The sequence below is a fragment of the Crassostrea angulata genome, chromosome 8 (assembly GCF_025612915.1).
Source record: "Crassostrea angulata isolate pt1a10 chromosome 8, ASM2561291v2, whole genome shotgun sequence".
Taxonomy (NCBI): Eukaryota; Metazoa; Mollusca; class Bivalvia; order Ostreida; family Ostreidae; genus Magallana; species Magallana angulata.
Window position 1 is genome coordinate 295,893 of NC_069118.1, and position 288,358 is coordinate 584,250.

General features: G+C 33.2%; 17 protein-coding genes, 1 long non-coding RNA gene and 5 pseudogenes across 39 annotated transcripts in view; 15 read left to right on the forward strand and 8 right to left on the reverse strand.

The window, feature by feature from the left end:
- Positions 1-259: 259 nt before the first annotated feature.
- LOC128159992 (tripartite motif-containing protein 45-like) lies at positions 260-6,041 on the reverse strand. Its single transcript, XM_052823233.1, has 2 exons — positions 5,850-6,041; positions 260-1,879 (listed from the first exon to the last, which is right to left on the reverse strand). The coding sequence occupies exon 2, from the start codon at positions 1,856-1,858 to the stop codon at positions 1,010-1,012; it is 849 nt and encodes a 282-aa protein (XP_052679193.1). The 5' UTR covers positions 1,859-1,879; positions 5,850-6,041; the 3' UTR covers positions 260-1,009.
- Positions 6,042-6,736: 695 nt separating this feature from the next.
- On the reverse strand, positions 6,737-11,042 carry LOC128161760 (uncharacterized). Its single transcript, XM_052825152.1, has 3 exons — positions 10,775-11,042; positions 10,355-10,467; positions 6,737-9,192 (listed from the first exon to the last, which is right to left on the reverse strand). Exon 3 carries the CDS (start codon positions 9,169-9,171, stop codon positions 7,507-7,509), a length of 1,665 nt encoding a protein of 554 aa, XP_052681112.1. The 5' UTR covers positions 9,172-9,192; positions 10,355-10,467; positions 10,775-11,042; the 3' UTR covers positions 6,737-7,506.
- Positions 11,043-11,477: 435 nt separating this feature from the next.
- LOC128161770 (uncharacterized) lies at positions 11,478-18,279 on the reverse strand. Its single transcript, XM_052825162.1, has 2 exons — positions 17,038-18,279; positions 11,478-15,869 (listed from the first exon to the last, which is right to left on the reverse strand). The coding sequence occupies exon 2, from the start codon at positions 15,846-15,848 to the stop codon at positions 14,184-14,186; it is 1,665 nt and encodes a 554-aa protein (XP_052681122.1). The 5' UTR covers positions 15,849-15,869; positions 17,038-18,279; the 3' UTR covers positions 11,478-14,183.
- Positions 18,280-21,486: 3,207 nt separating this feature from the next.
- Positions 21,487-23,919, reverse strand: LOC128160003 (uncharacterized; annotated as a pseudogene).
- A 7,498-nt stretch (positions 23,920-31,417) lies between these two features.
- LOC128161253 (tripartite motif-containing protein 2-like) lies at positions 31,418-35,767 on the reverse strand. Its single transcript, XM_052824495.1, has 2 exons — positions 35,696-35,767; positions 31,418-34,269 (listed from the first exon to the last, which is right to left on the reverse strand). The coding sequence occupies exon 2, from the start codon at positions 34,246-34,248 to the stop codon at positions 32,584-32,586; it is 1,665 nt and encodes a 554-aa protein (XP_052680455.1). The 5' UTR covers positions 34,249-34,269; positions 35,696-35,767; the 3' UTR covers positions 31,418-32,583.
- A 6,065-nt stretch (positions 35,768-41,832) lies between these two features.
- Positions 41,833-93,063, reverse strand: LOC128158298 (retinoic acid receptor gamma-like). 9 transcript variants are annotated; one of them, XM_052821078.1, is made up of 10 exons: positions 92,965-93,063; positions 82,589-82,659; positions 67,656-67,977; positions 65,264-65,405; positions 55,410-56,416; positions 49,774-49,882; positions 49,313-49,454; positions 46,711-46,841; positions 46,326-46,418; positions 41,833-45,089 (listed from the first exon to the last, which is right to left on the reverse strand). In XM_052821078.1, exons 3-10 carry the CDS (start codon positions 67,953-67,955, stop codon positions 44,905-44,907), a joined length of 2,109 nt encoding a protein of 702 aa, XP_052677038.1. In that variant the 5' UTR covers positions 67,956-67,977; positions 82,589-82,659; positions 92,965-93,063; the 3' UTR covers positions 41,833-44,904. The 9 variants fall into 9 exon arrangements, with proteins under 9 accessions (XP_052677038.1, XP_052677036.1, XP_052677037.1 ...); XM_052821076.1 differs by having other exon boundaries at positions 67,656-67,980; XM_052821077.1 differs by having other exon boundaries at positions 67,656-67,980; positions 92,969-93,039.
- A 1,275-nt stretch (positions 93,064-94,338) lies between these two features.
- LOC128159996 (uncharacterized) lies at positions 94,339-101,893 on the forward strand (annotated as a pseudogene).
- A 6,320-nt stretch (positions 101,894-108,213) lies between these two features.
- On the reverse strand, positions 108,214-113,655 carry LOC128157712 (uncharacterized). The gene is made up of 6 exons (XM_052820316.1): positions 112,767-113,655; positions 112,275-112,425; positions 111,990-112,106; positions 111,306-111,581; positions 110,668-110,711; positions 108,214-110,355 (listed from the first exon to the last, which is right to left on the reverse strand). Exons 1-6 carry the CDS (start codon positions 113,619-113,621, stop codon positions 110,164-110,166), a joined length of 1,635 nt encoding a protein of 544 aa, XP_052676276.1. The 5' UTR covers positions 113,622-113,655; the 3' UTR covers positions 108,214-110,163.
- A 1,118-nt stretch (positions 113,656-114,773) lies between these two features.
- Positions 114,774-116,925, reverse strand: LOC128159384 (uncharacterized; annotated as a pseudogene).
- Positions 116,926-120,135: 3,210 nt separating this feature from the next.
- Positions 120,136-127,672, forward strand: LOC128159942 (interferon-induced protein 44-like). Of its 4 annotated transcripts, none has more exons than XM_052823177.1 (7): positions 120,136-120,196; positions 120,980-121,516; positions 122,931-122,980; positions 124,614-124,811; positions 125,514-125,660; positions 125,750-125,921; positions 126,114-127,672. In XM_052823177.1, the coding sequence occupies exons 2-7, from the start codon at positions 120,988-120,990 to the stop codon at positions 126,467-126,469; spliced, it is 1,452 nt and encodes a 483-aa protein (XP_052679137.1). In that variant the 5' UTR covers positions 120,136-120,196; positions 120,980-120,987; the 3' UTR covers positions 126,470-127,672. The 4 variants fall into 4 exon arrangements, with proteins under 4 accessions (XP_052679137.1, XP_052679136.1, XP_052679139.1 ...); XM_052823176.1 differs by having other exon boundaries at positions 120,139-120,187; XM_052823179.1 differs by having other exon boundaries at positions 120,147-120,183.
- An 8,188-nt stretch (positions 127,673-135,860) lies between these two features.
- On the forward strand, positions 135,861-139,804 carry LOC128158349 (interferon-induced protein 44-like). 3 transcript variants are annotated; one of them, XR_008239967.1, is made up of 8 exons: positions 135,861-136,412; positions 136,703-136,770; positions 137,716-137,913; positions 138,169-138,315; positions 138,494-138,665; positions 138,772-139,185; positions 139,344-139,433; positions 139,518-139,801. XR_008239967.1 is itself a non-coding variant. In XM_052821140.1 (6 exons), exons 1-6 carry the CDS (start codon positions 135,887-135,889, stop codon positions 139,077-139,079), a joined length of 1,419 nt encoding a protein of 472 aa, XP_052677100.1. In that variant the 5' UTR covers positions 135,861-135,886; the 3' UTR covers positions 139,080-139,804. The 3 variants fall into 3 exon arrangements, 1 of the variants encoding a protein (XP_052677100.1); XR_008239966.1 differs by having other exon boundaries at positions 139,344-139,802; XM_052821140.1 differs by having other exon boundaries at positions 138,772-139,804.
- Positions 139,805-145,392: 5,588 nt separating this feature from the next.
- LOC128158347 (interferon-induced protein 44-like) lies at positions 145,393-162,421 on the forward strand. Of its 3 annotated transcripts, none has more exons than XM_052821138.1 (8): positions 145,393-145,455; positions 155,362-155,898; positions 156,872-156,921; positions 158,547-158,582; positions 158,667-158,864; positions 159,554-159,700; positions 159,792-159,963; positions 161,764-162,421. In XM_052821138.1, exons 2-8 carry the CDS (start codon positions 155,370-155,372, stop codon positions 162,087-162,089), a joined length of 1,458 nt encoding a protein of 485 aa, XP_052677098.1. In that variant the 5' UTR covers positions 145,393-145,455; positions 155,362-155,369; the 3' UTR covers positions 162,090-162,421. The 3 variants fall into 3 exon arrangements, with proteins under 3 accessions (XP_052677098.1, XP_052677097.1, XP_052677099.1); XM_052821137.1 differs by lacking the exon at positions 145,393-145,455 and adding an exon at positions 153,900-153,975; XM_052821139.1 differs by lacking the exons at positions 145,393-145,455; positions 158,547-158,582 and adding an exon at positions 153,900-153,975.
- Positions 162,422-165,773: 3,352 nt separating this feature from the next.
- LOC128158353 (interferon-induced protein 44-like) lies at positions 165,774-168,200 on the forward strand. The gene is made up of 4 exons (XM_052821146.1): positions 165,774-165,968; positions 166,673-166,819; positions 166,909-167,080; positions 167,280-168,200. The coding sequence occupies exons 1-4, from the start codon at positions 165,774-165,776 to the stop codon at positions 167,633-167,635; spliced, it is 870 nt and encodes a 289-aa protein (XP_052677106.1). The 3' UTR covers positions 167,636-168,200.
- Positions 168,201-170,542: 2,342 nt separating this feature from the next.
- LOC128158350 (interferon-induced protein 44-like) lies at positions 170,543-178,279 on the forward strand. Its single transcript, XM_052821142.1, has 7 exons — positions 170,543-170,637; positions 173,953-174,498; positions 175,350-175,417; positions 176,368-176,565; positions 176,805-176,951; positions 177,132-177,303; positions 177,410-178,279. Exons 2-7 carry the CDS (start codon positions 173,979-173,981, stop codon positions 177,715-177,717), a joined length of 1,413 nt encoding a protein of 470 aa, XP_052677102.1. The 5' UTR covers positions 170,543-170,637; positions 173,953-173,978; the 3' UTR covers positions 177,718-178,279.
- Positions 178,280-185,782: 7,503 nt separating this feature from the next.
- LOC128158352 (interferon-induced protein 44-like) lies at positions 185,783-194,028 on the forward strand. Its single transcript, XM_052821145.1, has 6 exons — positions 185,783-186,333; positions 187,491-187,543; positions 187,767-187,964; positions 190,673-190,819; positions 190,940-191,111; positions 193,240-194,028. Exons 1-6 carry the CDS (start codon positions 185,811-185,813, stop codon positions 193,545-193,547), a joined length of 1,401 nt encoding a protein of 466 aa, XP_052677105.1. The 5' UTR covers positions 185,783-185,810; the 3' UTR covers positions 193,548-194,028.
- Positions 194,029-206,512: 12,484 nt separating this feature from the next.
- Positions 206,513-207,560, forward strand: LOC128158354 (uncharacterized). The gene is made up of 2 exons (XR_008239968.1): positions 206,513-206,688; positions 206,920-207,560. It is a non-coding gene; the product is annotated as an uncharacterized LOC128158354 (long non-coding RNA).
- A 1,322-nt stretch (positions 207,561-208,882) lies between these two features.
- Positions 208,883-218,287, forward strand: LOC128159105 (interferon-induced protein 44-like; annotated as a pseudogene).
- Positions 218,288-227,784: 9,497 nt separating this feature from the next.
- On the forward strand, positions 227,785-239,527 carry LOC128158351 (interferon-induced protein 44-like). Of its 2 annotated transcripts, none has more exons than XM_052821144.1 (7): positions 227,785-227,939; positions 228,452-228,985; positions 229,261-229,322; positions 238,040-238,237; positions 238,365-238,511; positions 238,697-238,868; positions 238,964-239,527. In XM_052821144.1, exons 2-7 carry the CDS (start codon positions 228,463-228,465, stop codon positions 239,269-239,271), a joined length of 1,410 nt encoding a protein of 469 aa, XP_052677104.1. In that variant the 5' UTR covers positions 227,785-227,939; positions 228,452-228,462; the 3' UTR covers positions 239,272-239,527. The 2 variants fall into 2 exon arrangements, with proteins under 2 accessions (XP_052677104.1, XP_052677103.1); XM_052821143.1 differs by having other exon boundaries at positions 227,813-227,995.
- Positions 239,528-244,345: 4,818 nt separating this feature from the next.
- Positions 244,346-250,424, forward strand: LOC128159106 (interferon-induced protein 44-like). The gene is made up of 8 exons (XM_052822157.1): positions 244,346-244,349; positions 246,031-246,111; positions 246,509-246,700; positions 247,892-247,938; positions 248,456-248,653; positions 248,767-248,913; positions 249,333-249,504; positions 250,039-250,424. Exons 1-8 carry the CDS (start codon positions 244,346-244,348, stop codon positions 250,302-250,304), a joined length of 1,107 nt encoding a protein of 368 aa, XP_052678117.1. The 3' UTR covers positions 250,305-250,424.
- A 5,644-nt stretch (positions 250,425-256,068) lies between these two features.
- On the forward strand, positions 256,069-264,669 carry LOC128158430 (interferon-induced protein 44-like). 3 transcript variants are annotated; one of them, XM_052821252.1, is made up of 10 exons: positions 256,069-256,204; positions 256,341-256,444; positions 256,553-256,607; positions 259,439-259,875; positions 260,504-260,734; positions 260,871-260,965; positions 262,497-262,694; positions 263,688-263,834; positions 263,909-264,080; positions 264,249-264,669. In XM_052821252.1, the coding sequence occupies exons 3-10, from the start codon at positions 256,585-256,587 to the stop codon at positions 264,530-264,532; spliced, it is 1,587 nt and encodes a 528-aa protein (XP_052677212.1). In that variant the 5' UTR covers positions 256,069-256,204; positions 256,341-256,444; positions 256,553-256,584; the 3' UTR covers positions 264,533-264,669. The 3 variants fall into 3 exon arrangements, with proteins under 3 accessions (XP_052677212.1, XP_052677214.1, XP_052677213.1); XM_052821254.1 differs by having other exon boundaries at positions 260,585-260,734; XM_052821253.1 differs by lacking the exon at positions 256,341-256,444 and having other exon boundaries at positions 256,115-256,204.
- A 9,692-nt stretch (positions 264,670-274,361) lies between these two features.
- Positions 274,362-278,454, forward strand: LOC128158433 (uncharacterized). The gene is made up of 2 exons (XM_052821260.1): positions 274,362-274,641; positions 277,434-278,454. The coding sequence occupies exons 1-2, from the start codon at positions 274,465-274,467 to the stop codon at positions 278,301-278,303; spliced, it is 1,047 nt and encodes a 348-aa protein (XP_052677220.1). The 5' UTR covers positions 274,362-274,464; the 3' UTR covers positions 278,304-278,454.
- A 2,608-nt stretch (positions 278,455-281,062) lies between these two features.
- On the forward strand, positions 281,063-283,301 carry LOC128159107 (interferon-induced protein 44-like; annotated as a pseudogene).
- A 669-nt stretch (positions 283,302-283,970) lies between these two features.
- Positions 283,971-288,358, forward strand: part of LOC128158432 (interferon-induced protein 44-like) — a 25,771-nt gene continuing 21,383 nt past the window's right edge. Inside the window, exons 1-2 of one of the 4 annotated variants that reach the window (XM_052821255.1) lie at positions 283,971-284,097; positions 287,302-287,823. In XM_052821255.1, the coding sequence (XP_052677215.1) occupies positions 283,986-284,097; positions 287,302-287,823 (634 nt within the window). In that variant the 5' untranslated portion in view covers positions 283,971-283,985. The other 3 variants (XM_052821257.1, XM_052821256.1, XM_052821258.1) reach the window with 3 other exon arrangements.

A 288,358-nucleotide genomic window follows, 5' to 3' on the forward strand; every position in this document is an offset into this window, starting at 1 on the left:
ATGACTTGAATTTGTTTGCCACGATTTAATTTGTTATAAATATGGTAATTTCTTTACAGTACATTATTTGTAACAAAAAAAAAGCTGTGAAAGCTTTAGCTTTGTTTACATAAGTTATAACTTATACGTGTATATATATATATATATATATATATATATATATATATATATATATATATATATATATATATATATATATATATATATAAATCTCACTTGTTACTTGACCTCTCTTATCTTGTTATCTTGTTTTAGTCCTATTAAGAGGATTTGAAATATATCTTAATAATTATTGTTTTATTTTTAAATCTATGATCACTGTTAAAATAATAAATTAAAACCTATAACCTTTAACGATTTGTTCCTACCAGCTTTTTATCGATTACTAAAAACAGTTAGGAACAATATTGTGCGATCTAGGAAAGTGGTTTTAACATGGACAATGCACAATAGAATATTTGACATATGATTGTTATACAACTTAGATACTTTCCTTTGATCTAGTAACATTTGAGCGCAATTTTCATTGGTTTGGTTACAGATTAATATAATGACACGTTTGTGATGCATATCACGTAATATAATAGTTTTTGATTTGGGACATTATTCATTGTACTTTTCTAATTTTACCATAAATAAAAACAAAGAAAGGCAAGGGTAATAAGTAAAGGGGTGGGGGGGGGGGGGTGGGGGGTTAATTCTGACTCGTTTCATATTTTCATCAACAACAAAAAAAGCATATAAAAGATAGTTTTGTGAAAGATCAAAGGTAAAATTTCAAGTTTAAGATAACTTTTCATTCAATACATACATCTGTTACATATAGAGCACGTATTTAATCACTCACACTTGTGAGATATGAATAAGAGAGTTAGTTATGCATATAAAATACATGTATATACAATATGTGAAAAAAATGCTATACAATGTCATTGACAAGACAGGCATACAATATCAATGATTTTCATACTCTAAAAAAATTAAATTATTGTTTGGTTTTAAAATTATTTCACACAGAGGAAAATTCCGCATCTTTCTGACTTGATAACTCTGCCTGTTTTAGAGTAGCTGTGTATTCTCCTAGCTCTATAGTTAATTCCTTTCCGGGGTCAGTGTTGCTGTTTAGGGATGGTATCGGTTGTTGTACGATTGTAGGGATTTCTTTGTACTCAGTCAGCTTGGATTGGTGATTGGTGACCTCTGAAACCTTGTTCGATTGGTGAATTTCCTTGTTTTGCTGAACTGTTTTGGTCATCTCTTGAATCTGGTTTTCAAGAAGGGACTGATGAGATGTCAGGACAAACAAGTGGTTCTCTCGCATTGACTTGTTCAAAGAGCAGAATTTGTTAAAGATGGCGTCTACCTCTTGTTGCCATGATTTTCTTAGTTTCTCTATGTCTGATTCAAGACTGTTAAATTTTTGTGTTGATTTACCAATATCCTTATCAGTATTTTTCTTCATCTCCTTGTAGAGTGGAAGGAGATTGGATTCAATATCCCGTGTTTCGTGTTGAATTTCGCTCTTCAATCCAGTGACTACATCTTTCATAGGTCTGATAGTGTGTCCATTATGAGTACTAATGACACAAAACATGCAGATTGGAACATTACACCGAGAGCACAGGGCCTCGCATCTTTGGCCAGAGTGACTCCCACACTCCTGGTAAACCAGCTGTACTTTTCTGTCCTTGAACTGAACAACCTCGTGTTTCAGGGTCTGGATACTGTCCATGTGTTTACCAATGCAACACAAGCATAGACTGACTTGGCAACTGTTGCAGAATTGTCTAGCGGGGGTCTCACAAAGGTCGCAGATGATGACCTCTTGAGCCCAAGTGATGTGAGGATCATTGGCCATTTTCCACTTGTAATACGACCCCTGAATAAAGCAACAATCGAACGAGTAATTCTTTTAACAAAAGATTCATTTCTCGGGAGGAAAATGAAAAGATTTACCCAAACTTTAGATGTATAAATTATGCATTAAGCTACCGGTGAGTATATTTATTTTGGGAGTTGATTTTAATCAACTCTCCTATGCAGTTACTCTGGCAAACCGAAGTGAAACAGTGTTTGGACCTAAGCACAAATCATCACCGCTGACAAGATTTAGTTTTTAAAAAACTTATGAATACCTTGAAAATAGTCACATGTTAAATAGTACGAACAATTTAGATATTTTTTGCAGTCGTATGTATTCATACGCCAGAGTTCAATAAAGTCTCGTTCAACCATCGGCTGTCTCCGTAAATCTCCGACAAGCAGAGAATCATTCTATATTTAGAGCTCGCGTCATCAAGCTCTCATGTGACCTGGTGTACATATTCTCTTGCTTGCTGGAGATAAACGGAGACAGCCGAGCATCTGGTTGAACGAGACTAGAAGTCATTATTGCTTGGATCCATACAACTTTTTGTATATTTCGATTACTTATACCTAGTTTGATGGAATAAATTCTATCTTTAATCATTACACAACACGATACGGGGTTTTTCTAAAAATTCTTGTCGGAAAATTCCGAGAATTCATATTATAAAAATGTGCATAATTCAAAGACAATTTATAAACTACTTGCCAAGCAAAGTAACATGTCGTTGATTTAAAATGAATAATAATCGATAAAATCAACTCCCGTCAGTACTTCAGTACTTTTATTATCCATGTAAAGGAAAACTTGAAATTTTAGTTAACAGGGAGATACGATCAATTAATTGGAAAATAAAAACGAAACACTTTTTGTTTTTTTTCTCATTTGATAAATCAATTTGTTCAAAGATGCCTTAATTATTTAAAAAAAATGTATTACAGCGAATTGTCGTGATGACAAAATCTAATAATTCAATAATACAAAACGCAGCCTCAAATACACATGTATATTATCGGCATATATATATGTATATATAAGAAGTCCAAGGTGGTTGTAAATTAAATATTGTTTCCCTTCGTGTTGTCGTTTAAGACAAACAAAATATTACAATTTTTTTTTGATTACTCAAAAAAAAAATCGACACAAAATAATGATAAATCTTTGGAAAATAAGATTGTATGTCTATTGTTTTTTGAATATTAAAGAATTAATTTTACAAATGAAATAGTGTCCTTTAAAATAATCCTGACATCTAAAATTACCATTTGGTCTACATTTGAAGCAGTGTATAAGTACAAAATTAATATATCCCGTCCGCTGCATAGCTTCTTCCGTATCATTTTTAGTTGCATCTTAGATCCACATTACTGCCAAATAACATATATTTTTGATCTATTTGATTTTAAGGACGTTGGATCCTGCAATCAAAAGTCTTAAAGTTTTTTTCTAAAGTATTTTTTTAAAATCTACAAACATGGCTTAATCAAAATTCAAAACAAAATTCTGGGTTCTATATGCTTCATTTGGCGCTACGGTGTATTTAAAATGAACTTTCTGCACTGAAAGTGTAGATTGCTTTTCCCTCTATATTTTATAATCGGAATGAACTATGGCATCAAATACAAATTTATATTATTAAAATAAATAAGATTGAAATTATCATCAAGAAAAATGTTACAATTTCTTCATCTAATTGATATTTTGACCTTTATGCACTGATAAAACGCTATTTTTATCCATTACCAATTTAACATGTAATGAAATTATTTAAAAGTCTCAAACTTTTTCTCAAATTACGATTAACGTGTCAGGAAATGCTTAAAATTTCAGAAAATAAAACAAAAAGTATTGGTCTATTATGTAAAATTTGAGACATGGCATGGAATAAGCTGGAATTCATTTTTCTTTAACTTTTATGAATTATAAGTTAAATTTGCCAATATATGTCGATAGAAATATTAAAAAATTGTTAAATTATGTTTTTCCTAACAAAATAAAGATATCCTAATGCACAAACTATCTGGAAATTTTTGTTTGAACTGAAAATAAGGAAGCTAAAGTGACGGTGCTCTAAAACAACTGAGTTATGAAAAATGTTCATTTTCTTCTTAAAAACCTTCCGCCACAAAATTTAGTCCCATATCAAACTCTGTAAATTAGTAATTTTATCTTTACTATTTCATTTAAGATAGTTTTATTGGCATTATAAGACTAGAATTTATGAGTAGAATAAATATATGATACATATTTTTTTAGAATAGAGGTGACCAAAATGGCTACCCAAAAACACAGGAACGAACCTCTTTAAGGAAGGAGTCTTTTCTGGTTTTCGACTTGTCAAACGTAAATTTGATTAGTTGTTCATTAAATCAAGATGAAAGGAAATTAAAATAGTATACTTTTCTTTTTTTTTACGTATACTATCATACAATTTGGCATAGAAAAAGTAATCGATGTTTAGAATCTAACAAGGACTATATTTTTGGCGTAGTATTGGCGTAGGAAAATATCACATGTTTTGCAATTCAGAATTGCTGCAGATTAATGCGTCCGTTTTAGCGTTTTAAAAACAGTAACATTAATGTTGGATTTATTTTACTAATGTTAACTAATGAAATGATACTTAGGTTTCAGAATATGTTTTTAAAATATGAATTGCCTATCAAATTACATTTTTATAAGCTTTTTAAAACGCCCATTCTATACATTGATTTTTGTGAAAAAAATTACTAAAATCAGTTTTTCTCTCTTATTAAATGGTCAATATATTAGCTTTTCTGTCAATTTATATCTGTATACAAAGTCTTCATAATACATAAAAATCAGAAATATTTTATTATCGGAAGCATAAAAAAATAATCTTCAAAATTTAAGAAAACTAGAGGAAATGCGGGCTAAGTAATATCAATTTTAGTATAAATATTTATTCCAATTTAGTAGTGTAAGCTGATAGACATTCTGATATTCTATCATTTCATTGAAGAATAGAATCTTCAAATCTTAAACAAAAGTCTATAGAACTACAAAGAGCTTCACTTATTTTTATCATCCTTTACATTTCGGAAAAAGGTAGTGACCTTGACCTGACCTTTATTCGAAACAAAAAGGTCAAATTTGATTAAACTGATAGAATCATTTGGTAATATGATCTGTTTGACTGTGTCAAAATCTCATGAATTTCTTATTATAAGAAGTATGTTTGATAACGAGAAGACTCCTTCCTTATTTCAAGAACTTGAATTTTTTTCTTTTAAAAAGTAGTAACCAGCTTATAAGGGGATTAATTTGAAAATATGCAAAATTTGAGTAATTCTTGACTTCAATTTTATCATAAGGGAAAAAACCACATGTTTGCTCTGTTTCATTTGTATTTTCTTTCTCCTCGTTGAAAACAATGCATAAAGTATATCCGTCATTCTCTCCTTTCAAGAAGTCAATTATTTATCAAAATTGTCCAAATCTTCCTATATCAATGACTATAATGGGATACAAGTGCAATCACATATATCTGAGAGAGAGAGAGAGAGAGAGAGAGAGAGAGAGAGAGAGAGAGAGAGAAAGAGAGACAGACAGACAGACAGAGACAGAATGGGAGAGTGAGAAGGTTTCAATAGGTTATATGGAAAACATGGTAAATATATTGATTTATTGAGGACAATATTAAATTTAATTTTAATCTTCTGAACAAAATTAACAATATACAGAACAGAATGCGCAAACGGTTTGAATAGCTCCCCTGAAAAACTGGGGATAGTATCATTAATAATGCTGATGTGGCTCAAAATCTAAATCTAAGAAAATAACTGATAGATAAAGTGGATAACAATTTTGAAAGGGTGTGCTTTTTTTTAAACATAACAAAATAAATAGATAAAAGATTGTTAGATGACATTTCCTCGTGATAACTTGAATATCAACTATCGTAATCATTAACAAATAAATATCAATTGGACTACAGATATGATTTTTAAAAATTACTTACCAAGTTTAATCAGTTTAAAGTATTTATTCCCCGTTATTTAAGGTTTGATGATGTTTCCTTCAGCAACATAAGTTTTATTTTCATGCCAGGACAGAAATGACTTTTTATGAATATTGATGACGGAAGAGGAAAAACAACCTCATTGCGCGCATGTCTGCTGGAAATCAGGTGACTCTTGTTTTTTGCCTGATTACAAATCCTTCTTGATTTTGAATAACTATTATCGGGATGACCATATTAACAATTTAGCTAAGACATGGTATTTCCTTCCTCCCATCACTGAACCGGCTTGATGTTCTGAAAAGTCGAGTATTTTGTTTGGAGGACGGTGTCATTTTATTTTAAAATAGAATATTAAGGAAGAATACTCGATTAGATAGTAATTTATTTATCAGAGAAAAATTTTTTCAGGAAATACTTATCTAAAGTAATAATTTTTTAAAACTGTGGACAACTTATGAACTTTCTAGAGCATACAAGCAGGCATACAAGCACACAGTCTATTTTGTTAAAATATGGTTAATTGAATGAGTTGAATTTGTTTGCCAGGATTTATTTTGTTAAAAACATGGTAATTTCTTTAAATTGTTAACCAATAAATTAAGTTTTCCTTTAAACCGAAAAAAGTTTTCTGCTTCAAAACAAAAACACCCCACCCCCTCCAAAAAAAAGCCAAAAAAAAAAAAAAAAAAATTCCCATCGTTTTTGGGAGGAGGGGGTGGTAGGGGTGGGGGATCGTTCAATATACTAGAATGCAAGACGTAATATCAATTTGTTGTAACATTGTCTATTTGACATATAGGTGTTTCACACAGTCCATTACATATAAAACTTTATATTTATGCTTCCTTATAGTCTCACTGTATGAAATAAAAACGACAAATATCATAATATAATGCATGATTTTTATTTAACTTTTAAAAAGAAAGACCATGTTAAAATATTAGAATAGGTAACCCAAAGAGGTAGTGATTTATAAAAAAAATATATTTCTTAATTCATTCATACATAAACAGTTTTTACAGATAATCGGACAAGCCATGCACCACAAAAGTCACGCTTTATCACATGAAATATCAAAAGCCTAAAACTTTAATGAATTTCGCTTTGAACCTGATCTGTCATGTCATGATATGAACATCATTCTGGATATTGTTGAACACGTTAGCGCCCACTTGCTACTCTAAGGCTCTTTCACTCATAGATTTAAATGCTGGATTCTTCTTTTGGATTATTTCTCTTTAAATGTGAATTACAGTTCATCAAAATCAATGGATAAGTTTTGTCACTTCATATTTTCGGATATGTTAACTATTAACCATGTACGTGTTTTCCTGTTTACGAGTACTAGTATCTATCCAAATAATTGATAAATGTTTCAAAATTCTGGCTAATTTTTTTTCTTATTTTCCATTAAAATGACTTTCAAATTGGAATATTCATTTTAAGATTTGCACAACGACATTTGTGTTGCCTATCAATTACCAATTAAATTTAGGACGTGTATTGGATTGTGTTTTCTTTTTGCATCGCACGTGCATTTCTGTTTCGTGAAAAATGATTTTCCATCCATTTGATCAACAAATCCTTTGAAAAAAAAATCTTGCTTTCTATTTTCAAATTATTTCCAATCGACCTCCCTTTAAATCTGCGATACTTATTTCATGTACTGGATTACTTTGACGTTTCCGTTCTCAATTAGTCCAACCCACAGCCTCTCCATGTTGTCAATACTAAGTCCACAGAGTGAGTGAAACCCACACTTGTCTAAGCATTTCAGGAACTGTCCGTTCTGCTCAAGTATGTGGATGCAGACATTGTTGTAATCTGCCACAATGATCTGACCAAGGGAGTCGGTCACTATCTGCCTCGGACTGAATGGCTTTGGTCCCCCTGCTGGTGAGCCTTTATACCGGAAGCGAACTCTTCCTACTTTATCAATGGTAACCACGCTATTTGTAATGAAATCTGAAACACAGATGTCTTCATTTCTGTTTTCTACCAAAAACAGCATCCACTTATCTTTTCCAAATATCAGGTCTCCTTTATCATCTTTAAAGATTTCCTGCGCAATTTTTCTATTCTTGTAGCGGACAACCTTATTTTGGACTCCACTATTCATGTTGACCAGGATATCCCCCGATTCAGTGGAACACAGTCCTTTTGGTGACCATCCTCGTGGTGCAGTGATCAGAGTCTCCGATACGCCATTTTTGACTATGTTAACCGTTCCATGGTCGGAATCGCTGTATATCAATTCATCGTTCTTGGTTACAGCGATATCCACTGGAGTTTTTTGGCAAGTGCTGGTGACGCTTTCCCGAACACATCCGTCAATGTCGACACGTGTAATGGTTTTGCCCTTTCCACTCAACCACGCTTCATCAGTTCCTAAACAGGAAATCCTCCACAATGATTCAACTCCGGTAGAAGAGGTTGCAATCACTTTCGCTCTGTCCAGCAGATCTTTTGTTGACATAGATGAAAATTTCGCATCTCTCTGACTGGATAACTCTGCCTGTTTTAGAGTAGCTGTGTATTCTCCTAGCTCTATAGTTAATTCCTTTCCGGGGTCAGTGTTGCTGTTTAGGGATGGTATCGGTTGTTGTACGATTGTAGGAATTTCTTTGTACTCAGTGAGCTTGGATTGGTGGTTGGTGACCTCTGAAACCTTGTTCGATTGGTGAATTTCCTTGTTTTGCTGAACTGTTTTGGTCATCTCTTGAATCTGGTTTTCAAGAAGGGACTGATGAGATGCCAGGACAGTCAAGTGGTTCTCTCTAATCGACTTGATCATAGAACAGACTTTGTTAAAGATGGCGTCTACCTCTTGTTGCCATGATTTTCTTAGTTTCTCTATGTCTGATTCAAGACTGTTAAATTCTTGTGTTAATTTACCAATGTCCTTTTCAGTATTTTCCGTCATCTTTTTGTAGACTGGAAGAAGATTGGATTCAATATCCCGTGTTTCGTGCTGAATTTCGCTCTTCAACTCACTGACTACATCTTCCATGAGTCTGATAGTGTGTCCATTATGAGTACTTATGACACATATCATGCAGATTGGAACATTACACCGAGAACAATGGGCCTCACATCTTTGGCCAGAGTGACTCCCACACTCCTGGTAAACCAGCTGGACTTTTCTGTCTTTGAACTGAACAACATCATGTTTCAGAGTCTGGATACTGTCTATGTGTTTTCCAATGCAATCTAAGCATAGACTGACCTGGCAACTGTTGCAGAATTGTCTAGCAGGGGTCTCACAAAGGTCGCAGATGATGACCTCTTGAGCCGAAGTGATGTGAGGATCAGTGGCCATTTTCCATTTGTAATACGACCCCTGAATAAAGCAACAATCAAACGTCTTATTCTTTTTACAAAAGATTCATTTCACGGAAGGAAAATGAATGTTACGTTTACCCAAACTTTAGATGTACAAATGATTCATTAAGCTACCGATGAGTATACTGATTTTATCCATGTAAATGAAAATTTGAAATTTTAGTTAACAGAGATACGATCAATTAATTGGTAAACGAGAACAAAACACTATCTGGTTTTTTTTCTAATTTGATAAATCAGTTTGCTCAATGATGCCTCAAATATTTAAAAAGAATGTATTACAGCGAATTGCCGTGTTGACTTAATCTTATGCTGTAAACGTATTACAATTGTCTGTTATTCTATTTAGCGTATTTGGCATAAAATCAAGTACTTCAGCTTCTTCCGTATCATTTTCAGTTACAACTTGAATTCAAATCACTGCCAAATAACATATACATAAATTTTTGATCTATTTGATATCAATTCAAAAACTTCTTTAAAAAAGTAGTAGCCAGCTGATCTGGGGATTAATTTGTATATTTGTGCAAAATTTGAGTAATTCTTGACCATAATTAAATCATAAAGGACACGTTTGCTCTCTTTTATTTGAATTTTATTTCCTGTTGTTAAAAACAATGCCTACAGTATATTCTTCATTTTCTCCTTTCACCAAGTCAATTATATATCAAAATTGTCCATTTCTCTATATATCAATAACTTAATGGAAAACAAGTAAAATCAGAGAGAGAGAGAGAGAGAGAGAGAGAGAGAGAGAGAGAGAGAGAGAGAGAAATGAGAGCTTAAGAAGGTTATAATACCTACATTGAAAACACAGAAAATATAGTGGTTTATTGAGGACATCATTGAATTTGTTTTTATTTTCTGAAAATTAACAATAAACATACAGAATGAAAAACGGTTTGAAAAGCTCCTCTGAAAGACTGGGACCAATGTCATTCGTAATGCTGATATTGCTGAAAATCTTATTCTATGAAAATAACTGATAGATAAAGTGCATAACAATTTTGAAGGGGTGTCTTTTTTAACAAAACAAACAAAATAAATAGATAAAAGATTGTTTAATGACAGTTCTTCGTGATAACTTGAATATCAACTATCGTAATCACTAACAATTAAATAACAACTGGACTATAGATATGATTTATTAAATTACTTACCCAGTTTGATCAGTCCAAAGTACTTCTTCCCTGTTTTTTAAGGTTAGTTGATGTTTCCTTCAGCACAACGAGTCTCGAGTTGAACTATCTTCATTGCATCACAAGGCGGGAATCTCAAAAATGAATTCTAAAGCTGTATATGCTATAATTTGCGTCAGTTTAAATAACGGGAAAAATACATGCGTTTGATTGCTTATAAAAGTTACCTTTATGCGGTTAATTATTATGCTCAATTTAATCGCATGACAAAATATCAAATATTACAGTTTTAATACTTGTGTTGTATCTGAAGGTATTTAAGGTTGTCCGAATTCCAGAATAATGTTATCCTCTTAAATTATACACGCTATATAATTTGCGTCAATTATGAATGGCAGTGAAAACGTTTGAAACAAAGGTGTGTCTACTTATTAAAGTTACCTTTCTTCTGTAAATTACAATAGTGAATCCATCTCGTGAAAAAGATGTAGATTTTAATCGTTTATTTCTGCCAGGACAGTAAAGACTTTTCATGAATATTGAAGACTGAAGAGGAAAATCGACCTCCATGCACATGTCTGCAGGAAATCAGGAGGCTGTTATTGTTTGCCCTATTATATATCCGTTTTGATTTTGAATATACACTATCGAGATGACCCTATTAACAATATAGCTAGCATATGGTATTTCCTTCCTACACCCATCACTAAAAAGGCTTAGTGTTCTGAGAAGTCGATTATTTTGTTTGGAGGAAGGTGTCGTTTTATCTTAAAATAGAAATTGAAGGAAGACAATTTTAGTAGGAAGTTATCAAATACCTAGAGGAAAAACCCATTCATTACATACTTATCATCTAATGAAGTTAATTTTGAAAAGTGAGAACAACTTACGAGCTGTCTAGAGATTTCAACACAAGCACATTGTTAACCAATAAATTATGGGGCTTTTTTTCAAACCGACAATAAAGGTTTTCTTTTTTTTTTTTTTTTTAAAAAAAAACAAATCAAAACACCCCCACCAAAAAAAAAGAAACAAATAAAAAAAAACCCCAGAACAAAACATAAAACAAAACAAAACCAAAAAAACACTCCGATACATTTTTTTGTTTCTTTTTTTTTGGGCCGTTCTACAGACTGAAAACAAAACGCAATATCAATTTGTTGTATCAGCATCTATTTGATCTCTATTGCTGTTTGCACACAAAACACATAAAACCTCCTTATATTTTTTGCTTTCATATAGTCTCACTGTAATGACAAAAAAGACAAATATAATATTATTTGCAAACAATGAAGGTTGTTGCTTAGTTTACAATTTAGATTAATTGATTTTGATAATGCAATTCAAAAACTGTGAGATATCATGAAGTGTTTAGTGCCATCAATATGTAAAATCAACGCTGGAGATCAAAAGGAAAAAGTATTACATCAAAGAATGAATTAAATAAGGATTTACAGACCCACCCTTTTGTGACGGATATATAAAGTATATCTTCTAAAATATAATTTCCAAAATTGAAAAGCAGATAGAAGACCTCAATTATAAATTCTCACTTTGTGCGTTGCTATTTTCAGAGAAGCTGATAAAAAAAAACAACCTGTTTTTGTGGGAAATGTGAAAGACGAAAACATACTATTTCTTATCAACGCATATCATATTTCAACAAAAAAACCGAAATACTTTATTTCTTTTTCTCTAACCTATCCATAATTTTTGTTTGAAAACAAAGCTTTTTATGTGAAACAAACATGAACTTTTTAAAGAGACCTACACACAGTGAGCATAAAATTTGCAGTTCCTTTTTATGTCTAGAATGGAATACATGGGTATTTGGAGTGCTTCATATGTTTGAATGTCAAATGGCATATTAAAACGAAGTACAGAGTTCAGAAAATTTGAGTCATATTCTTGTTAACATATGTTTTATTTTGGTATAATTTTCAATCATATGTTGCTTTCTTTTAATGATGATATTACTTATAAATAAATTGAAACAGTTAATTTTTATACCATGCATAAAGTAAATAAAAAGCAAGGCCCGAGCTTTGTTAAAATAGCAACAGGATACAATCTTTGTTTACATGGCGTCTATTATTTTATCATTGGTCAGTCATTTTAAATGAAAAGAAAATTAAAAAGAAATATGATTTCAAATTGTGTTAAGGTCCCTCCATAAGAAATTCAAACTTATTTTAATAATTATTGCTTATTTTTAAATCTATGATTCCGGTTAAAATAATAATATGTATACTTTAACAATTCATTCATACAAACTTGTTCCCGATTGATGTTAACAGTTAGGAAAATATTGTGCGAGGTAAGAAAGTGTTTCAACATGAACAATGTACAACATTCATCAAACAAAGCAAAATATTTGATACCATCCTTTGATTAAGTTACATTTAATTGGAATTCTCATTGGTTTGGTTTTAGATTAAGGTAATGAAAGATATCACCTAATAAATTCACCTAATAAATATCACCTACTAAATTGGTTGTTGATACATTGAACTTATTTAATTCAAAAAGACAAAACTCACACAAATAATCAGTGCAGATAATATAATTGTGAATCATTCAATATGTAACACAAAATCTGTTAAAGATGGTTCTATAAAATGACAAGCTAGACGTAATATTTCAAGTTCATAAGACTATTCATTCGAAGCCTACAATTGTTACATACACAGCACATATAGAATCACAACCATACACCTGTAAGATATTAATAAAAGAGTTAGTAATGCAAACATATTACATGTATATATACAATATGTGAAAGACGTGTTATACTGTGTAATCGGCATGGAGGCATACCATACCAATGATTTTCATATTCTAAAAACAAATACTTTAATTTTTAAATTGTTGTTTTGATTCAAAATTATTTCACAAAAAATAATGGCTCAGGTGTTTCACATCATCTTTCGTATTTGCCTTTTTTTGTTGTTAAGAAATTCACGATTCTTATATAACTTTCAAAAAGACAGACGTTGTAATAATGATATATCAGTTAACCCAAAGGCGAGTGAACGTAATATTGATTTCACTTTGAAAATGAAAGACGTTGTTACAATAATATAATACCGTTCACCCAAAGAGGTTGTGATTTATGAAAACAATAAAATGTTGGGGTTTTTTTTTTGGGGGGGGGCTGGAAATTTATTCATATATATAAAGTTTTGATAATAAATCGGACAAGCCATGCACCAAAAAGTCACATTTCATCGCATCAAATATCAGAGGCCTTAAAAAAGTCCATAAATTCGGTCTTTAAACGTGACCTGTCTTTACATTACATAACATTGTTCTAGATACCGTTTATTAATCCAGATGTTTTCACTTTTAGTACACGTTAGCGTCCTCTTTGTATTTTGTCAATTCATTTCATTGATTTGAAGAGGCTCTCTCACTCATAAATTCAAAAGCTGGATTCTTGTATTGGATTATTTTTCTTTTAACGTCCATAACAGTTTAACCAAATCCATGGATAACTTTCATTTTAAAGTTTACCTCATCTTTTTGAATATTGTTCACTATAAATTTGGTATTGTATTCCTGTTTACCATGACTAGTATCAATCCAAATAGATAGATGGCTAGATCTATTTTATATTGTCCATCAATATCTCTATTTTTGTTTTATGTTGTCAATCAATTACAAATTAAATTTGGGACGTTTATTTCACGCATTGGATTGTGTTTTCTTTTTGCATAGCACGTGCATTCAAGTTTATGTTTCTCTGTCACGTGAAAAACGATTTTCCATCCATTTGAACAAATCCTTACACAAACATCTTGCTTTTTAATTCATATTATTGTCCTCCGATTTCCCTTTAAATCTGCGATACTTATTTCATGTACTGGATTACTTTGACGTTTCCGTTCTCAATTAGTCCAACCCACAGCCTCTCCATGTTGTCAATACTAAGTCCACAGAGAGAGTGAAACCCACACTTGTCTAAGCATTTCAGGAACTGTCCGTTCTGTTCAAGTATGTGGATGCTGACATTGTTGTAATCTGCCACAATGATCTGACCCAGGGAGTCGGTCACTATCTGCCTCGGACTGAACGGCTCTGGTCCCCCTGCTGGTGAGCCTTTATACCGGAAGCAAACTCTTCCCGCCTTATCAATGGTAACCACGCTATTTGCAATGAAATCTGAAACACAGATGTCTTCATTTCTGTTTTCTACCAAAAACAGCATCCACTTATCTTTTCCAAATATCAGGTCTCCTTTATCATCTTTAAAGATTTCCTGCGCAATTTTTCTATTCTTGTAGCGGACAACCTTATTTTGGACTCCACTATTCATGTTGACCAGGATATCCCCCGATTCAGTGGAACACAGTCCTTTTGGTGACCATCCTCGTGGTGCAGTGATCAGAGTCTCCGATACGCCATTTTTGACTATGTTAACCGTTCTATGGTCGGAATCGCTGTATATCAATTCATTGTTCTTGGTTACAGCAGTATCCACTGGAGTTTTTTGGCAAGTGCTGGTGACGCTTTCCCGAACAATTCCGTCAATGTCGACACGTGTAATGGTCTTGCCCTTTCCACTCAACCACGCTTCGTCAGTTCCTATACAGGAAATCCTCCACAATGATTCAACTCCTGTAGGAAAGGTTGAAATCACTTTGGCTCTGTCTAGCAGATCTTTTGTTGACATAGAGGAAAATTTCGCATCTCTCTGACTGGATAACTCTGCCTGTTTTAGAGTAGCTGTGTATTCTCCTAGCTCTATAGTTAATTCCTTACCGGGGTCAATGTTGCTCTTCAGGGATGGTATCGGATGTTGTACGATTGTAGGGATTTCTTTGTACTCAGTCAGCTTGGATTGGTGTTTGGTGACCTCTGAAACCTTGTTCGATTGGTGAATTTCCTTGTTTTGCTGAACTGTTTTGGTCATCTCTTGAATCTGGTTTTCAAGAAGGGACTGATGAGATGTCAGGACAGTCAAGTGGTTCCATCTCATTGACTTGATCATAGAACAGAATTTGTTAAAGATGGCGTCTACCTCTTGTTGCCATGATTTTCTTAGTTTCTCTATGTCTGATTCAAGACTGTTAAATTCTTGTGATAATTTACCAATGTCCTTTTCAGTATTTTCCTTCATCTCCTTGTAGAGTGGAAGAAGATTGGATTCAATATCCCGTGTTTCGTGTTGAATTTCGCTCTTCAAATCACAGACTACGTCTTTCATGAGTCTGATAGTGTGTCCATTATGAGTACTAATGACACAAAACATGCAGGTTGGAATATTACACCGAGAGCAATGGGCCTCGCATCTTTGGCCAGAGTGACTCCCACACTCTTCGTAAACCAGCTGTATTTGTCTGTCCTTGAACTGAACAATATCATGTTTCAGGTGCTGTATACTGTCCATGTGTTTACCAATGCAACCCAAGCATAGACTGACCTGGCAACTGTTGCAGAATTGTCTAGCAGGGGTCTCACAAAGGTCGCAGATGATTACCTCTTGAGCCGAAGTGATGTGAGGATCAGTGGCCATTTTCCTGTTGTAATACGACCCCTGAATAAAGCAACAATCAACCGTCTTATTCTTTTTACAAAAGATTCATTTCACTGAAGGAAAATGAATGTTACGTTAACCCAAAATTTAGATGTACAAATGAGGCATTTAGCTACCGGTGAGTATACTGATTTTGTCCATGAAAATGAGAAATTTGAAATTTTGGTTAACAGAGAGATACGATCAATTATTTGGTAAACGAAAACAAAACACTATCTGGTTTTGTTCTAATTTGATAAATCAGTTTGCTCAATGATGCCTCAAATATTTAAAAAGAATGCATTACAGCGAATTGCTGTGTTGACTTAATCTTATGCTGTAAACGTATTACAATTGTATGTGTATTCTATTTAGCGTATTTGGCATAAAATCAAGTACTTCAGCTTCTTCCGTATCATTTTCAGTTACAACTTGAATTCACATCACTGCCAAATAACATATACATGAACTTTTGATCTATTTGATATCAATTCAAAAACTTCTTTAAAAAAGTAGTAGCCAGCTGATATGGGGATTAATTTGTATATGTGCAAAATTTGAGTAATTCTTGACCTTAATTAAATCATAAAGGACATGTTTGCTCTGTTTCATTTGAATTTTATTTCCCGTTGTTAAAAACAATGCCTACAGTATATTTTTCATTTTCTCCTTTCAACAAGTCAATTATATATCAAAATTGTCCATTTCTCTATATATCAATAACTTAATGGAAAACAAGTAAAATCACTAACATATCTGAGAGAGAGAGAGAGAGAGAGATATGAGAGAGAGAGAGATGAGAGCTTGAGAAGGTTATACGCTATATTGAAAACACAGAAAATATATTGGTTTATTGAGGACAATATTGAACTTGTTTTTATTTTCTGAAAATTTACAATAAACATACAGAATGAAAAACGGTTTGAAAAGCTCCTCTGAAAGACTGAGACCAATGTCATTCATATTGCTGATGTTGCTGAAAATCTCATAATCAGAAAATAACTGATAGATAAAGTGCAGAACAATTTTGAAGGGGGGGGGGGTGTCCTTTTTTATCATAACAAACAAAATAAATAGATAAATGATTGTTCAATGACAGTTCTTCGTGATAACTTGAATATCAACTATCGTAATCATTAACAATTAAATAACAACTGGACTATTGATATGATTTATTAAAATTACTTACCCAGTTTGATCAGTCCAAAGTACTTCTTCCCTATTATTTAAGGTTAGTTGATGTTTCCTTCAGCACAACGAGTCTCGAGTTGAACTATCTTCATTGCGTCACAAGGCGGGAACCCCGTCAAATATTTTATTTGAATAAAAAAAGACAATAATAAACCGTTAACCATCTCAAAAATGAATTCTAAAGCTGTATATTTACATTCTACTGTGTTTTTCCATTAAATTCCGTGATGTTTAAATGCCTCTAAATGCCACACCTATTCACTGCATATGAATTTACAAGTTATTTACATAAGTAGTTCTCAAACAATGATTTCTACGATATCGGTTAAAAAATGTATTTCATAAATGTTGTCAAAACACCATGTTTTATAATTATTCAACAACACAGTTGACTTTATTGTAAAAACCAACATTTCAATAGTTATTTTTCATGGATTATATTTTCATGCTCGTCGATCTCATCTCAACAGTCTCTGTAAAACCAGTTTAAACCGGTTTTACAAATCAGCTGTTCTTGTTGTTACTAATTTACTCCTTCCGTGATCTGCACTTTATATCGATTTATTTAAGTAAACAATTGATTTTTTCTGTAGGGGAATGTAAATATAAGCATTAAATGATTTATTTTTGACGTCGTCGTGTCAATAACTGCCGTCAGATGAGCAGACAAATTATCATAACGCGCTAACGCGCGTTATTCAATTTGTCTGCTCACCTGACGGCACTTATTGACACGACGACGTCAAAAATAAATCATTCAATGCTATAATATGCTATAATTTGCGTCAGTTAAAATAACGTGAAAAATACATGCGTTTGATTGTTTATAAAAGTTACCTTTATGCAGTTAATAATAATGCTCAATTTAATCGCATGACAAAATATCAAATATTAAACAATCATAGCGTCTTTGGCTGAAAGTATGTTAGGCTAATCTTGGTAATGTATTTATTACAGATTTAATACTTATGTTGTATCTGAAGGTATTTAAGGTTGTCCGAATTCCAGAATAATGTTATCCTCTTAAATTATACACGCTATATAATTTGCGTCAATTATGAATGGCAGTGAAAACGTTTGAAACAAAAGTGTGTCTACTTATTAAAGTTACCTTTCTTCTGTAAATTACAATAGTGAATCCATCTCGTTACAAAGATGTAGATTTTAATCGTTTATTTCTGCCAGGACAGTAAAGACTGTTCATGAATATTGAAGACTGAAGAGGAAGATCGACCTCCATGCACATGTCTGCAGGAAATCAGGAGGCTGTTATTGTTTGCCCTATTATATATCCGTTTTGATTTTGAATATACACTATCGAGATGACCCTATTAACAATATAGCTAGCATATGGTATTTCCTTCCTACACCCATCACTAAAAAGGCTTAGTGTTCTGAGAAGTCGAGTATTTTGTTTGGAGGAAGGTGTCGTTTTATCTTAAAATAGAAATTGAAGGAAGACAATTTTAGTAGGAAGTTATCAAATACCTAGAGGAAAAACCCATTCATTACATACTTATCATCTAATGAAGTTAATTTTGAAAAGTGAGAACAACTTAGGAGCTGTCTAGAGATTTCAACACAAGCACATTGTTAACCAATAAATTATGGGGCTTTTTTTCAAACCGACAATAAAGGTTTTCTTTTTAAAAACAAAACAAATCAAAACACCCCCACCAAAAAAAAGAAGAAAAAACAAATATAACAAAACAAAAAAATAACCAAAAAAACCCCCCAAAAAACAAAAGAAAAAACCACTCTGGTATATACATTTTTTCCCTATTTTTTGGGACCGTTCTACAGACTGAAAGCAAAACGCAATATTAATTTGTTGTATCAGAATCTTTTTGATCTCTATTGCTGTTTACACACAAAACACATAAAACCTCCTTATATTTTTTGCTTTCATATAGTCTCACTGTAATGACAAAAAGACAAATATCATAATATTATTTGAAAACAATGAAGGTTGTTGCTTAGTTTACAACTTAGATTACTTCATTTTGATAATGAAATTCAAAAACTGTGAGATATCATGAAGTGTTTAGTGCCATCAATATGTAAAATCTAACGGTGGAGATCAAAAGGAAAAAGCATTACATTAAAGAAATGAATTAAATATGGATTTACGGACCCACATTTTTGTGACGGATATATAAAGTGTATCTTCCAATATATAATTTCCAAAATTAAAAAGCAGATAGAAGCCCTCAATTATTTTCTTTTTGTTAGTTATTTTCAGAGAAGCTGATAAAAATAAAAACCCTGTTTCGTGGGGAATGTGAAAAATGAGAACTTACTTTTTCTTATCAACGCATATCATATTTCAACACAAAAACGAAATCCTTAATTTTTTTTTCTCTAACCTATGCGTAATATATTTAAAAACAAAACATTTTATTTGAAAATAAAATTAACCTTTAAAAGAGACCTAGACACATTAGTTCAAAGTTTTCCGTTCATTTTTATGTTTAGAATGGAATACATGAGTATTTGGAATGCCTCATATGTTTGAATATCAAATGGCAAACTAAAACGGAGTACAGAATTCAGAATTTTTCTTTAATTTGAGTCATGTTTTTGTTTACATATGTTTTATTTTGGTATAATTTTCAATCATATGTTGCTTTCTTTTAATGATAATATTACTAATAAATAGATTGAATCAGTAAATTTTTATGCCATGCATAAAGTAAATAAAAAGCTTGCAAGGCTTAAGCTTTGTAAACATAACAACAATTATAATCTTTGTTTACATGGCGTCTATTATTTTATCGTTGGTCAGTCATTTTAAATGTAAAGAAAATGAAAAAAAAATATGATTTCAAATTGTGTTAAAGGGACTTGGACACGATTTGACTTAAAATTTTCAATTTTTTTTTTTAATTTTTAATGTTTATACTGATAAATATAGAAGTTTTTAATGCTATGTGAAAATTCAAAAGTCAAATATCAAGTTATAAGCAAGATACAGAGTCCATAATTCTTTGTTTTGTAAACAAAGTTCGAATATTGTAATTTTTTACATATGTGTTGTATTGGTGTAAGTTTTAATCAAATGTATCTTTCTTTTGTTGATACTAGTATTTATAAAGATATTGAGTTAGTTTAAATTGTTTTTTACATGTCATTTTGTCTAAGAAATGGTAATTCTTTACATTACATATTTTGTAAACAACTATAGGACTCGAGCTTTGTTTACATAACAACCAATTCCTACCTTTGTATCTTGCTTGTAACTTGACTTTAACATTCAATATTTTGGTCAATCATTTAAAATGCACCAGCAAACCATTTTATATATAAAAAATAAAAATAATTTTTTTGATCTCAAATTGTGTCCAAGTCCCTTTAAGATCCCTCCATAAGAAATTCAAACTTATTTTAATAATTATTGCTTACTTTTAAATCTATGATTCCGGTTAAAATAATATTATGTATACAATTACAATTTTTTTTATACTAACTTGTTCCCGATTGATGTTAACAGTTAGGAAAAATATTGTGCGAGGTAAGAAAGTGTTTTAACATGCACAATGTACAACATTCATCAAACAAAGGAAAGTAATTGATATCTAATCGTTATACAAATTAGACATCATCCTCTGATCAAGTTACATTTCATTAGAATTCTTATTGGTTTGGTTATAGATTAAGATAATGAAACATATCACCTAATAAATTCACCTGATAAATATCACCTACTAAATTGGTTGTTGATACATTGAACTTATTTAATTCAAAAAGACAATACACACACAAATAATCAATGCAGATAATATAATTGTGAATCATTCAATATGTAACACAAAATCTGTTAAAGATGTTTCTATAAAATGACAAGCTAGACGTTATATTTCAAGTTCATAAAACTATTCATTCAAAGCCTACAATTGTTAAATACACAGCACATATAAAATCACAACCATACACTTGAAAGATATTAATAATAGAGTTATTAATGCAAACACAGTACATGTATATATACAATATGTGAAAGACGTGTTATACAGTGTAATTGACATGGAGGCATACAATATCAATGATTTTCATATTCAAAAAACAAATACTTTAATTTTAAATTGTTGTTTTGATTCAAAATTATTTCACAAAAAATAATTGCTCGGGTGTTTCACATCATCTTTCGTATTTGTCTCTTTTTGTTGTTCAAAAATTCACGATTTTTCTTTAACTTTCAGAAAGAAAGACGTTGTAATAATGATATATATATAGATAGATAGATAGATAGATAGATAGATAGATAGATAGATAGATAGATAGATAGATAGATAGATAGATAGATAAGTTAACCAAAGGACGAGTAACCGGTTTTTTTTAACTTAAAAAAAGACGTTGTTACAATAATATAATACCGTTATTCCAAAGAAGTAGTGATTTATGAAAACAATAAAATGTTTTGTTTTTTTTGTTTTTTTTTTGGGGGGGGGGGGGGCTGGAAATTTATTCATATATATAAAGTTTTGATAATAAATCGGACAAGCTATGCACCAAAAAGTCACATTTCATGGCATCAAATATCAGAAGCCTTAACAAAGTCCATAAATTCGGTTTTTGAACGTGATCTGTCTTTACATTACATAACATTGTTCTAGATACCGTTTATTAATCCAGATAGTTTCACGTTTAGTACACTTTAGCGTCCCCTTGATATTGTTCACTATTTTGGTATTGTATTTCTGTTTACGATTACTAGTATTAATCCAAATAATTGAAAGATGTTTTAAAATCCTGGCTAAATCTATCTTATATTGTCCATCAATATCTCTATTTTAATTTTATGTTGTCAATCAATTACAAATTAAATTTGGGACGTTTATTTCACGCATTGGATTGTGTTTTCTTTTTGCATAGCACTTGCATTCAAGTTTATGTTTCTCTGTCACGTAAAAAACGATTTTCCATCCATTTGAACAAATCCTTACACAAACATCTTGCTTTTTAATTCATATTATTGTCCTCCGATTTTCCTTTAAATCTGCGATACTTATTTCATGTACTGAATTACTTTCACGTTTCTGTTGTCAATTAGTCCCACTCACAGCCTCTCCATGCTGTTGATACTAAGTCCACAGAGCGAGTGAAACCCACACTTGTCTAAGCTTTTCAGGAACTGTCCGTTCTGCTCAAGTATGTGGATGCAGACATTGTTGTAATCTGCCACAATGATCTGACCGAGGGAGTCGGGCACTATCTGCCTCGGACTGAATGGCTCTGGTCCCCCTGCTGGTGAGCCAGTATACCGGAAGCGAACTCTTCCCACCTTATCCACGGCGACTACGCTATCTGCATTATAATCTGAAACACAGATGTCTTCATTTCTGTTTTCTACCAAAAACAGCATCCACTTATCTTTTCCAAACATCAGGTCTCCTTTATCATCTTTAAAGATTTCCTGCGCAATTGTTCTATTCTTGTAGCGGACAAAATTCTTTTGGACTCCACTATTCATGTTGACCAGGATATCTCCAGATTCGGTAGAACACAGTCCTTTTGGTGACCATCCTCGTGGTGCAGTGATCAGAGTCTCCGATACCCCATTTTTGACTATGTTAACCGTTCCAATCGCTGTATATCAATTCATCCTTCTTGGTTACAGCGATATCCACTGGAGTTTTTTGGCAAGTGCTGGTGACGGTTTCCCGAACAAATCCATCGACGTCGACACGTGTAATGGTCTTGCCCTTTCCACTCAACCACGCTTCATCTGTGTCTAAACAGGAAATCCTCCACAATGATTCAACTCCTGTAGGAAAAGTAGAAATTACTTTGGCTTTGTCCAGCAGATCCCTTGTTGTCATAGAGGAAAATTTGGGATCTCTCTGACTGGATAACTCTGCCTGTTTTAGAGTAGCTGTGTATTCTCCTAACTCTATAGTTAATTCCTTTCCAGGGTCAGTGTTGCTTTTCAGGGATGGTATCGGTTGTTGTACGATTGTAGGGATTTCTTTGTACTCAGTCAGCTTGGATTGGTGTTTGGTGACCTCTGAAACCTTGTTCGATTGGTGAATTTCCTTGTTTTGCTGAACTGTTTTGGTCATCTCTTGAATCTGGTTTTCAATAAGGGACTGATGAGATGTTAGGACAGTCAAGTGGTTCCATCTCATTGACTTGATCCAAGAACAGAATTTGTTAAAGATGGCGTCTACCTCTTGTTGCCATGATTTTCTTAGTTTTTCTATGTCTGATTCAAGACTGTTAAATTCTTGTGTTAATTTACTAATGTCCTTTTCAGTATTTTCCTTCATCTCCTCGTAGACTGGAAGAAGATTGGATTCAATATCCCGTGTTTCGTGTTGAATTTCGCTCTTCAAATCACAGACTACGTCTTTCATGAGTCTGATAGCAATGGGCCTCGCATCTTTGGCCAGAGTGACTCCCACACTCCTGGTAAACCAGCTGTACTTTTCTGTCCTTGAACTGAACAATCTTGTGTTTCAGGGTCTGTATACTGTCCATGTGTTTACCAATGCAACCTAAGCATAGACTGACTTGGCAACTGTTGCAGAATTGTCTAGCGGGGGTCTCACAAAGGTCGCAGATGATGACCTCTTGAGCCGAAGTGATGTGAGGATCAGTGGCCATTTTCCACTTGTAATACGACCCCTGAATAAGGCAACAATCAAACTTCTTATTCTTTTTACAAAAGATTCATTTCACGGGAGGAAAATGAATGTTACGTTTACCCAAACTTTAGATGTACAAATGAGGCAAATACCGGTGAGTTTACTGATTTTTATCCATGTAAATGAAAACTTGAAATTTTAGTTAACAGAGATATACGATTAATTAATTGGTAAACAAAAACGAAACACTATCTGCTTCTCTAATTTGATAAATACATTTGCTCAATTGTGTCTCAATCATTTCAAAATGTTTTACAGCGAACTGTCGTGAGAACTAAATCTAATGCTGTAAGCGTATTACAATTGTCTGTGTATTCTATTTAGCGTATTTTGCGCAAAATGGCATCCGCTAAATCAAGTATATCGCCAAATGTGAAATATATAAGAAGAAATATAGATACAATAAGAAATGTGCAACACAAAATTGACGCTAACTTGTTGTAAAAGCATATTCCGCCAAATATCAGACACGTTTAAATATAAAACGTTTGCAGTTACTGTGAACGTTTTATATTTGGCGTGTACTTTATTGGACAGAAATTAGTTTTTGAACAAGTTGGCGTGGATTTGAATCAGCGTTTTCCTGAATGTGACTATTCTTATACATTTATGCATGGCATTTAGCGATGTACTTGATTTAGCTGAAGTATCGTTCCACCAAAGGCGCTAAATAGAATACCCAGCCAAATGTAGTACGTTTACAGTATTCAAATATACAAAATGCAGAATTTCAAAAACTTGAATTTTTTTTCTTTAAAAAAGTAGTTGCCAGCTGATAAGGGGATCAATTTGTACATGTGCAAAATTTGAGGAATTCTTGACATTAATTTAATCATAAAGGAAAAAACCATATGTTTGCTCTGTTTCATTTGAATTTTATTTCCATACGCTATATTGAAATATAAAAAATTATCAGTTTATTGACGACAACATTGAATTTGTTTTTATTTTCTGAAAATTAACAATAAACATAAAGAATGCAATAACGGTTTGAAAAACTCTGTTGAAAGACTGAGGACAATATCATTTATCATAATTTTAATCGATGAAAATAACCGCGCAGCACTGTTAAGGTTTACTTTGTTGTTGCGTCGACCAGAAAGTACGGTATATATCTATGACATCATCATAAAGAACAAGTCGTCAAAAATACTAATAAATAAAGTAATTTCCGATTGTTATGGGTACGAAAACATTAAACTACATTGAAAAGTACCTATGCGTGCAACTTTGTAGTCAAATAAGTCCAACAACGATAAATATAAAAAACAACTGACTCATCGCAGTGCACTTTTCGTTGTGACGTCATACTGTATATTTTGACACATATTTTGTGTAGAGAGAAGGGGGATCAAAAAAAATTTTAATATGAAAGTATGCATTTTATGAATGAAACAATTATGATACCATTAAATTCTATCCATTATGCTTGTTTTAATTGGACATTTGATTATTTTTCAGAGCGTGTATTATTTCTTTTCTAGAGTTTTTAATGTACAAGTTCGACGTGTTTGACATCGGGAAGCCTATCTTAATCCGCTTTTTACAAGGGCATACACTTAACAGATCATAACGATCTTTTGGCTATAAATTTAGGGAATGTTTAATTTATTAAAAAGTGCTCCTGCTTCGACGAAATCCATGGAATAAATTATTAAATACATAATAAATTAAGCGAACGTCATAAAAATTCCAACCGGACCTCATTTCTTTGATATTTATTCTAATATAAGATGAATTCTATACAAAGCAGAAGCACTTTTCAGAATCTACCAGGAAATTAGAATTTAATTATTATTTAAATTTTTAATTCAAATAAGGGTATGCCCTTGCATTATTGAAATTTGTTTATGACCTCCATTCGGGACAATTATCAACACATGTCACGTGACTGTTAATTTAGGGGACCGCACTAAGTGCAATACAAAGTAGAATTTAGTATATTGTTTCATTTAATATCACATGTATATCATGATAGAATAACTTTTCATGAATATTTTGTAATAATAGATGCATAGGTTTAAATCCGTTGATATTTTCATAGTAAGCCTTAACAGTGCTGCGTGATAGATAAAGTGGATAACAATTTTGAAGGGGTGTGCTTTTTGTTACATAACAAACAAAATATAAAGATAAAAGATTGTTAGATGACAGTTCCTCGTGATAACTTGAATATCAACTATCGTAATCATTAACATTAAATATCAACTTGACTACAAATGTGATTTATTAAAATTACTTACCCAGAATGATCAGTCAAAATTCCTTCTTCCCTGTCTTTTTTAGGTTTGTTGATGGTTCCTTCAGCACAATGAGTGTCGAGTTGAACTATATTCATTGCGTCACAAGGCGGGAAAACCGTCAAATATTTAATTTGAATTTTTTTTAAAATGGCAATAATAAACCGTTTACCATCTCAAAATGAATTCTAAAGCTGTATACGCTATATTTACGTCAGTTTATATAATAAGAAAAATACATGTGTTTGATTGCTTATAAAAGTTACCTTTATGCGGTTAATTATAATGCTCAATTTAATCGCAAAGCATAAAATCAAATATTAAAGAATTAAAGCGTGTATGGCTTGAAGTATATTTGGCTATTCTTGGTAATATATTTATTACAGATTTAATACTTGTGTTGTATCTGAAGGTATTTAAGGTTGTCCGAATTTCAGAATAATGTTATCCTCTTAAATTATACACACTTTATAATTTGCGTCAATTATGAATGGCAGTGAAAATTTTTGAAAACGAAAGGGTTTGTCTACTTATTAAAGTTACCTTTCTTCTGTAAATTACAATAGTGAATTCCTTCTCGTTACAAAGATATAGATTTTAATCGTCTATTTTCTGCCAGGACAGTAAAGACTTTTCATGAATATTGAAGACTGAAGAGGAAAACCGACCTTATTGCGCATGTCTGCAGGAAATCAGGAGGCTGTTATTGTTTGCCCTATTATATATCCGTTTTGATTTTGAATATACACTATCGGGATGACCCTATTAACAATATAGCTAGCATATGGTATTTCCTTCCTACACCCATTACTAAAACGGCTTAGTGTTCTGAGAAGTCGAGTAATTTGTTTGGAGGAAGGTGTCGTTTTATCTTAAAATAGAAATTAAAGGAAGACAACTTTAGTAGAAAGTTATCAAGTACTTAGAGGAAAAACCCATTCATTACATACTTATCATCTAATGAAGTAAATTTTGAAAACTTAGGAGCTGTCTAGAGATTTCAACACAACCAATAAATTCTGGGGGGGGGGGGGGTTCAAACCGAGAAAAAAAGTTTTAAAAACAAAACAAATAAAAACACCCCCACGAAAAAAAACCCCACTCCGATATATACTTTTTTTTCCCTATTTTTTGGAACCGTTCCACAGACTGAAAGCAAAACGCGATATCAATTTGTTGTATCAGCATCTACTAGATCTCTATTGCTGTTTACACACAAAACACATAAAACCCTTTATATTTTTTGCTTTCATATAGTCTCACTGTAATGACAAAAAGACAAATATAATATTATTTGCAAACAATGAAGGTTGTTGCTTAGTTTACAATTTAGATTAATTGATTTTGATAATGAAATTCAAAATCTGTGAGATATCATGAAGTGTTTAGTGCCATCAATATGTAAAATCAAACGCTGGAGATCAAAAGGAACAAGTATTACATTAAAGAATGAATTAAATATGGATTTACAGACCCACCTTTTTGTGACGGATATATAAAGTATATCTTCCAAAATATAATTTCCAAAATTGAAAGGCAGATAGAAGACCTCAATTATAAATTCTCACTACGTGTGTTGTTATTTTCAGAGAAGCTGATAAAAAAAACCTGTTTTTGTGGGAAATGTGAAAGACGAGAACTTACTTTTTCTTATCAACGCATATCATATTTCAACAAAAAAACGAAATCCTTTATTTCTTTTTCTCTAACCTATTCATAATTTTTTTTGAAAACAAAGCTTTTTATATGAAACAAACATGAACTTTTTAAAGAGACCTAGACACAGTGAGCATAAATTTTGCAGTTCCTTTTTATGTCTAGAATGGAATACATGGGTATTTGGAATGCTTCATATGTTTGAATGTCAAATGGCATATTAAAACGAAGTACAGAGTTCAGAAAATTTGAGTCATATTCTTGTTTACATATGTTTTATTTTGGTATAATTTTCAATCATATGTTGCTTTCTTTTAAAGATAATATTACTTATAAATAAATTAAAACAGTAAGTTTTTATACCATGCATAAAGAAAATAAAAAGCAAGGCTCGAGCTTAATGGAGTCATAATACAAACCATCTGGACAATGCACAATAATACATGTAGATCCTGTATAAATAAAATCCATTTTTCCCTGGATATTCTTATGTTTATGATCATTAGTCCCTTTTCTAACAGGATGAATTTATAGTCATATCATATATTGAGTATTGCAGTTCTCAAAAAGATCCTTAACAATAGTTATATATATAAACGTACATCAAACTCTGAACCTTCTCGTGAGGCCAAAGAATTGTCCTGGGGCCAAAGTCTTAACAATTATGAAGAATCATCTGGCTGATTAGTTTCTGAGAAGATTTTTAAAGATTTACCCTATATATTCCTTTGATAAACTTTGACACCCCATTGTGGATCCACCCTACCCCTGGGGATCATGATTTTCACAACTTTGAATCTACACTACCTGAGGATGCTTCCACACAAGTGTCAGCTTTCCTGGCCGATTAGTTTCTGAGAAGAAATTTTTTAAAGATTTACTTTATGTATTCATATGTTAAACTTCGATCCCCCATTGTGGCCCCATCCTACCCCCGGGGGCATGATTTTCACAACTTTGGATCTACACTAGTTTCAGCTTTCCTGGCTGATTAGTTTCTGAGAAGAAGATTTTTAAAGATTTACTCTATATATTCATTTGTTAAACTTTTACCCCCCATTGTGGCCCAACCCTCAGGTGAGCTAAAAAGGTTAAGTTTACAATACAATAAGTTGTTAAAGTTGGTTTCTGGAAGAAGAGACTTTGAAAATTTTCTTAATAAATATTGACAAATTTTTTACTTTTTTAATCTTTAGTTTTTAAAGAGACAGTACGGCGCATCTTATAAAAAAACTGACTTGAAAAATTTTTCCGATCGGGTTCGGTATTTTTGTACTACTCATGAATGTATAAACTTTCAGAAAATTACAAAGTTCTCCATGCAATAAATCTAATTATTTCATTAAAATTAATAATTACGTATAACCTATCACATAAATACATCGCAACGTGTTCGGGGTTCCGCCTTCTAAACTATTACGCATGCGTATTTACTGTAAACAAAACACATGCAGGGCTCGCGAAGAATCTCCAGGACAGGTTTGTTGATAAAAATATGTCTTTTCTACATTTCATAGGTAATAACTGTTCAAAGTTTTTAAAATAACCACAATTATCATTTTGTAAGCATGTATTTTTCGTGTTTATCATAGGATTTGCTACAACCTAAATTTATTTTTATAAATGAGGCCCCTTGAGGGGTTATTTGACATATATATGACTATTCATTTTAAAATGAACCTGAATTGGTAAACCATTTATAAATTATCGAGTAAGAAAGGATGTGTTTCATTTAGAGAATCGCCTTAACCTCGTTTTCCATGAAGACCGAAGTGGGACAAAGATCTTGTAGTTTTCAGCACGTGTCAATTACTGTCAATCAAAGTCCACGTGGTACAAATAAACGATATAAGATAATTCCGGTTTGTACGACCCTTGAATTTCCGGAAGCTCATAATTACGTTAATTAAGTATGTGAAAGGGATTTTCATGTATTTCAACTATTACAATAAACGTTATTTCTTATTTCCCAACTATACAATAGATAAATCTGAAGTTATTCACACATGTGTTTTCAGCTGTACTGTCTCTTTAAGATCTGTGTACAAACATAGAATTGTGAGCAAATCTCTCTATCTTGCTTATGATTCGAAGCTTAACACTCAAATATGGTTAGTAAATAAAAATTGTAAACAATTAAACACAAGAATCATGCACTACATGACTGTATAACAAATAAAGAACACTATTTATTTTATCGAAATGAATCATATATATACATGTATATGCCTACATATTTCCGTCAGCGATATCAAACTCTATTTAAACTGAATTAACTCGAGAAAATGCCGAGCATCTCAACAAAACATATTGCAGTAATCCACCATTACGCAAAAGATAATGCCGAATTACCGATAGAATGAATTGTATTTCAGTACCCCTACATCAGATTTTGCTTAATTTGCGCAGGTAAACAGTTAATTGTTTGATTTACCGAAGTCTCTGTTTGATTTGATACGTAAAAATCACGAAATACAGACGATAGTTTCCAGGTTACAAAGCATAAATAATGAAAACGAAACGAAAATCAGAACAAGCTAATACCAACGTCATGTGTGAAAACTGTCAACGCATTGAAATATTTAGCCTCAATTTACTTCTTTCGATTTACCAAAATCGGCACCAATATATTTTGCATGTTTCAAAATGTCCCTTCATACGCGAACTGTTGCACAACAAGCAAATTCATCATAGTCAGATCGACCCTTTTTCGTGTCATGGCTGCTTTAAACAAAGAACCTCGTTTCAGAAGTCTGGAATACGAGTTTTGGTAAATGGGTATGCAAACTCGGGCCGTGGCAAAATAAAAGCCGGGGCAGATCGGCAATCGTCAATTCCAAATGCGCATTATTTTGCAGCAATATTCACAGCTAATACAAATATACAAGTCCATCAAATATCCTGAAATTTTAATGAGATTGGCAGATTAATAACTGCAAATCTTTTGTTTTGCCCAGGCCAAGTCTTGCCTACCCATTTCACCGGATGCCGAACCCGAGGCTAATAAACTGATCGAAACACGCCTTTCCTATATTATTATTTTTGTAATAACTCAGATTTGAAACAGAATTACCCCTTAATTTTTGCAATTTATATTTTCCTTCCCATAAGGATAATTTATTCTAAACTACGTTGAATTTGCCTCGGTGGTTCTTTAGAAGAAGATTTTTAAAAATGCACCACCTTTTTTCTACAGTTTCAAGGTTTTCTCGGCTTTGAATACAGATCGGACTTTTATTTCTGCAATTTATATTCGCCCTCCCATAAGGATGCTTTGTGTTAAATTTTGTTGAAATTGGATAAGCGGTTTTAGAGAAGAAGTTCAAAATGTAAAAAGTTTACAGACGGACAGACGGACGGACGGACGGACGGACGGACAGACGGTCGACGGACAAAATGGGATCAGAATAGCTCACTTGAGCTTTCAGGTCAGGTGAGCTAAAAATATGATTTCAAATTGTGTAAATGTCCCTCTATAAGAAATTCAAACTTATTTTAATAATTATTGCCTATTTCTAAATCTATGAATCCGGTTAAAATAATATGTATACTTTAACAATTCATTCATACGTACTTGTTCCAGATTGATGTTAACAATTAGGAAAATATTGTGCGAGGTAAGAAAGTGTTTTAACATGCACAAAGTACAACATTCATCAAACAAAGCAAAAAATTTGATACCATCCTTTGATCAAGTTACATTTAATTGGAATTCTCATTGGTTCGGTTTTAGATTAACATAATGAAATATATCACCTAATAAATGCACCTTATGAATATCACCTAATAAATTGGTTGTTGATAGACTGAATTTTTTTAATTTAAAATAACCAGTGCAGATAATATAATTGTGATTTATTTAATATTTAACACAAAAAACCTGTTAAAGATAGTTTTGTAAAATGACAAGCTAGACGTAATATTTCAAGTTCATAAAACTATCCATTCAAAGCCTAACAATTGTAACAATTGTTACATACACAGCACATATAGAATCACAACCATACACTTGTAAGATATTAATAAAAGAGTTAGTAATGCAAACATAATACATGTATATATACAGTATGTGAAACGTGTTATACAATGTAATTGACATGGAGGGAAAACCATACCAACGATTTTCATATTCTAAAAACAAATACTTTAATTTTTAAATTGTTGATTTGATTCAAAATTATTTCACAAAAAATAAAGGATCGGGTGTTTCACATCAGCTTTCGTATTTGTCTCTTTTTGTTGTTCAAAAGTTCACGATTCTTCTTTAACCTTCAGAAAGAAAGACGTTGCAATAATAATAAATATATATAAGTTAAACTAAGGACGAGTGAACGTTATTTTTTTTAACCTAAAAAAATACGTTGTTGCAATAATATAATACCGTTAACCCAAAGAGGTAGTGATTTATGGAAACAATAAAATGTTGGGTTTTTTTTTGGGGGGGGGGGGCTGGAAATTTATTCATATATATAAAGTTTTGATAATAAATCGGAAAAGCCATGCACCAAAAAGTCACATTTCATCGCATCAAATATCAGAAGCCTTAACAATGTCCATAAATTCCGTCTTTGAACGTGATCTGTCTTTACATTACATAACATTGTTCTAGATACCGTTTATTAATCCAGATGTTTTCACGTTTAGTACACTTTAGCGTCCCCTTGATATTGTTCACTTCAAATTTGGTATTGTATTCCTGTTTACGATTACTAGTATCAATCCAAATAATTAAAAAATGTTTTAAAATCCTGGCAAAATCTGTCTTATATTGTCCATCAATATCTCTATTTTGGTTTTATGTTGTCAATCAATTACAAATTAAATTTGGGACGTTTATTTCACGTATTGGATTGTGTTTTCTTTATGCATAGCACGTGCATTCAAGTTTATGTTTCTCTGTCACGTGAAAAAAGATTTTTTATCCATCTGAACAAATCCTTACACAAAAATCTTGCTTTTTAATTCATATTATTGTCCTCCAATTTTCCTTTAAATCTGCAATACTTATTTCATGTATTGAATTACTTTCACGTTTCCGTTGTCAATTAGTCCCACCCACAGCCTCTCCATGTTGTCGATACTAAGTCCACAGAGTGAGTGAAACCCACACTTGTCTAAGCTTTTCATGAACTGTCCGTTCTGCTCGAGTATGTGGATGCTGACATTGTTGTAATCTGCAACAATGATCTGACCAAGGGAGTCGGTCACTATCTGCCTCGGACTGAATGGCTCTGGTCCTCCTGCTGGTGAGCCAGTATACCGGAAGCGAACTCTTCCTGCCTTATCCACAGCGACTACGCTATCTGCATTGTAATCTGAAACACAGATGTCTTCATTTCTGTTTTCCGCCAAAAACAACATCCACTTATCTTTTCCAAATATCAGGTCTCCTTTATCATCTTTAAAGATTTCCTGCGCAATTTTTCTATTCTTGTAGCGGACAACCTTATTTTGGACTCCACTATTCATGTTGACCAGGATATCCCCCGATTCAGTGGAACACAGTCCTTTTGGTGACCATCCTCGTGGTGCAGTGATCAGAGTCTCCGATACCCCATTTTTGACTACGTTAACCGTTCCATGGTCGGAATCGCTGTATATCAATTCATCCTTCTTGGTTACAGCGATATCCACTGGAGTTTTTTGGCAAGTGCTGGTGACGGTTTCCCGAACAAATCCATCGACGTCGACACGTGTAATGGTCTTGCCCTTTCCACTCAACCACGCTTCATCAGTTCCTAAACAGGAAATCCTCCACAATGATTCAACTCCTGTAGGAAAAGTAGAAATTACTTTGGCTTTGTCCAGCAGATCCCTTGTTGTCATAGAGGAAAATTTGGCATCTCTCTGACTGGATAACTCTGCCTGTTTTAGAGTAGCTGTGTATTCTCCTAACTCTATAGTTAATTCCTTTCCAGGGTCAGTGTTGCTTTTCAGGGATGGTATCGGTTGTTGTACGATTGTAGGGATTTCTTTGTACTCAGTCAGCTTGGATTGGTGTTTGGTGACCTCTGAAACCTTGTTCGATTGGTGAATTTCCTTGTTTTGCTGAACTGTTTTGGTCATATCTTGAATCTGGTTTTCAAGAAGGGACTGATGAGATCTCAGGACAAACAAGTGGTTCTCTCGCATTGACTTGATCAAAGAGCAGAGTTTGTTAAAGATGGCGTCTACCTCTTGTTGCCATGATTTTCTTAGTTTCTCTGTGTCTGATTCAAGACTGTTAAATTTTTGTGTTAATTTACCAATATCTTTATCAGTATTTTTCTTCTTCTCTTCGTAGAGTGGAAGAAGATTTGATTCAATATCCCGTGTTTCGTGTTGAATTTCGCTCTTCAACTCAGTGACTACATCTTTCATGGGTTTGATAGTGTGTCCATTATGATTACTAATGACACAAAACATGCAGATTGGAACCTTACACCCAGCGCAATGGGCCTCGCATCTTTGGCCAGAGTGACTCCCGCATTCTTCGTAAACCAGCTGTACTTTTCTGTCCTTGAACTGAACAACATCGTGTTTCAGATTCTGTATACTATCCATATGTTTACCAATGCAACCCAAGCATAGACTGACCTGGCAACTGTTGCAGTATCGTTTAGCGGGGGTCTCACAAAGGTCGCAGATGATGACCTCTTGAGCCCAAGTGATGTGAGGATCAGTGGCCATTTTCCACTTGTAATACGAACCCTGAAAAAAGTAACAATCAAACTTCTTTATATTCTTTTTACAAAAGAATTATTTCACGGTAGAAAAATGAATGCTAATTGTACCCAAACTCTTAATGAACAAATGATGCATTATCTGCCGGTGTCTTAATGATCCTTAATCCATTAAAAGAAATCTTGAAATTTTAGTTAACATAGAGTTGGTAAACGAAAACTTGAAATTTTAGTTCACATAGAGAATTGGTAAACGAAAACCAAACACTATCTGTTTTTCTACACTTGATAAATCAATTTGTTTAATGACCCTTAATTGATTTCAAAAAAATTTCAAGACAGGATAAATTATTTTAGCCTTGAAGAGTTATGCAAAAATGCAGCCTACAGCATAGATGCATATATACATAAGAAGCCCCCTGCGACTGTATATCAAATGTTGCTTCCCTTTGTGTTGTAGTATAAGATTGAAATTTGTATTAGCTTTCTAGATACAAAATCGGCACTAAAAATGTTAAATCTTTGGTAGAAATTATTTGGTACGTTTATTGTTGTTTTTGAAAATTAAAAAAAAATATACAAATGAAGTGGGTTTTTTCTTCATAACATTTCAAACACTTCAAAAATACCATTTGGTCTTCATTTAAAGCAATATATTTGAAGTAAAAAATTAATATGTTAGCTACATATTTTGTTCCGTATCATTTTAAGTTACAACTTGGATCCATATATTTGCCAAATAATATGCTTTTGATTTATTTGAATTTCATTTTAAAAACTTTGATATTTTCTAAAGTAGCTACCTTATAGGGAATCAATTTGCACATGTACAGATATTATATAATTCTTGACTTTAATTTTAAGAAACAAAACCCATGTTTGCTATGTTTCATTTGAATATCATTTCTTTTTGTTGAAAATAATGCCTACATTATATCCGTCATACCCTATTTCAACAAGGCATTTAAGTCAACTATTTATCAAGATGACCTACTTCTTTTTATATCAATAACCATAGTTGGATATAAGTTCATTCACTTGTAAATCTCAAAGAGAGAGAGAGAGAGAGAGAGAGAGAGAGAGAGAGTATAAATAAGTTATATTGAGAAAATGGTAAAATATTTTGTTTTTTTTAAGACAATATTGATTTTTTTTTAATTTACTGAAAAAAATTAACAATATATATACAAGAATTCGAAAATGATGTGCTTAAAGACCTTGGATGATTTTAATTATGCTTATGTGGCCCAAAATCAAATTAAAAAAAACATCCGGTAGATAAAGTAGTTACAAATTTTGAAGGAGGTGTACCTTTTTTAGGCATAGCAAACAACATATATAGATACAAGATTTTTAGATGCCGATGCTTAGTTATAACTTGAATATGAACTATTGTAATCATTAACAATTAAATATCTACTGGGCTACAATTATATTTTATGAAAATTACTTACCCAGTATGATCAGTCCAAAGTATTTCTTCCCTGTCTACTTTCGGTTTGTTGATGTTTCCTTCAGCACAACGAACTATATCCGTTACGTCGAAAGGCGGGAAAATCGTTAAATATTTTATTTGAATAAGTTATAATGCTAAACATTTATTATTAATTGTTTTAATCAGTTCTGAATAACAGGGGGAAAAAGCATGTGTCTTATTACTTCTAAACCTTTATGCGGTTAATTATGATGCTCAATTCGATCATGTGACAAAAGGGTGACTTTTATATGTTATCAAACACGTGCATTTTCCTTTTATTCAAAACTGACGCAAGTTATAACATGTACAGATTTCACAAAGAATATAATGCCAGATAATTGAAATTCTTATTCTGATCAATCATTGTACACCTACATAGACATGTTTATATATATATATATATATATACCATGACGTCACACAACTCATCAAGTCATCAAAAAGACTCAATTATACAGTAATTCCCGATTGTTATGGGTACGCTACATTAAAATTACTTCTGCCTGCAACTTTGTAGACAAATAAGTCAAAAAAAGTTAAATATGCACTTGTAGATATGACGTCATACTGTAAATTTTGACGCGTATATTATATGGCGAATCAATCGGATTGTTTACATGGGGCAAGTGCATTTTATAGATAAACGCAGCATAATCTTAAAACAATTATTATACCAATAAATCCTATCTATTATGCTTGTTTAGATCCAGCATTTATTTATTTTTGTTGAGCGTGTATTATTTCTTTTCTAGAGGGTTTAATGTACAAGTTCGATATGTTTCACATCTGGGAGCCAATCTAAATCCGCTTTTTACAAAGGCATACACATAACATATTATTACGATGTTTAAGATATTTATTATGGGACTGTTTAACTGATTAAAAAGTGATGTTACCTTGATGAAATCTATAAAATAGATTAATAAATACGTAAAATATTAAGCAGCGGTCTTATAAATTTCAACCGTAGCTCATTTCTTTGTTATTCATCCTAATCAAAGATAAACTCTATATAATGCAGCATCAATTTTCTGAATCTACTAGATAAGAAGAAGAATATCTTTAACTTCAATTTCACTGTTTATTTCCTTAATTTCAATTCACTTTTTTACATGAAACGCCGCGTATGAATATAAAAAAACAACAGCAACAATATTCAAAATGGATGCGCCTTTAAGAGCTATCGAGTTTGATTAAATGGATGAAACACAAATTGAGTTGAAATCTTAAGCGGTTGAATTGGAAACGAAAGAAATACATGCATTGGCCTGTGATATTATTTACTGTGTAGTAAGATTCGTTAAAACTGGTTTTAATCTGGGTTAGATCGCTGGAAATAACCATGTTAGGAGACGCAACCGTAACCTTGCAAGGAAACGGGATCGTGGACGAAAATATGTCGAAAAGAATAGTATGTATGTGCGCCTTTTGTAAATGTTGTGGTAACTATAGAAACATAGAGGTACTTAAATGGTATAATATATCTGTCGCTTGGAATACGCCGAAAGAGTTGATGAACTACTCATAGCTTTGCTTTAACGCTACGATGCTTATTCTGGTGACAGATGAACTACGTGTGTTGATTTAAAACTCATCGTTACCAATTTTTAACAGCTAGCAGTGTTACAGTTAAAGTTTATAGACCTATACATGTAAGTTCGTTAAAATTATTCCAGGAATTGGAACAACCAGCCTCGCCGTAAATGTTAATCGTTGATCTCAAGCAAACGAAATCGATTTTGTGAATTAAATAATGTGTATTGTTTAATTTTACATGTTTTTAAATATTAATTTTTATAACCTTGTATTTTGTTTGCTGACAATTAAACAGACACAGCTTTACATTTTGTTGACAGTGGTTTTTTTTTGTTTTTTGACAAAAGGAACTTAACAATAATGTCACGCAGCTGACCGGGAAAGGAAACGAACAAACAGCAGCAGTGAAGAGGAAAGATACAGAACTAATGAAAATAAAAGAAGCAAGACTTGCCAGGTCTTTGAGGAAGTGCTAACTATGGATATTCCTGAATCACCACAAAAGAGGAGCAGAGAGAGAGAGAGAGAGAGAGAGAGAGAGAGAGAGAGAGAGAGAGAGAGAGAGAGAGAGAGAGAGAGAGAGATATCTCTATCGAGTCACCCTCCATACAAGAAGTAAGAGCTGCATTGAAAGTGCTTTAATATGGGAAGCCCCTGGAGCAGATCAGATAACTGCAGAAATGACTAAATCAGATCTAGGCCAGGCCAGCCAAGAACTCAGAATCACATTTGACCAAATATGGAAAGAGGAGAAAGTGCGCAAGGAGTGGACCAAGGGACTGATCTGGACAATTCCCAAGAAAGGCAACTTACAGAAGTGCGGCAATTAGAGAGAAGTAACCTTGGTGCCCCTAGCGTAGACCGCATACTAAGAAACAAACAGGCGGGTTTCCAGAGAGGTACAGCTATTCATCCTAAGAAACCCCCCGCAGCAGGCCAATCAGTGGAACGCTTCTACTGTGTATGTATATCTACGTTGTTGATTTCGAAAAGACGTTCGACTCGGGGCACAAAAAGTCTTTGGATCATCATGAAAAAATACGGTATACCAAATAAACTGACCCAAATTGTTAAAGCACTATATGAAGACTTCCAATGCTCTGTGATTGAAGACAATGAAACCACGTCCCCTTTCTCTGTTATGATCGGAGTAAAGCAATGCTGCCAGTAAAAGACAACAAGGCTTGAAGACAACCCAGCTAAGGTCAGTTTGAAGCTAAATGGCTAGAAACGTAAAGTGCTGAAGGTCAAAGGTAAGAGTAAAGCCAACCTGAATGTCGGAAACAGTGAAGTTGAGGAGGTAGATGTCAATGTCTTCAAGGACGGCGGAGGCACATCCGACATCGGGAAGAGGATAGCGATTGCCTCCTTCAGGAGGCTAGGCAATATAAATTTAGGAAGCTTACTAACATCAGCAGGAAGGTCAAAGTTTCTCTTTTCAAAGCCTAATCATCTCCGTATTGTTATATGGATGTAAGACATGGAAACTCACGAAGAAGAGGAAAAGAAGATAGATTCCTTCCAGACAAAATACCTAAGGAGGATCCCTAAGGTCAGTGCATTTCAAACCTGACTGTACAGGAGATAGCAGAAGCATCTAACATCAGTGGAGAGATCAGGAGATGGAGACAGAACTGGACCACATATAACGAAAGGATCCATGAATGTGCTGTAGCTGTAGAGTGGACGACTGAGGGAAGAAGGAAAATGGAAGATGGGAGGACCAAAGACAACGTGGCGAGGTGGAGGTAGAAAGAAACAATACGGGGTGTAATACCTGGAACACAGCGCGCCAGGGGCTTCAGACCGCAACACGTGGAAGGCACGGAGAGAGTTAAGGTTAATGAAATACCAAAATTTAAGTTCAGTCATACAGCAGTCTGATCTGGTACGCTACCGCTCTCAAAAATGGAAGCAAATCAGAACAGCTGCTTATAGTCATCTAGTAATGTACCATATACAGAGCACAGGTTTTTGTTATGAAAACAAACATCACGTCTTATTTTGTTTACATATTGATAGCTGAATAGAAAATAAAATGTTTAAAACAAAAGTTAATGTGATAAACTCTAGCAAATATTTGTTTTCAAAATAAAAGATTAAGATAAACTGCTTAAAACTGAACTTCTATCAGTTCATGAACCAATATTGCATAAATTGCTTGCTTTGTCTTATATCAAACTATATAAAATAAAATATATTTAAACAGTTGATTTGAAAACTATACATGAATAGAGTATCCACCTAATAATATTTCGTAAAGATTATACACAAAACTATTACATAATTGTTAAAACCTAGAGATCATTACATATTTTTCATTCCTATCTAGATAATTATAAAGATTAGTCAGTTGTTGGTTTTTCCTCAACGTTCATAGTAAGTATGCTTATAAAGCCTTCGGTATTTATCAAATTAAGATACAGTAGTATTTTTACATGAATAAATACTCTACAAACCTTAACAGTCAAACATGGAGATCACAGCTAATTACACGTCAGGTCTACCTACCAGTGTAATACCACGTGACTCGTCTAAAACTAAACAAAGATAACAAGTACAAAAAAATCAAAACCCCAACAGACCTAATTAGATATTAAATACCCGAAAGGGGAAAATACATGTATATGAAAATAACCCCCTTAAATAAACATCATACTTCTCTGCATGCACAAATTATATATTTACTTAGTACATACATCCGTTTGCAGATTTTTGTTCATCTAAATTCTTTTTTAACAAAAATGTCCTCAATTTAGAACTATGACATCATAACGGTAATCTTTCCGAGTCATTTCTGCATTTTCGCCTATTTTGAAGCAATTTTTCTTTCAGAAACATTGAGCGCAGACTTAAACAAACTAAATATTTCCATCAAAAATTACTCTTTCAAAGACAAAATAAATAAAAAAAATCTTCTTCAAATCTGCAATATTTATTCCCATTCAAAAAGTTAGAAATGCACATTTTTTCGTCCTATTTTGATTGAATTCTAAAAGAAGCCTCTCATTTGGCACCATAAAATTCCAGCAAGTGTAAATTAATCAAAAATCTAATTCACGTCAATGCCTTTCAAAATAACAAAACAAATTATATGTAATATATTCGAAAATTCATTTTTAAATACTGAATTACCAGGGTAAAATGTGACAGTAAAATAAAGATAAATATTAATAAAATTCAATTTTTTTTAGCATCACCTTACTAATTGCTGAAATAAATGATTCCACTGATATGTTCTGAAAGTCAACAATTTGGTAGATTGTTAAAACTATCATGTCTGAAGGATTTGGGGAGCACTGTATGTATAGAATCTTTGGGGGTAGATTTATACTTGGTCCAAGTAACGTTAAAAATAAAACTGCTTTGTCAACAATTTTAGATACATGTACCAACATATACCGAGAGACTGCATGTAGTATTGCTTATAGTTATGATTTTAATTTACATGAATTCCAATAATCCAATTTAAAGTCACAGATTGGTATTGTTAACAGTGTACTCAAGTGGGTTGGAGATTATGTCTCCAACATTTTACTCGGAAGAGTACCATAAAATATCTTGTGCAGCTCTCTAACACAATACCTAAATGAACATCGGTTTCTAAAGACTGTAAAATCAACACAGCAACATCATAACGTACATGTAACTCATGGGATCCACGTGACTCGTAATCACTTCAAACGCTCGTTAGTGAAGGCATCACTTGTCCTCGTGACGTCAGTTACTGAAGTGTTTGATCGGAATATCTGCATATCAGAGCCGATAAAAAAGACATCTGAATGTAACAACATCTAATCTAGAAGATACAATGTTTGACATTTCTTATCATCAATACATGTGTAGATTTAAAGTTTGATAGGATACATATTTGTATGTTTCTTTTAAAGCGAATGAATTTCACAGTTTAGATACCATGAATTTCTTCCATAAACTCTAAATGTACTTAACTTGCAGATTTTTTAACTGTCTGATTAGTTTTTAAGAACAAACAGGTTTAATAAAAGTTAAACTGGCAGACAGAAAACCCTTTCAGATCATTCAAACTAATAAACAGTGTTCGTGTGTTAAAATTGAAGGTTAATCAATAAAGAAAATATCAAAATTAGGAAAGATACATACAGGTTTGTCTTCGTAGAATTAATCTCTTCAATGATGAAATAATAAAACACTTATCGGTGTCATTATTATTTTGTAAACATGATTCATATTCGTTATAAACTGTCATTTTTTTTCTTCAAAAAATATAAATAAAGAAACCAATTACAAAATATTGAAACATTGAATTTATTTTCATTTTTTATAATTTTTTTTAAAAATTTTTATTTCATCTTATCTAGTAGAATAGTTTGTTTTCATTATTTTATGTGTTTTCCTTAGCAAAATTCTTTAGTTGACCCTGACTATGATCAATTCATTAGTATCATCACCATCTTCTTTAAATAGAAGGAGCATATACATGGAACAACCAAAGCACACTTCAGTGAGGGGAAAATGGTCAACATTAACCTCCGCTCTTCAACTGTAGGAGGACATACAATGTAGAGGACCCTATCGACAACAACAACCAAACATAACTGTTTATGATCTTTAAATGATTTTTATTCAAGACATTACTAACAGGAAAAAAAATTGAACATAATACAATGTCTTCTGTAATAATAAGCGATAGGTGCGTGTTTCCACGGTCCATGAGGACGGTGAAATCTACACAGCAACATCATGACCTAATTAATGAGGATCCAAGTAACACAAATCACTTCAAACGCTCGTTAGTGATGGACAGCGATGATATCACGTGTCTTAGTGACGTCAGATAAGAAAATAACACGTGAGCTAACAATCTATACACGTGGGTCACAGGGCTGATAAAACGGCATTATGTTTCATTTTCTAATCTACTACATAAGGATGTCTTTTAGAAAGGTTCCATACGATATAAAATCTGTAATTATTTTCTTTAAATAAAAATAAATATTTTTATACAAATAAAATTAAATATTTTCTTCTGACGTACAATGCTTAAAAATTTATAATCAGTAAAACAAAACCTTCTCACACAAAATTATTCCAACTCAGTAACAGTTTAGTAAACTAATTAGAGAATAATAAGTATCACAATATACATTATATACCAGCAACACATAAATGGTCTACAATAATCACTCTTAACAAAAAGCTTTTGAGCAACAGTGCAAAACCGGGTCATTAAGATGTTTTAAGGCAACCTGCAGTCGTTTGTACAAACTAATAAAAATAACAAGTAACATTGTTCTGTTATAAAAATAGTTGCTTTCATTTTTCATTTCATTAAAATTTAACCAAAACAGTTAGTTTTATGAATCAATTAATGATTTTCTACTTTTGAGTTTCTATTTCACTGAACTGTACCCACAGGAAGGGAATTAAACTCTTGTGTCGCAATAAAATATCTACAATAACTGAAACAATTCAAAGATCTTCATCTTTTTTATAGTCATAGTCACTAACAAAAACACCCTCTTCTTCCCTGAAAAGGAGTATGCAAATGATAACCAATTTTTATGTCTTTCTGAAGCATTAAAAAATTTGTGCCCACTTTATGAACGGGGGTAGAGGAAAGAAACTAATGAAATAACATCAATATTTCATATTCATCAATGATTTTGTTTCGTCAACACTAAATATAATCTTATCACAGCATACATGTAAGTTGTGTTGACTCCTATAGTCAATGATAGATACCAATCTGAGAAACATCTACTACCCTCGTGGGTCCGCTATCTTCTCCCCCAGTAAAACACACAATCAATACTGCATCAGCCTTGTTTTGAAACTGTTAAATAATCAAAATAATCTGCCCTGAGAGGTCAAAATCTTTGAAAATATTCCCTTTTTCCCTTTTAACTTTTGTACAGATTAAACAGTATCAAAACCTTCTGTTTGAATGAAAGTTATGATAAAATGTAATTCTGAAACTCATTTGTTTTATGGCAATCTTGGGTGTGGGTTATTTCCCTTTGCAAACCAACTTGACAGGTGAAGTATATACTATATACAAATACAGAGACCATTGACTGCACTAGGTACAAATTATTAAATCAGAAACAAAGGAACGGTTGGCACAAGAAAGTATAGAAATTTCACAAAAGTAGCACTATTATACAGACCTTTTCTGGCATTGTGGAATGAAAACTGTTCTTTTAAACAGCATTGTTTTTGTATTTTTAAACTTGCATTTTAATAATTGCGTAGCACTTTAAAAGGTGAATTCAGTGACATTTTTGCTGTATTACCCTACACATGATATTTAAGTTACAGAAATACAGAAAACCTTCATATCTTCATTAAGCTATATATATAAAGTAAAACCTTTACACTGATTATGGTAATTATCAGTAAACTTTGAAGATAACTCCATAAAATTAAAGAAACAGAACTTTTTTCTCTGGGTTTGCCACTCAACAGGAGACAAACTGAACTTATCCATACACAGTCAATCACTGACCTACACGTATTTACAAAATACATCTATGATATTCACAAGTAACCATAATTGTATAGGGATGAGGATGATAAAAATTAATTTCAATGAAATGAACAAAAAAATTAAACTGAACTGCCAAGCATTGGCAATGGTCTGACTCTTGTCTTAACTCTGCAGATACTACAGACCTCTGAATTTACATCAAAATGAATTCATAAAAGAGCCATCATACAACTCTAAATGGACCATCAGCAGAGCAACAAATGTTGTTTCTTATTCATTAGTCTCAGGACAAAATTTAAGAAAACAAATGATTTTAGAACAGTAAAAAATTCTTATGTCAAAATACTTTTCTTAGATTATAGTTAGTAAAATGTGCTTGCAATTTTTTTCTTTTACAGTTGTATAGAATGCAAAGAAATAAAAAGTTTCTGATTTACTGTAAGATGTAACGTATAAAAATATTGTGAACCAATTTTAAAAAATACGACAACTTCACAAACCATTATATTGAAAATCTGACACAAAAGGGTGGGTCCCGCACATTGAGACCCCTCTACAGTCCCTACTTAATACCAAGGTACTTCAGGTGTAATACAGGGAAATGTCTCCGTCACCTTATATCTAACAAAAAACTCTAGCATCAATACAGTGAGAGAAAACACCTACAGGACACAGTGTGCATTACAGTGCCGTGACGATGATTCCGCCAGCATCACATCAAAAAATTGTCACTTCCTCGAATACAAAGGAAACAAGAGTCTATACACACACTGCCGTAGCGTGTCTGAGAAATGTGAGTTGGAGGGAACAATTTGTAGCAAAACGAGTTCATCAATATCTGGTTCAGTCTCTCTCTGATCACTTTGACGACTCGGAGCTCCACAACCTCGTCACGGGGCGGGGTCCTCGGGAATAGAACCAGGGGGCACCTGACTCACGTCGTCTCATAAAATAAGCAGAATATCACTGTAGCATCAGAGGCCATATCAGCAGAGTTCAAAGTGAGGCTACTCCAGCAAGCTTGAATGACACAGATTGAGATCTTTGTAACGTTTCCTTCTTCCCTCAGAATCACCTGACCGTCGGAAATCTTCCATTGTCTAACGTCAGTGATACACAAGTCCCATATTTACATACATTTATATTTATATGACCGTCCAGTGACTTAAGTGTCAGGAGTTTCATGATTTTTTCGAGTTCTCCGTGCTACAGTCTCCGTGTTCGAACACCTCACAGTGTAGTGGAGGAAACATGTCTTTTGAGGGCGCCTGCATCTGCATGCTGTTGAGGGCGATGCGATGCTTCAGATTAACCACTTTGAAAGTCCTCATTGTGGACACTGCCTTCATAAAAACATTGTCGTAATCTGAAAAAGAGCAATCATTAAATGTAAAAAAAGCTTCAAACATTTTATTTTTATTCATTTCATTAATTTAAAATAAGTTCTCCACATATGTTTTTTATTTAGATTATTTAAACAATTACAAAAAATAGTAATGTAGAATAAGGGTCGAACAAAAAACAAAGGAATTGTTTTCATTTGATGAGTACATATCATATATTATCTTCATGTACATTATACAAAAACTTTAAAATTTGAATGTTAACTGTTGACTTATTTCTAATGCCTGAAACTTCTGATAAGGACAAGAAGATTGAGAAGTACAATATATAGGTAGAAATGTGTTAACTAGATATCATCGTAAGACCTAGATATCATCATGAGTAGGGACAAAAATATGTACCTATTATGATACTATCACCCAGAAGAGACTTGATAGAAACGACAAAATGAAAATGAACTGTAAAAAATCACATGCATTTTTTTCATTTCAGAGATATCAAACTCCTTCAGCTATTAAGTCAGTGATCCAGGTGAAGAATTGATTGACGATTCATTGAGTGCACATCAAAGTCGGTGCGTAAATTCACAGCTTATTCAAATTTTAACCAGATCACAGCTATCTTATTTCTCTGAAGTGTAACAGATTTAAAATAAAAATATAATAAAAATCTTCAGTGCAAACCAGATTTAAAAGATCAAATATTTTACGTCCTTTTAATTTACATTAATAAAATGATGTGTTTATGCTGTGTCATTTTCGTTAGAAAGCAATCCTGCTTCAAATACATGTATTTTTGATACAGAATTTTGAAAAAATATTCCATCGCATTTTAGTTTTCTTTTGAACCAAATTTCATCTCTCTTCTCCCCCCCCCCCCCCCCCAAAAAAAAATTTGGCTGATATGATGATATGATTAATACACCTGGTTATTCTGGTAAACACAATTCTTTACTTCAATTACAATACAAGAGGAGCTGAGTTGGAGGAGAGAGAAAAAAAGGAGGAGAAGGAGGATGTGTGTGAGAGAGAGAGAGAGAGAGAGAGAGAGAGAGAGAGAGAGAGAGAGAGAGAGAGAGAGAGATGGAGAGAGAGAGAGAGAGAGAGAGAGAGAGAGAGAGAGAGATGGAGAGAGAGAGAGATGGAGAGAGAGAGAGAGAGAGAGAGAGAGAGAGAGAGAGATGGAGAGAGAGATGGAGAGAGAGAGAGAGAGAGAGAGAGAGAGAGAGAGAGAGAGAATTAGTTTTAAAGACACTTACCAAAGTGGTTCTTCTTGATGAGTGCGTACAAACACTGGAAAAGCAGAGACTGGAGTTTACGTACAGCTCTCACATTCTTGATGCCTTTCCGCTCTGTCAACAGACAAATAAAACATGCTGAGCATCAACAGACAAGCCAAAATAGTACTGATTATCAAAACAGAATTCCAAATGGTTGAAAATTTGTAAAATGGGTGTGCAAAATCATTAATACGTTGACCCTAACTCGATTCCATTGAACAATCATGATGTAACTATGATAAAATAAAATTATCATAAATTTTCTAACAAGTCTGATTGTACAATCGTACCTGGACTTGGTGTCTTATAAATACTGTACAATCGTACCTGGACATGGTGTCTTATAAGTACTATACAATCGTACCTGGACATATGATGAGGGTAGATGTGAAGAGGCCAATTTCCCCATCCGTCAGTTTCAGGGGGTTAAACATCTCAGCAACATTGAAGAACTCGTCCATGAATTCTCCCATCGGAAGCATCTTCACCATGGACCTTAGAAAAAAGAGGTGAAAATGTATGTAGTCTATTGAAACCGAATATAATTACTTCAAATTAACAAATTATTCTGGGGTTTGTTCTCAGACCTGAAGAACTTTATTCTTTTTTTAAAGGAAGGAGAGGAAACATTTTTTTCTTTGATTTTGGCTATATATATATATTGTTTTTAGAAATCTCATTTATAAAATATGTTGACTACAGATTGATATCGACTCCCCAAAATCATATTTCATGAATATCTGTTCAGTCTTTAAACTTTGGCATTGGCTGATCTACAAAGTTCTCAGTTATCTAAAGCAATCTCCTGCCTACTAAAATATTTATAAAGTTGCCACACAAATCATGCTAAGCTGACATTTGGGATAGAAATGGCATCATCTACACAGAGAGATTCTCTGTGTGTTTCCTGTCTAACAAGTCAATCAGAAGACATGTCCATGTTTCACCAGACAGCGAACAGGATACCCTGGCCATGGCAGATTAACCTTGGCAAATGACCAACACTAATACCATAGTCCTTGAAGACCCAAAAAAGGAATCTTAGCCCCTGCAGACCTTAACAAGAATATACCTAGTCATTGCAAACATTTTACAAGACAACACCAAGCCCTTGCAAAACCCAACACAAAAATATACCTAGCTCTTGGAGAACAAAAACGAGAATTTACTTTGCCTCTTAGACCGTAGCAAGAATTTATCAAGTATACATAGACCTGCTAGGAATATTCCTATAGCCCCTGTAGAAACTAATTCATTTAGACCTAACAATGATATACCAAACCCTGTAAACCCCAAATGAGGACAAAGAGCAGAGTTAGCCTAGAAAAGGCAGAGGGTGGTAATTCCTATACAGACAACAAGCAGAGGGAGCCTATAGCAGACAGACAGGAGAACAGGAATACCCCAGACACAGAGCGAGACTTGTCAGACACAATACCACCAACGAAGCAGGTGCTTCTCCAACAACTTCACACATGTTCACTCCAGAAATAATCCCCAGCAGCCTCGTACTAGACAAGATGATCACCCTATAGAGTGACACCATTAAGCTTCCCTAACATGAACTTGTACCTTGTTCCCTGCGTTTTCTTGGATTGCTTACGATCCTTTTATTGCCCTCCGTACACCTCCACTTACCATTGTTCCTGGTTTTATGAGAAGGTGCACTGTGCACTCGGTCTGGGTGACCTTGTGTTGAGTTTGATTTCAGTGGAGCTGCTGTAACAAGCCTGGGGCTAGACTCAGGCAGTCCCTGATTACATTTAGAACTTTCTAATAGGGTGCCACTAGGTGCTGGGCAAGATAAAGCAGCCTCAAAATCAATGGAACTTTCATAACAATGCCATAATATCAATCACATTCCCTTCTGGGTTTTTTTTGTTGTTCAATAACACATATCAATAATGTTGTTTTCCTGTTTCTATGCCTAATCAATAAAACCTACAGATTCAGAAGAATCAATCAAACTTTTTCATCATTGTCTTCAAAGGTTATGAAAAACTAGAACCATGATCCTCCTTTTTTTCTACCACTTATGGTTTATAGCCCTGGAACATATAGATAGAATTCCAGAGAAAAACATATCAACTACTTAATATTAGAACAATCTTGGAATTTTAAGTATCTCATTAAATCACATGCCAACATATTGGATGTAAAAAAAAGGAGCCAGGCTTTCAAGTCTCTTGTCAGTTTCACCCATTCAGAGAGACCTTCACAATCTCTCTATGCTCTCTATGCCGAGCGGTGGTTTTGGTCAAAGAGACAACACGACGACATCAGAAGTACATTCTCCTTGCAGTCACAAAGATTTCAAGGTCGGCCATTACAGTAATGGCAGCTTCACTGGGAGAAAAAAGCCATGAAAAACAATCCACATCGGGCATAAAACACCAATAACGGGAAACAAAACATGGCGTTTAATTCGTGCCGTCACAAATTTTATACTTTGATTCACATCCGGCTGGAAACTGTGCGACACTTGATAGTCATCTCACTCCATCAGCCACCGTAATAAAAAGCCAAACAAACAAAACCCCAGACCTCCTCACAGAGTGGGACTACACTCAAACAAACAAAACCCCAGACCTCCTCACAGAGTGGGACTACACTCACAGAGACTGTAAAACTGGGCATCAAAATACCCCCTCCCAAAAAAAGACATTAGTTTTCTTATGGCCTTAAATAGGTCCAAGAAAAAAAAAGTATTACATGGCAGCTTGATCTCTGAACAAACTTTGTTGCAGGAAATTGAATTTCCTTTAACTATATTTCTGATATGTTCCTCTACATTGCAAATCAAGTTGTCATAATAGCTGAACAATACCAAAAGAGTTAACCCATAAACTGAGCAACAGCCAGTTCCTTATTAAATTCTTACCAGAAAGTTAAAATTTTCTGATTTCTAGACATTCAATCAGCACACTTTAACATCTTGTAACACAGCATTGACACATAGTATGTACCTGGGACATTTTATTTTCATTTCTGGGTCAAACATCATCCCCTTCTTGTAATCCACCAAGTTACAGAATCGGCACAGCATGACCTCAAACGACCCCTGCTTGATAAGGTTAATCTGGTCTTCCTGGTCTATCTCCCCAAAACCTATAAGACAGGAGAATCAAAGAACTGAAAGTACTCACAGAACATGATATTAAAGAACAGAAAGTATTTGCAGCTTCAGCCTATTACAGCTAAGTATTAAGCTGATACAAGGAAATTATAAATATACTAATAAAATTCAAATTTCAAGATTTCAAATTCCTTTCTTTTATTAACTACTATATATATCTTAAAAAGAGAAATTGGTCAAAAAGCCTTGGTTCAGTTAAAAGAGAATATAAGAATACAAAGACAATGGATGTAGGAGAAGACTAAGATAAATTGTGTTCTTAGCTGCCCCTTCTGATTTGTTCTCATTTACCTGGAATCTTCTTGCAGAACTTGACGACCAGAGTGATTTCAGGAACCATTTGGGAGACGAACTGTTGCCAGATAGAGTTTGGGTTGATCACCAGCTTACTGAAGTCAGGCTGAAAACAGAAGAAAACACTGCTAGTTGTATGAATTACATTTTTTAGCATGTTTGTCATCAAATGCACATTATTATGACATCTGCACAAAATGCAGGACTGATAAGTTCTATACTCTCACCATTACACAGAGCCTGGTAATGCCCTTTACTAAATAGAATAAGCTTCAGTAATTGAGATTATTACAAAAGTATGGTCTTGTGGAGATAACCCAAAACAGACAGACAGATAGATGAACAGACAAACAAACAGACGGATGGTTGGATGGACAGATGGACAACCAGTGTTTGACAGTGCAACTCTAAGGTACAACCCCTGCATTTACAGCAGTGGTATACAGCTGTATTTTCATACAAGGAATAGCACTGACTTCACTGTGCTAAAACAATTCACTAAATTTAAACAATTCACGTTGTACTTGACCCTGTCAGTCTCGCCTTGTGCTGCGCATTTCAAGCTCCCAGGTGACACAGGGCATTTCAAACTCTCAGGTGACACCTGTTTTGCACTTTCTGAAGCATCAACACATGTTTCTGGATGTGTGTCGACTTCAACTTTTTATTGACACTGCTTTATATAACTAATTCTTGTGAAAATGTGAATGGTGCTACTGAAACTTTGAAAATTAATGAGTCCAATCAGGAAGAATCTGTGATTCACTAAGGTGACTAAAGTAAAACTTTAATTTGAGAAAAGGACAGAGCCTTAGTGCTACTGAGGGAACTAATGAAAGGGGTGTCGAAACCCAGCTAGCAGAAAGCAAACACACCCCCACCCACCACCATCCCAACTGTGTAAAGTTGATGCAAAATGTTCTTCAAAATATCTGTAGAATACAAAACATGTTTCTATTAAATTGTTAATACAAAGCATGTTTTTATTAAATTGACAATCTTGCAGACTCCTTGAGACTAGATACTGATGCATGAAGTAAATGGCAGTCACACGGAGATATTGCAGGCAACAGATGTCTATCACACCCATACAAACAGTCTGCCTCAATCTCCCATTACCTGCCACAGCGCTCCACCCAGTCTCCCCTACCTGTACACCTTTACAGGTGTGCCCTTCTGACTCTTTCACCTATATGACTGCACTCTCCTGATATCAGAGGGGAGAGCTGTAATCATTATTTCTCCAGGATCTACAATTCCTCCTCAATTAAGTTGAAGCCGTCTCTGATTAGGGGACATTTGTGGCATGTAATAATACACTAATAATGTCGACATCACCACGTTCTGACCAACGTATCATAGAGAAGATGAGGATATGATTCTTTTAATCAATGAGGTCTGGTCCCTATCGCTACCTAAAGATCAGTCTCCCACATTTTAATATGTACATGTGCTTAGCATTCCCCTATTTATCTGTGGAATATCAAATTACATTTATTTCTACAACAGCAAAAATAATAGTATCCTGTATAGCTCAAGTTAGTGATGATAAACACTGGATAGAATCCATGTGCCAACCGCAAAAATATGACCAAATATGGAAATATATTTAACTGGCTACACAAATAATTGATGAAAAATACATTGAATATATGCTCTATTGCTAGTACATACTTTTACTATAAAAATGTTAATATTAGCAGTTACATGCTTTGTTCATTTTAGGGCAAAACAGATGTATAACGGTATAACTGTAATCATTGAAAACACAAGTATCCCTTTATAAACGAACGATCGGCATGTGATATCATTGGTCAGCTTCATATTAATGTAATGCAGAAGCATTTCATGCAATAAGCATAATAAATGAGATATATCGCGCCATTTTGTTGATTTCCAAAATAGCAAGGAATAAATAAACTTTACTGTTAGTAGGCAAGGTGTACTTTCGATTAAAATTCGTACGCATTGCATGTAATGAAAAACGTGAATTGAATCATTATGTAAGTGATAAATGTTTTATCCTCAAGGCAAAGGCATAAGAAAAATGTTTTTTAGTTATATATATGTAATTTAACATTTACATAAAGATGTCACTGCATAGTAAACAAAGAAGTGCGAGGCGCAATGCATGCGTAACTAGTAAAATTTACTGGATGCCTCATAGGGACACAACTGTGAGTGGCTAAAGCCGATCACACAAATCCATAACAAAATCAGAAGTTTCACTTTAGTTTACCAGTATGAAATAAAAAGAATTCAAAAGCATTTTATTATTTGCCTATTCAACATATTTCCATACCATCTTAATTGCTAGACCCTAATAAAACCCCAAAACAAACAACTATGCAAATCAAGCTTATATAATGTAGGAAATAATTATGCCAAAAAAATTCCATCCATTATAAAGGTGGGCATAGTTTTAACAATTTAGGTTAAAAAAAGTTTAAAAAGATGATAGAAGCGAAAAAAAACCTTTTGCGTTGATTTTAATTTGTCCCCCATTACGATGACTTGTTCTGTACTGTTTAAAGATTTGGATAAAATTAAGCAGCAACTTCACACATTTGGTCATTCAGAAAAAAATTCTTCCCTAAGCAACTGTGTATATAAGTCAGTGTGTTGGTTATTCATCATGACTACGCTTGAGTAAATAGCTAGGTCAGGTTGAATCGGTTGTTGTTCTTTGGTGCATTTATTATGTCAAGTTTAAAACACTCAGAGATAATATTAGCAGACCCTTTCCATTACTGTCTGTAATGCTTTACACACTCGAGTCTACACTAAGTGAGATTCAGATCTGAACATTTCTCCTCTTGATTTCACCAAGCACCAGTAAAGACTGAACAGTGTAAATTTGTGTGTCGACATTTCTTCTACAGGTTAAATCAAATATAGCTACTGGAATTTCATCGTTCTGCACTCGATCAAACAGGCGCAGTGAGTAGGAAAGCCCTGGTAAAGTCTCGTGTTTAACCGCCCCAGTTTAGAACAAGTCCATACGATGGCTCCACTAGTTCTGGTGCGGGCTTTGCACATCTATTTCATTCCAGTGTGCATATTCTAACACGAACTACATAGCATCCATCTCTGGCAATATTTCCCTTTATTAATATCAATAAACCAATAAAGATACTCTGCATTTCGTTTAAAGTACTACTGTTTTTGTATCTTTCAATGACATTTAAATCCCATGAGAAGATGGGAAAAAAGGTGAGCTTTGTATGAAGGGCATTAGTTATTCAATTATCAATCATAAATCATGCAACAAAAAACAATCTTCACATTCATGATCATTTTTTTTTGTTGGAGTAGAATACAAATATTGTAGACCTTTGAATGCTATCTATTCCACGTCATAGCATTCCAATATGCTACAGAGAGTTGAATGTTCCATGTATGCTTTAAAAGGAAGTCAGAGGACTAAAACCTGCCTAAATAATTCATCACCAAACACAAAACTCCTGTGATCTCCTGCAATCATGCATGCAAAACCCTGAAACATTAATAAATCAATGAAGTATTTTTGTCAATTCACAGGGTTGCAGCACCTTGAACAATATTCTGTCTTGAATCCAAATTGAATGTACTACCTCAATTCCTATTGATTAAGCTTACTTCTGTATGCATTAGGCCATTTTCTAACTTCTACCTTTTTATAATAACCATTAAGCTTGGCAATGCAGGAGTCAACATGTATGAACATTTCATTACAATTATTGTCCCTTACTTAAGTCACATTAAAGGGAACTTTGGTATGTTTTCTTTTCATCCTTATAATAGTTTTATATGTCTGTCTGTCTGTCTGTCTGTCTATCAGTCCATCCACCTGTCTGTCTGTTTGTCCGTCTGTTTGTCTGTCTATGTATGCCCTTCTGTCAGTTTTCTATGTTTCTGATTCCTTCTTTCCATTTACGGAATGGTTTGAGACTATTAGTTTGGTAAACTAGATCAAGCTCTTCTTTTTTCCATTTGATGAACAAGTTCTTCATCAAATCAGATTTAGATGTTTCTCCCTCTTCTATGGCATGGACAAGCCCCATATATTGAGGAAACCTCCACACTGACAGCATCTCTTTGGTGAGTAACAAACATATCCTTGAGTCTATTTGTTGTCTGTCTGAGTGACACTGGGATTATGCGAGATACTACGGCGAGAGTAATTCTAAGAATAACCAGGTTCTCACTCTGACACGGAGGTGTCGAGATTTAACGAGATACTAGAGCTAGATTGATCCTGACTGACTATGTGTCTCAGCATTCTGTCAAAAATATGTCCCAGAGATTAAACCTTGAGAATCCGTCTGTAAGTAAACAGCGAGGTGTTTTCTAGAAAACCCATTCTGCATCTGATGATCTTAGCTGGGGCAATTATAAAGTCCATTAATTGAAGTCTGTAATTTGTATGTCCATAAGCATGATAAGTGTAGCAATTCATACGAAAAAATGTCTGGTTAATTGTATTTCTATGTAGGTTGTATCTTATATGACATCATAATTGTGGTTAACTGTATTTCTATAGCTGCTGTAATTTGTATGTCTAATAAAGTAATATATTTCTTATGTTATAATATATATTCCAGTATATGAAGGTCAACAAAACTTATATGATGTCTCTCTGGAGTCCTGGGTCAATGACCTACAACCAGGGGTCAATCTCAGTGGGACAGTATATATCAGCTACACCTGCATAACTGGTTACCATGGAAACTGACAGACTGATACACACATAACAACCTTGTACCTCCAAGGTCGTACAGAAAGTAGGACCAAGTCTTGCCAATTATCAACATCTTACAGAAACGCTAGACAAGGAATAGTAATTGGAGACCTTTGTCTACAGCAGTTTCACCTTTACATTCTAACACACACAACTCAATCAAATCAGAAGACACTCCTGACAATTATTACAGAACCTGGTATCTACCCATGAGCTGAAGTCTGTATTAACTTTAAAGTGATAATTTGATAGAAAAATATTAATCTTCTTCAAGATTTTCTAAAATGATAGAATGAATAGATCACATTTTTATGTTATTAAAATAATGTTACTTTTCAACAGAAAAAGAAAGACATGTTATTCTGTTTCCCTTTAATTCTTGGATCCCCCCCTCTAATATCAAATCCTTAGGAGTATCTTTGACAGTCACCTTCATGTATAAAATGTTGTGTGTTTCATCAAACATTTCATGTCATTCCTCAGTCAATCAGATAATGCAGTCATTAACAGCCTGTAAACCATTCATCTCTGTGATAAACCGTTCATCTGAATGCTCCACTCAAAATCAGGATAAAGGCTCTTATTTTCCCTAACAGTCAGTGATATAGAACATGTGGAAAGTTGCCTGTTTACTTGGTAATATGAGGAACCAATTTGAAGGTAAACAGAAGTCAAATTTCATCTCAAAAAACAATTTTTTGTAGTTTTTCTTTTTTTGATGCAGTGGCAGTTTCAATGTCTTGCAAGGAATTTTTTTCAATCAAAAATTGCACAAAAACCATCCTGGGAAAATATGAAATATTTCAAAACATCATCACGCTATGAAAAGCATAAGATGTTTTGAAACAAGACTTAACATGTATAGGAGGACAATACAAGGACATAAATAACAACATCACCACAGAGTACCTACCAAATCACCGGAGGCCATTTTTTCAGCGAATCTGTCGTTGGCTTCTGCAACGTTTTGATATGTGGGGTTACAGGTCTGAAAGTGGGCTTCCACCACGCTCTCCGTCACCTGCTCTATCAGCGCGCGGCGGACATCCGTCGGACCCTGCCGCACCTCCTCTAGTAATTTTGTGGCGTCCGTCTCCACGATTTCCTCTTCGTCGATATCCAAGCATAGCTCTTTTCCCGCACTACTAGAACTACCAGTGCAACTGTTCTGGTCGGAAATATTGCAGTCCGGATTCGTTCTCCCCATGGACATAACGTCCGTCACACTGGGACTGTCCGGCTCCAGTTTACATGTGGCCTCGGGGGGAGAGAAGCTACTCTCAAACAGGAGAGTGGAAGGGTCCATGAACATTTTTTCATTCATTTGATTCAACACTTTGAGGTCCATCTGAGCCAGCAGGTCCGTGCTGCTATCTAGGCTGCTGCAGTTGGAGAAGTTGCTCCCGGGCTCCGACTTGATGTTCATGGTCAGGTTGTCGATCTCCTCCAGCATCATGTCTCCCGTCGACACCGCCATTGGCTGATTCCCGTTGAATTTCTCGCCCAGGTTGTCGTTGGTGATCGGGGACTGACTCTTACTGCTGACCGGACTACTGAAGCTGGAGTACCCGGAGTCGTGGCCGTTCACGTTACCGTTAACCTCTCCAGTACTCATCTGCGTAGTCATCTGGTGAGGTGGCCCGTGTTGCTGGGGTCGCTGTTGCTGAGGTGGCTGCTGGCCGTTGCTAGGGTTACGCTGGTGTTCCCGGAAGCTGACCTGGGCCGCCTGAAGGAAGGCCTGCATTAGCTCTGCCTTGAACGTGCCGTTCTGCTGTAACACCTTCTGTAGATCCGCCATGCGCATCCTCTGTAATTCCTGTGGGGAGGTGGGGTAGGGGGCAATGGGTAGATTTCCTCCATGGCCCCTCGCATCACTGGACGGGTCTTTTAACCTCTTTGGCCTTCTACCCAGTCTGGATGCTAAAAAAGAAATTCAATTTTTATATTAAAAATGTGAATCTGTTAAAAAAGCATTTTTATTCTCTGATCTTTACAGTTATAAGCAACTTTTAAAAGTGGGATGAATTCTGAAAGTTTGGCATGTTAAAGTGTTCTAGATTGTGACCCCGTGGACAGCTGTAGGTGTCAATGTACTATAAACAGTAGTCTCAGTTCAATGCATAGCCGGTCACATGAGTCATCTATACATACACGTACACCTCAGAACAAGTCGGAACAGTTACCTGGATTCAACTACGTGAGGATCAGGGCCCCAGTACGGTCCATAAATCATCTACATCAAAGTCACCCTATTAAACCCCTGCATGCTGATTCATATTGCTGTTTGATACATACTGGATGTAACTGTTATATAGAAAAACTAGTAGGTGTACATCTGACTGTCTTACCTTTGTTACCATTCAGATTAAGTATACAAAAATATGTATCCACTCATTTAAAGAGGCTGGGTGCACATGGTCAGCAAGATAACCAACTTTTACATTTGATATTTTTGGCCTTAAATTATTATTTAGTAAAGAAAAAAAAAATCCTAACACTAAAGTTTTTTAAATTTGAATATTTTCCAATATTTTTATAAAGAGCTGTTCATCTAAAGGAGGTTCATAAAGGCTTAACAATGGTCAAAATCATCCAGCCCTTTTGAAGTCAGGACTTGCTTTGATGCAAGGGTTTGTAGGTGACCGTTTGACCAGTTGGACATGGGAAAATGAAGGACAGTGACAAGGCCACAGTCAGATCCCTGTAATCATGGTAATAATATACAGGGGAAAAATGCTAAATAATGAGTTCTCTTCAGATATATCATTTTTTTCTAAATGGACCACATCAGACATGTCTATTTAAAGCCTTGTCATAAAAAAGGACAAGTCATGTCCAAAGACCTTGTTAAATCCAAGCCAGTGCCAAGTAAAGCCCTGTTTGTGCCGAGGTCATGCTGGTATGGGGGGGGGGGAGGGGGGAGAGGGGGTGATCTTTATGTACTGCTCTCTTACATAAGGACAAACAGCCTGCCCCCTGGAGGCATGTTTACTGACAGATATATACGGGTACAACAGCCATGAAGCCCACGTGATGCAATGAGAAATACCACCACTGCTGAGTGAGATTGGTAATGTTCCTAACACAGCCCCTCCAGCAAGTTTCTGTTACTGTAATGACTTAATAAACAGTTTCACATTTCACCAACTCAATTCTTCAAGCTGTCCTGAATTCTAATATTTGTATTTTTCTCGGTTAATAGACGGAATAGAATTCTGATGGCCACAAGGAAAAGTAATGTACCAAACTATAAATATACCCATCATCTTTACTAACTGATCATCTGTAACAGAAGGCCTGAGTAAGGTAGAGAGAATGGTGTAAACAGAACGATACAACATTAATTAACATCCCCCACATCTCTGTAATTATCAGGAAAAATGTTTTACTTTGATACCTTCATTACCTTGATCTCCTGTTTATTGCCAAATTAAAATTCTCAGCAACATTTTTGCGGATTGATACTGTAGCTATATTCAACATCAATATCAACACTGATATCCACATAATTGATATCAGCAATAATGGCAATGATAATGACATCAACAATTATGTCATACACAACTTCAACGCCTTCAACAAGAATATCAACAATGATATAACCTACCGGTACAATGAAGTCAATATCAACAGAATTGATATCAGTCCCCAATATCAACAAAATTGATATCAGTCCCCAATATCAACAAAACTGATATCAGTCCCCAATATCAACAAAATTGATATCAGTCCCCAATATCAACAAAACTGATATCAGTCCCCAATATCAACAAAATTGATATCAGTCCTCAATAAAAACAAAATCGATATCAGTCCTCAATATCAACAAAATTGATTTCAGTCCCCAATATCAACAAAATCAATATCAGTCCTCAATATCAACAAAATCGATATCAGTCCCCAATATCAACAAAAATTGATATCAATATCAACAAAATTTATATGAATATCAACAATGATATCCCTTAAAAACAATTATATCAACAAGAATATCAACAATGTTATAACTTACAATGATATCAATATCAGCAAAATTGATATCAGTTTCAACAATGATATATCATCAAAAACAAAGATATCAACAACATCAACAAACAATATAACCAAAACCAACAGCTGAAACAACTGACATCTGCCTCTATTCACACATCAGATTGGGTCTGGATTTCCATTACAGGTAACAGGCCGTGGCTGTAGGGGTACCAAGGAAACAATCGGAATAGATATCAAAAATTAATGATCAAACAGGGACACCCTAAATATTGACTTCGTTTCTGCTACATTTCTGCTAAGGGTCAAGGAATCAATGACTGCCGAGGGGTTCAGAAGGTTGACGACTTGATTCTATGTCTGTAAGTTTGCACAGTGTGTAAATGAACTCTTCATTGAAGCCTTCTACAAAGGTCTAGTGTTAATTAGCAACACGTGGAAGGCACTTCCATTATCTCCTACGGACATCTGATCCACAATCTCTCAAAGTTGCAATGCTCCATAAAAATTATTTAGATCTTAATCATCTTGTAAACAAGCAATATTTCAAAGTTCCAAGCTGTGTTATGCATTATTGGGCTGACAATCTTACTTAGGAAATCAAGATGGTTGTATTTATTCTATAACCTATCTCCCACGGAGAGAAAAAACGGAAAAATATAAAAACTAAAAAAAAAGGCAGCATTTATTACTGAAAGTAAATACCTATGGTCAAATTATATGAAAAAGAACATCAATAGATTTTACATGTACATAAATTTATTAAAAATCAGTCACTTGTCAACAATATTCATAAATCGCAAACACGTTCCGAAACAAGAAATGTTTACATGGGAACCAATTTAGAATGAAATCAGCATTTAACCAAAGTTTCCTTCTGATGTTTTAACTGTTTTGAATCCCATGATCTGTTTACTTATGACGTACAACAGTAATTATATATCCACGCTCAGGTGACACCGATTCCAAGTTCTTGCAGGGAGCTTTAATTATTAACTGACTTTTATGCAAACACGGTGACACAGAGAAAACTGATTTAAATTTCTAATTGGCCGACCTCTCCATCTTACCGAACCATTTACAGGTCTTTTTTGTGTGTTATTATGCAGAGATACTGACAGAGTAATTCAATTTTATGGATCGTTCACTTTTAATCATTATTCATACAGTTTTAACAGATTTAAAGAAATTTCTACATGATTGTAATGAATACATTTAATCTAAAGATAGGAATCTAAACTACAAATCATTGTTCAACCTGTTTTTCCCAGAAAAGGAAATGGAGATTTTTTCCCCGTCTGATTTCCATGAAATATACAGAACACACACTGTGTTTATTGTACACAGAACACTATAATGGAGATTTGGATTTTTTTTCAACCAGACATTGAAAGATGAACTTAAAAAAAGATCTTATTACAGTATGCATGTTCATTTTCTTTTCTTTCGTTTTTTTGTTAGGAATATTACTTCCATGTTTAAAAAAAATTGATATAATAATAAGATGAGCATCTTAAACATGTAATTTAAGTAAATCCAAGTCATCTCAAACAGGTTTTCTTTGCCTTATAAATAAGCGAATTCTGCTGCAGATTTTATAAGTGATCGACATAGGCGAAATTATGCAGGAACTCAGGTAAAAATAATAAATCAAACTAAGGAGAGACAATCATGATAGAGGGTATTTGTGAACACCAATGAGAACCACCCCTGACCGCAATCATGAAGTGGGTAAAATCTGTGTTAAACATTAAAATGACTTAATCGTAACCCTCAAACTAAGTTCAGTGATCTTGACTTTAATTCAAAACAAAAAATACACATAAAAAGTTGATTATATAGAATAGATTTTTTCTTATCTATGAGATAATACATGCATGCAGTGAGAATATCTCTTGCTATCATTTTTTTTCCTCCACAAAATCTTTAAATTGACCTATATAAGTATCAACTTTGCAAAATACTCTAACAAAAAAACTCTCACTGTAAAGTTTTATGCTTTTTTTTGTCTTCGCTCCTTTACATGATATTGAATAAATAATTAGATCTATTTCCCTTGCAGCAAATAAACCTCCACGAAATCATAAAAAATAATCGCAAGGGCTCCCACCAATAGCGGATGTGTTCATTAACCAGTAGTCAAGAAAGTACATCCTTTAGTTAGAGTGCATCAAGAACTATCAAAGCAACGAGAACGGTATACTGCACACAGTCAAGTGTCGTTACAGTCTAAATGGCTGGGTATCAAAACCATATTACTCGGAGCACTTAACCTTAAATGCGTAGACACTAATTTCTATAATTTCACTTCTTATAATGTATATTTACAACAACTGTTGACTATATTGATGGGTTACTGAGAGAGCTGTATGTAAACGCAACCTAAGACAGAGGGGTTTGGGGTTGAAAATCAAAAGTTTGGAATGTGTTGGTTTTTTTTTAAACGATTGCTTGCTAAAACATACTAGAAATTGCTGAGAGATTTGATAAAAAGGTGAGGTAGAATGTTGTGGCTACTTAATATAGCTAGTGTGCACTATCTACGCTCTGATACAGCATTTCTACGTTCTGATACAGCATTTCTACGTCATTTGGCGACAGCTGTAATACTCTGTCCTTGCGTTATTTCTCTCAAGAATCCAGAGCCAGCTGTAAGTTATACACTCAAACCTGGAGCTCGATCTTACTGTATAGAACATAAAACACTGCAGCTATCAGTGGCTGCGGTCCAAAGCCTGAGAGACAGGGAGACCCGATCTCTGGGGACAGGAAGGACTGTCTGATTGACTTGGATGACCCCCAAATGACCTTGAAGTTGCCTTCTTCCACACATGACAAGATATTGATGAGTAATTTATTAAGCTACACATACATACACAGTAACCTGAAATTGATGCCAAGGTCAGACACAAATAAAATCCCCCAATGATAACCCATAAAATATTATGGAATCTGCAATGCAATTTCATTTTTATTACCAGGAATATTTCAGTACCTGGCGTTAAAAATTAGTATTTTCCTTTAATGACATTTCAATTCCATTCAATGGCTGTATTGTCAAAGAATACCAAGGAAATAAAAACCCTCCAGGTACAACAATGAAAACTGTCATTCTATGCCGTGCCGGGTTGTTGTGTGTTTTTTATTTGTAATCTTAATCAAGGCCACATGAGGCATTTCAAAAGAATGTCCGTCACACCACAATCCACACCTGATAAACCTGTGTAATGGCTTCTCCAGGTGAGCCTGCCCCGGCCTATCAGAGTAACCTTGAACATGTGTGTGTGTTTGTGTCATAATCCTCTGTGTGTTTATAGTCGCTGTGTACTGTCCGTGACACAGCAAAAATAGACCAGTAAATGAGGCAAGCAATTCGTCTCACTCCCAAACCTAAAACAGAAGCTCTCCAATATGTAAATACATCTACAGCTAATTCTCCGCGGATCAATCCGCACTTTTTCTGGTAGGTCACTACACAATGGTCCAATTAGCACTGTGGGTTCGATTTTTGTGTGAGATGGGTGCATACACAGCTATTTTAATCAATGTGCGTACTAGAATGGCGGGTCATGTCCTGCTGTTTGTTTCACCCTAAAGTACAAACGGTCTGCACTTTATTCCTGACAGCCCATTTACCATAGCTTGACAACTAGTTCCCGACCAGCTCACAAAACACTTATTTTATGAAAACTGAAAGTTAAATGCATTTTTCAAAATTTCATTGAAGTGACACAATCAGAAAGTCATCAAATTTGTAAGGTGATACAAAATAAACCGTTCTAAATCTGCCCCCAGGGGCAGCTTTCACATCAGCCATTTAACATTTGCTGGAGATTTTCCGTCATGCAGGAATGCATTCGTTTTACAGATAACTTGGGTACATTTCATTTAAGAACTTTATGTTTTTGGTTTTCACATGCACTTTTAAATCCTCCAGTAAATGAGTTCACCAGCTAATATCTACAAGATATCACCATTTATGATCTACTTTTGCTGCCTGGTTTTTGCATACTCTTAACACCTCCCTGTAAATGAGCCCCCATTACCCCGCACTGAACGTTGTCTTTTGTGTCAGGCAATTCATGTCTCCATCAAATCTTTCAGTATGTCATCAAATTTGTTGGATTGCTTGCTCACTATCTTTATAACTATATAAGGCTTACATAGACCCCCCTGAGTAATCTTCATGGACAAGCTAAAACATTCTTGATGTCATGTTTATTCTGAACATGTCAGATTAACATTAAACTTGCAGGGGTTATGCTTAAAATAAATGCATATCCTGATGAATTCTGTGGAAATGGTTACTTCTGAAAGCGGTAATGTTCTAGTTTCCCCATCACACAACACATTAACTATAGTTCTTTGTCTTCATGCAGATATTCATTTGTCCCTATATACTACACAATATTGTTAATTAATTTATCGACCTCCAGATTACTTCTGGTTTCCAGGGCTGTAAGTATTTTGGCTGTACTAACACATATACTTTTTCAACTTCTATTGTTTTATATATATTCTGATTGGACTCGGCCCTTTATCAGCTGTGTTGATTCCTGAGCCAGGGTAATCTCCAGATCATTCGGTGGTTCAATGTTCGACAGGTGAGGTGCATTTACTGTGTAGAGAATGTTCCTCTCTGAGTGGTCAGTTTGGCCTACATAATGACCCTACCGTCTGAGATCTGACCTCGCGGCTGTGATAGATCAGGGGTCCCACTTATCATTGTCCAGTCGACAGACCTTGAGATTTAATTCTTCAAAATATTTGTGTTTATGGACCCTCCGTTTATAAACAAGGTCACCAAGGTCACTGTTAGAACCATTTTGTTGATTTACTTTCAAGAGTTGGTTTTACTCAAAGTTCCAACAATATCATTAAGTAGACTGGTCATCATAGATTGGTTTACTACATGTATTACAATATCATTAAGTAGACTGGTCATCATTAGATTGGTTTACTACATGTATTACAATATCATTAAGTAGACTGGTCATCATAGATTGGTTTACTATTACAATATCATACACCACTGTAGAAGTCTATACAAAAGCTGTAAAGCTATATATATCTGTGTCAGACGTCTGTTATAACCTTGGTTTATTATTTACAGGAGTCTTAAAAATAAACAATAAAGAGACCCACAATAAAGCCAATAATCTTTGTTCATTTCGCTATAACTTTGTGCACTATAGATACACATAATAATGATTATTAAGTCTAGAAAGATAAGACATTAAATAGACTAGAATATTCTTAATTTTCTTGTTCGTTGAAAGCCTTATTTTCCTAACAACCCCAGCTTCATATAAATAGGAACAACTTCATTAACCTATGTATTTAGTTATAATGGCTACCGTGCCCCTTTTTTCTTATAAATACTTAAGTCTATCTTTTCTTCATTTGAATACTACAAAAACACATCTCTCTGTTCATAATTAATGTGTATACTTAATAAATTTACAAAATCTCTACGTAAATATTAACTGGTTCCCTATTCCCTTCAGCTCAGAAGAACCAGTTGATGGACCACGGGATGTCAGACAATTGTGTTACCCTTAAATAAATTGACCTCAAGAGTGTTACTATAACTTGTTAGTCACTTCATAATGACCTCTGTGGAGGTGAATCAAGAGAGTGACGAATTCCACATGATTTGATTCGTCTCCCCTTAAAGTTTACCCCCATTTAACTTAGGGTCTTGAAGCAATGGACAAGTGTTTATAGTAAGTAATATTACTCCGGCACACAGCGGTTACCAATTTAAGTCCCAATCCGACCCAAGAGTTTCATGCCTACAAGCTGTCTGTTCTTAATTATCTTTGCCCTATTACCATACGAAAATTCCTTGATATATATTCTTTAAATGGGTGTTTTTAATTAGAGATTTTTTGTCGAGCTATGTGAATCTTATGTTGGCATTGACTTGGAGCAATGTTTCAGTCCATGATCAATATTTCTCAAATCTTCTTTCCATTACGTCTATTTGTTCTCCTGGTGCTTTGTTCAGAACAGCAGAATCGTTGCACCCTTTCAAACCCAGACAAAACAGAGTTCAATACAATGCAGTTTTCTCATTTGGTTGGTTCAAAGCTTACCCATTACTGTCTAAATGGGTGTAGAAATGTATTTGAACAAAATTTTGCATGTTCTCAGCCCATAAAAATAATGATAAAATGGGGTTTTTTTTCCCAATACCATGCTGATAAAAGTCAATTGGATTGTTGCAATGGAGGCTTATGCATTACAACGCAACTAGAGCTCAATTCTGAGAACCCAGCAACTTTGTCAATGCATCAATTGTCTATATCAACCCATTACTGAAAAAATCAAGGTATTATAGAGTTTTTGAAATCAGACGGTCTCATCAGCAAAACTAGTAAATACTTCAAATGTTCGGTAATTTTCCTGATTTAAACGGTCAGAATGACCGGAAATAACTAATTGAAGACTTTAGCCTCTTTAATTAACAAGCACCTGGATTTAAATGTTTGCAGACATCTTTAATTTGATTTAACAAAGTGCTGCACACTCTACAAGATCAAATTTTTCACACATTGTTTAGCTAGGCTTATTAATGAAATAATGTTATATGAGACACTTTAAAGGTCTCCAACAGTATTTTTAGCTATTTCTTCAGGAATTTTGAGATCAGAAAACTGCATATCTATTATTTTTTTCTTATAAGATTTCAATTTTCTTAGCACAATAATCAAATATCTTTTAACCCTCTTGGTACTTTGATTGGCTATAACACACATCTATGACCGAGCTTACCTTCCCGAGACATTCCGACTGCGAAGCATTTTTTGAGTCGACAGTACTGACAACTGTTTCTGGTGAACGGCGTGATTTCACATTTCTCCTCATTAGAACATTTGTGTGTCATTCCTTGGGTGATACAGCGGCGGAAAAAACCCTAAAAATAAAAGCAAAACGTAAACATTCTGCAATAGGAAACATTCCATACCCTAAATTACTCAATAAGTCATACTGCAAGCTAATTGCTGTAATGTCAATCAAACTGAAATATTGAGGAAATCCTTGAATCTAGCTTGATTTGGTCTCAATATCATAGTCTTCTTCAATACCATTAGAAACTGAGTTTATATTAATAGGGAAATAATGAGAGGTTTCAAAACCGTGAAATCATTTTCCTTCATTAGCACCAACTTTTGTAGATTAATAATTCATAGGGATGAAATTTTGAAGATTTACTTCAATATTACTAAAAGAAACTTTGTTCCTTAATTCATGTGTTGATTTCTGGGCAAGTTAGGGCAAGGAGTTCCCATGAAATCCATTAAAATTGAGACACTAGCAATACTAAAGATTCTGCAATATTTTCCTTGCTTTTTCCTACTTTCAATATTTTTCATGATGGCTTTGCTGTATAGTCAACTAATCATACAGAAATAATGATTTTACATTCAAAGAGATGTACAGTAGTAGATACTGCAGACCTCAGTTGAACATTCAAAAGCCCCAGTTTTAGCAGTCATTGAAATGAGCTTTAAATACATATTATTTCTATCACAAAGGGCTGAACCAATTGCTTTTTTTCAAAGGACTGAACCCCAGTTAATGAAGACGCAACACATGTACTTTACTTGAATGTCCGCGACAACCAAACGCATGTACTTTACTTGAATGTCTGCGACAACCAAACACATGTACTTTACTTGAATGTCTGTGACAACCAAACGCATGTACTTTACTTGAATGTCCGCGACAACCAAACACATGTACTTTACTTGAATGTCCGCGACAACCAAACGCATTATCTGACACTAGATCTTACATCTAATTTTCTTCAGAAGTAATGCTAAAACCATATCATGATTCAAAATCAATTGCAACAGGATACAGTATAATTGAAATAAAGAAAAAAGTCACTATCATATATATTCTGCACTACAGAACTGTGGAAAACAATAGTAAAACAGTTAGATTTTCCAAATTGTGTCACAAAAGAATATTCTTCCTTGAAAAATTTCACTATTCCCTCTAAAATTGGTTTCCAAGACAATTGACGTAACGAAATCCGAAAATACCAGCCCGAGTATAATGACCTTTTTACACTCCACTTTCATTCTGCACTTCACATAATTTAAAAAAAGGTATTAAAGATGATCTTAATGATTTGCTTAATTATAAATAATGTAACATTTCTTTCATCAGGGCTTCAAAGCCACTTTGCCTGGATATTAGCAGCATAATCCAGTAGATCCTGCCCTTTGAATCTCTCAATGCCTTTTTTTTTTTAATTGGATGCATTCTTAGATAAAACTTTTATTTTCAGGCCATCTCTAACAGACTTAAATAATCAGCCATTAACCTCTTCACTTCTCCCCTGAACTTTGTAACATGGTGCTCAGGTGATGCATCCTTAAATCCCCCCTAACAAAGGTCCATTAACACAGACTTTCTCAATGTAGAAGGCAGGGTTACAGAAGCATAGACCACTACACAGGCAGGGAGGGAGTCTAGCAAACAGGGCTGGTCTATCAAGATTATTATCTTTTCATATTTGTAGTTTCCTGCATTACTACAAGGTCTGACTGTCCAAAAACAAAGTCAATCCTTAGAACAAATCAAAGAGTCTGCATAACCATCATGCTAACTAATGTGGTATATGGTTTTAATCTGAAATAGTACACTGTGGAATCGTTTTTGTTTGTGGGGGGCAATGTTTCTTGGTAGCCAAAATTTTCCTGGTTCGTGGGGACATAATTTCATTGGTAGTGTAACTGGTACAATTTTAACCAATTTTAAACAAATGCCTGTATGTACGTTCGAGGTGATGTAAATTTGTGGGCAAGGTTTACCCATGAAAGCCACGAATATTGGTCCCCACGAACAATGATGATTCCACAGTATGACTTAAATAATTCAGTAAAAAATTTTTTATGTTTTAATTAATACCGGTAAATTGTTCACAGTATTAAAATTTGATACATAAATAGTTTAATTTTATAATATATAACATGATATATTAAAGACAGAAAATTCCCTGTGAATTTTATGTTAAAATCCAGATGAATGCTCTTTTTTTATAAATTTTACATCAAAAACAATTGGCTGTGTATTCAAGAAACGCCAACGCCTGGATTTTATTATTTTTCTACATATATAGAAATGAGGATCTTCCCTAGAAGTACATGCATACCTTGCATCCTTCGCATGAGTCCACTCCGTAGTGGAACCCTGAGGATTCGTCCCCGCAGACCTTACAGGTGGGGGCTTTGACTGAGTTCTTGACGAGTGACATGGGCAGTGACCCCATGTTGCTGGAGGTCACGGTGGGGTTGTGGTCTGGGCCGGAGTTCCCTCCGGTCACACTGCTGGGGATGGACATTCCCGGGTCATTCCCCTGCATGGAGTTTCCCGAGTTGAAGGACATCATGGCCTTGTGTTGAAGGTCGTGGGCACTGGCAGAGGACGGAACCACAGAAGAATGGACATCCATATCCAAGCCCAGGGGAGGTAATCTGCTGATGAAAGAAATCAACATTGAAATGTGTTATAAATGAATCCAAGTCCCGGTCGTATAAAGATTATCTTCCAATAAATCACAAGGCTCTACCAACTTCTGTGTACATTACACAGTCCTCTAATTAATTTGATACCTTATTACAGAATGCAATTATACCAGTAAACTTAAATGAAACATACAATTTACCAATCACAGTATATTTCCTCGAGCTTTATCAGACCTTCAAACATTGTAATCGCCTGGATAATATCATCTTCATACAGACTGCAATGTTTCCAACTGTGAGATTATTCAATTTCTAGTCCCACTTTTACTGATGTTACTGCTTCAGCCTCAGCGCTCTAGTCTCTCATTCCTATATACTTATTATACTTATATATGTATTGAGAAAATAGCATGTAACCTCATCATTATCTAATTACCAACCAATGCAGCCGGAGACTGCTGTGGATTATTACGACAGAAATTACTTGTTTTTTCCAAGCTGTAGATATATTATACTTCCAATATCTCTCTCTCTCCCTTGGCCTGTCACATGTAGATAAATATATTATACTTCCAATATCTCTCTCTCTCTCTCCATTGGCCTGTCACATGTAGATAAATATATTATATTTCCAATCTCTCTCTCCATTGGCCTGTCACATGTAGATAAATATATTATACTTCCAATATCTCTCTCTCTCCCTTGGTCTGTCAAATCCACAATCTTTTCTCAACCAGCTTGTGATATTTTAAAGGTCAGATTCGAAGGATAATTACTATTTCATCAACCAATTATACCAACTTATCATTCATTACAGAAGATGTACATCTAATTTTTGTTTATATCATTTTTTTTCCCTGGGTAACGTGGGGTGGGGATGTGGGTTGTATATGACACTCACAGCACCCCGTCCTGAGGGGTGACTTATGATTTTCCCTTTGCTGAAGTCCTTAACAGTGATTAGGAGGCCTCCACGTCACGCGCAATAGTCGCATTTAAGTGAAAAATGGCCATTTAATCAATTATCCTAAGTGCCGAAGTGCTCATTCAAATTTCTTGTTGGTAAAAAAAGTTTAGATGATGTCTGCTGGACATATACTCTGTACGACTTACCTAATCTTTTTATTTTCGGTTTCAAATACATTTGTTTTATAACATCAAATCTCATTGGTTAAAACCGAAATAATCAACCACTGACATTATGGGCCTTCCCAATCACTGCCCTAACTATAGGAGACACACTTTTTCAATACTTTTCATTTGTAGATAATCACATCAGCCTTGTATTAATCCTATGTAAATTATCACCATTTGATGACAGCCACAGACAGATAAGCTTGTGTAACCCTGGAGATCTTTCATTATCCTTGGTTAAAATAAAACTTACTGAATGCCACAAATGTACAACCCTGAACAAAAAAAGTTACTATTTCTCATTGAGAGCCATTCAGAGTTGATTTTATACCATCGTTTTTATGCTACACATGGAAAATCCCTCAAAGCATCATCAATAAAATCAATATAATGTTAGCATCATCAATAAAATCAATATAATGTTAGCATCATCAATAAAATCAATATAATGTTAGCATCATCAATAAAGTTAAAATCTTGAAATAATTTACCATTTAACAAGACACCCATACTATTTGTAAAACCATACCTAACCTTTAGAACAAAACCAAAAAGAAAGAACATGAAAGTCTCCAACATTCGATATGCACAAAAACTTTTTTGTGGGGCTAACCATTATATAAAACAAACAAAACACAATCTTCCAATATGCAGTGTCAATAATTTATCATGTCCAAATATTTAAAGGCAGGTCCAAATATCATGTTACAAATGCAGCTTTTAGAATAAACACACTTTAATTTGCTTTTAAAACATTTAGCTTGCTTAAAAACAATTTTCAACAATGAATTTACTTTAAAACAAGTTTGAACATAAGGTTTGTGTTTTTACATTTCTCAACATTAGGTTTGCTTTTACATAATGCCAATGGACTCATTGGGAACAAAGTCAAGATCATGTGCTTTATTTATCAACCGATTTAATAACTTAATACATAAAATTTATTCTTTAGAGAACCAGTATAAGAACCTCTGGTGTGTGACTGTTTATAATTTAAGCCACACTTGACTTGCCAGAGTTTTCCCATCTCCCAGTTCACTGATGCAGGGCAAAGGTTACAAGCAATTTGTTAAAAAATCTGTGTAACCTTTTAAATTAATAATGCTCTTCTGTGAATAAGCTTAAATGATGAACTGCCATGAGCAAAAATGATGAACCACCAACAACAATTAAAACATTGTGTAATGCGCATTTAATATGATTACCCCACCTGTGTCTCCCAGGAGAATCTGTGTTCACTTACTTACGACACTGCAGAAACCTTTGTCTATTTTTACTGTAAGGAAATAAAAACGCCTTCCACCAATCACACCGCAGCTTGTTTCTGTTCGTTAATGTTTTAATACCTGCATAAATATTAAATAATTCCAGGGCTATTCACGTATTTCAATCTGGTATTTAAAAGGAAAAAAAATCTTGCAAAAAAATATTTGTGGTTTTTAAAAAAACTTTGCATTCATTTTATCATGCTTGTTGATCTTACGCAATCAATAAAATAATGATTACAATCCTACTGCACTTGTAACTGCGCTTGTAACTAATGCATTTAACCACAATTCAGACAGTACCCTGGTTCAGAAAATGTACCTGTGTATGATATCGTTTACATTTAATCACAGGTGAACCCCAGTCATACACAGGTACAAGAAAGTCATGCTTGCCGCGAAATCTTTACAACAGTATAACCAAAATCTTCACTTTGTTGCAACAGAGTATTCAAACTTTATAAAACTGAACTCAACATGCATGGTAGAGATATCACTTCAGGGTGTCGTGATAGACGGCCAAACTAAACCATATCGTGGGCTGCTTTAAAAAGGTCATGTGACGCGATTCTGCAGACTCTCTGTTGTCAAAACAGGAAGTGAAATCTGAGTCATCAAACACAGCATCGATGCCAGGTCAATATTTTCACCAATTCCGTGCAGCTAAGAGGGCCATCCTTGTGTTTACCAAGACCAGTAGGGTCAGACACTGTCTTAAAACTACCTTTGAAAACCTATTCCATCATTTTTTAACAGATTAATTTTCTCTCTAAATTATTGATCTTATGGAATAATTATATATGACCATGTTGGAAACTCCTATTGTGAATGTTTTTGTGTTACATCGCATCTATCTAGCCTAAGGCCTTGTGATAGATATTCATTGTAAGGTTCTCATGGAGAAATATCCTGCTGGTCCAAGAAAAAATGCAGGGAACATCTGTTAAGTGCCACGTGTAAAATTTGGTGAGATGAAGTCTTTGCTTTTAATGCTCAAAATAACTTAACATTCTGACAATCTCATGAGAGGATTGCACTTATATAATTCAATCAGTATCATTTTTCATAGTAAATATACTACATAGCCACAGCTGTGACACAAAAGTTTTGAGATTTTCAATCAAAAATGGAATATTTTATCTAGTATTAGAACCCCATGTGCATAAAGAAGGAATAACATTGCATATTTTGAAATATGTCAAAAACTAGGGAGGACATCATGTTCAATGGTCTGTTTACTTCATGAACCAGGAACCAAGAGCAGCAATGGCGGCCATGCCAGCCTGACGTCAGAGACTACCTTACACTGCTCACAGCGCAGCAGGTGCCATATTATCATTGTCCATTCCACATACAATTGTCAGCCAGTCACAAAGTCAACTTCTAATAATGACACAAAGCTCATGGGTACATTTGTTCTCAGGTTTTCTCTTTTGAGAAGGAGACAGGTACAGTCTTCATCCCTGCATACTGTAGATTCCTAATTAAACGCGAGGAACTAATATCAATCCACGTTAAATCACGAGAAGCCAACTCGCAAATTTTGCTTCTATTTTTCAGACAGATGTTCACTAAAGGAAACTATGATAACAGTTTGGCGTTCACGATTTCATATTCTTGGATTTGATGCAAAACAGTTGAATCAAGAAATTACGTACATGTGAAAAATAAAAAATCTACAGTAATGTCTAACAATGGAAATCCCAGTACTCCACTTCTATTGCTATTAGGATATTCATTATACAACTTGCTTAATCAAGGAAAAGCAATTAAAATGTTATGTTAAGTGAATGATTTGAATTGCTTTTTTCAATATCTTGCACATTTTTTCTACATTTTCCTTTCATTTCTTGCGTAATTCAAAGCACATTATGATGTAAATTATTCCCAGTTCTAAAATGAAACAATAGATACACGGAACATTAACATAATTGACTGAATGGTTTTTGAAAATAAAAAAAATCATTTGTATGCATGATAATGCCGCACTTAACAGCTTTTCATTTTCCTCTTGGGATGATTAAACCTAAATAGCTTAATGCAACTCTAAAACCAATATACATTTTGCAGACTTGAATCGAAATCCTGTGGATTTCACTCCTTTATGAGAGTTCACTTAAAAATGGAGACAACCAGAACTGCCTATGACCAGTCCTATAATAGAGAATAGAATAATAGAGAATAGTCCTCTAGGACTATGCCAGACAACAACCAACAACCAAACTATGCCTGTACAACAACCAATTCACCATCAGTCATATGCGGAGCATTAATTCCAGGGGCTTAAAAAAGAAATAGATAATATTTCATACACACTTGTGATCTAATCTCCCTTCCTCATATTCACTGCCACATGAGGCTTATTACAAAATCGGAGTGTAGAGGCACCGAGGTTTAACATTCCATGCCGGGTTTCCTGGTGCGGTAAAGATTCCTATGGTGAATGAGATATCCCGATACACTCGCTCGAAAGCTATCCCTAAATCATCATAACTTTTGTCTCTGATGCCATAAACACTAGTACCATAAGTTCCTTGGAATCGTGAGTTACGAGGTTTTTTCAGTCAATTTTTTGTCTTTGATTCGACAAGCTTGTGTTCATATATTAAAGTCAAGCAATCTATCATTCTACAGATTTCAGAATCTTTCCTATTTAGTTTTTTTTTCTCTCTGGTATTTCAGTCAAAAAAACTTTAGCCCAAAGTATTAAAAATGATGAATCTGTTTTCAACCCTCATTAAACTTCACTAACGATTAACAGGAGTGCATACCATAACATTAATCTAATTAAATAAATTAATGGAATTCAATTTTATTAACAGTTTACAAATCAATTAATTTTTTTTGCATCTAATGACAAAGAATGAGAATATAACATTTATAGTTTGAAATTCAACGCATAAATTAAACCAATAATTTGCGAGTGTAATTCTGAAGTAAAATACAAATACAGGAAATTCTAAATTGGTAATTTTCAAAAAAAAAAAAAAGGCACAAAATCTGTGATCTCCTTCGTATTTCCAACAATTTCCCTAAACATCAAGTTAATAAATCAAAATTAGGTGAGGTTTTTTCATATAATATTTTTTTCAGTAATATTCCAGTTTTCTGTGCATTTCTACAATTAGCTATTGGTTTGACCATTAAAATCACTACAAACATGTGCACAGGTTTCCTCTGCATCAAGTCCCTGAAGATCATGTTAACCTCTCCAAATTAGCACACAAACTTATAATGTCTTAACAATTCTAAAATTCTTTTTTGTAACAAAAAATATAAATATAAGTCTCGTAAATATTTGTAAGAGAAAAATTATACTCATTCAATTCTGCAATCTTAAAATGGACAGACATTATTTCTGATCATTCCATCAATTTACGGGAAACTTTTCTTCTGACTGAATACCTTAATATGTTAAATTATTCATGCAAGTTAACTAAGATAAAAACAATGTACTAACCTGCAGTTTGAATAAAAACACATTCTTTTAGAAAATTATCTATAATCCATGAAACTTTAGAACAATTGATAACTGATAAAAGTTTATCGCATTAAAATTCATTGACTTCTCCAGCCTTCCTCACACAGATTTCCTAAACGGCAATGTTTATTAATCTATCAATCTATTTTCTTTTTTATATCAAATCCCATGAGAATCTTTCTCCATGTTAAATTTCCTTATCAACATCAAAATACCGTCTGATGAAAATTACACACATCTTATTCCAAAGAGAGATAGAATTGTGAATGACAATTCGCGTTCCCTGCACTGTGCTACGTTGGATCAATGTGGGCGAACGACCTAAACTCCATAGCTGTGAAATATACGGCATACATACGCAACAGCGTACAACAATGTATGGATTCATAAGGCTTACCTGGTATGACCCTTCTCTGTTTACATGAGTTAATCCGACCACCAATTGAAGAATTACAGTCACAAATCCCTGTAAATACACGCTGTCCAGGCAATAATAACTCCCTTAATGTTTATATTCCTCTTAAAAAATAAATAGCCACAATCATCATCGCTTCATTTGGTATTTTTATCACATCCTGTGTGTATTGTGTGTGTTATGGGAAGCCATTTTTTTTTAAACCTAGTTGTTCATTGACCTTGATCCATAAGTTTACTGTAAACAGAACCCCCTCTCTCTCTCTCTCTCTCTCTCTCTCTCTCTCTCTCTCTCTCTCATTTCATACAAATTAAGATTTGTAAAAAAAAATTTTGAAAGGCCTTTCAAGTTCATAATTATTTGAAAGTTTTTTTTCTATTAGTCATTTTTCAAAGAAACATCTTTAATAATAATGATAAAATCATTTTTACTAAGAAAAGATCATTCTGCAATTTAGTTCTGAAACCCTGCAATGGTTGACCCCTATTAAATCTTTTTTTCCATAAACTAATCGATACTGAAAGCTCCATTTTCATGCAGTTTTGGATATTGCTTCATGCATCTTAAAACCTGTCAGAGTTATACAACCCCGTGAGAGCAATAAAAAATATCATAAATGCCGAATGATAGAATTTTTTAGTTTAAAGTTTTCGCAGCAAAAGAGCAGCCAGCGTTTCTACTGATAACGCCACTGACTTCTGAAATCTACGTCTTAGACGAGAGTTTTGGGTCGAGGTCTGCCATTCATCACTGTTATATACTAGTATGTGACCAGACACCTGGACGGTACCTAGGTTCTTAATCATACGATGAAGGCTTACACATAATACAAAACATCTTTCAAACTAATCACTAATTCTGCTTTTTCCATTGTGTCAAATGTTTATCTTTTTTATTCATAACAAATAATCCAAGACAACCCCAGAAAGTTGTTACTTTTTAAAATCAATTAAAAGGGGCAATATCATTTATTAACCACAGGAACACAGATCATGATGATCAAGTTCAAAGGTTAGCAAGGTTTCAGTGACACACAATAACAGCTAGTATTCAAAAGATTAAAAATATTAGATAAAGAGACTGACAAACACACAATAATCTCCCAACCTTCAATCTTGCCAGCGGCTTAAAATAATTGATCATATGCTTTCTGAATCCAGAAACATTACATCTACAAAAACCTAAATGTACTTTATTCTCCCTTCTGATAGTTTCCAGCTTCACAAAACAATGGCGGAGGAATACAAAGGATGCCTGCAACACACACCTTATCACAGAAACCTTACGTCCCAAGCAAAGAAAAACACAAACTTGATCTGGGAATTGAAAACCTAGTCAAAGAACAACATCTTCTCAAAGTTGTATATTTATATGCTAATCAATTTTAATGAGTACAGAAATTTTGATTTAACACATTATTGAAAATCAGCCCCCATAACTTCATATTTTTTTTCTTTTTTTTTTAATATTATTAAGTTCCCTCTGACTTCTTTTTTCCTTAGGCTAATAACAAAACACATCGTTTGAAAATTTTACAGTAAATCAAATGAAAGCTTCTTTTTTACTACCAACAATACAGGTAATGCTACTATAGCAACACGTTTATCAATTGTTATATATTCGACCTCTGATCACCTGTCAGATTGTCCTGTTTTTTTATAACATGGTTTATAATTGATGACTATCCCCGGGACACTTACAGGGGTGGATACGGCTTTCTGACTCAATCAATATTGGACGTCGATTTTTCGGGCATTGGTTCAGTCCCCATTAACAGTCCAGCATTTTACATCTGAATGCACCTTAAGCAGGCAGCCTTAATGCTTTTATATTTTACCTCACAAACTATACAATCGCTACCAAAAAAAAAATCGTATTGATTTTGTGTCGGCCTTTTAAACTTGCGTCATCACCTTATATTCCGCGACCAAGACTCTAAATATGGCGAGATCTGTCGGGGGCTGTGATTATGAGGGCAATGTGACTCCGCACAAAAATAGCTTTTTCTCAGACCAGTCTCTTGGCTAATGTTCATAGTTGTTACCGCTTCAACCCTTCTGTCTCAAACATCGGAAGACTTCACCTTTCTCTCTCTTGATTGCCAATCAATACTGACCCAATTAAACTCATCCACACAGATACACGTAAAACATTTTGATTGATAGCATTTCTTCAATGTTTCTGTCTCGGCTTTGATGTCAAAATAAAACCAGTGACGTACACTGATCATTTTGAGAACCTGAACATGAAAGAATTTCTGTGACACTGTTGATGATATGATAACGACTTCAAACTTAAAACGACTATCGACTATCGATTTTTGCCAAGGTGTAAAACCTTTAGCTCTCCGAGCCTCTCGGAGCTCTGCCGCTCACAGATAATTAACCTCTCCAGACCAGGACAGCGACAGCTTCCCGGTAGCCTGCCGGTCTTTGTATCTTCTCCATCTTTCCGTAGCCCTGATATAAAATTAGACAACAAACACAGGAGGCTGGATTGTCAATGTGGAAACAATATGTCACAGAGTAGAGACAGAGCTGTTATTGGCAAGCTGCTTCGGGGATTATATACCAGGCCTCGAGACTAAAAATTGTGGAGTTTGTGCTAAAGTAAACTCATACTCTATGCAACAAAAAATTATTCTCATCCTCCAAAATCACACTCAAGCTCCAGATTCTTACTTGTACATTAATAAAGGAGATACACTCACAATTATTAGCTTTGTAACCTCCAGGCCATAATCTTATTAGCTGGCTGTTTTGGACAATCACCTCTAACAGTCCCCTATTCCAAACTTTGCAATCAATGATACACATTACTATACAAAACCTGCCATTTATTAAAATCAGAAAGACGTCATAATTTTGATCTGCAGAAATATTTGCATTACATCCATATCATGAAAATTTATGTAAATGATCCACCTACTCTATATATAAATCACCTAAATCAACAAGTTAATTATATCCATGGATGACACTGACCTTGAAGCTTTAGGACGGCCCGCTTCAGGACACTGAAACTCACTGCTTGATGTAACAACTGAGGCCAGGGACCTTTACAAATTATAAATCCTTCAAATCCGACCTTTTTTTGGATACCCTCACTGCATGAAATACATGGAACATAATATACTTATTATTTACTCATGAGCTTTACAATAATCAATCTCTGAGGCTGGTCCTTGACACTAAGACAATCTCACAGCAAAACAGACAGACCAAGGTCCTGAATCCTTACCTAAATATGATCCGAATTAACCATCAGACATAAGACAATCTCACAGCAAAACAGACAGACCAAGGGCCTGAATCCTTACCTATATTTGATCCATTAAGTAGGCTGGATAGTCAATGAATTAACCATCAGACATAAGACAATCTCACAGCAAAACAGACAGACCAAGGGCCTGAATCCTTACCTAAATTTGATCCATTAAGTAGGCTTGACAGTCAATGAATTAACCATCAGACATAAGACAATCTCACAGAAAAACAGACAGACCAAGGGCCTGAATCCTTACCTATATTTGATCCATTAAGTAGGCTAGATAGTCAATGAATTAACCATCAGACATAAGACAATCTCACAGAAAAACAGACAGACCAAGGGCCTGAATCCTTACCTATATTTGATCCATTAAGTAGGCTAGATAGTCAATGAATTAACCATCAGACATAAGACAATCTCACAGAAAAACAGACAGACCAAGGGCCTGAATCCTTACCTATATTTGATCCATTAAGTAGGCTAGATAGTCAATGAATTAACCATCAGACATAAGACAATCTCACAGCAAAACAGAGGGACCAAGGGCCTGAATCCTTACCTATATTTGATCCATTAAGTAGGCTAGATAGTCAATGAATTAACCATCAGACATAAGACAATCTCACAGCAAAACAGAGGGACCAAGGGCCTGAATCCTCACCTAAATTTGATCCATTAAGTAGGCTGGATAGTCAATGAATTAACCATCACATCTGCCAAAATTTCTCAGACTTGATTTATTCAGCTTAAATATTTATCATATATACAGAAAAAAATAATATATTTTACATTTTAAATTTGGGCATTTTCTGATAATTTATATATAGGGCTCTTCATTCAAAGGAGATCAAAACAGTCTACAAATGGCCTCGACCATTGAGCCCTCCTAAACTAGACATTGAAGCTCAGACTACCTCAGTGCATAATGTTACACAACAAAGTGACTTTGACCTCATCAATGACCTTTTAACCTTTGAGCCTCTAGGCTTGGACAAGTCCCCACTGTGTAATATTACACATCCAGGGGTTTGAACTTGTGATCATTAATTTACACAGTAAACAAACAAAGAGATGCCCTCCATGCATAAGGCATTTACTAAGATGTTCCGAGGAACCTCAATAAGGTTTCAATCATAATCCATCCCAATAACGTTATAATGACATAAAATGGAAATAATCAATGGAAATACCGAGTCCAGTTTGGTTCCTGTGGTAAAATTTTGTTAAATTGGAAATAATGAAATGAAATTCCTTTAAGAGAGACAATAAAGTTATCTTTTAATTAAGTGTTAAAGTGGGATAACTAAATGGCATTAACTCTTAAATGGGCCCAAAAACTGGTCCAGGACTACTTAATGGCATTTGAAATCTTTTCATTTTAATGTAATTTGCAAAGTCTGCAACTCAACCGACAAGTGATGCCACCAATTAGAATACTAGCCAAACCACAATCAAATTAGCAGTAAAAGCTTTTGTTGCATAGGTAGAAATTTGTGTGCAGAAAAATTTTACATAGTAAAAAAACCCACATTTCCTCAAAGGTCACCTAGTGCATTTCTCCAGTGAATGATGCGATGTGAATAGAGTTCTATGTAAACAAGAATGTCCCACATTCATCGTAGATAGAACCGTGACCACCGTTAAATTTAACTATTAATATTAATGAGATCCATCACTTCATGATGTAAGACCATAGCTTCGCGAAGTTTCTAAAGATAGCAAATTGTATTGGTTTACCTGAATTAAATTTACATTTATTAAAAAAAAAAGCTAGAATGATTGCTCAAGACTGTGAAGTGATATTCATCATATATAACGATTCCGTTGGCTTGAAATCCATTATAAAACCTGAAAAGAGAGCTAGTGTAAGATTATTTGGTCTCTAATCTTTTCCCTTGACTTGGCTGAGAGGTGCAACCCAAAAACTTATGTCTTTGATTAAAATAAATAGCTATGTTAATGGTATTTTAAGCATAGAGGGTCTAACAGGGAATGGGTGTACAACTGAATATGATATTTTTTGTCATAAAAATAATTCATTAGTAAAGAAAAATTCAAAACATTTTAGATTTGAAATTTGATTATCTTTCTACATTTTTATACAAAGCTCTTCATTGAGAAGGAGATAAATATAGTCTAAAAATGTCCAAAACAATCCTGTCTTCTTAACCATTGCAACTATTTTAGCTGGGACCCCAGGTATTAAACAGCCCATAATTTAGCTCAACAAAAATGTTTAATTAAGTGTTTCTCTAGTGGTTACCTCCAGTATCACTTATGGATTGTCTGATGTTGCACATCCTATCAAGCATATTTCTCTCACACAACTGCTTATGGAGTGTCTGATGTTGCACATCCTATCAAGCATATTTCTCTCACACAACTGATTATAGTCATCCATGACCACAATGGAACACACAGAAATTACAACTTTGAACTGATTTTCAGCTACAGCCTTTAAACCAAATCCTTATAATGTGACTGATTTTAATCTTTAAATTTTACACTTAAAAAATGTATCTACAAATAAATATACTAGCAACTGAAGACTGGATATTAGAGCTATGCCAAGCACTTTATAAATTAACTGTGTAAACTGTTCAGATATAGTTGTCCTTATCATAGATGGAATTCTTTGAGAGTTGAAATGTCTGGGTTGTGTTTTTTGTTTCTTCAAATTTCATAAACACAATTAACTAACCTTCAAATGTTTTTGGTTTTTTTCAAATGGCTTTTTAAAATTCAATTTTTCAAATTATGATACAAATCTGCATATTTATGTGTGATCAATTCCTGTGTATATCCTGTTCAAACAAGTTTCATAATGTTCAAACAATATTCAATGAAATAAATTTGCATTGCATCTTTTATCTAAATCTTAAGCTGGAAAAACTCCGTATTTTTTATTTTTTGTAGATTTTATCGTAAAATATAGATCCAATTTCGATACATGCAATTGACTTCATAAAAACTAGAATCACTTTCCGATCTCCTTTTTATTGGCTACACATGGGCTGTTTTTGTATAATATTTTATGTTTTATAAGCGTGAAAAGAAACGACGATCCTTTTGAGGCGACTGTTTTACGGTTAGTTAATGCGACTGTTATTTACATTGTTTGGTTTGTTCAGTACCGTCACTCGGCTAAACCTAAAGGTTATGTTGCAGGGCCAGGTTACAGTTTACATCTATACCCTACTAACAGGACTACCAGGTCATAAGACTGTACACTAAGTCACTATGTACACAAGGCATACTCCAGTAGACTGGGTTGTAAGTCGCTGCAGTAGACTTTATTTTTTGCCCTGACGGAGTGACATTCATCATGTGTTGCTTACAAGAATTCTGTCATGAATATATTAACCAACTTTTGACATAGTACTCAGGCACTTATTTTGGTCATAGACCTTTTAATCGGGTCCACACGATTACCTCAGATCTTTATTTTCATATGATGGGAATCCATTTTTACCTCTAAACACTTCAGATATACCTTTAAAAAAATCCATGCTTTTAAAGCACACTTCATGATAAAAGTACAAAACAAAAAACACCTGCACATTTCATTTCAGTTTAATCTGAATTAAATAGATACTGTTAATCCCCTAGAATTTCTAGTTTTAAGGATTTTTTTTCTTTTATTTACATGATTTTGATATAAACCCATCACCTAAATATTTACAGGAAATTTTACCTATCGTAAACCAAAGAATTAAGAGAAACCAAGAAACTGATATACAATTATTTCCCAAGATTTTATGGGATATTGTATATTGAGGTATTCCTGGCAACAATTTACACAGTTTTAACACAAGTAGACATAATTTTCATAAATATACAGAAATTTTTTGCTGTTCTTGGAAAATCAAACCCAATCTGGCAGATATATGTGCATTAATTCAAACAAAGAAGTGACTCCTAGACATACACATATTAGTTAATTCTTAAAACATTTAACATATTAGTTTCTGGTAGCTGAAACCATTCCCACAGTCAGCAAACTGAAGATAAACTGTTATATTGGCAAATCCAGAGGCAGAATTGAAATGAGGTCTCCAATACTGTAATAATGAACCTTAAAACCCCCACACCCAGGCAAGATCTCTGCATTAATTATGAATTCTCAATCAACATTTATGAATAATATACAAAGAGTGAAAATTACATTAACAGTATGCACAAATACATGTGTCAATCCCCCCCCCCCCCCCCCCAATTCTACAACCACCCACCATGTCTATTACCACCAATCCCCCCCGAAAATTCTACCAACACCAGCCCTGCAACCCCATCCGCACCCACCACCCCACATTCTATCACCCCCCCCTCCATTCTACCACCACCAGCCCTGCACCCCCCCCCCACATTCTATCACCCCCCCCCCCTCCATTCTTCCTCCACCAACACCAGCCCCCCCCCCCCCCTCCACCACATTCTATCACCCCCCCCCCCCTCCATTCTTCCTCCACCAACACCAGCCCCCCCCCCCTCCACCACATTCTATCATCCCCCCCCCACATTCTATCATCCCCACCCCCCTCCTCCTCCATTCTACCACCACCAATCCTCTCCTTACATCTGTACACTATGTACACTGTGTGACAGCCGGCTTCTAAGCCACTTTATCACTTGTTCTAAGGAAACAGGAAAGACATTTGAGAAGAAGTCATTTCACAGAGACAAATAATTTCTAGACTTGAAGAGTGTTGTTGACATTTCAATCACTTATATACTCCAGTAACAAGAGACCTTCATCTGCCAACAGCCAGATGGTTAGCTATCAAGATAAACTTATAAAGTCAGAGAAAAAGAGCTCCCAAAACTTATAAGAAACCTGTCTTGATGTATTTGATCTTTCTTTGTGTCATTCTAATACAGAAGGTCAAACAAACTTTCTACCCTTGTTCCTCTGCCTGGCATAGTGTGGTCAACAATGAACAGTTTTGTTGGCTTTTTTATGAATGGGAGGGGGGGGGGGGGCAGTAATAGAGGCTGGAAGCCTTTCGTTAATTTCGATACACAATTCTATTATTTGGATAAAAAGGTGTAACATACCTGTTTCTTTAATCTGCCTTTTTTACAATATATGTTCACAACCAAAGTACATTTTGTCAGATTCCAAATTTCTGAAAATTAGAAAAACTTTCATGTTACTAAATCTGAAATGATGCATTTATCATATCACACAACATGGTTAAAATTTATTACTGATTATTATAACAGCCACTCATAAACTAGGCTTTACACATTATAGAAAATTGATTTTTTCCATTATTACACATCCCAAGCTAGAGATTATTAGCACACAGTAATAAATATAAAATGCTATTAATATTTATATAAGCAAAAAAGTCATCTATTAGAAAAAAACCAAAGGAAAATAATCACTTCAACACTATGGCTTGAATTTTACTTTACATAGATTCATTCATTATTATCATCACACTAAAACTTACATCATAATCTGTACACTGTGTCTTATATCTATCATAATCTGTACACTGTCTTACATCTATCACCATCTGTACACTGTGTCTTATATCTATCATCATCTGTACAGTGTCTTACATCCATCATCTGTACACTGTGTCTTACATCTATCACCATCTGTACACTGTGTCTTACATCTATCACCATCTGTACACTGTGTCTTACATCTATCATCTGTACACTGTGTCTTATATCTATCATTATCTGTACACTGTGTCTTATATCTATCATCATCTGTACACTGTGTCCTACATCTATCATCATCTGTACACTGTGTCTTACATCTATCACCATCTGTACACTGTGTCTTATATCTATCATCTGTACACTGTGTCTTACATCTATCATCTGTACACTGTGTCTTACATCTATCATCTGTACACTGTGTCTTATATCTATCATCATCTGTACACTGTGTCCTACATCTATCATCATCTGTACACTGTGTCTTACATCTATCATCATCTGTACACTGTGTCTTACATCTATCATCATCTGTACACTGTGTCTTACATCTATCATCTGTACACTGTGTCTTACATCTATCACCATCTGTACACTGTGTCTTATATCTATCATCTGTACACTGTCTTATATCTATCACCATCTGTACACTGTGTCTTATATCTATCATCTGTACACTGTGTCTTATATCTATCATCATCTGTACACTGTCTTACATCTATCATCATCTGTACACTGTGTCTTACATCTATCATCTGTACACTGTGTCTTATATCTATCACCATCTGTACACTGTGTCTTATATCTATCACCATCTGTACACTGTGTCTTATATCTATCACCATCTGTACACTGTCTTACATCTATCATCATCTGTACACTGTGTCTTATATCTATCACCATCTGTACACTGTGTCTTATATCTATCACCATCTCTACACTGTCTTACATCTATCATCATCTGTACACTATGTCTTACATCTATCATCATCTGTACACTGTGTCTTACATCTATCATCTGTACACTGTGTCTTACATCTATCATCATCTGTACACTGTGTCTTACATCTATCATCTGTACACTGTGTCTTACATCTATCATCTGTACACTGTGTCTTATATCTATCATCATCTGTACACTGTGTCTTATATCTATCACCATCTGTACACTGTGTCTTACATCTATCATCTGTACACTGTGTCTTACATCTATCATCTGTACACTGTGTCTTATATCTATCATCTGTACACTGTGTCTTACATCTATCATCATCTGTACACTGTGTCTTACATCTATCACCATCTGTACACTGTGTATTATATCTATCATCATCTGTACACTGTGTCTTACATCTATCATCATCTGTACACTGTGTCTTACATCTATCATCTGTACACTGTGTCTTACATCTATCATCTGTACACTGTGTCTTACATCTATCATCTGTACACTGTGTCTTATATCTATCACCATCTGTACACTGTGTCTTACATCTATCACCATCTGTACACTGTGTCTTACATCTATCATCATCTGTACACTGTGTCTTATATCTATCACCATCTGTACACTGTGTCTTATATCTATCATCATCTGTACACTGTGTCTTACATCTATCATCATCTGTACACTGTGTCTTATATCTATCACCATCTGTACACTGTGTCTTACATCTATCATCTGTACACTGTGTCTTATATCTATCACCATCTGTACACTGTGTCTTACATCTATCATCATCTGTACACTGTGTCTTACATCTATCATCATCTGTACACTGTGTCTTACATCTATCATCTGTACACTGTGTCTTATATCTATCACCATCTGTACACTGTGTCTTACATCTATCACCATCTGTACACTGTGTCTTACATCTATCATCTGTACACTGTGTCTTATATCTATCATCATCTGTACACTGTGTCTTATATCTATCATCATCTGTACACTGTGTCTTACATCTATCATCATCTGTACACTGTGTCTTATATCTATCACCATCTGTACACTGTGTCTTACATCTATCATCTGTACACTGTGTCTTATATCTATCACCATCTGTACACTGTGTCTTATATCTATCATCATCTGTACACTGTGTCTTACATCTATCATCATCTGTACACTGTGTCTTACATCTATCATCTGTACACTGTGTCTTACATCTATCATCATCTGTACACTGTGTCTTACATCTATCACCATCTGTACACTGTGTCTTATATCTATCACCATCTGTACACTGTGTCTTATATCTATCACCATCTGTACACTGTGTCTTATATCTATCACCATCTGTACACTGTGTCTTATATCTATCACCATCTGTACACTGTGTCTTACATCTATCATCATCTGTACACTGTGTCTTACATCTATCACCATCTGTACACTGTGTCTTACATCTATCATCTGTACACTGTGTCTTACATCTATCATCTGTACACTGTGTCTTATATCTATCACCATCTGTACACTGTGTCTTACATCTATCACCATCTGTACACTGTGTCTTACATCTATCACCATCTGTACACTGTGTCTTACATCTATCACCATCTGTACACTGTGTCTTATATCTATCATCATCTGTACACTGTGTCTTATATCTATCATCATCTGTACACTGTGTCTTACATCTATCATCTGTACACTGTGTCTTACATCTATCATCTGTACACTGTGTCTTACATCTATCACCATCTGTACACTGTGTCTTACATCTATCACCATCTGTACACTGTGTCTTATATCTATCATCATCTGTACACTGTGTCTTACATCTATCACCATCTGTACACTGTGTCTCACATCTATCATCTGTACACTGTGTCTTACATCTATCATCTGTACACTGTGTCTTACATCTATCATCATCTGTACACTGTGTCTTATATCTATCATTATCTGTACACTGTGTCTTACATCTATCATCATCTGTACACTGTGTCTTACATCTATCACCATCTGTACACTGTGTCTTATATCTATCACCATCTGTACACTGTCTTACATCTATCATCATCTGTACACTGTGTCTTATATCTATCACCATCTGTACACTGTGTCTTACATCTATCATCTGTACACTGTGTCTTATATCTATCACCATCTGTACACTGTCTTACATCTATCATCATCTGTACACTGTGTCTTACATCTATCATCTGTACACTGTGTCTTATATCTATCATCATCTGTACACTGTGTCTTACATCTATCATCTGTACTCTGTGTCTTATATCTATCATCATCTGTACACTGTGTCTTACATCTATCATCTGTACTCTGTGTCTTATATCTATCACCATCTGTACACTGTGTCTTATATCTATCATCATCTGTACACTGTGTCTTACATCTATCATCATCTGTACACTGTGTCTTACATCTATCATCTGTACACTGTGTCTTACATCTATCATCATCTGTACACTGTGTCTTACATCTATCATCTGTACTCTGTGTCTTACATCTATCACCATCTGTACACTGTGTCTTATATCTATCATCTGTACACTGTGTCTTACATCTATCATCTGTACACTGTGTCTTACATCTATCACCATCTGTACACTGTGTCTTATATCTATCACCATCTGTACACTGTGTCTTACATCTATCATCTGTACACTGTGTCTTACATCTATCATCTGTACACTGTGTCTTATATCTATCATTATCTGTACACTGTCTTACATCTATCACCATCTGTACACTGTGTCTTACATCTATCATCATCTGTACACTGTGTCTTATATCTATCATCTGTACACTGTGTCTTACATTTATCATCATCTGTACACTGTGTCTTATATCTATCATCATCTGTACACTGTGTCTTACATCTATCATCTGTACACTGTCTTATATCTATCATCGTCTGTACACTGTGTCTTACATCTATCATCATCTGTACACTGTGTCTTACATCTATCATCATCTGTACACTGTGTCTTACATCTATCATCTGTACACTGTGTCTTATATCTATCATCTGTACACTGTGTCTTATATCTATCATCATCTGTACACTGTGTCTTACATCTATCATCATCTGTACACTGTGTCTTATATCTATCATCATCTGTACAGTGTCTTACATCCATCACCATCTGTACACTGTCTTACATCTATCATCATCTGTACACTGTGTCCTACATCTATCATCTGTACACTGTGTCTTACATCTATCACCATCTGTACACTGTGTCTTATATCTATCATCATCTGTACAGTGTCTTACATCCATCACCATCTGTACACTGTCTTACATCTATCATCATCTGTACACTGTGTCTTACATCTATCACCATCTGTACACTGTGTCTTACATCTATCATCTGTACACTGTGTCTTACATCTATCATCATCTGTACACTGTGTCTTACATCTATCACCATCTGTACACTGTGTCTTATATCTATCATCATCTGTACAGTGTCTTACATCCATCACCATCTGTACACTGTCTTACATCTATCATCATCTGTACACTGTGTCTTACATCTATCACCATCTGTACACTGTGTCTTACATCTATCATCTGTACACTGTCTTACATCTATCACCATCTGTACACTGTGTCTTATATCTATCATCATCTGTACAGCGCTTTACATCTATCATCATTTGTACACTGTGTCTTACATCTATCATCTGTACACTGTGACTTACATCTATCACCACCTGTGCACTGTCTTACATCTATCATCTGTACACTGTGTATTACATCTATCATCTGTACACTGTCTTATATCTATCATCTGTACACTGTGTATTACATCTATCATTAACTGTACACTGTGTCTTACATCTATCATTATCTGTACACTGTGTCTTATATCTATCATTATCTGTACACTGTGTCTTATATCTATCATTATCTGTACACTGTGTCTTATATCTATCACCATCTGTACACTGTGTCTTACATCTATCACCATCTGTACACTGTGTCTTACGTCTATCATCATCTGTACACTGTGTCTTATATCTATCATTATCTGTACACTGTGTCTTATATCTATCATCATCTGTACACTGTGTCTTACATCCATCATCATCTGTACACTGTGTCTTATATCTATCATTATCTGTACACTGTCTTACATCTATCACCATCTGTATGCTGTGTTTTACATCCATCATCATCTGTACACTGTCTTACATCTATCACCATCTGTACACTGTGTCTTACATCTATCATCATCTGTACACTGTGTCTTACATCTATCATCATCTGTACACTGTGTCTTATATCTATCATCTGTACACTGTGTCTTACATCTATCATCTGTACACTGTCTTACATCTATCATCATCTGTACACTGTGTCTTACATCTATCACCATCTGTACACTGTGTCTTATATCTATCACCATCTGTACACTGTGTTACATCTATCATCATCTGTACACTGTGTCTTATATCTATCACCATCTGTACACTGTGTCTTACATCTATCATCATCTGTACACTGTGTCTTATATCTATCATCATCTGTACACTGTGTCTTACATCTATCATCTGTACACTGTGTCTTACATCTATCATCTGTACACTGTGTCTTACATCTATCATCTGTACACTGTGTCTTATATCTATCACCATCTGTACACTGTGTCTTACATCTATCATCTGAACACTGTATTATATTTATCATCATCTGTACACTGTGTCTTACATCTATCATCATCTGTACACTGTGTCTTACATCTATCATCTGTACACTGTGTCTTAAATCTATCATCATCTGTACACTGTGTCTTATATCTATCATCATCTGTACACTGTGTCTTACATCTATCATCTGTATACTGTGTCTTATATCTATCATCTGTACACTGTGTCTTACATCTATCATCATCTGTACACTGTGTCTTATATCTATCATCATCTGTACACTGTGTCTTACATCTATCATCATCTGTACACTGTGTCTTACATCTACCATCATCAATACACTGTGTCTTACATCTATCATCATCTGTACACTGTGTCTTACATCTATCATCATCTGTACACTGTGTCTTACATCTATCATCATCTGTACACTGTGTCTTATATCTATCATCATCTGTACACTGTGTCTTAAATCTATCACCATCTGTACACTGTCTTACATCTATCATCATCTGTACACTGTGTCTTATATCTATCACCATCTGTACACTGTGTCTTACATCTATCATCTGTACACTGTGTCTTATATCTATCATCATCTGTACACTGTGTCTTACATCTATCATCTGTACACTGTGTCTTACATCTATCATCATCTGTACACTGTGTCTTATATCTATCATCTGTACACTGTGTCTTACATCTATCACCATCTGTACACTGTGTCTTATATCTATCACCATCTGTACACTGTGTCTTATATCTATCACCATCTGTACACTGTGTCTTACATCTATCATCATCTGTACACTGTGTCTTACATCTATCACCATCTGTACACTGTGTCTTACATCCATCACCATCTGTACACTGAGTCTTACATCTATCATCTGTACACTGTGTCTTACATCTATCATCTGTACACTGTGTCTTATATCTATCACCATCTGTACACTGTGTCTTACATCTATCATCTGTACACTGTGTCTTATATCTATCATCATCTGTACACTGTGTCTTACATCTATCATCATCTGTACACTGTGTCTTACATCTATCATCTGTACACTGTGTCTTAAATCTATCATCATCTGTACACTGTGTCTTATATCTATCATCATCTGTACACTGTGTCTTACATCTATCATCTGTATACTGTGTCTTATATCTATCATCTGTACACTGTGTCTTACATCTATCATCATCTGTACACTGTGTCTTATATCTATCATCATCTGTACACTGTGTCTTACATCTATCATCTGTACACTGTGTCTTACATCTATCATCTGTACACTGTGTCTTACATCTATCATCATCTGTACACTGTGTCTTACATCTATCATCATCTGTACACTGTGTCTTACATCTATCATCATCAATACACTGTGTCTTACATCTATCATCATCTGTACACTGTGTCTTACATCTATCATCATCTGTACACTGTGTCTTATATCTATCATCATCTGTACACTGTGTCTTATATCTATCATCATCTGTACACTGTGTCTTACATCTATCATCTGTACACTGTCTTATATCTATCATCATCTGTACACTGTGACTTAGATCATCACTTACATTACAACAATATCTGTTCATTTTAACAAAAGAATTGCATTTTAACTCAAGTGAGCCGCAGCTTTTATTTGATGACAATTGACTAGAGATAAAATTTGAGACTGTATTTCTTTTGTAGAGACATGCATGTTATGCAACATTATACTTCCAACATCGCGTCACACCAAGGTCATTTGGATTTAAATCCCCCATTTTGAAAACCTTCATACAGAATCACAGAAAAAATACATATGGAACTTATAACTGAATTTTTAAGCTAACTAATTGAATACAATGTCAGACCTTCTTTCTTCATAAAATATTTGTGCATTACAATTATAGATATGTGTTTTTCCACTGAGGTTTAACAAAAAAGTAGAACTATTTTGAGATAATCCTGTTTCTAACAATCAGACTTAATATGTAATTTATACCAATTTTTGACATCATACATTAAGAGGCTCCTTGATCTTTGTCCAAAAAGAACTTTAACATATTTTTCTAAGTCCAAATGATGTCTATATATAATATGTACAGAATAATTGACAGGTGACATTGGGTCTCTGTGGTTATATTTTTGTCAATGACAACAATACCCTTAGCTTAGTTGATAGTTTACAGAAACATTGCTATGCAGAGTGAAGTTTTCTTTATGTTGTACCAATTTGTACTGTGCAATTTTCAATGTGAATTAACAAGAGAAAAAATTTGTATTTATAATTTTTTCTGTTTGATTTTGTAGATTCTCACATTTTCATTAAACACAATTTTGACAAAATCAACGGAGTTGAGTCCAATAACTAATAAATACTGAGTTCTGCTGTATTTTCATTTAAATTTTTAATATTAAACACATAAACCAAATAACTCAATGTTTTCTAGACATCATTCATAAGATTAAGGTAAACAGGATTACAAATGAAAGCCAAATTCTTCTCACATTTTTGAGTAATTCAAATTTAATTACACTCTGTGTAAGTATAGTTCTTGTGTGTCATATTCCTAGGTCTACAAACCTCTAACCTAATATAAAATGCAGATTAATAGGTTTTGAATTTAAGAATATCAATTAAATGTTATAATTTAGCAAAAACTGAAATCATCTTTTGAAACCTACTGGATTATGCCTAAATCAGGATTGATCAAGATTTTAAGAGATTCCCTAGTTGTAAATTACTTTAGATTATGATAAATCAAGCCGTCACTGTTTCGAATATAACCAAAAACTGTGGTCCAATTTGTGGTTTGCTTTTCATTCCAACTTTCCAGAAAAAGGAATTCTTTTAATCAAATACGGGAGTGTGGATGGCTTATGAAGTACAGTAAAACTTGTTTAGCACAAACACAGATATAGCAAAATCTCGGTTGTAGCAAAGCTTTTTTGAGTCCCCGGCAAAATTCTTAACAAATCTTTTCAAAATGTAATGGTTATAATGAATTCGGATAGAACGAATTAACAGATATAGCGAACTGATTTGAGTCCCTTAAAGGTGAATAACAAAAATTAACTCTTTTATAACAAATTTCTTTACAGTTTAAAAAATTTACACTACTAAACATAATAGTTTGAAGGAATTTATTTTCACATAAATTCTTCAATTTACAATCCGATATTTAAAGGTATCAAAGGAATGCATTTTCATTCTAAGCCTCCATTAGCAAAAATTGTCATCTGATAAAAGAAACCATTATATAGTGAATAAATGGCTTTAGTAATTATTACAAATTCGTTATATGGATATAACGAATATAATGAAGTAAATCCATTGGTCCCTCGGACTTCGCCATAAACGAGTTTTACTGCATCATACATGAACACAACAATTACAGTATGGAATTCAGAAAAATGTTTTTACGCCTGTATATTAATAGTCTGCAATGAAAGCACTAACACTTGCTAAAATACAAAAGTAGCATTACTGTCATAAAGAAATTGTTAATTTTATGTACAAAAAAGTCATTAATACAAGTCCTAATAAGAGTAATTATATTTAGTCTTGATGATGAATTCAGTAAAAAAAAAAATAAAGTTTTTAAAGTTCAACTTTGAAATTTATGAAAATAGCAATACCAATAAAACCTGTAACAGTATCAGATGAACTAGAAAACTACAGAACCGCTTATAACAATACTTAAGACAAATTATCCAATCTGACCTATAAAGTAGAATATAAAACACAGTTCACAGTGTATGTGGCAGCAAATGAAATTATTTTGTCTGAATAAGGAATATCAAATAAATGTATACAATCTGTAACTATAGATCATGATTCTCTACTTGTGTTCATCAACATGATTTAACACAAATTGGTGTTATTGTTTGGTCAATTGATAACTTCCACTGCCTTATAGTTTTACTCATCTGGAATTCAATAAAATTCCCTGCATCAATAAAAATATCACAATTTTCACGTGTCTACATAGTGCCTGCCATACCTGACATTCATAGTTCACTGTAGTTGGTAGAGTATACTGCATATTTTTTTTACATTTCAACAAAGACAACCAAAACCCCGATTAAACAACAATTCACCTGACTAATCCCGACAGGGCTGCCGAAGTCGAGTGAGAGACAGTGTAAATTCTCCAATATTAGCCATACGTTGTACAATACGAGGTCAGGGACATTCCTTCATAAACATTCGTCAATTTATTCTCGTGATCGAGCGGTGAGACATGTCTTTTACGTTCCTTTGAGGGGGAAATCACCAAATAGTATCATTAACAAACTGATCTTTACGTTGTCTCTCATTCACACTTCCATAAAACGTCAAAATTTACTTACTTACTAAGTTTCTTGGAGTAAAAACTTCAATATCCGGGCATTTGATTAGTAACCAAAATGGGATCAAGGTGAAGGTCAATAATTACAGTTTTTTGTCCCTAGTTTCGTACCAAATTTGTCCTTTGAATTTTGGAGGAAAATTGCATGCAATATACATCCAGTTTCATATTTCATCATTCTTTTTTGTCTGTAATACAATGTTGAATGAAAATGTGATTGACCCATAGTTTGTTGACACGGGATAGGTGTCAGGAAAATTCGTGCCCTGTAGAAATCGTACCCTGGAGAAATCGTACCCTTATGATGATATCATGGATATTATACTTACAAACATTGGTTAATAATTAGTCATGGACTCGCTGACAATTGCATTTCATTTCATATTTTTTTTCAATCTCGTGCCCCCACCCCCATCTACCCCAAACGGGTAAATCTACGTTTTTAGTTTAGTTAAATATTTTTTTTAAAAGATATTAAAATTAATAGCTAGTGCATATCATGGAAAATATGCCAGCAGTGATTGAACAATGATTAAATTGTAGTGATAGAACATCTAGATCTGTGTATGATCATGGAATGAATAAAAAAGTCAGTCCTCTTTTGAAAAGAGAGAGAGAGAGAGAGAGAGAGAGAGAGAGAGAGAGAGAGAGAGAGAGAGAGAGAGAGAGAGAGAGAGAGAGAGAGAGAGAGAGAGAGAGATGTTGAATTTCTCATTTATTGAAATTGAGTTTTATTGAAATGTAGTATATTTCAAAGAAAAGTACTTGTAAGTAAATAATCTTATAATTGTCAAACGCGGCACCAAAATGTCACCGGTGTAAAGAGGAATAACTAGAGCACGTGATGCATAAGAAACCCCCATTGCAGAGGGCGATTCTAATTCGATTCAAATATCAAAATAAATATATTTTAAAATTTTCCTTTTTAATTTAAAATATCCGAAATTAACTTATAAAACTTTCTCACCAGTTGTTAAGAGTACTTAAGACCAGTTCTCTGTAACTATCAAAATAGGTTGGCCACGCATAGAGAAAAAAATAAAATTTTATGACATATTTTTGTAAAGAAAGGTCATTGATTGTGAAATGTAAAATTAGTTTTTGATAATGGTCCTTTGTTGCTATGGAAACGGAGAACAAACTTCCGCCCTATTGTCATTTTTGAAAAACGTGTATTCAGGATGAAATGAAGTGTTTAAATATATTTATAAGTTTTAAAAATTGTCAAAACAGTTTTTTTTCTATAAATTGAGTTCAAAATGATTAAATTGCTTCAATTATTTTAATTTCAAATCTATTATATATCATATTTTTAATTCCAATTTTTTTTATATAGGGTAAATTTTGTTAGTTTTTAAAGATAAAAAAAAAAAATCGCAGCCATTTTAATAAAGTGTGATAATTAAATATGAAAGACCAATATGTGAATATTATAAAACATATAAATTATTGGTGGGCAAATAAAAGACGTAAAAGATATACAGACCTAAATGTTTATAAATATTCAATATTTGAAGCATTTCTTGATACCTAGTTACTCCCCTTTGATGAACTCTCTAGTGTCTGGAGGTGCAAATTGTAGTTGTAAACAAAGTGTTTTGACATTTCATCTGTCGTCTGTTGCGGTTGTTGGTGTTTACTTGAGGAAAAGAAGTCACAATGAAGAAAGAAGGTAATTTCCAGTTACAATTACGTATTCTTGAACACATTCCCATATTATCCTAGGTCTAATTTTGTTGCAAACATAATTTTAAAATTACTTCCCAAGGCAATATCTGGTGTAATATGATTCTCCATATTTTATGATGAATTTGATAATAAATTATAAGACAGGATTGTGCAAAAATTAATCAATAAATTATATTCAAATAAAACCAGTTTTGAAGGACAAAAAAAATATGACCTCGAAAGAGAAAGATATTGCCTATACATGTAGGTCTATAACCGTGCATAATTGTGCAGTCTTTTACCAATACATACTACAAGTATAACAAGTTCCCCTTTATGTATAATTTGAATAATGTTGGTTGTTTATTTTGTAAGATAAAGTTTTGTTTTTTTTAAAGAATTTGCCATGCAAAATGAATGAGGAAAATAAGTGTGACATCGGGAGACAACTACACGATTCCCTGCAGTGTTCAGCTTCTAAAACACCTTTAAATAATCTTGATGAAAACATTCAAATTATTATTTTAGCAGAAATTTTATTAACAAAATCTAATTTCACCAGTAAACTTAATATTTGTGTGGATCATAAAGAAATTATTCTTCAAAATGTATCAAAACGACAAAGGAGAAAAAGGTGTGGCATTGGAGATACACCTTTTCGCAGGTTCCATCACCAAGGGAAGGGAGCAGATAGGCATGTTACAGCAGATATGTGTTCAAATATACATCAGTCCATTGGAGTTATTATTCCAGTTGGAACGCGTAAGTATCTTGATACATGTATACAATATTTGTCATTATATCATGAAAAGCTGAAGATAATTTTCAAAACCACAAATTATGTACATGTACAATGTACCTGTTCTGTATTGTTAATTTGAATAAATACAAGGGGAATCCGTGATAGTGTTGAATTAACTGATCTTTTCTTTGTTCTTTAATTTGTTATTTTTCATTTGTCTATCAAATCAAGCAGTCAAATTTTTGGGCAAATGATGATTGATTCAGCATTTTTTTAAATTTCAACATTTGTGGAGTAAACCTTGCTATTTATACATTTTAATATGATTTCCATAAAGAACATACATCTTAGCCTATGGCACTAATAAAACATATTTTATATAGTTTGTCTTGGTTTACTCATGATGACTGCATGTTCTCACTTTTGTAAAAGACATGCACGCATGGTTTTCATGTTTAATGTATATTAATTCAGCAATGAGTACAATACTTTTTGCATAATTAACGGCCGTATATTGATTCTTATTTACAGCTATATGTAGACTGTGTAGAGAAAGAGTTTTAGAGAATCATGAAGATGACATAGATCAGAAGGTAATCATCGACATCATAATCGCAGCTTCTCTGGCTTTTCCAGCAGAGCGCAGAAAAGTCACCTCAAATGTATTATATAGGACTCCATGGCAACCCCCTTTTTATAATACTAAATGTAAATATAACACATATATCATGATAAGTTGTGATGTGAGTAAGACTTCATTTAAAATTCAATGGTTTTACCAGGAGACTAATATAAGGTTGTCTATTAATTTTGAATATATCGGTACTTAATTGATTAGAAGTGAGCTAGCTCCATTTTGTGTAAAATTTCAACATCTGTTAATTTTAATTGATACATTCAAAGTGTTTTTCCAAGCTCTGCCCAATAGGCCTGAGAAGTTGCAATTGACATCACAATATGACTTTATGACCATTAAAGAAATCATCACATCAATTCCCATAAGGATAGATATTTACAAAAGTTATTACATGTATAGGTGCATAAATTTTGCTCATTCAACACTTTTGGCTGTTCACCTATTGTATTATTAGTTACATAGTCATGTAGTGACTGGGTACGGGATGATACCTGGTTAGATAATTCCGAGCCGGTTGTGAAATTTACTAACCAGGTATCATATCCTGTACCCGATCACTACATGACTATGTAACGATTATATCGTCCCGACTGCCTTTGTGTTAATGACATAAAGATAATTAATTCATGAAAATCAAATGTTTTAAAACAAAGTTACAAGTTTCAATCTGGGTGCAAAACCTGACGTCACAATACTCTTAGAATGACATCATAATGCTGAAGGGGAGATATATTTCGTACTGACTGTGTATGGAATATACACGATGTCCATGTGACTGCTGTTAACCAATGATTTCCTTACAATTTAGCAGCAGGTAAGATATATAATGGTATTCATTATTGCTATTACACGTTTTAACCATAAATAAATCATTTCAGGATTTGGAGTGCTCAACTTCTGATCTTAAGAGAAAAGGAAGCAGTTTAGACGACCTTCCACCTAAAAGATCAATGAATATAGTGAGTAGAGTAAAAAAATATCTATTTGACTTATGGTTCTCAATAATTGCATACTTAGATGTAAGCTATAAATAGCAAGGTAATATATGTTTTATAGAAACTTATTTTAAGGCATTGGTTAAATGTCATTCAATTTTTCTATGTCAGTTTGCTATGATCTAGTAGATAATTAAATCTATATACTAGCTAGGCTTATTAAACACATAGATATACAAAGAAATTGATTAGAAAGCTGTTTTTTTCTTAGTTTTCTAATGATTATACTGTTCTTGTCAATAACTTGTATCTTTCTTGCTATCCACATGTCTGCAGATATAAGTTATTCTCATCTGAAAACCATGAATCTAACACTTGATTAAGAAAGATGAATTGCATGTGATTAAAAAAAGGAACACATAAGCATTGGATGTTACTGTCTATGGCTACCAGGCACAATAACTAAGGGTTCAGAGTTATTTTTAAATAAAGATTAAAAAATACCTCTCTCTCTCTCTCTCTCTCTCTCTCTCTCTCTGCCTGATATATTAAAAAAGAAGTAAAATGCAAAATAATAATTGTGTAAGCTGAAATAAATGGTCACGTGTATATTCTAAATATCAATAGAATATATGTTCAGAATGTCATAGTTACTTTACAAATTAACTCATTCATATACTTTCACCACTTTGATTTTATTTGCTCTGTAGAATGTGAGCTATGCATCAAGTCAGTCAAGTCAGACAAGTCAACAGTTGACAGGGAGCCAGGAAACCGAGGACTCAACAGTTCAACAAGAAGAAAGATTTGAAAAACTAAATGACTTTCTGACTGTGTGTGGAGTAAGTCCGGTGAAATGTATGCTGAATAGAATGCAGGACTCAAGTGAAAGAACTCAGAGAAGATACTATGTAAAAGCTGACCAATGTGTTTCCTTAGTACTTGATACTATATTTAGGGATGAAGACTCTGATAGCATTAAACAACATTTGTTTAGTGAAGTGGAAAACTTTGAGGAAGACAAGGAATCTCCGGAACAGTTTTTGCAAGCGGTTGCAGATTCATACATGAAAGCAGAATCTTGGTGTTTTCGACGACAGCTATTATCTGTAGTTACTATTGATTTCTCCTTTGAAGAAGTTTTGAAATATATTCCAAATCTTACAAGGTATCGCTTTTACACAGCTAAAAAGCACATGAAGAGAGATGGAATTGGAGCACCAATTATTCCTCAGAAGCAATACCGCCTCAAGTATGAAGACAGTCAGTTGGAGCATTTCATTGACTTCATTACTTCAACCAATATTATCAAGGATTTGCCATTTGGAGAGAAAACACTTGTTCTGTCTACAGGAGAAATCATAAAGACTCCGAATGTTATAAGGAGCCTGGCACCAGCTAGTGTAGTGAGACAATATCAGCAGTTATGCAAGGAACAAAATATGGAATGCTTAGGTATCTACTTTTGAGTTGTATTTAAATACAATGCATTTTGTGTATACGTTGATTTCCTGAATTTTAATGTTACTAGTACATACATGTCATATGACTTCTCATGATTTTTTATGCTTTCGCTGTGATGCTACTGCAGAAAAATAATATACTAAATACTGGATATTTGATTTTAAATGAAATTCATTGAAAAACATATATACACATGTATATTACAATAGAATATTAAATTTGGAATAGAAAATGTAATTATGTTATAAAAAATATTTCTTCTGGGTTTATATTAATATTCTGTATTTCTTTTTAAGGAGAGAGTACTCTGTTCAAGATTCTCCAAGACTGTCGTGCATCTGTTCGCCATTCCTTAGAAGGCCTGGATTATTATGTTGTGGAGGGAGGGCAGGCATTCAGCGACCTAGAAGATGTCATTAGGGATCTTGATCTTACCATTCAAGAAAAACAGCAGATCACTTCCAAACTTCTAGCAGCTAAACAATACTTGAAATCTGAGTACAAGGTAAAATGCATTAAATGTCTGAAACATTCAATTCAAACGATAAATCCTTTCACACTCAAATGTTTAGAAGGAAATTTCATTTATCATTTGCTCTCAGTTTACAATATTAATTAATATTTCAGATGCACATCACTTTGCAATCTCCAGTGGCTTATCACTGTTGTTCCTATGCATTAAGTGATTCTTCAGATTTCTTCCACAATCCATGCACAGACCATGAACATGACCAGGTATGCATTGACTGTAAGAATTTGGATGATACCTTACAGTTAATTTTGGAAAAGACAACTGCAAGAAACTGGGACAACCAAGATGCATTTCTTTTCAAGGTAATCATTCTTGAACTGATTTTTTTTCATAAAATTCAACCTTTTTGTCAAATTTTTGTGAAATTTATTCAAGAGTCATCCACACCCTGAGAAAAGTTCTTTATGCAAACCAGAACTTATTATTATTAATTATAATATTTATTTAAAAATATGGATTTCTAGCATGTGCTCAACTTGAGAATGACAAAAAACTTTTAAAACATTATCTGATCACTATTCATGAAAACAAATTCCCTGCAGTATTTGAACTGGGGACCTGTAGGTCAGTAGATTGAGCAAAGATACAACCGTTGCGCAATAGAGATTGACAATAAGAATTGGCGATATAAGAGGTTTCATTATGGTTGGAAATCACCATGTTGTGATGTACTGTCATAAAAAGTAGAAGTTGAGGGGTGTCAAGGATCCTTAACTATATATTTATAACCAGTACATCTATTAGCCTAATTGCTTGCTGTCTTCAGCTTCTTGCTTGAGACCAAGATTGGGTAAAAAGAATATATATATATTTATGTTCGCTTTTACAGGTTGAAAATGCTGTCTCAAACATATGCGAATGGAGATGCCATATCATGAGATCCAAAAATCAGGAACGTGCACAGCGGACTATAACACAGTGCTTGGATGATGGTGAAGCATTCATAGTTGGAGATTGGGCCATGAAATTTCTTCCCAGGAAGTACAGAGAAGGCCAGACAGATTGGTTTGCCAAACGAGGCATCAGCTGGCACATCAGTGTGGTTTACTTGAAGGGAAAACATGACACAGAAATATTTACATGTGTTCATATTCTTGAAGGTCCTTTTTCCCAAGATTCTTCAGTCACTGCATCTATCCTAGTTGATACTGTTGCAAGTGTCCATGGAATTTCAAAAGTAAACTTTTGGACAGACAACGCAGGATGCTACAAGAGCTCCCTCACTTTTTCAATACTTTATCAAGAGCTTGGAAGGCGTCTTCACTCGTTCAACTTCTGTGAAGCTCAGGCCGGTAAAGGAGTGTGTGACAGAAAGGCATCCCATTTGAAATGTTCCATAAAGCGCTACATCAATGAGGGACATGGTGTTACTTGTGCTACAGATATGAAAAGAGTAAGTTTTTGATCACCTTAGCAAAAGTAAACTTGAAGGTCTAGGATTATCTTTTTAAATCCGGACATTTGGTATGTCTGAATACACTATTGCAATTTTGTAGGCTATAGATTCACAGCAACATGGACAGTACTTAGTGAAGGTTGTTAGCCCTACTGTGGTACTTGACGGAGACAAGCCCATCCGAAGTATTCCATCCATCACAAAATTTCACAATTTTGTGTTTGATGCCCCTGGCCTCACTGTTTGGAAAGCTTTCGAGATTGGGACAAGTATATAGCCAAACCTTGAAAGTTAATACATGTACTAACAATAGGTTACTACTATAAATACCAATCAGTAGTTAGTACTAATAATAAGATATATTCAGTATTTACATTGGAAAATCAAAATCAAGGTATTACATGTATTAGTTAAGTAAGAAAAATATTTAATGTAAAAGTTTTTCAGTTTGATAATTACTTTGATACATTGTAATTTTTCAATTTAACGAAAAAATTGCTTCTCTAAGAAAAGGGTAAAAAATTTCTTAGATTCTCAGACAAATTATACATGTAGTGTTTGATACTACATGTACATGTATATATTTAATTTTTTTTTACAAGAAAATGCCACTGTTAATTAACATTTTCATGTATATATAGTTTACATTTCCTTATTTCCATAACAGGAAAACAGTATCCTTGTGATTTTCTCATCCAAGGTAAAATTAGCACAACCCCTCTTAGAGTTTTGTTTCTTGCCGATCTTGTGGTTCCAGCAGATGTGGTGGAATCAGACACAGATTCTGATAATGGTATATTATAATTATATCATAAATAATTTTTATATATAAATCAATCTATATTTATATTTATAAATGTGAAAATAAAAGTACCCATTTTACTTAAAAATAAAATATTTATATTTAACCCATATATAGTTTCATTGTAAAGGATGTTCAGTAACATTAAACTATCTTTCATTTAAGATGAAACAGACGAAGATGTACCAGACGTTGTACTTAAACAAAAAAAAGTGTTTGTTTGCCCAAAAGAAGGATGTATGAGCTCCTTCAGGACTTCGTCAAATCTTGATGCCCATCGTATTGTTGGTTGCAAAAATGATCATGCTGCATTGCGTTCCATGCCAGATAGGTGCAAGCTGAAGTATTGTTCAAAACTGAGCTCTGGAGCTTTCTCATCAGCTAATAGTCAGTTAATCTCAACAGAAGTAGAGGTTGATGACTATACCCCACCTTTGAAAGAAATGGGATGGGCACTCAAAGTCCATAAACCAAAAACGAGATTTACAGAAGACCAGAAACAGTTTTTATTGGATAAATTCAATGCTGGTAAAGTAACAGGAAGAAAAGAAGATCCATTAAAGGTGGCAGAGGAAATGAGAACAGAACAGAGAAATGGACAGAATCGATTCAGAAAGTCTGAATTCCTAACAAGCCAGCAGATTTCCAGTTTCTTTTCCAGAATTGGACTTAAGGAGAAAAAAATGGACAGAGACGATGTATTGGCAGCGACAGAAGAGGAACGATTATTTCTGTTTAAAAATGAAATCTTGAAAGACCTTTCATAACATTCATGTTTTTTATTCAAATAGTAAACAGCTATATTTAAAAGTTCATCAAGAATATAATCTTGGTTGCTACTGTATGATCAAATTTTCTAAGATGCTTTCACAGAAGATATAATCACTTACTTTTAATGTTGTCATTTATTAGATATGTTTACATTTGAGGAATTGTCATAGTTTGCAGAATTATAAATCAGACCACTTTTGTAGAAGCACAATCATGAGCTTGAACAATGATCATTGTGATGTCATAAATATGAAATCTTGACTGTAAGTCAAAGATGCGCCTAAGAATTAACATTTTACTTTAGTTTTCTTAATAATATAAGGAGAAATATTTTCCTTTTAAACATCAATGCAACTGTAATTGTGAATATTGTAACAAAATTGATTTTACAGAACAGAAAGGGTTTATTCTATTGTACCTAGCAGTATATACTTTGTAATACCATTGTTATTTGTATTTCAGAGTACAAACTCTTGTCGGTAGTCATGATCGATACATGTATGTTCTAAATTCTACTGAGGTTTGGGTGTGTTCCAGATATACTTTACCATGCCTTTATATATCATTATATTAGATTTGTGTTTTAAACACTGTCATAGTTAGTCATATAACTGGTATGAAGCTTAATCTTGTTGAAGTTATAGAAAGATTCTGTATGCTGCACTGTATGATCCATGAATGAAAGCTGTTTTTTGGCAAAATGGTGAATCTAGGTTTGGGAGAGGGAGATGTTCAAGAAAATTTTCATTATACCTTTATTCATGATTATATTTTTTAGTGTGTGTTTTAAACACTGTCATAGCTGTTTTGATGTGAAGCTTAATCTTGTTGAATTAGAGTGTCAAAGATTCTGTATGCTGCACTACATGATCCATGTATGAAAACTGTTATTTCGCATATTAATGGTGAATTAATGTATGAAAATTGTTACATGTATTTGGCATATACATGAATTGGGGGGGGGGGGGGGGTTGTTGTTCCAGAATTATTCCATGAAACCTTTTATTTATAATCATATTTTTTCAATATATGGTTCAAACACTGTAATATTTGTTCAGCTGTAAAGCTTAAATTGGTTTCATTATTGTTATAAAAAGATTCTGTATGATGCTACATGATACATGTATGAAATCTTAAATTTGGCATATTGCCAATTTGACGATTTTTCATTTGGTTGCAAACAACATTTGTAATTATTTGCCCATGAATATTTCTAATGATTTTCATTTTATGTAGCCTCTAGTTTTAGATGATGTAAGTGATATTTCTTGATGATCCTGCATATTTCTTTTATTTTGATCCAACTTGATTCAATTTTTTCATATTTTTTAAAAATTTTCAAACCCTATTTTAGCAACTTTAGTACTTAGTATTACAATGTTTCAAAATATTCATGCAAAATATAAAATATGTCAATCTAAAGTGTTGTTATAGTAGTTTCAAAAAATATTAGTAATCAGGGTTCAGTATGATGCAGGGGTGTAAAACAAATCATGTAAAAAGCCTAGTTTTTACAAAATAACTATGCAAAAAATCTGCCATTTTGGTAAAAAATTTTGCATTCCTGTTACCATGGTAACGGGAGAGGCTGAGAAAAAAAATGGTCATGCATGTTAGTTTCAACCTAATATGATACCATGTGACAAGTTTGAAGAAATTCTGAGAGATGCTGTGGCCACCCTATTTTGAATATGTGTGATTTTTACAGAGAACTGGTATTAAGAGTTAAGAGTAAGTTTTTCTTTAAATTCTGTTTCACACACGATCGACTTAAATTATCAAATTTGAGAGAGAGAGAGAGAGAGAGAGAGAGAGAGAGAGAGAGAGAGAGAGAGATCGAGATCTATCATAAAGCCCTTCGTGCTTTATTGGATTTGATCACGCCCCGACCAAAATTATCAACTCATAATACTCAAAGAATGATTCCTTATTCCTTATATATAAATTACACTGTCCATTTAGTTCAGGGACAATGTACTATAATTAGCATGATCTTGTCAAGGACACTGTTTCCTTATCAAAACCTTCTTATAGAATTTGCGATATCATTTCGCATGCATTCATCCTAATGAACAGTAATACATGTATAGATTAAAATAAGTTGATACTTTAATTGGTCCCATGGCAAATGGTTGAGTCCAAGGAGGGTCGCCAAACCCAGCGCGGCCGTTACGAATTTAAGAGCATCTTTAAAAAAAACTTTTCTCAAGATAAACAATTCTTCAATACAAATTCTATATTGTGATATTACAATGCAATCACCCCATTAGTCGAGCACTCGACTACTTGTTGACATTACTAGTATATACGGTGTATAGTTGGTATGTTGAAAGTTATATTAAATCAATAATCAGTATGAAAATACATGTACTACGTGAGGTTAGTTAAGAAAAATAAAAAAATTAAAAAAAAAAGAGAGAATTTTTTTTCTATCAATTAGGTAATCAAATACAATGAAGCTGACGATAGACCGAACTCATGAATTAAAAAAAAATGCATTTTATTATAGTGAAATATAGGTGTTTTGATACACCAATTTGTGAACCGATATTGAATCAAGCTATTACTTACAACTAGTAAAAGTTGAACACATTATTATTAGTAACTTAATATTTACCCATTTCTTATGCCAAAACATTAACTTACCAGAATATGAATAGAGAACTATCTAAAACTCCATGGTCCGGGGCCTTATTACAAATCAAACAGAAAGAAACACCACAAGGTCAATTCACACATGTACATTGAAATACATATAGAAAATATTTCTTCACTGGAATAAATATGATGACTAAGTTTGATATGATTAATAAGTAAGTGCGTCTTCATGAAATGGTTTTGTTGTTAGGTACACCAGAGAGATTTGTAATCTAATACGAAAAGTTTCCATGACAACTTCTATCAATTTATTCACAGTTACTACAAAGAAGATGGGGGAATATGCTATATAGCGCAAATGTCCATTTGGTTTATTCGTGAAATACGATTTTGAATTTAATGTTTTCCAATTATATGTATTCAAATATATTATAAAACAAGTTTGCAAAAACACAGATTGTAGCTACATTCAGTTCTTAATATATTTAACAAAAGATAAGAAAAAATATATTGCCTTAAAATTTTGATGGTATCGAGCCCCTAGTTACACAAGGTTAGCTTAAGTCTGGTGCTATAACCACTGAGCCAATTGAGGGATTGTTGGGATACAAAATGGTACTTTAATGTATAGTGGGTTGTTTCTCCACGTTTTTTGTTGATTGAAATCGGTTTATTTTCCATAACACCTTATTTAGACTATGAGAAAAATATGGAGCACAGACCCAGACTATGAAAGTAAAAGCATTGAAGTTAAAAAAATGGACACCATTTGCATGGGGGTTTTGATGTTTATACGCCTGTTTGAGTCAAAATATTCCAATTAAGTATTGAACTATTTAAAGTTTAAAATTCGATGATATGTTAAATATATATTGCTTCGATTTTTTTTAAAATAAAAGATTTATTGATATTTTAATTTTTCAGTATCTTATCCGTCCGTGTATAGGCATTTTACACGCTTTATCCACCCATCTTCTTTATGTAATCTTATTGTTATAAGTATACCTCCATAAAATGAAAAACTAAGGATAAATTTTCAAATTCGTCAAAATGAACATTTTTCAAAATGATAATTACAAACATTCACTTGAAATAGATACAATAACGTTTACTCTTTAACAGCTCTTAAGTACGAATTGCCTTCATTAAAATTTATAAAGCCACGTTCGACTGTGTTTGTAATGCATCAACGCTTTGATGATGCCAAGCAGCCTTTCATACGTTCAGAAATTCAGGGGTGGATGCAGGATATGAAGCTAGAGCAGAGATGTCGTCAATTTTAGGCAAGGGGTCTAGGGGCTTGAAGCTCCTGGATTCTAGAAATTGTGTAGGATAAAAAATAAGGTCTTAATTTTGACTTTTGTGATATTTCTTCTCGTGATTATACTAAAAAGCAATAAAATCATTGTAAAGTTTAAAGGTTTAATGTACATTTAAGACATGCAGTAATCCCATCAAAACCCCCTGCCTTACAGATTTATATACGAAACTTTTCCTTTTATTTTTATGGGGGCCCAGGGGGCGAAGACTACATAAGCTCACAGAGTCTAGAGATTTTGTGAGGTAAAATTGAAGTCTTAGAATTTAGAATTTTGTGCTTCTTGTGATTATACCTAATTTTTAAAAGTTTGTACATTTAAGACCTGCAGTAATCCCACCCAAATTCTGCCTTGCAAAAATTATATAATATACAATGTATGAGTGTATATAAGTATTACATGTATGCCGATTGCGTTTTTCTGGACCACCTATATAGTAGTTCTAAAAACATTAAGATGACACAGGTTTTACTCTTATTTGTTCCAGGATTATTGCAACCCCCCCCCCCCCAAAAAAAAAACCACCCCACAAACACACAAAAAACAAAAACAAACAAACCCCTTTCAATTCAGATAGGTGAATATCATTGTTTTTTTTTAAGATATAGTCTCATAACTGCAGCGGTGTTTGCATACAAATTTTAATAACGCGCTAATGCACGTTACTTAATTTGTATGCACACACCTGAAAAATTAACAATATAACTTTAAATAGAATATTAGGATTATACGATATTACGTGTCTGGCCCTGCCGTCAACAATATTTTCAAATCACTCAAATTGGTCCTCAACTCAAGTCTTTGAAGTGAAAGTACATAAATTTGAGGTCAAAACTCAGACTTGAGACTGACTATTGACTTGAGGTAATCGAGTTGGTGTTGTCGGGACCTGTTAATCACACAACAATTAGTTTGCTATAATTATCCCTTCAGCTGTGAAGAAACAGGTGATGTTCCGGACGTAAAAAATTAACGCCAAGGCTGAGCGTGCTAATCCGCCTCTTCCTACACCCTGGCCGGTGAACCACCTTTGACCGTGTGATAAATTGACGTAATCTAACGGGAAGTGGGACCACTTGAATGGCGTCATCAGTGGTAGCACTAGCAGCAGCTCTACACCCGTTTAAAATCATTTCTCCAATAGTCACACCGGGATTTGTGCATCAGGATATTACACTCAAAATACATTGAATCTTAATATAACATATAGCATATATAAAAAATAACGCAATGTAAACTATAATGTTGCGTTTGCCATGTTGTTGTCTAAATTTTATTATTTGTCGTATTAGACGGCGATCACGTGACACGTTTTATCCAATGATGTTACGTCATTTCAGTCTGAGGCAAAGTAAAATGTGCTAATTGCATTGTCTAACAAGTTATCCTAAGTTAAAATTTTCAAGTGTATTAAAAGGTCAACTATCATGAAAGGAGAAAGTGTTTTGTATACATATTAATTAATTTTATTGTTAAATGAATATAAGCAAGAATACAAAATGATATAGACAATTAAAAGCCAGGGAAACTTGATAAGATTGCTTAATTAAATGTAGCAATCTAACAGACAGTCAAATAACAAAAAAAATTTATAAACACATGAGGATGTTCTCTTTCTAAAACATATTACAAATGCATATGGTACATATTTTTTCCCTCCAAATATTGTGTATATTCATCCTTTTTATAATTTTTAGAATATTGCATCTCTAGCCGCCACTTAACATTTTGTCATACTAAAAAAAAAAAATCTTTCTAAAAAAAAATTTAACTTAAATTAAAGCAAACCAAAAATGCATCACTTTAATTTCTTTAAAGTTCTTTTGTAGAATCAAAGAAAAACTTCAAAGAGACAAATAATGTCAGATATCATTTTAAAAACACACTTCTTGTAATTAGCCATGTTAACTTCTTTCACAATACTTAACAAAATAAAATGCACATTTAAAACTTTCAAAAAGCAAACATAACTAGAGGTACTGTGAGCAAGCTCACAAGTGATACCCACCTCTAGGGAAAAATTATAAATCGTGTATTTTTTCTATTATAGAAAACATTGGATGAATCTATTTCACAGTTCATTTTCTGTACATAACTGTGCATGCTCTATTTCTTAAAACTGTTAATGCAAATATGAGTTCACAAACCAATTTCTATTCTTTTAATTCCATTTTATTTCAAATTAACCGTTAATGCATGAGGACATTTGCATCCTTCTGTTCACAAAAATTACTCGAATCAAACGAAAATCGACATGTCAAGCAGCCATTTCATGTAAACATTTTGAATTATGGTATACTGAGCCCGATTTTTTCCCAAAAATTTTTCCCCCACATTCTCCCCCTCCCCCCCCCCCCCCCCCCCAAAAAAAAAAAAAAATTGGGGAAGGCCATTTTCAGAGAGACGGGGATGAAAGTCTAAATTAAAATAATTTTATGTGGCCTGAGACAAGCAAGCTTTGTGTCAAATTTTAGCTTCTAATTATTTCCATTAATACAAGACATGACACAGACAGAAATTAAGAATTTTTTAAACAATGACCTTTATCTTCCTCAATTGACCTTGGGTCAAGGTCATGACACACCCTCAGGTTATAAGCAATCTTTATGTGAATTAAGAACTTCCAATATTTGTCCATAAGAAAGATATGGGCCAGACATGAATATTGAACTTTTCTGCCAGTGACCTTGACTTTGCCCAAATGACCTTTGGTCAAGGTCATGACACACCCTCAGGTCATAAGCAATCTTTGTGTGAAGTAAGAACATTCAATGCTTCTCCATAAGAAAGATATGGACCAGACTCGAATTTTGCACAGACAGACGGACGGACAGACAGACGGACGGACAAGGTGATTCCTATATACCCCCCAAACTTCGTTTGCGGGAGGTATAAAAAAACAATCACAGCAAATCAGAAACAGAACACAGGAAAACTCCAGAATAAAGACATCTAAACAAAAACAGACCTACTTTAATACCAGTATATGCCAGTACTTAAATAGTGTAGGCATATCAATAAATCTCATACATGTACATGTAATAAGGAAAAACAACATCATAATTACAGACACAACCAGTTACAACTTATCATTGTTTGATCAAAGCTACTTAATCTATTGATACAACTTAACACAACTCAACCTAATTTTAAAATTTTAAAGTGTCTTCAAAATAACTAAAATCAAAAACTTAAAAAATTCTGCCAAAATATTGCAGTGTAATGAGGGTCCACATACCCACCCTCACGGTCTCTGAACACATTAAAGTTGAACACCGCTCATAAATAGGCACCGCCACACCGGTACCTGGTATATAAACCCTTCGATTTCATTACATCTGATTGCACACCTGAAGCTCGTGGCTGATGTGTAGTACCGGTATATCTTTCATGATCTTCAGATTTTATGCATTTATTTCTTATTCTATGTGCATATTCTGTTTGAAAATAATGCATTGACCAATCTATTTGATGTTAGTATTCTCCTGGCTTGAAAAAAGTGTGTAAAATTTGATAATTTCATTGTGACAGAGTAACACGGTGGGGCAAGATGTACATCCACACAGGTGAGACCTCTACAGCAAAGTACTTTGAACTGTTCCGAGGTCTGCGCTTTATATAGGGGTAGTAGGGACAGCAGTGATTAAAGAGAAATATGGCTGACAGTGCCTATTTACTAGCGGTGTTCATCTTTAAGTACTTGAACCAGCACTAATGGGGAAGAAATTTCCCTTAAAATGATAAAAAACAAACTTTCTACCATTAAAGAGGCTGAGTGGTTAGCAAGTTGACCATCAAATCTGCCTTAAATTTTGAATGATGATATTTTACTTCGTAAAGAAAAAAAATCCAAATTTAGAGCTTAAAAATTTGCGCATTTCACTATATCTTTATAAAGAGCTCTTCGTCTTAGTGAGGTAAATATAGCCTACAAATTGCCACAATCATCAAGCATTCTTAAGTTAATGAAGATTCAAAGTTAAACTCATTGCAACTGCTGCCTTTCTTTATATATCGGCCAGTAGAAGTCATTGTTAAGTAGATTTTTCTAAAGTGTGAAATCAAAACCATTAGGATAAGAAATATTAGCATGGAGTTAAAACCACTTAAGAAGGATTGATAGTCATGGCCATTTTTAGACAGCACTGATCTTTAGAAGGGAAGCTGTATATAAAAATATAGAAAAAAATACCCAAATTGAATACATGGAATACACGGATATTTTTTACTACAAATCATACATATCTTCAAATTTTAGGTATATTTGATGGCTTATTTGTTGACCTCCAACCTCCTTATACACAGTGAATAAATGAACACATCTTAGAAAGCTGTTTCAATTTTTCTCCTCTATCCTGTACTGGGAATCAGCAATGACCCTCTTGAGCTTTTCCCTCAAGGTGCTACTGTTCTTCATTGCTAAACGTTCAAGATTTCTCACTTGACGTTGGAAGGTCTTGGGCGATTCTTCTTTGAGGGCAGGGTTCATTATTTGGGTCAGCGTTCTCTGACGTAAGTTGTATTTTGGCTGCACAAAAAATTACACAAAAATACTTTCAGTTGTTTATTGATAATTATGTTTAATTAAAAAGATATACATGTATATAATTTGAGATGGTTTATGAGTTGTGAAGTTTCTATATTCAAGCCTCGGTGAAATCAAAGCATCACTTTAACAGTAACATGCTTAAAAATGAATTATGACGTTCAGTGCATTTCCAAAAAAAAATCATTGCATTTTGGTGAAAACATGTGATAAAACAAATTTAATGAAAACATTTCATAATAATGTTTTCAAAAGATAGAAATATACAGAAATATTGTGATAGCCCATACTGACCGTAGATGAACCGGGGGAGGATGGAGAGACAGGGGAAGAGCCATCTACAGAAAGACAATGTTAAATCAGCAATAAATGCAAAGAGAAAAATTTGATGTAATTTTCGAGAATATCAAATGCAATTTTTCAATTAATTGAGAACTTTCTTTAAAGTTTACTTTTCAAGATAAAAAAGTAAAACGATCTTGATATTCATGCAATTTTCAAATCAGAGAAAAAATTATCTAGTAGCTCAATAGGCTGAATTTAAGTATTTGATGAAACTGGCTTATAATTGGCTGAAGTCGGAATGCTGCAAGCACTCAAGACAAAATTAATAACTTAATTGGTTGGGGGATGTATCTGAGATTTTTTTTTAACATTTTTTTGATTTATATCAATTCTTATAGTTCTCCATTGTCGTTAGCCACTAATGTAAATTCCTAATTAAACACAAGGAATTAATATCTGTGTAAAACGAGAAGCCTGTCTCGCGAATTTTAAAATTTCACTTTTAATATTTCAGACACATGTGAAGTACATGACACTATGATAAATTTTGGTATTCATGATTTTATGTTCTCGCTTTTTGATGGAAAACTGTTGAATCGTGGAACTAAGTACATAAAATAAGGAATCTCCAGTATTTCTCCACCTACCCCTTGTGTTATTGACATAGTATCCTGTCTGACTCCAGGTCTGCATCCTCTGGAGTTTCCCATCATGTAAAGGGGTGGAGTTTCTCAGGAATTCCAGCTCTTCCTTGTCGATGGAGGAGGACTCTGTGTGACTCATTGAGGCGGTGGAGGAGTTATCCCCCATTTCTGTGGCTCTATGGTTGGGTCGGTAGCTGACATCTGTGTACTGTGACGACGATTCCTCCAAGTCGGAGAGATCTGAAGAACTACTCCAGGCAGAGTCGGATTCATCAGTACCTTTGTATGGATGAAGACTTAAATGAGAGAGAGAGAGAGAGAGAGAGAGAGAGAGAGAGAGAGAGAGAGAGAGTTTTAACTTAATATGAACTTAGCCATTAATTCTCAAGTAAAGCTCACTTAACATGTAATTAAGTTATGATACATGTGTACAAGTTTAATATCATTATACTCTATCACAGACTATTCTAATCATGTTATAGTCTATCTAATTTATTTTATAATTAGTCATGATTGTAAAATCTGTTATAATCAAATTATAGTGTGTTAAGCTGCAGTCCTGTTTTAAACCTGCTATCTTTCATTCCAAATAAATATGCCAAGGATATTGACATTGGGAAATAATATTCCCAAAATTAAAAAAAAATCTTAATCAGTTTGGTACTGTCAAAGTGCAGGTATTATTACCTTCTGCAAGGGCTGATGCTTGGGACTGGGCAACCCTTCGGATTATCTGAAGGGGGTCTGAGTCTGCCGGAGACATGTGATCTATTTCATCCAATGGGAGGGCTTGGTCCTTCCCCCCTGTAAAAAAGATATCATTATCTTTTAGATATGGTTCGTTTGCCCAACTAACAAAGAAATACCTGATGCAGATACAATTGTTTCATGCAACAAAATTACTTTACTCCTTACTAACCCAAAAGTTAAACATTAAGTAGGGAGAGAGCAAGAAACTGAACAGAATATTACGTAGATGACAAAGCTCTGCTTTGATGTCCAAAAGCAGCTGGTTGTTAAGTGCGTTGAGGTCGCGGTATCTGACTGCATGGATCACCAGGACAACCACCGCAATAACACCACTGACTTTACGGCAGAAAATATGCCAACTGTAGGCAGCCTCCTGGGTCAATATAAAATGCTTGTATTAAAATTATTTCGTTCAGGATTCCAATACAGGTTTAAACATAGCAATGTTGTCGATGGTCTTGAACATTCAACATCAATAAATATATGCATGTTTAAGAGAGCTCATCAATTATTTTAAAATGAGATTATTCTGTAGATTCATTAGTTGTATTTGTTGAATATAATTTCATTCATGTATTTTTTATACATGTACATACCGGTAAATTAAAAAAAAAACCTGATGAGATAACCAATACAGTTACTATGACTTTTTGTAATTCAGTTGATTGCGTTATTCTTAATTGGATAAAAAAGACAGACAAAATCTCGTCTCACCTCACTATTATTGACCACCAATAGTCCACTGGTGCAAACGTAGATAATGAGTCTTTCTACTAGGATATTTGCAGTCACGATGCCAAACATCCAGAACCGAGCAGAACCCGTGCGGGGGGTGGACGTCACTAAATAAGACAACAACACTGACATGGTGTAATACACAATGGAGTAAAACCCCGAGAACTCTCCCAGCATCGTTCTCTGAAGGCTTGCAATCTTGTCAAATATGTCATTGATGAGGAGTCGCTGCTCATCCGTTGTTTTACGAAAGTCAGAGATAACAGCATGGAGATTTTCGGATGAGGAGTTGATCACATGACTGAGATTCACGGACTGTTGAATAATGATTTCCTGATTATGTAGAGCCTCTCTCTGTAATTCTGTTGTAGCAGCGAGGTTCTCTGCTACCTCCCTCGAGGTCTGACTGAGACGGGTTATGGTAGCCTGCGTATTCTCATGCCAAACTTGCGACTGTAGGAAGTAACAGATATTCTGAGTGTGCGTGAAAAAGGTAGCGAGGGATGATCGGTCGGACTCTGTAATGTCAAGCATGCATTCTCTTACACGCATGCTTTCATCACAAGGATAAGGTTCGCGCCCCTGTACTTGAAGAAAACAGTTCAGGTAGGCCAGAGCTAGCCTACTCTGTGTGACGTCAGTCAAGTGTTTACAGCCCTCCTGGAGCGACACCACGGTACTTGTCCAGCATTTCCCGTACTCTGGCATATGTGACTGGGTCTGTAAGAGTTCAAACTGTGTCTTCCCTGCCTCATACTGGGTTTTGTCCACTCCAAACTTAAAATCCTTGAGCGCCGTGGAGCAGACAAACAATAGTATCACAAACAGCATCATGAGATTCAATATATCCAATAAACATTAACTCAATCGCTATGTAACAACCATACTTGATAAAACTTGAATTGTTTACAAGGCGCTACTTTCATTTTCAGTTTAAACGGAATTCGTCATTCGGTAAACCTCGGTCGATTCCGTAGCCTACATGAAATAAGAATCGGCCGAGGAATGCCGAGTGGAAATTCAGGTCATAAACGTATTAGTCGCTGTTGCTTTGCTCGCTATACCGGCATGTTAAATAATTAAAAACATAGTTAATGCTGTGTATTCAGAAACACACAACACATTATTTACCAACATTAGACATGTTTAGATATAGACGACAACGTCCGATAGAAGAAGAAAAAGTGTGTGTGTGTGTGTGTGGGGGGGGGGGGGGGGGGGGGGGGCTGCAGAATTTCGGATGGAAATTAGGCGAGAAATCTTGAACTTTTTTATGCCATGACCAGAACATCCATATATGAATTTGAAAAGAGATAAATGTAAGTTTTATTATCAGTTTTAAATGTTTTCTATATAATGGTTTATATTGAATATCATTAATTGCACCAACTTGTCATACTTTCCCCTCATTTGTGTCATATAAAAATCACGTGCGCAAAATTTGCAAATGATATAAATGATACTGCGTCAACTTGCTGATCGACGCAGGGGTGAGTCTCATCGATTCCAGATAGCCACTGAGCACGCTAGCTGCACGTAATGGCAAACAAACATAAGATCGAACACTCTACAAAGCAGGATTCACTACAGGGCTTCGCTTTATAAAATAACTTCTGCTCATAATATTCTCTACGTACAAAATGTTGCAACTTAAAATTAATTAAATAGTATGTACGATGCGAACGATGATTTATCACATGTTTAGCTCAATATGCGGTGGACATCACTTATAAATATTTTTTTTGATACTCCACTGTGTGTTCTTACGATGTGGTAAAACATGTGATTAAAAGAATCTCTCATAATCTGCAATGGTATATATGATTTTTATCTAACTCGTTGTGTGTTGTCTATCCTCTCGCCATGGCTCGGGGATAAAAAACACAGAACTTGTTGGATAAAAATAATATACCATCACAAACAATGAGACAACCTATATTATAATATGTGATTGAATTAATGAAATATATTACACCAATACCTTCATGAAAAATTCATATTATTTCTTTATTTCAAGTGATCATCATAACATACAATCTTTTTTTTGTAATGTTACTATTTGTTACTGCTGTTTACGTGTAATATTGAATTTGTTTCAATTTCGATGTTTCGTATTCAGCCACAAAAAGATTGTCTCTGGAGTCCACACACAAACCCCATGGACCATGCAAATCACAGTTGTCGATGTAGTGGAGGAACTGTCCGTCCTGATCCAGGATGTGTATACAATCATTCTCACAATCTGCTGTCAGGATCCGACTCTGGCTGTCAGAGGTAATGCCACGTGGTTGAAACGATTTCTTAGAATTTAAAGAATGCCCTTTGTATGTAAATCGTAATTTTCCGGCCCGATTGACTACCACTACTGAACCGGCTGCATAGTCCGCCACACAAATGTCTAGGTTCTTATTTTCATTGATGTATTTTGTGTGTCGACCAGATGAGAACAATGGCTGACCTTCGCCATTGAATTGAATGCTTTGTTTTTCTTTGTTGCCAGAGTAACGCACGACCTTAGCTTGATCTTCTTTATCATTGATCATGACAGCGAGGAGGTCACCGGAAGTGGTACTGCAGACATATCGAGGTTTCCATCCTTGGACTTTGACCGCTTCCTGTATCTGTTCGTTCTTTACTAAGTTCAAACTTCCATCCAAGTAATCAGCATAGACAAGCTCACCACTCATTGTCACTGCTATGTCTGATGGCCAGTTTACTGATTTTGTATTTATCGACTTTTGTAACTGTCCCTTGAGACTGTAGAGTTTCATGACTTTGTCTGTACCGCTGCTCCATATTTTGTCATCACTCAGACAACACACACTGGCTAGATAGCCATATCCTGTGTCTATAGCTACCAGAGTCTTTGGTTCATCAAGCATTGGTCTGTCAGAGTGAGATACAGCTCCTGGGGGCTCCAAACTTTGTTCTTCTTTTGAGACTAAAAGTGCTGAAAGTGATCCAAATTGTTTATGAAATTGTTCTGTATTGATCTTCTGAGGCGTAAAGTTTGGTAAGGATACCTTGAGTTTTGGAGGCAACCTTCTGAATTCTGCATTTCTTGATTTGTACGTGGAGACTAGACTGACATCACTGGAGTCGAGTAGTGTTTTGAGAGTAGCCATGCTTTGTTCAATATCATTAATTCTTTGTTTGATTTCCCCTTCCTGTTTATTGAGGAGGTCCAAATGTTTGGAATCCATTTCATCAAGATTAGATTTTAATGTCTTGATAATGGTTTTTATTTCTTTCTGCAGGTCCTCTCCGTGTTTGTTGATAGCAGTTGTCAACTGCTGTGAGTTCTTCTTCAGATCAGCTTTCTGAAAAGGAATATCCGAGGCAATCTCTTGGTATTTTGGATAAATCAATTTCTCTAGTTCTTGAAAATCTCTCCGCAAGACTTCTTTCTTAGTATGGAGTGCTTTCACCATGTCCACAAACTCGTGACCTCTGTGTTTTGTATCAGAGGCACACTGCACACAAATAGCAACATCACACTGCTCACAGTGGAGCTCACAATGCTTCGTCGAGTGTTTTGGACATTTTGGAAAGCTAGAGGTAAATCTTCGCTGTTTGATGGGCACCACCTTGTGTTCTTTGGCTTCGTCCAGTAGATGTTCCCCGGCGCATTTCTTACAGAGGTTGATGCTACACAGGTCACAGTAGTAAGGGGGGACAGGAGTCTCACACAGGTCACACCGTAACACGTCCTGGGCACTTCTCCAAGGGTCCATACTCAGGCTATGAAGAGAGAAGTTCACATTATAAAAAAACGAGAACAGACCTTACATAAGTTCAAGCCTCTGTATATAATTTATAACACATTTTAAAAATAACAAGCAATTACCAGAAAGTAATTTAATTTTTCTACCTTAGAAAATGAAGAATGCATTAAAAAGCTGGCACCTATGAATTATCAATTTTTTTTACACCCTGCATATCCTTTTGTAGTGTGAATTTACACAACGAACAACCATTTATGATACGAGAATGATCTAGTTTCGATTTACAAACCTTTTCAATCTAACATGGCGATCCTCGCTACGCCTAAGGTCACGTGATTGTTTTAAAACCCAGATACAACACACTGTGCGTACATATACAGTATACAAAGATCATTTCCTGGGGCTCGTAACATAAAGCATGCTAAGATTTTGACTAAGTAGGGTCATAAGTAGGGACTTAGGCGGAATCTTAGAACCTACATAAGTCCTGCTTAAGTATGTCTTATACCGTAACATAAAGCAAACTTAGCAATGTCTTAGCTAAGTCATGTTTATGTTAAAAAGTAAAAACGTATTTTTCATTTCTTTTGTCGAATTTGAATGTATTGGTTTTTATAGATACACGTGTATGACATCTTTGATATTAGATGGGGTAGATGTAAATGTACAGACACAACAATCAAGGTGGCATGTGTATATATACATAAGTCTAAGACTGTACATAAGTCCAACTTAAGCACTGTCTTAGACTTAAGTACCCTTTTTGTTACGAGCCCCAGCATAGTATACGACACCCCCCCCCTTTTTTAATAAGTTTCAAATATGTGCTATTGGCATACGAAGAATAGCCATACCAATCTTATTGGTTCACATGATAATACAGTATCTTTAAACGATTTTGAAAATAATTTTTAAAAGAGACATTAAAATATTAAAGAAAAAGTTAATGGAAAATTGTCATTCTACAGCCAATTAAGAAGTACACAAAATCTAATTAAGCGTGGAATTCAACCTTATATATATTTTTTTTATTTCCAAGAAGCTTAATTCGGTTTTTTTCTCAATTAAGAATAAGTGCCCACAAATAAACTACAGATTGAGGTTGGGAGATATTGTAACACTATTATTCCAAGGGATGAAAGATATTGTATTATTTGTCATAATGCTGTTGAAGATTTGATGAACATCGTTTTTTTTATTTGTATGTCCTCATAATCTATAAACAACGACGAAGTGAATATTGTTCACTTTTTAATAACACAGGCATATCTTATTAATCCAACAGATTTTAAGTCAACAAGAAATACTTGTAACTTCATACATGATCCATATTACATAGGAAAATCTATATACTTACTGAACCAAAGCTCAAAGTTAAATGTTTGCCGATAACGTTTGAACTGCTGTAGGTTATTATATCGAATTTGCATGCATTTTCTTTTTTGGTTTAATTATGTACGTATGTGTGTTTTCATATTAGAAATTTGCATCTTTTTTTATTTTTTGTTTTTTAAGGGGGGGGGGGGTTGGTCTTGACAAACAAAACACATTTGTTAAAAATAGATTTTAGTTCCTTTACATCAGGGACTAATTTAACAGATTGTAAAGAATTTTGTCCTATTATAAATCAATGTTAATAATGGAATAACCCAACACCCCTTTCCAGTGGACTCTCCCATGTGTATATAAGTGAGAAAAGCTGAGAGTCGGTGTCATTCCTGTTTGAGCAGTCAAAGGAGAAGGCAACAGAAACACTTGATTAAACTTCTGGACCCACACAATTAGATCAGTGGCCCGAATAGAGCCGAAGCTGTTCTATTGTGTGGTATTGTATTTAAGGGGTGTTTGTAAAACACATTACTGACAGTTTGCCAGGGAAGATAGCAAGTGCCAGGGTTAGGAGCCCGAATAGAGCCGACCTGTCCTTGAAACTTGTCTATCTATAATATTAGCAGAAGTTAGGTTTTCCTCCTTCATTGCCAATCATTTGTTATTCTTGATTCACTCTTGATTTACCCAAAGTAGGGACATTTGATATTAAATATAAATCTAATTAGTGATTGAGAAAAATTGTATGCCTTTTAATTTTGCATTGACAAGCAAAGAAGCGACTGGAATCATTTACACATTACAAGATAAATGTATTCGTGATGTATATTTTGATTCTTCTTCATAACATAAACATATGGGAATGTTAATTGTCACATTCAAATTAAAAAATAGTTAGATATGTAAAACTCTTGTATAGAAAATTTGTGAAACTTTATTATCCAATAAATCTAAACTTATCGTAGTTCAAATTTGTGAGTACACTGTGTATTGTGCTTTGACTAACCTCCTAGATGAGTACACTGTTAAAATTTCTCCATCGCCTCGGGAAATAATCGCTGTCTCTGGATAAAAACTGCTCTCGTCCTCATAGCCAGTTAATAGGTATCTTTGTATACTTTACCTGACCCCTTAACAATTATACACACGCACATAAAAGAAACTCAAGCACCATCACAATATATAAAAAAAAATACAAAAAAAGAAACAACTAAAACATGACAAAAATAATAGGTATAAACATTGTCTAAATACTTGTTTTACGTCTCGAAATTCAAATATTTAATCAATGCCTTAAAAAATTGACATAAACAAATGATTGATAAATGTTTATTATTTTACCAACATATTTTATCATTTAAATATCAAGCTAAGATGTTCTAATTGAAATTTAAGTTTATTCAGCTTTGTTGATTGTATAAACTCAATTTAGTGGTTAAAACAAAAATAAGTGCATCATCAGTCATATCATACTAACAATACTTTGACTCTTGTGCACTTTTTCGCCAAAAAGGTTTAATTTTCAATTAATTTCATAGCAATTTAAAAATACCAAGAAAATGAAATTAAAATCTAAAACATTCAATTATGTTATTTTCATATATTGTTCAATAGTTGTAAAAATGCTTTATTCTATACTTAAAATCGGTATTCTGACTAAACAGTTCGAAGACTTTGAGAATTTTCATAATACATTTTGACAATGTTTTAATTTTTCTACCTCGCAATATTCATCAGCTCGTAATTTTATTATATAAAATTTCCTAATATTTGGGATTTTATGGTATCTCTTGGACGAATCATTTTTTTATCATTTGCAAAATTTGTACATCTAACAAAATATAATAAAATTCATCCCGATGCTATTGCATCACACTTTGTATATTTTCTTAAATTTTTTTCATTATCATTCCATCTACCTGTTTCTATTGGAAATCGATGGTTGCAGGTTCAAAAGTTTGTAAACGTGATCCGTATATCTTTGTTTAAAATCAACAACACAAAAGCAAAGTTAGACAAACTAAGAACAGGTGAGTATATATATAAGATATTTATTCAATGATCTTTCATGTGGTTGTTATCGTTTTATAGTAGATGTTGTGGAAACAGCACCACATAGTGGTCCAAAAATGTCATAATTGCGAGGCAAAATGTTTACAGTGCATATGTACGCCGAAGAAACTGTACTTTTTATGAAAAAATATTTGAAAGTAATTTCAATGATTATGACGGCACTTCATTAAACAAAACGAAAGTAGAATTATTGCTTACATTGTTTTCTATCTGCATTGAGATGACAACCGTGTAAACATCCGGTTAATTTAAAAAGGTTGGAACGGAGAGTAAGTAAGTAAAGTAAGCAAACTTCCTCTCTGGTATGCTATTGTTTTTATAACATCTTTTTAACGTTACTTGAAAAAAACTTGATATGTACTACCAAAATTCTTAGATAAAAGGATAAGTAAACACTTACTGAAGCATTCTTATAACATTGCAATTTGATATATATCAGTATGCATTTTCATCTATTCCTTGTATTAGATTATTCATTTATTAAATGCAAAACCAATTCGTAAACCGGTTTTTACATTTTACATTCAATGTATTTTTGGTAATAAACAAGAGAGGATAAAATTGCACGATTCGTCCTTTGTTTGTGAGACAGTGTCAGGTACACATGTACAATCCTGTTATGTGCACAGCGCATGTCACGCCTGAGCGGTGCTACATTGGTATCTAGTTAAATCTTTAAACCATTTCATGACTTTAACACAACCCAGATTTTGCAATAATTAGTTTTCTAACAGCAGTTTGTGTTACAAGGATACATGTAAGGCATGAAATGAACTCAAAACGGCAAATGGTATTTTAACAAAAGTTACATCATTTACATGACGGTTTATTTAATAAATGAGAAGTCAGGATAAAAGAATATCTATTAAACACGACTCGTATATTTTATTACGCAATAAGTACATTAAATACAAAAATTATTGACTGTCAAAGAAGACGTGTATAACAACATATCATTGATATTTATATGTATGCTCACCTTTATTTTCTAAGTTATGATTTTTCTCTTAATATAAATTCCTTTAGCTATTTATTTAGCAAATTTATAATTTTTGCTTTTTCTAGAATAAACTATGCCGGAGCTCCTAAACCAAAAATACAGAGACCAGTTGGTCACGTGGATCGGTAAGGCCTGTCACTTCCGGTTGTTGTACAAGATCAGCAGGGACGGATGTTCACCTACATCATTTCATCAACAGTGTGACGATAAGGGGGCCACGGTAACAGTCCTGTATAACACAAACAACACGATATTCGGCGGCTACCTGTCACAGAGCTGGGACTCTGATAGTGGATACATTGATGATTCGGAAGCCTTCCTGTTCCGGTTGCAACATAATAGATCATTCGACCCATTGAAATTTCCAGTAAAAGACAAAAGCAAAGCTGGATATGGAAGCTCTTTATGCGGACCAATCTTTGGCGATGGGTATGATATTCATACTTTTACCGGAACAGTAACCAGATCAGGGAATGAGTTTCCTCTTAATGGATCCGTCAGCAGCATTGGAAAGAGTTACAATCTGAACGGTCAGACAGTAGCCACTATTACAAACAGTAGTCTGAAGGTCACCGACCTGGAGGTTTACAGAATTGTAGAAGGTAAGAAATATCGATAATCTGTACAATTATTGCACTTACATGAACATGAAACACAAATACGACCAATTTTTTTGGCAACCAAATATAAAAATATCTAAATCCATACTAAGATATTGTGTGTCATATTTAAAAAAAACTCCCAAATTTGTTCAATGATAAAGGTATTTTAATATAAACCAAGATATTGAAGGGACATTAAAGGGGCATGGTCACGATTTTGGTTTTAAAAGTAAACAATGCTTCAGTAAGACTTTTCTAACAGCCAACCAGAACTTGAGTGACAGTCATCAAGTCATAAGTAGAGAGCTCACAATTATTTGTTATGTAATCAAAGCTCAGGGATGGTTTTGTTACGAAGTTAAAAAGAAAATTCCAGTTTTAGACCTAAAATGAATGTTACAAACGCTAGGGACTCTTTTTTTGGTTCAAAATAAAGTAGAAGATAGAAAAATCAACTTGAAGCACTTTTACCGGTATATTGAACAGAAGTAACAAACGAACCTTGTTTACATATGACAAAGAATGGTGGGCTATGTATCTTGTTTATCACTCTATATCATGTTTATTACTTGTATATCTCTTCGACTGACACTCACATTTCGGTTGATCATTAGAAATGCATTATTAAAAGCATTGTAAACAGAAAATATGATTTGACTAAAATCGGGACCATTAAGATTGTGGAAACCAATAGTAGTCAATAAGCAAAATATCAAATCATTTTTGTTTACAATGAATATACATGATTGTATACATATACTTTGTAACTGCCTTTTATGTTTACTAAGAAAGTATTAATTCTTCAGTTTTTAATGGGATGTTATATACTTATCACTCCCATTTTGGTTTTTTACTTGAAGCTTCTAAGATTATTGTTGTTGAAAAAAGCAAATAATATTTTACTCTACACTGAGTCATTAATCGTTTAATACATTTTAGTTCATCACATTTTATCATTGTAGATAATATAACTATTTATTCTAATTTTTGAACTGAATTATTAAGTATGGAAATTTATACTGTGGAATCATTAGATTTCGTGATGGCTCAATTTTCGTTGTATTCATGGGTACCTCTCACCCACGAATTAACATTCACCACGAATTAATAAATTAAGTTATATTTCCGTTTGAAGGTATATGAGAATACACGAAATTATGTCCCCGCGAACCTGTATAATTTAAGCAATACACGAAAATTGGCCCTCACGAATTTTAATGATTCCACAGTAGTTTAAAAAGGATGAATTATGCATCTTTCCAAGCACTTTATCAAAGAATATTTAGCAACAAAATTTATACCGATCTAAGAAAGAATTTCATTTATCGTTCAGCTGCAGCCCACATAAAACACAAATAAAAATCGATTTACAGTATCTTTACCTTTTCAGTAAGAAAGTTAAATCAATTTGTAGGTGAAGAAGAAGAAAGGCCTTGGAGAGAACACCCAGCATGGACAACCGAGGTTTGTGTCACCAATCTATATTGATATTAAGTGTTTTTGAAAATAAACAATTATATTTTAGAATGAAGTTCAAAGAATGCAACAAAACAACATGAAATATTTCTTATATATCTTCAATCTAAATAAATGTGGATGAAATATATGTTTGTATCATAAACATTGATAGTTATCTTACCAATGAAACATAAGTTAGACATGTCTAATTTTGATTTTATTCATCTTGCAAACAAAACTAACCTTTTCCTTGTAAATTAACATTATACTTCAAATTCATGATATGATTCCAATAAAGCCCGAATGGCTTTATGATAAATATGACAACGCTCCGACCGAATTTATCACTTCATAATATTCTAAGAATATCTCACTCCTAACGTTTTGATTTCATTGCACAGATGATCATTATATTTTAAATGAATATGATTTTATTTATTTAATCATCAAAGAAAGATCATTATTTCATAATTGCACAACATTCATAAAGAAAATCTAGAAACAAACACGTTTTTAGGGAAACTATTTTTCATTCGGAGGAATTTTAGACGAAAATGACAGAAACAAGCAATTTTATCAATTTTAAATATACTGTTCTTTTTATTATACTTTATTCAATATTCACATTTAAACATTTGATAAGTTTGTTTCATGTTCTATAGGTTCTGTATGACATGTACACAATTAAAATTTTGAGAGAGTGATACACGTTTAGCATAAATAAAATCTTGCAAATGTATAGAAAGATTTTTTTTAGTCAAATTTTGCGCGAATTTTACCTTTGAAGTCATATAACTAAAATTTGACATCATTGACCCCCATGTTTTATTATGTCAAAATGATACTGAATACATATCTAGGCAAAGTGGATTAGTCTGATAAAATTCCTGATATTAGAAATGTTTTTATTTCAAATCAAACTGTAACTATTTTAGAAACTGTCTATTTAAGTGCAAAAATGGTCACCAAAAAGTTAATTCAGCTTCGTACAATTTTTTCTCGTAATCCTTCTATTCAGGGTGACCATTGTGCATAATTAAAAACAATATTTGAGGAAATAAGTTTCCTTACTCAAAAACACTGACAACAAATCCTAATCAGGCTGAAATCGCATCTTAGGGGAAAAATCTCAAATTAAATTGGCCATAACTCAAAGGAATGAAAATTGACCTCCCATTATCTTTGTATGTTGAAGTATGTTTTGTCTACAGATTTTAATGATTTACTTCTCAAAACATTCTTGATACAAGCACATTGAGGAGTGTGATACCTTAAAGACATTACTTTTCATGTAGCACACTCATGCTTTTGATTACTACGCAGTGCAGCCAATACCGTTTTTCGGTTATGCTATAAAACGCGCCCATTTTGTGTCGCTCATCATTTATAAAATCATTGGGTTTTATGCTTCAAAATTGATTCGTAATGTTATCACAGATAAAGATTGTCGAAAACGTTAATATTATGTAATATAAACGACTATGGAAGGTATTACAAGATAGGTGCAATACGCCCTCCTTTATAACTAAATAGAGAACCTTGATAAAAAATGTATAGCCTTACTAAGTTAGCTTCGGGTTTATTTGTTTATTTGTTTACATAACCCATCCATTTCGTATATCGTCTTTTAACATTAAAGACAATGCAAGAACTTAAAGACACGTTGCAAGTCTACGAACCCAGGATGGAAACAAACGTGACTGCAGCAAACATCCTTCTGATTGGTCAGATCGGCGCGGGAAAATCGAGCTTCTTTAATTCTGTTGATTCAATATTTCGCGGCAGAGTCATGAATAAAGCATGTAGTGGGAATTCAGAGCGCAGCATCACAACAATGGTATGATACAGTGTACTTTTGTAAACAGCTTAACATACTACACATTTGTCCTGGTTATGAAACCGTCGTCAATTTTTGCTTAAGGAAACGATCTAGACATGTAGTTCATTGCATGTGTATTTAATTTGTTACCTTTCTTTACTGCAGACCTCAGAAATTTACATAAATCTTAAAACAGAATTGCGTTTAATTGAAATAGCAAACTATAAATAATTAAACATTAAAATCAGACAGTATTTTATAATATTCGGAAAGAAAAGTTTTTAAGAGAAAAACATTCATCTAACCTGCCTTTAGCAAGGTCTCCTAAACTTGTTAAATAGCACCATATTTTGAAAATGCTGTTGCAAAACAATTGCTTTTTTAAAGAACTTCCTTTGGAAAGTTTCGTTCTTCGTTTGAGTGAAATATCCAGACTAACATACTAGCTGAGGCTGATTTACTTAGCTAATTATTTTTAAAAAGTACATGTAAAATATACACTTACGTTGAAATATTGGAAATAGCGAAAGTTTTATGAAATTATTTTCATTTGTTGGTTTTTTACATGTAAAACCCATAACACTGCTAGCGCTTTTCAAGTGAACAATTTTAAATACAAAAAATAGTTTGAAGCCATCAGATTTTTGCAAACCAAATTTATGTTAGTATTAAAAAAAAATCTAAAATGTGTTTTATAACAAGTTTGATTGTTTTTATCAGTACCGACGTTATGAACTGAAAGATAGCTCCACGAAGAAATTTCTAAATTTCCGCTTGTGTGACACTTGTGGATTCCAGGAAGGATTTGCTTTTGATGCACAAGAGTTTTCCTTTATCGTTTGTGGAAACCTTCCAGATTGTTACCGGGTAATATTACGTTCTTTTCAGAGTTGTATTAAGCAGCAATCCACACGCATTTGCAATGCATTTTTAATTGTGTTTGTTTTATGTTGTAGTTTAATCCCTTGGTACCTTTTGAATCGGATTCCGCTGGGTATCTCAAAAAGCCGGAATTAAAAGACAAAATTCACTGTGTGGCATTTGTTATAGATAGCAGCACCGTTGATGTAATGCCGGACAAAGTACTTAAACACATGAAAGATCTACAAGACAGGATGACCCATAGAGGTAAAGTATAGGTCACGTGGTGTGGAGAACCTACATTACGGCAAACGAAGAAGTTTTCCTTTATTTCAGAATAATGTACTTTAAAACATATAATAATTTTTATTGTCTTTAAAATAGTATTTGAACGTTTTTTAAAATGCATATGTAATCTAAACTAAGAATAATTTTCATATACATTTCCTTTTTAAATAGGTTTACCACATGTTGTGTTGTTAACAAAGATTGACAAGCTAAGCCCAGAAGTAGATGACGATGTAACCAATACTTATACACATACAACTGTCTGTGAAGCCGTGAATAAAGCAGCAAAAATCATGGGACTGCCATCTGCTCACATTTTTCCGATCAAAAATTACGTAAGCGAACCAAACCTAACAACAGCTTTAGACATTTTGATAATGAAGGCCTTGAAACGATGCCTTGAGTTTGCCGATGATTTTATGGATGAACAACTACTCAGAAAAGCAGCAGAAGAAAAAATGAATTGCACAGAAGTTGAAAATGATCAGAATCACATAGAGAAAAAAATTGAAAATATGATAAATTAGGTCTGAAACTTTGGAAGTTAAATCAGTTGAATTATTTATTGTGACATTGTTGGTTTTGCAATGCACACTGTTTCTAAAACATAAAAAAAGTTTCCTACCTAAGTAACTGAATAAAAAAAAATGCTCACACTGGACTTTGTGTTAGGGATATGTCTGTATCAAAAATAAAGCAGTGAAACATATGAAAAACACCAGAGAGGATAGTGGTTTTAAAACATAATAAATTACCAAACCTAAAACGAAATCATCGCTTTAAAAGATATACTAAATAAAAATAATAAATTCAAAACATGTCTTTGTTACACTGCAACCCACGTTTATTTTCCCCTCGCCCCCCCCCCCCTTCCCCCGCCCACCAATAAACAAACCCCCTCTAATGTTAAGAATTATTATTTTTAATTTTTATTTTTAATTTTTATGCGACTTATAAACTGTTACAGCCCAAATACGAATGATAATCATATATTATGAATAATTTCATGTTTTACCATCACACAATTCTCTAAAATGTCCTTATTTGCCAATATAACAACTCAGAAAGCGTTCGCTTTTTTCCATTTTTTTAATGTCATCAAAAGTTCCGAGTTGTTTAATGAAAATATGTATATTTAGTACAGTCAGAGCATTTCTTCAGAAGACTTTATTATGTCTATTAAAATTTTAAATGCTTTGTCTGTTCAAAAATCTAGCGAGCATGATGACAAAGCTCAAGAGGAATGGACTTGAGTAGATCCAGGTTGATCAGATATAGTTGGTTTCCTGTCACAGTTTGTATATATGATGCACGAATGTAAAAAAAAACCCAACAACTTTGTTTTGGTTTTTCAGTAGAAAAGGTCATGGGAACGTTAAGATCTATTAATTAACATTCGACGTTTTATGATTTTTTGTTTTACTTCGTTTTCTGTTCCTCTCTATATTCAAAAATAATATCATTAATATATCGGTTATAGCCTAAAGATAGACTGTTTCTTGGTTATCAAATAAAAAAAATTACTTTTGTGTAAATGATGTCTAAACATTTTTTCTTTTAATATTATAAAACACCAATAAATGATTATTTCAATAGAAGTTGGGATAAGAAAAAATCACCTGACCTTAATATCTGCAACATCATTTAAAATCATTTTGTATACATTTGTTGTCTTTTATGTTCTGTCTGTCTTTTTCTTTGATTTATATGAGTAGCAATGAATTGCTGTATCGATATTATATATATATATATATATATATATATATATATATATATATATATATATATATATATATATATATATATATATATACAGTATATATATATATATATATATATATATATATATATATATATATATATATATATATATATATATATATAAAGAGAGAGAGATAGAGATAGATATATTATGTCATTGCTTTATTCTGTATACTAATATGTTTATATCATATAATTAAAATGAAAAAAAATCTTTTAATCTAACAAATAATGATTTCTATGACGTGTTTGCTATTAGATAAGAAACGTTTTATAATCTGAGGAAGACATTCATTCATTTTTTAATTCGTGTTTCGTATTATATTGATTTCATTTGTTCTATAACCTTGATCCTATATATAAATACTAAATTGCTATTATTTATGGCATGTATAACTCTGTCGTATTCTTAAATGATATAGATGTTGTTGTAAATATCTTGACACCTGACTTTAAAGAGTATGAAATTAGGCAATTATATTTGGTGCAGTTTTGATGTCACAATGGTCTATGGTTTCAAACGATAAATAGATTCTTATGCAAAGAACGGAATTTTAAAAATTCAAAAACAAACGCTTAAACGCCTTGCCATTGTCACAATGTCGATTGAAATAGTGCCTGCCATAACACGGACAAGGTTTGTAAGGTCAAAATAATTCTTATTCAGTGTATGCAAAATGCAAATTCACTGTGACACTGGCATATAACGTCAACAAATTTATCTACAATAACAGCACACCATAAGCTTGCAAATGCTACAAAACGAAAGTGAAAACCTTAAAGACTGTTTTCAGAAAATGCATCATCGTTTTAAATAATACGATAAAAATCAAAATTTGAGGAGAAAATGTACGTAGGTCCTAAAAACGTGCAATTATTGTTGTCAACACCATTCATACAATCCATAAATTAGAACTTCTCAAAATATCTACACAGTACATAATTAAACTTCATCAACTTATCCTTCTGCAATACTTATGCAATCATCAAACTAACAGGTCACACTGAATCCCGATTATGGTGATAATAATCATTCAAACTTATAGAAAATAAGTAAATCGACGATATTAAAACGTGCGAGTACCCATTATTGCCGAAAAATACAAAAGTTCTCTCTATTACTCATTTCATGTAAGCTGTCATGTAAAAATTTCAATGCAAATCTCTGAATTGTGTCATTTATTTAATTTGAGTAATTATTTTTATTTTATTCTCATCAATATCGACTTACTTTTGACTAGGAATAAACAATGTTCATGACCTTTGATTAACAGGAAGTTCGAGTACCCATTATTGGTGCTTAAATCTTTTCGTCATTTTTCAGAAATTGAAGGTCAAATTTTTAAAAGAATCCAACAAGATAAGATAACGTATTAGAATACAACGTAAAAAAATATATCATAAATGCAATTCAATCACATCATAAGCAAATCTGTTTATGATGTCCCTGCGGCCACATGCACACATACAGAGGAACATGTGCTTCCCATGTCTCGAGACAAATGATTTAAAAAAATAAAGAAATGCATTGTATATTTAATAAAAGATTTTTAATAATAAGGTAGTGTGTCCAGTAAAAGAAATTATGTGTCTGAAATTTAATAACAACGCCTCCAAGTTACGCCGCAGGTGCACGGGGATAAATCTTTGATCTGCCTCAGGTTGTAAAAAAAAATGGCGTCTTACAAGCAAGCAGACGCTCGGCTTTATTTGTTAAGTATTGTGTAGTAAAAATGGTATCTTGCTTATTTTTTTCAAATATCATAAAACGGAGGTAAATGTGGACTCTAACAAAAAAAAACCTGTCATCAAAGTGGATTACAAGTCAAACATTCGGCGGCATGTGTCATCGCACGCATACAAATGGGATACGTTTTCATAGGCTTACTTTGTAGTGGTGAGTTCTGAGATGTCTGAAATAAATTTTCTTCGTTCCCAACTCTTATAGTGTCTTAAAGTTGTATTATTTATTTATTTATTTTGGTTTGTAGCTTATAACAACGAATATATAGCGGAAATCTTGTTGTTTTTATACGATCGCCAAAAATGGGTACTCAGCAATAATGGGTACTCGCACGTTAGACAAAAACCATGTGTGAAAAAACAAAAGTTTAAAATAAAGGTCTTGGTTGAAAAATTGTAATGTAAAATTATTTTCCTTTATCTTTAAATATATAGATACCTAAAGTTGATTATAAAAAGTTAACTTTGCCTAAAAGTTGATAAATAAATTCTATAATGAAGTCATTAATGTACATCATTTATTTTGTTATCTTCAATATGTGCGGATCTAAAAAGTTATTACCGGGTGGGGTGCGGGGGGGGGGGGGTGTTCCAAAGGATTATCGTTGTATGGGGGAGGCAGGTATATTTTTGGTAATTTTTTTGTTAATTAAAAGTATAAAATTCATCAATTTAATCTTAACTATAACAGTTTACAATTTTATAGTTAAGTTTAAACTGATAAATTTTAAACATTTAATGTAACAAATTTACTATATGAAGTTAATAAAAATTGAATCCTTCGATCTCCTGAAAATGTGTGCATGTCCAAAGACAGCCATGTTAGTTATTGATTTCAATAGCGTTTATTTATACACGACTGCCATATATGTTGAGCATCAAATGTTATTAATTTTTACTAAACCTATTTACCAAAACCACGCAAATTTAGATGTGGGTATTTAATTAAAAACAAAATTCTGGGAAAATCCATCGTAACAACTTTTAAAACAATAATCCCTAAAGAATTAAGTAGCAAAAAAACCACCGCCATCAACAAAGGCAGGAGAGTTCTTTACATCAAAGTTATATATGTGCTTTAAAATCAAGACCGGACCTTTTCACTCTCCTGTCGAAACAACTGACATCAATAATTCAAGTGACCTTGTATTTTTACAAAAGTGAAAGAATCATGTACTTGACACGTTGTTTTTCAGCTCATAAAAATCCAACCATGTCTCTGGAAAACGCCAAAAACGAAAGAGAATTTGGATATACTTTTGCCTCAGCTATATTTTGACGTGAACCTTCAGAAAAATACTATTGTTAGAATTGCAGGGGTGAGGGCTCTATTCAAGCTCAATCGCTCTCAGGTATTTCATTCACCTGAACACATAACACAAAAAATAAATATATGTAAAAACGCACAGATATGCTTATATATATACATATATGTTTCGAATATAACATAACATCCTGTGCACTGTTCACCTTGTGAGAAACTAACAAAACAAAATGAAGATTAAGGCGATCCTTAAAAATCCTCGTTACAGAACAAATTATCCATTAATCAAAATACATCCTGAATGTAAAAGGTTTTGTTTCAGGTTGGAATCTAGACAAGTTCAACTTCCATCGTGAGGACAGAAAGTGTTTTATTTTACTATCGTTGACGTAGTTGTTGATAATTGTACATGATGTACATAAACTGCAAAATAGAAGTGTTTAGGTTTCTCTCACTTTCGTCATTTTTTTTTTTAGCAGAAACACGTTGTAACGTGAAAGACACGTTATTTCTGTTGCTTTGATAACAATTTAACAGTCAGCGTACTTGTGAAGGTATTTGTTACATCGTTATGTACTTCATGACATATTTTGTCAATGTTGGTCAACAAGTCAACCTTGGTTATATGCACAATAATTAATGAAGAAATTTTGAATTAATGATAAAAAAAAAAAACAAGTTGAAATTGCTTATTTCATTGATTGATATCAATTTTTCTAGCTATCATTTTTTTCTTTGGGTGTAAATAAAGTTTATTTTGGCCAAAACCAGCCAGATTTTTTGTGCATCGTAAATTGCAATTTCTTAACACGTAAGGAACTGTAGGTCTCAGGTCATCCATCCGAATTTTTTCAGACCAGGGTCAACGGATCTGCAGCTTCAACGGAAAAAAGAAAACAACTAGCAAAAGATTGAATGGACTTTGATCAAGAAAATATAAAATAAGAGAAATAAGACCGTTTACTTTTAACAGATATATTGTTATGATCTTATTAATCAGCCCGCGGGCTGAAAAATTAAGTTAGGGATTAAACTTCAATTGCGCTCGCGTAAATTAGAATTCTGGGAAAGAATTAGACAGTTCTTGGAGAAATTCAAAGATGTTACAAATCTGGTCAGTTTCTAGATGAAATTGCGCATCGTCGTTTTGAAAGACTGCACATAGGTATTGCCTGCACCCACGGGCCCAGTGGTCTTCGTGTCTGTATCTTTTTCATACAACGTGATAAATTTCTGATACATATACACGCAAATATACACTTCTCGCTTCTCTTAGTGAGATTGGAGAGGAAATATATTGGCAGTGGTTTGCGGGAAATTCAGAGAGCTATCTTTGCAAAGTTAAAATTATAAGTAATAAGTAGGATTGCAGCCTCACGGTGTATGTACACTGCGACAAGCTTGTTTTCGCACATTGGCATACAGTCATAAAAATAAGCGTGCAAACTATGCATACACTTGCATATTAATTTTGTTCTGGAAGTAATCGTATCATCGTATAGAAGAGGTCTTCTTTTGTCGGAAAGACCCGAGAAACTAGTAATTACCCTCTCTATTTCTATTGCCTTTTTAAAGCAATATGAACTGCAGTTTTTATGTTGAAATTTTTTTTACGAAAATGTTATTTTCTGCTAAAATGACAAAAATATTATGGTTTTTAAATTTCTGTCTGTCATATTTTTGTGAAAAAAAGATGCCTTAATTGAAGCAAAACTTAATCATTATCGTATTGTACAAAAATTGATCTGCTATATATTCCTTAGAAGAGAAATCTTTCTTCTGACAAATACTAATGTTTTTTCAAGTCTAATTTATCATTAAAATTTAATTTACATGCAGACTTGATATACTAGCAGGTTTTTGCAGCAAAATAAAAGTCTAAAAAATACAGGTCATATTGTTTTAAAAACAGCAATATGGTCAGCGCTACATAAAGGTTTTTTTATTGTACTTCTATTAGTATATGTTTTGTATAAATCCGTAAGTTTTTGGTTATCGGTATGATATGTAAATCTATTTCTTCTTACCTTCTAAAGAACTTAAAACATAATTAAGGCGATAAAATAATTGTTATTTTACTTTTGTGCGATAAATTGTAATAATTTCTTAAGTTTAGAATCCAGAAAAAGAAAACAAGAACTAGCCAAGTATATTTAAAAAAACAATACCTATACAACATTCCTAATCTTTTTAAAATAATAAGCTTGTAAAGACATAAATGGCACACCATACTCTTGTTCATGTTTGCACTTTAAAACGAAACTAGGATAAATCGAAGATTGTTTTCAGAAAATACTAAACCAAATTTAGGATTTTTTTAATAGCGACTAGAAGATATCTAGGAAAGGTAGGCAAGTAGGTGAATATAAGTGTAAAGCTATTGCATTAAACACCGAATATGTTGTTGTTGTATATAATAAGGTGCAATGGTCATGTCCATTTAAACGATATATTTACGAAGAGCTCTGTATTAAAATATAGGATATAGGATAGCTGAAATGTATTTGGAATTATGCTTGACTTAAGGTAGTCCATCCATAACTAAGGTGAATTTAACAATTTTGATTGATCTATACTACAACAAATACATATTATAGAGCTTTGATGAGGCTGACATAGACTAAACTTGGGTGTATGTATAAAGTCAATTAAATGAACTGTGTGCACTTAAAACTTTTTTAAAGAGTTGTCTGCCCTTTAGGAAAATTGAAAAAATCATTTTCTGAAAATATGTATCGTAAACTATGAATTATTTTAGCATATTCGAATACGGAGAAAGCTTTTGCAACTTTTTACCAAGAACAATGTGAGAAAATTACTTGTACTAAAGAAATATATTTAAAAATGCATTTTTCCCATAGACTTCAATGTTAACTTCAACATATGATAAATTTATTAGAATAATTTTTTAAAGATTTCAAAAGTGAAACATTATTATTTAATAAACTCCTTAAAATCACACTAAGATTTTAGTGATCAAACTTGCAATCTATTAGATATGAAATATGATAGTTATGGATGGACTACCTTAATAAACCTATATAAACAATTATTACCGAAAAAAAATAATATTTAAAAGTTTAAGATCTAAAGGTTGATATGATGACCACCTAGCCTCCATACAGAGCTTAATCAAGTAAGATAATATATACATGAACTATTCATTGAAAGGACAGGGTCACAAACCAGAACGAAATTAACTGTTAGTGGGTCTATAAATCACCAATACTGTATCAATTATTAAATTATCAAACAATTAAAGCTAATCACAATAATCAAAATCTATTACTTTTTTCACTCTCATTTGAACAATATCAAAACCATGATAGATAATTTCATAATTTGCCAAATAAAAAGAGGCTGGTGAATATCTTAAAGGATGTGATCCTTTTTGGATTTTGGAAAGACAATAAAAATCATGTTTTAAGCTGTCATTTCATTAAATTTATCATGTAAAGCCTCTGTCCCAACTGGCCGTACGTGTTTGGTAATTATGAGAAAATTATGTGTATTTATTTCAAAATTTTTTGATGCTGTCTGCTCCTCTTAGTTGTTTTCCTATTATGATCCTTTATACTAAAATCTAACATAAGTAGTGATTCTATAGTCTGTTCTTTTTTATTTATATTTTATCCCTGTATGAAAATGTACCTGTTTGTATGTACCTCTGACGATTTGTATTTGTGTGTATTATATATATGTTCCTCTTGTACCAAATTATTTGGTCTGAGTGAATAAACTGAACTTGAACTTGAACTTGTAATCATGCGCGTGCTACGGGTTTTGCCTTTCATGGCTCCCGTGGCTGATCATAGCGTTAAAAATCGCATTGAAGTGATTGAGGTTGCAACATAAGACGATTGGACGTTTGGCGTGCCAGTCGTAGGTGTCACGAACAATTTTGATTTTAGACGGGATGACACTCGCAACGTGCGATGCTCGTAGGAACCGTACTTCCATCGTGCGATTGTCGTGCACCAGACGTAAGTTTGCCTTGCGAACAGCAGTAATAACATTCGTGTCGTAGATTAACTGCAAGTCAGTTGTAATGGTTTTGCAAGTAATTACTGCTTTGATACAATTATGAAAACAATTTCATAAAACTCCGATGGTCAAAATGATAATCAGTTTTTTCAAAGTGGAGAAAGGAGTACTCTGTTTTCAATCGTATATTATCATACTCACAAAAAACAACTTCCTCCGGTAGGATGTGTTGAAGTTGTTTTGTGTAGTTGGTTTTTAATCAGTAAAAAATATCGTTATGCGCGTATATCATATCATTTTTCTTCTCCTTAATCCGACATTCTATTATATATGATTTTATCTTAGCACGCTTGCAGGTCGAAGTGATTGAGAAATCTCATGCCATTTCTGAGATTTCTCTACAATCTACTTCAATATTCAGTTACTTTTTCTTATTTGCCTTTCGTCTTTCTGTCAAAATGAACTTGTTTGATTATTTGATGTGTTTGATTATGGGTTTTAGAAGGAGATTTAATACTATAATCTTTGATTTGATTTTGATGAATGGTAAAACTAACGATTCCCTTATCGTGATGGCGATTGTTTTCATAATCATTTTTCTAAAATCTTGATTACGCACCCCGCGCAATTGATGTAGGCATGACCTAAATGTGACGTACGTTTATTGTACGTTCAATTTATATGTTGATGGCAAGCACTTGCGACTTGCAGTCAACGTACCTGTAACGCAAAGGACACGTGAGATCTTATTACGTCATTCGTACAAGTCAAATCGTATGGTCCTTTTACGGTTTCTTGAGCGTAGTTTTCAGATCTTGCAAGGAAACTGTGGTTATTGTTGTTCATGTCCAACAGCCACCATGCTTGCTTTAGGGCGGGCAGTCTTTCCAAAATCGTACGATGCACTTGCGTGTCTCGCAAGATTTTCATCAAAATCCGCCTGTAAAGACGAACGTACAACCAGTTGTGACTTAAGCTTTAAGTTGCATATAAATTATTTATTGTTTCAATCAACAATATGGCATTAAGGAAAAATTAGATTTTTATTTATTTTCATAAGTCGTATACTTTTTTTTTGTTTTATGAATAATGATTGTCTACTTTTGTCTTTCTTTTCTTTAAATATGGATGAGAAATGACACTTTTCATCGTTTGAATTTTAAAGAATCAACTTACTCAAAAAATACATACTATGCCGGAGCTTCTTAGCAAGAAATACAGAGACCAACTGGTCACGTGGATCGGTAGGACCTGTCACTTTCAGTTGTTGTACAAAATCAGCAGGGACGGGTGTTCGGCCCCGACTTTTCACCAGAAGTGTGACGGTCAGGGCGCCACGGTAACAGTCCTGTACAACACAAACAACACTATCTACGGCGGCTACCTGTCACAGAGCTGGAACTCTAGTGGCAATTACATAAACGACTCGAACGCCTTCCTTTTCCGTTTGCAGTATAATGGATCATCCAATCCACTGAAGTTTCCAATCAGTCAGCCAACGTTTGCTGGATTGGGACAGAGTAATTATGGTCCAACCTTTGGCAGCGGGCATGATATTCATACATTAAGTGGAACAATATCCAAGTCAGGGAGTGGGTTTTCACTGAATGGATACGTACACAGTATTGGAAACAGTTACAAACTTAATGGACAGAACGCAAACACAATAACAAACAACAGTCTTCAAGTCACAGACTCGGAGGTTTACAAAGTAATAGGTTAGATGATTTTTACAATTTTGTAAACTAAATTATAGATATAAAATGTTTAACAATACCAGTCAAAGACATACTTAATATAAGAGTTTTCTGATTGTAATGACCAGACATAACTTAATTTTATGTATCTGATTCAGTCATTAATTATATACATGTATTTATCAACTTCGAAAGAAAAAAAACCCCGAATAATGATAGATCTACTCTAATGAAAAAAACCCACTTACTATTAAGATGAAATCATTTTTGAAATTTATCTCTTTATCTTACACAATATTTGATATATAAAGATGGGCCGGGTCAGACAGTTCCAGATCTAGACAAACCCTGGAGAGAACACGATGGATGGACAAATGAAGTATGTACACTTGGTTTGTTATAACAAAACTGTTCTATAATACTGTATGGTTTTAATACATTATTAACACGTCATAAGAATGCGCTCAGTTATCATTAAATTTCCATCGCAAATACTCAGTCTTTCCCGAAATTGGTGGGGAAATTGCAATTTATTTATATTATCATTTGTTGAAAATGGATTTGCACTGTTCAATTTGATGCGGTTTAATTTTTGACTGCAATATAATAAAAGTTTTTATCACTGTTTTGGGCTCTAATTGCAAACTATATTCTATAACTCTATATCTATTTAAAAAATAAGATATTATTTTTGGATGTATATCGGTATAAGTGTAAATCTTTCACAAAGCCGACATGAGAAACAATTGAAGCTTGGCGGAATATTTCTTCTTTCTTTGAAGTCACGGAGCTGTTGGAAATTTTAAAACAAAGTGTTTAAAACAGGGTTAGGATCTACGGAGGAAATTCATGGTCGTTCTTTTCCCCTTTCCTCTCTTTGCAAAATAAAAATGGGTTTTTAAACCTAATAAAGTAAATTATAAAAAACGTGGCAAATAATTGTCTTATTGCTCTTTCAACTGACGAAACATAGAAGAGCCCCAAACAACAGTATCAAATAATGACATTCCTATTATCCTTTTTTATTTCATAAAATACTTGTTTCTCGTCTAACATTAATTTCATAGAATAATGCATAAGAATAATGAATCGTAGGAAAATCTAGTGTTACTGCTTGCATTGATCTCAAAATGATTATTATCATTGTAATAATGAATATACAGTGTTTCGATAACATTTGTGCTTTTATAGAACCGATCGTAAGATTATAAGAGAGTAATTGATGTAATTCAAACCTTAACTAATATAATGATCATTATGGTGTTTTTAGATCGTTTAATGACGAATATGTTATTCACTCAGTTGATATGAGTTTGATTTTTAGACAATGCAAGCACTAAAGGAGTCCTTGCTTGACTACAAACCTATGACAGAAACAAAGGTGACAGCAGCAAACATCCTTCTGATCGGTCAGATAGGCGCAGGAAAATCCAGCTTCTTTAACTCTGTCAACTCTATTTTCCGGGGGAAAATTACCAGCAAGGCTTGTAGTGGGAGCTTCGAACACAGTGTGACAACGATGGTGAGAGAGAGAGAGAGAGAGAGAGAGAGAGAGAGAGAGAGAGAGAGAGAGAGAGAGAGAGAGAGAGAGAGAGAGAGAGAGGTGTAAGATAAAACAATTAAGCAACAAACCTTTTAACCAACATGCAGATTACTTGAGTGGTTATATTAATGCTCATGTTAAATTGAACCACAAAACAATGATAGAAATCCTGTTTTATTTATCATTTATGTAAAGAAAAAAATGAGCTTTTATTTATTCATTTTTTCTTATCAGTATCGACAGTACAAAGTAAAGGATTTTTCCAAAGGGAAGTTTCTTAACTTTCGCGTGTGCGACACTCGTGGCTTTGAGGAAGAATTTGCACTTGATGCTCAGGAAATTTCATTTATTTTGGATGGAAATATTCCTGACCGGTACCAGGTGTTTATAATTTCCTTAAAGCAATACAATGTGATCTTTACAACATATCTCTCCCGAAAACCAAAAACAAATACTAGTCAATATTTTACAACTTGTAATCAAACCCCATCATTTATTTCGCATGTTAAACACTAGACTCGTAGGTTGCCTTTTGGGCATTATATGCTATTTGTTTTAGTTTAACCCTTTGGTTCCTTTCACACCGGATACCCCTGGATATATCAAAGACCCAAACCTAAAAGACAAAATTCACTGCGTGGCGTTTGTCATAGATGGCAGCACTGTTGATGTTATGTCGGACAAAGTCCAAAAACGGATGAAAGATCTACAAGTCAGAATGAACCATAGAGGTAAGAGATTGTATAAATAAAAGTACCTAAATCTTTATCGATCTGACAGATGACATTGCGGGGTGTCAAACCACATTAAGCAAGATTTTTCAACTTTTGTATGCAGGGTTACCTCAGGTTGTCTTCTTAACCAAACTAGACAAAATATGCCCGGTTGTAAATGAAGATGTTAAACACACGTTTACGAGTACCGCTGTCTGTGACGCCGTGGAGAAAGTAGCAGAAATAATGGGTCTTCCACGTGCCCACGTGCTTCCGGTGAAGAATTACGAGAGCGAGACTAAGCTGAAGACTACAGTGGACATTTTGTTAATGGAAGCTCTGCAGCGATGCCTGGACTTTGCTGATGATTACATGGATGAACAACTTGACAAAATGGCAGCAGAAGGAAAGAACGTTCAAAGCAAAGATTAGTTGGAATCGTTTTCCATATAGATATGGTTAATTTCGTCGAAATAATTTGATTGTGCATTGAGGTCTACCTGTTTTTAAGAGACGTTCAAGACATTTTACTGATTTGGTCAGTTCTTAATTTTAACGTCTATAGCTCTGTAATAAACAGTATATTCAATGAATGGTCGTTTAATGACGTCAATGGTACAGAAAAAAAATCCTTGTTTTTGATTTGTATTGATTTTAGCCAGAAAGTTTAGAAATGTTGTTTGAAATTATTTTTAGAACAATTTACAGAAACAAATGGGCATATGTGTGTGAGTTCGGGCACAGTAGCAAAAGAAGTTAAATGGACAAATACACGATTTGAGATAGGTAGCTTTTACAGTTATTTACAAATAATGAAATCAACACAAAATATGGTCAATTTAACCAATGTAACATATACTTGGTCCACAGATATCGACAAACTGAGGGAGTTTATTCGTAGTGAGCGACCACAACCGGTTACGTCCACCCCGGCAGGCAGGTAAACTGTTTTACTTGCGCCCCGCTTTCATCATGTGTGTGACTGATCCTACATACCGTTGTGCTATTCTTAGAATGGGATTTCCCCCATACATTTTGACGTGTTCATGCGCTATTCCAGAGATGCGTTCTAAATGACTACCTTGTAATGATTATATGTATGAACAATGAATCTGTGTTGATATTCATTTTTTGATTATGTCCCTTGATTAAAGAGTCGAGCATAGTGTGTATTCCATTTGATTGGTCATTTACAATCGATATTGATCCTAGTGAATACTACATTGGCGACGAGGATTCAGAACAGACATTGTAATTTAAAATGGAGCAGATAGTGACGACTGATTTAGGGGGAATTCATACATTTGATTGTGATGAAGAACCGACTACGGTAGGGTTGAGATGGCAAAAATGGCGCAGAGCCATTGAGTTATTTGTAGTTGGTAAAGAAAAAAGAAAATGCGGCACAGAAAAGGAGAGCTTTATTATGACATTGTGGAGGTGCAGGGTATTTATTTCACATTTCATATTTCTTGCTGTTCTCGAACTTGACGGAGATGAGATGTTGTACGACATAGCTATGGAACAGCATGACAAATACTTCCGGCCTCGGGTAAACAAACCATTCGAAAGGCATGGGTTTCGTTTGATGACACAAGAACCGACAGAGAGTGTGGATCAGATTGTGACTCGATTGAAAGCGCAACATTGTAATTTTGACCAGGCGGACAAGCATATTAGAGATCAAGTCATCGAAAAATGTAAATTGTCTCACTTACGAAGGGAATTACTAAATGAGGGAGTGATTTGACACTTGAGCAAACGTTAACTACAGCAAGGGCTTTTGAACAAAGTTAACAACAAGCTACCGGAATTAAAGGAGGAATTCAGAAGCTTTCGTGAAGAAAGTAAGAGTACAAAAACACAAACCGAACTCACGTATAACTTGTTATAGGGTGGCCAAAGGACACAAGTCAGACCAGCATGTCCAGCCATCGGTCAAAAATGCATCTAGCCAGGTCACTTCGCTAAGCGCTGTAAATCTTCCACACCAAAAAACTCACAAATATTTTTGGATGGAGCAACCAAAGCAACGAGTTAGACTGATGGACACAAACGATCAGGTTGACTCCGATGACGCTTATATATTTTAGGGAAGGCAATCAGTTACAAAATTGCTAATCTCTTAATTGCAAGACGTTCCGACCGATTAACTGGTTAATTGTATCAGAAATAAGAACTTAATTTTTGTAAACATATTTTTATTATTAAATTCTCAAATGAAATTTATTTTTACGTGCAAGAAAACAGATATGCGAATTTGTTAGCATAGTCAAGTTTAATGACATCATTTCAATAAAAAAAGATCACATATATCCTTTTAGATAGCACTGATGTACCTTGTTTTGATAATATTTTCGTGCTAGTACTGCAAGAAAGAAACAGTAATTAATATTCAGACCACCATTTGAGAAGATCAACGTTTTGCGTTCCTTTCTATTTTAATACTTTTACGCTTCACTTTAAGATCCGTTTAGCTCGTGTTGAAACGCTGCTAGAAAGACCAACGATTGTTTAGCTTTGCATTTTTTGGGGTGGGGTGGTTGTTCTTTGCTGATGGTCTCTGGTCGCGCGCGATTAATCAATGGTAAATCATCTAGTAGAAGCGAGAGCTCAAAGTAATTTTGAAACTAATGCCTCTTTTACACGTAGGTGTATTGTGTGGCCTAGATAATGATGACTTGTCAGGTTTCGAGAATGCAGCATCTATATTTTTAACATTATCATGTACAATAGCAAGAATTTTCTTATCAAAACGGCGACAGAAAGAATGTGTTTATGCCTCAATGACAATTTCATTATCATTCACGCATGATTGAAAAAAACCCGGTGAACAATTAGAGCAGTTTTGAGGTGTTTAAACAGTAATTAGCACCTATAACTCCAGTACATATCGCTTTAATAAAGCAAGGAGAAAATTAATTATCTCCAAATTAAAGCTCTTAGCGATGCATAAAAGTGTTAACATATAAACGTTCGTAGTCTTTATTGTTGAGTTTTGTAATTTTTTGTCCGATTTTAACCGACTACATAATCTGTAACCGATAACCATCGTATCGGTTAACCGATTAGAATACCATCCCTAATATATTTACATTGTCTATGGACAACTCACAAGAAACACTTGCAGTCGGCCGTAGACAGAATTACCAAACAGTTACCACAAATATTGGTGGAGTACAAGATATTTTGATGAATGTCGACTCTGGTGCTAGTTGTAATGTCATCGATCGCTATCCATGGGAAGAGCTCAAGAAGAGAAAAGATATCAGATAAGGAGCTTTGTCAGTATGGAAGTGCCAAACCACTGGACATCTTAGGAAGCTTTATTGCACTGGGAATTTCAACAGTAAAAGCAGAGTTCATTGTGATCCAAGGTAAAGGACAGGCACTACTAAGACTTAAATAGCAACAGAACTTGGAATGCAAATTTTCTGTCGGAAGCCGATACATTTACCAACTATGAAATGTATTTCAATGGTGTTTTAAAGATGAAGAATTTTAAGTTACACATAGATGAGAATGTTACTCCTGTAGCACATCAAGTCAGGAGGATTCTATTCCAGGGAAAAGGTCGAGGCAAAAATCAAGGAATCACAAGCTAATGAGGCCAATATTAGAGAGAGACAGCCAATACCTACCATTGGTGAGATCCTGCACGAGCTAAATGGGAGTTGTATTATCAGCACGTTAGACCTGAAGTAGGGTTTTCATCAGTTAGAGCTGGCTGATGAGTCTCGTGACATTACCACTTTTGTTACTCATATTGGACTGTTTCGTTACAAGAGACTTAGTATTTGTTGCGTCTGCATCAGAGATGTATCAGCACACGATTTAGCAGGCACTTAAAGGAGAAAGAAATACGTCGGCGGTATTATTGTACATGCTAAAACAATGAAGATTACTAGTTGTAATTGAGAATCTTGGCAGCAAAGGATTGACATTTAACAAGAAAAAATGTCAACTTCGTCTCCAAAACCTTGAGTTCATAGGACATGTCTTATCAGACAAAGGAATCAACCCGACACGAAAGAAGGTGAAAGCTAAAGAAGAAGCTAGACCGCCAGCAAACGCATCAGAAGTCAGAAGATTCCTGAGATAAATTACATATTGTGGAAAGTTCATTCCTTACCTAGCAACACTGTCAGAACCTATGAGACTTTTGACGAGGAAAAACCAATTATTTACTTGGGGTCCTGCAAAGCATTTAGAAAGCTAATACGCAGCAATGTTAAGGCACCCCAGGGCTAAAATACGGCTGGAAAACGATATTATTTGAATTATCGCAAAAATACTTTGACCGGGAGTATTTCTTTATGTTACATTTATTGACAACGATGTTACAAATAATATTTGATGCATTTTTGTGACGTCATATGTACTTTGTTTTTTAAACATATTTTTATTGAGTAATCAAATGGATCAGGCAACCGGCAAAGCCTATATAAACCCTCTCCAAAATACAAAGTCAAGAAGTGGTGTTATAAAATAATCATAGAATATAGTATATAGTATGTAGTATAATTTACCAGTTTACAGAGTGATATATTATTGATATATTTGTATACAAGACAAAGGATAATTGGATAATAAACAATAAGCTTGACTTTTATCATATGATGATAGATTAACTTGTTGTTTAGCATATACATGAACACATTATGTAGTTTGTAATCACGTGACGGGCGAATCCTAAAATTTCAATTGATCTATTTAAATTGCACCGGCGCAGGTGATTAATGACATTAAATCATAATTTTTTAAAGAGAAATCCTTTGTCAGTCATATACTTTGAAGTTCTTGCTTGGACTTGAAATAGATATTTCGTCTATGAAAGATATTGTTGAAACATTCCACAAAATCATCAAAATAATGCACATTTTTACTATTCAAAAGCACTTTACAAAAATTTTGGGTAAATTAATCCGTACCCAAAGAGGTTTACCAAGCACGTTTCACATTGTTACTTGTATTCTCTACCAATTTTACGTAAAATATTCTAAAATTGAGTTGATCTTTCACTGGTTTTTACATGCATTGATTTATTTTCATTCAGTTGTTTACACGTAGCAGGAAGAGTCTCCAAACCACTAGTTTATAAATAATATTTTCTTTAAAACGAAGCTTTAAAACTGCCGATTATTTGATACTGGGTTTTGATACGAATGAATTCTGTATGTCTATCATTAACGGTAGCATCTATGTAAAGGAAACGTGGTTTTTTAGTGGTTTGATATAATTCACTTTTAACGTTAAGGAAGGAGTCTTTTTATTATCAAACATACTTCTTATAATAAGAAATGCATGAAATTTTGACACAGTCAAAAGGATCATATTACTTAATGATTCTATCAGTTTAATTAAATTTGACCTTTTTGTTTTCGGATAAAGGTGAGGTCAAGGTCACTACCTTTTTCCTCAACGTAAAGAGTGATAAAAATAAGTGTAGCTCTTTATAGTTCTGTAGACATTTGTTTAAGATTTGAAGATTCAAATCTTCAATGAAATCATAGAACATGAGAGTGTCTACCAGCTTATACTACTAAATTGGAATAAATATTTATACTAAAATTGATATTGCTTAGCCCGCATTTCCTCTAATTTTCTTAAATTTTGAAGAAATTTTGATTATTTTTTTATGCTTTCAATAATGAAATATTTCTAATTTTTATGTATTATGCAGACTTTATATAAAGATATAAATTGACAAAAAAGCTAATATATTGACCGTTTCATAAGAGAGAAAAACTGATTTTAGTGATTTTTTCACAAAAATCAATGTATAGAATGGGCGCTTTAAAAAGCTTATAAAAATGTTATTTGATAGGCAAATCATATTTTAAAAACATATTCTGAAACCCAAGTATCATATTATTAGTTCACATTAGTAAAAAAAAGTCCAACATTATTGTTATTGTTTTTAAAATGACAAAACAGACTCATTATATATATATATAATCTGCTGCAATTCTGAATTGCGCAACATGTGATATTTTCCTACGCCAAAAATATAGTCCTTGTTCCATTCTAAACATTGATTACATTTTTCTATGCCAAGTTGTATGATAGTAAAAAAGAAAGAAAAATATACTATTCTAATTTCCTTTCATCTTGATTTAATGAACAATTAATCAAATTTACGTTTGACAAGTCGAAAACCAGAAAAGACTCCTTCCTTAAGATACATTCCCTGAGAACTATCGACAGGAATGCAGATCGTGACGTCAAAGTTAATTATGACGTCATATCTTATGAAGTATAGACAAGTGACTGTCTACACATCGCTGTAAAATCCATCGGGAAGCATTAACATGCCCGTGCATACATCCACTGATGTTATGACCCCAAAAAACCCCAACAACAATGCGACTAATTCATAAACAATATAGATACACGGAGCAAGACAGTACATTTCCTGTTTAATGAATTATAATAGTAAAGAAAGTGACCTTGTACTTTAAAAAAACCCGATTAAACCTCAGGGAGTTTTATTACATCCGCTGAAGTCAAAGAGCGGTTGAAAATTTGAAAACACGCTATTTAGAACATACTTACAAAAATAATGAAATTAAACGACAAAGATGCAAACTATGATGGATTGTATAGATTTTAAGGTCAAACGGTCAAAAATATTTCTAATGGATTTTAATTAGTAATTGTTCTAAAAATTGTTCTGCATGTGACACAAGAATATAAACACGGAACATTTATAATGACACATGTAGCACACCATCAACTTCTAAAACGGAAGTGAAACTCGGAGACCGTATCGTTTCAGTGACTTTAGGGGATCAATCGAGAAGAAAAGGTAAGCAAGTCTCTGAGTATGAAAAGTATGAAACTATTATAATAACCACTGTACATACATTGCATTTTCAAAACGTTAAATTTAAAATATAATTAATTTATCAAAAATATTTACATGAACTTCGTAAGGTAATCATTCTGTCGTACTCCGATCTTGTGATATTATCAAACAGACTGGTCACGTCAAATCCTGATTAAGATCTTTTGATTAAAGGCATTCAAACGGATAAAAAACTAAAAAGTCAAGGCTTAGGTTACATTATCAAACAATCTTAGTGAAAAAAGAATTTAAACATGAATTCTTGTTTATACGATATGTAATATAAAATGAATTTCATTTATCTTTTACCACGTAGATAACTGTTAAAGTAAATATAAATAGTAAACACTGCAATAAAACGCCCTCTGAATATCATAGATAAAGCTTAACATAAAGTGATCAATGGGCATCATTTATTTTCTTTCAACATAATCTCCAACAACAGAGCCAGAACATTATTCAGGAAAGGGGGTCCGGGGCCTAATTTTTGTAATTTTTCTATGCAAATGTAATAATTTGAATTTTCCAGAGGGTCTGGTGTCCGAATTCACAATCGCAAAAGCCCATTTGGTTTAGGCGTAAAAGAACATTTCAAATGTGTTTTATTCCAATTAAATCTATATGATAATGTTACAATACAAGTTTGCAAAAGCACAACATTTAACTATAATAAGTTAATTTTGAATATTTTTACATTCTTGTCTAAGACCAACTTTGTTGTTCATATCGAAGATATCACCAACAAAATGACGATATCGACATCAATATCGATTTTTTAAAAATGTTAAACCAATTATGATGTCGATATCGATGATATCGTACACAAAATGACGATATCGACATCGATATCGACACTAATAAATTTTTAGGCTAACTATATATAGGCGATATCGTACACAAAATGACGATATCCTAATCAATAGCGATCTTTATAATTGCATTTAAACAAATATAACAATATTATTTGAAATGACAATATCAACCTCAATATTGCCTCTTATGAATCTTTTGAAATCATCGGTAATAAAATTTAACTAGATGCTGTCATTAGACAGTAATACCCGCACCATGTGTTTGCCCCTAAATAACACTGTTTTTTACCAGTTTAATTAAAAATGAAGGCTATATGCAAGCTCCGGTAATACAATTAAAATCATAATTTTCATAACTGAAGGATGAGATCCCTTCCCATATGATAATACACATCGTGACATGAGCAGCACTTTATGTGCAATTTGGGGTAGAACTGTTTGCAGTGAATTTTCAGTTAATCAATAATCTTAACATTTTATGTCATAGAAAGTATAATGGTCTATATAATTATTACAAACAAAATTAAAAATTAAATTATATGCCCCCTCCCCGTGGCGGTTGCCGGATTTAGATTTGCTTCTGTGTGCCTACATGAACATCATCGTGTGCACAGATTTAGAGAAGGGGTGGGAGTGAGGGGTCCGGACCCCCCCCCCCCCCCCCCCATGAAAATTCATTTATATCAATTGTAAAATTACCAAAAAATACACCTTGGACCCTAATGCTCTTACAGACATGTAAACGCTCTAACCCATTGCGCTTCAATGTTAGGTAACATTATTTGGGGGGTAAATATTTAATCAATATTTGATATACTTTATTGTTTATCTCAATAGAAAGTATACATGTACATCACAATATGCAGGTGTCCTGCACCACCTTAAAGCTGTTATTTACCTAATAAAATAGTGCAAGTGGATTTGAAGAATAGGTCATAAAAATACATGCATGTTACAAATGAATGATCTTTGTCTGAAGTTACGTACACAACACAGGTCTGCATGTCTCATTAGCGGGTGCTAGTTTTACCCAGCTCTTCGATTAGATGGGTTCACGTGTATACATACATGGGTGTTGATAAATTGCGGAACGGAAAACGGAACGGAAAGCGGAACGGAAGGGAAAACGGAAAATCTTATCTAATGTTATTTACCTCATAGATTTGTTAATCATGCTAAAACGATATACTTTATGTACCTTTTTAATTTTTTTTGAAAGATTAGCAATATTAGATTATTTATTCAAGAATATTTATTTCCTAAAAATTAACAGTACATGCATTGACCACTATATTCTGTCCCAAAATATCCTCGATTCACTTTTTGCTGTATATTTATATATACCTCAGGGTTCAAGCGATTCTCTCTTAGAAGCATTTAACATTCTCATTATTCTTTCTTTAAAACGTCCCCTCTAGCTTATCAGCTGGCATAAATACACGGCTAAAAATAAAGAAGTCTACGGGGTTTTGAATTTCAACAGACCCGGATGATAGTGTTGAAAAATTGTGCAAGGTCTTCTGAGTGACTTCCAAATGAAGAAAAGATGTCAAAATTTTCCATTATAAATCGTCCAAATGTGCTGCATGAATATTTTGGGATCGACAGACTATAGTCCAAATATATAATCGGAAAATCAAATCAGGCAACCTCTAGAGCTTTCTATTCGGATCATATGTATATAGCTGCTGGAATAAACAACTGCTTAGTAATGCAAACGTAAACAAAATTGCATTGCTAAAAATACTAGTTTCACAAATTACCGGGTATTTTAATGTTTACTGTATTTTAATTTTTAATGTCGTCAGTCCTACGGGTTTTTCTCTTCCATCTCAATGATACTGTATCGTCTGTATGATAAAAGATCGTCTAGAACACCGAAAATTCAATAATTTTGATGTAAGTATATACATGTACATCATACTAGTATTTGAAATATAAAAATACTCAAAACACGCATAAAACGCTTTCACTAACTGCGTACGTTACGCTGATATGCCAGCAATACCAAATAAGAAAAATAAGTAAAAAGTTATAGCTAATTTGCTCGTTTAAAGTCATGTTAATGTTTCACAATTCGAATACATTTGATTTTTCCGTTTCGTACTCATATAAAGCCGAATGAATAGAATGCTATAATTGATAGATATTCATAATTATGAATATTAATAAGATAACAACATGTTGATAATCATTCATTAGATATAAATAAAAGATACAAAGTAAATCGTTTCTGGCCAGTCTATACCCTTTTTTAAGCGATAAACGTGATGATATTTTTCATTCCGTTCCGTTTTCCGTTCCGCGTTTTAGCAACACCCATACATACATGTCTGTGTTTTCCGGATGCATGAAAGGATTTTTTAAGATCAGCTAAAGGAATTCATTATTGTGTTTTAATTGAATTATCATTATGATGTTGACCAATTTAGGTAAGCATAATACATGTAGTATCAGTAGCACAATATAATGAGATGCCAGCATACATATATAAAAGTAAAAAAGTATATGCTGCTTTCATTGACCTTAGAAAAGCATTTGACACTGTATGGAGAGAAGGTTTATTTTATAAGCTCCTAAACTCTAATATTTCTCAAAAATTATTTAATATTCTTTTTTCCATGTACAGCAACACAACCAGTATGATAAACTGTTCTGATGGGTAAGGTAAAATATTTAACTCTGAATGTGGTGTCAAACAAGGGGATGTTCTTAGCCCTACACTTTTCAATATATTTATTGATGGTATTGTCAGTGACTTGAAACAAAATGTAAAATGTGAACCTGTACATGTAAATAATCTCAATGTAAACTGTCTGCTTTATGCTGATGATATTGTTATTTTATCAGAGAGCAAAAGTGGTTTACAAACTAGTTTAGATATTCTTTACAACTATTGTTCAAATTGGAAATTACAAGTCAATGTTGATAAATCTAAAATCATGGTTTTTAACTCAAATAGTAAACATCAAAGCATCAATTTCACTTTCAATGGAAATACTATGCAAGTTGTATCAAAATACTGTTATTTGGGTATTGTATTGAAAAGTAATGGGAAGTTTAATTTAGCAACATCTGTGCTTGTTGAAAAGGCCAGAAAAGCATATTTTAAAATGAAAAAAATAATTGGTATTGATTATCCATGTAAGCTCTTAGAAAAACGTTTTGATTCTATTGCACTTCCTGTACTTCTTTATTGTTGTGAAATATGGGGAGTGGATCTCTCATTGAAAGATATTTCAGTTATCGAAAAATTTCATGTAAAATTTCTTAAAGATATACTTGGATTACATTGCAAAGCATCTAATGCTGGTTGTTTGGCAGAATTAAACAGGTTACCACTTTGGTCTAAAATCTCATTCTCAAGCATTAAATATTGGAATCACTTGATAACATCTAATTCTTTGGCATTTAAATTATATCAGGGAACGATCAATTCCAATTCCTGGACTAAGAAAATTTATGGCATCCTAGACAATTTGGGATTCTCAAACATTAGTAATTATAAAAGCACAATCCAACACTTTTTACCAAACATAAAGCAAAGAATCATTGACCAATGTATCCAAGAGCAATCATCAACAATTTTTAGTTCAGAAAAACTTTTATTTTTTCAAAAATTATATATGAGAAAAAGAAGTCCTTATGTTGATATACTCAGGAAAAGATCTGAGAGATCCTCTATTAGTAGAATAAGATTAAGTGCACATAAACTTGCAATAGAAAGTGGTAGATATAATGCCACAATTAGGAATGAAAGATATTGTAATGCTTGTAAAACTGGTGCAATTGAAGATGAAACTCGTTTTCTTTTTCAATGTAAAGCCTATTCTCATCTAAGGAACAGCTATTTTAGTAATTTTTTTTTAGATAAGTAAAATAAATATTGCCAATAACTTGGACAAAGAAAGATACATTTTACATGTATGTTTAAATAGTGAAATACATACTATTTTAAATATTGCTGTTAAATTCATTAATGACTGCTTTGAACACAGATGTCAATTAGTCTAAGGAAATGTTAAACTGATCTATATAGATCAGTAAAAATATATATACTGTACATGCAACTATTGTAAACATACAATGATGTTCTTATATATTCATTGGGCCTTTGCCAATTATTGTAATTGTGTTTGTGCCAATAAAATGTTTGTATTTGTATTTGTATATAAGTTCTACTTTCACTTTCTAAATGTGATCTCCCTAGGCCTTTGACAGCATACTGTATCATCATCTTTTAATATTTAAATAAGTTTATCATCGTTACCTATCCTATCGCATTTGTAAAATTTCTGTCATTTTAGTTGCAAAAGTTATTTTTTTTATTTGTCAGACTGCATGCACTATTGAGTTGACCCCATATTGACCCTGTATAAACAATTTCTTATTAAATTTGTGTATTACATGTAAGTAGGTGTAGACACTTATCATTTTTATATGAGTTATAATAGGAAGGAAGGAGTATTTCTTTCTTAATGTATTATATTATGCATCAAATACAATGTAGGTCATGACCTTATGGGACTGTTCTGACCCCACGAAACAGGAAAATACAAAATATCTTCTAAAGTCATTATGATGCATCTAATGGTGTAAAGTACATTAATGACCCCCAGGTGTTGTCTTTAACCCCCCCCCCCCACCTTTATGAAATAGGAAATGCTATGATACACTGTATATTTTGTTAACTTCTGAGATCTGAGATCCTCATCCCTAAACCATATAATTTATTTTTGCTCTTTGTGTCATTGCGCGTAAAATTGTATATAGATTATGTCCCCTTGGAGAAACCCTGACATTTTAGAACTAGAAATAATAATGTATTTTATCTTATTCATATGTTATACAGTAGTGTTTGGTCCATGTGGGTAATTCCTAGCCTAATGATGTCAGCGCTTTGTTAAGGAGACTTTAAAATTTCCCAAAATAGGCGAATACACATGGAAGTGATGCATATAACATTTTGTTTATATAAATCTTAAAAATTGAATTAAGCAATTTCCAAAATGTTAATGTGAATCACGAGAGAAAAAGCAATCAAGAAATGAGTTAAAATTTGCTACTGTACACATGTTAGAATGTATTAAGAAGACTGAATCTTTATAACCAGGTTAAATTGGGGGGGGGGGGGGGGGGTTGAATGTGGAGTATAAACATTTATAATTTGAATCATTTATTGTTATTAATTTTAACTTGTCAATGAATACTTCTTATTGATCCCAAGGTAGAAATATGACCTCTGATCATATCTCAATAGATCATTTGTCAATTATGCAAGGTGTAATATTATTTTTTTTAAGAATAACATTTTTTACCAGTTCATAAAAGTTTTGACACCCAAATCATATTTTGATTTTAATAGATCATTCGACAAGAGGGGGAGGGGGGCAGTTTATATTTGAGTTTGTTTTGGAGTGGGGGTTCCAAGTCATATATTTGACAATTTTTTAATGTAATTTAAAATAAGACTAATAAGCCATACTACAGTCATGAACATGAATAGTATAGAACAAAACACAAACTAATACATGTATATATACATAGGAAGTATTACAAAAAAGATGATCTATATCTGGGTTCTTAAATTGAATCATATATCATGTACATATTATATTATTGTTTCTTTGTTCAAGGCATTTCAGATGGTATGTAGGTCATGATCCCAAGTGCTCTTCCTGAAATTATTAAATATCATAAAAACCATTGAGATCCCCACCTTAATCCGAAGATATTATTCCTCCTTAGGTCATGCAGGCGCATCAGATCATTATGGCATGTAAGTCATGAACCTAAGGGGTCATCCTGACCCCCTTAGAATCAGAAATTGTCAATTATCTTTAAATTATTGATGTTTGATGATCCTATCTCTATTTAATCTTTATTATTAAGTCTCCCGAATGATATTTGGAGACTTATTGTTTTTGTACGGTTATTAATTCATGTTTTATTATTCCTCATCTTCTTTTTCTAATTCTTTCCTGCTCTGCATGAACTTGTTTCTCAGAGATGGCTGAACAGAATTGTACAAAACTCTAGGATATGATAGGCCTGCATATCTAGTTGTGCACCCTGGTTTGATTTTTCTCATTTTGGGTTAGACAGCCACTTTTCGGGGGAGGGGGGGGTGTCAAAAGGGTGTGGGGTCTAACATTGAACATTGTAGGAAGAATCATAGACTGTAGTGTAAATGGTTACTTGAAAACGGACAAAGATAATAATATAGGGTTTTCATAATCATATATTGGCTGTTACTGGCAATATATAGGGTTTATTAGATCTGACCCCTGGGGTCATCCCCACCCCCCAGGAATTTGAAATTACCATATATCTCAGAAACTGTTATAATCATGACCCCTAAACCATATATATTCATGTTTCTGATGTCAAGGGGCATCAAATGTTATGTAGGTCATGGGCCCTGTGGGTGGCCCTGACCCCCTCAAATAGCAAGTCCCTTAATATCTTCAAAACAGTTGAGATCCCCACCCTTAAACCATATATATTCTTGTTCCTTGTGTCAAGGGGCATCAAACGGTATGTAGGTCATGGGCCCCGGGGGTGGTCATGGTCAAGTGCACGAATATCTTGAAAACGGTTGAGATCCCCACCCCTTAACCATATATAATCTTGATCCTTAAAGGGCATCAAAAGGTATGTACCGGTAGGTAATGGGCCTCAGGGTTAAATTTAATTTTTCAAAACCGTAATGTACATCTATGGAACAGTTCCTATCATATCCCAAGATATGATGTGTCTATCCATTAAATCATAAAAGGAGTTCTAGGATCTATGTTTTTTTAAGTGATTAACGTCAATTATCTGCTACTTTTTGACTCCCTGGATGAAATTTAAGTTTTTTAAACCTTATTGCACATCTCTAGGACAGCCCCAATTATATCCCAAGAGATGACGTAGCTACTCCAAAAGTTGTAAGAGGAGTTCTGGGAACCATATTTTTTTTTGCAAAAAAACGTCATTTTTTGTTGCCCACTGATCCCCTTAATAAAAAAAAAATTCTGAAACCTGATCACGCCTCAATAGGACACCCCCAATCATATTCTAGAAGATCATTTGGCTACTGCCAAAAAAAAAATGGCGTTTTTGAAACCAGTTTTTTTTGTAAAAAAACGTCATTTTTCAGCCATTAAATGACCCCCAGGACAAAATTGAAAATTCCGAAACCTTATTGCGCATCTATAGGATACCCTAAAACATATTCCAGAAGATGATTTGTCTTCTGTTGAAAATGTAGGAGGAGTTCGAGGAAGAAGGTTTTTGTGAAAAAACGTCATTTTTTACCAATTATTTGACCCCCAGGACTAACAGAGAATTTTTGAAACCTTTTTACAAAACAACATGATACCCCAAATCAAACTCCAAGAGTTCAGTTTGCTGGTTTATAAGATGTAAGAGCAGTTTGAGAAAGTAAAACGTGACAGACGGACGGACGGACGGACAGACGGACGGACGGACGGAACAGGGTAACAACAATATACCCGAACTTTCTTTAGAAAGTGCGGGTATAATGATTATGACGGCACTTCATTTAACAAAACGAAAGTAGAATAAAGTACATTTTTTTATGGCATTGAGATAGCAACCCTGTAAACATCCGGTAAATTCAAGACAGAGGTTACGTGAGGATATTGAGTGAACTCCTTCTCTGGTATGACATTTTTTTAATTACATCAACTTCATTGTACTTAAAAAGACATGCTATTGATATATACTACCAAAATGCCGACTTTTTGTAAATAATAGGATAAGTTAAAAAAAAAAACTTTATTACGGCATTTATATAGCATTGCATTTTGATATTAGTAGGCGTTTTCATCTATTCCTTGTATTAGATCTTCGACTGTATATCATCCATTTATTAAATGAAAATCGGTTTTTCATTCAAAAATTTTTAAAATACATTTTGGGTTATAAACAAGAGAGGATAAAATTGCACGATTCGTCTTTTGTTTGTGAAACAGTGTCAGATACACATGTAGAATCCTGTTATGTGCAAAGTGCATGTCACACCTGAGTGGTGCTACATTGGTATTTAGTTAAATCTTTCATGACTTCAACACACCTCAGATTTTTACACAAGTTACACAAAACTATCTAATTTACTGAACAATCAATCTTCGACTGTATATTATCCATTAATTAAATGGAAACCGGTTTTTCATTTTAAAGAATTTTAAAAATATTTGGGTTATAAACAAGAGAGGATAAAATTGCACGATTCGTCTTTTGTTTATGAAACAGTGTCAGGTACACATGTAGAATCCTGTTATGTGCACAGCGCATGTCACACCTGAGTGGTGCTACATTGGTATCTAGTTAAATTTTTCATGACTTTAACACACCTCAGATTTTTACACAACTTACACAAAACTGTCTAATGTATTGAACAATTAATACATAACGAATTTACCAGAAGATCATTTACATGACGAATTATTTAATTAATAAGAAGTCCATCAATCGTTTTAAGATATTAAAAGATAAAGGAATATCTACAAATCACGATTCATATATTCTAATTCGCAAAAAGTATCAACATTACAATTTATATTAAAATCATTGTTTTATGATTAAGAGAATGATTTTAATAGCTACCCAATTTATACGAATATAAAATGGGTTTAGGCAATTTACCCTTTATAAATCGCGAAGCGTTTGATAAAAAAGTATATAAGTATTCCTTATTTGATTTTTTTCTTTAGATTAAACCGATCATTTGACATTTAACATGACATAAACTTGTACAAAGTTCAAACGTAACGTCAGGCGGATTGATTCGTTTTTGACGTTAGCCTTACTGCATGCAACGTAGGCAACATTCTTTATATTGTATAAAATAATTTTTCAGATTATGATTCGTATTAATTATACAAAGTTATTGTTCATTAAAAAAGACATAAACTATCAGAAAATATCATTTATATTTATACATAGTCCTACCATCACCCACTTTTACTTTCTTAATCACGAGTTTTTTTTAATGATATATCCTTTAGCGATTGACGTGAAGTAATTTTTTTCTTGCTTTTTCTAGAATTAACTATGCCGGAGCTCCTTAACAAGAATTACAGGGACCAGTTGGTCACGTGGATCGGTAAGCCCTGTCACTTCCGGTTGTTGTACAAGATCAGCAGGGACGGATGTTCACCTACATCATTTCATCAACAATGTGACGGTCAGGGTGCCACTGTGACAGTCCTGTACAACACAAACAACACGATATACGGCGGCTATCTGTCACAGAGCTGGAACTCTAATGGTGGATACATTGAAGATTCGGACGCCTTCCTGTTCCGGTTGCAATATAATAAATCATCCGACCCATTAAAGTTTCCAGTAAATGACAAAAGCAAAGCTGGATATGGAAGCTCTGTATACGGACCAACCTTTGGCGATGGGCATGATATTTATACATTTAGCGGAACAATAACCAGATCAGGGAATGAGTTTCCTCTCAATGGATCCGTCAGCAAAATTGGAAAGAGTTACAATCTGAACAGTCAGACAGTAGACACTGTTACAAATAATAGTCTGAATGTCACCGACCTGGAGATTTATAGAATTGTAGATCGTAAGCATTATCCATAGTCTATACAATTATTTCACTTATAAGTACATGGAAAACAAATGCGACCAGTTTTGGACTTTTGACTTAATACATTAAATTCTCAATCACATACTAATCACGAACATATGTAAAAGGAAACAACAAAATATAAATTGTTATAAAAATGAGAAAAATATCGTAAATAATATGCAGATTAATCTAACCTAAAATCTGTTTGTAGTATTTTCAATATTAAATCATACGATTTTCCCTAAACGCGTTCTTTCGGTAAAAATGACAATTGAAAAAGGATCATGTATTTGTACTAAATAACAATGACGTGATTTTGAAGAATGTTTTCTTGAAAATAAATTTGATATTTCCATTTAATTTTTAAAAGGTCACGATTTTAGTTAAAATTTAATTTTTCAGTTTTAAATGTCTACAATGCATCAGTAAGACATTTCTAATAGTCCACCAAAATTTGAGTGTTAGTCGTCAAATCATAAGCGAGATAGAGAGCTCACATTTGTTTGTTATGTAAACAAAGATCAGGGATGTTTTTGTTTACATTTTGAAGATTGTAAAGCAAATAACAGGTGTAGACCTAAAATGAATGTTACAAACGCTAGGAACTCTTTCTATATGTTCGAATGAATTAGCAGGTAGAAAAATCAAATTGAAGAAGAACGTTTACCGGTATATTGAACCGATATAAACAAAAGCAGGACACAAGCTTTGTTTACACATCAAAGAATTGCGGGCTCTGTATATTGCTTATTACTCTACGACTGGCACTCAAATTTTGGCTGATTATTAGAAATGCATTACTAAAGCATTGTAAATAATAAAAACAGAAAAATATAACTTGACCAAAATCGTAAGCATGCCCTTTTAAGATTTTGGAAACCAACTGTAGTCAATCAGTAAAATATTATGTCATTTTTGTTTACAATGAATATACAGGAATATACTTTAAAGTTAAATTATTTTGTAGGCGAGGATGAAGAAAAGCCCTGGAGAGAACACTTTGAGTGGACAACTAAGGTTTGTGTTACTAATCTATATTAATATTAAGGGTGTTCTAAAATAAATCAAAGTACTGAAGTACTGACGGGAGTTGATTTTATCGATTATCATTTATTTTTAAATCAACTTATCTTGCGTGACAATTAGTTTCTAGTCTGTATTCAAATTACGCTCATTTTAATAATATGAAATTTTATTAGACTTTTCCGACAAGAATTTAGAGAAACCCCATATGAATCATGTTGTGTAATATTTAAAGATAGATTTCAAACTATGTATTAGTAATTAAAACAATTCTAAAAATTGTATGGATCTAAGCACTATTGACATCGAACTCTAGTCTCGTTCAACCAGACGCTCAGCTGACTCCGTTAATCTCCGACAAGCAACAGAGCCTCTCTGTCGGAGATTCACGGAGACAGCTGAGCGTTTAGTAGAATGAGACCATATTATAATCTGGCGTAGGAATACATGAGGCTACAATATTAGCTTTATTGTTCGTATTATATAAAATCTGACTATTTTCAAAGTGTTTATAGATAATTTTCCTTGAAAAACAATACTTCGGTATACATTACATCGAATTTTTGTATTATTTTCAAGAACTAAGACTTTTCAGCGGTGATGATTTGTGCTAAGGTCCAAACACTGTTTCACTTTCGGTTTGCCAGAGTAACTGCATCGGAGAGTTGATTAAAATCAACTCCCCAAAAATATATTTGAGAATGAAATAGAAAGAATGAAACAAAACAACAAGAAATTTATCTGAAATATATTCATTTTTGATCATCTAAGTCGCTGTGGATGGATGATATCTTTGTACACATTGATAGTTATCTTCCTAATGAAACGTATTAGACAAATGTCTAATTTTGATTACCATAATATTAATGCAATGCATTGATGTCTTTATTACCATTCATTCATCTTGCAAACAATAACTACCTTCTGTACTGGTTTCTTGTAAATTTTTGTCACGTAATCCCTTTTTTTTCGCTTTTACACAGATAAAATACTTCTAATTTAAAAAAAAATATATTGACTAAACACTCTCCATTCTTAAAAATAATGGACAGAGACAAGTAAAATTGTTAACTTATTGGACAGCTACCAGGTAAGTTGAGTGAGACTGAGACAAATTTCACATATGAAAACCATATTCTTCACATATCTAGTTAATTCATGATCATTCGGACTACATTTACCCAGGAAAAAGTTCATAAAACTAAACCTTGACCATCAACCCCCTCTACAACCCTGAAAAAAAATTTCCATCTGAGCAAGTCAATGCATTCTTTGTTTTGGTTGGCTTAATCATTTCATCAAATGATTTTGTAAGTCGTATCAAAATTTGGCACATCATTCCAAACCTGAATATCCGGAATATCTCTTAGCACATTGTCAGTATATGCAGTACCTCTTTTACATCTTTAAATATTGTTAAATAAATAATTTCTCTAATAGAGAATGAATGGTGTTGCTTAGTAAAAAAGTGAATAAATATGAAATTTTCACAGCACGGCTTTATAAACCCCTTGTACATACCTGAAGGTATCCATTATACGAACAACATCAATTTCTTTGCAAGACTGGTTTTATTGTTCAAAATTAAAAAAATATATATTTATCAACATTGTCCACAGGTTTACCTGGTACTGTCCATTGTTAAAGCAAAGAAGGTAATGTTTTAAGTAAGATTTTAGCCTAAAACTGTTCATTCTGTAAAAGAAAGAACTATATATATCTTCTTTTCACATTTTAAGACAATGCAAGAACTTAAGGAGACGTTGCAAGTCTACGAACCCAGGATGGAAGCAAACGTGCCAGCAGCAAACATCCTTCTGATTGGTCAGATCGGCGCGGGAAAATCGAGCTTCTTTAATTCTGTTGATTCAATATTTCGCGGCAGAGTCACGAATAAAGCATGTAGTGGAAGTTCCGAGCGCAGCATCACGACAATGGTATGATACAGTGTACTTACTTATATTTGTTTGGGATATGAAACAGTCGTCCATTTCTGTTGTTTATTGTTCCATGTAGCTCAATGTATGTGTGTTTAATTCTTTACCCCTTTTACTGCAGGCGTAAGACGACTATAAATAAAACAATTGCCTAACATCTGAAATATAAACTTTATGATAATAACACAAAATAAAAATCTGTAAGGTGTTTGTTTTAATAAAATGTTATTTTAACAAAATCATGTTCACCTTATTGGTTTACATGCCTAGAACATGTTCTCTTAAACTTAAAGAATAGCAACATATTTTGCAAATGCTTTTGCAAAACAATTGCTTTCTTAAAAATTATGAAGAGAATAACTTTCTTTGGAACATTATTTTCTCAATTTGAGTAAAATATTACGCTAAATATATGTTCAATTTGAGCTTGCTAGACAAACATTCTGGCTGAGACTGATAAACTGAGCTCTTTAAGAAATATACATGTAAAACATACAATGAAATGTTTTCAGGGGAAGTTTTATGAAATTAATTTATCAAATAATGTAAATCACTTAAGCACTGTTATCGCTGTTAAAGTGAAATATTTGAATTAGAGAACAAATGGATTTTTTTCGCTTACCAAAAGCATGTAAGTAGATAAAGTAATCTAGAAATGTGTTTGTTATAATTTTTATTTCTTTTATCAGTATCGACGTTATGAACTGAAAGATAGCTCCACGAAGAAAGTTCTTAATTTCCGTTTGTGTGACACCTGTGGGTTCCAGGAAGGATCTGCACTTGATGCACAAGAATTTTCTTTCATCGTTTGTGGAAACCTCCCAGATTGTTACAGGGTAATACCATATTCTTTTGCAGAGTTGTATTGGGCAGCGATCGTCCTATATTCGTTTACCGTGTTTTAATTGTATATGTTCTATGTTGTAGTTTAATCCCTTGGTACCTTTTGAATCGGATACTCCAGGGTACATTAAAAACCCGGATTTAAAAGACAAAATTCACTGCGTGGCATTTGTTATAGATGGCAGCACTGTTGATGTAATGCCGGACAAAGTACTTAAACATATGAAAGATCTACAAGCAAGAATGAACCATAGAGGTACATTACAAGTAAAGTGGTGTTGAAAACCTACATTAGGACAAATAAAGAAGTTTTCTTTCTAATTCATTTCAAAATAAAGTACATTATAACATTTTATTTTATATCATAAGTTAATATTTAAACGTAAATTAAAGTGGTTTTAAGAATGCATGTTTAATTATGGAATAAGGAATCATTCTTTGAGTATTAGGAGGTGATAAGTTTGGTCGGGGCGTGATCAAATCCAATAAAGCCCAAAGGTCTTTCTGATAGATTTGATCACGCCTCGACCGAAATCATCACCTCTTAATATTCAAAGAATGATTCCTTATTACTTATAGTTATACAATTTTCAGCAATTGTACGAATTAATAATTGAATATAAATAAGGAAACCCCTCTTGCGCCCCAATTATACGTCATTTGAATTCATTGGACTGTATAGTACAAAATCGATTACAGTGTTATTACAGGCAAAGCCACTGAAAAATGTATATATATATATATATATATATATATATATATATATATATATATATATATATATATATATATATATATATATATATATATATTTATCTCATACGTGTGGTGTTTATTACCCGTGTGTTAAACCTTTGCTATATCACACGGGTGATGCTATATCAAATACTTCCGGTCGGAACTACTTTTGACACAGCCCCTCGCTTCAACGCTTCAGTAACCTATTTTCGAAGATTTGCTAGTACTTTCAACATAACTATATCTACTACAAAAATTAATATAAAATTGATTTTGTCAAAGATTTAAATTACAAATATGAAGGAAAACATAACTGCGTAGCACAGGCGTCGGAACCGGGGGGCTATTGTGAGTGGGGGGGGGGGGGGTTAGCCCCCCACACACACCTTTTTTGTAAAGTTATTCATAACCGTACCCACAAGACCCTTTTTTCTTGTTTGTCAAGATTTTTGATAAATTTAGCCCACTTCCAACTTTCAATTTGCTTTGTGAAGTTTATAAAACTACAAATTACGTTAACTATCAAGGAGTTCATCCTGACAACGCGATGAAAACAGAGCGCTCTGGTTGTGTTTATATACAAGAACTTACCGAAATAATGTTTCATGAAACTTTTATTCCACCACCAGTAAGAATCCTTATTCACTATTTTCAATTTTGAATCATAAGGCTAGCCTATTGTTTGTTTCATAAACATCATGCATCAACAACTGTTCCTCGTTCGAGTCAATTCAAACTAACGAGCATTCGCAACTTTGTGTATGTCAACAAACTTGATTATTCAAGTCTTCTAATCGGAATTTCCATTTAATCAAGTGAATAATCTCTAAGGAAACTTATCTAGAGCTCAAAAAATATTTTAAGGTTAATTTCAGTGAAACTTTACATTAAAATAGTTAGATTTATCTCAGGAATGACGTACTAAATTGTATTGCGCAAGGTCACAATAGCCGCATTACACAACGTTGCATCATCGTTTTTAATCTTTGGAAAAAAACCAATTTGGGTCACACAAGGGACTGTCTCAAAAGCTTCATAATATAAATCAAATTGTATGAGATAAATAGAACATCTATAAATTGTGTGATTTTATATTTGCTTTATCCAACTCGTTGAAATGGTTATATTCGCTCGGCAAGCCTCGCGAATATATACACCATTTCAACTCGTTGGATAAAGCAAATATAAAATCACACAATATAGATATCCTCTATATATATATATATATATATATATATATATATATATATATATATATTATAAACTAAACATAATGATATTAGAGAATAATTTATATCCATATTTCTTTTATGAACAGGTTTACCACAAGTTGTGTTGCTGACAAAGATTGACAAAATATGCCCTGAAGTAGCTGACGATGTAACGAAAACATATACAGGTACAGCTGTTTGCGATGCCGTGAATAAAGCAGCAGAAATCATGGGGCTGCCATCTGCTCAGATTCTTCCGGTAAAAAATTACGTAAGCGAACCAAACCTGAAAATAGCTTTAGACATTCTGATAATGAATGCCTTGAAGCGATGCATCGATTTTGCCGATGATTTTATGGACGAACAACTACTCAGAATATCAGCAGAAGAAAAAAAAAGTGACACAGAGAACCAAATCAAAAAATTTGATTAGTTCCGAACATTTTGATTTTTAATTCAGTTGAACGCTGAGTGTGATTAGTTGTATAAGAAAACTAAAGATGTTTGTTTCTTTAATACATGCTGCTTCAAAAAGCCCCTTTTCACAATAGTATTGTTTGCTAAGCAAAATTTGTGTTCAGTCAAATTGTTTATAGTAGTGGTTTAACAATTATTGCTAAATTACATTTAACAGATATGCCGAGTAAACGCGCTGCAGCTGGAAAACATGTCGAATTACATTCGCGTCCGGACGAATCGATTTAGTTAAATGCAGCAACATTATTGTAAATATAATTATGTTAATTAAAAAGTCCTTTTTCTTTGTATTTGTGTATTCATATGTGATTATTAATATTAAAAAAATAGTAAATATTGTTAATTTCTTACATTAAAACATTTTTGGGGCGCCATCGTTTGTTAAAACCAAGTCCGAATATCCATGATTGTCCTGCTGAAAAAACTGACATACTGCAGATAATTGGAATAGACACAAACTCACTATAGAAAAGAATAAAAACAAATACTCATTTCCACAATCTTACGGGATTGTATCAGCTTTAACGTGCAAACTGCATAGAAAATCCAAAAGAATTGAAATATACAGATCCAATCACCAGGGGAAAATTCTGGCAAAATCAAAATGACATATTGCACGAATTTTAAAAACATAAATTTGCTGAGTTAGCTCGATTAACGTCGTCCTTTTGTATAAAACGTTTATAAGCGTTGACGTTCATAAAGCCATGTTTGAACATTTAAATCTTACTGAATCACACCATCCTCAACCGTTATTTTGCACACAAATTATCAATGTGCGGGAATTTCGAACTATTCTCACCTTTATTTGTTATGTAATCAAAGCACAGGGATGGTTTTGTTACGAAGTTAAAAAGAAAATTCCAGTTTTAGACTTAAAATGAATGTTACAAACGCTAGGGACTCTTTTTTTGGTTCAAAATAAAGTAGAAGATAGAAAAATCAACTTGAAGCACTTTTACCAGTATATTGAACAGAAGTAACAAAAACATGGCACGAACCTTGTTTACATATGACAAAGAATGGTGGGCTTTGTATCTTGTTTATCACTATATCTTGTTTATCACTTGTATATCTCTTCGACTGACACTCACATTTCGGTTGATCATTAGAAATGCATTATTACAAGCATTGTAAACAGAAAATATGATTTGACCAAAATCGTGACCATTAAGATTGTGGAAACCAATAGTAGTCAATAGGCAAAACATCATATCATTTTTGTTTACAATGAATATACATGATTGTATACATAAACTATGTAAGTGCCTTTTATGTTTACTAAGAAATTATTAATTCTTCAGTTTTTAATGTGATGTTATATACTTATCACTCCCATTTTGGTTTTTTGAGTGAAGCTTCCCAGATTATTGTTGTTGAAAAAAGCAAATAATATTTTACACTACACTGAGTCATTAATCGTTATATACATTTTAGTTGAATACATTTTATCTTTGTAGACAGTATAACTATTTATTCTAATTTTTGAACTGAATTATTAAGTATGGAAATTTATACTGTGGAATCATTAGATTTTGTGATGGCTCAATTTTCGTTGAATTCATGGGTACCTCTCACCCACGAATTAACATCCACCACAAATTAATAAATTAAGTTATATTTCCGTTTGAAGGTATATGAGGATACACGAAATTAGGTCCCCACGAACATGTTTAATTTAAGCAATCCACGAAAATTGGTCCTCACGAATTTTAACGATTCCACAAAAGGATGAATTATACATCTTTCCAAGTACTTTATCAAAGAATATTTAGCAAGAAAATTTATACCGATCTATGAAAGAAACTCATTTATCGTTTAACTGCAGCCCAAATAAAACACAAATAAAAAATCGATTTACAGTATCTTTACCTCTTCAATAAGAAAGTTAAATCATTTTGTAGGTGAAGAAAGGCCTTGGAGAGAACACCCAGCATCGACAACCGAGGTTTGTGTCACCTATCTATATTGATATTAAGTGTTTTTGAAAATTAACAATTATATTTTAGAATGAAGTTCAAAGAATGCAACAAAACAACATGTAATATTTCTTATACATCTTCAATCGTGCTCATCTAAATAAATGTGCCCGAATGGCTTTATGATAAATATGACCACGCTCCGACCGAAATTATCACCTCATAATATTATATAAATAGTGCCTGTTTGGGAGGGTAACAGTTGAAATTGACACCCCGAGAAAACCATTGTCAACCGACGCGAAGCGGAGGTTGACAATGGTTTTCGAGGGGTGTCAATTTCAACTGTTATCCTCCCAAACAGGCACTATTTATTTTGTTATACTGAATGTCTTTTTTAAAATTTTTAAGAAAATTTTACTGCTTTTATATAGGAATAACGTGAATTCTACAGCGAACCGTACGCGCATAATTTTCGCGCATGTAACATTTTTTAATGTTACCCGTTGCCAAGTGCGTTGCTAACGCTGAGGGTAATAGTAAATATTATTAACTGCGTCTTAACCAATCAGATTTCAGTATTTAATAGGAAAGTGTAACAATCAAAGAATATCCCACTCCTAACGTTTTGATTTCAATGCGCAGATGATCATTATATTTTAAATGAATATGATTTTATTTATTTAATCATAAAAAAAGATCATTATTTCATATTACACAACATTCAAAAAGAACATCAAGAAACAAACACGTTTTTACGGAAACTGTTTTTTCATTCGGAGGATTTTTAGACGAAAATGATACACGTTTAGCATAAATACAATCTTGCAAATGTAAAAAACAATTTTTTAGTCAAATTTTGCGAGAATGTCATATAACTAAAATTTGACATCACTGACCCCCATGTTTTATTATGTCAAAATGATACTTAATACATATTTAGGCAAAGTGGATTAGTCTTATAAAATTCCTGATACTAGAAATGTTTTTGTTTCAAATCAAACTGTAACTATTATAGAAACTGTCTATTTTAAGTGCAAAAATGGTTACCAAAAAGTTAATTCAGCTTCGGAAAATTTATTTTCGTAATCCTTCTATTCAGGGTGACCATTGTGCATAATTAAAAACAATATTTGAGGAAATAAGTTTCCTTAATAAAAAATACTGACAACAAATCCTTATCAGGCTGAAATCGCATCTTAGGGGAAAAAGGTCAAATAAAATTGGCCATAACTCAAAGGGATGAACACTGAATTCCCATTATCTTTGTATGTTGAAGTATGTTTTGTTTACAGATTGTAATGATTTACTTTTCAAAAAATTCTTGATCAAGAACATTGAGGAGTGTTATACCTTAAAGACATTACTTTTCATGTATCACATGCTTTCGATTACTATGCAGCACAGCCACTACCGTTTTTCGGTTATGCTATAAAACGCGCCCATTTTGTGTCGCTCATCTTTAATAAAATTATTGGGTGATAGGCTTCAAATTTGATTCGTAATGTTATCACAGATAAAGATAGTCGAAAACGTTAATATTATGTAATATAAACGATTATGGAAGGTATCACAAGATCGGTGCAATACGCCCTCCTTTATAACTAAATAGAGAACCTTGATAAAAGATGTATTGCCTTACTAAGTTAGCTTCGGGTTTATTTGTTTATTTGTTTACATAACCCATACATTTCGTATATCTACTTTTAACATTTAAGACAATGCAAAAACTTAAAGACACGTTGCAAGTCTACGAACCCAGGATGGAAACAAACGTGACTGCAGCAAACATCCTTCTGATTGGTCAGATCGGCGCGGGAAAATCGAGCTTCTTTAATTCTGTTGATTCAATATTTCGCGGCAGAGTCATGAATAAAGCATGTAGTGGGAATTCAGAGCGCAGCATCACAACAATGGTATGATACAGTGTAATTATTGTAAACAGCTTAACATACTACACATTTGTCCTGGTTATGAAACCGTCGTCAAAGTTTGCTTAAGGAAACTATATAGACATGTAGTTCATTGCATGTGTATTTAATTTGTTACCTTTCTTTACTGCAGACCTCAGAAATTTACATAAATCTTAAAACAGAATTGCGTTTCATTGAAATATCAAACTATAAATAATAACATTAAAATCAGACAGTATTTTATAATATTCGGAAAGAAAAGTTTTTAAGAAAAAAACATTCATTTAACCTGCCTTTAGCAAGGTCTCCTAAACTTGTAAAATAGCACCATATTTTGAAAATGCTGTTGCAAAACAATTGCTTTTTTAAATAACTTCCTTTGGAAAGTTTCGTTCTTCGTTTGAGTGAAATATCCAGACTAACATACTAGCTGAGGCTGATTTACTGAGCTAATTATTTTTAAAAAGTACATGTAAAACATACACTTACGTTGAAATATTGGAAATAGCGGAAGTTTTATGAAATTTTTTTCATTTGTTCGTTTCTTACATGTAAAACCCATAACACTGCTAGCGTTTTTCAAGTGAACAATTTTAAATACAAAAAATAGTTTGAAGCCATGAGATTTTTGCAAACCAAATTTATGTTAGTATTAAAAAAACAAATCTAAAATGTGTTTTTGTAACAAGTTTGATTGTTTTTATCAGTACCGACGTTTTGAACTGAAAGATAGCTCCACGAAAAAATTTCTAAATTTCCGCTTGTGTGACACTTGTGGATTCCAGGAAGGATTTTCTTTTGATGCACAAGAGTTTTCCTTTATCGTTTGTGGAAACCTTCCAGATTGTTACCGGGTAATATTACGTTCTTTTCAGAGTTGTATTAAGCAGCAATCCACACGCATTTGCAATGCGTTTTTAATTGTGTATGTTTTATGTTGTAGTTTAATCCCTTGGTACCTTTTGAATCGGATTCCGCTGGGTACATCAAAAAGCCGGAATTAAAAGACAAAATTCACTGTGTGGCATTTGTTATAGATAGCAGCACCGTTGATGTAATGCCGGACAAAGTACTTAAACACATGAAAGATCTACAAGCCAGGATGACCCATAGAGGTAAAGTATAGGTTACGTGGTGTGGTGAACCTACATTACGGCAAACGAAGAAGTTTTCCTTCTAATTTATTTCAGAAATAATGTACTTTAAAACATATAATAGTTTTTATTGTCTTTAAAATAGTATTTGAACGTATTTTAAAATGCATATGTAATCTAAACTAAGAATAATTTTCATCCACATTTCCTTTTTAAATAGGTTTACCACATGTTGTGTTGTTAACAAAGATTGACAAGCTAAGCCCAGAAGCAGATGACGATGTAACCAATACTTATACACATACAGCTGTCTGTGAAGCCGTGAATAAAGCAGCAGAAATCATGGGACTGCCATCTGCTCACATTTTTCCGATCAAAAATTATGTAAGCGAACCAAACCTAAAAACAGCTTTAGACATTTTGATAATGAAGGCCTTGAAGCGATGCCTCGAGTTTGCCGATGATTTTATGGATGAACAACTACTCAGAAAAGCAGCAGAAGAAAAAATGAATTGCACAGAAGTTGAAAGTGATCAGAATCACATAGAGAAAAAATTTGAAAATATGATTAATTAGGTCTGAAACTTTGGAAGTTAAATTCAGTTGAATTATTTATTGTGACAGTGTTGGTTTTGCAATGCACACTGTTTCTAAAACATAAAACAAGTTTTCTACCTAAGTAACTGAATAAATAAAATATGCTCACACTGGACTTTGTGTAAGGGATATGTCTGTATCAAAAATAAAGCAGTGAAACATATGAAAAACACCAGAGAGGATAGTGGTTTTAAAACATAATAAATTACCAAACCTAAAACGAAATCATCGCTTTAAAAGATATACTAAATAAAAATCATAAATTCAAAACATGTCTTTGTTACTCTGCAACCCAAGTTTAATTTCAATTACCATTACCCCCCCCCCCCCCTCCCCCCAACTCGCACACCCACCAAAAACAAACCCCCTCTAATGCTAAGAATAATTATTTTTAATTTTTATTTTTAATTTTTATGAGACTTATAAACTGTTACAGCCCTAATACGAATGATAATTATATATTATTAATAAATTCATGTTTTACCAACACACAATTCACTAAAATGTCCTTATTTGCCAATATAACAACACAGAAAGCGTTTGTTGTTTTTTTAAATGCTTTGTCTGTTCAAAAATTTTGCGAGCATGATGACCAAGCTCAAGAGGAATGGACTTTTAGTAAATCCAGGTTGATCAGATATAGTGGGTTTCCTGTCACAGTTTGTATATATGAAGCACGAATGAAAAAAAAAAACCCACATCTTTGTTTTGGTTTTTCAGTAGAAAAGGTCATGGGATCTTTAAGATCTATAAATTAACATTCGACGTTTAATGGTTTTGTTTTACTTCGTTTTCTGTTCCTCTCTATATTCAGAAGTAATATCATCAATATATCGGTTATAGCCTAAAGATATTCACTGTTTCTTGGATATCAATTAAAAACAATTTTACTTTAAAAATGTGTGTAAATGATTTCCAAACATTTTTTCTTTTAATATTATAAATCACCAATAAATGATTATTTCAATAGAAGTTGGGATAAGAAAAAATCACCTGACCTCAATATCTGCAACATCATATATATAATGTCATTGCTTTATTCTGTATACTAATATGTTTATGTCATATAATTAAAGTGAAAAAAAAATCTTTTTAATCTAAAGAATTGCGATTTCTATGACGTGTTTTAAGTGTTTGCTATAAGATAAGAAACGTTTTATAAAATGAGGAAGATATTCATTCATTTTCTAATTCGTGTTTCGTATTATATTGATTTCATTTGTTTCATTACCTTGATCCTATATGTAAATACTAAAATGCTATTATTTATGGCATGTATAACTCTGTCGTATTCTTAAATGATATAAACGTTGTTGTTAATATCTTGACACCTGACTTGAAAGAGTATGAAATTAGGCAATTATATTTGGTGCAGTTTTGATGTCAAAATGGTCTATGGTTTCAAACGATAAATAGATTCTTATGCAAAGAACGGAATTTTAAAAATTCAAAAACAAACGCTTAAACGCCTTGCCATTGTCACAACGTCGATTGAAATAGTGCCTGCCATAACACGGACAAGGTTTGTAAGGTCAAAATAATTCTTATTCAGAGTATGCAAAAAGCAAATTGCCTGTCGATACTTTTAACAGATATATTGTTATGATCTAATTAGTTAGCACACGAGCTAAATAATGAAGTTAGGGATTAAACTTTAATTGCGCTTGCGTAAATTGGAATTCTGGGAAATAGTTAGACAGTCCTTGGAGGAATTCGAAGATGTTATAAATCTGGTCAGTTTCTAAATGAAATTGCGCATCGTCGTTTTGAAAGGCTACATATGGGTATTGTCTGCACCCACGGACCCAGTGGTCTTCGTGTCTGTTTCATTTTTATACAGCGTGATAAATTTCTGATATATATACACGCAAATATACACTTCTCGCTTCTCTTAAGCTTAGTAAGATTGGAGAGGAAATATATTGGCAGTGGTTTGCGGGCCCATGAAATTCAGAGAGCTATTTTTGCAAAGTTAAAATTATAAGTAATAGGCAGGTTTGCAGTCACACAGTGTATGTACACTGCTACAAGCTTGTTTTCGCGCATTGGCATACAGTCATAAAAATAAGCGTGCAAACTATACACATACTTGCATATTTTTTTGCTTCTGAAAGTTATCGTATAAAAGAGGTCTTCCTTTTTCGGAAATACCCGAGAAACTAGTAAATGCCCTCTTTATTTGTGTTGCCTTTTTAAAGCAATATGAGCTTCAATTTTTATGTTGAAATATTTTTTTTTTACGAAAATGTTATTTTCTACTAAAATGACAAAAATATCATGGTTTTTAAATTTTTATTTGCCATAGTTTTGTTAAAACAAGTCGTTGAAATGCCTTATTTGAAGCAAAATTGAATTATTGTCGTCATGTACAAAAATTAATCTGTTATATATTCCTTAGAAAAGAAGTCTTTCTTATGACAAAAACTAATGTTTTTTCAAGTCTTATCTATTATTAAAGCTTAAGTTAAATGCAGACTAGATAAACTAGCAGGTTTTTGGAGCAAAATAAAAGTCTAAAAAATACAGCTCATATTGTTTTAAAAACAGCAATATGATTAGCGCTACATAAAGGTTTTTTTAAAAATTGTACTTCTTTTAGTACTTGTTTTGTATACAGCCGTAAGGTTTTGGTTATCGGTGTAATATTTTTTCATACCTTCTAATGAACTAAAACATAATTTAGGCGGTAACATCATTTTTATTTTACTCTCGTGCGATAAATTGTAATAATTTCTTAAGTTTAGAATCCAGAAAAAGAAAACAAGAATTAGGAGAGGATATTTTCAAAAACAATACCTATTCAACATTCCTAATCTTTTTTAAAATGATAAGCTGTTAATGACATAAATGGCACACCATAATCGGGTACATCTTTGAACTTTAAAACGAAACTAGGATAAATCGAAGATGGTTTTCAGAAAATACTAATTTAAAACCAATTCAAGGATTTCTAATAGCAACTAGAAGATAACCTAGGAAAGGTAGGCATGTCTGTGAATATAAGAAGTGTAAAGCTATTGCATTAAACACCGAATATGTTGTATATAATAAGGCTCAATGGTCATGTCCATTTAAACGATATATTTATTTACTTTAAACGGAGAGCTCTGTATTAAAATATAGGATATAGGATAGCTGAAATGTATTTGGAATTATGCTTGACTTAAGGTAGTCCAACCATAACTAAGGTGAATTGAACAATTTTGATTGATCTATACTACAACAAATAAATATTATAAAGCTTTTATGAGGCTGACATAGACCAAAGTTGGGTGTATGTATAAAGTCAATTAAATGAACTGTGTGCACTTAAAACTTTTTTAACGAGTTGTCTGCCCTTTAGGAAAATTGAAAAAATCATTTCCTGAAAATATGTATGGTAAACTATGAATTATTTTAGCATATTCGAATACGGAGAAAACTTTTGCAACTTTTTACCAAGAGAAATGTGAGAAAATTACTTGTACTAAAGAAATATATTTAAAAATGCATTTTCCCATAGATTTCAATGTTAACTTCAACATATGATAAATTTATTAGAATAATCTTTTTTTAAAGATTTCAAAAGTGAAACATTATTATTTAATAAACTCCTTAAAATCACACTAAGATTTTAGTGATCAAACTTGCAATCTATTAGATATGAAATATGATAGTTATGGATGGACTACCTAAACCTAGATAAACAATTATTACCGAAAAAAATAATATTTAAAAATTTTAAGATCTAAAGGTTGATATGATGACCATCGAGCCTCCATACAGAGCTTAATCAAGTAAGATGATATTTACATGAACTATTCATTGAAAGGACAGGGTCACAAACCAGAACGAAATTAACTGTTATTGGGTCCATAAAATCACCAATACGGTATCATTTATTAGATAAACAAACAATTAAAGCTAATCACAATTATCAAAATCTATCACTTTTTTCACTCTCATTTGAACGATATCAAAACCATGATATATATTTTCATAATTTGCCAAATAAAAAGAGGCTGGTGAAATATCTTTAGGGATGTGATCCTTTTTAGATTTTGGTAAAGACAATAAAAATCATGTTTTAATCTGTCATTTCTTAAAAAATACGAAAGAAATAAGTAACAGATCTTAGAGTTTTGGCAAATTATGACATTTTCTCATGAATTTTATTGCTGCTTTCAAACAAATATTTTATGTTAAGCATCTGTCACAACTGGCCGTACCTGTTTGGTGATCGTGCGTGTGCAACGAGTTTTGCCTTTCGTGGCTCACGTGGCTGATCATAGCGTTAAAAATCGCATTGAAGTGATTGAGGTTTCAACGTAATACAAACGGACCTTTGACGTGCCAGTCGTAGGTGTCACGTACAATTTTGATTTAAGACGGGATTCCACTCGCAACGTGCGATGCTCGTAGGAACCGTACTTCCATCATACGATTGTCGTGCACCAGACTTACGCTTTCCTTGCGATCGGCAGTAATAATATTCACGTCGTAGGTTAACTGCAAGTTATTTGTAACGGTGTTTCAAGTTACAAATAAAATAGTCATCTATTAATTCGTGAGTTCGCTTAGGTTTCCTTTCTAAGAATCAAGTAATAATCAACAAATGCAACGAATTATTTAAACAAACAATTCTGTTTGCTACTACGTACTGTGCTTCACAACTCCTATCGATTCACCAATACAGTTGAGAGTCACTAAGACACACATTCACAAAGACACTATCCAGTCATCAAGACAGAAGTTACAGAAGCAGAGTTAAGATCTGAGTGGTCTAGCTAACAATTCAGTTACTTTTCAACACAGCTCAAATCCCTGATCTATAGAAATCTAACAGAGGAGTTTCACCAGAAGACCGTTCAAAGTGTTCAGGCAGAAGACGAACTAAGAATGATAGGGTGGCTGTTTATATACCCAGCAAGTTCTCACTGATTGGCCTAATCATGTATCATTTCTATGAGATATACTGATTATCATTGATTGGTCCAAAATAGAGGCATCTGATTGATTAAACACATGATAAATTTCAATCTGGAAGTAAAACCACTACACAATCATACCGACGTCTCTCTGTTCCCCACGACAGCTGCACGGACAATTATTAGTTTTCACGATAAAGAGTATCTTTATGTATAATATTATACATGTATGTACTTAAATATATCACTGTAAGAAAGTAAATATTGAAACGTCAAAAGAACTCGTGGAAAAAGAAGACTATTACTAGTACACTGTAATTGCTGCTTTGATACAATTATGAAAACAATTTCATAAAACTCTGATGGTCATAATGATAATCATTTTTTTCTAAGTGGAGAAAGGAGTACTCTGTTTTCAATCGTAATTTATCATACTCACGAAAAAACAGCTTGTGGATGTGTGGATGTGTTGAAGTTTTTTTTGTGTAGTTGGTTTTTAATCAATAAAAAATATCGTTATGCGCGTATATATATCATTTTTCTTCTCATTAATCCGAAATTCTATTGTATATGATTTTATCTTAGAACGCTTGCAGGTCGAAGTGATTGGGAAATCTTATGCCATTTCTCTACAATATACTTTAATATTCAGTTCCTTTTTCTTATTCGCCTTTCGTATTTTTGTCAAAATGAACTTATTTGATGTGTTTGATTATGGTTTTTGAAGGAGATTTAACACTATAATCTTTGATTTGATTTTGATGAATGGTAAAACTATCGATTCTCTAATCATTATGGTGATTGTTTTCATAATCATTTTTCTAAAATCTTGATTACGCACCCCGAGCAATTGATGTAGGCATGATCTAAGTGTGACGTACGTTTATTGTACGTTCAATTTATATGTTGATGGCAAGCACATGCGACTTGCAGTCAACGTACGTGTAACGCAATGGACAAGTAGATCTTATTACGTCATTCGCACAAGTCAAATCGTACAGTCCCTTTACGGTTTCTTGAGCGTTCGTTTTCAGATCTTGCAAGGAAACCGTGGTAATTGTTGTTTATGTCCAACAGCCACCATGCTTGCTTACGGGCAGCGTACGTCTTTCCAAAATCGTAAGATGCACTTGCGTGTCTCGCAAGATTTTCATCAAAATCCGCCTGTATATCACTCAAAGAAGAACGTACAACCAGTTGTGACTAAAGCTTTAAGTTGCATATTAATTATTTATCGTTTCAAACAGCAATATGGCATCAAGGAAAAATTAGATTTTCATAAGTCGTATAATTTTGTTTTTGTTTTATGAATAATGTTTGTCTACATTTGTCTTTCTTTTCTTTAAATATGGATGAGAAATGACACTTTTCATCGTTTGAATTTTAAAGAATCAACTTACTCAAAAATACATACTATGCCGGAGCTTCTTAGCAAGAGATACAGAGACCAGCTGGTCACATGGATCGGTAGACCTTGTCACTTTCAATTGTTGTACAAAATCAGCAGGGACGGATGTTCGGCCCCGACGTTTCACCAGAAGTGTGACGGTCAGGGCGCCACGGTAACAGTCCTGTACAATACAAACAACACTATATATGGCGGCTACCTGTCACAGAGCTGGAACTCTAATTACGCATACATAAACGATCCGAACGCCTTCCTCTTCCGTTTGCAGTATAATGGATCATCTAATCCATTAAAGTTTCAAGTCAAAAATGCAGGTTATGCTGGATATGGACAAAGTGATTATGGTCCAACATTTGGCGGCCATGATATCTTCACGTTCAGCGGAACAGTTTCCCCTTCAGGAAAGGCGTTTTCTCTTAACGGTGGCTTTAGTCTTGGTCAAAGTTACAACCTGAACGGACAGAACGTAGACACTATAGCAAACAACAGTCTTCAAGTCACAGATTTGGAGGTTTACAAAGTAATAGGTTAGATGATTTTTACAATTTTGTAAACTAAATTATAGATATAAAATGTTTAACAATTCTAGTCAAAGACTTACTTAATATAAGAGTTTTCTGATTGTAATGACCAGACATAACTTAATTTCATGTATCTGATTCAGTCATTTATTATATATTTATCAACTTCAAAAAAGAAAATGAGAAAACTACTCTAATGAAAAAAAAACCCACTGAATATTATGGTGAAATCACATTCTAAAGGACTATATATGGTTTGAGCCTAAAATGGCCCCCTAAAATGAACGTTGTCATTTTACTGTAATTCTTTGTTTTATTTGTACACATATACATTTAAAGTTTTTTCATAATTTTCATTTTGAATTTAGTGCCCACAATTTAAAAATATGACATCATAAAGTTTACCTTTTCCCGCCATTTTCTCATTTTCAGCATAAAACGGCTTGTTTTGAGGCAGTTTTTCTTTAAGGAAACATTGAGCAACTACTTGAGCAAACAAAATATTTTCACCAAAGATGTATCTTTCCAATACTTATAAGTAACAAAAAGTTCGTTCTTGTTTAAAGAGTCGCTCTATATTTCCCATTCTAAAAAAGATAAGAAAAATGTCAATTTTTGGTTGATTTTGATTGAATTATAAAAATAGCGTCACTTCTGACGTCATATACTGCCAGTGAGTGCATATAAATCAAATAAATAGGTGAAAAACATATTTCATGTCAACTCTTTTATAAAATAACACAACAAATTAATGTACCTGAATCATTTTAAAAATATCGGATTTTGGGGGCCAAATTTGACTAATATCATATATAGTTTTTTATCTCTTTATCTTACACAATATTTGATATATAAAGATGGGCCGGGTCAGACAGTTCCTGATCTAGACAAACCCTGGAGAGAACACGATGGATGGACAAATGAAGTATGTACACTTGGTTCGTTATAACAAAACTGTTCTATAATACTTTATGGTTTCAATACATTTTAACACATTATAAACAAGCCATATGAATACACTCAGTTATTGAATTTCTATCGCAAATACTCAGTCTGTTCCGAAATTGGTGGGGAAAATGCAATTTATTCGTTTTATCTTTTGTTGGAAATGGATTCACACTGTTCAATTTGATGCGGTTTAATTTTTGACTGCAATATAATAAAGGTTTGCATCACTGTTTTGAGCTCTAATTGCAAACTACATTCTTTAACTCTACATTTATTTAAAAAATAAGATATTATTTTTTAATGTATATTGGTATAAGTGTAAATCTTTCACAAAGCCGACATGAGAAACAGTTGAAGCTCGGCGGAATATTTCTTCTTCCTTTGAAGTCACGGAGCTGTTGGAAATTTTAAAACAAAGTGTTTAAAACAGGGTTAGGATCTACGGAGGAAATTAATGGTCCTCTTTTTCCCTTTCCTCTCTTTGCAAAATAAAAAAAAGAGTTTTTAAACCTTATAAAAATTTTTTTAAAAAAGTGGCAAAAAATTGTCTTTTTGCTCTTTCAACTGACGCAACATAGAAAAGCCCCGAGCAACAGTATCAAATAGTGACATTCTTATTATCTTTTTTTATTTCATAGAATATTTGTTTCTCGTCTAACATTAATTTCATAGAATAATGCATGAGAATAAGGAATCGTAGGAAAATCTAGTGTTACTGCTTGCATTGATCTCAAAATGATTATTATCTTTGTAATAATGAATATACAGTGTTTCGATAACATTGTGCTTTTATAGAACCGATCATAAGATTATGAAAGAGTAATTGATGCATTTAAAACCTATACTAATATAATGATCATTATGGTGTTTTTAGATCGTTTAATGAGGAGTATGTTATTCACTCAGTTGATATGAGTTTTATTTTAGACAATGCAAGCACTTAAGGAGTCCTTGCTTGACTACAAACCTATGACAGAAACAAGTGTAGCTGCAGCAAACATTCTCCTGATTGGTCAGATAGGCGCAGGAAAATCCAGCTTCTTCAACTCTGTCAACTCAATTTTCCGGGGGAAAATTACCAGCAAGGCTTGTAGTGGGAGCTTCGAACACAGTGTGACAACGATGGTGAGAGAGAGAGAGAGAGAGAGAGAGAGAGAGAGAGAGAGAGGGGGGAGAGGGAGAGAGTGAGTTTGTAAGATAAAACAATTAAGCCACAACATTTTTAACCAACATGCAGATTACTTGAGTGGTTATATTAATGCTCATGTTAAATTGAACCACATAACAATGATAGAAAACCTGTTTTAGTTATCATTTATGTAAAGAAAACAATCAGTTTTTATTTATTTATTTTTTCTTATCAGTATCGACAATACAAAGTGAAGGATTTTTCCAAAGGAAAGTTTCTTAACTTTCGCCTGTGCGACACTCGTGGCTTTGAGGAAGAATTTGCACTTGATGCTCAGGAAATTTCATTCATTTTGGATGGAAATATTCCTGACCGGTACCAGGTGATTCATAATTTCATTTAAGCAATACAATGTGGTCTTTACAACACATCTCTCCCGAAAACCAAAAACAAATGCTAGTATATATTTTATAACTTGTAACCAACCCCCATCAATTATTTCGCATGTTAAACAGTAGATTCGTAGGTTGACTTTTCGGGCATTATCTGCTTTTTGTTTCAGTTTAACCCTTTGGTTCCTTTCACACCGGATACCTCTGGGTATATCAAAGACCCCAATCTGAAAGACAAAATTCACTGTGTGGCGTTTGTCATAGATGGCAGCACTGTTGATGTTATGTCGGACAAAGTCCAAAAACGGATGAAAGATCTACAGGTCAGAATGAACCACAGAGGTAAGAGACAGTATAAATAAAAATACCCAAAACTTTATCGATCTGACAGATGACATTGCGGGGTGTCAAGCCACATTAAGCCATATTTTTCAACTTTTGTATGCAGGGTTACCTCAGGTCGTCTTCTTGACCAAACTTGACAAAATATGCCCGGATGTAAATGACGATGTTAAAAACACGTTTACGAGTACCGCTGTCTGTGACGCCGTGGAGAAAGTAGCAGAAATAATGGGTCTTCCACGTGCCCACGTGCTTCCGGTGAAAAATTACGAGAGCGAGACTAAGCTGAAGACTACAGTGGACATTTTATTAATGCAAGCTCTGCAGCGATGCCTTGACTTTGCCGATGATTACATGGATGAACAACTTGACAAAATGGCAGCGGAAGGAAAGAACGTTCGAACCAAAGATTAGTTTGATTTGTTTTCCATATAAACATTGTTAATCTAGTCGAAATCATTTGATTTTGCATTGAAGTCTACCTGTTTTTAAAGAGACATGAAAGACATTTTACTGATTTGGTTATTGTTCTTAATTTAAACGTCTATAGCTCTGTAATAAAACAGTATATTCAATGAATTGTCGTTAAATGACGTCAATGCTGCAAAATCATATCATATATGACAACAACAAAATCCTTGTTTTTTTTGTTTTGTATTGATTATAGCTAAAAAGTTTAGAGATGTTATTTGAAATTATTTTTAGAACAATTTACAGAAACAAAAGGGCACATATATGTGAGTTCGGGCACGGTAGAAGTTAAATGAATGAATGAATGAGTGAATAAGGTAATGGGTTTATAAATGTAGGAATGAATGTGTTCATGTATATGCTAAACAACAAGTTAATTTATCATCATATGACAAAAGTAAAGCTTATTATTTATTATCCAATTATCCTTTGTCTTGTATACAAATATATCAATAATATATCACTCTGTAAACTGGTAAATTATACTACACACTACATGTGTATATACTGTATTCTATGATTATTTTATAACACCACTTCTTGACTTTGTATTTTGGAGAGGGTTTATATAGGCTTTGCTTGTTGCCTAATCCATTTGATTACTCAATAAAATATGTTTAAAATTAAATTAAAAATTAGATGTAGAACCGACTACGGTAGGGTTGAGATGGCAAACATGGCGCAGAGCTTTTGAGTTATTTATAGTTGGTAAAGGAATAGAAAATGCGGCACAGAAAAGGAGAGCTTTGTTATCGCATTCTGGAGGTGCAGGGTATTTATTTTACATTTCATATTTCCTGCTGTTGAACTAGACGGAGATGAGATGGTGTACGACATAGCTATTGAACACTTTGACAACTACTTCCGGCCAAGGGTAAACAAACAATTAGAAAGGCATGGGTTTCGTTTGATGACACAAGAACCGACAGAGAGTGAGGATCAGATTGTGACTCGATTGAAACAGAAAGCGCAACATTGTAATTTTGACAAGGCGGATGAACATATTAGAGATCAAGTCATCGTAAAATGCAAATCATCTCACTTACGTAGGGAATTATTGGATAAGGGAGTGATTTGACACTCGAGCAAACGTTAACTACAGCAAAGGCTTTTGAACAAAGTTAACAAGCTACCGGAATTGAAAGAGGAATTCAGAAGCTTTCTTTAAAAAAAAAGAAAGTGTACAAAAGCACAAACCGAACTCAAGTATAACTTATTATAGGGTGGCCAAAGGAAACATAAGTCAGACCAGCATGTCCAGCCATCGGTCAAAAATGCAACTAGCCAGATTACTTTAGTAAGCGCTGTACATCTTCCACACCAATAATTACAAATATTTTAGACGAAGCAAACCAAAAAAACGAGTTAAACTGATGGACACAAAAGATCAGGTGGACTCCGATGACGCTTATATATTTTAGGGAAGGCAATCGGTTACAAAATTGCTTATCTGTTAATCGCAAGACGTTCCGACTTTTAACTGGTTAATCGTATCAGAAATTCAAAACTCACTCTTTGGAAACATATTTTTATTATTGCATTCACAAAAAAGTTTATTTTTACGTGCAAGAAGACAAGTATATGAATTTGTTAGCATAGTCAAGTTTAATGATAGCATTTCGATAGAAAAAAGAATATATAGTATTACACATGTAACGAATGAACGCCTGCCGTAGAGAATATTCTTTTTAGATAGCACTGATGTGACTGGTATTGATAATATTTTCGTGCTAGTCCTGCAAGATTAAGAAACAGTACTTAATATTCAGACCACCATTTGAGAAGATCAACATTTTGCATTCCTTTTTATTTAAATACTTTTAAGCTTCACTTTCCGATCCGTTCAGCTCGTCTTAAAACGCTGCTAGAAAGACCAACGATTGTTTAGCTTTGAAATTTTTGGGGTGGGTGGTTGTTCTTTGCTGATGGTTTCTGGTTGCGCGCGATTAATCAATGATAAATCATTTATTAGAACCGAGAATTCAAAAGTAATTTTGAAACTAATGAAATGCTCCTTTTACACGTAGTTGTATTATGTGGCCAAGATAATGATGACTTGTCAGGTTTCGAAAATGCAGCATCTATATTTTTTTTAACATTATCATGTACAATAGCAAGAACTTTCTTATCAAAACGGCGACAGAAAGAATGTGTATATGCCTCAATGCAAATTTTCTCAACTCACAAGAAACACTTGCAGTCGGCCGTAGACAGAATTACCAAACAGTTACCACAAATAATGGTGGAGTACAGGATATTTTGATGAATGTCGACTCTGGTGCTAGTTACAATGTCATCGATCGCTATCTATGGGAAGAGCTCAAGAAGAGAAAAGAGATCAGATAAGGAGCTTTGTCAGTATGGAAGTGCCAAACCACTGGACATCCTAGGAAGCTTTATTGCAGTGGGAATTTCACTAGTGAAAGCAGAGTTCATTGTGATTCAAGGTAAAGGACAGACCCTACTAAGACTTAACGAGGCCGGGTCTAATTTGTTCTGCCCTAGATTTTTGGATGAAACTTTTTACATGAATTTCTACTGATATAATTATTATTTTAAGATTAAAAAATAAGACATTTACCACACCGTTTGTTTAGGGGGTCATCTCAAAGTTTGTTAATCTTTAACATAGGACCCTATGGGATTTTGCTTGAAATGTGTCAATTTTGCATATTTTTTACATTTTTTCAAAATTTCTGCCCTAGGGATTTCTTTTTCTGTTCTACATATTAAAGTTATTGCTAAAAGGCATCAAATGGTCAAATAAAAAAAACCTTTTACCTCCTGGTTTGTTCCAGGGGTCTTATCAAAGTTGATTTTTGTATGCCCAATTTCCCAGATTCGTCAGATAATGGCTATTTTTTATTTGACAAAGGCGGAAAGGGTGATCTATATGGTATTATTAAAACATTCAGACATATTTAAGTAATAAATAAATACATAACATCACACATTAAGGGTCATTAATATTAAATACATGGTTACTGTCTTGAAATATATGAATTAAGCTATATTTAGGCGGGTTAAGAAAACGTGACAGAGGGCTAGGCTTGCTGAACCCTCTTCACGTTTTCGACCCGAGCCCAAATATAGCTTATACTTCGAGACATTTATGTTTATTCCACAATAAAACATTATTTTTACGCATCAAACGAGATATTTTCAACAATTTTCGCTGAATATCTGCAGTTGAAACTATCACGCCATGGCGTCAACCAAGCAAAAAGATGACGTCACAATACAAATGAAACGCTGCGCGAAAGCGTGCGTACTCGTTCTGTACTCGGCCTCGTTAAATAGCAACAGAACTTGGAATGCAAATTTTCTGTCGGAAGCCGATACATTTACCAACTATGAAATGTATTTCAATGGTGTTTGAAAGATGAAGAATTTTAAGTTACACATAGATGAGAATGTTACTCCTGTAGCACATCAAGTCAGGAGGATTCTATTCCAGGGAGAAGGTCGAGGCAAAAATCAAGGAATCACAGGACATGGATATCATTGAGCCAGTTTAGAGACCATCATCTTCGGTCAACCCTATCGTTGTTACACCGAAGAAGTCTGGAGATATTCGTCTGTGCATGGATACGAGGCAAGCTAATGAGGCCAATATTAGAGAGAGACAGCCAATACCTACCATTGGTGAGATGCTGCACGAGCTAAATGGGAGTTGTATTATCAGCAAGTTGAACCTGAAGTAGGGTTTTCATCAGTTAGAGCTATCTGGTGAGTCTCGTGACATTACCACTTCTGTTACTCATATTGGACTGTTTCGTTACAAGAGACTTAGTATTTGTTGCGTCTGCATCAGAGATGTATCAGCACACCATTTAGCAGGCACTTAAAGGAGAAAGAAATACATCGGGCGGTATTATTGTACATGCTAAAACAATGGAAAAGCAAAACCGCAGATCACTAGTTGTAATTGAGAATCTTGGCAGCAAAGGAATGACATTTAACAAGAAAAAATGTCAACTTCGTCTCCAAAACCTTGAGTTCATGGGACATGTCTTATCAGACAAAGGAATCAACCCAACACGAAAGAAGGTGAAAGCTAAAGAAGAAGCTAGACCGCCAGCAAACGCACCAGAAGTCAGAAGATTCCTGGGATAAATTACATATTGTTGAAAGTTCATTCCTAACCTAGCAACACTGTCAGAACCTATGAGACTTTTGACGAGGAAAAACCAATTATTTACTTGGGGTCCTGCAAAGCATTTAGAAAGCTAATACGCAGCAATGTTAAGGCACCCCAGGGCTAAAATACGGCTGGAAAACGATATTATTTGAATAATCGCAAAAATACTTTGACCAGGAGTATTTCTTAAAATCTATATTACATTAATTGACAACGATGTTCAAAATTATATTTGATGTATTTTTGTGACGTCATATGTAGTTTGTCATCAAGTGACGAACAAAACCTAAAATTTCAAATGATCTATTTAAATTGCATAACAGGATACATGAGGTTTTATTACTACTTTGATATAATTCCCTTTTAACGTTAAGATACATTCCCTGAGAACGCAGATCGTGGCGTCAAAGTTAATTATGGCGTCATATCGTATGAAGTACAGACAAGTGACTTTCTTCACATCGCTGTAAAATCAATCGGTAAGCCTTAATACGTCTGCGCACAAGTTATTCGAAAGCTGAGACATTAGGATATTTTGATCGAAAGCAAGAACTTAAGTGATAGCGGATGTCAGTCCTGTGGGGCTTGGTGCTACAATAGGGAGAGCACGGTATTATTTGCTTTGCAAGCAACAGTTTGACAGATGTTGAATGAAGATACTCGCAGACCGAGAAAGAAGCCCTAGCTCTGGTGTGGGCATGTGAACGCTTTAATATCTATTTGTATGGTATCGAATTTGATTTACTGACAGACCAGAAGCCTTTACATTTCATTTACAGCAAGAAGTCAAGCCCGTGTGCACGAATACAACGGTGGTAAATGAGACTCCAACCCTTCCAGTTCACCGTAAAGTACATTCCTCGACACATTAATGTTGCTGACGTACTATCTCGTCTGTGTATATAAATCTTAAACACCCTCAAAAGTCACATATTAGAGGATTTTGTGAGATCCGTGATCCGTGGCCTTGCAAACCGTACCAAGAACATTGACAATTCAGGAGGTGGAGAAAGAGTCCGCAGTAGATCTTGAGAGGGAATGACGCCTTACTTACCGGAAATTGGAAAGATTGTGACGAAAGCTACTTAACCGTCAAAACGAACTGTGTTGCATCCTTGAGGTGATCTTCAGAGGTAAACGTATTGTGATTCCAACTAGTCTGAGGGAGAGAGTTTTAGGCGCTGCTCATGAGGGAAACCAAGGAATCACTTAAACCAAACAACGACAGAGAGAGAAAGTATGGTGGTGAAAGAATGACAGTGATGCTGAACGTGTTTGCAAGAAATAATTCGCATGTCAGGTATTAGAAGGTCCATCGTCACCTGAGCCTTTACGCCGCAAAGTGCTTCTAGATTATCCATGGGAAGCTACAGCAATTGATCTAATGGGACCGTTTTCAATAGGAGAATCAGCATTGGTGTATATGGACTATTACAGCCGTTTCTTTCAAACATTTATTTTGAAGAACACAGGATCAACCAAGATGGGCTAATTATTAAAAGCTATCAAGACAGCTCATGTTGAAGGAAAGGATTTTAAAAGGGAGTTGCTGAAGTTGCACAGAACAAAAAATAATATATAAATAATGTATAAAATTAGTCTATACGGTGTATCACCTCACTTTACTTTTGTGTGATTAACTTTATGAACAAATATTTCTTCTTTTCTTTTTAATATTCTTTCTAATATAATAAGAAATCAGCGATAATGTAATCTATGTATAACATAACAAGGCGTTAAATTCCATGACTGATCAACATTTATGACTCTTGTAATTTAATCTGAGTTTCCTCTGTTTAAAACATTTTCAGACAATTTTTATTTAAATAAGGAAAAACCTGAATATTTATAAGGTCACTTGTGCCGATGAAAATTCTTGAATCAGCTAAGATAATGATATACAACACAGCTCAAAATTGTCTAAGTTTGATTTTCAAAAAATCTCTGTAGATAAGATTTTCAGGATTTGAAATTATGTTTAGGTAAACGCCTTTTTCGAGAAATCGAAGCATGGTCTATACTTTTAAACGATAAAAAAGATTTTCATGCAAAGTTAATTCTCAATCAAACAGACGTTTCAAATTCACTAAAAATATTATTACAATTATAATGACCACATTCGAACAGTGGCTTAAATACCCCAATCAGTGTTGTTTTTACTGTGTATAATTCTATAATTATCTGTTAAATATTAATGTTTTGTTTTTATATCGTTTACATTGTTTTGATGTTTTTTAACATTACCAACGCAGTATTTCAATTCTAAAACGTAAAATTGCCACTGTAATCGTCACAATCCTAATAGAGTTAGTGCCTAACATAACAGGGATCAGATATTTAAAAGTCAAATTTTATTTTTTAATAAAATGTATTTAGCGATTATTTCGAAAACAATATATGCATGATACATTGGAATATATACATCATGATTTGTTATACTTTAATGTTAAATACTGAAATCTGATTGGTTTAGACGCAGTTCATAATCTGTTCTATTACCCTCAGCGTTAGCAACGCACTTAGCAACGGGTAACATTACGAATTGTTACATGCGCGAAAATCATGCGCGTACGGTTCGCCTTAGAATTCACGTTATTCCTATCTAAAAGCAGTGATGTTTTCTTTAAAATTCAGACATTCAGTATAACAACATAAATAGTGCCTGTTTGGGAGGGTAACAGTTGAAATTGACACCCCTCGAAAACCATTGTCAACCTCCGCTTCGCGTCAATTGACAATGGTTTTCTCGGGGTGTCAATTTCAACTGTTACCCTCCCAAACAGGCACTATTTATATAATGTTAACTTATGACACATATGGCACACCATCAATTTGATAATATATACATAAAACGAAACTTGAAAACTCGTCGCCGTTTTCAGAAAGTACTGTATCGTTTTAAAGTGTTCAGTTGGGATCAATCGGGAGGAAAAGGTAAGCAGGTCTTTAAAATGTCCAATTATCATAATCGGTACCATTCATATATCACATAACACTGATAAATCAATAGTAAGCAAATAACCAACTTATCAAATTATCTACATGAACCTCGTCAGCTAATCTCTCTATTGTACTTCTAATGCTATCATCAAACGAAAAGATCCCGTTGAATCCTGAATATGATGATGATTATTCAAACGGATGGAAAATAAATAAGTCAGGGAAAACGATACACAAACAAAAGTCTGGTATAGAAGAACGTTGATATGAAATGGAGTGTTTGGTTGAAAACATGTGTGTATATTTGCAAAATAGATTTCCTTTCTCTTTAGATATGCAGATATCTGTACTTGAATTTAAACAGTAAAATTAGGTCAAACATGAAATCATTTATGTTTACTTTTTTATCTTCAGAATGTGTTGCATCCAGGAATTAGTTTCCAGGGAGTTGGGGTCCGAGAGATAATTGTTGCCAGAAATTAAGGGGGGGGGGGCGTATTTTCGGTTTTACAATGTGAGGTTGATAAATTTGAATTTCTGAAAGAGGGTCAGGATCCCGGGATCTCCTTTAGATTCGTGCATGTTCAAAGACAGCTGTATTTTTGATGGCTATTGCATTGATTGCTACACAACTGCTATTTAAGTGCGAAGATTTATTTAAGATCCACTGCATTTAAATATGTAAAACGCATTTTGAAAATAACATAACAACAAAATCCTTGTGCAGAACAAATAATTTATTTATAGAAGTATCATAGATATAATTTTTTGTTTTAGGTTTAGGTTTTAGTCAAGTTTAATAATCGTCGTCAGTAAAGAAAACTTAAACAAAAAAGTATTCTGTTCTATAGCTGTTATATATATATATATATATATATATATATATATATATATATATATATATATATATATATATATAGAATAAACTTATTTCAGGATACAGAACACGTAAAACATGCCGGAGCTTCTTCAAAAATCTTATAGAGATCAGTTGGTCACGTGGATCGGTAAGACATGTCACTTCCGGTTGTTGTACAAGATCAGTAGGGACGGATGTTCGGCCCCGACGTTTCATCAACAGTGTGACGGGAAGGGTGCCACTGTAACAGTTTTCTACAACACAAACAAAACTATATATGGTGGCTACCTGTCACAGAGCTGGAACTCTGCTGGACGTTATATTAACGACTCTAAGGCTTTTCTCTTTCGGCTGCAGTACAACGGGTCTTCCAATCCATTGAAGTTCCCCGTAAGTGATGCTAGCAAAGCTGGGTATGGTAACGGAGGCTATGGCCCTACTTTTGGTAGTGGGCATGATATACAGGCTTTCAGTGGGCAAATTAATTGTTCAGGGAATGTGTTTTCTCTCAACGGAGGATTAAGTTCTGGAGACAGCTACAATCTGAACGGTCAAACTGTACACACTTTGGCAAACAACAGTTTAAAAGTCACAGACTTGGAAGTTTATCGTGTTATAGGTCAGACCTTTTGAATGCTCTCTTGCTATCCCTGTTTGTTTATTTTAAATGACGTTTAAAAACTATGGTTATCGAACTTTAAATAATCTGTTCCGAATCTGTTGCTGAATTAAAAAGGATTACGTTTATTCAGGGGCGCAAAAATCACACTTATATAAACGAAAAAACAACAATTTAACTATGTAACCTTACCATTGAAGTGCCAAAATTTACTTTAAATAATAGGTCAATAAGCTCCTTTTTTTGCTAAGGGTCTTTAAATGTTTATTAAAACTTCCCTCAAAACTGTACACCATTATTAATACTTCCATTATTCTGATATTTTTGCAAACCATGAAATAATTTTTTTTAAAATTATAAACAGTAGAATACGGATGACTTTTCTTAGTGTAAATGTATATTGCAACGAATATTTTGAACGTCAAAGTTTAATTTTAATTTAATCCGATTTTTTTCGATTAATTTAAAAAAACCGAACTCGTAATTGATATTACATTGATATTACTAAGAATTAACTAAAAGAACCTCAATACCTTTAATTGCCTCTAATTATTTATATCGCCGGCATTCTCCTAGGGTGAATTTATGTGAAACCATTGATCGAATTTTTGAGATATTCTATCTGAAATTTGAGTACTTTTCAAAAAATTCTTTTTGCGTATTAGCCAGTTTTTCCCCAAAATGATATTTTTCACGTACTTAAAATATGGAAAATGATATATAAAATCCCTCTGAAAGTTTTTTTTTTAGAGTATATTGCTCCAATAAAAAGTTAGCGATAAAAAAGAAAATTTAGTCCATTTGTCATCAGTTCAATATAAATCTACCTTCGTCATCTTATTTCCATTAGAATAACAAAATATGGTTATAAATATTGATATCCATTAATGACATTGTTAAATTTGTCTATTTAGTACAATATGTGATTTAAGATGTTAAACCTTGTAAAACAAACATTCTTTGCAATATCAAACCCTGAGTAAACGTATTCCTTAAACTGTTTTATATTTTCATATTAGTATTTATGTTAATGAAATTTATAACAGAGCTAATGAGGTTTCATTCATGAGTAAACAAGATTATTAAACTATACCAATAAGACCATACAGAACTATATTTGTCATTTGAGGCTTATTGTATTGTTGTGTTATTTATAGAAGGTCAAAAGCAAGACAGCCCTTGGAGAGAACATTTAGAATGGACAAATGAGGTTTGTTTTATGAAAACCCAAATTCATTGTTTCTGTATAAATCATCAGTAAAAATTCTTTAAAAATCCAAAAAATGACAATATATAAGATTCCAATACATCCTGGATTTCTGATGAGGAACCTATTTTTTGTCAGCAAACACCTCGACAGAATTTACCAGATGAAATATCAAAAATATTGAAAAAATGGAAACTAAAATAAATATTGCTTCATTTTCATCAAGACAATGCAAGAACTTAAGGAGACGTTACTTGACTACAAACCTATGACGGAAGCAAACAAGTCAGCAGCAAACATCCTTCTGATTGGTCAGACTGGTGCGGGAAAATCCAGCTTTTTCAATTCTATCAATTCCATTTTTCGTGGGAAAATAATCAATAGAGCTGTAACCGGGAGAAGTGAGCACAGTGTGACCACAATGGTATAAAATAATATTGTAATTCACGAGCGAAATTAGGCTTTAACCTTTTCTGGTGTCGTTTATTTGGCAAGCATGCTTAGCCTTTTACATTGCTTTCGTATTGCCTGCTTTTTGTACCACATGATGCCAAAATAACAGTAGATGTAAACGATAAAATTAACATACTATCATGTACATTATTTATTTATGTATTTCAATGGGTTAAAAGTATGTTTTGTCCAGTAAGACAACAAAGAAATAATGTTCATTTAAGCGGTGCTGAATGAAACACGAACGTAGAGCTTTAAAATCTAAAGCAATGCATCTGGATCAAAAAAGCGATATTGTTATGCACATATAAGATGTCATAAAGTAAAAGGGAAAACCCGAAAACATTAGTAACTATTCTGCAATAATGATCATTAAAACAAAATGTGTTTTTGAAAAATTATTTAAAGAACATTTGTGCATTCACGATTTTTAAGGTATGAATGACGACATGGATTGCTTATAATAAGGCCAAAAAAAAAATATGTGTGTTTCCGGTTTCCCGACCGATCCTATTTTTTTATGCGCCGACCCTAACACTTCTTATTCCAAATCCAGATTACCAACCGTAATTGGTTTAATTAAGGTAGCTCGCGGGTTTACCTGCTTGTGAGAAAACCTACCTTGAAAATTTGTCCACGTGATCCATAGGTTTTATAGTTTTATTTCTAAAATTTATTTAAGATTCGTCTGCGCGGTAATAATGTTATCGTGTTTTAAATACAGTGTCATTTATAAAATCAGGCAACGCCATTTCAATGAAATGTATAGTAAAATGCACATTTTAACTGAGAAACGCATTACAAAACTATGCTCCAAACTTTTAAACGATTCAGACGAAATTAATCATACTCAGCACAAAAACAGAGGAGATAATTATGAATCAATTCATAAAAAAATATCAGTATGTGTTCTCGGCCAATTTTTGGCAAAAAAACTTTAAAGATTTAAAAGATTTCTCAAAACCTTATATTTTCATTACGACGTTAGCCTGACGTCATCATTTCCTTACTTCTTAGAACATCGAAATTGAAATGCATTTATTGACAAGACTAGCTGTTTAACACATTTTAGAACATTTTAATGCTTATTAGACATTATTGTGAATATTATTTAAAAATGCAGTTAATGTAAGGCTGTAAAGATACAGAAAATTGCTATTTTTGTTGTTATGAAACTCTGAGTCAATCAATGCAAAAATAAAATGCCAGGCAACTACTGACATTGTAAGTAAGTAATCGAATAAAACAGTTATCTCAAGCCAAAAGAAATTTAAGAATTTAATCAGTAGTACAGATTACGGAAGTTATAATTGTAAAAAAAAAAACGCGAATTAAGTTAATGCATACATTCTATTTTAAAACATGATTTTAAATGGAAGAGTTCTAACGCACACTCATTCTTTATCTTTATAGAACAAAATGTGACAATGTATGTGACATCTTTAAATTTTCAGCACTTGATATTATAAATCTTTGTATTAACAATCGTCATAAACCGCATATAAGCTTTTTAAAATATTTTCTTTTATACTTCTAAATATCTCATTTGTCATTTTAAAATAAAATTATGAGTTTACTATGACGATCAACTCTTTACGTCGATTCCTATTGTGACGTCAGCAAACCCGCGAGCTACGTTAAACAATAGAGTCTTTACAAACCAGAGTTTAAAAAACGCTTGTAATAATTCAATAGAAAACATCACTTATCAAAGCGTTTTAAAGATTTCTAAGTGCAGATTGACAGCATGGATGAAAGTTATCCTTGGTTATTTTAGCTAAATTATCAATGCAATAAATATTTTTTAAGGTCAGTGATGTGTTAAAAATTAATATAAAGATGTACATGAAAAAAGCAGAGGCAAAGTTTTTTTTATATTTCTGGGTGTGGAGACTGCAGACATCGTAAGTCTTTGAATAGGCATAACAATCATTCACATTATAAATATGATTTTAAAATGCTGCATTTCAGATGCAAATGAAATTTTAAAAATTAGTCTTAAACCATTAATGATGTATTCATTTTTTTTAAATTATTGAAAAGATTTAATTCTAAGGCTCTCGTCTGATCAACCAGAATTTCCTCTGTTTCTACAGTTACGATATTAGTGTCTTCTGTTATGTCAGTTGACCAGGAAAATAGAACTAATAATTACTATATAATATATTTGTGGTAATGAGTATTATACTCAGTTAATCTATAGTGGCTGTAATATTTATATTTTCTATTTACATGAAAATAAAATCTTCGTATACATTCCAAATTAATCTTAGATTTAAGAAAGCTTTAATTCTGTAAGTTGTCACAATTGCTTCATCTGTAAAATAAATTTTATTAATGTATAGAAAAACCATATGCTAGGAAAAGGGAAAACTGGAAAGCTCATTATAAAAAAAATTTAAAAAAAAAAGCCGACCTACCTACCCTATTTTAAAATCTGAGAAATAGGAAACACACATATATTTTTTTTTGGCCTAATCTATAACAAAGAAATTTCTATGAGAATATTTATAATTTATGAAAATGTGTATTCATCACATACAATGAGCTTTACCATCATTACTCATAAGCTATTAATTTACTTTTTAACTTGATATTCCTTTTTTTAAAATTAAATCAATATGTATAGAAAAAGGGCAATTTGGCTGTATCATATTTGTTCAATTTTTTCTTTTAAAGTACAGACAATACGAAGTCAAAGATTACTCCCGAAAACAATTTTTGAACTTACGCTTGTCTGACACTTGCGGGTTCCAGGAAGAATCTGCCCTCAATACACAGGAGTTTGTTTTTATTCTGAGTGGACACCTTCCGGATTGTTACCAGGTAAATCATGATCGCATTGTTATTGTGGCGCCCTGGACGTCACATTTATTACATGTATGTAATGCGACACTACCCCTTTACATACTCGTCCCTGGGCTAAACATATATTTTTTCTTGTAGTTTAACCCCATGGTTCCATTTGCACCGGATACACTTGGTTGTATCAATGACCCGGATCTTAAAGACAAAATTCACTGCGTGGCATTCGTCATAGATGGCAGCACTGTTGATGATATGTCGGACAAAGTCCGAAAACAGATGAAAGATCTTCGAGTCAGAATGAACCACAGAGGTAATAAATTTAAAAAATAAAAGGAGAAAAGCAAACTGTATTACAGAGATTTAGGATAAATCAATATCTATTATTTGTCGTTCGTAACTTATGAAATAATCTCTTGTGCACACTACAAAAAAAAAAACATAACAAATTCAACAAATGAAATAAAAGTAGGTTTTCATATCATGTATTTTTTTTACCAGTCTAAAAAAGAGTAAGTCTACCGCCGAATGCTGTTAAGGTGGTATGGAACAGATGTCAATATTAATGTGCATTAAAGTAAATAATAATTGAAATACTTTCACCGGTTCAGAATTTTCACATTCTATAAGTTTTACCCAAAATAAAGCTTTTAAAAATATTTGAAGAGATAAATATTGTAAAACCCCCAGGTTTCAAACTCATGACTGACAGATTCGTAGGAAACCTTCTAACCGATTGCGTTGCGTTACGCTGTTAAGTGACAATATTGGGAACTACTTATATAAATACAGTTCATTTTATTGTTTATTTCGATATACAATACGTCACAAGATGGAAGTGTCCCATACCACCTTAAAGCTAAACACCGCTCGTAAATAGGCACCGACACACAGGTGTACAAACTCTTTGATTTCGTTACACCCGATCGCACACTTGAAACTCGTGGCTGATGTGTAGTATTATTTTTGTGTTCATTGGATTTTATGCATTTATTACGGGCCGCCGGAACATATTTTTTGTTTTACTCGTAAATGAAAATTAGGTCATACTTAGTAGATTGTTGTATTTGGCGCGTTTTTATCGAGATTATAATCTATTCGGAAAATTCGGGGTTCTACAATGCATCAGGATCGATATGCGGGACATACTAAAAACCATAAATACTAAAGACCTGAATGTCATTAAATTCTATATAAATGATATATTTGAATTTCTATGTGCCGTGTCAAATAAAATGACTTTGCGTGTGTACTTATCATATTTCCATGTAAAATGTGGTAGAAAATATCATGAAATGACATTATATCAATTATTTACGCAAGAATATGACAGAAATGAAAATTTGAATTGACTGGAAAATTTGAACTGATCCATTTTTATTTTATTATGAGGTCCCTTGAAATCATGTACTAGTATTAAACTAATGCATTAAGTTTTCATTCAATACAATGCAACAACAACAAAAAACCAAAATGGTTTGAAATACATAATCTCCAAGAGAAAAATGATGAGTTGAACTTTGTATTAGAGTTATGTACAAATCAATGTGTTCTCCATTACTTCATACTATGGCAATGGTCATACAATTTCCGTTAGAAATGCTTACAGTAACGAAATCTATTCTTTATGATAATAGTAAAATGTTAAACTTCATAACAAGTTGCTGAAAGTATATTAAAATTTACCATAAAAATTAGTACAACCAACTCTTATTTTCTTCTTTGTGGTGTGTTTTTATGTAAAAACCAATGATTCATACAACAATTATATTTTTTGCGGCCCATTTGACGCTTGCGTCAATATGATTTCTTGTTTCTTATATTATGAGCATATTCTGTTTGAAAATAATGCATTGACCTGTTTATTTGATGATAGTATTCTCTCGGCTTACAAAGTGCGTAAAATTGTTAGCCATCTAAAGCGTAATACTTTAAAATGTGAAGAGATCTTCGGCTTATTAATCCCCTACTGGTTTCAGCGGAGGGGACTATAGCTTACCCCTGCGTCCTTCTGTTTGTCCGTCCGTCTGTTCGTTTGTCTGTCTGCCCGTCTGTCTGTACCACAACAGTTTTCCACACTTTATGCGTTTGAAGAATAAGGAGTTGTTGGGATAGCTGTCACAGTGCCTATTTACGAGCAGTGTTCAGCCTTATTAACATCACTTCAGCATTATGTTTTCCATGGAAAATATTAGATCAACATTATGAACGTGAAATGTGAAAATGGAAAAGGGATATATATATATATATATATACATCCCTTTTCCATTTTCATATATATATATATATATTACAGAAAAAGATTCTTGATTTTATCGTCACCATATCATATTCAGGAACTTGCACTTGTCTCCATACAGCTATATCATTTTTACAAAATTATCTCCCTTGATTATGTATCCATCGTTGTTCTGCTATCATTGTATCATCATATATTGTAGGTCTACCCCAGGTCGTTTTGTTGACCAATATTGACAAAATATGTCCTGATGTGGATAACGATATAACAAATACCTTCACAAGTACCACTGTCTGTGATGCTGTTAACAAAGCAGCAGAAATAACAGGTCTCCCACGTGATCACGTATTACCTGTAAAAAATTACGAATGCGAGAGAAACCTGAAGACCGCAATAGATATTTTGTTGATGGACGCTTTAAGGCAGTGTTTAGATCTTGCGGATGAGTACATGGATGAACAGCTATACAGAGGATCAACCGAAAAAAGAAAACATCTTGCAAAAGATTAAACAGATTTTGATCATGAAAATATAAAATAAGAAAAATAGGATAATTTTCTTTTGACAGAAATATTGTCATGTACCTAGTATTTATTAATCATTATTTTATAACACGTTTAAAAAGTTAATTCAATGCAAACTAGTGTCTTGATAAAAAGTGTTAAAACCTGATGTAGTAGCTCTAAATTTGTTATCTTTGTTTTTAACCATGTAATTTTTTTTTTGTCCTGAAGAAGGGACTGGTTGTCCAGAAAATTTGACAATATCTATTGTTCGTGTCGTTAGCCATTTTTAGTGCTTTATATATTCAGTTTACTGGCTTCTACATATATTATATATATATATAGAGAGAGAGAGAGAGAGAGAGAGAGAGAGAGAGAAAGAGAGAGAGAGGAAAAAAGTTTCACAAAAATATATATGGTAGAATATCCATATTGTCGACAGCACTATTACTCCTTTTCTATATTCTAAAGATGATGTTGGCTGGCGTTGCTATATATAGCAAACCTTTTGTACAATTATACGGTTGTTGGCGGGAATTTGTCAGAAGAAGGCTAGACGCTAAGATATAACCCATATTGCTTGATCTTTGGTATTACCCAAGCTAAGTTATCTCGGGATTATTATGCTATGATGCATACTTGTGTAGTTTAATAGCGGCGTTGCTTAGAAATGATCAGGACCTGCCTTCAAATAATTTTAAGATTGTCTCAAATACCACAACTCAGTGTCGTTGATAAAATAGGTTATTTTTTTTTTTTTAATGTAATCGGCAATTAGTCAAGACCTTACAGGAATGATAATGTAAAATCAACAACAAGTATCTTAATCTTGTTAGTTTATATGTACCTTAAAATAAAGTGGACTTTTTATAGAGAAGATTAGTAGCATTTTGAATAAAAATCATAATAGACCCATGTTTGAACACTGATCAATTGTAGGAAACCAATATTTGTAATAACAATTTACTGGTTTTACTGGTTGATTGTACTGGACGTAGTTAAACGATATGATACGGAGATTTCGATTCTTTCTAAGGACGGCACCTTTTACCAAGATGATGGAAATAGGGATTACAGTAGATAACACAAATAATTACGTAAAAAAAGATTTCAATTTCTACTTTCATTTTGTTTATGAATGTATGTTGATAAATTCATTTTTTTTAAAACAAAACCTTGTTATTGACTACAAATAGGGGGGATCCAAAATACCTATTCTTCCAGGGGCTTTCAATATTAAAAAAGTGACTAATCAGATTGCATTGAATACAGGGTTCAAATGACCTTTGAATTTCTGTTAACGAATGGTTTTTTAGCTCACCTGAGCTGAAAGCTCAAGTGAGCTATTCTGATCACATTTTGTCTGTCGTCCGTCTGTCCGTCTGTCCGTACACTTTTCACATTTTCAACATCTTCTCAAGAACTACTGAACCAATTTCAACGAAACTTGGCACAAATCATCCTCAGGCAAAGGGGATTCAAAGTTGTGAAAATTAAGGGCCACACTCGTTTTCAAGGGGAGATAATTAGAAATTAATGAAAAATTTCGATAAATTTTCAAAAATCTTTTTCTCAAGAACCAGAAAGCCAGGAAATCTAAAACTTGTGTTGAAATATCCTCAGGTAGTGTAAATTCAAAGTTGTGAAATTCATGACCCCCAGGGGTAGGGCGGGGCCACAATGGGGGGTCAAAGTCTTACATAGGAATATATAGAGTAAAACTTTAAAAATCCTCTTCTCATAAACTAATCAGCCAGGAAAGCTGATACTTGTGTGGAAGCATCCTCAGGTAGCGTAGATTCAAAGTTGTGAAATTCATGATCCCTGGGGGTAGGGTGGGGCCACGATGGGGGGTCGAAGTTTTACATAGGAATATATAGAGTAAATCTTTAAAAATCTTATTCTCAGAAACTAATCAGCCAGGAAAGCTGAAACTTGTGTGGAAGCATCCTCAGTTAGTGTAGATTCAAAGTTGTGAAAAACATGACCCCCCAGAGGTAGGGCGGGGCCACAATGGGGGGTCGAAGTTTTACATAGGAATATATAGAGTAAATCTTTAACATTCTTCTTCTCAGAAACTAATCAGCCAGGAAAGCTGAAACTTGTGTGGAAGCATCCTCAGGTTCACAATTGTGAAATTCATGACCCCCAGGGGTAGGGTGGGGCCACAATGGGGGGTCAAAGTTTTACATAGAAATATATAGAGTAAATCTTTAAAAATTTTCTTCTCAGACACTAATCAGCCAGGAAAGCTGAAACTCGTGTGAAAGCTTCCTCAGGTAATGTAGATTCAAAGTTGTGAAAATCGTGATCCCTGGGGGTAGGGTGGGGCCACAATGGGGGGTCGAAGTTTTACATAGGAATATATAGAGTAAATCTTTAAAATTCTTCTTCTCAGTAAATAATCAGCCAGGAAAGCTGAAACTTGTGTGGAAGCATCCTCAGGTAGTGTAGATTCAAAGTTGTGAAAATCATAACCCCCAGGGGTAGGGTGGGGCCACAATTTGGGGGTTAAAGTTTTACATAGGAATTTATATATAGAGTGAATCTATAAAATCTTCTTCTCAAACACTAATCAGCCAGGAAAGCTGAAACTTATTTGGAAGCATCATCAGGTAGTGCAGATTCAAAGTTGTGAATATCATGATCCCTGGGGGTAGGGTGAGGCCACATTGGGGGGGGGGTTAAAGTTTTACATAGAAATATATAGAGTAAATCTTTGAAAATCTTCTTCTCAAAAACTAATCAGCCAGGAAAGCTGAAACTTGTGTGGAAGCATCCTCAGGTAGTGTAGATTCAAAGTTGTGAACATCATGACCCCTAGGGGTAGATTGGGGCCACAATGGGGGGGGGGGGGGGTCGAAGTTTTACATAGGAATATATGAAGTAAATCTTTTAAAATCTTCTTCTCAGAAACTAATCAGCCAGGAAAGCTGAAACTCGTGTGGAAGCATCCTCAGGCAGTGTAGATTCAAAGTTGTGAAATTCATGATCCCTGGGGGTAGGGTGAGGGCACAATGGGGGGTCGAAGTTTTACATAGGAATATATAGAGTAAATCTTTTAAATTCTTCTTCTCAGAAACTAATCAGCCAGGAAAGCTGAAACTTGTGTTGAAGTATCCTCAGGTAGTGTAGATTCAAAGTTGTGAAAACATGATCCCTGGGGGTAGGGTGAGGCCACATTAGTGGGGGGGGGGGTTACAGTTTTACAAAGGAATATATAGAGTAAATCTTTTAAAATCTTCTTCCTAGAAACTAATCAGCCAGATGATTCTTTATAATTGTTAAGACTTTGGCTCCAGGACAATTCTTCGGCCTCACAAGAAGGTTCAGAGTTTGATGTAGCTTAATATCCCATATATAAACAATTTTAAAGGATCTTTTGAGGACTGCAATACTCAACATGTGATATGACTATAAAATCATCCTGTTAGAAAAGGGAGTAATGATTATAAACTGTATTACAGAGATTTAGGATAAATCAATATCTATTATTTGTCGTTCGTAACTTATGAAATAATCTCTTGTGCACACTACAAAAAAAAACATAACAAATTCAACAAATGAAATAAAAGTAGGTTTTCATATCATGTATTTTTTTTACCAGTCTAAAAAAGAGTAAGTCTACCGCCGAATGCTGTTAAGGTGGTATGGAACAGATGTCAATATTAATGTGCATTAAAGTAAATAATAATTGAAATACTTTCACCGGTTCAGAATTTTCAAATTCTATAAGTTTTACCCAAAATAAAGCTTTTAAAAATATTTGAAGAGATAAATATTGTAAAACCCTCAGGTTTCAAACTCATGACTGACAGATTCGTAGGAAACCTTCTAACCGATTGCGTTGCGTTACGCTGTTAGGTGACAATATTGGGAACTACTTATATAAATACAGTTCATTTTATTGTTTATTTCGATATACAATACGTCACAAGATGGAAGTGTCCCATACCACCTTAAAGCTAAACACCGCTCGTAAATAGGCACCGACACACAGGTGTACAAACTCTTTGATTTCGTTACACCCGATCGCACACTTGAAACTCGTGGCTGATGTGTAGTATTATTTTTGTGTTCATTGGATTTTATGCATTTATTACGGGCCGCCGGAAGGCGGTCCGTTATTTGATCCACATTTAAATATTGTTACTGCGTTTCTGCGGGATAGTTCTTTTTTAATAGAATTAATACTATGCTTATTTTTATGAATTAAAAATAAATTTGCATGTAGAAATATGTTTTATGCCTTTTAGAAAATATCACATATTTTTTGTTTTACTCGTAAATGAAAATTAGGTCATACTTAGTAGATTGTTGTATTTGGCGCGTTTTTATCGAGATTATAATCTATTCGGAAAATTCGGGGTTCTACAATGCATCAGGATCGATATGCGGGACATACTAAAAACCTTAAATACTAAAGACCTGAATGTCATTAAATTCTATATAAATGATATATTTGAATTTCTATGTGCCGTGTCAAATAAAATGACTTTGCGTGTGTACTTATCATATTTCCATGTAAAATGTGGTAGAAAATATCATGAAATGACATTATATCAATTATTTACGCAAGAATATGACAGAAATGAAAATTTGAATTGACTGGAAAATTTGAACTGATCCATTTTTATTTTATTATGAGGTCCCTTGAAATCATGTACTAGTATTAAACTAATGCATTAAGTTTTCATTCAATACAATGCAACAACAACAAAAAACCAAAATGGTTTGAAATACATAATCTCCAAGAGAAAAATGATGAGTTGAACTTTGTATTAGAGTTATGTACAAATCAATGTGTTCTCCATTACTTCATACTATGGCAATGGTCATACAATTTCCGTTAGAAATGCTTACAGTAACGAAATCTATTCTTTATGATAATAGTAAAATGTTAAACTTCATAACAAGTTGCTGAAAGTATATTAAAATTTACCATAAAAATTAGTACAACCAACTCTTATTTTCTTCTTTGTGGTGTGTTTTTATGTAAAAACCAATGATTCATACAACAATTATATTTTTTGCGGCCCATTTGACGCTTGCGTCAATATGATTTCTTGTTTCTTATATTATGAGCATATTCTGTTTGAAAATAATGCATTGACCTGTTTATTTGATGATAGTATTCTCTCGGCTTACAAAGTGCGTAAAATTGTTAGCCATCTAAAGCGTAATACTTTAAAATGTGAAGAGATCTTCGGCTTATTAATCCCCTACTGGTTTCAGCGGAGGGGACTATAGCTTACCCCTGCGTCCTTCTGTTTGTCCGTCCGTCTGTTCGTTTGTCTGTCTGCCCGTCTGTCTGTACCACAACAGTTTTCCACACTTTATGCGTTTGAAGAATAAGGAGTTGATGGGATAGCTGTCACAGTGCCTATTTACGAGCAGTGTTCAGCCTTATTAACATCACTTCAGCATTATGTTTTCCATGGAAAATATTAGATCAACATTATGAACGTGAAATGTGAAAATGGAAAAGGGATATATATATATATATATATATATATATACATCCCTTTTCCATTTTCATATATATATATATATACTACAGAAAAAGATTCTTGATTTTATCGTCACCATATCATATTCAGGAACTTGCACTTGTCTCCATACAGCTATATCATTTTTACAAAATTATCTCCCTTGATTATGTATCCATCGTTGTTCTGCTATCATTGTATCATCATATATTGTAGGTCTACCCCAGGTCGTTTTGTTGACCAATATTGACAAAATATGTCCTGATGTGGATAACGATATAACAAATACCTTCACAAGTACCACTGTCTGTGATGCTGTTAACAAAGCAGCAGAAATAACAGGTCTCCCACGTGATCACGTATTACCTGTAAAAAATTACGAATGCGAGAGAAACCTGAAGACCGCAATAGATATTTTGTTGATGGACGCTTTAAGGCAGTGTTTAGATCTTGCGGATGAGTACATGGATGAACAGCTATACAGAGGATCAACCGAAAAAAGAAAACATCTTGCAAAAGATTAAACAGATTTTGATCATGAAAATATAAAATAAGAAAAATAGGATAATTTTCTTTTGACAGAAATATTGTCATGTACCTAGTATTTATTAATCATTATTTTATAACACGTTTAAAAAGTTAATTCAATGCAAACTAGTGTCTTGATAAAAAGTGTTAAAACCTGATGTAGTAGCGCTAAATTTGTTATCTTTGTTTTTAACCATGTAATTTTTTTTTGTCCTGAAGAAGGGACTGGTTGTCCAGAAAATTTGACAATATCTATTGTTCGTGTCGTTAGCCATTTTTAGTGCTTTATATATTCAGTTTACTGGCTTCTACATATATTATAGAGAGAGAGAGAGAGAGAGAGAGAGAGAGAGAGAGAGAGAGAGAGAGAGAGAGAGAGAGAGAGAAGAGAGAGAGAGGAAAAAAGTTTCACAAAAATATATATGGTAGAATATCCATATTGTCGACAGCACTATTACTCCTTTTCTATATTCTAAAGATGATGTTGGCTGACGTTGCTATATATAGCAAACCTTTTGTACAATTATACGGTTGTTGGCGGGAATTTGTTAGAAGAAGGCTAGACGCTAAGATATAACCCATATTGCTTGATCTTTGGTATTATCCAAGCTAAGTTATCTCGGGATTATTATGCTATGATGCATACTTGTGTGGTTTAATAGCGGCGTTGCTTAGAAATGATCAGGACCTGCCTTCAAATAATTTTAAGATTGTCTCAAATACCACAACTCAGTGTCGTTGATAAAATAGGTTATATATTTTTTTTTAATGTAATCGGCAATTAGTCAAGACCTTACAGGAATGATAATGTAAAATCAACAACAAGTATCTTAATCTTGTTAGTTTATATGTACCTTAAAATAAAGTGGACTTTTTATAGAGAAGATTAGTAGCATTTTGAATAAAAATCATAATAGACCCATGTTTGAACACTGATCAATTGTAGGAAACCAATATTTGTAATAACAATTTACTGGTTTTACTGGTTGATTGTACTGGACGTAGTTAAACGATATGATACGGAGATTTCGATTCTTTCTAAGGACGGCACCTTTTACCAAGATGATGGAAATAGGGATTACAGTAGATAACACAAATAATTACGTAAAAAAAGATTTCAATTTCTACTTTCATTTTGTTTATGAATGTATGTTGATAAATTCATTTTTTTAAAACAAAACCTTGTTATTGACTACAAATAGGGGGGATCCAAAATACCTATTCTTCCAGGGGCTTTCAATATAAAAAAGTGACTAATCAGATTGCATTGAATACAGGGTTCAAATGACCTTTGAATTTCTGTTAACGAATGGTTTTTTAGCTCACCTGAGCTGAAAGCTCAAGTGAGCTATTCTGATCACATTTTGTCTGTCGTCCGTCTGTCCGTCTGTCCGTAAACTTTTCACATTTTCAACATCTTCTCAAGAACTACTGAACCAATTTCAACGAAACTTGGCACAAATCATCCTCAGGCAAAGGGGATTCAAAGTTGTGAAAATTAAGGGCCACACTCGTTTTCAAGGGGAGATAATTAGAAATTAATGAAAAATTTCGATAAATTTTCAAAAATCTTTTTCTCAAGAACCAGAAAGCCAGGAAATCTAAAACTTGTGTTGAAATATCCTCAGGTAGTGTAAATTCAAAGTTGTGAAATTCATGACCCCCAGGGGTAGGGCGGGGCCACAATGGGGGGTCAAAGTCTTACATAGGAATATATAGAGTAAAACTTTAAAAATCCTCTTCTCATAAACTAATCAGCCAGGAAAGCTGATACTTGTGTGGAAGCATCCTCAGGTAGCGTAGATTCAAAGTTGTGAAATTCATGATCCCTGGGGGTAGGGTGGGGCCACGATGGGGGGTCGAAGTTTTACATAGGAATATACAGAGTAAATCTTTAAAAATCTTATTCTCAGAAACTAATCAGCCAGGAAAGCTGAAACTTGTGTGGAAGCATCCTCAGTTAGTGTAGATTCAAAGTTGTGAAAAACATGACCCCCCAGAGGTAGGGCGGGGCCACAATGGGGGGTCGAAGTTTTACATAGGAATATATAGAGTAAATCTTTAACATTCTTCTTCTCAGAAACTAATCAGCCAGGAAAGCTGAAACTTGTGTGGAAGCATCCTCAGGTAGTGTATATTCAAAGTTGTAAAATTCATGACCCCTGGATGGAGGGTGGGGCCACAATGGGGGGTCGAAGTTTTACATAGGAATATATAGAGTAAATCTTTAAAAATCTTCTTCTCAGAAACTAATCAGCCAGGAAAGCTGAAACTTGTGTGGAAGCATCCTCAGGTTCACAATTGTGAAATTCATGACCCCCAGGGGTAGGGTGGGCCCACAATGGGGGGTCAAAGTTTTACATAGGAATATATAGAGTAAATCTTTAAAATTCTTCTTCTCAGTAAATAATCAGCCAGGAAAGCTGAAACTTGTGTGGAAGCATCCTCAGGTAGTGTAGATTCAAAGTTGTGAAAATCATAACCCCCAGGGGTAGGGTGGGGCCACAATTTGGGGGTTAAAGTTTTACATAGGAATTTATATATAGAGTGAATCTATAAAATCTTCTTCTCAAACACTAATCAGCCAGGAAAGCTGAAACTTATTTGGAAGCATCATCAGGTAGTGCAGATTCAAAGTTGTGAATATCATGATCCCTGGGGGTAGGGTGAGGCCACATTGGGGGGGGGGTTAAAGTTTTACATAGAAATATATAGAGTAAATCTTTGAAAATCTTCTTCTCAAAAACTAATCAGCCAGGAAAGCTGAAACTTGTGTGGAAGCATCCTCAGGTAGTGTAGATTCAAAGTTGTGAACATCATGACCCCTAGGGGTAGATTGGGGCCACAATGGGGGGGGGGGGGGGGTCGAAGTTTTACATAGGAATATATGAAGTAAAGCTTTTAAAATCTTCTTCTCAGAAACTAATCAGCCAGGAAAGCTGAAACTCGTGTGGAAGCATCCTCAGGCAGTGTAGATTCAAAGTTGTGAAATTCATGATCCCTGGGGGTAGGGTGAGGGCACAATGGGGGGTCGAAGTTTTACATAGGAATATATAGAGTAAATCTTTTAAATTCTTCTTCTCAGAAACTAATCAGCCAGGAAAGCTGAAACTTGTGTTGAAGTATCCTCAGGTAGTGTAGATTCAAAGTTGTGAAAACATGATCCCTGGGGGTAGGGTGAGGCCACATTAGTGGGGGGGGGGTTACAGTTTTACAAAGGAATATATAGAGTAAATCTTTTAAAATCTTCTTCCTAGAAACTAATCAGCCAGATGATTCTTTATAATTGTTAAGACTTTGGCTCCAGGACAATTCTTCGGCCTCACAAGAAGGTTCAGAGTTTGATGTAGCTTAATATCCCATATATAAACAATTGTAAAGGATCTTTTGAGGACTGCAATACTCAACATGTGATATGACTATAAAATCATCCTGTTAGAAAAGGGAGTAATGATTATAAACATAAGAATATCCAGGGGGAAAAACGGATTTTATTTTTACAGGATCTACATGTATTATTGTACATTGTCCAGATTGTTTGTATTATGACTTCATTAAGCTGATTTAATCACACCCATTGTTCCTCAGGTGAGCGATGTGGCCCATGGGCCTCTTGTTTCATATTCTATCTGTAGCCGTTTATCAGACCACGTTTCATCATGAAATACTCCTTTGAGAAGCTGATATATATCCCTAATCGAGAGACTGTATGAAAATATGACTGATACATGTAAGTCATCATACAATAAGGCTGAAATTAAATGCTACATAAAAGTAAGTGTTAGACAAGGTAAACGTTCGGAAGAAATTTTCCAAGAACTGTGTGATGTGTATGGAAACAAGTTTATGTCATTGAGACACGTTTACAGGTGGGTCAGCGAATTCAAAAAATTGCCAAACAGACTTGAAGGATACGCAGTGTCCTGGAACACCTCGTAAGGCTTCAACTGATGCAATACTTGCAAAAACACCGATGTCATTACTAATGATGACCATTAAACAAATGGCAAATTCAGTAGACATTTCATCAGGGACAGTATTTACAATTTAAATGACACAACTTGGCCTCCGCAATGTTAGGGCAAGATTTATACCTCATCTATTAACAGAAAACAAAAACAATTGCGGGTTGAAGTATGTACAAACTAATTAATATCTACAAAAATTGCGTTAGCGGGTTGTGTAATTTTTTTCTGCAATGATCGTTACCTTCATAACCCGCATGAGTTATTGTTTATATTAACATCTTTCTTTTAACTACTTGATAAATTGATTATGAGAAATAAGTAAAATTCACTTAATTACTGTTAATGTACATAAGTAAGTTAGCTAAAAGAAACAGTCATTTCGGCTCCTGTAAGTATGATATCATCATGATTAATTTGTGCATTCTGTTATTTTTCTTAGGTTGCTGTAGGCTTTGACCAATCGATAAACAGGGCGTGTCAATTTAAGTTCTGTCAGTTTCTTGTCAGTTTCAGCCGTTGTAGATTTTGACCAATCGATAAACGGGGCGTGTAGATTTCAGTCTGGCTGTTTCTATAGAGCTATGGATTAACTATAAGTTTCCGTAAGAAATAAAGGAAACAATGCATGATATATGTAAATATTGCATTTTTAACCTCAGGGGAAAACTGATAACGAGATTTGGTTGACTAAAATGGCAAATTGCACTTTCTAGCAAAACAATGCAAAAGTTAAAAAAATATATACGAAATCTTCTTTATAAGAGAGGTCATGTAGGTCAATTTGCTATTCCGAAAAGCTGATCAATCACCGGACATGTAAACAAAAATTACGTGCTGAAGAAAATTAAAAAAAAAACATTACGAAAGAAAGAGACCAAAATCTGGAATTCTTAACATTCGACTTCTTCATGACAACGCCCAGCACACAAATCCCAGATTGTTAGATCATTTTTTGAAGAAAGAAAATGTATATGTTTTGCACAATTTCCTCATTCGTCCGAATTGTCTCCCTGTGACTTTTTCAACCTAAATTCAATAATTGATAAGGAAAAAGTTATGCTTCAAAAAATGCTTTGGGTTCTGCTATTTATCTGTGCATGAATACTGTGCCGATAAACAACTAAATTTTCTCCTTGTGTATAGTGTTTATTGCTCCTCCAGTGAAGGTGAAAACTTAAAAAGTACAAATGCAAGTTACAGAAAATTGCATCATGTCAAAACTGTGCCTAATGATGAAATTTTATCTTGGAAAGGTTTAAGGCTTGTACATCACTCAGATTGATAATAACAGTTTAATGTAAGCATATATAGGATAATAACCGTAACATTCTGCCAGTGTGACTAAATAACGCACAATTAACAATGTTTATAAATTACCATGTTTTACATTATGCCATCCACACGTTTTGATAAAACTAGTAAAGATGAACTGACATCTAAAGGGGAGACAACAGAATTACATTAATGTAAATCGGTTATATGGGTATAATTATATGTTTTAAACAATGCTAAACAAAATACTCCGTTATGTTGTGAATGTACATAAAAAGACTTTGGAAAAAGTGCCTCGAGCGCATATAAACACCGGATGAACTTAATAAAAAAACAAACCAATCCGGACACATAAGTTCTGGATTCACAACAAATACCATTCCCAAAAAACATATGAATGCTTTCAAAGCTTGGATAAATCGGTTGAAATTATTCGTGTCTGTTAAAGGAAAGTATTGTGAAGGTAACCATTAAATAAATAACAAAAATTATTTTATTGTGTTATTTTTGACATTATTTATTTAACGCTCCTCGTTTTAAAAAATTATAACTGTCAAAAACACATTAAAAAACTTTAATCCAGATGTGGCAGGTTTTTAATAGATACTGAAATCAACAAAACGGTCCACTCGTTCTTTAACGTTTAACGCTATTTTCAGTAAGTCTGTTATCAAATTTCATGCTGACAAAATGTAAGGCAATATCTAGGACTTCCGGCAATAATAAGGACATATTAAGAACCAGGTAATATATATTTTAGCTGCAATGTTGCTTTTATGACCAAAAATGGTCAATTTGTTTTGTCAAACGACTCTCTTCTGTAAATTCCACCAAGATGTCAATTGTTTTTGCATAAATTTTTGTGTCACATAGGTAACAACCAGTCGACATACCGGGAATAGCGGAAACAAATGCTACTATTTTTTTTGTTATTTGGTTATTTTACGCCAAAGTTTATAGATCGATCACTTTAAACCTATTTTTCAGCGGTTATCGTATTGTTAAAACAAATAATAAGATTTTCTGTTTTTTTTAATGTTCCATATAAAGATCATGCTGCGTTTTTTCAGTATCATCAGTTGATTTCAGGCAATAACAATAATATTGAATAATGAAATGTTGTTCTTAATCATGGTAGTTGCACGGAAAAAGTAATTCGAGACTGCATCGCTTTACAATGTGGAGATTCGTGTCACGTGATTGCATCGCTGTTCGAGAATAATACTATCTAATATATCAAAATGAATAGCTCTTTATTGTAATTAAAACGATTTAAAAAGTGCTTCATAAAATACTTGATTATTTACAATCATTTAAGGTAGTACAGAACAAATAAGCTAAAATTTTCCTATAGTCAATTTTTTTCAATTTGATATTTTGTTATTTGTACTGAAATCTATAAATCAATAAAATTTGAACAAGAAAATCCGACCTGACAATTTTTGTCCACATCACTTAAAACTTACACTCTGAATCTCATTTCAGAGGAGTGAAAATGAAATAGTCATTGAAAGAATTTGCTATGTGAATAATTTACTTTTTAAGGTGGAAGGCTACATCGTCACAACATGTCTGACTTCCGTTCGAAACGCCATTGTGTTCCGGATTGATAACATTATGTCGTGGACAAAATAGATATACACCGTTTAATTGAACTCTTCTTACTAAATAAGGAGATGAGATAGAAATGAAATCACCAAAACGTTTAGAAAATATGTCAATTTTCTTCCTGTTTAAAGCTTTTAACTAACATTGATTATCAGCTGTTTTGTACGGAAAACGTGGAATCTAAATAATATACCGTTTCCCTGCTCTGCTGCTATTGGCAATACATTTTGGTCATGTCATCTGCAACAGACGATCATACATATGTGGCGGATTATCGATATAGGTAAGCAGATGTCAAATTTTCATTTAAACTATATATATGTATGATGAATATACAATTTAGACAGTTCGAAATTACACCAGATGGTGGTCTGAACTAAGATTATAAAACAAAAGTACCGTAGTACGATCTCTTGAATTGATCCTAATTTCCCAAATTAAAAAAAAAAACATTTGCAGTAAAGGACTTTCACGGAAACTTTGACATTAAACTAATGTATTTTGATTAAAATAGATACAACTAGGTAGCAAAAGCAGTGGAAGCCCGGATTTGCAAGCCAAATGAGGGAAAGACAGAATTCTGAAAAGGAGCATGTTTTTCATTTCCACACATGCATTTGTATCACTATGGACATCTAATGTATGTATTAATATGCGTATGGTTGTTGTTTATAATTGCTATTGTATATAAAAAAGTAAAAGGCAATTTATAATATAATTAACTACTAATATTTTGTTCTGAAGAGTTAAATATATATAATGCATTCATCAATAATATAATTTTTCAGCTTCAAACATCATCATAAGCACTACTTATCTTATATCTACATATTTAGCATAGACTTGTTCCTTTTTTAATTTTTCTTCGTGATTTTTATTAATTGAAAAATTGATCCCAAGATATTTGAGACCATGTAAAATAAAGAAAGACAACTCTTAAACAGGATCTTTCATACCAAGAATTTTGCAATAATTAAGTATTTCCTTTAATTTTTCAATTTCATTCAATTTCTTTTCTTCATCCCATTCACCAACGAATATTGTTTATATTTTCAGGTTTTTGTGGGATTTTGTCCAGCAGTTTGCCTTAAAAGAATTTTTTTATATTTTAGTTTCATATTTATGTGGATTCCAATAAAAATCATACAAACTTCATTCATTATTGTTTTGTTTTTCATTTCTAAACTTAATAACATTTCACTTTCATAAGAATTTAACAGAAATGTTTAAAAATTTGATAAATAAGGGGTTATCTGGAACCAGACTGATATTTTAAAAATTCTCTAGAAAATAGTGTATTGTATTTTGAGGTCTATCATTGTTGAATACTGTGCCTAGTATTGGTAACAAATGCATGCAACAAAAATCTCCTACACTTATTTGGTGTAGAGATCCACCTTAAGACTTACAAATGTTTGCACTGCTATTTATAGATACCATTTTTGTGACTTACAGACACTTGTAACTGGTAACTTGAGGTAGTTTCTAATGGATTATACTGTAAAAATATCCCTTGTCTTTTAAGACGAAATTTTCCAACCATTAATAGTCTTTAAAAAGAATTTGCGTGGTTAAAATTTGAATAGAATTTCGCAACATGATTATCAAGACCACATAATAAAAAAAATCAAAATAATGACTTTTATTTGTGGGCTTTAGATTAATTGAGGTATTTAACAAAGTTGAAAATTGATACAATTACCTAATACTGTGAAATCATTAGATTTCGTGGTGGCTTATTTTTCGTGGAATTCGTGGGTACCTCTCATCCACGAAATAACATCCTTCACGAATTGATGAATTAGGGTAATAAAGTCATATTCCCTTTTGTAGATATATATGAATACACGAAAATACGTCCCCACGAACCTGTAAAATTTAAGTCATCCACGAAAATTGGCCCCCCACGAAATTAAATGATTCCACAGTAACGTCATCATATTTGACCTTTAAACTTTTGATATGTCCATGGGCATAAATTCAATACAAATTTCAAGTCTTTATTGAGATCGGATTATAAGTTACCCATTTTTAATATATTATCACCGTGTGAAATGTACTCCTTGTACATGACACCTTTTCCCTTGTCCCTAGCGTTGAGTGACTTTGATCTGTAACTCTAAATTGACACTCAGTTTATATAAGTAATCGGTTAATTAAAGTAACTCTGTACATTTACTTTTCTTTTATTTTCTATTTATAAATTGTTTTGTTATCTATATGTATGTTCAATGTTCAATGTAGCCATGTTTAATAATTCGGCAGTTGGAGAGCGACGGTCAAGGCGCTCGTACCACCGACTCTCGACTTCGCGGAATAGTGTAAAAGTTTGCTGAGTTTAAATAAAGCTTGTAAAACGAATACCGATCGACATGTACATTTTCCGTGTGTCATAATATAAAAAAATAGTTTTAATGAGTTAGATCGCTAAAATATGCCACTGGGAAATATCATGATGCAATGAGACGCGATCGTGGATGAACAAATTTAATTTGGGAACTAAGAATTCTCTAAATGGATCCGTAAACAAAATTGGTATAAGCTACAACCTGAACGGCCAAAATGTGAACTCTATAACAAACAACAATCTAATGGTCACCGACTTGGAATTTTACCGAGTTGTAGGTCAGAATACAAAGTATTGCATTTACACTTTCTATTTGAAATACATGTATGCTGGAAGTCACTTTGTTCCCAATGACCAGTTTTTCGTGGACATTAAATCATCGAGTATAGTATGCAGTAATATAAATTTTTAAAAAAAGAATTAAAATTAAGTTTTTAACCAACTATTTTGATAGACATAGACACCTTTGTTACAGATACTTCTCTATAATGAATTTAGTAGTAATAAATTCAGTGGAAGAAATTAATGCTTATAACTTACGACAAAGATGTTCCATAAAATCTTAATTTTGTTGTAATAAAAAATCGATTCTCCTTAAAACTGAAAACACTGTTAAATATCATACACAGCAAACTGTGAAATGTCGACACAATATGGCTTCTTTCTTTCTAATTAAAGGATGTGTTTACTTAGGAGTTGAATTGTCAAATTTGGATTGTTACAAAGATCAACGTCATGATTAAAATTTGTTTTAAACAAAAAAGGTATTTATGAAACTAATTATTAATGTCATAAAATTTGTTATATCTCTACTATTATCGAATTATGCTTAAACGAAAATCAAGTAATAGCAAAACAGAGGGAATTTGGACTAAATTTTTCAGATTTTTGTTTTCCGCTGAAACATTTTTGGCAGTACAATATTAATAAAAGTAAAGATTTTGTTTGCTATTGAATATAGCTTTGGATATTTTCTACCGGTTTTTATTTCATTTATTTAATAAAATGAATGTTTGACACGCAACGCAAAATATAAAAAAATGCTTAAAAAACACCATATCTCAAAATGTTGATCGTTTACTCTATATAAATTTTATGCCAGCTGAATAAAATATAATTTATATATAAGTAGCTGATTCTATAAATGTTTTAATATAATCATCATTCAGTTTTCTGTTAAACTGAATCAAAAACTGGTAGGGATTTGAAAGCTGATAGAGGTAATTTGGACTGGGACATTTTTTAGAATTGTTACTGATAACTTAATGCTTTGTATCTATTTAGTGCCACTGCCATTCATAAAATTTTATTTAATTTTTAAAAGAGTTTAGTTATTTGTAATATTTTTACAATTAAGAAAATCTCAATAATGGTGTAAAACTTTTGGGATTTGTTCTTAATTTTACAAAAAAGGTGCAATTGCCATTAACCCAAAAAAGTAGGTCCTTGTCTAAACACACAATAGATTGTGGAATTTTTACTTATTTTGAGTAAATAAACGTCATCCTTCATTTTTTTGTAGGTGGCCAAAAAAGGTACAAACCCTGAAGAGAACATCCAGAGTGGTCAGCTGAGGTTGGTGTCTCGGTGCCTGCACCTTTTTTGATGTCATGTTGATCAGAAGATTTTTAAGCCGTTGGTCACTAAGATTTGCCTTATCATACCTGCGCAAGTGCATTGAAAATAAGTGTACAGCAAAAAATCCAATAAGCTACAAAATTGTTGATGGAAACTTAAGTTTGAATGATGTCTTTTTCAGGTCAATACTTAAGCAAAAGCGATGCATACATTATGCAGTTTTCATGTATGATCGAAGATATCATTTTAATTTAACGTTTTATTTGTTTTTTCCTACATTTAAGCTCTGGTTGTACATTCAGTAGAGTTTCTATCCAATTTATTAAAATAATAATGTAAAGAAGAAATAAGGTTGCGAAAGTTTTTAAATTACACAATAGTACTTAGTAATTATAAAATATAGATCTTTTGCAGTGTCTAAATCTATACTTTTTCCAATATTGTGATAACGCTGCCTCCTCTTTTTATTTTAACAATATTACTTTTTAATTTTTGTTAGACCAGACAGGCACTTAAGGGGACGTTGATTAAGTACAAACCCATGCCGGTGTAATGAAGAATAATGACCCCCGTAGAATAATGACCCCCCGGTCATTATTCTACGTAGAAAAATGACCCCTTTGCCTGAAGAATAACTGTCATTTTCATAAAAATGAGCACACTCCACATGAAGAAAAGTGACCCCTGTAGAATAATGACCCCCTTGTAGATTAAAGTTTTTCAGTATATTTTTTTATTATTTGTGAAATAGTCTTTACACAATTTTAATTTTTACTGCTGCAGTTTACCGAAAGTAACAAAAATTATAATTCATATTCAAATAAACTTAAAGTGAAAGAAGGGGTAAATCTTGGAAAATAACAATCCTTCCGTTATAACAAGATATTGAGGTATTGCATCGGGGTATGGTTATCATCTTAACAATTACATTTACATATATCTATGGTGTTCCGATAGGGCCACTTCGACCTAAGTTGCAAAGGCGATAGTGCGAAGGCGAAGGAGCAAATGTGCGAAGATGCGACGACGAAGCGCGAAGATGTGATGCCTAAAGTGCGAAGGTGCGAAGGCGAAGGAGCGATACTACTATCCCTCCTTCCCAACTTTGCACTCTGGCCTTCGCATCTTCGCCTTCGCCTTTTTTGATTGCATTCAGCAAGTCTCGGTCGATTACATAGAATTTAATATAGGCACCGTTCTCGCCAAGGTTTTCCGATTAATTCATGCTATTATTGGTACGCATGCGCTAGGCCATCGCGCTTACTATGAATGTTTATAAATATTTTAATGTTAACATGTAACATATATGTTTACAAGTGCTGGCTATGCCTAATCATTATATACTCCACATAAAATGTCCACCACAATGTATACATATGCACTTCCAGACCCCTGTCACTTACCAGCCGTCTGTTTACCGTGGACCAAACACAGTAACATTCTAATTTCATTATGCGACACTCCTCGCTCATGCATGGATCTAGAGGGGGAGAGGGGGTCCGCCCCCCGGAAAATTCAATATTAATCATTTTACGCAGTAAAACGGGAGAGGGAGTCCGGACTCTATCCCCCTGGATAATTTAATTTTATTAAAAAAAAATTCCAAAATATGCCTCGGACCCTTTAAACGATGGAGAGCTCCGCAATTATAAAACCGAGACGAGGCATCACCTTTATGAGACCACCTTTATCATATTGTATGAAAACCATCCTTTATGATCTTGGATATTCATGGATTATATTTTAACACAATATCGTATATCATTTGTTAAAAAATTGTATGATAAGCATAAGTTCATATGTTTATCAATGCAATACTATAAATTAAATTAAAATTGCATCCTATCATACCTACAATATATATCATGTAAAACCATAAAATACCGTAAAAAATTGTGAGATATGATATTGTAACGTATGATATGACATTGTATTGTGTTATACATTATAATTGTATTTGATCAAATAATAGAATATCATAAAACATAATACAATATAGTATTATATGAATCAATATCATATTGCAATAATACATCATAACATTGAAACATATGATATTATATTGTAAAATTAAGCATTGAATCATTATTTTTTGAAAGATGTGGTCTCATAACTGCAACGGTGTGTGCATACAAATAGTATAACGCGCGCTAGCACTCATCGTTGCAGTTATAAAAAAAATAATGAATCAATGCTTATATTTACGTTTTTTAAACATGTATTTCCTTCCCGCAAATATGATTTGTTTTTAAAAAGCTCTGTCTAATTCAACGAGTTATGCGAAATTAACGGAATTGCCTCTGGAACAGCCGAAATATGCTGACAAAAATAGTGCACAGCTTTTAAAATTCTAATAACACAATTTTATTTTTGTAATTTAATGAATTTGCTCTTGGTAAACTAAGAAATTAATCAATTGAATTCATTTAACTGTCAACATATATTTACATCAATGAAATATTTATCAGCGTAAGTATAATGAAAGGTCCTTATCCGGTTTGAAGTCGCGAGAAGAGTCAGTTCCTGTTCTTCGAGAAAAACTAAAGGAATACTAAATGTATTCATACGCACCAAATTTGGTGATTGGGTCTTCTGTGCTGTGCGTATATATCACTCAAATTAACCAATGCAATTTAATTGAGGGAAAGAAAGTGAATATAAATATTATAGTATGATATTGTATTGTATGATACTGTATCATATTTGATACATAATATGATATTGTATTTTATAATACAATATAATTTGATAGAACATTGTATCATATCAAATGATACAATATCATGGGATAAAGTAAAATATTATATAATGCAATGATATTATACACATTGTATCATATGATACAATAAAATATATTAAAATATCATAAAATACAATTTCGTGTGATATGATAATATATCATATAAACCAATATCATATCATACAATATCGTATGATACGCTTTTTTATAATATTGTATCATAAAAATTAATACTATACATAACAATATAACGATACAATATCATATCATTAAATATAAGAAAAAATTGATTCAATATTTTATCGTATCATATAACGTTTTACAATATAACATGTGGTATTAATATTGCATCCTATTAAACAAAAGTGTTTCAAATCATACAATACTATATCATAGGAATCATGTTACATCATTTAACAACAACCACATCTATCTATCAAGCAGGTTTGAGTGAGGTAGGAGATTTCGCTAGCATCCTTTTTAGCGGAGATCAGGCTCTGCATCTAAAGAAACCTCTACGTTTCATTTATAATATAGTTAAATCAACTATGCAAGCTATCATCTATAAAACATGTGACCTGTTCCAAAAAATTAACCTCATCAAGAATCATAAACCTATGGCTCTGATTCATCATTCAAGCCTGTCAGGTGCATCAGTATCATAAGACACACCATCCATGCAAGTTTGGTGAAGTACGGACCAGCAGTAACTTAGATATTGCTATTAAAGGGCACATACAACAAAAAAACTTTAACCTGCTCCCAAAACCTAAACCTCCTCCAGCATCTGAAAGTTATAGGAACCAGATTCAGTAGGTCCAGATGCATCATGCATGTAATTTTGGTGAAGAAAGGACAAGTTATAGCTTAGATACAGGAGCTGCAACTAAAACTTTAACCAGCTCCGGACGCCCACGCCAGGGGTATAGCATATGCTCCCATTGACTTCGTCTCGGTGAGCTAAAAAGGCGAAAGCGCAAAGTTTCGAAGGCGAGAGTGCGAAGTTGCAAAGGCGAAGAAGCAATAGTAGTATCACTTCTTCGCCTTCGCAACTTAGCACTTTCGTCTTCGCATCTTCGCGCTTCGCCGTCGCATCTTCTATATTTTTATATTGTTCATGAATTATACTTGCATTGAGGATTTCCACAGTACAAACTGCTGGGTATACAAGTTCATCACCCAGAATTAATGATGAAACCAAAATTTTGAAAAGTTTACTCCACTGTTAGGCATTATAACCAAGCTGAAATTTGTAGGCACTGACAGCAGCCATTACGCCAGTAGAGGTTAACGGCCAATAAGGAAAATCGTCAAAGTACTGAGAGTACTCGTACAGAAAATATATTTTACTTTATCCTCGGCATACTTTAGTTTAGTTGATATCAAGATGATTAATGCTTCAATAGTTTGTATGAGCATTGGTAACTTTGGATACAATAAAGATCGTGTGATCAAAATCAAGCGGGATATAAACCCCTAACATGGGTCCTAACCTCTTATCAACGCTTTTAGAAACAATCTTTTCTTATTATAATCGATCAGTGTTTATTATCTATTCAGATTTATTATAGTCAGGTGCTCTTCACAAATTTGCTCCAAAAAAAATAAAGTCTATTCATGATCACAAAACAACATTACAACTAATGTTTAGAATATTGATGTTCATGTATTACGTAGAAGAAAACAAAACTGACGCAGAATGATTTTTTAAAAAATCACTTTCCCCAAGAAATGTAAATAAGAAGTATTCATATTCCTACGTTACCTGCCCCTTAGTCTTTTTCCATAAAGATATATACATGTATCATTCTTCGATTGACAATTAATTCACCAATGAATATTGCTTCATTATTATCATTATCATATCATTACAACAATTATTCTTTAATGATTATTGTTCGTTACTTATCACACAATATCCTCATTGTGTATGAATTTTTCTTTATTTGCGTCATTTCCCGCCGTATGTCGACGAGAAAAGTAACGTAACTGTTAACAATAACGTTAGAGTGTTTTGCGTGTGCTTGCTACGAATATGAAAAACTATATACAGCGATTTATTTACAAGTTCGGTGTTTATAACTTCAAAATCAGTTAAACAGAGTGAAAAATTAAGTAATTTCAAAGTCATTTCTTGGATACGGGGTAACCAATTTCTATTCATGTTTACGGGGGGGGGGGGGGTCATTTTTTTATGGGGGTCATTTTTCTTCATGTTTAACATGAAGAAAAATAACCCCTGGGTCTTTTTTCTTCAGAAAAATCCAATTATTCTTCAGCTAGGGGGGTCATTATTCTACGTAGAAAAATGACCCCCGGTCATTATTCTACGGGGGTCATTATTCTTCATTACACCGGAAACAAACGTGACAGCAGCAAACATCCTTTTGATTGGTCAGATAGGCGCGGGAAAATCAAGTTTTTCCAACTCAGTTGATTCCATATTTCGCGGAAACGTCACCAGTAAAGCTTGTAGTGGAAATTCTTAGCACAGCGTGACAAGAACAGTATGATACATTATTTCAAATCACATAGGCATAAACAAATCAATGCATTAAGATTGTAATTGGTTACTAAAAAATTTTCAATTTAAAAGTGTGTTTAGAACAAAGTTCAACGTTGTTGTTTCAAATTTATACGCATATGGAACCTACATATGCTATAAAAATAAATCGAAATACTGTTTAATAAATAAACTTCGATAGATAGATAGATAGATAGATAAATAGATAGATAGATAGATAGATCAAATAATTTTCAAAATCTTACTAGTACCGTCAATATGAGGTCAAAGATATCTCCACAAAAACGATTTTGAATTTTCGCTTGTGTGACACTTGCGGATTCCAGGAAGGATTTGCACTCGATCCACAAAAATTTTCTTTTATCATTCGTGGAAACCTCCCCGATTGTTACCGGGTAATACCAACTTCTTATTCAAAATTATGATAAGCAGCAATTGTAATACATTTCCTTTTAGTTTTTTAAATTATATGTATTTTATGTTATAGTTTATTCCCTTGGTTCCCTTTGAATCGGATACCACTGGATATGTTAAACATTCTAGTCAAGCAGATAAAATTCACTGCGTGGCATTTGTCATAGATAGCAGTACTCTTGACGTAATGTCGAACGCTGTTCTTAAACATATAAAAGATCTCCAAGCCAGAATGAACCACAGAGGTAAAAAAAAATTTGCACAATAAATATGAAATGAATTGGGTATTAAACATATACATATTTTACAATATATAAAAAAACAGTGAGCACAACGTCCCCTTTGTAACTCAAACACGTTTGCGTAGCCAATTTCAATAAAAAAAGAAAACAACGGTTTATATATACTTGTAGTTCTGTGTCAAACATTTTCATACTAGCAAGACTTTCTAAAAAGAAAATGTATTTCAATACATTAACTTGTAACCTATTGTGTTCATATTCTCGTATCTTTCTAGGGTCAAAATTTGCAAAAAAAATTCTTGATACAGTAAATTTTGCGCATAACATTCCAGAGAAAGTAGAAAGTAAGTTGTTTAAGAGTTAATTTTTATATCGATAGATATATATCAGGTATTAATTTACTTCTGATATTATGTTATCAAAAGTTTGCTATATCCTCGGAGGATAAGGTGATTTTTCTTGGTTCAATAATGGTTTTTCAAATTGTTGTTTTAATGCAATCATATATATGTGTATTTTGATGTTTATCTCACTTTGTGATTCCTTTCTCTTACACTTACAATTGAGGATTTTTGTATAAAGTTTACATTTTATGAACCAACCCTGTCCCAATTTTTATAAACTTTTATAATTTAGCTTGTTTTATGGTATATAATATAAGATTCTACAGGGTTAAAGAGTCACCTGAATAATATAGTGCAGAATCACCCAAGTATTATAACGCATACATAGCCATGTTAAGAATTGATGAAGGGGAGAAACTAAAGTAAATAGCTTATAAAATACCACAGATTTTTGATACTCCAATCAAAGTCTTTTAAATTATCCTAAAAAATGAAAACATTGTTTTTTAGATAATCAGGAAAGCAACGCCCTTAACTAAGAATCGCCCACCAAAAGGGATGGACTTTTGTCTAAAAAATAAGTGCTTAATAAAAAAATTCAATAAATCCATCTTCTTCCCAACACTGTACCATCAACCCAAACGGTGAATCTCACAAATTCATTAGAAGCTTCGTCTGTCAACATGATGCAATTATTTGGTACACTAGATGAAAAATTATGCAAGACGGTTTGAGATTTTAATAATAAATGCATATTAACTATTTCATTATGTTCTGCAAACACATGTGTCGTTATTGTGTTGATCATTATTTCAAATTAGTTTGTTATCACCAAGAAAACATTCAGGCTTGTCTTAAAATTTCAAATAATCACACGTTGTGAAGTGATTTATCAACAAACGCAGAAGTCCACCCAGCTCGACTTTGATCAAACATAAAGTTAATGAAATATCAACATGTTATTAATCTTTTGATTTCTAAAAAGCTTTCAATATCAGTTCAATTTGAGTATTTAGATTGAAATACTTAAACAAGGCCAAATTAGCAAAGATTGGTTTATTCTTACATGTGGATAATTTAAGGATTAGAATTGCACGAATAGTAGTAGCTTCTAATTCTTAGAAAAATAAAATTGAAAACATATTGAAAATAAGATTTCGTTGAAATCTTAATTGGAATCAACATTTTACACATGTACGACTTGACATCATCACATGTACGACTTGACCTCATCAAAAGCCCTTGTCGATTTCAAACTCAGAATCATATGACCTACCTGCTTCCTTAATTGAGCTATTACGTAAGACGAAAATTCTATAGAAAAGTCAAATGTTCACGTTTACTACAATTGTCGTATAAAAGAAAATACCTTTATGTACAATGTCGCCAAATTGGAAGAAATACCATGAGTTAGTTTTCATCTATACTTCGTTTGTAAATAGGTTTACCACATGTTGTGCTGCTCACAAAGGTTGACAAGATATGCCTAGAAGTAGATGACGATGTAACTAATACGTATAAAAGTACAGCTGTCTGTGAAGCCGTGAATAAAGCAGCAGAAATCACGGGCATCCCGCGAGCTCACGTGTTTCCGGTGACAAATTACGAAAACGAGTCAAACCTTAACCTAGTATTGGATATTTTCATAATGGAAGCCCTTACACAAGTTAGCAACAGAAGAGAAGAGATATAACACCAAAGATCAAGTCAATCAAATGAAAGAGTGTTAATTAATTCACATTGCAAAAACTTGTACAATTCTTTCCCACGTAAAACTCTTTGGAAAAAAGGATATATATATATATATATATATATATATATATATATATATATATATATATATATATATATATTTATATATATATATATATATATATATATATATATAAGCACTAAAAATAACCAACGACACGAACAATAAAGTAAAATATTGTCAAATTTTCGGGACAACCCGTCCCTTCTTCAGGACAACAAAATAAAAACTACATAAGAAAGAAGAAAAACATCTACAAAACTAGCACTAAACTAAACTAAATGATATATAAAAACTAGATAATGTTTAAACACCGGATCAAAACGTTGCAGCTTCATCTTTATATTTAAGAATTCGAGCCCGAGAAAGAAAAATCCCGTCCGACGCAGCGGACGGTCTGTGAAGAAGTGCTGAAAGATAACGCGAACGAATTAACTTGCTTATTGGGGGTTGCTGTTAATTAAGTTGTACTAGTAAGATAATTCGTAGTGAAAGTTTGTAGGGAAGATTGGCCCTGTAAAAGACCCCATAAATAATCATGAATGTAAAAACTAATGGAAGTGAAATAAAGCAAAAGAACAAAACCGATTAGGGAAATAGCTAATACTTTGAATAAATAACATGATTAATAGTTTGTACATGGACCGAAAAAGATGAAGATGGTGATATTGCTACGAAAACAAATCAGTACTTAGTTGATGTTCATTTTGGTGAAGTCACTTAATTTGTTAATGCCGTCAGGGCGAAATGACTTCAGTCTATGCATCCAAAATTTTTTTTTTTTTTCTCTCCGCATCTGTCCAGTTAGGGTTGTGATCAATGACCAAAACCATCATGTCCTTCCATTTGTGATCATCTAAATTAAAATGTTCCCCGACGGGTTCTTTAATTTTCTTAGTTTTGATGGTGGAACGATGATTATTGATGCGCCTGCGGAGGTCTCCTGTTTCCCCTACGTATTGTTTCTGACAAAATTTACAATTGATGAGATATACACAATTGTCCGTACGACAAGAAGTATTTGCGAAAATTTTGTAAGTACGGCCAGTAATGGGGCTAGAGAAGTCGTCTGCATCAGAGCTGTGTTTGCACAACAGACATCTGGTGTCAGAACAAGTTCTAAAGCCACCATTAGGCAGAGGGTTCTTTAGTTTGGTTCTTACCACCATGTCCTTAAGGTTTCTAGGGCGCTTGAAAGCTGCCATCGGGGGGTTTTTGAAAACCTCAACCATTTTATCATTGCTGTAAAGGATTGGTAGGTTCTTCTTTAAGACTGCATTTAGGCCCCTAAGGACAGGGTGGTAAGTAGTGACAAATGGGACCTTGTTGTCTTCGTTTTTGGGTTTATATTTCAGAAGGGATAAACGATCCTCTTTAGCTAAATCATCAATTGCATTTTGTACAGAGTGCGAGCTGTAGCCCCTGGCACATAAGTGGGATTTTAGGAGTTGACTTTGCTCAGAGTATAGTTCTTGAGTTGAACAAATACGTCTGACTCTGGTGGCTAGGCCTTTTGGTATGCCTCTAAACGTATGAGGTGGGTGGCAGCTAGACGTCATTAAATAGAGGTGGGAATCTGTAGGTTTAGTATGAAGATTGAAATCGAGTTTACCATCGACTAAAGTTGACGTAGTGTCAAGAAACGTGTTGTTGAATGAGGAAATTTCAGTCGTAAATTTGATAGAATGATGGAAGGAATTGACAAAGGTAATAAAATCATCGAGGTTGTTTCTGTTGTCAACCCACTTCATTTCGATGTCGTCTATGAAGCGCAACCAACTAAGAGGTTTGAAGGGTGACTGTGTTAGTAGGTTACGCTCTAGATTACCCATGAATATATTGGCATAAGATGGTGCCATTTTGGTGCCCATAGCAGTGCCACTGACTTGAAGGTAGTGTTCTCCATTGAACATAAAATTATTGAATTTTAGAACATGCTCTAGGAGCTTGGTGAGAGATTCAGGGACGCTAGAGAGGTTCAGATCCCTTCAACTGAATCTCCTTCATACTAAACCTACAGATTCCCACCTCTATTTAATGACGTCTAGCTGCCACCCACCTCATACGTTTAGAGGCATACCAAAAGGCCTAGCCACCAGAGTCAGACGTATTTGTTCAACTCAAGAACTATACTCTGAGCAAAGTCAACTCCTAAAATCCCACTTATGTGCCAGGGGCTACAGCTCGCACTCTGTACAAAATGCAATTGATGATTTAGCGAAAGAGGATCGTTTATCCCTTCTGAAATATAAACCCAAAAACGAAGACAACAAGGTCCCATTTGTCACTACTTACCACCCTGTCCTTAGGGGCCTAAATGCAGTCTTAAAGAAGAACCTACCAATCCTTTACAGCAATGATAAAATGGTTGAGGTTTTCAAAAACCCCCCGATGGCAGCTTTCAAGCGCCCTAGAAACCTTAAGGACATGGTGGTAAGAACCAAACTAAAGAACCCTCTGCCTAATGGTGGCTTTAGAACTTGTTCTGACACCAGATGTCTGTTGTGCAAACACAGCTCTGATGCAGACGACTTCTCTAGCCCCATTACTGGCCGTACTTACAAAATTTTCGCAAATACTTCTTGTCGTACGGACAATTGTGTATATCTCATCAATTGTAAATTTTGTCAGAAACAATACGTAGGGGAAACAGGAGACCTCCGCAGGCGCATCAATAATCATCGTTCCACCATCAAAACTAAGAAAATTAAAGAACCCGTCGGGGAACATTTTAATTTAGATGATCACAAATGGGAGGACATGATGGTTTTGGTCATTGATCACAACCCTAACTGGACAGATGCGGAGAGAAAAAAAAAAAGAGAAAAATTTTGGATGCATAGACTGAAGTCATTTCGCCCTGACGGCATTAACAAATTAAGTGACTTCACCAAAATGAACATCAACTAAGTACTGATTTGTTTTCGTAGCAATATCACCATTTTCATCTTTTTCGGTCCATGTACAAACTATTAATCATGTTATTTATTCAAAGTATTAGCTATTTCCTTAATCGGTTTTGTTCTTTTGCTTTATTTCACTTCCATTAGTTTTTACATTCATGATTATTTATGTGGTCTTTTACAGGGCCAATCTTCCCTACAAACTTTCACTACGAATTATCTTACTAGTACAACTTAATTAACAGCAACCCCCAATTAGCAAGTTAATTCGTTCGCGTTATCTTTCAGCACTTCTTCACAGACCGTCCGCTGCGTCGGACGGGATTTTTCTTTCTCGGGCTCGAATTCTTAAATATAAAGATGAAGCTGCCACGTTTTGATCCGGTGTTTAAACATTATCTAGTTTTTATATATCATTTAGTTTAGTTTAGTGCTAGTTTTGTAGATGTTTTTCTTCTTTCTTATGTAGTTTTTATTTTGTTGTCCTGAAGAAGGGACGGGTTGTCCCGAAAATTTGACAATATTTTACTTTATTGATCGTGTCGTTGGTTATTTTTAGTGCTTTTTTATATCTCATCTTATAACCTTGTATCTTTTGATCCGACACTTAAGATAACGAGTGTTGTTGGTTTGCTAGTGCTTCTTATATATATATATATATATATATATATATATATATATATATATATATGAAGCACTAACAAACCACCAACAACACTCGGTATCTATAGTGTAGGATCAAAAGATACAAGGTTATAAGATGAGATATAAAAAAGCACTAAAAATAACCAACGACACGATCAATAAAGTAAAATTTTGTCAAATTTTCGGGACAACAATATATATATATATATATATATATATATATATATATATATATATATATATATATATATATATATATATATATATATATATATATTAATAACCACATTTCATCATACAAAACTAAATTTGAAAAGTAGTCCTTGCTTGAAACCAAAATTGCTTCTGGACTCTGTTTTTGTAATGAATTTTCTTTGTGATTTAAAACTATTGATTTTGAATGACATTATTTCCATAAAAAAACCCTCATTACAAGTTTGTAATTAAGCTTTCAAACTACCGGATACTTAAATTAAATAAAATGCTTTTGAAAATTTGATGATTGTGATTTACTCCCCTAAAGACTGATTAGTTGGTATTTATCCCCTTAACCCTGATGTTTGCTTGTTTTGTGTTAGGTGATATAACACCTCGGGTGTAAATAATTGACTCCTTGAATGAGGTCTAAGAAAAATAATCAAATGATCTTTTCTTTTCTTTGGAGGTATTCGGTTACAAAACATAGTCATTGAAAACATACATATATTCTAAGTACATGCTTAAAACAAAAATATCGTGGAGTTTTAAAGCAGATAAAGAGTTTTCAATTACAAAGCGCAGGTCATGTTTTAGTTTACAGTTTGAATGTAGATAGTAGAATGTAGACACTTTTGACCCCCACTGAATGATGACTAAGTGGTCAAGTTTCTAAAGAGACATTTTCGTATTAATAAAAAAAGCCCTTTTTTCACTTAAAAATCCCTTCATTACTGAAGGTAAAACAAAAATTTGTACACTAATAATGCAATCAACGAAAAAGCAGTTACTGTCGTGCTAATTCTTTTAAGATATTTTTACGCTGTTTATTTATTTATAAAATTATCGCATTGGATGCACTTCTTCTCATTCATACGCTGCAATTTACTGCATTGACGAGTTAACTTACATATTCACTCTGCAAAAAAACCCTATATAAAAATATATACTGTAATATTAAATGTTATACATTTAAAGAGTAGTGTATATTGAATGAAAAAATGATACATAAATTAAACGCATGAATTAAACGTTGAAATTATAGCCTGTTTACTTGTTTATTTACTAACTCATTTTAAACAATATGTTTATCTTAAAGTTTGTAACAAAAGTATTTTTTAACTTCTCTAGATAAACATAAAAATATAAAGTTTCATGAGATTCAGAATGAATGACTAAACAAGAATAGTTCTTTTAAAAAGCTTACCGTCTTTAGAACAAGCTTATTTTTAAAAGAAAAAATCATTGCATTTAAGACACATCATATAATAGACCTTGCGTTACTCTACATACCATGCATAACGCATGTTAAAAAAAAACCCTGTGCATTTTAAGCTTTAAAAAAACCGTATTAAAATAAAAAATTACATGCTCTATGGCAGAGTGCCGAATATAATAGAAAATATATACATTTATAACTCGATCGTAGTGTTTTAATAAGATAAGCTCTATTTCCGCAACTAATGTTTTACCGATATTAGCCTAACTATATCATATTAAATAGTTATATAGTGTCTGCATAAACACCAATTCATAAAAAAAAAACCGCAAAATAATTCGAAAGACAGTATAGAATATTGCTTTCAAAAAAGTTCCTAAATTAGCAAACAATCTTTCGTCCATCTTCTCCCTGTCCATTTTTATAAATTATCAAGGACAAATATGCAAGTTTAACTCGCACGTAGCAAACAACAGCTTTGGCATTTGTCTTATAAATGTGTTCACAATTAGTTCAAGATATTTCTCATAATATCAGAGATTTTTAGAAAATCATATGATCCAAATACATGTATACTGTTATATTAAACCTTTTACTTTATATTTCTGTGTAAAGAAGATACAAGGTTGATCAAACCTTGTATCCTTATGATGCTGACGTAATCTATTGTGGGTTACACTTTATCCATATCATAAACACAATAAAAATGATTAATATATTAAGTGTGATAAAAAGCTTATGCATAGACATTTCGAGGCTTTAATTTGTCATTTGGTATTCAGGCAAGGTAGACTAATAACGTTTAAGCAAGTATATTCTTTTAATACACCTTCAAGTCTGAAATGTTTTATATTGGAAGGTGTCCAACTTCTCATTAGATTGTTTTGAAAAAGGAATTCTGAAGAAAATGAGTATCTGTATATTGAAGAAAATTAGTTCAAATAGTTTTAAAATTTTTATATCTGTAAATGGGATATACAATTTCACAAACAGGACAATTTTTCACTAATTATAGACTTATTAATTTGTAGAGTTTTCAAGTAAATATGAATATGGTTTTGCACCACATGACACAAATCTCAATCCACTCAGTTTCATTTTCATGATATACCTGCTTATAACAAGTTTGAGGAAACCATTCTTAAATTGCTTAATTCCATTAGTACATTCAGTGACATTTTCTTAAATGTAACACTTAATCTTGCTTAATATACTGTATCCTTCATCCTTCAAACAAACATTAACCTATTCTATCTAATACCGTCGATATTTTGGAATAAAGCATAAAGAAAACGATAAAATATTGTAAACAAGTATAATTTATTAACACGTTTATGTTTGTTTGTTTAAAATAGTCTATTTCTCGGAAGAAATGAGTGAACATCAGAAGTTGAACTGTTTATCCGTCACCACTAAACTAAGGAGTGGACCGGTGAACCGTAACTCAAGCTGACCCCGACTTCAGAATTTTCGAACCCCCCACTCAAGTATTACTTCTCGCTATTTGGAAACCAACCTTTAATTCTAGCCAAACTGTTGACTTTTCCACTTACTGCTTTGGAGGAAACCGGCACAGTCTGTTTAACCAACTGTATTTATCAGTTTCAGCATGCCGTGTTGGGGAAACCTTTACTTGTAATATAAGGAAATCATTAATTGACAATCTTATTAGTAGTTTTGAAGTTCAATTATAGGTGGAGCCATTTCGTTTAAATGAGGATACATTATATTACATTTTACTTGGGGGATGGAACTAACAACACAATTAGAAGAACACAAAAAAGGAAAGATTTCATTTGTTCATGTACAACATTTTGTGTCTGGAGCCATCACCTTTTATGATAGAGGTATGGTTATGAATATAAAAGCTGGTAATTAAAATAATGTATATAACTTGTCCCTTTTTTAACGTGTACATATCTCTTGCCGACTTCTTATTGTATGTGACATAAAATTTCCGCAAGGGGGAAATAAAGAATGAATAAATGAATGGTTATGTTAAACCGTATACGGAATGTTAACAATTAAAAAAACAAACATGTGAGTGATTGCAGTTTTTTGTTTGTATTAGATAAATAAAATAAATTGATTAAACAGCAAATAAAGAAATCATAAAGATTAATGGAAGTATTGTTTAAGGTACCTCACTACACCCAGACTTATTCTTTTTAAGACATTACGTCACAAGATGGCGATTTAAATGTTTTGTTAAATTGTTTATTTTGTTCAATTCGGTTGTATATCCTCGTAGCTCAGTGATAAAAGTATTGGGCTTGTAAACCGCAGATCATGAGTTCAAAACCGCCAGGAGCTTTTGTTCATGTTTACTGAATCAAATTTTCGAAAAAGTAACTTTTTATCCAAAATTGCACATTGTTTTGCCTTTTTGACTTAAATACTTTTATCCATTATGATATCTATTTTCATCAAGTAATTTTCTGCTGATTCGAGAAAATATTTCAAGGTGTAGTGAGCCACCTTAATGAAACATTTTTATCGAATTCTTTCCCATTTAATTTAATAATCGGGTTAGCTTGTCGGGAGATGGCTGAACCTTTCGGCGTTATATTTAAATATGATAAGGCAATTTAATTTCAGACGGCTTCAAGAAACTGTTCAAAGACTAAGATGTGTCCTAAAAGTGGGTTGGTATTTTAGTCTAAAACTTGTTTAATGAGCATGCCAACATGTTTTGTAAGGTTGAGTAGAGTAGAACATATTTTATTGACCATAAAGATGTCAAAAGGATCGGACACAAGTTTTTAATAAACGTAAAAATATTAATCTCCTTAATGTATAAAATTTTACAATGCCATACAGTTAACATGTATAACATTTATAGTACATTTAGTAAAACAAAAAAAAACTTGTTTTAAATGATATAATGGTGTGCTAAGTAGAATAGTCAGTTTGATAAGAAAATAGTGCAAATAGACTTAAATAGTTCAGTTAAATCTTCCACACTTTTGTTTGAATGTGTGAAATTGCCAAATATAATACTTTTACATTATCTCATTATTGATAGTTCCCACCCTGTTTCTAAATAAAGAATTTTTTGTTAAAGCTATGACTAAGCAAGAGTGAATCCATCCATGTTTTATCATTTGAATCAATGGTAACATTTTTTTCGGGCAAACATTAGCGTAGAATAGATTTATATTTTATTTATAAAATTGTTTATTGCAGTACTTATGTTAACTGAACTAGAAATGATTTTACTCATATCACATTCTTTGATAAAATTGTTTAGTAGTGCTAAGTTTTGCATTTGTGTGATGCCAAACTTTTCTATGAAGTATTTATATTTTGATGTATGTACATGTATTACTTGCTTTATATTTACATTTTCCAGAGTATTTGCCTTTGATAACACTGCGTATCGATTTTGTACTATATAACCCATAATACAAATGACGTCAAATTGAGGCGCCAGCAGGGTTTGTTTATTTATATTTAAATATTTTATCGTACGATGGCTAAACATTATATAAATATAAGTAATAAGGAATCATTCTTTGAATATTATAAGGTGATTATTTCGGTCGGAGCGTGATCAAATATATCATAAAGCCCTTCGGGCTTTATTAGATTTGATCACGCCTCGACCGAAATTATCACCTAATAATACTCAAAGAATGATTCCTTATTCCTTATATGATCACAGAGTTCATGATTAAAAGTGCTTAAATCATGGGTTTGGATGTTTTTGCTTAGAAGAATAGAATCTATTAAAGTTCACGTATGCTCAATAATCCTTGTAGGTGTGTATCGTATTTATAAGGTTGTTTGTTTTCATATTTTTTTGTAAATTTCATGTGTAGAAGTTGACTTTCAGATTGGCAAGAACTATGATGTTAGAAGACATTTCATTACCCTTTTCATTTGATAATGAAAGTTTTTGTCAAAAAATACTACTAGAATTTGGTGGGCGGTATGTATAACATAAAAGAAGATTCTAAATAGCATGTGGTATTTCAGTCAATAAAGATTCTGTATTTTTGGGCGTTAAAACATACCGTCAAGAGACAATTATAGAGTCAGAAATATATATCATTACACTTCCTACATAGGAGTTGCGATCCTTTCAAAAGCTGGTTTTTATCCCTCTATGTTCAGACTGTCATTGCTAATATTAGCGTCGAAATGTGTCTCAGTAAAAATAAAAAAATAAAATAAAAGTCTTAAACTAGATACATTGAAGAGTCTTTCTTATTTCTTATGCTTCTTATATATCAAGAGAGTTTCCTGAAGTCTCATTTTTATAGAAGTGTATTTGTCGAATTATCGAGAGGAGAAATATGTATCACGTTTTACAACTTTTTTGTGTCACGGTAGGGAATCATGAATACGACCTTGGCCACAAGCGAGTCATATTAGAATTTAAAACCACATAGTTTATAGTAATGACATAAACGGCACACCTTAAACTGCACATGCTTGCATTGAAAATCAAAACTAAAGATACTCGTAAACCCCAAAAATTGTTTTCCGAAAATGCTTGCATTTGAAAACGAAACTAAAAATTAAATTTTAAGATTGTTTTCAGAAAATAGTTTATCAATTTTGGAATTTCCAATAGTATTCAGAAGAGGAAAGGAAAGGAAGTTCTATGACAATAAGAAGTGTGAAGGTATCGACATCAACACTTTATATGTTACATCTAACCTATATGTTGCACTTTATCAAGTAAGATAAAATTATTTTTAAAACCTTAGTCAACCAATGTTTCTGTATTATTTCTCGTGCAATGAATTTCCCTTTGATCGGATTATTAGTGTTATTTAACGGCTGTGAATTGTGAGGTTACGAAAACAGATGTTTAAGAGAAAGTTCATTTAAAATTTTGATATCTGTAATACATACATGTATCAAAGCGACATGGTAACGATTTTAGTCAAATTTCAATTTACTATATATTTCAACTAGTGTCAGTTGTAAAGTTATAAGTGAGATAGAGATCCCAGAACTCTTTGTAATCTTAACAAGGCTAGCACAATTTTTTTGTTAACATTGGTTAATTAAATTGAACTTTGAAGCTGCTAAATCGTTTTGAACATTAAAAAACCATGCTAAGGTGACCGCCAAGGCCTCTTTTCTTTAATTATTGAAGAGAAATGATCCTTTTCATTGTACCAACTTTAGAAAAACACAAGATGCCGGAGCTTCTTCAAAAATCTTACAAAAAGCAGCTGGTCACATGGATCGGTAAGCCCTGTCACTTCCGGTTATTGTACAAAATCAGCAGGGACGGATGCTCCGCCCCGACGTTTCACCAGAAGTGTGACGGTCAGGGCGCCACGGTAACAGTCCTGTACAACACAAACAAAACTATCTACGGCGGCTACCTGTCACAGAGCTGGGACTCTGATGGTGAATACATTGATGATTCGGACGCCTTCTTGTTCCGTTTGCAGTATAATGGGTCATCTAATCCATTAAAGTTTCCGGTAATCCAAACAGACAATGCTGGATATGGAAACAACGGTTATGGCCCAACCTTTGGCGGTGGGCATGATATTCAAACATTCAGCGGAACAATATCCAATTCGGGGAGATGTTTTTCTCTGAACGGTTACTTCGGTCTTGGAAGCAGTTACAACCTCAATGGACAGAACGAACAGACCATAACGAACAACAGTCTTCAAGTCACAGACTTGGAAGTTTATAGAGTCATAGGTTAGATAATTTTTGTATAAAAGATACCTTAAATTATAAATTTACAATGTAAAATAACTCAAGGCAATCTACATGTAACGTGTTTTTCATATTTTAATTAGAGCGATTATCATACGAACCTTGATTTTATATGATTGATTCATTCTAGTCATTTTCACTTTTAAAAAAAAAATTTAAAAAATCATTTTTGATGAAAAGGGCACTGATCATGAACTTTAAATTCATATTACTCATGAATACTTTTTTTTATCTGACACAATATTTGATACATGAAGATGGGCCAGGTAAAAAAATCCCAGACAAGCCCTGGAGAGAACACGATGCATGGACAACCGAAGTATGTACGCTTGAACCGCTATAACTAAACGCTTCTATTTTTTTCATACGTGTGGTGTATACTACCCGTGTGATAAACCTTTGCTCTATCAAACGGGTGATGCTTTATTAATTACTTCCGATCATAATTATTTTTGACACAACCCCTCGTCTCTACGCTTCAGTGACATATTTTCGAAGATTTGCTAGTACTTACAACATAACTATATTACTACAAAAAATAGATATAAAATAGATTTTGGCAAAGATTTAAATTACAAATATGAAGGAAAACACATAACTGCGTAGCATAGGCATAGGAATCCGGGGGCAATTGGGGGTTGGGTGATTTTACTTTGAGCACTTTGTCTCCTGAACTAGTTGCTCCAGCTGAATAGGGGTTCGAAACATAAACCTGAATGAATTTGTTTCTAAATACAATCCCTTCTACTACAGGCAATGATCTGGATTCTCTGGTTTTCAAGTAAACCCTCCTTAGGTCCCGCTACAGTTGAATATAGTGTATATTGTTCCCAACCTTCATATGCAATGATTTATATATAGGATGTATCATAAACACACTATGCATCCCTACTTAAAAGTATTCAAATAGGTATACTGCCGTTCTCTCAAAGAAATACCGTAATTTCATTAGTTTTTAAAAATGGAGAGAAAAAAATTAAAAAAATTACAGACCTTTAAGCCTAACTAATTTTGACTACAAGACATATGCACATGTACTAGCAAAACGTTTACAAAAAGTAGCTGATAAAATTATCAAACGTGAACAAAGTGTATATATTAAAGGTCGATATATTGGCGAAAATGCACAATTGATACTGTAAACGTGGAAATGTTGACGATGTGTTAATTTTGACTATGTTGGCGATTTTTATTTTCTCGTCAAAATTTCCACTCGCCAAACTTCACATCATATATATAGCGTATTAATACCATAATTTTTTATCGGCATTATCCCGTTAGTACTAGATCAAAGTTAATGATTCATTTATGTAAATAGCTATAAAAACACGTAATTAGCATTGAAAAAACCCATAAAATCTAAACAAGCATGTTTTAAATACAATTATCACTCAATCGTCACGACATTCTATAATAACTTTGCGTGCGTAATTATCATGCCGTGTTTGACCTACTTCATTACCTCAGGCAATATCGTATAGTGAATAAAAACAAAATACAAAGAACAATTTTATTCCATCAAATCTGTACAGACTTTTTTTTTCAATCAAAGTAAAATTTTATTAATACCAACGCTTGTAAAAGAGTTCGCAAAAAAGATAACTCTAACCCAATGGCATTATAAGAAATCAGGATAGATACCTCTTACTTTTATTCAAAATTTCGTCAAAATTAAAACTCGCCAATTGTCTCTTACTAAAAAATCGTCAAATTTTGAACTCGTCAATATAACCACGTTTACAGAGTATTAGATGATTTTGAATGCTACCTACAAAATGATCTAGACGTAATAATTGTTTTTCGATTTTGATATAGCAAGAAATCGGTCGAATACAATGTTCAAAACTTTTAAAAAGTTCAATTTCGGATCAAGCTTCATAGGAGTGATCAAAACAATTAACAAAAAACAATTTTTAAATTGAAAAACAATGGATGGATATCAAAACCATGTAAAATGGAAGAGGTATTCGCCAAGGCTGTCCGGTCTCTGCCTTGTTATTCATATATGCACTAGAAATACCTGCTATTTAAATTAGGAATGATAATCAGATTAGAGGACTATCCTTTCAAAAAATGATACAACTGATGATAATATAAAAATCGTTCAAAATGCTGATGATTGCACAGGATTTATAAAAGACACTGAATCACTAAGATACTAGCAGTTTCAGAATTCACAAGAGTTGCCGGTGTAATGAAGAATAATGACCCCCGTAGAATAATGACCGGGGGTCATTTTTCTACGTAGAATAATGACCCCCCTAGCTGAAGAATAATAGGATTTTTCTGAAGAAAAAAGACCCAGGGGTTATTTTTCTTCATGTTAAACATGAAGAAAAATGACCCCCATAAAAAAAATGACCCCCCCCCCCCCCCGTTGACATGAATAGAAACTGGTCACCCCGTATCCAAGATATGACTTTGAAATTACTTAATTTTTCACTCTGTTCAACTGAATTTGAAGTTATAAACACCGAACTTGTAAATAAATCGCTGTATATCATATCCGTAGGAAGTACACGCAAAACACTCTGACATTGCCACACATTGATTGTTAACAGTTACGTTACTTCTCTCGTCGACATACGGCGGGAAATAATGCAAATAAAGAAAAATTCATACACAATGAGGATATTGTGTGATAATTAACGAACAATAATAATGAAAGAATAATTGTTGTAATGATATAAGCAATACTCATTGGTGAATGAATTGTCAATCGAAGAATGATACATGTATATATCTTTATGGAAAAAGACTAAGGGGGCAGGTAACGTAGGAATATGAATACTTCTTATTTACATTTCTAGGAAAGTGATTTTATATATATATATATATATATATATATATATATATATATATATATATATATATATATATATATATATATATATATATATAGATATATATATATATATATATATATATATATATATATATATTATTTATATTCAATAAATTACATTACAAGCGAGGCAACATCTCCGCAGAGACCCTCAGGTATATCGTCATAATTTTGGTTTCATCATTAATTCTGGGTGATGAACTTGTATACCCAGCAGTTTGTATTGTGGAAATCCTCAATGCAAGTATAATTCATGAACAATATGAAGAATATAGAAAATGCGACGGCGAAGCGCGAAGATGCGAAAACGAAAGTGCTAAGTTGGGAGGGTGAAGAAGTGATACTACTATCGCTTCTTCGCCATTGCAACTTCGCACTCTCGCCTTCGAATCTTTGCGCTTTCGCCTTTTTAGCTCACCGAGACGAAGTCAATGAGAGCATATGCTATTACTCCCGGTGTCGGCGTCCGGAGCTGGTTAAAGTTTTAGTTGCAGCTCCTGTGTCTAAGCTATTACTTGTCGTCTCTTCACCAAAATTACATGGCTGATGCATCTGGACCTACTGAATCTGGTTCCTAACTTTCAGATGCTAGAGAAGGTTAAGGATTCTGTAGCAGGTTAAAGTTTTTGTTGCAGGTGCCCTTTAATAGCGATATCTAAGTTACTGATGGTCCGTACTTCACCAAACTTGCATTGATGGTGTGTCTTATGATACTGATGCACTAGACAGGCTTGAGTGCTGAATCTGAGCTATAGGTTTCGGATCATGGAGGAGGTTAAGGTTTTTGGAGCTGGTTGAAGTTTTTGTTGCAGGTGCCCTCTAATGATTATATCTTAGTTGCTACTGGTCCTAAATTCATTAAACTTGTATGGATGGTGCGTCTTATGATACTGATGCACCTGACAGACCTAAATGCTGAATCTGAGTCAAAGGTTTCGGATGCTGGAGGAGGTTAGGATTTTTAGAGCTGGTTAAAGTATTTGAAACAGTTGCCCTCTGATGATGATATCTTAGTTATTACTTGTCCTAACTTCACCAGACTTCTTATGATACTGATGCACCTGACAGGATTGAATGCTGAGTCTGAGCCATAGGTTTCGGATGCTGGATAATGTTAATTTTTTTTGGAACAGGTCACATGTTTAATAGATAATACTACTATTTCAAACTTGCATAGCTGATTAAACTGTAATATGAATGAATCGCAGATGTAACTTCAGATGCAGAGCTTGATCTCCATTATTAGTGATGCTCAAAATATATATCTTAGTTATTTAAGGTCCTAACTTCACCTTACCTAAATGGATGGTGTGTCTTATGCTACAGATGCACCTGACAGGCATGGATGCTATATCAGAGCCATAGGTTGGAGATGCTGGAGGAGGGAAAAGTTTTAATTGCTGGTGCCCTCTGATGATAATATCTTAATTATTACTTGTCCTAACTTCACCAATCTTGCACGGATGGTGCGTCTTATAATACTGATGCACCTGACAGGCTTGAATGCTGAATCAGAGCCATAGGTTTATAATTCTTGATGAGGTTTAGTTTTTTGGAACAAGTCACATGTTTTATAGATGATAGCTTGCATAGTTGATTTAACTAATAATCTATATTATAAATGAAATGCAGAGGCTGCTTTAGATGCAGAGCCTGGTCTCCATTATCAAGGATGATAGAGAAATATCCTACCTCACTCAAACCTGCTTGATAGATAGATGTGGTTGTTGTTAAATGATGTAGCATGATTCTTATGATATAGTATTGTATGATTTGAAACACTATTGTTTAATAGGATACCATAGTATACAATATGTTATATTGTAAAACGTCATATAATTCAATAAAATATTGTATTTTTTTTATATTTTATGATATGATATTATATCATGATATTGTTATGTATAGTATTGATTATAATGATACAATATTTTATAATATAATATTGTATTATTTATTTATTATTTAATCACATGATACTATTGCATATGATATTGCAATAAATAATATTGCACCCTATGATATTATATTGTATATTCTATGATATTGTATTATACAGTATTGTATAATATGATATTGGTTTCTGTAATATAGAATTATTTAACATGAAATTGTATATATGATATTGAAATATTATAAAATATCGTATCATACCATATTGTATAATATAATATCGGTTTATATGATATATTATCATATCAGATGAAATTGTATTTTATGATTTTTAAATATATATTATTATATCATATGATACAATGTGTCTGATATGATTGTATTATATAATATTTTACTCTATCCCATGATATTGTATCATTTATATGATACAATGATGTATCAAATTATATTGTATTATATAATACAATATCATAGTATGTATCAATTATGAAACAGTATCATACAATACAATATAATACTATAATATTTACATTCACTTTCTTTCCCTCTATTAAATTGCATTGGTTGATTTGAGTGATATTTACGCACAACACAGAAGACCAAATCACCAAATCTGTTGCGTATGAATACATTTAGTATTCCTTCAGTATTTCTCGAAGAACAAGAACTGACTTCTCGCGACTTCAAACCGGATAACGACCTGATATTATACTTACGCTGATAAATATTTCATTGATTGAAAAATATTTTGACAGTTAAAAGAATTCAATTGATTAATTTCTTAGTTTACCAAGAGTAAATTCATTAAATTACAGAAAGAAAAATAAAATCGTGTTATTAGAATTTAAAACGCTGAGCACTATTTTTGTCAGCATATTTCGGTTGTTCCAGTGGCCATTCCGTTAATTTCGCATTGCTCGTTGAATAAGACAGAGCTTTTTAAAAAAGATCATATTTGCGGGAAGGAAATACATGTTTAAAAAACGTAAATATAAGCATTGATTCATTTTTTTTTTAAAGATGAGGTCTTATAACTGCAACGATGAGTGCAAACAAATTTTCATAACGCGCTAGCGCGCGTTATACAACTTGTAGGCACACACCGTTGCTGTTATGAGACCACATCTTTAAAAAAAATAATGATTCAATGCTTAATTATGCATTATATCATATGTTTCAATGTTATGATGTTTTAGTGCAATATGATATTGTTTCACATAATATTATAGTGTATTATGTTTTATGATATTCTTTTATTTGATGAAATACAATTATAATGTACAACACATAACAATTCCATATCATACGTTACAATATCATATCACAATTTTTTACGGTATTTTATGGTATTATATGATATATATTGTAAGTTTGATAGGATGCAATTTAATTTTATATTATTGTATTGATTAACATATGAACATATGATTTTCATACAATTTTTTAACAGATGATATACGATATTGTTTCAAAACAGAATCCATGACTATCCAAGATCATAAAGGATGGTTTTCATATAACATGATAAAGGTTGTCTCATAAAGGTGATGCCTCATAAAGGGGATGCCTCGTCTCGGTGAGCTTTGTAATCTCTGATTACCTATGTTTTATAATTTCGGAGCTCTCCATCGTTTAAAGGGTTCCGAGGCATATTTTGGATTTTTTTTTTTATAAAATTAATAAAATTAAATTATCCAGGGGGATTGGATCCGGACTCCCTCTCCCGTTTTACTGCGTAAAATTAATAATATTGAATTTTCCGGGGGCGGACCCCCTCTTCCCCTCTAGATCCATGCATGAGCAAGGAGTATGAGCATAATGAAATTAGGATGTTGCTATGTTTGGTCCACGTTAAACAGACGGCTGGTAAGTGACAGGAGTCTAGAAGTGCATATGTACACATTATGGCGGACATTAAATTTTGTGTGGAGCAGATAATGATTAGGCATAGCCAGCACTGGTAAACGTATATGTCACATATAAACATTAAAATATTTATAAACATTCATAGTAAGCGCGATGGCCTAGCGCATGCGTGCCAATAATAGCATGGATTAATCGGAAAACTTTGGCGAGTATGGTGCCTGTATTAAAGTCTATGTAATCGACCGAGACTTGCTGAATGCGATCAAAAAAGGCGAAGGCGAAAGTGCGAAGATGCGAAGGCCAGAGTGCAAAGTTGGGAAGGAGCGCTAGTAGTATCGCTTCTACGCCTTTGCACCTTCGCAATTTAGGCATCAGATCTTCGCGCTTCATCGTCGCATCTTCGCACTTTTGCTCCTTCGCCTTCGCACTATCGCTTTTGCAACTTAGGTCGAAGTGGTCCTATCGGAACACCATAGATATATGTAAATGTAATCGTTAAGATGACAACCTACCCCGATGCAATGCGTCAATATCTTGTTATAACGGAAGGATTTTTATTTTCTAAGATATATCCCTTCTTTCACTTTAAGTTTATTTGAATATGAATTATAATTTCTGTTACTTTCTGTAAACTGCAGCAGTAAAAATTACAATAGTGTAAAGACTATTTCAAATATAATAGAATAATATACTGAAAAACTTTTATCTACAAGGGGGTCATTATTCTACAGGGGTCACTTTTCTTCATGTGGAGTGTGCTCAAATTTATGAAAATGACACTTATTCTTCAGGCAAAGGGGTAATTTTTCTACGTCGAAAAATGACCCCCGGTCATTATTCTACGGGGGTCATTATTCATCATTACACCGGACCTTGACAAAATAAAGATAAAACAGAATGCCTATTATCTGGTGCATATATAAACGAATATGTTAATGAATCGTTTATCAATGGGAAAAGAATTACGAAAACCTGCACTAAATCTCTAGGAATCTACATTGGGCATATGCATGATAAAACTGTGTGCTATAAAAATATAATTTTTACGAAACAGGGGTATTGTATGATATAATGTACTTCTCAAAGAAACTGTTTAAAAGAATACTATCCTCTGTGAATATTTAATGCTTAAGACAGCTGTTAACACGAATAGACAAAATTTGATTGTTCATATGCAAAATATGTTAACATAAGAAAAAATGTACATTTTTTTGTTTAAAAAATAATGTTGTAGAATCAATAAGATATGTAAAAATCAATATTTATTACTCTTTATTTATTGATACGAAATTTCATAAACCGATCAAAGAGAATCAATGTAAAAAGATGTTTAATGTTACGGAAGGTTATATTTGGAAAAATGTATACGTGTCTAGAATGAAGAATATGTATGAGGAAGAATATCAAAATTTAACTAAAAATTGTTACATGGTATTTTGAACAACAATGCCTATGTATGCAAGTGGAATATAGATGTATTCCCGTTGTGTGAAATATGTAAAGATATAGAAAACATTAAACATATATTATATAACTGTAAAACTATCAAGACTATTTGGGAGAAAGTCAGCTTCTTTCTAAAACTTGATATTACTTGAAAAGTTATCGTACTTGGATTTTATACTTAAATAAACGACAAAACACTATCATAAACAAGCTAATAGCTTTTAATACCGCTAGTATGTATAAATATAAGATAAAATGTAGATGAAAGGACGAAAAAAATGTCAGAGAAAAAAACCTCTTATTTTGTTCAAAAAGTAATCTGTGTATGCAAAATACTGTTCTATAAATGACTGGTTGAATTAGAAATGATATTCACCACGATATACGTGATTATTTGTAGACTCAAAATGTGTGATGTTGTGATGATTATGTGACTCCCGAAAAGTAATATACTTTTTATTAAAAGAAAATATGACATAATAAACAAAGATAATCTCCGAACAGCGAGCATAAGAATTATTTGCTTTTCAGGTTTTCTTTTAATCTTTTACCACTGAAAATGTTTTACAAAAGTATAAGTATTATTACTCTTATGCCAGTTCTATATTGTTTTTGTCTTGAAATTCTTATAACAATTAATTGTGAATGTGTATTGATATTTTTATTTCGTTTTTATTTCATGAAATATATTTGCCCTGCTCAACATCCAGATTACACGAAACTGTTTTGAACAGATGATTCACAGACAGAAAATATAGTTATTACTTGAAAAACAAATGATTTTTGCATTGAGAAAATAAAAAAAATATCATACGGTATTCCATGACATTTACACTTTTAAAAATCATTTGTTTTTATGTTTGTAGTAAAGATTTATAAAGATGACACTTCAAACTTACACAAGAATGGACGTTATTTCTTATCTCCAGATGGTTTAATGATGAGTATGTTATATATTTTATTCAATTGATTGATTGTTTTAGACAGTGCAAGCACAAAAGAAGTCCTTGCTTGCCTACAAACCTCTGACGGAAACAAACGTAGGTGCTGCAAATATCCTTTTGATTGGTCAGATAGGCGCAGGAAAATCCAGCTTCTTCAACTCTGTCAACTCAATATTCCGCGGGAAAATCTCCAGCAAAGCTTGTAGTGGGAGCTTCGAACACAGTGTGACAACCATGGTGAGAGAGAGAGAGAGAGAAAGAGAGAGAGAGAGAGAGAGCTAACTATTGTAAATTATACATACTTGAACAGCATCAAAATATAATAACTTGCACATATTTCTACAAATGAATTCTTTTTTAACAGTACCGACAGTACAAAGTAAAGGATTTTTCCAATGGAAAGTTTCTTAACTTTCGTTTGTGTGACACTCGAGGTTTTGAGGAAGAATTTGCTCTGGATGCACAGGAAATTTCTTTCATTTTGGATGGAAACATTCCTGATCGGTACCAGGTGATTCATATTGGCCTCCGAGTATTCAATGTTTTTTTTAAATTTATTTATCTACCTTTCCTAAAATAAAAAAGTATATTGAACATCCTCAATATGCTTTTATATTTGCATATGCGAGAGTTGTTGGTTTTTTTTAGAGAAAGGTTATTAATAATCTTAATTCTGATAATATAAATCTGTTGTAGTTTAACCCTTTGGTTCCTTTCACACCGGATACCCCTGGGTATATTAAAGACCCAAATCTTAAAGACAAAATTCACTGCGTGGCATTTGTCATAGATGGCAGCACTGTTGATGTTATGTCGGACAAAGTCCAAAAACAAATGAAAGATCTACAAGTCAGAATGAACCATAGAGGTGAGAGATTGAATACTTTAAAAAAAATTGATCTGACAGATGACTTTTCGGTGTGTCAGGCCAAATTAAGCCAGATTTTTCAACTTTCTATGCAGGATTACCACAGGTCGTCTTCTTGACCAAACTAGACAAAATATGCCCAGATGTACATATCGACGTCAAAAACACGTTCACGAGTATCGCTGTCTGTGACGCCGTGGAGAAAGTAGCAGACGTAATGGGTCTTCCACGTGCTCACGTGCTTCCGGTGAAAAATTACGAGAGCGAAACTAGGCTGAAGACTACAGTGGACATTTTGTTAATGGAAGCTCTGCAGCGATGCCTGGACTTTGCCGATGATTACATGGATGAACAACTTGACAAAATGACAGCGGAAGGAAAGAATGTTCGAGCCGAAGATTAACTTGATTCGTTTGTCTGGCAAGTGTAGTCGAAATCATGTGATTGTACATTTAGTGCGACTTGTTTTTGAGGAGGCGTATAAGACAATTTACTGATTTTGTTATTGTTTTTATTGATATCTACAGCTCTGTAAAAAAAACCCAGTATATTCATTACATTGTCGTTTAATAACGTCAATGCTATAGAGTCACTGGCCAGAAAAATCTTCTTCTTTTGTGGTCTTGTATTGATTTTTGCTGATAAAATTTTGAAATGTTGTTTGAAATATTTTAAAGAAAAATTTTCAGAAGCAAATATGCACATGTATGTGAACTGAGGCACAGTACCTGAAGACGTTAAAGGAACAAACTTAAGACACTTTTTGAGAATATTTTGTAGTTATTAATAAGATAAGATAAACTTTTTGACCGTGTTTATTAATAATTAAATCAACATAAAAATAAAATTTAATTGTCAATGTTACCAATATAACACATACTTACGCAAAAATAAGTCTCGAACTTAGTTAAAAAAACAAAGAATGTTTAACCATGTATCTCGCTTGTAAATTTAGAAATATCATTCATATTAAGCTCTATATTTCCCTAAGATAGATATTTGAGACATTAAATTTAGCTTAAAACGTTATGATCATGCCTGTTTGAAATATGATCACATGTGCATTAACCGAATTCTCATAACCCCCCCCCCCCCCCTCAACTAACGATTTAATCGATTTTTATACCCCTGCTCCACAGGAGAAGGGGGTATATTGTTTTACCATTGTGTGTCTGTCTGTCCGTCCGTCTGTCCTTCTGTCCGTCCGAAATAAAAATTTCTGTCGCATTTTTCTCAGCAACTTATTATCGCAAATGCTTGAAATTTTTACACACAAATTTATATATCTATGTCTTTTTGTACTAATCGGACGGCAACCCCCTGTTAAATGACGATTTTGTTTTGTTTTTTTTGATTAAATTTTCGAACAAAATTTCGTTAACAATTTCTTAGCAACTGTTTATTGCAGATGCTTGAAATTCTAACACACTATTCGTTTAGGCATACAATATCGTGGGATATAGTTTTGTACCAATCGAATGTCAACTTTCTGTTAAATGACGATTTTGCATATTCACATTAGAGCAGGGGTATTACTAGTGAGCATTGGCTCGCATATTATCTTGTTTTTTATGGTTGTGCGTCTATCCTCCTATCTTTAAAAGTCTCAAATTGTTTGACATCTTCTCCACTAAACCAAGTTTAACCACAAATTAATTTTATAAAATTGAAGTTTAAATTTTCAATGAGGTGATTGTCATTACAACATAAGAATATGCATGGTCTGTGTATAAGATGAATTTTCCCAAGAGCCACCAGAAATGCAAATATTTACATGAAAGCTTTTTATTTAAAGTAAAGATACTAACCTTTTCTAACTAACATGACCATCAGATTGACAATGAAGATATAGAGGGGGTTCAAAATTGTAGAAATATAAACGAAAAAAATCTTTAGAGAACTTCATTTTTTGAACAACAATGTTACAAATCATGATGTTACGATACTTGACTATCCACAAGAGGACTAGTTAATAAATCGTTTGGACCGTGACCCTATGGGCACACACTATTGTCCTTTTGTGATTCAAAATCAACATAGAAAATAAAGGTAAAAGAAGTAATTAATGTAAAATCTTGATGAAAAACTACTAGAAAAATGTTTAAGAGCTCAATAATGACTCCCTCAAGATAATAAAACTTTAAGATATTCAATTCTGAGGGCTTATCATCTTATTATGAAGTGTATCTAAGGTTGTAATGACCTGGAGGATGATCATAATGACCCTTTTTTTACAGCAAAACGAGCGCACATAATTTACACACATGTAGCAATTCGTTGTGTTATCCGTAGCCAAATGTGTTGCTAACGCTAAGGGTATAGACCGGATTATGAACTGCGTCTTAGCCAATCAGATCTGGGTATCAAACAGGAAAGAATAATAAAACGATTGTCAATTTGTTTTTGCGTGGACCCTGAGGTCCACGCAGAAAATATATAAGCGAGGTTAAACCGTAACTTAACTTTACTTTTATAGTAGGCGAGGCTACAGAACTTCCCGATTGATTCTTTTAAGCATTTAAGGATGAATGAATAATTATGTCACTGTATAAATGTTCAAATCTCAAGAAAAATGCATCTAAATATGAATTTCTTAATTTACACAAAGCTGTCACTGCATAGTTAACAAAGTAGTGCGAATCATAATGTGTGCGCAAATAGTAGAATTCACCGAATGCCTGATACTTTACATGCAAACTTCATTCATAGATAGATCATAATTATTTTAGAAGTATGAATCCTTTAAATTCTGAGATAAAAAGTCAGGGCTCTATAAACATACATGTATACGTAATACAACGTACAAATTTAATGGCTAAAAGCAGAGGGCTAGAGTCGGTGGAATGTCTGATAATCTTAAGGTGTCACTACAGTATTAAATTTTACTATATATTCTTAACAAAATTGCACAACTTTACATACAGACTAAAAATTCAAAACGAATTTCTGGAAAAAATCCTCTTGACATCTTTTTAAGGACGTTGGATCCTGTTATCAAATGTCTCAAAGTTTTTTTTCTAAAGTATATTTTTAACATCTACACACATATCTAAACAAAAATTAAAAACAAAATTTTGGGGTCTGTATGCTCCGTTCGGTGATACGGTGTATTTAATATGACCTTTCTGCACTGAAAGTGCAAATTGCACATAAATCGCTTTTCACTCTATAATTTTTTATCAAAATGAACTATGATATCAAAAACAAATTTACATTATTTAGAATTAATAAAATTAAAATTATCATTAAAAAAAAAGTTTGCAATTTCTTCACCTTATTGATATTTTGACCTTTTTGCACTGAAAAAATGCTATTTTTATTTATACACGATTCAACATGCAATTAAATAATTTAAAAGTCTCAAACTTTTTCTTAAAGACTTGTCAAAAGAAACTTAAAGATTCAGAAAATAAAACCAAAAGTATGGGTCTATAATGTAAATTTTGAGATATGGCATGAAATAAGCTAATTTTAGGGGAAAATTGGAGCTGATTTTTCTTTACTTTTATTAAACATCACTTAAACTTGCCAATATATGTCGATAGAAATATTGAAATATTGTTGAAATATGTTTTTTGAAACAACACGAAGATATCCCAATGCATAAACTATCTGAAAATTTTGTCTGCACGGAAAATAAGAAAGCTAAAATTACGGTACTCTAAAACAACTGAGTTATGAAAAATGTTCCTTTTCTTCTTAAAAACCTTCCGCCACAAAATATAGTCCCTTACTACACTCTCTAAATGTGGAATTTTTCCTTCACTATTTTATTCAATATATTTTATTTGGCATTGTAAAAAAGGAATTTACAAGTAGAATTCATATATGACACAGAATTTCCAGACTAGATGTGACCCAAAATGGCTACCCAAAATCAGAGGATCGAACCTCTTTAAACAACGCTTCATTTACAATTTTCTAGCAAAATACACACGTGCATCCAGCAAAGCGTGAGACTTTGTTTACCTCGAAGTTACACATGTGCTTGAAAATCAAGCCCGGGCCTTTTCACCCCCCCCCCCCCCCCCCCCACGGAAACAACACGCATCAAAAATTCAAATGACCTCGCATTATTACAAAAATGGGATAGTTAGACCTCTTACACGTTGTTTTTCATCTAAAAAAAAAATTAGCTCCTGTCACGTGCGGAAACGCCCCGAATTCAAAGGAAAATTCGGGAATTATTTTGGCTCAGCCATGTTTTGAAATACTGTTATGACACTTTAAGGCTTTCACGTTTTCGTTGGAAACACATAAAATGGTCCACGTATTGTAGTCCTTTTTTTAAAGGACAGCAACTTGCTATTGTTTTAAGCCGAGTCCTTTAATCGTAAGTGTATATACTTACGATCTTAGAATGAGATGTTCCAGTAGTTTTCTTCGATGATGTGTATTAAACCTTTTTATACGTTGACAAATCTTGGAAATCTTATATAAATGATTTAAAGCTATACACGCTATAATTTACGTCAATTTTGAATAACAGTGAAAACTCATGTATTTGTCTACTTATAAAAGTTATCCTTAATCTGTAAATTACAATGGTGAAATCCATCTCGTTACAAAGATATAGATGTTTAATTGTTTATTTTCCTGCCCGGAAAATATACCTTTTCATGAATATTGATGAAGGAAGAGCAAACCGATCCCATTGCGCATGTCCGCGGAGAACTAGGTGGTCGTTATTGTTTGCCTAATTAAATATCCAACTTGAGTTTTAATATGCTTAACAGTTGTTAATTTGAAATACATACATGTATAATGAGTAAAAAACGTTTGTCATTTACGATACCCTTACTTCTGCATTAACACTTATAGGATCTATAAATAGCACATAGGGGAAAACACAGGTCTACGTCATTTTTTAAAGGAAGTATTCGTATCTACCCACAGGCTTGTATTTTTTTCTTTTGTTTGAACTCGTATATCGGACAAATTTATGCTTTACTGAAAATATCTTTTTCTTTGTAAAATAATCCTAATTATGAAGATGTTGACCCTTCACCAGTGTTTGTATGATAGCTTGAATTTAGCTGTCGATATCACGGGATAGATTGATATTCACGAGGAGGCATTACTTTCCTGGCAGGAAAATAAATATTTTTTATTGTTTAATATTAGATATATTTGTTACGTGATCGTATTGAGCCTATTAATTAACAGCATAAAGGTAACTTTTATTAGTAATCAAACATATACATTTTCCCCTTCATTCAAAATTGACGCAAATTTTAGCGTGTATAGCCTTAACATATACAAAAGATATTTATCAAAGGAAAATGGCCAGGATTTTGGTCAAAAATTATGTTTACGTTTTTAATGATGACAATGCTTCAGTAAGGCATTTCTAATAGTCAACCAAAATTTGAATGTCATTCGTCGGTATATAAGAAAGTTAGAGAGCTAACATTTCTCTACCATGTACACAAAGGTTTTGTTTACGTTGAAGTGTAAATTCCAGTATTAAACGTAAAATGAGTACGATAAATCAAAGTCTAGAAACTATTTATGATGTTTAAAACGAATAAGAAGAAAGATAAATTAGCTTAAATTTTTTTTTGCCGGTTTATTGAATCAATAAAAACCCCCAAAGCGAGCCTTTATTACAGTTAAAAGAAACGTTAGTTCTGTTGCCTGCCAATAACTATGTACGATAATGCTAAATAAATGTTTATTGATCCCAAGAAATGCCTTTTTAGCCGGGCTCTGCTGAAAGCAGAGTCCTGGCTATAGGCAGGCCAATCGCCAATGTTACTATAAATAGCACAAATAAACAAAAAACCAAACAGCGTCAAGGTAAAGCTTCTGCTATACCAAATAGTTACACAAAGAGCCACGTTTTGTCAAAAGTGTTGTCATTTTCTTTCTTTTTTAAAATTTCGAATGAATTGTCTATCTTTTTTAGTTTTCTTATTAATAACGTGTTTTAAAACATTACTATGCATTTTGGACACATACAATGCGCATGAATTTCCATGAACTACTTTGCTGCACGATGAAGAAACGGGGATTGAATATATAATACTTGTTGCAAAATTCAAGGCAGCAACTGTTGAACTTTTTAACTTCTACAGTCATTTCATGCATATCTTTTACAATTTAATGCTATGCTATGGTATGCGATTTTAATGATATGCTATGAGATTTGTATGGTATGCTATGAGATTTCTATGCTATGCTATGATAAATTGAAATGAAGAGCTTAATGATATGGTATGCTATGCTATGCTATGAGATTTGAACAAAAACGCCTCCATACACAGAAGAGCTCCACACAGTTCGAAGTAAAATAATAAGAAGCCAAAGTTTACCACAAATCTATCATGTAAACATTTATTTTTTCAAATAAAAACATTTAAAACCGAGTTAAAATAATGTTGTATGCTATGCTATTGTATGCTATGGTATGATATGACGAATGCGATTCTATGAGAGTGTATGCTATGGTATGGGATTCCAATGCTATGCTATGAGATTTCAATGCTATGCTATGAGATTTCAATGCTATGCTATGCTATGGTGTATGTTGTAAAAGATATGCTTGAACTGACTGTACTAGACAGACTTGTTTTTTGTTTATAGCCGCGTACATAATTTAGTCGCTCTCTGATGCTTTGCCGACATTAAAAGCATGAGAGAGAGAGAGAGAGAGAGAGAGAGAGAGAGAGAGAGAGAGAGAGAGAGAGAGAGAGAGAGAGAGAGATTCAGTCTTTACTACACAATATGCATAAAGACACACCAAAAAAGCCCGGCTTTCAGTACTTCAGTACTTTGATTTAGGTATTGTAAACAAGGAAACTAGTTAAATAAAATTTTACCACAGTCGTTACTATGCCCATTTAATTTGGCAAATTTAATTACCGTTAGAGCGATCATGACAATGCCATTTAATTTGGTTCCCGTCAATAAAGTTATTTTTGATCTAAACATCATTTATTAGAAATATTCCTATATTTAAACTGTTCGTTAGTAGGTTCAGATAATGAATAACTATTTCTGATCAAACCTGCACGACATCACCAAACAAAAAATGGCAATATTGCTGAAATGAGAAATTAGACAAATGGTCCCTCTTGTATTATTTATTATACAAAAGCAATCGTTTTCCTAATCTTTGACGGTCACAATGAAATATGACTATTCCGGTGTATCGTATAAGAGTTTGTTGTGATTAAAACGAAAGTAGGTCTTCTCGAAAAATTCGCAGAATTACAAAGAACTGACAACATATTTGAAACAGGTAAAAACCATTATCAGAGGAGTAACTATTAATATGACACTACGTTATCTTTTAAATGAATGGTTATAGTAAAGTATTATTGAGCCATAATATACACCATTAAATAAAATTCATTTGCACGTAAAAACAATTTTAATTGATTAATTGAGATCTTAACGCGAGTTTTTTTTTCGGTGAGGTGGGGTTATTTTTTATTTGTTTAAGGTGAGAATCTAAATTAATGCGTTTTAAAGGACGGCGAGCCTAAGGTGCCGAAGATCCTTAGGTTTGATGATAGCTTAGAACAAAGAAACCACGAATGTCGAGCTTTAAAAAGGCAAAAAGAAATCGAATATATTTTTCATGGAATAATGCTGACTTGTATCTTTTCTAAATGATATGGACTGTTATCTAAAAGATCGAGATAAACTCCAGTTGTCATCATGGTTTGGAAAAGAATGCCATTTCAAACTTCTGTACAAAATTAGCAGAGACGGTGGATCACCTCAGACATTCCACAATCTGTGTGACAACAAAGGACCCACTGTGACCATCTTCTACAACACGGATAACAATGTGTACGGGGGATATCTGTCAGACAGCTGGAGAAGTACTTGGAACTGGTTTACACACAAATTATCGTTTCTGTTTCAGTTATATAGCAACTTTAAATGGCAGCCTAATATGTTTCCGCTGATTAAAGAAAAAACAATCAATGTTTCCTTTACCACCAACCGTGGACCAACATTACTAAAAAAAACTTCTATTTCAAATGCTAAAACTTTTATGTCAGAATCAATCATTGTGATATTAGCAAAAACTCAACTGTTGTTGTATGACCCCGACGTCATACTAATTCGAAGAAGGGTTAAATATTGTGCTGTCCGGGAGACAGTAGTATAACCTTTATTAAATCGTGTTGGTAAAAAGCTGAAAAAATACAAAATACCATGACAGCAATGTGACATTAGAGTTCAAATAAAGGATTTATGACATGAACAGTGCTCCATACTTTTTTAAAACAAAAAGGGGTATTGTGTAAATAATACCATTTTTTTTAAATATCTTGCTAAATTACCTTTCGATAATAGTTCAATCACTTACAAAAATTGGAGAAAGAAATTATAGGTAAAACTTTCCTAAATTTCAATTATCATAAGTTTACCTAGCAACCACATGTACTACATGTGTATATAAACATTGGACATTGAACAGCTATTTTGCAGAAATTAGACACTATGCATACAAAAGGTTAAATCAGAAGATAGCTTACATTCATATATAATCATTTACACGATGAATAAGACAGATAAAAATATTTAACTTACATTGTGGTAGGCCACAATTGCCTCTAACGAAAAACACAGATAAGCAAACATGGCTGACGAAAGTATCTTACAAGGGTAATAACTCCAAACGAAAAGAAAAAAATGAAACGCTATTTAAAAATTAAAACAAATTTACATTTCAAAAATGAGATTTTTAAAAACTTTTTGCAACTAATTTCTACTTACATTACATTCAATGCTATAACTGTGTACCATGAAATTGTAAAATGTTTCTCCTTAATTAAGTACATTTTAATTTTTTTAATCATATTTTCTATCTATCTATCTATCTATCTATCTATCTATCTATCTATCTATCTATCTATCTATCTATCTATCTATCTATCTATCTACTAGTATCTATCTATCTATCTATATATCTATCTATCTATATATCTATCTATTTATCCATCCATCTATCCATCCATCCATCCATCCATCCATCAATGTTGTATTTTTTCCCTTTTCATAAGATGGTCCTGCAGAGCCCTGGCGAGAACCACCGGTCTGGAAATCAAAGGTAATCTATGTCTTTGCAAGTCTTTTTTACATGACTTTCGAGATAAAGAAATACCTTTCTTTGGTTGTAACGCCTCGTTTGATTACATAAACAAAAAGCATATTTTTTGTAAAGTTAACATCCGTAAAACAAAGCTATGATGCGCAGCAAAGCGCATTTTTTCGCTTGACATTACATTTAAAGGACCTCTGATATGGTCATATATCTGCCAACCTACCCTTTTAAAAACAGTATTGTATATAATTCAAATCCTCATAAATCATTTTTACAGAGGATGTCTGTCACAAATTAATCTTAATATAAGTCATCATTGTCCAAAAGCTGTTTATTTTTGGTGTCCATATTTTGCCTTTGGAAGTAAAGAGAGCAAGTCTGCTCGAGTATGATTTTGACATGTGTATATGTTTATATATTAATACACATGATGGTAAAAAATGTACTTAAGAGCATGGGTTTAATGATTATCTCATAAATAGAGCAGAATATAATACTAACGACAAAGCTTTCAAATTTCTAGACGCTTGACAGTCTGAAAGAGTTCATCAGGTCCTTTCAACCTAAAGAAGAGTTGAATGTTCCGGAAGTAAACATTCTCCTCGTCGGTCAGGTCGGTGCAGGGAAATCCAGTGTCGTCAACACGATCAACTCCGTGTGGAAAGGGGAGATCTCTTCCAGATCCTGGGCTGGAAGTTCCGAGCACAGTCTAACAACGAGTGTACGAGTCACATTTCTTCGCGTACATTTATTCACATATATAACAAGTTAGAAAAAGTGAAACAATTTTGACAATGGTACTTATTTTCACAATCTATATAATGCTTATTTTAGTTTACTAAGTTTCGGATATCCGACCCTTCTACTGGAACATATTTAAAATTCCGGCTATGTGATATGAGAGGTTTGGAAGAGACCATGGATGTAAAATCCGAGGATATAGCATTTCTACTGGACGGAAATCTTCCTAACAAATACAAGGTTACGAAACTTGATTTTATGATCAAAATATTTTTTTTTCGCCGTGTATCATTCTGTTGTTTTTCTGACTTCTAAATTGGTAAAAAAAAATTGATTCGGAATTTCATAATAAAATCATAGATTTTGTTTTTAAAAAGTCAAGAACTATTCCTGATAAACGTACTATCTCAAAGTTCGTCTTTTTAATGAACAAAGAATGAATTAAAAACATTAAGGACTCTTGTATTATTTAGGTGGTTTCTTTTTAGAATTTTACCTTCTTAGCTCAAATGCATGATGTTATAAAAGAGACCCGAATGTATTGTATACAGTTGCAATTCGCACAGAAACGTTTCCCACTATTGTATCATAAAGATGATGCCTTTTAACCTCTCACGTTCAGGTTAAACACTTTCAGTTATAAGAAAAGTATTTTGTAGTTTAATCCTGCGGCTCGTGCCACCAAGGACACCCCTGGATTTATAAAAGAACCCACGATGAAAGACATGATACACACTGTAGTATTTGTGATTGACGGCAGCAATGTTGAGGTGATGCCAGACGGGATCATTAAGAAGCTAAAGGATATAAAGGAGATGCTGATCGAGAGAGGTCGGACAGTGAAAATAAGCAGAGAGAGAGAGAGAGAGAGAGAGAGAGAGAGAGAGAGAGAGAGAGAGAGAGAGAGAGAGAGAGAGAGAGAATTTATGTTATTTAACTTTTAACTAAGAGCAGTGTGTTTTAGGTGTGCGCGAAAAATGTTAAGCGTAATATTTTTTTATCTTTTGATTTCAAATATTTTAAACATGCCTTCATAAATATCTGCTTAAGATAAATGAGAAAAAAATATTTAAAACATATTTTTTGTTGCATTTTCTAGGCATATGTTAAACACATTCTAAAACTGATAGAGACAAAAAATTATAAACAAGACATTTTCAAATTTTTCACATGTTTAAATATGCACATTAGAACAAATAATACAAACGATGCATTTTTCATGTTCTACCTGTGCAAGTTTTACTTCAAAGAACCTTCAATTCAGAAACTATAAAGGTAGTATTCTTTTGCCATCTAGCTGTTACAAGAACATTTAAACTATATATTCTTGGTGTAACTTTGTATTTAAGAATTTTGGAATTGTAGATGTTCCTCTTTTGGTGCTTGTTACGAAGATTGACAAGGTTTGTAGTGATGTCGACAAAGATGTCGAAGAAGTTTTCTTTAGCAACGCCGTAAAGAAAACTGTTGATAAAGTGTCGGATATTATTGCTATCCCACGATCCCACGTACTTCCGGTAAAGAATTACGAAAAAGAGAGGACTCTGCAGAACAACATATGTATACTCGCCATGGAAGCTTTAAAACAGGCTCTTCTGTTTTGTCAAGATTTTCTGGAAAACCAATCTTAAACAAAAAAATACTTTTTTTTTTAGAAATAGTCAAATGTTATAGTAATATTTATGACAGTGTACGTTGTCAGTTAGTTAATTAAATTCACTGATGAATAGCCTGCTTAAATCTATTAAAGTTTGTTTATAATAATTCTTCTTATTGTTTTAACTGAAATCGTCAATCATACCATTGAACATGAATGACTGAAAAATTAATTGAATCAAATTCATGCAGTATATACTTTTATGGACATTTGTACGCGGCACTGAAAAATCAATATGACATAGCCACAAACACATGCAGTTTAAATTGTCTTAGTTTTAACAAATTCCTAATGACTTTCATTTAAACATTATAACCGACCTCAGGAAAACGAAGTATGTGAAATTTACGTAAGTTTGAAAGTCGTTATTTTAACATGTAATCAAACTACACTGCTTAACAATACGGGGCTGGTGATGCTGTTTTACACAAAAAAATAAAATTAGCAGACAAGTAAAGTGACGATTCAGGTACATTGTTGTTAATTGTCTGAAGAATTTAATAGTACTAATTTTTTAACATCATTTGTGTGAAAGTACGGTTAATCAGCCTAAACCCAGGGCCAATATCTTGCGCTGTAAATTGCAAATTTTTAACACATACGGAACTGTAGCTGTAGCTTACAGGACGTCCATTTGAATCTTTACAGACTAGGAACTAAACCCTTTATCTATGTCCCATGTTGTTTTCAACGACGGGGAAACAACAACAAGAGCTGAAAGTACAAAATATAAAAACGTACACACTAACATTTCCGTCGATTTTAATTAAAAGTGAGCTGATGGTAGCAACTACTGTCCATACAGCATATAAAACTCTAGTATGGAATGCAGAACACAAGAAAACAATTTTTACTTAGAATAATGAAGCGGATCCGAAGCCAAAGCTCAAGGTGTTATGTTCCTTTAGCAGTGTCTATCTTATCTATAAAAGTTTTGAATTTAATAACCATTCCACACAAACTAGGCAGTTCAATACCTCTTAAAATAATCAAAAGATAGACATTTTAATTTTCATAAGCATGTAGCAATGTGTGAACAATAAGAATATTGATATATAATCGATCTTAAAATATGTCGTTCAACTTTAACAGGATAATTATTTTGACTACGATATTAAAATAATATGCAACAGTTAATGCTGGAAATTTTCTTTTTTGAATTAAAAAATGGAAAAAGAAAAAGAAAGATATGACAAAGTATGACAAGCAAAGCGTCTTGCAATAAGATTGAAAAATGGACCATATCTGAGGTATTTTTTATTCCATAACAATGCTGAAACATGTTAAAGTATTTGGACACAAAAATGGATTTTATACCAAGACCTCATCCGAAGATGAAAACATAAAACGAGAGTTTTGCTTTAAATTGAAAACAAACGTTCAACTTGATCTTTTTTTACTGATCAAATTAAAAAATACATGTAGTTATAAAAATGCAATTGTAAAGGAGATATTGCAACACATTGAATTAAAACAAGAATCAAGTATTGATTTGTAATGGTATAAACATATTTGTCTTTTATTTAAAAGGAATTAAAGGGATGTAAAAAGTCAACTGATATATAGCTAAAGCCATTTCCTAGACATAGGAATATCATAAACAAACGTTCTCATAAATTATTTGTCATTTTGCACATTGCATTCCGTTTGCCGAAATTATACAGGTTTATGGCTTAAAATAGTAAACAAATATAATAATTTAAAGGGGCATGGTCACGATTTTGGTCAAAAATTATACTTCCGATTTTAATATCAACATTGCTTTAGAAAGGCATTTTTAAAAGGCAACTGAAATCTGAGTGTCATTTGTTGAGTTATAAGCGAGATAGAAAGCTTGAAAATCTTCGCTGTGTAAACTACGAAAGCCGAGAAGGATCATTCGAGATTCGAGATTCGAAATACGAGATTCGAAATACGAGATTCGAGATTCGAAATTCGAGATTCAATATCTAAATTAACCAATCAAATCAAGGATCTGAAAATATGTATCCTAGCGACATCAAACTGTTCTAAATAAAAATCATACGTACATGCTCTTATATACAAATAAATGCTATGTTCACTTCTCCCTACCTAACTAAATAATAATTTGTATTTACTTTTACACAGAATATCTAAATAGACTAGTAATAATGCAGTGTGGTTTGCGGATCTAAGTGATTTTGTTTGCCCTGGTGCATTTCCACCTGATGCGTTTGAACCCTAAGGTATTTCACCACCAGTAATAGTTTAAAACCTGGGTTTATTCACCCCTTTTGTGCAAAAATGCGGTTATGGTAGAGAACTTCATAAGCGTAGCTAATTTTTTCTGTAGGGGGTCCTAGGCCAATTTTTAAAAAATTTACTATGTAAATTTAATAAGCTCCAATTATCCCGAGGAGGCGGTCCAGATCTCCTGACCCCCTCCTTTCTAGATCCCCGTATGAAGATTAGTACATGTATCTAAATAATCTAAATATAAATAATCTGTCCTGTTTTACTAATATATATAAGCATTACTTATCGTTTTTATGTATGCATACAGTGATACACTAGTACTATGATTATAAACAAATCATTGAGATATTATCACATCATACGGAATTATTAATAAATACAATTTTTTTTCCTTTTCCTCAGTAAACAACTTATCATGAGTCTTACTTTTGGAATTGTTTTCAATATAGAAAGATACCTACTCTTTACAATTAAAGGTAGGGATGATAGGGTGCCAATTTGTTCACATTGCCGATTTCTTGTGCAGAGAACAGTAAAACCCTTTATTTGTTTGTGCATGAATATTTCAAAATTAATTGTTGTACATATATTTTGTTATAATTCATTCATTGATATATCAACAAGAAAGAATAAAAGCATATGTTTCACAGCCAAGTTAAGTTTCTCTGTAGTTTCCTACCCCCCTACCCCCCACCCCGCACCAAAATTGACAATAATTACATATAAGTCATACAAATGTTTACTTTTTTGTAAGTAAATCTCTAAAAATGTAAATAAGCACTGCAAACAAAGATGTGTGTTTAATATACTACTACATTACACTTAGCCAGATAAAATGTAATCAGGATGAAGCTACAAGGGGTGAGTGGTGCAAATTTACCAATTTGTCGCCATACACACAGAACACCAAATAAAGAAACTGTGAGTGGTGTGTGGAATGCATAAAAGATGGCGGCAAATTATCTCAAATAATCAGTGCAAAAAGCCACAAATAGGCTGTTATTTGTTACATATCCTGCAAAAACATTGACAAAAAATGTTACCGCCCCATATCATAGCCGATTAAGTTAATGTGTACATATGGTCAACGTACATGTAATTCTAATATACAAGAGGGCGGACGTATCAGGCGGGGATCCAGAAAAAAATGATTGGTTGAATTAAATTAAATGCTTTGAAAATTGTTTTAAACTATCGCACGGGTCAAAATGCGTGATAGAAGCTATGTACAGTGTAATTGTTTCATTTTATATCAATATGTAGTATTACCTATTATAACAAATGAGAGTATAGCACAGCTGTCACAAGCAATACATGTCCTTTACCGGCACCACCTCCCTCCCCATAAAAAAATGAAACAATTGTCGTTTTATTTGCAAAAATGTGTGTGGTTCAAGATTTTTCTAAAGGACATACCCGATTAGAATTGAAAAAAAGAGTTGTACGTTTTAAACTAATTTTGTCAAAATTTTTAGATTCATTTGGTTATATTTTGGTCCATTTGGGTAAATATATGCACCAGCGCAGCTCTAATTTATATATAATCAGGCCATAAATTCAAAATATTTTCAAAAATTAATAGCTTTAAATCCAGTGGATGAAAGAAAAGGAAAGCAAGTCGAACTCGATGAGTGCTAATACCTGTGTTGAATGAATGGTACAGTAGGATATGCGCAAAAAAGTCCCGTCTACTCTTTCCTACCCTATAATTATTGGAATATTAAATCCGATTATAAGAGTCTAATAAAAAATGAAGTACGGATATGTACCTGTTTATCAAAAGTAAAACTACTCATAATTTATCTACAGTGCATCGTTATGGAGCTACACAGAAAGTTTTATATTAATTTGCCGAGCCAAATAAAAAAAACCTGGAAAACGAAGAGAAAACAAAGTGGGGACAGAATAACTGACAAATTAATTAGGACTATATAGCCGCCCCCCCCCCCCCCTCTTGAAATGTATATACTGAAAACAGATTATTGGCGTACAACATCCGCACACAATTTAAAGAAAATTTCATGTTTTTTTTTATCATTTTCGCTAGCTATTGTAAGACATCACAAATACCCCAAGCCCCCTCACGGAAAAGGAAATGCTCGGTGATGAGAGAGAGAGAGAGAGAGAGAGAGAGAGGGAGAGAGAGAGAGAGAGAGAGAGAGAGCGAGAGAGAGAGTCGATGTAAATGACAGGTGCGCTAACACCGTTAAAATTAAAGCTTGCTAGTTGGTCTGCCCTACCCTAGCTACCTTCTCTCTTTTCTCGTTTTAGAGGCTTAATTATTGTCTATATATGCTTGTAACAAATCAAATCAATTTCAAATTCTAAATCAAACTGAATTTGACACTACAAAACTCTCTCTGTGTCTGTCTGTCTGTCTGCCTCTCTCTCTTTCTTTCTCTCTCTCTCTCTCTTTCTCTCTCTTAAATCGACAATGGCATTGCCATACTCTACAATACACTATTCTTATCTGGATTTTTGTCTTTGAGGTTGTAAATCATTATATCTTCTATGGTTTAAAACTTTATCATAACCTATATTTTGACATGTCGATTATTTTTTTTAGTTTCGTTTCATAGCTAAAACATTTAGATTAAACAGATCTTTCTTCGCGAGCCGATTTTTACACAGTTAGGGCGAATACACTTCGGGTTAAAATTGTTCGGGGGGAAATACATACAGGGCAAACAAAACCACTTAGATTCGCAAAGCCAACAGTGTTATTTCTAATTTAATTGTTTATACTGTGTGGGGTTAATTCATCAATGTTAATTTAACCATTTTATAACCACTATATAAGAGCTATTAAGACATTTATTTGTAGGAAAGAGCATGTACGGATGATCTTTATTTAGATCAGTTTGATGTTGCTAGGATACAGGTTTCAGATCCATGATTTGATTGATTAATTTAGATATTGAATCTCGAATTTCGAATCTCGAATCTCGTATTTCGAATCTCGTATTTCGAATCTCGAATCTCGAATGATCCTTCTCGGCTTTCGTAGTAAACAAAGCATTTGTTTACATTTTGAACGTTGAAGTAAAAATCTTAGTTTTAAACCTAAAACGAAAGTTTTAAACATTAGAAACTGTCTATCTATGCTTAACATAAATAAAAAAAAATAGACAAATAAGCAAGAAAAAGATTTTTTAATGGTATATTGAACCTATGTAAACAAATTCACAGGATGAAGCTCTGCTGAATGTTAACTGAATGGTCTGGAAAGGTGACTGAATGGCACAGCTATGCCATTCAGTCACATTTCAGTTACCTTTCAGTCACCTTTCAATTGACTGAATGGCAGAGATTCATCCTGTGAAAAACAGGGCACAAGCCTTGTTTACATGACAAAGAATTGTGAGCCCTGTATCTTGCTTATAACTTTACGAATGCCTCTCAAATTTAATTTGATCATTAGAAATGCATTTCTAAAGCATTGTAAGTAATTAAAAAATAAAACTAAAATTTGACCAAAATCGTGACTATGCCCCTTTAAGGGAAACCCTTTAAACATCATTAGACTTGTGTACACATCCTGCCCAATATTAATTTATGATAATCAGAGCGTATCTTAAATCGACACTTGAACATTCCAAAAGCTTTAGACATGCAATGAGTGGAAATTAAAACGAAAGTGAAACACATAAAACTAAGGTAAGAACCATTTAAGCTAGAAAACGTTTTCTTCAGAAAAAGGAAAGATAAGAGATATTTATGTATTTACAAAAGAGTCAAAGTTGCATTTTAAACATATGAAAAACGGTTAAACATTAACAAAACTAATTGACAGAGCGGTCGGAAGAGAACCTATCTTTGACATGATCTTTAAGAAGAACAAACATAGCTACGTTGCGATTTCGAGAAACGATGGACATGTTCCTAAGTTTTCTGACAGTAAGATTACAACATATGTTGCGCGATGACTTGTTTTGTTGTGGCTCATAGTACTTTTTATTGATGATGCATTAATAGTTATAAATGTTCTCTTGTATTCTGTTTCAGATTGAGCATCAACTTTTCGGCAATTCTGTGTAATGGCGTATGGACACAATTCGAAGTGGGTTTCTTATTGATATACTGATTAATCACAATGATTTATTTCATCTCACAATGCTTGAAAAGTTTTTAAGGTATCTCACTCCTCATGTTTTGATATCATTGCGCAGATGATCATTATATTTAAAATGAATATGATTTTATTTATTTAATCATCACAGATAGATTATTTTTTCATAATTACACAACATTCATAAAGAAAATCCATTTGAATTCAAGAAATAAATAAGTTTTTTGGGGAACTATTTTTTCATGCGCAAGGTTTTTTAGACGAAAATGACAGAAACAAGCAATTTTATGAATTTTCAATATACTTTTCTTTTTATTATACTTTAATCATTATTCACATTTTTAATATTTAATAGGTTTGTAACATATTTTATAGGTTCTGTGTGACATGTACAAAATCAAGTCTTGAGAATGTGATAGCCGTTTAGCATAAAATCATGCATATATATAGAGCATGTCTGAAATTTTTTAAGCCAAATTTGGCGAGAATTTTACCTTTGAAGCCCTATATCTAAAATTGGACATCACCGACCCCCATGTTATATTATGTCAAAATGATACTGAATACATATTTAGGTAAACTGGATTAATCTTATAAAATTCTTGATATTCACAAAGTTTTTAGTTCAAATCCAATTGTAACTATTAAAGCAGTTGTCTATTTTAAGTGCAAAAAGGTCACAAAAAATTTATGCAGCTTTGTACAATTTTTTTTCGTAATCCCTCTATTCAGTGTGACCATTGTGCATAATTAAAAACAATATTTGAAGAAATAAGTTTGCTTAATCAAAAATACTGACAACAAATCCTAATCAGGATTAAATTGCATTTTAGGTGCAAAAAGGTCAAATTGAATGGGCCATAACTCAGAGGGATGGATACTGATCCCCCATTATCTTTGTATTTTTAAGTATGTTTTGTCTACAGATTTCAATGATATACTTCTCAAGAAAATCTTGATACAACAACATTGAGGAGTGGGATACCTTATCTAGGTTATCTGTTCATTAAAGTTTATGAAAAGGGATGTTGTAAATTGTATCATTTTATAAATAACAAATTATTTAAGTATTAAATACAAGAGAAATTTGAAAGGGCTTGATGGTCATAGATATTTTTAGACGGATTTTTTTTAGTTAAAAGAAGAGCTCTGTATAAAAATAAAGGAAAATACTCAAATTTAAAAATCAAAATTTTAGATTTTTAAAAATGATAATAAAAAGTTAATACGTTAACAAATCATGTCTTAAACTTTTAGATAGTTCTGATGGAATTTTTGTTGACCACTGAGCCACCTTACGTCTTAACACTCATTAAAAAGAAGGCTTACCAGGCTGGCATTGTCTTAGTTGGTTATCAGTCGATTTACTAAGATTTACACTCCCCCCCCCCCCCCCTCGAAAAACAAAATTCACCTTGGACTACCCTCTCCCCGGAATTTTTTTTTGATCCGCGCATGCATTTTTACTTATATACAGTCTTACAAACAGAAAATAAGCAAGTTATATTACTTAATTAATTTGATGTTAAAGAAAGCAAGCACTAACCTAAAGTTCTAACAACCTATATTTACGCAACACTGACATTATGCATACCACAAAGTAAACAAATGTGATTACATGGGGTTACATACGGTGTAAAATATACATAAAAACGTAACCTCGCTTACCTAGATTTACTTAGATCAGGTACATTGGATGATCCAAAAGTATTCAGCTATGCACCACGCTTCTCATAGACGGCGTGTTGTATAAAATGATACATTAGCATTTTTGGAATCAAAAGATATTAATGTTATAATATGATATGTACACATGGCATTTACCGTGTCATTAATTTACGTCTTTCTAACGTGTATATTTCAGAATATATTTCATGCTTCAAAATTAGAAAATGTTTCAAACAGCACAATATTTTGAAACGGATATAAAAAATACCTTTTCTTGCTGTTAAAAAGAAATAGGGGACGTTATCGTCCATTTTGGATATTTACGCTGTGTCTTTTGTCTCAAGAACAAGGAATACAAATGTTGGGCATGTGAATAGTGGGGAAATGCATGTTTTCCCTCTACAGACATCACTTGAAACTGTATTAGAATTAATACGTGAGAGCAAATGAACAGGATACATCTAACGTCGTTCCAATATAAAAACAAAGGCATATGTCATGTTCATAAGGAAATAAGATAGTTAGAAGACATACGCTATGAAGGTAAACTATGGCTAGGTTCTTATACATTCACCTATATTACAAAGCAACGTCCATGAGTTTTTGAACTTATCGAACATTTACTAATTCGATATTCTTCTTCATCAAACTACTCCATCTATCACAAAAGAAATGACGTCGCTAGCGTGCGGTGAATATCCATACCTCACAGTCTATATAAGATATTATTTTCAGAAGTAATTATCATAATGCATTAAAATTTTCAGGGTAAAAATTTTGTCCGTCCTTCTACACCAACAATTTATTTTGTTTAGTAATCAAGTATCAATTTTCAAATTGTTTTTGTATTTCTTACAGAGGATTTTAAACAATTAAAAGAAAAAGGAAGAGAGAAAAATATTTTTCTCTTACATGGAAAAAAAATAGTTTGACTAGCAATAAAGATTCACGTTAAACAAAAATTGAGACAGAATTGCAAAGTTGTGTGATTTCTGGAGTCATATACTGCCGTTAACTTTCAAAAGTGAAATATTTTTTGTTCTAGTACTAAAGACGTGAAATGTTTGAAAATATCTGATACAATTTAGTCAGCGAGCTTGAAAGTTATTATGTATTGAAAATAGTGTGAATTATTTTCTTAATTTAATTTAAAGACCAACTTCACTCCTTACCAAAGACAACAAAGCACAATTATCGTCATGGATTGGTAAAAAATGCCAATTTGAGTTGCTGTACAAAATAAGCAGGGATGGCTGTTGCTCAAGTACGTTTCATGATATCTGTGACGGAGAAGGCCCCACAGTTACCATACTATACAACACAGACACCACTGTTTACGGAGGATTCCTGTCTCAGAGTTGGACGTCATCTGGAAACTACATCGATGACCCAAACGCTTTCTTATTCATTCTATCTCACCAAAGCGTCCAAAGTCCTCGAAAGTTTCCTCTGACCGATCATACAAAGGCTGCATTTGCTCACAATCTATTTGGACCAACTTTTGGAGAAGTTAGTGGGAGAGATATGATACGTCTGCCACAGAATCGCGGTCAAAATTATCTTTTCAGTGGTCTTCAAATGTGGAAAGGAAGTAAGGATACTGATTGTTCTTAAGTATCATTTATCTATTAACATTTATCATGGGTGAAGGAAAAAAGACTCCTTTCAAAGAAAAATACTTTTTTTTCAGTTCAGAAGTTATATATTATGCTAAAAAATAACTATGTATCTTAATCTTAATCATGATGTTTGTTATAAGAAAGACATACACTATAACTCGGTCCAATATCTGAAAATATACTTAAAATAAACAAAAGTAATTTTGGACATAAAGAATTACTAGTTACTAAGCAAAGAATGAAACTAATGGGTTTCTTCACTACGAAATAACCTGTTCAAAACCCGAGTATAATAAAGTTTTACCATTCTGGTCGCCCGCTTAATATAATTTGTTCAATAGATATGTATAGATAAAAAAGGACTATTAATTGATACATTAAAACTGTATTTATTGTACAAACAGTAAAACCATCTGCCCCCCCCCCCCCAAAAAAAAAGAAACTTTAAAATTGGCGAAAAGATCAAAAAATGTAAATGCAGTCTGTATTTTGCAAGATTCAGAGAAGTCAAGAGGTAGAATATTTGAATCTGTAAAATTTGAAAAAAAAATCATTCAAATTAAAAGTGCTTTTCTCAATATACTTTGGTTCTTATTTTAGATATTGACAACAGTTTAATGCAACCATATCTGATAAGTTTCCAAAATACAGTATATGCTTCGAATCCACGATGTTCTCCAGGCTATGGGTCACCGCATGCAAACAACAGCAATCAAGTCTTCAATCTTAATGGGGAAGTCAATTTTGGTGTAAACTCTGATGGACAATACATGAATATGAACAATATCAACTATATGCTTGTGTCCGATTTAGAAGTTTATTCAGTGAAAGGTATCATATAATTGTTTGTAAACTAATCGTCCTAATTTTCTCTGTGGTATTTTAAACTATGTGCTATTAATTTTAACTAGGTGATAAAACTCTATCTATTATATTTAGATGCATATACTATTTGGTTTTTTACTAGCTGTGGTCATTCAACAGGCATCAAATTTAAGACAACTTAATACAACACACGAAGTATCCAAACAATGGCGGGAACCACCTCAGTGGAGTGAGCAGGTTAGGATTGCTTTTGTTTGCTGTTTACTTATACAATTAAAGAGGTTATTTGGTGAATCATGTGGGATGTGAAGGTGGCGACAAAGCAGGAAGAAATACTAAACCATCTAACACCATCTAACACGGGTTATGTAAATTGTTTTCAGTAGTGATCGGTACCCTGATAACCTACATAAATAATTAAAGAAAGCATTTTGTTGTTTATTTTTACATCTTTCTTTAAACATATTGATAAACCTATTGTAATCAGCAAGTGCAATTAATCGAATTAATGTTTATTTTCATCAGAACGTTAGCTTAAGGAAACAGCCAAATCGTCTTCTTTGGGAATGTAGGTCCTACAACACTATGAATTTTTCTTGCAGTCCGTGATTTTTCTTGCGTTTAGGCACGATTCGACCAATTGATCGACAGAGCATGCAGATTTTACTCTTATCATTTTCTACAGAGCTATAAATTGGAATTTATTTTCGTAAGAAATAGGGGAATCATGCTCGATATATGTAAATACATCTTGATAACAATTTTGTATGTCAAATATCCGGGTTTTATCCAAGCTGACTCGATAAAAAAAACTTAAAGTAAAGACCAAATGCACCTCTGATAGGACCTTACTGATTATACTGAATGTCGTATATTTAAAATTTTCTAATATCTTGTTTATCTGAACCGACAAAAAATTGATTTGTACTATTTCATTGATAAGTTAAAAGATCTTATTAAACACTTCACGATGCATTGATACTCACAATTAAAGATGGTAACGTTCAAAACTTTACCGAACTAATTTCGATCAAAGTTCATACAAAATAGTTATTTAAAATTAAAAAAAAATACTTTCATAGATTCAAAAGTTGATGAACAACGAAAAAAACTACGTATTTTATGTATATCATGTATATGGTTAATGGAAAAAATGACGATAACAAATTGATAAATTATTAAATTTTGTTTCGTGCGTTGAAGGAAACAAAAATTATATTCATAACACACACACACACACACACACACACACACACACACACACACACACACACACACACATAATGATGTAGTTAATACTCAATTAATATTTTTTGTTTTACTTTGATGACGTCATACATAATTTTTTGATATCATGGCACTAATATAAGTTCTTTTGCATTAAAAGTCTGTAGAAAATAGGGAAAACAAACACATAAAAACATATTTAATAAATGTGCTGATTAGAATCTCTCATTACTCATTTTAGTAAATAATGATTATCTGACTGTTGTATGTTTCCAGATATCACCAGGCAAAGTATCTGGGATAGAATAGTGACTCATTGGATAAAACCTTACCACCACATATAATGAGATCAATCGTATATTTATTTTCTATGATGTCATTAAAATTAGCAACTATATTTAGCACCCATGAACTGAAAAAATATTGTCACTTCTATACACTTTGTATTCTGGAGTAATTTTTTTCCCGTTGCCTTTGCAGAGTGAACTGCAACCTTAAAAAAACTCGTCTCACAAGTTACATAACATAACCTTTTTCACAGAGTTTTCAACAATTGAAAGACTTTGTCTCCAGGTACAAGCCATTACCTGACATGAAGATCTCGGAGGTCAATATTTTACTGGTAGGACAGATCAACGCTGGAAAGTCTAGTTTTTTCAACACTTTGAACTCCATTTTTCGTGGGGAAATATCTGCACGCGCATGCGCCGGAAGTTCGCAGCACAGTCTTACTACAGATGTAAGTGAAATAATGATTACATCGACCATCTGTCATTTTATATGAATGTCATAGACTGCAACCGTACCAACTCTTATAATCATTATGTATCTTTAATACATAAAAAAAAGTATGAATACTGTGGTTTCATCAATATTCGTTGAATACCAATTTTCGTGGATTTCGTTGTTTAGTTGATCCACGAAATTAAATGTTCATTAAAGTACAATTTTAATGACATTTTGTATTGATAGGGTCATTGGCCACGAATTTTCGTATCCTTGAAACTGTGATTTTACTTTATCCCCGAAAATTGATGCCCTTGAATAATAATAAAACCACAGTATACAAATCTAGTGTTAATATATGGCGAAAGTTGAAATACAGAAACATATGTCTTGGGTCATAAAATCTAAAACTAAGCGGAATAAAAATTTGGTGAAAATGACAGCATTGCAAATGTCATGAAAATAAGACTAAAGATTTATTTTGAGGTACTTGATGATTGAAGTTATGATCATTTGCATTTTATTGTAAAAATGCATTGCCTTGGAACTAATAATTATATCCTCAATATTAATCCTCAATTAAAATTGTTAAAATCTAAATGTCAGCAAAATTGTTTTCACAGTTATTTATTTTACTTCCATCAGAAGTTTTTATTCTCTCTAACGAGTAAAAAATTGAATGTTAACAGTGTTTTTAAAGAATTTTTAAATAATGTATTTGTACATTTGCTGTTTTAATGACTTGGTGTCAAGAATATAATAAAGATATTAAATCATTAGTTGTTAGCAAATTGTTGTTATCTGGTTTTTACTTACATTTGAATAGTTTGAAATTTCAGGTGAACAAGAAAAGGTGCAGTGTTATTGTCATTACAAGTGACTTATTTCTGCAGCAACTGTGCTTCTTACATTTGCATAGCATATGTTTTGACTTTGGTATAGCTTTTATTGAGTTCCTCGATGTTTATTATTTGATCGGTTAAATTGATGCTATACCTTATTTTAGCTTCGGAAATATAGAATACGTAACCGGGCAACCAGTGGTTATCTGAATTTCCGGCTTTGTGACACCCGTGGATTAGAGGAAGAAATGTCCATGCATCTGCAGGACATGGCGCTTCTTCTGGATGGACATTTATCAGACCAGTATAAGGTACGACTCTTCACTGTGACAACAACATCATTATCTAAACAATTACCACGTAACTATGTCATATATTATTTCAGTTTAACCCAATGGCACATGCCACCCAAAGAGATCTGGGTGTTGTCCTTAACCCAACGTTTCAGGATAAGATTCATTGTGTGGCTTTTGTGGTGGATGGAAGTTCCATTGACGTCATTAAAGGAAACGTTTCCCAAAAATTGATGCATTTTCGTTCTTTGATGATTGAAAGAGGTTTGAAACACAATAAAAAGTCGAAGTGTATCGTGATAAAGTAAAAGATAATAATGCGACGCCCAAATTCAATACATCTTGAATATAAAATAACACGAGTATGAAAATATTATGATTTAGAGTCTTTATTTACTTGTACCTATTAACTTAATTATTTCCTTTGCATAGGAATTCCACACGTTGTTTTCCTGACAAAATTAGACAAGGTTTGTCCTATGGTTGACGAAGATGTTCGAAAAATCTATCAAAGTCAAGCCTGTAAAAAAGCCATAGAAACAGCAGCTGACGTCATAGGAATTCCTCGAGGTCACGTGTTTCCGGTCAAAAATTACGAACAAGAAACTCAATTACAAAGAAATGTCAGTATTGTTGCTCTGACAGCAATGAGACAGACGCTGGTGTTTGCTGATGACTACCTAGAAGATCAGTACGAGCTTCAGTCTGACCAATAGATTCTGATTAAAGATATAATCTTACTAAGTACACATATTACATCTGTACTAAACTTTTACGACCCACTTTCATTCAGATGCACTCTAATTAAAGTATATATGATGTTATGCTTAATAAAGGATAAAAAAAAGAAACATTCTAATCTTGTTTTATTTTCTTTAAATTATTAATCAACAAAAATAAACAGTAGTCCTATTTGTAACATTACTTCTTTTTATTTAAAATTATTATAGTAGTAGTATACAAAAAATCACGTTTACGTCATTGCTGTCAACAAATGTCATCATCCTTGTGTTCATTGGAAAGCAAATGGATGAGTGATGTTGCCCCAAGGCCTCATGTTTTTATTTCTCTACTTTTACACATCTCTAAAATTATCTGAATTTATATTTATGTAGACCAGTAAGCCATCTACAAAAAATGTAAATTTCAAAATACCCCGGATAGAGGTTTTGGCTCTAGAATGGTGAAAATAATGAATGTAGAGAATTTATTTATATTATATTATAAGTATCTTCTACACTAGCCAGTAAATTTGTATGAAAAAGAAATGAATGTCCCCTGAGGAAGGGGTTTTTATGAGAGGGTGCAAAATGGTCATATAGTGGTGCTGCGTTTAATGTTTAAAATTCGTCTTCTTTACTTTTGCTAATAATGAATACTAGACTTTGACCCGTGCATGCACTAATTGATATTGCATATAATATCAGACATTTACGAAATAGATACATCGACACCCCATATACTGTACCTTCATCAAAATGACTCTTATAAACCCGTAATGTAGCAAAAAATTGCAGAATTCCTTCGAAACAATTTTGGAGGAAATTAATAAAGTTGCATAAAAAAACCAGTCAGATTATTCATAATAAACAATTCTGAGGCTGTAAATACCTTTCATCTAAAAATGATTGATATTTTTGGAGAATTTGACACTTTTCACTAACGTTTTTAACTCGCATCAAATTGACACACCATGTTGACAGTCGGAACTATCGGTATTTTTCCTAATAAATGCAGTGTTAGAGTTATCTCCCGTATTTTCTTTGATGAACAGAATATATTAGCAAATTACACGTATTTGTATAAACGTTTCTGTGTTTATCTGGGTGTATTCGTTTGATCGATTGGAGAGCTGCAAGAGTAATCCTAATTTGCTCGTTTGTAGTATGGAGATCTTCGATATATCTTCATTGTCTTCTTTTCAAAAGCAAGTAGATATTGGAGTTCAGCTGGAGATATTCAGGTCCGTTCTGGAGGTAGCAAACGAAAACACCACAAATGTGATATTGTGGAAACATGCACTTAAGAGCCTTCCGTGATTTAGCGTGAACGTAATGCGCATGTGCAAGATTGTAAAATCCATAAATTCCAGATGATTTCCGGAATTTTTTCAGGAATTTTCGTTGTTTATTATTTAGCGAAGCTTGATTGTGAAAAAATAAAAACAAATTGGTAATCTTCACGTACCAATGATATTAAAAATATAAAAAAACAAAAAGACAGTACTCCACTGATTTATCGGTATTAAAGCCCAAAAATTCGAGTCTATTATTTTAATACAGTAATATAGATAAACTGACTGGATACTAAGAAAGACAATAATTCCCTCCACCAAAATTGTAAATTTAATGTCGCCCATGGTAGGGGTTCAGAATCTAGAGCAGGCTAAACAGTTATAAAGAACAAACGGTTGGGTTCTTACTTTAGGATGTGGCCAAAATAGTTATATAGTGTCAATGTTTGTGATGTCTAAACATTCTTAATGTCTACTGACACAGATTGAAAACTGACTGCATATTAGACAAAAATTGAGCTGTCATTTTTTGATTAAATTTTCTGACCCCTAAGACACGGGTTATGGCTGATGGGGTTAGTTGCATTAGTTTTATTTTTTTTTTATTCTGCTCTTGAATTTCAAGGAAAGAACTGAATACATATTTTGAAAACAGGAAGAATGAAGTTGTATTTCAAAGTAAAGATATTGTATGAGCATTTGGAAAGAGTTTTGGGAGGGGTGTAACAGTTAATGGAGTTACCTTCCCTTGGTTGTTCATATCAATGGATAATCATTAAAATAATGTCATTAAGACGTTTTGTGATTAAAACAGTTATACAAATATTTTTTATTATATAAAACAAAACATCTTTAACAATTTTAAACTTTCTTAATAAACAATTAGACTTTTTAATAGTAACGTATTGATTTACTGCCCAAATCACCGATATGTGGTACATATAAAATGTTGTTTTGAATAAATGTCAGATGATGATAATAGTACAAAGATGAGTCATGAGAAGTGAGAAATTGGTAAGTTTTAGTGTTTCTTTTTCATTCAAGTGCTTTAAATAGAGACTTTCTATCTTGCCCCTGGTTATGGAGGATAGGAGTTTTCTATATAAAAAAAAAACCATGTATACCAACCAATTTAATTACGTTTATCTATAAACATATACAAATAAAAACTATCTTTAAAGTTAACAAATACAAGTATTGAAAAATTACTTCCAATCAGGGTCTTACACCTTTTTGATATCAGGTCATGTACTCTATTATGATCTTGAAGTTTTTAGCTGGAATTATAGCTTTTCTGGCAAGAATGGGGCGGTCATTTAAATAAGTTTTACTCCAGAATGACACTTAACTTAATGCATATATGAGATATCTCGACAGGTATGTGTGTGGGCTATAGTACTCAGGGTGAGCTGTTGGGTCTTTCTTTTGTTTATCAGTTGAAATTAAAAAAAATTACAAAAAAATGACAAGGGTTGTTGAGTATCATCGATTACCGTAAAGTACCATGGACCAGGATAGTTGTGAAGCATATGTCCTCGGTTTTCACAAATCATAAATAAAAGGATACTGATATATCATTTTTCTTGAAGAACTCAAGTTACATTTACATCTACATCTACAGGTAATGTTACAACAACAAAACTTGAGTATGTTACTTGTATATTGAGTTAGTGGGCAACTCCAGGTAAAACTTCCGTTTTTTTACTACCTAATTAGCATTTTCTTGTTGATCATACATTATGCAAATCAGTTGTGTTTATATTATTTTTTGCATCTTTTATCCTATGACGTATAAATAAAAGTATGCGAGACTAAGGTCAGGGGTTTTAGGTGAATTACATTATTTTTATAGTATAACATGTATTGATTACAAGAAAAAAACACAAACTGTGAATCATAGAAACATGTCATGTTTATTTTGTATAATATAAGTAGGTATTATCTCTAGGTCTGTTTTTTTCAACTTTAAATAAAAAAAAGAAAAGAAACTAGAGACGAGCTCGTTGCAAGCAACGATTAGGTTTTCCGTCGTAGCTGCGTCATACTTGTGACGTACCGGTATTACAAAAATTGATAGCTGACCATAGTACAATATTAGATGTGTAAACACTGAGAAACAAAGTATTATATTTCTGTGACCGCGTAGATTTTACGGTGATAGAGAATTCGTCTGGATCTGCATCGGTCGTGTGCAGTACGAACCGGGTGAGGGAATGTTGGCGTAAAGTGTATAAGGTAAAAGGTTGGGGCGCGCTGTGGGCCGTAAGCTAAAACGAAGGGTAGGTTTGCCGTATTCCCGAAGGTCCACCAGTATACAGTTCCAGAGAAATAAACAGGCAATTAATGCAGGATTCCACATTATTGGACGAGACACTCAACGATGGCAACATCATAACAATTTAACAGACAGGCATGTTACAAACAAGTCGGATATGGCCAGAAGTGGCCTCCGGACTCAAGACTCTGGGAGAGTCGGACATGGCCGGGGCTGGCCGCCGTATTCCAGACTGCGCATTGACAATTGTACATAACTATTTATAAGAATCTTAACAATGAGTATAAATTGACAGGTAATGATATAAGTAAGCTGAGTGAAAGGTTCACAAATATAAAATAATTAAATAAACTCAATGAGTCTTTGATGTCCAAGAAATGAAAATCTGATAATTGCACAATGTTGTTTTAAGAGATTAACAGTCCTTGAGACATGACACTCTGTCTCTTTGAAATCACATATAAAGTCTGAAAAGTGTCAATCACTAAATAAAAAAGTAACTATGTAAGAAATAAACTGTGAGAAAAAATTACGAAACCGATGTTGAATTTTACAAGTAAAGTAAAAAAAAAAAATATAATTAAACAGTGCATTTTGCACGATGATTCTACATGTTTATAAGCAAATACAGATCTTAACGCGTTGTCCCTAGTTTGATTCGCAGCATTTTATTCACAGAGTGGGACTGTGGTTATGCCCGGTACGAAGGTAAAAAGACCATTGGCAAACGTTTTACACGCATTTTTATCGAACGCAAGCGCCAATCAATCTCTTAGTATATACGAGGGTTGTTCGGAAATTATTGAGACATTTCCTCTTATTCTTTTAGTAAAAAAGATAAACCATTGAAATTTCACCAAAACGTAAATCAGGATAGAGACTATAAATGTGAAAAGTTTCTTGTTCATGGCATGAATAGATCATTCCTGGTAAGCTGACCAACCTACCTTCGTCCAATGACCCGGCGCAACCGCAAACTTTTCGCAACGTCATCTTAACGCTTCTTATTGCTCCTGTGTTCTAAACACCTTACAAACGAACGGAAATAAGAATTATTCTTTATTTATCATCTTTTGTTTTCATTTCAAGATGTCACCATTTACATTTTCTGTCATTCTTGTTGTTTTCAGGGGGAAAATCGAGTTATTTTTTTCCGAAAGTCTAATTACTGCGAATGTCTCCTGCAGTTATTCTTTATATATTTTAGAACTGTTGATAACAGTTAGTGCGTCAAAAGTACTTGATAATTAATCCCTTTGGCCTAATTCTAGTTAAACAATCAGTGAAAAAAATATGATGAACTGAAGCTCTATACCTTGTCTTGTCATCGTATAGTTTTTTTAAGCAATTGCTTGGCCTTAAAAGGTCTTCTTCCGAGATTTCCACCAGTTTGACGGTTTTTAATGCGCCGCCTTGACGTCAAAATTCAATGTAAAGTCGTTGTCCGATTTCTATTGTTTGGTAAATATATGTGTACCATAACCGTATTTCATCTCAAACATCAGTGAAACTTAATCAAAAGTTAGTCGCAAAGAATAGCAAAATGAACATATTTAATTTGATTTCTTTTATCATTAACTGTAATTCTACGGACACTTATAAAGTAGATGTTTAAGTTATTAAATCTCCGAGTTCATGGCTGCGCCGGGTACCCCGACCACCGACTTGTTTATCTATCGTCGTAAACAAAATATTAGATATTCTTTTAATATCACTTTGTTTTATTTTTTGTTGGGGTAACTTCAGTGTCTATGCCAATTTTTACCAAAATTCGTCAATTAGGAAAGAAAATATTCGAGTTGTCTCAATAATTTCCGAACAACCCTCGTATGCGGAGATCCTGGCAATTTTACAAGGGGTTTTGAAGAATAATTTTGTATTTCGAGGAGGGGGAACATGCGCGGATCAAAAAATTTTTCCGGGGTGGGGGTTGAAAAGTCAGACTGTTATTTGAGTTTGCCAAGGGATGTCCGGACATATTTGGTAAGTTTATAATGTACACGCAATTGAAAGAAATTTCGCTGGGGGGGGGGGGGGGGGGGTCTGGAACCCTTCCCCTTCTAGATCCGCGCACGGAGAATACTGATGCCGGTAATTTTACTGTAATTTTAACCATTTTTATTTATTTATTCATGTTCATAATTATCAGAAAACCAATATTACCTTTCAAAGCAGTTAAAACTTAAGATACGAACCATTTAGTCTCGGTGAGTATTGCGTCCGCGTACGAAATAATGGCAATTTTCAAGAAATTCGGATGGACGATCTGTGTCCTAAGTCGTCCATCTTTTTCTGACTAAAAGCTACATACCTGCAGTTAGAGATTGTCAAACTCTTATTGATTATGTCAATTTGTTTGTCTCAAAGAATCATTTTTTAAATCAATAAAGTTTTACCTTTAAAAAAAAGAAAGAAATCGGGCACAATTTTCAATGTTAGCATTTTACAATTTTATGGTCTAATAAAATTTCAAGAAACAACTCTTCATTGCTTTATCCGAAATATTGCATGAAAAAAATTTACATCGCATTTTTTAAATTACAAAAGGATATTCAAAATGAACTTGGATTAACCGCTAACAAACAAGCATAAAGAGAGACTGAGAACCCATTTCTTCTCCTTTTTTTTTTTTTACATCAAAAGAAATTCAATCAAAATATATTTTTCCTTTGTATGCGTTAATGAAAATGTAGATCAGCAAGGGGTTCTTTTTCGTGCAAGCACCTACTTAACAGATTGTAACACGGGTCTACAACGATGACAAATATCGAAAAGGCAATATTGTGAGTGAAGGATGAATGTGTAGTTTGTTTTTTAAGTTTATTTTTGATACATGTAATTATATCTATCTGGATCGGTTATTTTTGTTAGTTTGTTTTGTTTATTAAAGAGGAGAATAAAGAAATGAGTAATTTCCAAGCACGTAGCATCGTTTTTGAAAGTGGGGGGGGGGGGGGGGGGGGGGGCTCATCCAACAAATCTTGACAAGCAAAAAAAGAAAAAAAAATTAAATTTTCCAAAATTTTCAAAATGTCACTAATAATTTCATGATTTTCATACAATTTTTTTTACATGCTACCAAAATTGGGGGGTGGGGTGGGGGCAACTCCATGATAATTCAATTTTTATTATGTAAATTTTATAAAAATAGTTGCTTCGAGAAAAAGTGGTGAGAGGACATCTTTATGTCATATAACATGTGAAACTGATTTCATTCCACCCACAAGCTTGAAATAATGAAATAATTTTAATGAATATAATATAAATAGACGTCATAAATCCCATATCAAACGACAAATTACCACTTGATTCTGTGCGTCTTTTTAATGAATTTATAAACAGCGGCACATTCTAAAATATATTTTTAAAGGTAATGTTAGCTGCAAGTCTGTAGACCTTGTATGAAAAATTTCGGATGGTAGTCAATTTTTTCGGGATACAGACCGAGCGGTACATATATGCAGCTAAGGTAACTAAGAATGATTCCAATAAAATACTTTCATACTTTGTTGAGTAATGCAAGCTTTTAAGAAAGCAATACTTATATTTGTTTAAAATATAACACCCAAATACTTCGTCTTACATTCGCTATTTGAAGAACAAGCAGAACCAGTATAAGTCTGACCTGCCTCACCATATACATTGTTGGAATTTTATTGTCCTATCATTGCATTGCTCTGCATGTACACAATTTCTTTTAAAAATTAAACACTTAAAGTGTTCATCTATATGGCAACACATAACGTACACACGTGATTCAAAATAACCCAGACGGAAAACGGTAAAGAATTCAGTCATTGGGTCTACATTTTATAGAACTTGTAAAAAAACACATTGCGGGTCTGAATGTTTGTTGATATGTCAATCTATCAATATACAGTTTGTTAATTATTTTCGATTGCTAAGGCTACAGCGTATTTGATGAACATTGAACAACATTTTTTTCCATGCCACTTTTTTCCATGGAAGATAGCGAATACAAGTATAAAGCATTTGTAAAATCTATTTAATTACCTCTTTAGAATTGTGTATGGAATAAATAATTTATAAGTTGCTACTGAAGGTTGTTTGGTATTTTCGTTTGTAGGTGTTTTGCAAGTAAAAAACCTGAAACGCGGGGCAAGTCATAATTAATATCCCTAATTATAACCGTAACTTAAAACTAGCGGCTTTGGATTCAAATATTATCGTATACGAATATTAAGTTCACTTTTTAAAATCATCTCCACGATGATAATTATATTATATCCACCGCAAATCTGTAATTTTTTTTTTTGCTTTAAACGAATTGTTCTATCGGGAGCAATCCCGCGTTCGTTTAAATTGCCAGCGTACATTTGTCATGTCAGTAATACACATTGTGCTTTATATGACGGCCGTGTATACGTATTGTAGAAAAGTTGAGTTTAACTACCATGCATTGGAACCATTTTATTAACACATCTCCCAGTACTGAAACAATTCAAATGTCTCTGTTACAGTAACACAGTGAGGCGTTAAACGTGTACGTCCAGCTCTACAAGCACATGCACTGTCGTCTAGGCGACGGCCTGAATACAGCTAGCGACTCTCCTATCGATCGGTTACCTGAGTCTCGTAATGCATCTAAATATAGACAGGGGCACAGTTATGAAACAAACAACAACAAAAAAAGGTCGAAGAGGTGTATCTATATGAAATGAAAATGTACATATGTATAAAAACATTTGGAAATTTTATGTGGAATTATTTTTGCACGCTACATGTATCAGTTAGTGCATTACAAGAAGCCCTTTCATAACCTCATAAACGTGCGCACCCCCACAAAAAATGGACCGAACTGACAAAAATCGTTTCTGCAAATACTGACTATAAATTACGAAAACATTAAATTGAATACTGTAGAAGGATTCAAAATCAATTTCTTTACAACTAATGCATTAGAAATATTTATTCCTTTTTAAGTTATTGACAAGAAACTTTGGACGCCTCTAACTCCCTAATTATAAGGGCCAGCCCCTTTTTCGGTATACCGAATGAAAGGTCTGGGTAAGACCAAGAACTTTTAAAATACATGTTATAACAAATTTTTATCAGGTAGAAAACTAACACGGAAAATACGCGAATCTTTTTTATTTTTTTTCTTTCCTTTGTTTCAACATCTATACCACCCCTTTTATTTGCATTTAAATAATAAATAAAATATATCTCGCACAAATTCAATGTATTAGCTTCCAAACCAGCCCATCTTTGAGACTATGCCAGTCATCGTTAAAGCTAAACCCCCTGGACAAAAGAAGTCGTTAAATTTTACTAAAAGGGGAATAACTCAAAACCGGATAGGGATTTTCCTCAACTAAAATATGCAATGACAACATCACGCGCCATGGTTTCAGTCCTGAAAATTTCAAAACAATCGGTGAACAAACGAGCGAGATAATAAGGATCAAAGTTGGCGTCTAGAAGAGAAAAAAATAAGAAGAAATTTGAAATTTTTTCAGAATAATAGTAAGGTTTTCCGCTGAGAGCGGAAAACCTTAAATATCAGTTGTCATATAATTTGTTGTTACTATACTTTGCTAGAAACAGGAATTTAAAACATTGAAACAAGATTTAAACTTCCTTTTATTAAGATAAGATTTATACCGAAAAAGTAAATCCGGGGTCATTCAGAAAGTTCATAGACACTCTATGTCGTATGATTTTAAAGTAAAAATTCATTGTTTTATTGTAATAATAATGCTCTTTTCAACTTGAATGTTGGGCCAACACGGAATAAAATTAAATAAGACTAGTTAAACAATTTAAAAGTGGAAATTCAGTTTGGAAGCACATAATATAATTATATTAAGTATAGTAATTGTTGAGGACATTAATGACATGAAGAATTTTTTCTTCATTTTCAGGGATTTTGGCCCAGTTATGAAATTGGAAGTTTGTCAAATATTGAATATACATTGTATGACTAAATAGTCTTTAAGATGACCAGCTGTCAGCTAGGTCAGCCTGAATCAAGGGTTCTTAATCTAAACACTTAGATATAATCTGACTAATAGTCAGGGATGTGTAATTGGTACATGTATGTGGTACTTAGTTGAAGTCCCCATACTCTAAGTAGGTGTTAATGACTGTCACAATTCGACACTTCACACACGTGATTTAGTTTGGAAGGTAGACTTATACGGAAAACCCCCACGACATCCTGTCAGTGAGTGAAATGGGAAATTAGAATCTACCACCCATTATACTACAGGAAATGATGAAGTTTTTATGTCATGTAAATAAACATTCATGTATATGTAAATAATGCAAACGTTCAGCTTCAGTCAGTCTGTTTATGGATGGGTTGATGACACTCCGATTTCAGATTCCAAAACCTAATGGCTTTTATGGGAGGGATGATCTTGGTACTCGCCATAGGGACTGCCTGTCTGGTAGGGGTGGTGGCAGGACACGGTCGGTTGATTGAGCCCCCAGGCAGGTCCAGTATGTGGCGCTATGGCTACAGGAATCCGCCGAATTACAATGATAACCAATTGTACTGCGGTGGAGTACAGGTAAATCATTTATATGATGTTGACCACTGCGGTGGAGTACGGGTAAATCATTTATATGATGTTGATTACTGTGGTGGAGTACAGGTAAATCATTTATATGATGTTGATTACTGCGGTGGAGTACAGGTAAATCATTTGTATGATGTTGATTACTGCGGTGGAGTACAGGTAAATCATTTATATGATGTTGACTTGGATACCTGAAGTTAGTTATGATTATCAACAGAAGATCTTTAGATAAAATTTGAAACTATTACAAACAAAATATCGAATGAGGTTAAATAGTATAATATTTATATTTATTTTTAAATTTAACATCTAAGCTATAAATAGTCAGACATAAAATTCTTGAAACATATAATAACTCTAAAGTGTATGGTTTCATACGATATATATTTTGCTATTTTATCAAAATAAATTTTTCTATGTCATAATTTTATTTCTATAATCAGAAAAATAAAGGATATACTTTTAAAAGGTTAATAATACTATTTTACTATGGCCCGAGTAACTAATATTACCAATTGCAATTGATTTTCGTATGTCGTCATCCGTCGTCGTGCGACGTGTGTTTACAATTTGACATTCAAACTTCTTGAAATATACATGACCAGTATTTTTTAAATGTGGTATGATGCCTTCTATGGGTATAAAGAACATTAACGGTTAACCTAATAACTATTGCTCCACAAGGGCCATACCGGCCGGGCAAAAATGAAAAATAGCGGACAAATGAAAATTCATTATAACATCTGTTGATACTGACTTCATGCATATGTTTAAAAATACAATGAAACCCGCCACATTAGTTCTAAATGTTATGCCCCCAGGGTAGTGGTTTTGACTCATGATCTACTTCTTTAATACTACTGGCACTGAATAAACAATGACTGCATGATAAGGAAGACAATAAAACCCTTTAACAAAATTATAAATTTTGTGTCCCCTAGTGTAGGGGCTTTGGCTCTAAGGCGGAGCAAAATCATATCATATCAAGTTATTTATGTAATGTTCAAACATTTACTCTTCTCCTACTGGTATAAGAATTGGCTGTCCATGACTATTTGGGTAAGGTTTATTTTCCTATTTTAAATATGCTAAATAAGAGCGAAATTCTGGTCTTTAGTAATGCATACATAAAGCCATCCACCAAAGCTGTAATGTTTTTATCCCATGAGATAGCAGTTTTGATTCTAGTGCGAGGCCAGTGTTATTGTATATTATGTTTTAAAATTCCAACATCTATTTCTGCTGATACTGAAAAGAAACTGCATGTTTGTCACCACTTCGGCAGGGAATTTGTTTCCTGTTTAAATCTACCCAGCAAGAGCTGAAATATATTTATTAGATATGCTGACAATAGAACAAATGTAAATCAAATGAGGAAATAAAAACAATCTACTCATTTTGTTTTCATTTTAACCAAGTTCAATTTATTCACTATTCATTTCATCTTCGTGACACTGTTTTAATTAGTATTCATGCCCTGAAATTATTTCATTTATAAATTTAATTACATAACTTTTATGCATAAAATTATTGTGATTAGGCCAGAACTTGTATTTATTGAATGAGAACATGTGTAAGGACACATATTATCTGTTCATGATTCAGTCATCACATTCCGTGATCCACATTTCAAATTTACTTGCAATTCCTCGCCGTTTAACCTTTAAACTATCTTTTAACAGAATAAGACAAAAAAATACAAAAAGGGAAAAAGGCGCAGATGTTTTTGGTTTAAATAGAACAATAAAGTTTGATTTTTGTAAAGAAGAGAATAAAATTCAATTGAAAAAAAAATGAATAATTATTCGTCTGATTAATTCAAATCTTATGCCAAAGCTAAACAACACGTCGCATGATAAGTCTACATAGTGACGTCATAGTTCATAGATAAAACAAGTTTTGTTTTTCGGAATAAGGCGATAAAAGTCACGTGATTCCGTTATTTTTCGTTATTTTTGAATGATAAATAATCTCATATGTTGATCAACTTAATAAAATTAAATATTTTATTATGTATCTAAACGATCTGTTTCTTGATGTTACTAGTTTATATTTCCATCTGCTAATTTGATAAGAAATACAAAAAAATACATTGAAGTCGTAATCTTTTTTATAATCAAAGCAAATTTGAAACTTATCTGGTTTAGATCTATAAATATATTCATTAAAATGTTTTTATTTTTTATATTAAAACCTTCCAAATTTTTTAATCGATTTTAAGAGTAGTAAACATCGCAAGCGTCAGTCATATAATGATTAGAGTTAACGTTGTCGAACAAAATGGCTGCCAACATAGCTTCGCCACGACTAAAACAATTGTTTTGCCATTAGAACCTTTGATTATACTTTCAATTTTACACTAATGTTTTACATATCCATGTTGCTATTAAACCTCGCTTTACGGGGCAGGCTTTGCAACCTCTCGCTGCGCTAGGTTAAGGATGAAGAGGCCAAAACTTGTTAGGAGGTCAACTGTAAGTAAAGCTACTGAAATAAGTGACAGATAGCGTAATTCTTTTGATGGGCTTTAATGTACTGGTACATATGTCATACACCCCACTCTATATGACATTGGGAAGTGAGCTCTTGACTCTCAGAATTGTGCTCATTAAGGGCCTTAAGTGCAAGCACACCACTACTTTATAACATGAAAGTCCAAACAGTACAGATTAATGTTCTGTGTGATACATCAAACTTCATCACTTACACTTGAAACATCATCACGGTAAAGTAAAGGCACTTGATGACAAATATAATACAGACAAAATAATTTTCTATTGCAGATTCAATATGAGGTTAATAAAGGACGCTGTGGGGTGTGTGGGGATCCATTCCAGGGGCCCCTGGACAATGAGCCTGGTGGAAAGTATGCTAATGGAATCATTGTTCACTCAACAACCATTGGTGCCATTATGCCAGTGATGGTAGAAATTACAGCAGCACACAAGGGTTACATGGAATTCAGACTTTGTCCAAATGATGATCCAAGAAAGCGGATCTCAGAGGAGTGTTTGAATAATTTTTTGTTAACCGTCATCGAGTCAAAAAGTACAAGATACCCAGTAACGACAACTGGGAAATACAAGTTAAAGTTACAGCTTCCAGATAGTGTTAGGTGTCGTGCCTGTGTTCTACAGTGGAAGTATAACACAGGGAACAGCTGGGGAGTGGATCCAACAACAAACAAGGGGTGTATAGGCTGTGGAAATCAGGAACAATTCTATGGATGTGCAGACATTGCAATTGGTTACACCGACATTGAACCTGGCTATTCTTTGATTACCAACCAGATGAGTAAAGGAGATCCCATCGTTAATCCCGGTGATCCCACCCCACCTCTGGAGCCAACGGAATTGGAACCATGGGGACCTGCCACTCCAGACAGCGGAGAAGAGGTAGATCCAGCTATTATTTCAGGTCAAGGTGGATCCACCTCAGATACCGAAACCAAGATGTGCAAACAATTTCTTGAATTCCAAAGCCAGTTTCCAAACGAAAATGCCAGACCTTGTGTCTGTCACTCCTGTGTAGGCAAGACTTGTGTGTGTGAATGCCTCCAAGACACACCTGCCTCATCTGCAAATTCTCTTCGAAGTATTTCTATGTTGACTGTACTTGTATTTTCATATGTTTTGCACTTTGAAAACATATAACATCAGTATTTGCTACAAAAAACTATTGATCATTGTAATTGATGTTGTTTTTTTACGAGTTCTAATACAGTCTAGTCTATCACTGCACGTTCCTGTCAAACTGTTTTGAAGTGTGCAAAAGATTCATTCTAAATAAACCTGTCATAACCTATCCATGGCAATTTGATGACTTTTCATTAATTCACCTAAAAAGATGGCTCAAGCGAGCTGTTTTGCTCAACTGTGAAGAATTTAAATTGATAAATCTGTGAAAAAATGTGTTTTTATATTACTATACTACCATACTTAGATAATGTAGATTTTAAATTGTAAATTCTGTGACCTCGGACCAATATTTAGACCCAAAGAAGGGTTAAAAGTTAAACATAGAAAAAATATTAAAACACATAGTGGAATCATTCTGGAAGTATCCTCATATCCTCACACAAAGGTCATAGGAACCTTTCTCACATTTTATAATTATTTAAAGTTTGTTTTCCATTTGTTTTTTGATTGTCTGTTGAGATGTTATTAAAATGCCAAGAAATTAGTGATAAAACTATAAATTAAATATTGATTATTAAATATGTGCATTTCCCTTTAGAGACTGTACGACGGATCCATTTCTTCAATTGATTAATGAAAATTTTATATGGATTAAAGGTATAAAAATATATCAATATCAATCGAATTAGCTTTTTAGTAGGGACCATCCCAAACAGTCCATTTTGGATAACTCCTCATTTTTAAGTTGAAAATACTGGGGAAAAGCAGTTTTTGAGAGAGGAAAATAAGTCTAAAAAAATTTGATGTAGATTTTTTATCCCATATAAAATTTGATACTAATATGATGATATTAAATTGATATCATTTAAGAAATAACCCTGTCATCAACTTCGTTTTACGGGGACACCTACCGAAATGCGGTGTGTTGTTATTTTGCTTCAATGCAGGATCTCAGAAAAAGTTCTGTTCATCAGTTTGAGGTTGAATTACGAAACATAAACAACTATTATTTAGAGTGTGTTAAACGTGTTTGCAAATGATAAAATACTTCAAAACATAATCATGGCGGTGGTTTTACTCTGTTTTATATACCAGTAATGAAGCGGATTGGATTGTATATGCTTGGTTCAATGGCTAATGAGAGAGCTATGTAATTGCTTGTACATAACTTGAGCAAAAATAAAACTCACTACATAACTTGACATTATTCTCTTAAGAAAATTACAAAGGTAATTTCTTTTATATGCGCAATATATATCAGCGCAAAGCGAATTAGTTCCGTCGCCCTAAATAATTTATCCCCTTTTCCATTTTTCCGACATTGTTTCGTTGTGGATTTTCTTATTCTTTCCTATAAGACAAATAAGAAATATTCTCCTTTTTGCGAGCACCTAAACTATGTTCTTGTATACTATTTAATTATTTTATTTACGTGAGTTCTCAGAAAAAGTTAGTCTATATCTGTTTTCTAACTTTCAAATTTTATTAATAATACAATACAATGATAAGGTACATGGATATAGAAATTAATTTGTTTGATGACGTCACTTACACGAAGGAAATTCATAATCTTCAAAATAATGATCTGATCAACATTCAACCTCTAATCAACATTCAACCTTTGATCGACATGCAATCTTTCAGCTAATAAAACAAGCATTCTGAGAGTATTGCATAAGCAATACACGTCCCCTACCGGTTTGTGGAAATTGTGAAAACAATGCACTGTTATGGAGAATATCGAACCCGAACATTAAAAATTTGGAATATAAAAAATAAATTTTCTCGAAAATATGTCAACCTGACACTTGTAAACTTGATCTGTAGTTTGGCATTCTGAAGCTGTTCAGCAAATTTCATAGCATTCCTCAAACGCATAAAGAAAAAAAGTGTGGAAAACTGAAGTGGGACAGACAGACGGACGGACAGACGGACAGACAGACGGACGGATGGACGGACTGACGGACGCAGAGGAAAGCTATAGTCCCCTCCGGTGAAAACCGGTAGGGGACTAATAAAAGAGCTTCTTCTTGTGATCTCTGTTATTAATTCAACTCCCGTATTTCCGTTATATTTATATATTTATTTTTAATCATATGCTTTATATTTGGTATAATTCAATGAATAATCCTCAGTTACTCACTGCACATCATCAGCATAACCTCATGCAGTTTCAAATTGCAGAAAAAGAACTTTGAAGACACCGACATATTTTAATGTTCTGGCGTTATATTGACCTTCAGCACTGATCCCTGTATTATTTAAAAAAAATATTGTAAATAAGCTTTCTGTGGTATTTTCATCAATATAGAACATTTCATTAATTAATTATAATGTCTGAAAGATAATTTCATTTTGTTTTTGTTTATTTTATTAAACTGAAGTCATATGTAGTTTTATCATTTTATGACGTTACTTAACAAAAATGACGTCTGTTTTACATTTTTCATCAAAACTGTACCATATTGTAAACTCCGTTTATAAAAAAAGTATGATAGGTATCGAAAAAAGAAAACCAGTTATGAAAAGCTAAAATTATACACTATATTTCACCCGAATATGGTGATATTTGATGGTAGGGCAATTGCTTTAGCTTCGTGGCTCTAGCTCTTTCTTTACAAAGCGAGCGTCAAAATTTATACGTTATACGTGGCGGACGTAACGTTATTTGAGCTGATTTTTTACACAAACTTTCAATCATACCTTTGATTTTTAAGCCCAAAAATATTAAGAGTGACCCTCCTTTGTCCCTGACGTAAAGTTACGATCCAACAATGGCATCAAGGTTTGCACAGACGACTGACGAGAAAGTTGTGGGGTCGGTAAAGTGCTAGATTTTCTCCAAAATTGACAATGTGTGTTATAATGATTTCAAAAATATGAACAAAATGAAAAAAACTAAATCTTTATTATCGTAGCATAAAATCAAAAATATTAAAATCATTTGAAAATAATATTTAGTTATATGCAATGTCAAATCATCTTACAAAACATAGTGAAGCGCTGCTTTTTTGTTCAGGAGAGCACTTTGATGTTTAGGTTTGTAACAAATAATGCTTCAAACAGCAAGAATTATCTTTCATTATCATGAACTATTAAAGGTTTTACATACCGGTTTTACATACATTGTATGATAAATTACAATAGTTTTTAATTTTTCATAAAAGGTTTTCTGTTTTTAAATTTGGATAAAATATTAGTAAATGGATCCATATGTTTTAGAATGAAAAAAAAATCAAACAATAATGGTGAGAAAAAGAGAAAAAGAGAATAAAGAGAGAGGAGTTTCTCATTAGTTATACACTTGTACAACTTTAACATTTCGTAATTGATGAGCAGTTCATTAGTTTTTATTAAAATGCAATTGCAACTTATATAATCATAAGACGACATTTTGTTTTTTACTTTTTAAAGCTATCTATTCATATAATTACATAAAAATCATTCTTAATGTATTTTTTACCAGTATCGACAATACAAAGTGATAGACTTTTCCAAAGAAAAAATTACTTATTCTTCCTTTGTGTGACACACGTGGATTTAAGGGAGAATTTTCACAAGATGCACAGGAAATTTCTTTTATCCTAGATGGAAATATACCCGATATTGCCTCTGCTTGGGTCAACTGGCACGCCAGTCCAGCACTCTACCGATCGAGTGTTAATCCACTAACCAGAGCTAGTAGAAATGCCATATACCTGACAATACCCCATGTACATCGCTGGAAATAAACGAAGTCCCGTAATATGTAAATACCTTTTGTCGGATCTAATTAATTTCTTTATAGACATATCGTATATTGTGTCAAGGTCCAATCATTCTGTTTATTTTATTTATTGAAAAGGCAGGGTCACAAACCTGAAGAAAATTCACTTGCACAGGATCTACAAAATCATTGGCAATGCGTCAACCATTACAATAAAAATTATCCACGATATTAACACTTATCATGACATGTCGTTTGTAACAACTTTTGTTTTAGAATTATCAAAATAAATTGAATTTTTTTTTTTTATAATTCATTATATACAAAGGCGCCGCCTACTCATATTTAGGATATTATCCTTTCTTTTATCAAAATACCTATATTATCATTTTTAGTTTTACCCTTTGGTACTTTTCACGCCGTATACCCCTACATATATGAAAGACTCGATGCTGAAAGACAACATTTACTGCGTGGCATTCGTCATAGATCGCAGCACTGTTGATGTTATGTCGGACACAATCCTCCAACGTCTAAAAAATCTACAAGTTAAAATGAACCATAGATGTAAGTAATGATACAAAAAACACAAAACTATCAAATCACAGTGGAAGGACATATAGTTTACAAAACATTAGTTAATATAGCAAATAAAAAGGATTAAAATGGACATTGAAAACAAAATAAACCGTATTTATATGTAAGATTTTTTTTATCACAGAAATACAAAACATGAAGTATTATGGGTTATTAAAACAGAAAAGCATATAATTATATATATATATATATATATATATATATATATATATATATATATATATATATATATATATATATATATATATATATATATATATATATATATATATATAATTAAATTCTTAAAGTATAAACAACTTGAAAACATGACATATTCAAACCTAAAAATAATCACACCCCTTAATGAATAGAATGAGTCAGATGTGAACTAATATAGAATTTTTTTTAAAGTCACAGCTTTTTTTTTTCTTATTTAGGTTTACCACAATTCGTCTTCTTGACCAAACTAGACAAAATATGCCCGGATGTAAACGAGGATGTGAAAAACATGTTCACAAGTTCTGCTGTCTGTGACGCCATGGATAAAGTCGCAGACGTAATGGGTCTCCCACGTGCCCACGTGCTTCCGGTGAAAAATTATGAGAGCGAGACTAAGCTGAAGACTGCAGTGGACATTTTGTTAATGGAAGCTCTGCAGCGATGCCTAGACTTTGTTGATGACTACATGAAAGAACAACTTGATAAAATGGCAGCGGAAGGAAAGATAGTCCACACAAAAGACTATGATTAATATAGTCAAATTTGTTTAATTGCACATTGTGGACAATGATTTTTTTGTGTGTTTGAGAAAAAACACATTTTATTGATTTTGGTCATTGATACATTATTAATAAAGCATTAGTGTTTAATCATTTAAGTAAATAAGTATAATAAAATAATGCATTTTATGAATTGATTACCGTTTTGTCTGAATCAAGGTAAGAAATATGTTTTATTGGTAATGGTTAACAATGCTTTACAACGGTTTTTACGTGAATTAAAAACTCATTTTCTGACTGTAAGGTTCAGAGGAAGAAAGTGCCAGATAAATATTTAAATACGTAATTGTAAACGTATTTGTATAAAATAATCATATTTTAAATTGTTTTGCTACTTAATTATATATTTTAGTACACGTGTCCTTTTTATTTCTTTTGAAGTGTTAAAATCATAAAGATTTCTGATAAATAGCCAATATGTGATTAAAGAGTCACTCTTGTCTTGCTTTCTGGACTTGCTTTATAACTTACATTGTATAGTATCTGGATGATACCTTCAAACATCAAACAAGAGATGATTACTTCAAATCATGTTTATAAATGTGTGTTAATGATAGGTGAAAAATGACAATAATAAACTGTCAACCATCTCAAAAATCCATAAAGCGAAATGCAAATTTAAAGCAGAGCAAGATGTTGAATTATGACTCTTTCAGTGTGTCGTATAATGATCTTGTGATTATAACGAAAGGAGGTCGCGTCAAACTCTCAGAATTACAAACAACTGCCAAAGATTTTAAAACAGGTAAGAGCCATTAATGTAATCAATGTGAAACTATCAGGTACGTAGCATAAGGGAAGGGCGGGGCGAGCAAACATTTTCTCCGAAATTCATAATGAATACTACTCACGTTACGGCGATTTAAAGGTTTCGTACTGTTTGGGTGATTATTAGAGCATATTACTACTCATGATCATACATCAAACCGTTAACCTTTGCTTTTGTTACATCCGGTATTGCACACTTGAGACTCGAGACCGACGTTTTGTATTTCTATCTTGGTCTTGGATTTTGTTCCTTTATTTTTTTTCATTATGTAAGTTTTGTTTGTAAATATTGCATTAACTTGTTTATTTATTGTAAGTTTTCATCTAAGTTGAAAAAGAGCTTTAAAGTTTGATAATTTCATAGCGACAGACGGATGTAAACGGTAAGATTTCTAAAGCGAATAATTTGAACTGTTAAGAGGTCTACGGCTTAGGATAGTTGCGATAAAATAGATATATTCCAGATAATGCCTTTTACAGGAAATAGTCATTTTGTAAGTAGTTCATCCATAACTGAGGTGATTTAAACAGTTTTGATTGATTTAAACTCTTTAAATACGTTATTTAAAATTATGAAAACGATATAAAATAAAGTCAAGAGTATGTATGTTGTCAGCTAAATGAATGTATAGCTCATGAAACCTTTTTAAAGAACGAATTTAAAGCAGAGCAAGATGTTGAATTATGACTCTTCTAGTGTGTCGTATAATGATACTGTAATTAAAACGAAAGTAGGTCACGTAAAATACTCAGAATTACAAACAACTGCCAGAGATTTTAAAAGAGGTAAGAACCATTAATGTCATCAATGTTAACTATCAGGTACGTAGCATCAGGGGAGGGGAAGGGCAGGGCGGAGGGCCGACTTTTTCTCGCAGCAAACATTGTCTCTTAAATTCATATTGAATACTACTCACGTTACGGCGATTTAAAGGGTTCATACCACGTGGTTGTTGTGGTGATGATATGATTATTAGAGCAGATTACTACTCATAATTATACATCAACCGTAGACCTTGTTTTTGTTACATCCGGTATATATTTAATCATATATTTAATAGCGACAGAGCGATGTAAAAGGTAAGACTTCGAATAATTTGAACCGTTAAGAGGTCTACGGCTTATGGATAGTCGCGATAAAATAGATATATGCCAGATAATGATAATGCCTTTTACAGGAAATAGTTAGTAAGTAGTCTATCCATAACTGAGTTGAATTGAACAGTTTTGATTGATTCTTTAAATACGTCATTTGAAATTGTGAAAACGACATAAAAATAAAGTCAAGTGTATGTATGTTGTCAGCTAAATGAATTAATTACCATTAACTAATGCTTGCTAAAGAATGGTATCACGTGACAATCAGTTAGTTTTTTTTTGTATTTGTTTCATATTGATAATATTTAACACGCGTTTTAAAATGTTGTTTAAATTTGTTACTTTATGTTTCTTGGTGTTTCGAAATCTTACAGAGAAAATTGAATAACATTAATATCTTTCTGCTTATTAAACCTTTCAATTTTACGGTTTTAAATTTGCATTTAAGGTAGTACAAAACAGATAAGCTAATTTTTTCCTATCATTCAATTTTTCTGAATTTTTTATATTTTTTTCTTTGGAATGAAATCTTTTAATACGTAAAATTTGGAGAAAAAAAATCCGACCTTACAACTTTTGCCCAAATTGCCCCAAACCTACCATTGGAATCTCCTTTCTGTGGAGTGTAAAATGAAATAGTAATTGTTATAATTTTCTATGCCATTAAGTTATTTCTCATGACATTACAAATATTTGTGCTGCTCTATAAACAGGAGACCTTCTTGTTATTTAAAAATACTGAAATAAATTCTAACTGGTAACTTAAGATAATTTCTCATGCAATATAATGTAAACATAGTGCTTGTGAATACTCTTTTAAGACGAAAATTTGCAGCACTTAACGGTATCTAAAAAGGAAATGCATCATTCAAATTTGAATAAAATGAAACAGTATGATTGGCATGACCCTGTAATTAAAATATATCAAAATAAAGAAAATTTAACAATTGGTTTTAGATTAATAAAGGTTTAAGTATGTTTGACGATCCTAGATGACGTCATCATAATTGACCTTTGACCTGTTGATATGACCTTGAAATTTGTTTGCCATAAAGCTTTAACAATGGTGGTGGTTGTGTCCAAATTTCAGGTCTTTACTTTGAAAATAACACAAGTTACGCATTTTTAAATGAGATAAGGCTAAATTGCACAAAAATCATAATTATGAACACGGTGCCATCCAAATGTATGTTTCAAAACTATTGCAGTATGTTGTATCCTAGATTTATTTGGCCTTGAGTAATTGATGGGTATGATTTATATTTTTTTTCTTAAGATAATGGACTGAAATTAATTTTTACATCATATTAACTCATTATTTTGTGTATTTCAGAAAATATTTCAAATAAATAATTTTAGGGGTGTTTCGTACAACCTTTAATTAAGTAGTTTTAATACAAACCGAGAAGAATCATCAATTTTCTTTGACAAATTAACTTGCATTAAACAGAATTAACAACATTTGATGATTCTTTTCGCTAAAAAAAATTATATCCATATTACCATTTTTGACATTAAAGATGAAAGTAGATTTTTGAAAAAAATTGAGCTCAAGTTGGGTCTAGGTTCCTCTAAAAATGTATTTAAAACACTTTCATTTCCTTAAACATTAATCTTTAGATTTGCCAAATTGATACCGTAATATCTAATAAAACTTTTAAAGAACAAAGGACGTTATTGGCCAAAAAATGTCATGTTTCAAAATCCTATCATGCTTATCAGTTCAAAAGCCAAGAATTAACAAAACTTAATGGTGTATGATTTATTTATATAACTTTAATTTAAGTATGATGTATTTTACGTAAATTAAACGGCAAAATACGAACAATAACGACACTTGTTCTTTGCAATTTATATGTTATGAAAAATGACAGTTATGGATCAAATATTTTAAAAACCAAAGGAAAGGAGGCTAAAATATAATAACAATTTGTTTAAATAACAAGCAGGAAGGTCGACCTGAAACATAATGACAGAAAGAATAGTAATTTTCAAAATTTATGAATCACCGAAAACACTGGATAATGATCTCCAGAACTTTTGACGAAATATTACTAATATTGATGATATGTAACTCTTCTAGAAAATATGGGCTGTTGTCTTAAAGATCGGGACATACTTCAGTTGTCATCGTGGCTAGGGGAAGATTGTCACTTCAAACTTCTGTACAAAATAAGCCGAGACGGAGGGTCAGCAGAGAAGTTTCACGAGTTATGTGACAACAAAGGACCCACTGTGACCATCTTCTACAACACGGATAACAACGTGTATGGGGGATATCTGTCACGGAGCTGGCAGAGAAGTGGGGGCTGGATTACGGACGGATCCTCCTTTCTGTTTCAGTTATACAGCAACAGGAAATGGAATCCAAATATGTTTGAAGTAAAAGATACGGAAAGCAATGTTTACTTTGATGAGGATCATGGACCAAAATTTGAAGATTTGAACTCATTTAGCGGAATAATTGAGAAAACCTCTGATTACTATGAAATGATTAAAGATGATTTGTTCCGCAATAGTTACTATGAAACTAGAGACACTGACGCCGAATCGATTGCGAATGGTCATAACAACGTGACAGACCTAGAAGTTTACCTAGTGAAAGGTGACATTTATAAACCTAAACTTCTTTTATAAAAGACATTTCCATACTTATGTCCCAAAACATAAAATGAAATTTTCCCGCCGAAAATTTCAAATGATCATGAAATGATTTTTCCAAAAGCCAGCAAGCTATATGCCTAAGCTTTATCAAATTTTATATTTTTGGCATGCTGTAATATAGTCTTTATATTTTATATCTGTTTTGTTTCTGATTCATGAACTACGTCACATATCAATCGTAACAAATCTGAGTGCTCATCACATTTTGTCTGTCCTCCGTCTGTCCGTCTCTCTATCCGTCTGTCTGTTCGAAAACTTTTCACGTTTTCAACATCTCCAGAACCACTGGACAAATTTCAACCAAACTTGGCACAAAGCACCCTTAGGCAAAGGGAAATTGAAGTTTTGAAATTTAGGACCACGCCTTTTTCAAGGGGAGATAATTGGTAATTATTGAACAATTTTAAGAAATTTTAATACTGTCTTTTTGAGCCATTCCGCCGGTAAGCATCCTCAGGTAGTGTAGTTTCAAATTT

What these genes read in the sequence shown, in the direction of transcription:
- LOC128158353 (XM_052821146.1), top strand. Translation starts at nt 165,774, where the DNA reads ATGCAAAAACTTAAAGACACGTTGCAAGTCTACGAACCCAGGATGGAA. An exon ending in AGCGCAGCATCACAACAATG is followed by an intron (nt 165,969 to 166,672) that starts GTATGATACAGT and finishes TGTTTTTATCAG; the next exon opens with TACCGACGTTTTGAACTGAA. An exon ending in ACCTTCCAGATTGTTACCGG is followed by an intron (nt 166,820 to 166,908) that starts GTAATATTACGT and finishes TTTATGTTGTAG; the next exon opens with TTTAATCCCTTGGTACCTTT.
- LOC128158349 (XM_052821140.1), top strand. Translation starts at nt 135,887, where the DNA reads ATGCCGGAGCTTCTTAGCAAGAAATACAGAGACCAACTGGTCACGTGG. An exon ending in ATATTCCTGACCGGTACCAG is followed by an intron (nt 138,316 to 138,493) that starts GTGTTTATAATT and finishes TATTTGTTTTAG; the next exon opens with TTTAACCCTTTGGTTCCTTT. An exon ending in AGTCAGAATGAACCATAGAG is followed by an intron (nt 138,666 to 138,771) that starts GTAAGAGATTGT and finishes TTTTGTATGCAG; the next exon opens with GGTTACCTCAGGTTGTCTTC.
- LOC128159106 (XM_052822157.1), top strand. An exon ending in AGCACAGTCTAACAACGAGT is followed by an intron (nt 248,654 to 248,766) that starts GTACGAGTCACA and finishes TGCTTATTTTAG; the next exon opens with TTTACTAAGTTTCGGATATC. An exon ending in ATCTTCCTAACAAATACAAG is followed by an intron (nt 248,914 to 249,332) that starts GTTACGAAACTT and finishes AGTATTTTGTAG; the next exon opens with TTTAATCCTGCGGCTCGTGC.
- LOC128158350 (XM_052821142.1), top strand. Translation starts at nt 173,979, where the DNA reads ATGCCGGAGCTTCTTAGCAAGAGATACAGAGACCAGCTGGTCACATGG. An exon ending in ATATTCCTGACCGGTACCAG is followed by an intron (nt 176,952 to 177,131) that starts GTGATTCATAAT and finishes TTTTTGTTTCAG; the next exon opens with TTTAACCCTTTGGTTCCTTT. An exon ending in GGTCAGAATGAACCACAGAG is followed by an intron (nt 177,304 to 177,409) that starts GTAAGAGACAGT and finishes TTTTGTATGCAG; the next exon opens with GGTTACCTCAGGTCGTCTTC.
- LOC128159992 (XM_052823233.1), bottom strand. Translation starts at nt 1,858, where the DNA reads ATGGCCAATGATCCTCACATCACTTGGGCTCAAGAGGTCATCATCTGC.
- LOC128161253 (XM_052824495.1), bottom strand. Translation starts at nt 34,248, where the DNA reads ATGGCCACTGATCCTCACATCACTTGGGCTCAAGAGGTCATCATCTGC.
- LOC128161760 (XM_052825152.1), bottom strand. Translation starts at nt 9,171, where the DNA reads ATGGCCACTGATCCTCACATCACTTCGGCTCAAGAGGTCATCATCTGC.
- LOC128158347 (XM_052821138.1), top strand. Translation starts at nt 155,370, where the DNA reads ATGCCGGAGCTCCTTAACAAGAATTACAGGGACCAGTTGGTCACGTGG. An exon ending in AGCGCAGCATCACGACAATG is followed by an intron (nt 158,865 to 159,553) that starts GTATGATACAGT and finishes TTCTTTTATCAG; the next exon opens with TATCGACGTTATGAACTGAA. An exon ending in AGCAAGAATGAACCATAGAG is followed by an intron (nt 159,964 to 161,763) that starts GTACATTACAAG and finishes TTTTATGAACAG; the next exon opens with GTTTACCACAAGTTGTGTTG.
- LOC128157712 (XM_052820316.1), bottom strand. Translation starts at nt 113,621, where the DNA reads ATGATGCTGTTTGTGATACTATTGTTTGTCTGCTCCACGGCGCTCAAG. An exon ending in TGGTGGTCAATAATAGTGAG is followed by an intron (nt 112,426 to 112,766) that starts GTGAGACGAGAT and finishes ATATTGACCCAG; the next exon opens with GAGGCTGCCTACAGTTGGCA. An exon ending in AGCAGAGCTTTGTCATCTAC is followed by an intron (nt 112,107 to 112,274) that starts GTAATATTCTGT and finishes TCTTTTTTACAG; the next exon opens with GGGGGAAGGACCAAGCCCTC.
- LOC128159942 (XM_052823177.1), top strand. Translation starts at nt 120,988, where the DNA reads ATGCCGGAGCTCCTAAACCAAAAATACAGAGACCAGTTGGTCACGTGG. An exon ending in AGCGCAGCATCACAACAATG is followed by an intron (nt 124,812 to 125,513) that starts GTATGATACAGT and finishes TGTTTTTATCAG; the next exon opens with TACCGACGTTATGAACTGAA. An exon ending in ACCTTCCAGATTGTTACCGG is followed by an intron (nt 125,661 to 125,749) that starts GTAATATTACGT and finishes TTTATGTTGTAG; the next exon opens with TTTAATCCCTTGGTACCTTT.
- LOC128158433 (XM_052821260.1), top strand. Translation starts at nt 274,465, where the DNA reads ATGGCTTTTATGGGAGGGATGATCTTGGTACTCGCCATAGGGACTGCC. An exon ending in TGTACTGCGGTGGAGTACAG is followed by an intron (nt 274,642 to 277,433) that starts GTAAATCATTTA and finishes TTTCTATTGCAG; the next exon opens with ATTCAATATGAGGTTAATAA.
- LOC128158298 (XM_052821074.1), bottom strand. Translation starts at nt 73,850, where the DNA reads ATGTGTTTTTATTCAAACTGCAG. An exon ending in AGTCGGAATGTCTCGGGAAG is followed by an intron (nt 56,417 to 65,263) that starts GTAAGCTCGGTC and finishes TTTCTTTTTTAG; the next exon opens with CATCCAGACTGGGTAGAAGG. An exon ending in TACCCTCATCATATGTCCAG is followed by an intron (nt 46,419 to 46,710) that starts GTACGATTGTAT and finishes GTCTGTTGACAG; the next exon opens with AGCGGAAAGGCATCAAGAAT.
- LOC128158430 (XM_052821252.1), top strand. Translation starts at nt 256,585, where the DNA reads ATGGCGTATGGACACAATTCGAA. An exon ending in TCTTCAAATGTGGAAAGGAA is followed by an intron (nt 259,876 to 260,503) that starts GTAAGGATACTG and finishes TTCTTATTTTAG; the next exon opens with ATATTGACAACAGTTTAATG. An exon ending in ATTTATCAGACCAGTATAAG is followed by an intron (nt 263,835 to 263,908) that starts GTACGACTCTTC and finishes ATATTATTTCAG; the next exon opens with TTTAACCCAATGGCACATGC.
- LOC128158351 (XM_052821144.1), top strand. Translation starts at nt 228,463, where the DNA reads ATGCCGGAGCTTCTTCAAAAATCTTACAAAAAGCAGCTGGTCACATGG. An exon ending in ACGATGCATGGACAACCGAA is followed by an intron (nt 229,323 to 238,039) that starts GTATGTACGCTT and finishes TGATTGTTTTAG; the next exon opens with ACAGTGCAAGCACAAAAGAA. An exon ending in AACACAGTGTGACAACCATG is followed by an intron (nt 238,238 to 238,364) that starts GTGAGAGAGAGA and finishes CTTTTTTAACAG; the next exon opens with TACCGACAGTACAAAGTAAA.
- LOC128161770 (XM_052825162.1), bottom strand. Translation starts at nt 15,848, where the DNA reads ATGGCCACTGATCCTCACATCACTTCGGCTCAAGAGGTAATCATCTGC.
- LOC128158352 (XM_052821145.1), top strand. Translation starts at nt 185,811, where the DNA reads ATGCCGGAGCTTCTTCAAAAATCTTATAGAGATCAGTTGGTCACGTGG. An exon ending in ATTTAGAATGGACAAATGAG is followed by an intron (nt 187,544 to 187,766) that starts GTTTGTTTTATG and finishes ATTTTCATCAAG; the next exon opens with ACAATGCAAGAACTTAAGGA. An exon ending in AGTCAGAATGAACCACAGAG is followed by an intron (nt 191,112 to 193,239) that starts GTAATAAATTTA and finishes CATATATTGTAG; the next exon opens with GTCTACCCCAGGTCGTTTTG.